Source organism: Micromys minutus (genome assembly GCF_963924665.1).
Source record: "Micromys minutus genome assembly, chromosome: 1".
Classification (NCBI taxonomy): Eukaryota; Metazoa; Chordata; class Mammalia; order Rodentia; family Muridae; genus Micromys; species Micromys minutus.
The window spans coordinates 245,003,270-245,240,526 of NC_137969.1; the positions used below are offsets into that span (position 1 = coordinate 245,003,270).

The 237,257-nt window shown below is 46.6% G+C and overlaps 3 protein-coding genes across 7 annotated transcripts; 2 read left to right on the plus strand and 1 right to left on the minus strand.

Moving 5' to 3' along the window:
• The first annotated feature begins 15,451 nt into the window (after positions 1-15,451).
• RIN3 (Ras and Rab interactor 3) lies at positions 15,452-110,230 on the plus strand. 2 transcript variants are annotated; one of them, XM_080917309.1, is made up of 10 exons: positions 15,452-15,585; positions 44,241-44,448; positions 54,646-54,763; positions 73,692-73,764; positions 81,857-81,948; positions 91,138-92,640; positions 95,934-96,242; positions 102,051-102,182; positions 106,564-106,727; positions 109,057-110,230. In XM_080917309.1, exons 1-10 carry the CDS (start codon positions 15,545-15,547, stop codon positions 109,375-109,377), a joined length of 2,961 nt encoding a protein of 986 aa, XP_080773435.1. In that variant the 5' UTR covers positions 15,452-15,544; the 3' UTR covers positions 109,378-110,230. The 2 variants fall into 2 exon arrangements, with proteins under 2 accessions (XP_080773435.1, XP_080773436.1); XM_080917310.1 differs by lacking the exon at positions 109,057-110,230 and having other exon boundaries at positions 102,109-102,182; positions 106,564-106,693.
• Positions 110,231-112,721: 2,491 nt separating this feature from the next.
• On the minus strand, positions 112,722-149,181 carry LGMN (legumain). 3 transcript variants are annotated; one of them, XM_080941145.1, is made up of 14 exons: positions 149,128-149,181; positions 133,353-133,529; positions 124,886-124,983; positions 124,021-124,102; positions 122,699-122,784; positions 121,877-121,952; positions 121,126-121,188; positions 120,401-120,467; positions 118,784-118,902; positions 118,603-118,692; positions 116,710-116,910; positions 114,340-114,510; positions 113,503-113,570; positions 112,722-113,241 (listed from the first exon to the last, which is right to left on the minus strand). In XM_080941145.1, the coding sequence occupies exons 2-14, from the start codon at positions 133,494-133,496 to the stop codon at positions 113,199-113,201; spliced, it is 1,308 nt and encodes a 435-aa protein (XP_080797271.1). In that variant the 5' UTR covers positions 133,497-133,529; positions 149,128-149,181; the 3' UTR covers positions 112,722-113,198. The 3 variants fall into 3 exon arrangements, with proteins under 3 accessions (XP_080797271.1, XP_080797270.1, XP_080797269.1); XM_080941144.1 differs by lacking the exon at positions 149,128-149,181 and adding an exon at positions 148,255-148,378; XM_080941143.1 differs by lacking the exon at positions 149,128-149,181 and adding an exon at positions 144,516-144,636.
• A 24,978-nt stretch (positions 149,182-174,159) lies between these two features.
• On the plus strand, positions 174,160-202,277 carry GOLGA5 (golgin A5). Of its 2 annotated transcripts, none has more exons than XM_080922865.1 (13): positions 174,160-174,272; positions 176,845-177,415; positions 178,184-178,408; positions 179,561-179,780; positions 184,414-184,537; positions 186,495-186,698; positions 190,680-190,850; positions 193,007-193,135; positions 195,193-195,291; positions 196,729-196,954; positions 198,491-198,596; positions 200,112-200,175; positions 201,705-202,277. In XM_080922865.1, exons 2-13 carry the CDS (start codon positions 176,875-176,877, stop codon positions 201,783-201,785), a joined length of 2,190 nt encoding a protein of 729 aa, XP_080778991.1. In that variant the 5' UTR covers positions 174,160-174,272; positions 176,845-176,874; the 3' UTR covers positions 201,786-202,277. The 2 variants fall into 2 exon arrangements, with proteins under 2 accessions (XP_080778991.1, XP_080778992.1); XM_080922866.1 differs by having other exon boundaries at positions 174,205-174,917.
• Positions 202,278-237,257: the final 34,980 nt, after the last annotated feature.

Here is a 237,257-nt window from a genome sequence, read left to right on the forward strand (position 1 = left end):
GGCAGATGGAAGGCACCTGCCTCTCTCATGGCCTCTCCTCTCTGAATCCTTTATAGAACTGGGGGGGGGGGGGGGGCGTGGACGTGAGAGTGATCATTCCTCCTGGGGAAAGCAGGAGCAAGGCCAGCAAAGCACTGGAGGCTGCTCTTCGTGGCCTCCTCACTCCCCTGGGTATGAAATTGGGCTGCTCTTGTCCCATACTAGATCTCCTAGTCCACCTTGGCAGTGAGTAGCTGACATTTATCAACCCACAAAGCCACTAATGCCCAACTACACACTGTCAGAACCCTGGGGGAAGATTTGGTTCTCTCTCTCTCCCTCCTGCCTTACCTACTCCCTTGTCAACTACCTTTGTGCGTTGCATGGAAAAGATGGCTGTGTTCTTGGTAGATGCTTAAGGGACAGAGAGTTTGCTGCTTAGAGTTAAAATCTCCAGGAGATTGCTTCCATCGGCCAGGTTTTGAGTACATCCCAAGAGGTGCTCTGATGTCTCCTAACACAATCTCCACAGGAGTCGTCCCTCTCTGGAGGCAGTGAGCTGATATATCTAGGCCACCTGGGGATGGCTTGGGAGCCATGGTGTGTCCATAGAAACTTCTAGAATGTTTTAGAAATGTTCTCTGGTTAACTTACGTGACAATAAGACCTGATTCCTACCACCTAAGACCCTGCCTGCCTGAGCCCAGCTCTCTCTCCCCCATGTAGCCTCGCTCAGAGGGAACCTGCTTCCTCCAGGTATGAACACTCCACCTTGGTTCTCTGGCCTCTGTAGCTTGGCACATCCCATAAGCCTGTCACGCACGGGTCATACCCCCACTACGCTTTCTCAGAGTTTAGAGAAGGGGCTTCTCCTGTTTTCTGGGCAGCTCTCCTCACTGTCAGTTATGTGGGCCCAGGAGAGAAATTTTCATAGGCTCTACCCACAGGGTAGGGGTGTCCCAGTGTTTGGCTTCTCTGAGCCATATCATGTACAAAGTTCATACACATGAACCATGCAATTATGTCAATATATATGTGTGTGTGTGTATACATATGAATATATACATGCATACATATGAATACACATGTATGTATGTATATGTGTGTGTGTACATGCAAGTGTGTGTGTGTTTATTTCCCAGAATCTCATGTTTCAAGTAAGTTGACAATTCAGTATGGGGCCATGTGTTGGACAGTCCTGATGGTTACTTTTTGATAAAAGCAGCCTAAACCTGGTGGGTGCTGCCTTTGTCTGATTTGGGAAGATGCCTTCATGCAGTTGGAGAAAGGGACACTTTTCTCCACCTCTGCCACTCAGGAGGGGTTATCATTCTAGGGAAGCCAGCTGAGTGGTCCGAGGGCTTCGGTTACCCTATGGAGGGGTTAAATATCATAGCTTTTCAACTGTCTTTGCATTCCAGTTTCCATGTACATAGGCTAAGTCCTCAAGTACCTTTGCACACACCCAAATACTCACATATGCACACATCCACACACCCACACACGCACTGCTAGGGAGTTGGGGATCTGCTGTAACCCTGTGTTTCTAATATACTGTACAGTTTCCTGTCCAGTTGACCAAGTTGTCTAACTCCCTCCCGCTTCCCTGGTCAATGGCTGAAGTTAAATCTTGTCTAGTCTGTCCTGGTGTAGTCCTAGGGGCTCTGGGAAGCATCTAAGAGTTGGAAACAGTCTGCTTCTGAGAAGGTCAAGGCTGTGGCTATGTGTTTTTCTGTCCATTACATTAACAGGGCTGGGGCTTGCCTACCCCAGGATGGATACCAGCATGACCCACATCTCTAACCACAGTTCTGCCATAATCCAAAAAGTGGCTGCTTAGGCACCATTCTGGTCTCAGTTTTCCCACTCATGAATTCAGGAAAATCCCTAATCCTGGGGAGAAAATTGTCCTTCCCTACCCCACCCTTAGGAAACGAGTTTGTTTGTTGTTGTTGCTGTTAGCTATTAATAGAAGTTACCGTGTAAATTTTGGTTTGGCATGATCAGCTTTTGTCTACTAAGGAAGGGTCCTAGACAACATTCACCCCTCATCACTCTAGACTTCCCAACAGGGACGTTTTGGGGTTCGCTCCAGAGGAAACACACTTCTTCCAGCAGGAGGCCTTTTGTCCTCCTGGTTGTGACTAAGACTGAGACTAGTTCACTCCCTTCCTTGAGTGAAGTGTTCTGTAGGTGGGTTCTGGCTGCGGGTGTCCAGCCTCACCTTGAGCTGCTACCCTCTAAGCTGTGGACCCTGGGACTGTGCTCTGCCTTTTTCCACCCAACCTACACCAGGTTTACTTGGGGCCCCCAGCAGACAAACTGTGGCTGAACCACTGTGCTTGACTCTTGGGATCTCCAGCCTGTGGAGGGTTGGCTGGTAGTCTGTGAGGCTGGATCTACCATTCGGAGCACTCAGTCCTGGCAGGGCATCCTTCCCCGTGTCTCCAAAGTCCTTCCTGATTTCTGACACAAAGGCAGCTTTGATTACACAGAGACAGAGGCCAGCCAGCTGCACCAGATCCAGGGGCAAGGTAGGGCTGCCAAGGCAAGTTGGTCCTGAGGAGACCAGGGACATCCAAGATGCCAAGGGCCAGGCTGGGCACAGTTTCCTCAGGAGGTTTGGACCTTTTCTCAACACAGCCTTGATTTATCAAGTTGCAGGCGGATGGAAACAGAGAAGTCTTGAATCTCGAAAGAGCCTCCTTAAGAACACTACAAACCAAGAACTTCTGAGGCCATCCAGACACTACCCAGTGCCCACAAGACATCTGTAGCATGCTGGGCTGAGCGCCGCCATCTTTGTTCATTCTCTCTTAATAGGCAGAGCAGGAGCAAAGGGTTGGAAAGCTGTAAATAATAAATATATTTATGCCGCTATTTATTTTTTCAATAACTGTGACCTCCTGCACTGTGAATGCTCTGTGATATGAGATTCTTAGTTTAATAAAACTGTCATTAAATTTGAATGAATTGATATTACTGGTTCCTAAACACTGGCATGAGTTAACTTCTATTATGCAGAAAACTACTCTGGAGTAATATATGAAACTAAACCTTGGTAAGACACCTAGCAGTCAGTGTTGTGACACAATATATCAAAATAATGCTACTGCCAACACAATAAACAAGCACAGGTCACCCTCCTGAGAGACCTTCCACCCACATTTTTATAGGTATGGATGTGAATTTTTCTTGAAAGAAATGTGCTGGAATATCAGCCATTGGAAACCATTTCTATCTGCCTATTGAGACACAAAACTTCAGAAACAAGGCTAGAGGTTGGAGCTTTTAATTGCAGTGGTTGGAGACGAGTAAACAAAGTTGGATTTGAGATCCATCAAGTGTCGCTGGGATGTGTCCTGCTGGCCCCACTCTCATCATGGGAGCTGTCCTATCTCACCTTGCCCCAGACAAACTTTAAAGGGTTTCAGCTCAGTTGTTACAATGTTGAGATTCGTGTGTGCGCGTGCGTGTGTGTGCATGTGTGTGTTGCACATGCGCATGGACCCATTTGGGTGTGCATGTGTGCAGTTGGAGGTGAGACTGACATCACGTACCCTCTCCTATTGCCCACCCCCGACTTTGTCTTTTGAGGCAGTACCTCTCCCTGAAAACAGCACTGTTCCATGACTGAGCTATATGTCAGACCATAGAGATACTTTTTAAAATCCCGAGGGAGGGGACACACCACACGCCCCAATGCCCAGGTGTGGTAAGAGGACAGCTTGTGAGAGTCTCTTCTTTCCTTCCGCCATGTAAACCCCAAGGATGGAACTCGGGTCGCCAGTCTTGGTGGCAAGTACTTTGACATGCTGACCTGTCACACCGGCCCCGCAGAGGTACTTATGCGGACACGTGTGTTGTTGCTATTATCCACAGTAGCAATAACATGGAATTAGCCGACATGTTTTCAAAGAATGGAAGGATACAGAAAACTGCATGTGGAAAGTGGAGTTTCAGGCACAAAAATATTAAGTTACAAAGTTTTCAGGAAAGTTGATAGAACTGTATAATGTTAAATGAAATTACAAAGGTTTAAAAAAAGATAAACATTGTTCTCATACCTCTTAGCTTCTTGTTTATTTATTTTTGAGACAGGGTCTCTACATGATTCCAGGTTGACCTGGAAACTCCCTATGTAGACCAGGCTTGCCTTAACTCAAATAGATCTGCCTGCCTCTTCTTCCCAAGTGCTGGAGTTAAAGGCATGGATCACCTCAGCTTCTGATTTTTTTCTGTATATAGTATTTATGTGGGATGCGTATATGCAGGGCCTGGAAACTAGAAAGGGGCCCCCTGGGAAGGGAAAGGGGGGTTGAGGAGGTGGGGGAGGGTAATAGAGCACCCGTGGACAGGGGAATACTGGGGTGAAAGGGTAAAGTAGGGGACAGGAGAAGAAGAGTAGGGAACAGTTAACCTAAACAAAGTATATGTGAAAATTCCATAAAGAGAACCTGTTACTCTGTGTGCTAACTGAATAAGCACGGGCCGAAGAGACTCAGCAGTTGCTGCTCTTGTAGAGGACCTGGGTTCAATTCCCAGCGTGGGAGTTAACAATCATCTGTGATGCCAGTTCATGGGCTCAGATGCCCCTCTGTGATCTCTGAGTTCCCCAGGCAAGCATGTCATATACAGACATACATGTAAGCAAAAAAAAAAAAAAAAAAAAAAACACTCGCACACATAATAAAAATAACTAAAAAAAAAAAAGTGAATAAAGAGGAACCATTTATATGATGCTGCTACTTGACAGGAAGTTAATCACCTCCTACAGACTCCTACAACCTGCAAGGGTGGGCACCTCCATACCCACCTCTCAGAAGACTTTGGCCCAGGGAGTTTAAGGAATTACACTGTGGGGAAGAAAAGAGCATGGAGCCCTATGTCAGAAGCCCAGAAGCTGCTGTTCCCGAGCACCCAGGCACCCCTCAGAGCACCCCAGGTGAGTTTCCATTTGAGGCCCTTTTCCTGAGATTTCAGGGGCCTCAGCTAAGATAGAAGCAGAAGCACAGGCTGGGACCACTGCCTTACAATTCACCAGCTGGGACGAGATGAGCCTTCATCCCGTCCAGCCTCCTGTCAGTCACAATTTCCCGGGGGCTTCCCAGGACACCACAGTGATTCACAGAGAGAGGATATGAATTTTCTCCCAAGGGAGAAGTGAGATGGCCACTAATCAATCCCAAAGAGTAAGAAAGAAACAAATACACTAGGATTCCTGTCCCGCTGTCCTGGCCTCTGGGGGAAAAGACTTGTAAGAGAGAATAGTAATTCTAGAAGTTTCCATCATTTGTAAGCTGTAACTTATTTTTTTCTCGAATTATTAGCTAAAGATGGAGATGGGGTCTTCACTCTGGGACTTTTCATACACTAGCTCGTCCTCTGAAGATGCCCTTGCACTATTTCCTCCATTTGAGATCCTACTCCAAGGCTTATGTGATGGCACCCACTTATAATCTCAGGGATTGTTGGGAGGCCGAGGTAGGGGGCTTGTGAGTTCCAGGTCAGCATGGGGGAAATAGGTCAGCATGTTTGCCTCAACAAACAAACAAAAAACCTACTCTGGGAAACCGCCAACTGTGACTGAAACAGGGTGAGAGCTTGTTTCTTGATCGTGTGGATGAGGAAGTTGATTACGTTCTGTGTACCGGGGCTCAGCATCCTTCTAGGCTGCTTTGGTTTCCTCACTGTCCAAATAGGCTGCCTGACTTCATCTTGACCGCAACCTCAGCAGCAACCTTGAATCAGAACCAACCAGTTGAGCTGCTCCCAAATTTTTAGCCCAACAGGGTCTAGTGGCAGATGCCTCATATCTTGGATAGCCGGGGGAAACAAGACCTCAAACTCGAGGCCAAACTGGACTCCATAGCAACGCCCTGTCTTCAAAACACAAACAAAACCATAGATTGATCCTGGTCCATAGAAAATATATTTAATGGTGGGAAAATATTATCTAAAGCTATTACTTCTGGAGTAATTTTTTAATCTATCAGTGTTAACTAACTACACACACACACACACACACACACACACACACACACAATGTTTCCACCACGTATTCCTGAGCCCCTAACCCAGGAATATATGGATAGACGAGAAAAAGCTAAAGATTGCCTACACAAGTTCTGAGGGAGGAGAAAGGACATGTGTCCTGTCCTGTGCCAGAAATAATGACACAGCCCAGAAGTGTGTAGAGATACTGCCCAGCCAGCATCCTCAAGAGTTCTCCCTTGGGGACTGACACTCAGGTAAAGAGGGTTCCTTGACTTTTCCACAGAAAAGAATGTTAGAATGAGCCAGTACTAAGTAAAGTTAAAGTTTATTAAAAACAGAAAGAAACGCCCCCCCCCCCAAAGAAAGATCAGGATACACCCAAGGACACAGAGGTGGCTTCTGAAATAAGGCTGGCCTTTAGAAGTCCTAGTGTGACTGTATACAGGGTTTTGGAGACTTGGAATATCATTGCCTAAACAGTTCTTATTCATATTTTTATTTATTTCCTTATCTATTTATTATGGTAAAATTATAGGGTGGCTCTTAAGGTGCTACAGAGGAGACTAGAATCTGATAAGGTAAAACCAGGAGCTGCTGGGGTTGCAAAGGAGCTTAGACTGCACCCTTTAACTATAAACTAGGGATATTCCTAGAAAATTGTGGGTTTGCAGATGGGAAGGGAAGATAGCCTTAAGGAACGCTAATTGTGTTGAAATTCTGAGTCTTAGCTGGCAAGAGGCTTCAGTCAGACTTCAGCCAAGTTACTTTCCTTTCCCACACCGCCAGAATTTTCCAGCTGTCTTTCCTGACTCCCTTTCCTCAACCCGGGCACACAGTAGGACTGCAGTGCCTGGCTCACAGTGGGAGCTCTGCTCTCCAGAGTTGAGCATGATCACCTGGCCTGCCTTCAGGCAAATGAGGCAGCTTGGAGATGCTGAGCTGCTTAATGTGTAACCACTGGCCTCTTGTCAAAAATGTAACTCTGCTCCCCAGAGGTCACTGTTGCAAATTCTCTTTCCATCCCCTCATTTTCTGGGCTGCCAAGGGGGAAGGCCCCGGCTGGCCCAGCAGGCAAGAAAGAGCCTGCCTAAGCCTGGAACCAGCAGCTAGTGTTCAGGGCTGAGTTTGTCCAGGTTCCTCCTCTGACTATCCAGCATTGACAGGAAGGACAGGAAAATAAGCTTCCAGAAAAATGACGCTCCGTGCTTAACGCTTTAAAACCACGTGGTCAGCAATTTGACTGACAAAGGCGACTCTTGACTTTACTTTTTAATGATAATAAAATACACACCGCCCTTCATTATAAACTGTACAGAGTTTCCGCAGATGTTTGTGCTGATTTTCTTTTTGTCGGCCTCTAGTGACTGTAACAACTCCTTTGCAGCTGTGACACAAATACTACAGACGGGCAGACTTTTGTTTACTACCAAAGGGAAATCACAGAGACATAAATCAGAACTTTAGAACTTTATCCCCTGGTCACACAGATAATGGTTCTTGAAGAATGAAAAAAAAAAAAATGTCTGGTTGGTTTGTTTGGTTTTTCTTTACAACATAATAGCTCAAAATGACGCTTTTAAAATTAGCCTCTTTGAAATCTAATCTGCCCGAGATAATCCTGAGTTTAAGCATATAGTTTGGTGAGTCTGGATGTATGACTAGCCCTGCAGAAACCACCACCGTGGAGCTGGCGAGAAGACTCACTGTGTGGAGGTGCCTGCCACCAATCTTGACAGACCGAGTCTGATCCTAGGACCCACGTGGGAGAAAGAACCAACTCCCACAACTGTCCCCTGATCTCCACACTTGCACCCCGGTTCAAGCATGCCACACTCACATATACATATCAAGCACACAAAATAAGTAAGTAAATAGATAAATCCGTGCAAAATAAATCATCTTAAACACCACCATAAGCAAGATGCTGAAGTTATCCGAGTATCCTCGTGTGTGAACGCAGGCTGTGACTCGTGCAACAGAAGATTTCGATGTGTGTGCAGAGTTCTAGGCTAATGTCAGTGTATTTTTTTTCACTATGTAAATGTTTTACTTCATGTCAGCCAGGGCTCCGTCCTGGGCGTCTTCATAGGTTCTCAATGGGCTGGTGGGATCAGTACGGGTTCTTCTTCTTGTCTAGCTTAGTTTCGGGGAAGATCTCATTCAAGTCATCGATGGTCATCTGGTCAAAGGGAATTATGTTCCTCATTTTCTACAACTGCTTCTCATACTCCTGGATCCTGCCCAGACACAAACTCAGCACAGTTCTTCACATTCTCCTCCTCATTGTCCACCAAGGCTGTGTACTTATCCTTAGGCACAGGAATCTTCTGTGTCTTTTTTACCAGGTTTCATCTCCTGCCAATGTGATTGAGGAAAAAGACACACACCACACACATACCACACATACCACACACATACCACATACACACACCACACATACACACACACCACTCACACACACACCCCACACACCACACATACACAATACACAACACACATACACACACACAAACACACACACACACACACACACACACACACACACACCTTGGACCAAGTGTAGGTTCTTATTACTATGAGCTCGTCATGGGCTGCCCTCCTAGTCACAGAGCACTAACTGCACATGGAATTTCAGTCCATGATAGGAGGAAGGTTTTTTCTTTCCTGCAGGACAGACAGACAGACCACATGATCCTGGCTGGGCTCAGGAGTTACCTTGGAACCATAGGAGAGCTACCCTTAAAAAGGCCAACACCAAGGAGGGTAGAACAAGGAGAAGAACCAAATATCCGCAACTTATGGCAACACCCAACCCCCTGAGTCCTTCACGTGTGGATTCAGCCACAGCAAGCAACTTCCAAAGACGGCACTGCCCCATGCCTGCTAAGTCCCTCCAGTGACTTGACTTGCTTCTCACAACACAAGCTAAGATGTCAATCATCTCTGTAATTAGGTTGTCTAAGACTGGGACTTCTCAGCTTTGATGCTAGAGCCCACCCTTGGTGGCCATCTCAGTCGGAACACATTGAGGAGTGTAAGGAGCTCAGGGAGGTGACTAAGGCCCTCGGTCCTGTCACTGTGCCTGCCTGGGAGCAGATTCCTCCCTGACTGTGCATGCAGAGGACAACCCAGCCTGGCAGCATCCGGCTACTGCCTCGGAAACAAGAAGGTGGTGTTGCCGTAAATATTAAAAAATAAAAATGGCTTATCTCTTTATTGGCCCCCCCACGCCTTACTCTGCAGTCACTGCTTCTAGTACGGAGCCCCAAGCACCTCTGTCACTCAGTCTGAGCCACCACCAAGGTCTAACTTTGTCCTCCCAACTCCTTTCCTTTGGTAGTTTTACTCTGCCACTTACTGCCTCTGGCCGAAGGTGTTTCCTTACCCCAAAACGCAACACAAACACAACTCTACAGCCCGATAGCTTTTCATACAGGTTTATGTATTCAATTCTCAATCTACAAACCCTCTACACAACAGGATTTCATAAAATAGACAAAGATATAAACTGCCCTTCTATATAAGATAGTAGACCTATAAAATCCTTAAATGTTCCTAGCCATTTAAGATCAATTAAGCCCACCTGGATCTAGCTCATCTTTCTGGAGGTCTATCTTGGAACGTCGCTCCTCTCTCGTCCTCTGACCTCTCATCCCTGATCTCTCTCCACCTCCCTTGCCCTGCCCAGTCACTGGCTTTCCTTTATATTACTAATTAAAATGGGAAGGTTCAGATGAAGTCACCTCTTGAGTATGTGACTAGGCAGCCCTTGTTGGGGAAGTGGAAGTAACATTAAAATACGAACAGCTTCAGGACAATCTACAAGGTGTAGCAGACTCTACTGCACAGATAGGGAGGTATATGTCAGCCCCTCACCCATGCCTACTGACAGTTGCTTCTTCTCCTCACAGAGCCTGGTGGCATGTCACCTCAAACCCTGCTCAACCAGGGCAGACGATTGTGTTTCTATATGGACATAGCACAGTGTGATTGATTTTGCAATAACAGTGTAATTGTGGTAGGATTAGATTTTTTTTTTTCAAAACCTACTCTAATAAAGGTTCTTAAACACTTCAACCACCCGTCTATCCCACTGACTAGGTAAGGGAGAAAGATGGTTAATAGGACAAGAGAGATGTGGACCTGTTAAAAGTAGTTCTTTGGGGTGATTTCAATCTTCTTGTCAGGATATCAGCAGTCCAGTTCAAAACATTAAACATGAAACAGTAGTGGCAGTCCAGTCAAACTGGCAAACACCAGACACAAATCAGTAGCAGTGGCTAGATCCAGAAGAAACTGTAAGGCTTTACCTAATTGGTACTAGTCCACAGGAGCAGCCAGAAGCAGCCAGAATACCACTAGAAGTTCTTTAGTGAGTTTCTTTTCTCAAAGTCACAACTAGCGAAGATCAGCAGAGAGTTGCAAGGTGAACCAATGCAAGAGTGTCATTCACTATCTCTTGCGTTCTACATATATTGTTTCCAAACATCATGGTCCTCTCACATGTCTGTCTGCTTCACCAAAACAACCTCTCATAAGATAGCTTCCATAAAAACATCACATGACACAGAGTCTCCAAGAAACCAGGAATTTCCACTTCAATCCGTACTCCAAAGCCTGGGGAAATGAAGATGTGGGCAGAAGATGGAAACCCACAAAGCTGTTTCCTGTGTATCTCTTTTTGCCAAGTGAAAGATCCTAAAGAGCCATTGTGTCATGGTTCCATGGTTTCTGCTGTCAGGTGTTTAGGCAGGGCTCATCTGATGACACTCCTATCCCTTACTACATCAACAGATGCACCTGAGTGGCAGCTATCTGACAGCAGCCATGATGGCATGTCCAGTGCCTTAGTTACTCTAAAGCTCATAGCTGGCCCTGGTGACAGGAGGGCAGGAGAGCTGGCCCTACTCCTTCCTGGTGTCATAGGAAGAAGAAGAGCTAGATGGCCCTGCCCCTTGCCTAGGCAAAGTGGAAGAGTTGGCTGTAGTGGTGCAGGCACAGGAGAGATGTTGGGTTGACCTCCCCCAACACACACCAAAGGACCCACATGGCCTAACCAGTGGGCTACCTAGCCCTGTCCTCCAGCTTCCAGCTAGACTGACAATCCAGCCACCACAGGTATAACAGGCCAGCTAGGCAGGAAGCCTGTGCTTACTTCCTGTATGGCTCCCAGAGACTCACCAAGAGCCTCTGCTGGTGGTCTCTGCAGGGCATGATCATCTGTTTCTGGGTCTGGTAACCACCCAGTCCTCCTCTTTGGGGTTTAAGATGGTAATGGGTCTGAGGGTGTGTGGCACTCTTACTGTTCTTTTTTCTTTGATATAAGATCTCCCCACATAGCCCAGGCTGGCCTGAATGAGCTATCTTCCTGCTGCAGCCTCTGGAGGGCTGGGATCACAAGTGTGTGCCGCCCCACTTAGCTCCTGTGCATTTCCTAAATCTTTCTCATTTTTGTCGAATCAGAAGAACCATTTTTTCCCTTGGTGACAGGACTGATACCTCAAGGACCTAGTTACATTACAAGTAGCCTTTTAAAACAGAAGGTTTTCTTTTTTCTGAGACTGAGTTTCTCTGTACAGCCTTGGCTCTCCTGGAACTTGCTCTGTAGACCAGGCTAGCCTTGAACCCACAGATCCACCTACTTCGACTTCAGCCTCCCGAGTGCTGGGATCAAAGGTGTTCTCACCAGCAGGTGGCTCAAACAGACATTTTAAATAGGCTGTATTTCAGCTTCTGACAGAAGCACTCTATCGATTCCATGTCCTCATGACATCCCATGAGGTAGGCAGGATTGTTAACACACCTTCGAAAGCCCCCATTTTCCTGCTGGGGACCCAGCTATTTGGAACCCTGTATAGAGGGAGAAGGCTGAAGAGCCCACAGAGGTGAGTGCTACCAGAGATACAGACCAAGCTCTTGTATTGAGAATGATCACCTTATCACTAGATGACCTCAGTATCCCACCCTCATCAAGGGCAGAATGGAAGGTGCCAGGTGGTGCTGCCACCATGCAGAGTCTCTGTGGACACACTAGAAACCTGTGTAGGTGGGATAGGTTTTCAGGAACAAAAAGGACATAGAGGTCCGAATTGTGTTTCTAACTGAGGCCCTGGCTTGAAGCACATGGCTCTGGGCCTCCATGGTAATGTCACTAGGATGGTGTGGGCTTTCTTCCATTGTGGCTTTCCTTACTACTAGGCTTACAGAACATGGTGGTACAGGCTGGGTTTGGCCATTACAAGTTTGCACTAGTTCTGGTTACCGGAGCTTGGCATTAGCAAGGCTGGGCATTTCTGGCCCTGCCAGCCAAAGTTCCAGGGGGAGGGATCTTATTGGACCAGCTTATCTATGAACCAAACCACAGTGACAGATACTTGGAGTTCTCTGATTGGCTAAGCATGCATCATGTGTTTCCTGTAAAATGGAGGGAGAGGAGAGAAGAGGGGGCTCCTTAAAGGAAACCGGGGTCCTCTTGCCGAAGGGAGGTTTAGAAGTGGTGCTTACGGGTGCGAACTGAACCATGGAAGGTCCACACACTGCTCTTGAGGGTGCTGAGATGCAAGACTAGAGTGAGTAGAGGGAGGGGTGGAGAAGGAGCCTAGGAAGAGGGTCTAGACAAGCAGACTGCACATCATCACGAACAGTGTCCACTCAGCCTTCTGGAATCTTGGCAGCCCCACCCCCAGTCAGTTATCATCCAGAGCATCTTCAGGGTACATACCTAAGGAATTGTGGCTTTACAGAGCAAGTGAACAGCCAGCCTTCAGGAGGACTCCGTTGGGACAAGAGAAAGGCCTGGGACTTTTCTGTGGTACTTGGGGTATTAGGGGTTTGTCGGGAATGTATGGGTCTGAGAATGTAGGGTTCACATATCAGCCTGAAGAACCTGGCTAGATATATGTAGTAAGGTGGTCCACTGACCTAGATCCAAGGACATCTAGGAGAGGCTTATTGGAGGAACCACGACCAAGGATTCCTCCCCGAAGGGCACTGTCTTCCTGTGTCATCTGTGTTCACTCTATCACTGATGAGCAATGGAGTCTCTGAGAAAGCTGTACCGGCTGCTGCCCAAAGAGTCCTGGGGCTGGATTTGAACACATGGCTGGCTGCCTTGTGTGCCCAGCTTTCAAAGCAGGAAATAACAGGGCTATTGATAGAGATGGTAGAAAGGGGACTGTGGCTCAGAGAAGAGCTAGCCTTGGAGAAGAAATGCCTGTAGGGCCTGGTGGTGTCGGGAGAGGGTGGCCGGCAACAATCTGAGTGCCTGGTGGGGACGTTGTGTAGGTCGGAGTGGCTAAAGTTGCTCCCTGGAGACCACACTTTTTGTGCCTTTCAAAAAGAAAAATGAGTTTGATTGGGATGCAATTCACCAACTTAAAGTGTATAATTTGATGGTTTTCAGGATAGCCACAAAGCGGTGCAATTGGTATCACAGCCAATTTAAAAACATTTTCATGGGGCTCGAGAGATGGTTCAGCGGTTAAGAGCACTGACTGTTCTTCCAGAGGTCTTGAGTTCAATTCCCAGCAACCACATGGTGGCTCACAACCATCTGTAATGGGATCCGGTGCCTTCTTCTGGTGTGTCTGAAGACAGCGACAGTGTACTCACACACATAAAATAAATAAATCTTTAAAAAGATAAATAAAAACATTTTCATCGCCCCCCCAAAAAACCCATTAACCATTGCCAGTTGCTCCCCATTCTCCCCTTTCCCCACCCCCCAGTTCTAGTGAGCACCAGTTTATTTTCTGTCTCTGTAGAATTGCCTACTCTGAACGCTTCATGCAAATGGAATATGTGCTTAGCAACTGGCTTCGGTCACTTAGCATGCTTTCAAGATTCATCTGTGCAGAAGCACCAGGTTGTTGGGGCCGCATTCATTCTGTGGCTCAGTCATATTCTCTGATTGAAGATTCCCCTACCATATTTATATATCCATTAATTGATGAATGGTCAGTTGCTTCCACATACTGGCTACTGTGAATAGTTTGTATTTCTCTTTTCTTTCTTTTTTTCCTTCCTGTACTGGGGGTTGAATGTAAGGCCTCACATACACATGCCGGGAAAGCGTTCTACCTCTGAGCTCTAGCTCCGGCTCTGGATGACAAGAATAAGGCTGATATGAACAGTCATTTGCAAGGTTTTGCATGAGCACACTCTGATAGCTTTAATTTGTCAACTTGACGCAACCTAGAATCACTGAGAAGAAATTCTCAGGAAGGGATTGTCTGTATTAGTTTGGCCTGTGAGTATGTGGGTGAGGGACTGCCTTAATTAAGTTATTGATGTGGGAAGACTCAGCCCACTGTGGGCAGCACCATTCCCTGTACAGGGTGTCCTGAACTATGTAAGAGCAGGGAAAGTGAGCCGGTCACAAGCCAGGCAAACATGGCGACATTCATTTCTCTTTGCTCTTGACTGGATGTCATGTGACTAGCTGTTGGACACCCTGCCTTGATTTCCCCACAATGAACCTGGAATTGAAAGCTGAAGTAACCAACACCCTTTGGGCATTTAATTTCACCTTCTGAGGAACTGCCAAGGGTTTCCCAGCAGGAGAGTGTTAACTGTGCTTCTCTTCTCACTTCCACAGGCTGATTTGGAGGAAATACCAAGAGAGAAGTGGTTGTGAGGGGTGTGTGGACACTCTAGCATTAGTGTGTAATAGTGGGTAGAGGCCAAGGATGTGGATTGGAGTTGGGTTACTCCTAAAATGCACAAGACAGACAGTCCCAGGCACAAAACACCTCATCTATCCCCAGCTGTCCAAATAATGCCCAGGCTGAGAATGAATTAGACAAGGTGATAATTTGAGGTCCGGATTACACGGTCTCACGGGCTTAGCTGGCTCAGGAGAAATTTTTGAGTGTCTGGATGCTTAAAGGAGAGGCCTCAAGCCTCACAGTTGTTGTGTAAACTGCCAGGTTTTCTCCTTTAGCCTCTGTCTGGGTGCTGTATCCAGCACAGGTGCCTTAGATGTCAGGCTTGATGGACAAAATCTGCCTTGTTAAGTAGTGAGTTTATTTATCAACAGAGGAGGAATCAAGTAGAGGCTGCCACCTGTCAGGGACCTGGAGGCGGTGCCCCGCCTTGGGAGCAAGGGTGAGGGAAGGTCGTGGCTCCCCCCTGGGATGAAGGAGGTCCCATTCGGGCCCTGAGTCTCATCACCTGCCGGTCCTGAGTGCCTCGCTGCCCGGTTCCAACTTGGAGACTTTGCAGTGAGTTTTCCTCGCAGGCTCCGGACGGCCACAGTCCATGCCGTCCTCAACACCGGCACCGCCCGCCCCCAGGCCCGGCCCCGGGGGCGCGGCCCCGCTTCCGCGCGCCCCAGGGGGCTCCCTGCTGCGAGCAGCAGAGGCCGAGTGGCTTCTGACAAAAAACCCTTGACCACCAGGGCCGGCCTCTTCCTGCGAGCCCCGCGCGCCGCGATCCAGGAAGTGGAAGGCTGCGGCCCCGCGCTTCCCCACTGGGCGCGCGGCTGGCGGCGGCGCCCGGCCCGGCCCTCGGCGAGGGACAGCGCCAGCGCCACGCGGAGGTCGCCGCGTCCCCGATCGCCGACCCCACGATGCGACGCGCCGAGGCGCCCGCGAGCGCCCACCCTGCCGGGTAAGTGGCAACTCGCGCCCGGCGCTCCCAGGTGGCCCGCGTCCTGCCCCTTTTTACTCAGCTTGGTCCCCGAGAGCCCTGGGTGCTCCGGATAGGGCTCTGGGCTACGGAACATCGTCGATGTCATGCAGCAGTGAGCACTCCCCCAACCCCCGCGCGATCCTCCAGTAGGGGCCAAGGCGGGACCCGGGTTCTGCAAGGAAAGGGGGCGGCCTTGGTGACTGCCACACTTGGCCAAACTTTCAAACCCACTTTGTTAACTGGAAAAGCAGCGCACACTGTGCGGTTGGGCGGGTTTGGTAAGAGTGTGTTCGAGCCCGGGGTGTCTGTGTAGACAAGGCTCCAGGCTGGGTTGAACTTTGGATGCAAGCACTCGCCGCCCCGGCCCTGCCAGCCCCATTCATCACGATGCCCCGCTGCTTTGCCTGAGCTTGCGCCCTCAGGTCCTGGGGCCGGGATGGGGAGGGGGTGGGGAAGTAGGGTAATAGATAAGAAGCACCTACAACTTTAGGCAGGCTCATCCAAGCAGCTAACTTTCTGCCTGGATTGGGGCTCCACCAGGATCCCATCTGCCACCCCGCTGGATCGGCTGGGGACAGTAACCTTTGGACTGGCCTTTGCAGAGCCTCGTGTGTGAGGAGGGTCTAAGGTGCTCTGGTGCAAATGATTGGCGGGATCCCCAGACGCAGATATCGTATGAAGTGTTCCCCAGATTTGTGAAACTAATCCCTGAGGACAGCCATTCGGGAGGGATTCCTACTTTTGTTTTCTTCCCTACCCCCCTGCCCCCACCTCCAAGACCTTGGACACTGCCCAGAGCTGCACTCGGCTGGGAATGTCCTGTCATCCGCCCAGTTCCAAGAGCAACTCGGGAAAGGTCAGGTTTGAAGCGGCACCACCGAGTAAGGAAGCAATTTCTGTGAAAGCCTTCCAGGACTTTCTGAGGTGCTGTGGAAGATAGGCAAATCTGGAGTATCATACTTTGTATTTCCGTTCAAAAGTCCCGGGTCTGGTCCCTGGTGAATTCCTACAGCTGCCTGTTTTAATTCTGTGACTTCATCACTTTGAGCCTCCCACTCTTTAGAACAGGAACGCTATCTGTACACATCTTGTGTCCTCCGGGGTTTGGGGACAGTAGGATGTCACTGGCTCCATTCGGATAGGAGGGACTGGAAATGTCCTGTCAGGTGGGGCTGTTAAGTCATGATGATTTGGCTGCCTCCTTCCTCCTACCTCTGAGCCCAACTACAGCCACAGCCCGGAAATTCTGTGTTGATGCTTCCCTGGAAATGATCTCTGCGGAGACACATGTCACCTGCCTGGAAACTGGGAATTCTGATGGGGAAGGGGGTCTCTTGGGAGCAAATATCTGATATACCCTGGATGGGAAGGTAAAGCTGGCTAGAAAAGGAGGGTGAAAATTCAGATTCTGGTCTCATCTGCTTCCCCATTTTCCCCAAGGATGGCCTGGCCTGACCCATTTCTTCCCGTCTTTCTTTGTTCGAGCCTGCACCAGTGATTTAACTGTGCCTCAGTTTACTTACAAGTAGAACCAGTAGTCACTACTTGTCACAAACAGGCTGTTTTTGAGGGATGGATCCGTAGAAAGCATTTAGCAGATTGGCTGGCAGGAGACATCCTCAGCAGCTGTGGTGATTAGCATCACTGTCATCTGTTGGGTGGGACCCTTCCTTGTGCCCACTGGGTGATCTGCCTCATCTGAAACTCCAGAGTCCTATAACCCCTCCCTTGATGGGATTGGAGTGGATGAATTGTGGGGTGTGTGTGTGTGTGTGTGTGTTTCAGTCACCCTTGTCTTTTTTTTTTTTTTTTTTTTTTTTTTTTTTTTTTTTTTGAGATAAAGTCTCTCACTGAACCTGGACCCCACTGGTTCAGCTAGACTGCCTGGCCATTAAGCTGCAGGGGTCCGCTGTCTGTGCCCTGCCTACCTCAATGTCTAGTTTTTACATGAGGTCTGGAGAGTCAGCCTCAGGGCCTCATGTTTACCATCTGTGCCTATGCCCTGCACACAGAAACTGGAGTGTGCCTCTAACTGGTGGGCCTGCTTCTTCTTACGGCCTTGGTCCCTCCTCAGGGACTGGTCCCTTTCAAGTACTTAACAACACCCTATACCTAAGCCTCACATCTAAAGACTCCAGGACCTTTTACCCCAAGTTATTCCCAGGCCTAGCTGCCACCAAGACTGGTCCTGAAAACTTTTTGAGTCTATCTTGTGCCCTACTTGCCCAGAGCCCCCTTTTCTCAGGGGTGAGAGACATTCAGATAGCTGAGGACTGCTACCTCCAAGTAGCCAGGGGAGTGTCCCTTGAGTTCTGAGCCCTAGAATGCAGATTCTGCTTCTTGTTTGAACAGCTGGCTGGGAAAAGAGAAGATGCGCATAGGTTGCCGGGTGCAGCCATGTTTTTCTACCCACTGTGCTGGGCTCCACCATTCATTCAAGACTGTTAATTCCTAAAGCATTCTCTGCCCACTGGCTGGTGTTCTCGGCAGACATAAATTGGGCAGGAGGCATTCTAGGTATGTGGTCAGAAGAGGTCACTGGGAAGAGAGAACATTCAGCAGAGGTTAAGAAAATCTAGAACATTCTAAGGGCTGGAGCAATATGGTTAGCAGGAGCCAGTGTTACAGAAAGTGGGGGCTTGCAGGGGTTGGGAGGTCTTTGGTGAGTGTTCATGGCCCAGAAGAGGTTTTCATAGAGGGTGTCATAGACTGTTGGTGGACAGACAACGGCTAGGGGTTGGGGGAGGGATGGAGGCCCTATGGTAGCCTGGTAGCCAGGCATAGCTGGGATGGGCAACTGAAGCAAGAGAAGTTAGGGTGGCAGACTTTGTTGATGTTGTTGTTAGACAAACAGGATTGAGGAGAAGGGACAGTTGCAGGAGAGGCCAAGATGGTGGAAGGCTACAGCCAGTGCTCAGACACCCAACTGTGTGGAGTCCTGGGAGAGTGGGTAGTGGTATTCCTCAGAGCTCATGAGAGCTGGAAGTTTCCAGGTCTCAGGGGAGACCTGACAGGCACCTGACACTTCCCTGCTCTGGCACACACCCTGTGCATTTTCCTAGCTTTGCTACATCAAGGGTTTTCTTAAGATTGTATTTGTAAAAAGATTCCACTCTTGGAACAAATGTGCCTGGCCCAATCTGTGCCCGATGTAACCATGAGGCAACAGAGATCCTGAAAGAGGAAGGTAGACTTGGGTCTCCTGGGCCTCTGACCTGCCGTGGCATGGGCTCTTCATAGACTCTCTAGGCTGTGAGACCGGGAGGTCTTCCAGGCTGAGGCGCATTGACCGGGGCCTCAGCAACTACAGCTCTGTTGCTGTCTCTGGCTTCCAAGGTCTGTTGTTCTCAGGTGGTCTTCATCAACAGAGACCCTGGCCTCAGACAACGAGGGGTTTTCTTACCAGGGTGGTGGGGGAGGGGTGCAGTTAGCGTGGCATGGAAGAGTCTGAGCAGACCATTCCTCTGCCCCTCCTGGACTTGCCTTTCTCTTGATGCCTGCCTGTCCTGGGCCCCAGTGTCTGTATGGAAAACTTAAGCTCTTATGAGGTCACCGTATTTTCACACAGATGCAGTTAAGAAATCACAACCGAAGAAACCTAGACAGTGTCTCTGTTGGAAGCAGGACTTGGAAGCTGCCCTTCAGCGTCCCAGGGTGACTGCTGTTTTCTTCCCTCAGGCCCTCCCCCAGGTTCCACCTGTCATGGCCAGTGAATCATCCCTTGGTTCATGTCACTAGACAATGACAAATGAGCTGAACTGGCAGGCAGCCCCAAAGAAGGAGGGGGGGAGAGCATGTTTGGAGGAGAGAAGAGTCTGGAAAGGCTTGGAGTTGGGCTCCTCAGTAGGTCTGCAAGGCAAGGCACCACACTGCAGTCCCTGGAGTGGAGGAGCCTAGAACTTCTCCACTGACTTTGGAAAGAGAAGACAGACTTTGGCCCAGAGGAGATTGATAGGAAAGGTACAGGAATATGGCGTCGCTATCTGGCCACTGTGGGTGTTTGAGAGAGTTGTGTGCCTAGAGAGAACCTAGGCATAGGGGAGGGGATCTAGGAGAACTCCTGAAGTTCCAGAGTGCCCCTCTATCAGCTCATTAGGGATAGGTGACTAAGAGTCATCATCTTGTTCCCAGTTAGTGGGTGACTTGGTTGGGGCTCCTGTTGTTGGGATTAAACACTGTGACCAAAAGCAAATTGAGGAGGAAAAGATTGATTTCATCTCATATTGCTGCATCACAAGCCCTCATAGAAAGTCGGGTTAGGAACTGGAGGTTATGGAGAAATGCTCCTACTGGCTTTCTCCTCATGACTTGCTCAGCCTGTCTTTTGATAGTACCCAGGACCATCATCATCCCATGGCTGGCACTGCAAGCTGGACCCTCAAACATCAGTCATCAATTAAGAAAATGCTGGCCAATCTGGTGAAAGCATTTTCTCAACTGAGGTTCTTAGAAAATGATTCTAACTTGTGTCGAACTGACATAAAATTGGCCAGCACAGTGGGTTAGTTCTGATCTGACAACCAGTTCTAGATCTTTCTGTCAGGGCCTGAACTGCCCAGAACCTGCCTTTTATTTTTAGAATCAGGAAGTTATGATTTGTCCCCGAGGGAGGTCTGGACCATGGAAGTCTCCCCCACTGATGAACCTAAGGATCAAAACCACAACTTTAGTAGCTTTTCTGATAACAATGTTGCTGCAGAGAAAGAGAGAGGCCATTTCAGGTCCTTGGAGGACTCTCAGGCTAGGCAGGAGATCAGTATGTCCTTCCAGCCTTTTGTCCCCCTCGGGAGCATGCTCACCTGTTTAAAAGACCCCCCTCCCCCCGAAAGGGAGTTTAGGCTAAAGGGTAACTTCCCTCTGTATCAGATGGTGACCCCAGCTGCCACATCCTCCCTAGTGTGGAAGGCAGAGATGCCTAGATACCCAGGACACTGAATGAGACCCAACTGAGCCCCTTTCTCCCATGGTCTTTAACTACCATTAACTGCCTTAACTGTTATGGGTCCTTCTCAGGCATGGGGCAGAGTAGAACATTTCCTGAGCCTGGAGAATGGGGTAGGCTGGGGTGCAAGTGCTGGGGTCCCTGGCTGCCTCATAAGGTTTCAAGTGTATGTCTCTGAAACTCGGAATTTCAAGGTGCTATTGATGGAGAAAGGTTTCAGGTTAGGCAGAGCTAAAGTTCTAGAGGCTGTTTAGGGATGGGCACACTGTAGATCATCTGTAGAGCTAAGGGGCATCCTGAGGTCTTATCCCTCTCAAGTTTGGGGACTGGTGTCCTAGGAAGCAATTCTCTGGTCCCCAAATAAGTAAACTCTCACCTCTGAGCTGCTGCTCCAGAGACATCCAGTAATTTCCTCCAGTGTTGAGCCAGTGGGAATGGATCCTGCAATAAAACTAGGGTACTCATGGAGCAAGCAGTGAGTGCTTCTTCCTGCCAATGGCTAGAAAGGTAGTTCACAGAACAGCCTAGAATATACAATTTACTTTCCTAAGAAACAATGACAGACGCAGAAAGGAGGCTTCTGGGTCATCTCTTTGTCCAAACAGCTGGGAGGAAGTGCTTTCTCCTACTGTGGGTTTATCTGATAAAAGTGGTGTCACAAAAGAGCTGAGTTTGAAAGCTGCTGTGGATAAGGCCAGGAGTTTCCCAGTGGGACTTGGTGACTGATGGGATGGGAGGGACAGCATCAAGCAAGTCTGAGTGACTTCCAAGTGAGTAAAGAGAGTGAGGAAGTCCCAACAGCTTTCAGTTGTCTACATGTGTCCTGTGACAACCTTCGCAAGAGTGGAAGGTGGAAGTCCAAGGAGGCCCTGCCTGGGAAGAATTCTCTGGCTCCCTGCCAGAGTGAGGCCTCTCCACCACACACCCAGGCCTTTCTCATGTCAGTTAGCCCCTGTATAAGAGGCCAGGAAGTGACTCTGTGTCCTCTGTCTCCATTCAGCATGTGAGAATGCTCTCAAAGGAGAGAGACCGGCCAGAAGCATCTTTCTTCAGAGGGCAACAATGCAGACGGAAGGGCTTTCTAGACTGTCAGGCTGACAGTCTTAGCTCTTCACAGAAGAATCTGGAACCCTGGTTTCCACTTCAGGTGCCATTCCTCTCCCCTCCTCTCCCCTGGATCAAGGATGTTGAGGGCTGCAACAAAGCGGGAACAAGGCTAGTAGTCACAGAGCCTCTTGCTCCTGGGATGTCCCCATGCTGGCAGTACATTTAAAAGAATGTGCCAGCCTGAGACAGAATTTTGGTTCCTTTCAGACAACGTGGCCTTTCTCTGGAGTGGTTGTGGTCAGGGCTTGTCTATAGCTGAGGTAGCTACAGTGGGCTCAGGCCACATCCTCTAAAGCGTTGGCCCCAGGCTCCGGAGCAAGGCCGAATCTTCCTAGTCAAGACCAGGTAGACTGAGAGACCTCAAGTTCTGTCCTGGGAAAGAAAAATAAATCCACGAGACAGAGGGAGGGGTGGGGAGATGTGGGGCCTCAGAGGGGCTGTCCCATTGGACAGCTCCCTACAGGGAAGATGGCTTCTTGTTATAGATGACTCTGGGATCATCAAACAAGCCTTGTGATTCCCTAGTAAGGAACGAGACTTTGAGACTTCGGTTGTGTTCAGTATTGAGTGGGGCACAGTGGGGATGCTAGAGCCTATGGGAGGAGCCTGTTTTCTGAAAGGCCTACTGAGGAAGTAGGGTGGGCTGGCCCAGAAGGGCAAGGGACCACAGGCATGTAGGCTCCCTGGGGCTCAGAGGGTGATGAAAGAGTAAGTCCGGCTGTGTTTTCAGTTTGATGGTCTCTGGCTAATGGTTCAGCTGTCAAGACAGGATTTATCCAGTTCTTTTCCCACACTAATGTCTGGTTTCCTCCCTCTCAGCCAGTGTCAGAGGCTGGCCGTGTGGCTGTGTCTAGGATGTTAAGTTTAAAGGAGGTCAGCTAGGGATGGCTTCTGATGACACTATCAGTTGTGCATTATCTTCCTGCTCTACCTGTACAGCCTCCTTCTAAAGGCTATCCTGGCATTCTTTGGTCAGTAAATATCTTCCTGTTCACTCATCAACCCATTCTCCTACAGACAAACAGCTACCTGCTACCTGTCCACTCATCCATCTGCTAACCCAGGCAGCCAACCAGCCATTTATCTACCACCTGTCAATCATCCACCTTCCTCCTCCTGCCACCAGCCAACCACTTGCCTTCTGTTTTCCCTCCACTTCTTCATTCATTCAGCATCGAGCCAGAAGTCCAGTCCATCTCTCTACATTCATTCATCTGTCTGTCCATTCATCCATCGATTCGTCTCTTTAACCCATCCATCCATTCATCAATTCACCTGTCCATTCATTCATTTATCCATCCCTCCACATGTCTGTCCATCCACACATTCATCTATTTATCTTTCCATGCCTGCTTTCAATTTATCTCTATACATCTAGCTACTCACCGAACAGTCAGACGTCTAGACATTTCCAGTTCACCCACTGAGGAACGTGAGAGTCAAGCACACAGTGGGAGTACGTACGAGGCACTGTAGACAAAGGTGGTACTAACATTGGCTGTGATGAGCAGGGAGGGCCTGGCAGCCATGACACTGGAGGTGAGTCTCGAAGGGCAAGTATGTATTAACTGCTGGGATTAGGGATATAGAGAAAGGAATTCAGCTAGGAGTTGGCTTGAGTGGGACATTGAAAGGTTGGTGCAGACAGGTGTGGTGTGGGGGAGAAGGTGTTATATGTAAAGGTATGGAGTGGGTTCCACTTGGCTCTCAATAGGAGAGTCTGGTTTTTATTTCCCATGATGATACAGACCACAGGTCTGTTCCTCCACTTAGTGGCTCAACAGTGCTGGGCAAGATGTTGCATCTGAACCTGCCCTAGCACCTTCTTCCTCCCACGCTGCTAATAGGCTGGCAACTCCAGCTCCCACAGTGTTGTCATGGCAACCAGAGACCTTGTTCTCAGCCCTTGGGCTGTGAGACCATTGGAACTCTGTGTGCATGTGCACATGTGTTTATGCTTGTGCATACACATGCACACTATTACACATGTGGGTTCTATTGGTTTTCAAACAGTTTTGATTCTATACTTTAAAAATTCAAACACAGACAAGAATAATGAAATCAAAAGCCTCAAACATTTGTCTCTCCAAGTCTGCACCCAGACCAAATGTTTTCTTGTATCACTTTGACCTATATGTACATGGTGACTTGTGTTCCTTTTTTTGGCATGAAGGGTTACTTCCTACTTGTATGTTTCTACATGTGCTATGGACATGTGTTGCCTGCTAACCTTCACGGCACCCTACAATGTAACATTCTTTTAAAATTACACTTTGTGTATGTGCCATGGTCCACAAGTGGAAACCAGGATAACTTCTGGAATCCATTCTTCACATGTGTCCTGGGAATGGAACACAGGTCATCAAGCCTGGAGCCAGGTGTCCTCACCCTCTGAGCCATCTTGCTAGCTCATGTTATGGTCATCTAGTGGGCAGAGTCAGTCTAGTCATTTTCAGTGTTGACTGCTTGACATCATCCAAGCCTCTTCTGTGTTGACTGAAATCTTTGAACATGTGTGCAGGCCTAAGGTTTAGACACAATTCCTTGAGAGTAGTTCTTCATCTCTATCGAAGAATCTGAATTTTAGACAAGAGGTAAAACAGAACTTAATGCTCAGCCCTTGCAGTTTCGGTGTGTATAACTTTTAGGCCAAATGCTTCCCAATTCTCTTGCTAGTAGATCTAGTCGTTTGATTAAGGGTATAAGTAGGGAGTGAAATTTGCTCAAAGATGCCCTTACAAGGAAAGAATTTGTGTTTCCTATGACTGAAATGCACTGTGTGGAGCTTAGGTAGCCATCTTGGATTCTGAGGTAAACAGAAATGTAGAGGCTATATGGTTAAGGTCCCAAAACGTAAAGCACCGATCTCAGTCTAGATTGTTTAGTCAGTTCTGTGAATCTCCTCATGTGAGAGAAGAACACATATTCATTTCATTTAAATCACTGCGCTCCTACATTTTTACCACAAATTCTATCCCACAAAACAGTTTTATGTTCAAGTCCTTGTTCTTAGAGGTGGCAGAAAGGAGAAAGGGAGAGAAGAAAGGAGAGACCTCTTCCTCCAGGGCTAGATCACAGGCGAGTGAGTTTTAAATTTCACTGAAAGCTCCTGGCTATTTATTCTGGCTTGCTGTCTAACTGCAAAGCCTTGCGCTCTGGGATGTGTCAAGCCCTCTCAAGACTTGTTACATAGCACTGCACAGGTACACTACCCAACCTCTCATGGCTGACAGAGCAGTGATGGGGGAGGGGGGAGGAAATTGCATTTTGTTCAAAGCAGAATGTCAGGCCAGCTGTGTGGGAGGTGGGTGAGCTTGGCCTGCTTCTGGGGAGAGGCAAAGGGCACCTTGCTTTAATTTTCACAGAGGCACTCTGTCAGCTTTTGGGGACCCCAACCTCACCCCAGAGGAAACATGCCCTAAGGGGCAGTGGCCAGGGCTGGGGAGGAGCTTGCATCCCAGGGCTTGGAGGGTATTTCACCCCAGGAGTGAAGGATGCCAACTCCCATGGTCCCACCCACATCTGTAACTACTCACTTTTGTGCCCTTCAGTCTTCTTTGGACTAGGGTCCTGTGAATGGACCCAGTGTGACCTCTGTAAACCAGGCTGTGACTTGATGTGTTTGAGGCTCTCTGGGCTGCTGTGGGACTCTGTAGGCATTTTCTGTTTTCACTCGGGACCCCACTGTGTTGCCGTGCTGCTGATTTGTGAATCCAGACCCTCACAGCCCCACAGGTTGCTTCCAGTTTGGGTGATCACAAGTTGCAGGCACCTCAGATGTGTGTGCCCAGATTTCCATAGTGAAAATAACATGGCTGCATCTTGGCTGCTAGGTAAAGAGGGTGAGTGGGCCCGGCTGTGGGAGCTACTACAGAAGTCTGGGCCAAACAAGGCAAAGGATCTGGACCAGGTCTTGGTAAAGGAGACATGGTACCATGGGGCTGCTACAAGTGTGCCTAGGAGGGAACGTGTACAGGATCTGACAGGAACCATGTGTGCACGACTTCAGTTGGGCAGAATGCTGTTCCCTGCTGCCTCCTCCCCAGACAACTCCTCGGGAACAAGGGCAGCCATGGCTCAGCATATTCTCAGTGAAGCCAGAGAGGCTGGGCATGGACCTGCTTTCCCATCTCTGCCTCAGTTTCCTCATTGTACAAGTAAAGTCATAACTGTCCCTAACTGGAGGAGTTGTTGGATTTTTGTGAGTTAATGTGTGTTTGAACAGTGTTGAATACAAAGTAGGTATTCCATGATGTGTTTTTCTGAAGATCCCTCTCTTGTCACTCAGCCTTCTGGCAGTAACCCAGTTTGTTGTGTTGCTGTGTCTTGTACAAACTGGTGTGTAGCTCCTGTCCGCAGTCCACTTTGGCTTGCTTTGAGTCCTTGGGATAAATGCTTGTCCTCTTTGGTCTCCGCTTCCTCTGTAAATGCATAAAGATGCAGAGGCCTCATGTACTAAGCACCAAATGAAGAAGTGGTGGCTGGCCTCACAGCCCTCAAACAATGGCATTTCACAAGGCTCATGACCTCTCCATCTGTGATTGGAATGGGGAGGAAGCCTGACTACGTGCTTCTTCGGAGGACCCCTGAGTTTGGAGGCTGGGAGAGGTTCCTACAGCTGCCACTGACCAGTCTTCCTCTTTCCTCCCCAGTGTACCCTCTCTGCCCTCAGAGGTCTTAGTTTCTGCCTCACAGGTCTTAGGTTGCCTCTACAGGCTCTGCATGAAGAGGTCTTAGTTTCCCCAGGGTCCTGTGCAGGCTCACAGTGGCCAATAGTTGATGTCAAGTCCCAGGGACATTTCCAGCGGATCCCCTTACCTCATGGCTTCTGTTTGAAAAATCTGTCTCCTGGCTTAAATTCACATGCAACCCCCATGTCCATGCTTGCAGTTCCCTAAGTCCTCTCAGAGTGCCTTACTGCTTAGAGCATCTGCTCCTTTGTGCCTTTTTCATTGTTGTTGGTGGTGGTGGTGGTGGTTGTGGTGGTGGTCATTGTCATTGTTCCAAATGACCCCAACAACATGAAAATTCCGTGTTCCTAAACACAAGGTGATCATGAGGTATCTTGGACAGGTCTGTGAGTGCTGCAAGCTTCCTTCATTTGGGATTCCCATCATCCCAGCCCCACTATAGGGTGACGCTCTGTTCTGGAAGGCACACAGAGGATGTCAGGCCCCTGCTTGCCAGTCGCTCCTTTGATACCCTCGGGGTATCACTACTTGGAATTCCAAGGGCATATGCCCGGAGTCTCTTCCTACAGCTCTCACCCTCCCCCACCCTGCCTCAAGTTCACTAGCCGGTATCTCGCCAGCTCCTGCTGCTATGTCAAGAGGGCAGAGAAAGCAGCTTACACACAGCAATGGTTTTCCTCTCACAGTTTTGGAAGCTGAGAAATCCCAGCTCAAAGTGCCAAGAGGTTCAGTGTCAGTGGGGCCATTTTGTGTTTCTCAGAAGGATCCTGTGCCTCTGTCCTCACATGAAAATGGGCCAGGGCATGTTCTGGGCCTCTCCTATGAGGTGAAAAAAAAAATATCTATCAATGAGGCTTCACCCGCCCTCATGGTATAATCCTTTCCCAAAGTGTCCATCTCCAAATTCCATCCTATAGGGTAAGACTCTGTCATGGACATCTGGGAGCATACAGACATGGGTCTGTGACTGAGTCTTTAGCATCCTCCAGCCCCTGGTTGAATCTGATGGGGCAACTGGGCATACATTGACAGGGACTACTGAGCGATGGGTTGTAGGGCAGGGCAGGCAGCACTGTTTGGCTTTTAGAGGTAGCTGGGAGGTGGCTCCCTTAGAATTGGCAGAACACTCAGCCTGAGGCACACACATATTCAACACCCAACAGAGGAAATGTGGCCACAGCTGCTGTTTGGGGGGGGGGGGTTACCAGGTGACTCAATGTCACAGATACTGGGGAGACGTGATGCTTTGGTGGTTTGTGCAAGATGGGGGACAGGCCTGTGTGTCCTGTCTGCACTCTCTCAAGCTTAGCAGTGACCTGGGGAGGAGCAGCTGCTGGAAGCCAGCCTTGTGTTCTGAGTCACCTTTCCGTTCAGAGACGGGAGCTCCTTTGTCAAAGCACACTTCCTTCCCTGCCACAGACACCCATGCACTCCAGTCGTCCTCTCAAGTAGGTGGGGGCATGGCGCCTTTCTCTTGTTTTACTGCTGAGGAAACTCAGATTCATAGAGGGATGGGGAGGAGTAAAAGCTCACCCAGGAAGTCAATAGCAGAGGCTAGACAAGATTATTCCCTTTCCAGGATTATTTCAGTTGTGGGGTTGGGAAGGGCATCTAGCTGGGTGGGAGGGTGGGGGGTGAGGGAGGGCACTTAGCTGGGGTGTGGTCAATAGAAACTCAGGAACCTTGGGGCAGCTAGGGGCAGCCTGATAAAGCTGAAGCCTGGCAGTCAGCCTGCCCCCATGCAGCAGCTCCTGGGAGAAAAGCCATTGCTTGCACAGTGAGATTTCTCTCATAGGTTTTCCCAGCCGAGCTGTGCTCAGGGAAGTCATGTACAGTGAGAATGTGTGCTTCTTCCTGTCAGTCCCCTTTTCATCACAAACAAGTCACAATAAACACAAGTGCACAAGCACCACAAAGAGACAAATAATAGGAGAGTCTGGATCTGCCTTATCCCCTGGGACAGCCGCTGGCCCCGTAGAACGATTCTACACATTAGATGCAATTAATGAAAATGACCCTGCAGCCACACTGGCCGCAATCTAAACACTCAGTGGCCACGGGTCACATAACTGCACTGGGTACTATAGGCCTTCCAGGTTACTGACATCACATGGGACTCCAGGAGATGACACTGGCTAGACTGTAAACTAGGAAAACCGACCAGTAGCCACTCCCTAAAGTTTGGAATGACTGGAGCCCATCCCATGTACTGGTAAATAAATATTTACTATGAATTGGGAGTCTCTACCCCGCCTTTGATTCAGGTCCCAGATCAAAGACACACAACCTTCCCATTTATAAGAAACCTTGATGACACTGAAACAGGGCAGATATCGACCCTCTATGCTCTTGTGTCTACTTCCCCATCAGTTAACCCTGAGTTATAATTTGCCATGTTCTGCCTGGACCGCTCTTGCTCTAATTGGCCATCCCTTGTGGCCATGTTTACATGATTCACCTACCTCATGGTGTCTTCTTCCCTCCTCCACCTTCTCTCTTCCTCTCTGTGGTCCTGCCTCAGACCCCAAGCCCAGGGAACTGAAACTCCGCCTGCTGCTCTTCTGTGCAGGCTGTAGGCATCACTATTCAACCAGTACTTTTAAATTAAAGAGCAAGGTAACATAGTATCATTTCTCATCCCTGGGAGCAACTAGACCTTGGGGGCCAGTATTTAGCATTACAATACATAGCAACAGACCAAACCTCAACAGATACCTTTGTGATATCAAAGGGAGACAGCATTTCTGCATCTACACAATTCTACAATTCTGTCTGATAGGCTTCTGGCCCTGTGGATATGTGAAGATATTTTCTCTACTTTATCTTCAGAGAAAGGATCTGGCTGTGTTACTTTATCTGAGGCTTTCTGTTGCTCAGATAAAATACCCAAGAGAATCAGCTCAAAGGAAAAAGTTTGTTTTGGCTCATGGTTTCTGGTTCCCATCATGGTCACCGGGCTCCTATGCTCTGGGGTCTATGTGTCAGGGCCAAGTACCTGGACATCAGTGATAGCACTCACTTATGAAGTAAAGTGGCCTATCTCCCAACCCCCACTGCCATTTAAGCTCATGGGACCATGATCCATCAGTTGAAGAAATGACTACATTGATAATTCCTCATGACCTGTCACCCCTCTCAGACCTCACCTCTGAACTCTACTACACTGGGCCTTTTACTTGTGGGTTTTGGGGAGACACTTCAGATCCACTCTGTGGTACTGAAAGCACAGAGAAGGCAGGGGGCCCCAAGTATGGGGAACACTGGCCAAGTCTGCCTCCTGGCTCTTTCAGGGTGTCCAGGGTCCTCCTAAGCAATAGGCTAGCCTCAGGGCCCCACCCCTAATTCTGCCCTGTTTCACACAAGAGGCCCAGACAGGCAAGTGACAAGTAAGCCTGAAAGGTATGCTCCTTCACTTTTGTGTCTGTGCAGATGTGTGCATAGTGTGTGGGTGCTTATGTGTGTTTGTGTGTGTATGTCTGTGGCAGGGTATGGTGTGTATGTGTGTGCACATATTACATGAGTACCCTGTATGTGGAGATCTGAGAACAGCCTTGGGCCCAGGAGCCATATGCTTTTGATTTAAAACAGAGTCCCTCATTGTCCTTAAATTTCACCAAGTATGCTAAGCTAGCTGGCTAGTGAGCTCCAGAGAGCCTGTCTCCATCTCTGGGATTGCAAGCCTACAGCACCACACCCAGCTCCTTATGTGTGCTCTAGGGAGGGAAGCTTGGGTCTACCATTTGTGAAGCAAGCATTTCACTGGCTGAGCCTCTACTCTTCTGCCTTTGAAGTTTCTCCTGCAACGTCCCCCTGTTATTTTCCAATGACAAAAACTAATGTCAGTACAAACTTATATAAGTACAATTTGGGGCTGAAGAGATGGCTCAGCAGTTAAGAGCACTGGCTGCTCTCCCAAAGAACCCAGGTTCGGTTCCCAGCACCCACATGGTAGCTCACAACTGTCTGTAACTCCAGTTCCAGATCCAGATCCAGGGGATGTGATGCCCTCACGCCCACATATGAACAGGAGGAACACCAATGTAGGTAAAATAAAAGTAAATAAACCATTTTTTTATTAGAAAAGATTTTAAACGCCCTTTAGATAAAAGGTACATCATGAGGCAGAGCAGTCGCGGTGCGCTCCTTTAGCCTCAGTACTTGGAGGCAGAGGCAGTAGGATGTCTATGAGTTCAGGCTAGCCTGGCCCACAGTAAGTTCCAGGACAGCCAAGGATACACAAAGAAGCTGTCTTGCACCTCCCCTCCTCCCCAAAGAGTACATTCTGTTCAGAAAAGTATCTGGATCTTGATATGAGGAAGCTCATGGCTTCTGGTGCCTTCCCCATGCAGAGCCAGGGTTGGGTTCTCCTCTCCCATCTTAGGGAGGGAGGGGCTGTCTTCACTGCTAGTCCTACATACACTAGTCAGAATTTCAGCCTTTCCCTCCCCTCCCTCCTCCCTCTCTCCTTCTATCCCTCCTTTCCTCCCTCCTCCCTCTCTCCTTCTATCCCTCCTTTCCTCCCTCCTCCCTCTCTCCTTCTATCCCTCCTTTCCTCCCTCCTCCCTTTCTCCTTCTATCCCTCCTTTCCTCCCTCCTCCCCTCCCTCCTCCCTCTCTCTTTCTATCCCTCCTCCCCTCCCTCCTCCCTCCCTCCTTCTATCCCTTCTTTCCTCCCTCCTCCCCTCCCTCCTCCTTCCCTTCTTCTATCCCTCTTTTCCTCCCTCCTCCCCTCCCTCCTCCCTCTCTCCTTCTATCCCTCCTTTCCTCCCTCCTCCCCTCCCTCCTCCTCTCCCTCTTTTTCCTTCTCCCCTCTTCCTTCCTCCATTTTCAACACCACCACCACTCTGTCCAGCAGAGGAACTCCGAACACACACCGTTCTTTTTGTCCTTAACCACGCCAGTCACCCCTCCCTTGTCAGCACGCAGCCTCCTAGGTGTGTTGGGTTTTCAGTTGCATACTTTGCCCTCCATTTTCCCCTTATCAATGGGCATGTAGGTTGTTTCCAGTCATTTCTCCTGTACAGACAATGTTCCAGTGACTCCAGAGGGGACCGGTTGTCCCATGAGTCACTTTGCACATGGCGATTCCATCTGTAAAGGGAACGCCTCACAGCTGCCATGTCAAAAGCCATGTGCGTCTGCGACCGTGTTCTAACGGTTACCCTCCACGGAAGCCTTGTGGTCTCATGTTCCCACCAGCTGAATGTAGAGCACTTTAGGAACTTTTTAATGGCTGTATATTATTTCAGTGTTTATATTAAGTTCAGCATCTAAAGTTGCTCTCTGTAAGTCAGGTATGGATGGATATTGCCCATTGTTTTTAACGCCAATGTGTTTTTGCAACCTCATTCCTGCTCAGTGCTGAGCCTAGATTGTAGACATTCTCAGCACCAAACAGAGATGGGAAGGAGGAAGCCACGTGGGTGGGGCTGGGACACCTTCACCATTCCATTTTCCCCACCTGAGTCTTGCCACAGGACACAGATTTGCATTCCAGGGATACCGTAGATACACTTGGCCCAAAGAGGGCCAAGCTCTGAGTGCGACTGTGTGGTTCTGCTCAGCTGCATGTGGGAGAGTCCTCTTAAGGAGGACTTGGCTTTCTGGGAATTTCCAGCCGCCTTTGTTACCTCCCCCAGCAGACAGTGCAGTCATGTGATTCAAAATCAGAAAGGACCGCAGGGTGCCATGGAAGATCCTCCTTCTCTCCACCACCCTCCTCTCTGTCCCTGCACAGGTGTGAGATCATCCTGATATGGGTGTGTGGCACATGTGCACAGGGCTCGTCTCATAAGGACCAGAACCTTTAAGGCTTTTACCTTCAGTCCTGACCGACATGCATCCCTTAATCCTGCCTTCTTCATCCCATTTTCACATCTAGTGATGTTTTTGGGTGTTTCTTCGGGGTGGGCACAGGATGCCAGCTGCCCTTTATTTAAAAGATTTATTTTTAGGTGTGTGTGTGTGTGTGTGTGTGTGTGTTATACATGTGAGTGCTGGTGTGTACAGTCTAAAAGAGGTGTCAGGTTCCTGGAACTGGAGTTACAACTGGTTATGAGCCACCCAGTGTGGGTGCTTGGAACAGAACTCAAATTCTCTGCAAGAGCAGTGCACACTTTAATAACTGAGCCATCTCTACAGCCTGCCAGATGTAACATTTATTTCAGTAGTAGTGTGATCAGCCTAAAGTGGGCAATCCATAGAAGAGCTCAATCAATATAATAGATGGATGGATGGGTGAGTGGATGGACAGGTGGATGGATGGATGGATGGATGGATGGATGGACAGACAGACAGATGAGTGGATGGTACCCATTACTGAGCAGTGCTTCCAGTGAAGTGTCTTAAGCTCTTATAACCAGTAAATAAAGTATTCAGGCTCCTGCTTCCAGTTAAATATATCCACAGAGGAGCAAAGACAGGAGCAGTCACTTGTGAAGACAGTCCATCTGGGATTCCTGCGGGATGCCTGGTTTTCAACTTCACACCCTGTGCTAGTTACTTTGTCAGTTTGATACAAGCTATGGCCATCTAGGAAGAGGGAACCTCATTTGAGAGAATAGTTCTTAGTTACTTTTCTATTGCCTAGACAAAACATCATGACCAAGGCAACTGATAGAAGACAGAGTTTATTAGGGCTTACAGTTCCAGAGGGTAAGTCTGTGACCATTATGTCATGAAGCACAGCAGCAGGCAAACAGGCAGGCAGGCAAGGGATGCTGGAGCAGCAACTGAGAGCTTAAGTCTTATTCCCAAATTGTAGAGAGAAAAAGAGCTAACTGGGTATAGCATGGGCTTTTGAAACCTCAACGCTTATCAGAGATACGCCTCCTCCAACAAGGCCACACCTCCTAATCCCTCCCAAGTGGTTCCACCAGCTGGAGACCAAGCATTTAAGTATATGAGCCTGTGGAGGCCGTTCTCATTCAAACCACCACAACCTCCATCAGATTGACCTGAAGACAAGTCCATGTGGCATTTTATTGACCAAGGATTAATGGGGGAGGCTCTAGCCCACTATGGGTGGTCCCACCCCTAGCAGGTAGTTCTGGTGTGTATAAGAAAGCAGGATGAGCAAGCTAGTAAGTAGTTTTTCTCCATGGTTCCTGCCTATGCTCTTGGTTTAGTTCCTGCCCTGACTTCACTCAATGATAGGCAGTGATCCAGGCCTGTAAATCAGATAAGCCATTTCTAGATAAGCCCCTAGTTAGTTTACCAGGCAACACAGCACACAGCCCTTCTTCATACTGATGGCCAAAGATTGGCATAGTCACCTGCAAACTGCGACCCTGTGGGTGTAGACAGTCCCATCCGAGACTTGGGGAGTAGGGGCGAGACAGTAGAATGGACCTGGTCAGGTCAAACAGGAGCAGGGAGGGAGCTAGAACCTGTGATCCAGAGGAAGTTCTAGAGGAATATGCAAGGACTCAAGTCAGGTGAATGGGTCAGTGGGTGCTCAGGGCACAAGGTGAAGGGAAAGCAGCCAGGGATGGAGACAGAGGTTGTGACACTGTGAACATATCGGAGCATCTGAGAAACCAAGGTTGAGGCTGGCCTACTGTAGTGGGGGCAGCCATCAGAAGAGCCTTAACACTGAAACTGGTGCCACGGTCACCTCCATAGGCCCATGTGGAAGTGAATGTGGGCCCAGGGGGAACTGTGGCACCCTTGGTACATTCAGCAAGGTAGGGCTGGGAGTTGGGCTGTGGCTCACTTAGGCAGACACAGAAAGCGGGACAGCTTCTGACTTGCCAGACCCCTTTATGTGGGCTGTGTCGTATGACCTGAGGTGCCCTGGTCTGCTCTCGTTATTTCCGGGGGCCGGAAGACCTGCTTGAGCTGACTTCCTCTCTAAGAGGCTGTGGGCAGCCTGCAGAACTGGCCAGTGCTGGGCAAAACTGTGCAGGGCCTACCTTCCCATGAAAGGCTTTCCGTGTTGGGGAGAAAGAGAACTCCATGAAGGAAGGGCTCTGGTCCTATCCTGTGGGTACTGGCGTGGACAGTCATTCTACCCTGGATACGGATGTGTACATGGAACATTGGTGCAGGTTTAAACCCAGCCACTTCCTCCCACAGGCCTTGGAGCTCTGTTTTAGGTCCTGCTGCCCTGCAGCCTGGGCCAGACCAGGAAAGAGGCAGCAGCTGGGGCTGTATTGTGCACACTTAGTGGGGAGGATCTGGCAGAAGAGACGAAGCTGGCCTGGCCCTCTGCCTTTTCTAGGCTTTCTTCTGAAGCAGGGCCAGCCAGCTGGAAAGAGGAGCTTTCAGAGGTCCACAGCCAAGGGTCAGCTGAGTCGCAGAGACATGGAATTTGAAGGGCTGGGGGGACCCTCAGTCCTTGGCCCAAGAGAGGCTCACTTGTGTGGAGCAGCAGGCACAGCTGTTCTCCCATGTGGAGCACCCCCACCGGCATCACTATTTGATCCCCCCACATTCTTGCTCTGGTGCCTTCAATGTAATGTTACTCTGAGTATTGTCAACAGCTGGGGTTCATGTGAGGTTGAGCCCAACCCTCTCCTTTTCCTGAAGAGAGGAGAAATGAGGTGCCCGCCAGGTCCATCATCAGACACTATGCCCGATGTCACACCTGTTGTGCCAACCACAGCATTTGTTATGAATCACCTGGCTCATGAGTCCTTGTCTTCCATCATTTGTACAATGTAACTCCACCCTCAGACAAGCTAGTTTGCTACAATTTCTCCAGTTATTGCTGCTCTGTAGAAAAACTGACGCTTGCCACCTTAGAACTTGCTTTGTTTCTGTAGCCCTGGCTGTCCTGGAACTCATTCTGTAGAGGATGCTGGCCTCAAACTCACAGAGATCTGCTTGCTTCTGCCTTCCAAGTGCTGGGATGCCACACCCACCCCACCCCCCACCCCAGCTACCCTAGGTCTTGTTAACAGGAATTGACTGGATAGGTAGACTGCAATCTCTGTCGATAAGAAAGATGTTGACGGAGAGGCTCCGATAGATTCTACTAGTCACCACAGTATTGCAGGTGAACCTCGAGAATGTTCTACAGGGTAGAAGAAATTAAACAGCACCCAGGTCCGATTACAGGAAATACTTAGAAAAGGCGAGCCTGTGAAGAGAGAAAGCAGATGAGGGGGAACTGGGGGACTGGGGGATAGGGACTGACTCGGGGCCAGAATGACTGGTGGTAGTGTCTGTATGTCTGTGACAATATTAGAAACCATTGTGTGAAACACTTGAAGAACTATTTTAAAAGTGACTGCTTGGTCAGCATATTTCTAGAGGCGGTGTGTGCCAGCACCCGGCTCAGCAGCTGTCTGGAAGATATAGCCGGCAGATGTTCCCGTGAGTGCTGCAAGCCATAGGGACTATTCAGCCTGGGTGGCACAGGATCCCGGGGAGGGAGGTCTATACTGTATCATTACAGGGTCAAGGGTCTATCAGGGGGAGGGGGCTGTCAACCACGGCCTTGCAATGTGCAGAAAAAGCAAGAGTCTCTTGATGAGTCTAGACCTCACCAGCTGGTGAAAGTAGCTGGCCAGCAAACCCTGACGCCGTCTCCGCCTCCTCCGCACTGGGCTTATCTCTGCACATCGCCATCCCCACTCAGATCCTCGCCCTCGAACAGGAAGCACTTTATCAACAGAGCCATCTCCCCAGCCCTAGCCCCGCCCTCTCGGTTCTAGCCTCTTACTTCCCAGCCCTGCCTATCTTCACTCTGGCCTTGCCTCTGTCCTGAGACTGGGTCTGAGGCCTTCATCTCTTTAAACAGTTGCCACTTGCTCTGTGTCAGCACTGGACTGAGCGCCCGGCTGTTGTCCGCTTTAGCTCTTGCCTCATCACTAAGGTAGATGGTACGGGCTCCCTGTTTTACCAAGGACTCGAGGCTTACAGGGCAGGGTGGCCCTGGAATGAGGCTCTATCCCTTCCTGGGACTGCAGCCTGCTTTTGCTACTTTGGGCATCCTAAGTCCAGGCTTTCGGGCCTGATGGCCTTCACTATCAGCTTTGCTCCAAGTCCTATATCAGCACAGGAGAGAGGAACATTTCCCAATGACCTTCTTGAGGCTTCTGCCATGATAACCTTGAGATAGCTGTCCAAGCTGCTCCCTAAAAGTGCCGGACTCAAACTCCTTCCTAACCTGGAGATGCAGACCTAACTTCAAAACTCTGAGAATGCAAAGCAGAGATATCATGTCCTCTGCAGGGAAACAGCGAAATTGCCGCTGAGATTGAGCTCCCCGGGAAGGTAGTATGAGCTCCTGGCCCCAGAGGTCTAACATCAGATGGGTGAAGAGGTTGTTCTGCCAGAATGAGTTAGCTTCAGTTCCTCAGACTATCTTCCCCAACACCTCGGAGAGGGGTATAAGCATATGGGCTCTCTATTTTTCAAACAAATGTTCTGGCTACAAGGCTGATGAGATCGCTCAGCAGGTAAGGTGTTTGCTGCCAAGCCTGACAGCCTGACTTTGATCCCTAGGACCCACGTGGGTGAAAGAGAGAACCAACCAGATTCCCACAGGTTGTCCTCTGATCTCCACACTGTTGTAGCACATGGGCTTCCCCCTCCACACCCGTACACAGTAAATAAATAAACGTGGGTTAGCAATGAAAATAGTCCGAGTCCAGAGAAACTTACAGGAAACTCAGCAATGCCTTGTGTAGCCGCAATCTAGCTTGGGACATCCCATTATATTACACACTGGCCTTGGGTCTTTCTTTGTTAGTAAGTCTTGGAAGTCTGGCTGAAGGCTCCGTTAGCTCTGCCCCCTGCCAGGGAGCACCCAGGGAGCACTGGCACCCACATTGGTAAGCTGTGACCACAGAGGAGACACACAGCTGTCCTGAGTACCTCAGGAGACAGCATAGACGCAGTGTGTTTATTGCTCTCCGTATTCTGGTGGTTCTGTTTATTTGATTTTAGGACTTTCTCTTTGGGCTCCATTCCAGACTCCCAGGGTAGCTGCAAGCACAGAACAAAGAATTCCTGTGGTAGCTCCTCTCTCATCAACGTGGACACTGTGTCTCCTGAGTCTCCCTCCTCCTCCCTTTTTCTTTCTCCCTGACTCAGTAGAACAGAAAGTTTCAGGCCTCATGGTTTTTGTTTGTTTGATTGGTTGGTTGGGTTTTGTTCTGTGTTTTCTTTATGGTCCTCAGTGACTTGATCTCAGAGCTGAGGACTTTTATGTTGTCCCTTTCACCAATGCTGTCTTTAGGATTTTGAGGTTTTTTTTGTTTGTTTGTTTGTTTGTTTTGTTTGTTTTGTTTTGTTTTTTTTTTTTTTTTTTTTTTTGCAATGGCTGATGTCAGTTGCCTGGTAACAGCTGTGACAGCCAAGGGCCGACAGCCCAAAAGCTTATCTGTCCATTTTTTATGGATGGGCAGGGAGAGGGGTGTGTCTGTGTTCACATGGTTCATGTGTGTGGGTGATGTATGTATATATTCATGTGTGCATCCATGCATGCTCATATGGAGGCCAGAGGCGAATGCTGGGTGTTTTCCTTCATCATTCCTTATTCTTAAGACGAGATCTCTTACTGGACCTGGAGTTGGACATTCTGGGGAGATGGACTTACCAGCTATCTCCAAGGAGTGCTTCTATTCCCCTCGCTCCAACACTAGGTAGCAGACACGAGCTCTCACACTTGTCTTCTCTATGTGTGCCAGGGATCTGAACTCAGGTCCTTCTGCTCACACGAAAAGCATGTTACCTGCAGCCAGCATCCTGCCCTGGAAGCTGTTATGGTGGTTTGAATATGCTTGGCCCAGGGAGTGGCACTATTAGGAGGTCTCAGTGGAGGAAGTGTGTCATTGTGGGCGTGGGCTTTAAGACCCTCCTCCTAACTTACCAGAAGGCAATCTATTCCTAGCGGCCTTCATATAAGAATGTATGACTCTCAACTCATCCTGCACCATGCCTGCCTGGATGCTGCCATGTTCCCACATTGATGATAATGGACTGAACCCGTAAGCCAGCCTTAATTAAATGTTGTCCTTATAAGAGTTGTCTTGGTCATGGTGCCTCTTCACAGCAAGGCAAATCCTAACTAATACAGCTGCTCTCTCACCCCCTCCACAGTACATGCTGCTGCTGCAGTGGCCTTTGTCACCATCTCCAGCTGAGGAGATGCTGGAAGTAGGAATGACATCATCTCACCTCTCAGATCTGACAGATTGTCATGTGAGCGGGCACCACCTCCATTCTCAGGGCGCATTCCCCAAGAGCTTGCCTAGCTTTGGGGGCCTGAGAAACAGTCCTCTTAGCTTCTTTCTGCCTGTTGCCTGTTTTGCCTGTAAGTGAGACACAGTGGCATGAGGAACAAGGTAGTTCTGGTGGGATGAGCTAGCAAGGCACTGCTAAGTCTAGGTATCCCTGGGAGAAGCACAGATAACCACCAATGTTATTACCCAGTGAGACCCAGCTGAACTGTTCCCATGGGCCAGGCTTCACCAGCTCCATGGAACAGACAAGAAAACTGCTGGTTTAAGATAAGTTTCATCGTAGAAGCAATGTGTAGTCGTTATAATGATCTGAGCCACCCCCCTCCTGTATCTCAGAGCTGTCTATGCCTTTCATGGCCGTCTGGAAAGTATTCCTTGCACATACGTACATGTCTCTGTATTTGTTCCCAAATAGGACTGGGAGGAAAAAGATTATTGAATTTTCTTTGACAGCTACTACAAGGATGCAAATGTGGAACTTTAAAAAAAAAAAAAAGCACACCTTTTTTTCTAAAGTTAAAGGTTTAACTTTAAAAAAACTTTTTATTTCATTAATCATTTAATTATTTATTGTGGGGGGGTTATGTATCAGGAGGTATATGTGGAAGTCAGAGAACAAGTTGTAAGAGTCGGTTCTTTCCTTCCATCATGTGGGTCCTGAGGTCAAAACACAGATCCTCAGGCTTGGCAGCAAGCCCTTTCACTCACTGAGCCATTTCATTGACCCAATTTTGGGAAACTTTCTAGTGCAGTAGTTGGAAATACAGATTCTGGAGCCTGTCCCCAGGGTGTATCATCTTGGGTCCCTTAGCTTGCAAGGCCTGCAAAGACCCTTTCTCCAAGTCTCATACATGGATACTAGGGTTGAGATTTAGATTCTTAGGGGACACGGTTCAGCCTGGTGCAGCAGACGTGAGAACGATGGAGCTCACATCACCTCTGTGAAGCTCCTCCTGCCTTCTCTGCTCCCTTGGAGCCTTGTGCAGAGTCCTGATGATGGCTTGAGAAAGCATGTCTTTCCCATCTCTCACATACTCCAAGTTGCATCCAAATCTACACAAGAGGTCGCAGGTCTCCCGGTAAAGCTCCCAGGAGCACACCAAGCAGCCAGAGCCTCTGGCTCTGGGCCAGGAAACATCTGTACTCTCTCTGGTTGATAGCAGCCAGCCAGCACCCCATTCTGCCACCTGCCTGCTCTGACCCCCGACAGTGTTTCTGTCCTCTTTCCACCGAGGTTCATGAGGCCTGTGACAGCTCCCAGACCTTCCTCACTGTCCTGGGAGCCAGCTTCTTCCTTCCCTGCAGAGCTGCTCAGAACATCCCAGGGAACCTGGTGCTCAGGAACACTGTGGACTTCTTGGGCAGCTGACCACAGGCACACAGGGGCAACAGAGTGTCCCTGGACAGCTGTGAGAGGGGAAGACTGGTCACTGGAGCCAATGCTTGTGCCATGCACTGAAGGCTATGTCTGTGTGTGACAGAACTCCTCCGTAGATCTCCCGTGCTGTCAACTCCGATGACAATGGCCTGTCTCTGTCACTTGTCATGCCTGCTTGCTTCTTTATCTTCAATCAAAGATTTTCAGGGTACAGCAGGTCTCAGCATCTGCTGTCAGGAGGGAGGGCGTGGGCGTCAGAGTCTCTGCCAACAGATGACAGGCACAGAGCCAAGAGGGTTCAGCGACCATCACTGACAGCAGGAGTTACAGCCACAGGCAAAGCTCAGAGTGAGCCAGCTCAGCGTGTGCAGCAACTCGGAGATCACACCTCCTGCCTGTTTCCTGTGGGCTGTCGAGAGTTTTTCTGAGTTCCCAGCCTCTCTTTAGCTTGGTCACGGCAGGCAGATGCCAGGAAGCTTTGTCCCTTCTGTCTCTGTCATTCTTCTAACATAGTATGAAATCCACATCTCCCCAGGGCCTTGGCTTCTATGCCTGGAGACAAGGGCTATGACCTCACACGCAGTTCTCTAGGCCAAAAAACGCCCACCACTCTAAGGGCTCAGAGCCATCCTCAGTCAGGTTAACTCTCAGCATGGACCTTGAGGGACCTCAAGAAGCTGACTTTCCTGGAAAGCATCTTCAGCCCGTGTTGGGTTGGTCCATGGTGCTTGTCAACTGCCAGATGCGTGCACCGTGCTGGCCTTGCCTATTCATCTGTGCTTGGGATATGAAAAGGATCCTCCTTGTGGCTTGTTACATAGTCAAGAAAATTTGTTTCTCTTGGCAACCATGTTCATGTCAGGCTATGTGTCTCCTATGCTCTTGATCTCGTGGGTTGCCACTGGGACCGGGTGTCTCGGACACAAGACAGAACCACATGTGAGCATCATTCACTGCAGTCAGATTTGCTGAGTCCTCAAAATCAAGTCTACACAGTGGGGGGTTGTGGCAGAAAGAGAGCTGAGAGATAAGTTCTCCCACAATAGCTAGCCCTGCAGAGGTACAGGTGGGGAGGGTCCTAAATCCTGGACACTCACTGCATCAGATTGGCACAGTAATCTAGGGAGACAAAGACATTTTGAAAAACAGGCAGTTAACCCAGAGAGGTGAAGTAACCTGAAGTCACACAGCCTGTTCAGATCCGGGCAAGTAGGCTTTATCTGAACAGGCCACATGGGATGCAAAGAACTTTATCTTAGCCGGTTTCCTGAAAAGTGAACTGTTGAGCATGCAGAGGAGGTAGAGAGGGGTTTGCAGTGAATGGTCATATCCACCGTTTGCCCTTCGAGTTCTATGTGCATTATTACATGCCCTCATCCATCACTAGCTCACTTGGTCTTTGTGCATTCCAGAGAAAACTCTAGCCCTCCCTGAATAGGTTAGCATGAATAGGTTGTTAATGACAGAGTTCGGTGTTAGGTCACTGTTCCTTACTGCTTTCGTACCACATGAATACATAAGCAAGTAAACAAACATACATATGTAAATGTGACACCATTTGAACGTCACTTTGATTCGTGGAAACTGTTTTCTTTGCCCCTGGCTTTGATTCAGTGTGGGAGTTTGTGGTCCAGCCACATGGTCATTCATCAGTAGATCTCATTGCTAGCTGCTGCTCTGTGTAGGGAGCCCAGCCTCTTCAGCCTCCTCCCACCGATGAGTACCTGGACCAGTCTTGAGCTATCATCAGTTAAGCTGCTGTGACCATCTTCTGGCCTACTTTTTGATAGATGGGCTTCTGTTCCTTTAGGGAACATACCAAGAAGCAGGACCTGCCACGGAGCCCATGTGTTCGGGTTACGACAACCTGCCCTGTCATTTTCCAAAGTGGTAGTAACAGTTTACATTTATACCAGCAAAGCCTTCTGACACCTAAAACGCCCTCAGCAAAAATGGCAGGGGCAGTCTTAATTTCAGTCACTTTTGTGGTGGCACCTTGGTGGCATCTTGTGGTTTTAATTTGCACGTCCCTAACGACCAAGGGTCTTTAGAGCCTTTCACCTGCTTATCGGACCATGTGTGTTGCCTTTGGAGAATTCTTTCAGACCTTTTGACTTTCCTGTTCTAATTGGCTTGCCTGTCGATGACGAAGTATATGTGTTTTGCAAGTAGTTCTCCCCAGATTGATGGGCAGAAGAGTGTGTGTGTGTGTGTGTGTGTGTGTGTGTGTGTGTGTGTGTGTACACTTGCATAGGTGCATGTGTGTGGAGGGCAGAAAACCAAGTCCTGTGTTGTTCTTCAGGCACCTTCCACCTTGTTTTGCTTTGTTTCTTGAGAGACGGTATGGCAGTTTGAATAGGAATGCCCCCCCCCCATAGGCTCATAGATGTGAGCATCTTGTCATCAGAGGCCGTATGCCCTTGTCACGGAAGAACCGTGTCACTGGTTTGAGGTTTCAAAAGCTAAAGCCAGGTCCAGTGGGTCTGTCTCTGCCTCCTGCCTGTGGGTGCAGATGCAGAGAGAGCTCTCAGCTACCTCTCCAGCACCATGTCTGCCTGTCGCCAGGCTCTCTGCCATGGTGACAATGAACTAAACGTCTGAAGTCAGCCAGCTCCGGTTAGATGCTTTACTTCATTTCCTTTTTAAGCTTTGCCGTGGTCATAGTGTCTCTTCACAGCAATAGTAACTCTAACTAAAACACAAGGTCTAAAACTCACCAAGGAGGCTGCCTGGCCAGCAAGCCTCAGGTGTCCATCTGTCTCTCCTTCCTCAGTGCTGGGCCTGCCAGTATGTGCCGCCATGCTGTTTTTGACATAAATTCTGGGCATCACACGTGCGTGGCAAATACTATACCTACTGTGTTGTCACCCCAGACTTAGGCAGATGTTTTTGACTCTAACTAAATTGTTTTTCTTATAGGACATTTGTTTTCCCCATTCCACCCCCCTACACCACCCCCCTCTCTCATGCCTTTGCCTAGCAGCTAGAGTGAGTTTTGGGAGAGAAGGACCAAAGCCCCATGGGAACTATAGGCAAGCAGGAAACTCAAGCAGAAGACTGCAGAAGGATATATAGGTTCTGTGGGGGTGATGGGTAGCAGCCATTGGGGGGGTTCCTTTCGGGATGAAAATGCCTTGAGTAATAAGCCACTGCCTGAGTTCTTAGGAAGTAGGAGCGACAGCAGCTTTAGAGTGGGGAAGCACGGTGTAGGTCCCATGACTCAAGCTAGAGCCTGAAAAACAGTTTTCACTTGGTCACCCGAGAGCAGCAGCCTGCAGCTCATGATGCAGGGAGACTGTGAGGGAGAGGGAGAGGCTCTGCCTCTGAAAGTCGGCAAAGATCCCACAGGAAGCCCAAGGTCTGGTCCAGGGAACAGGATGTCAGAGGCTCCTTCCATAGGTGCTGGGCCTCTACAGAAGCTGCTAGAATACTTAGAGCCAGTTCCCCCAGTGACTCCTGAGACCCTGGCGTCCCCTGCGTGCCTGTGACATCACCTCCTTCTACACTCAATCCTTAAGCCCAGGGTCCTTCTGCCTGAACACATATCTCTCCCAGACACCTGAAAATTTTCGTTCAAAGTCACTGTGTAATGGGTTCCTCCTTGGCCTTCCAGGCCCCCTGGCCTTCCCCTGCGGTTCTGTTGTCTGACCTACTCTACCCACCTGTCTGCTTTCTCTGAGATGCAAATTTCTGGATGGTTTGTGGGGTTCCCTTCTCTTCCTCTCTTGACCATTTGGCACATTGCCATCACCTGAACCTAAAATGCTCTCAGCCTATATTTTCAATAAGGACGATTTATTCTTACATTTTTTTCCGTTGTGAGCCTGTCCCTTAATGGTTGAGCCATCTCTCCGGCCCAGTGACCAACCTGTGGCAAGTCAGACTGGGTGGTGCGGGTCTCTCTCATTCATGGTGGTAATTACATGGGTGTGGACATGTAAAAATGGAGTTAGCTGTTAATCCCATAGCCTTCCAGAGTTCTTCAATTAAAAGGTTTCAAAACCCTTCTTCAGGGACCCTCTCAGATGCTGCCATACTTCTTTCAGTCTACCAAGACTGAAATAACCACTGTACCACTGTATCCACTCTACACCTGTTATATTTGGTCCCTTCTCGTACCGTAGCTGGCTATTTCTGTGAATGTCTTACTTGTTATCATGCCTTACATGGTAACTCACCTGTTAATATCATTCCCCAACAAGGGCCCTAGCCACATAGATCCTAGATGAGCAAACAGGGTTGCTTCAATCTACACTCCCTGTCCATCCTCCCAAGGTCAGCTGTGGGATGGGCTGACCATTTGACTCCGTGTCCTGTTCTCAGTCCTATTCCAGATGCTGGCAAAGGAGAGGGAGAGGAAGATGAGGAGAAAGATGGCGTGAGGCTTGGCCCGCAGACCACCCCGAAGAACTGCATCTCACACCGGAGCATCAGTGTTCTAGAGAAGCTGGTGAAGACCTGCCCTGTGTGGCTGCAGCTAGGGCTAGGCCAGGCAGAGGCTGCAAGGATCCTGAGGCGGGAGATGGCTGGGGTAAGTCAGTTCTGTGCTTACTGGGGAGGCAGGTTCTGTTGTGAGGAGTGCAGGCCAAGGTTGTGTGTTGGCAGGGTTTCCTGGGGTATTCAGGCATCAGATAGAATTGTGCTAGCTTTCTCTGACTTTAGGAGCTAGGCCACTGATCAAGAACAAGGGTGTCAGGATACATGATCTACCTGGCACTTGTTTATAGACAAAATAAGAGGCCATGTGGTTCATCAGCAGTTATTCTGGGAGCTTTGAGGTGGGCAAATGATCCTAAGTTTCTGGGTCTCTTTGATAGGAGTTTTTAAATCTCCTCTCCAATTGTGCTGGTCCTAGTGGGTGGGTGGGTGGGTGGATGGATGGATGGATGGATGGATGGATGGATGGATGGATCATGGATGGATGGGTGGATGAATGGATAAATGGGTGATGGGTGGATGGATAAATGATGGTGGATGGATGATGAATGGATAATGATGGGTAGATGGATGGATGATGGGTAGATGGATGATGGGTGGATGAATGGAGGGTGGATGGGAGGATGGATGGATGATGGGTGGATGATATAGATGGATGGACATATAGGTGAATGATAGGTGGATAATAACTAGAGGATAGATAGAGGATAGATAGACAGACGTGAGTGGTTGAGTATGAATAGATAGGGTGATGTCTGGGTAGACAGAGGTGCCAGATGAAGTTGATAGAATGAGTCACAGCATCTCCTATGCTCCTGTCACCCCCATACATATTTTCTCAAATGTTACTCCCTTTTGAAAACAGCATGCAATTTGTTTTAATTAGAAAAGCAATCCATATATGCATTAATTATCTTTTAAAAAAACCAAAACAAACTGGACAGAAATGAACAAAATTGTCATAAGTAAAATGTCTTATAAAGGTTTTTTTTTCCTCCACCTACTCTAGGCCAAGTCACTTCCCAGAAGGTTTTTTTTTTTTTTTAAGTCAAAGCAAAATATGCATCACGTCACATAAAAAGAGACGTTTAAAGTACCGCAGGCATTTGGTGTTCTTCAGGTACTATGCCGCTACTGCCGCCATCTGGCTCTGAGGCATTCTTGCCACCCCTAAAGACAGCCCTGTCCCCATTAACAGCTTCTATCCACTTCTCCTCCCCACCCCAGTACCAACTATGCTTCCACAATCATCTTGACAGAGGCCAAAGTTGTATCTTTCTCATGTTCACATACCACCCCACAAGCTAGTGGCCATATTCTCCAAGGGAATATGTGTCCAAGGCTCTCTCCCACTGTCTGCTCAGGAATGAGCCGTGATCTTCCAACTACCTACTCCGGCTGTTGCTACATCCCAGGAGCTGAACCTGGGCAGTCTAAATACCCCTAGACTCTATCTCTCAGTGTCTGTCTGACACTGGGGACTCTGGCTTCCTAGCTATCCTCATCTGGGTGTAGCTTGTGGCACTTCTGTATCTCCTGGGAATCATCCCCAGTGTAGTACTTGGGACGCAGACTCTTACCACAAAATAAATAAGATCCATGGACCTTGTCATTTGTGCCTGAAAACCGGGGTGACTAGAAGTCAGGGGATCAAAGACCCAGCCACTCTGCCACCAAGCATGCAGGGCTGGGAAGGTGATAATATCCCTGAGCCCACCCAGCCCATCCTAGTCCATACATAGGTCAGCCTGGGTGTCCATAGATTCCTCTTTCCCCACAGGAGTACCCAGCAGGAAGCAGGGAGATCAAAGATGCTGTGATCTAGATAAAACCTGCTATGTATTCCTTTCACTAAAGGTTTCTAGTCCTCCAGTGATTGGGACCCACACAGTAGGTCCCCAAGCAGCCTGCATCTTCCCTCCTCAGTTCTTAGGGGAAGCATCTCAAAGCAAATCAAGGAGCAAGCTGCTGGCCGATCAGTTGCTTTTCTGTTGCTGTGACAGACACTTTGTGCAAGGCAATTTACAAAAGAAAGAGTTTATCTGGGTTTTTGATTCCAGAGGAATAAGAGTCTGTCATGGAGAAGTGGCAGGTATGGCTACTGGAGTAGCGATTTGAGAGTTAATATCTTGACCCACAAGCACAGATGCAGAAAGAGCAAACTAGAAGTAGGTAAGACTTTTTACTCTCAAAGCCCACCCTAGTGACATACTTCTTCCAGCAAGGCCACACCTCCTAAACCTCCCCAAACAGTGCCACCAACTGAGCTGTCAGAAACAGATCTATTCTTTTTGCCTTCAGTAGAATACTGATGGGGTTCATACCACAAAGTGGGGCAACAGAAGCTGTGACCTTGTCAAAAGTATTTCTGTGGCTAGAGGGGGCTCTGTGGTGGTGTATGTTCTGTGTTCAGCAAGCATCCTGGTACCATTCTTTCTTCGAAAAGCACAAAAACTTGAGATCTCCCAAACCCCTAGGGTTCTGTTTGTTGTTTGTGAGCACCAACCCTGTGCTGTCCAGATGTTGAAGGCTCTGCCTTTGTCCCATTTCACAAGCCATGAGGAGACCTGAGTTCTGATTGTCAGTGCCAGCCTTTTAGAGCCCCTGGTGTCCTGAAGAGAGTCTTAAGAAGCAGCATAAAGAGAGACAGATAAAGATTATACACACTGACTGAACCCCTGGAAGGCAGTGTGGACTGTACCCCTGGAGTTCTGTCATCTGAGGGTCCTGGGACTTTGTGCTGTCCATCCATGGGATGGTGGTGGCAGTGTCACCTGCCTCGGTTATGAGGCTAGTGAGTGGCAGACCCGTGTCCAGGCTTACCTGTGCAGAGTAGAGACAGTGACAAAGGAGGATCAAGAAAGAAACAAATACAATCACCCTTATATCCCCATATTGCACCTGCACATCAACCGTGGATGGAAAATATTGGGAGGGGCAGTTGTGTCTACACTGAACAGTGCTGACCCTAAATGATGCAGTGTAACTCCCATTTACACAGTACCAGGCTGGCTTAGAGAGAGCAAACGATCCCGGGGTGGTTCAATGAATAGAGGAGGATGTGAGCAGATGGTATTGTAATTCAGGTGTCTTAGCTAAGGGCAGGGATGTGTTCTAAGATGTGATCACTAGGCTATCTTAGCATCTTTGACCAACACCCCATAACATACTTACCCAAGCTAAGATGGCTACTTGCTGATATTATTTGATCCTTGTATCCGTTTCTGACAGCAACGCGTAATCAGCTTTCCCCTTTCCAGATGAGGAAGTTAAGGTACAGAGATGTTGACTCTTTCGCCTAAAATCACACAGCTAGGAAGAGTGGAGCTGGTGATACAGCTCAGTGAATTCAGGCCAACGTGGACCACAGTGTGAGACTCCATCCCATAGAAAAGGGGAGAAAGGGTGATCTTCAAAGATGCTGGCAAAGCCCTTTGCTACACAGTGCGGTTCCCATAGAACCAGTGTAGTGATGTCATTATTTTGAAAGAGACAAACATCATGGGTGGTCCCTGTGTTGCAAGACACAGCCTAGAGATCTGGATTTACCTCCTGTAGCATTGTGAGTGGCAGCCTTTGTCTCGCCTGGAGCCAGCTCACTTGTCCCCAGTGTCTGTATGACCTTGGCCACATCCACTTCCTTCCCCAGGACCTGCCCTACTCCTTGCAGCCTCTTCTCTGATAAAGAGTTGGGAACACTGTGGTTCTCTTTATAAAAGGGGGGGAAAACATGTATTCAGCAGCAGAGCAATCAGAAAGTTGCCTTTATTTCTTCTGTACTCACACTGGTTTGATATTTTAGTTAGAATGGTTTTAGAGTTATGGAAAAGTTGCAAGCATAGAACAGAGCGTACCCTGTGCCCTGAGAACAGAGCATGTCCTATGTCCACCCTCATGCAAGCTCCCCTGCTGACAGCAGCTAACCAACACTCGCCACAGTTAACTGTACCAGTCCTGGTACTTGTCCTCTGTGCCAAGACCCTCTTCAGAGCAGAGGCAAAGTCACTGGCAGTCCATCATTGAAAGGTCCTTTGTGGGTCATTGTTTTTGCTCTCCGATGAATTCCTGAGAGAAACAGATTGAAAGATGTGTGCAGGCTCGTGGTTCTGAAAGAGCTCAGCTCATATTTGGTTAACAGTATTGCTACGGACCTGAAGTAAGGCTGAACTGTGGCAGAGAGCCAATGATAAGCAAAGCTTATCACCTCATGGTGGACAGGAAGTGACAGCAAAGTCCATCACCTCCTGGTAGACAGGAAGTGATGGAGCAAAGCCAGATAGGAAGGGAAAAGGGACATATAAGGACCTGCCCCCCAAGTGATCTACTTCCTTTAGCCAAGCCACACCTCCTAATGTTTCCAGAGCCTCTGGATTAGCCCTAAGTCAGGGACCTTGGCTTCAGGTCTTCAACACATGACTCTCTAGGGGACATTTCCTATTGGAACCACAGTAGGTATCATAGCCATGGACCCTGTCCTGGTGGTGTTGGCTTTGCTTGCCTGCTGCTGGTTTGTGGCATCTCCCTCCCTCAGCCTCATTCTGCCCCCTCTTTCCCTACTACTCTTTGAAAGGAAAGTCACTATGCTGCCTCCTGGATGACAGGGCTCCAGATGACATTGGGATTCTGCCAAAGATTCATCTCTTTTGCCTTGTCTGTTTACTTAATCACAGCAATATGTAATCAGGAGACTTGGTGCAAACTAATCTGCAACCCTGTGTTTGTCCCCCAGCTGTGGAGGTCAAAGATCAACCTCCTGTGTTGTTTTTCAGGTTTCTTCCTTTCTTCCTATCTTCCTTCCTTCCTTCAGTATTGAGACAAGGTCTCATAGAACTGGAGTTCAATAAGGTGTCCAGTGAGCCCTCAGGGATCCTTCACCTGCCTGTGCCTCCTCAGTACTGGGATCACAGTATGTGCTACTATATTGGGCCCTTAGCATGGGTTCTGGGAATCGAACTCAGGTCCTGAAGCTTACAAGGCAAGAACTTTACCCACTAAGATACCTCCCTAGCTCCTAGCTTTCAACATTTGTGGAAAGTTGTCCACAGAAGTCTCTCAAGAGGCTTATGACAGATAGGTTTTGTCAGTTTGACACAATCTAGGGTGGTCCAGGAAGAGGGAACCTCCATCAAGAAAGATTGGACTGCAGGCAACTCAGTGGTGCATTTCCTTGATTAGTGATTAATATGGAAGGGCCTACCTTAGTGTGGGTGATGCCACCTCTAAGCAGGTGGTCCTGGGTTGGTTAAGAAAGCAAGTAGAGCAAGCTTGTAAGCACTGTTACTCCTTGTTCTCTGGCTTCAGTTCCTGTGTTCAGGACCTGCCTCAACTTCCTGTCATGACTTCCTTCAGTAATGGACTTGTGAGCAGTAAGATGAAATTAACTCTTTCCTCCAAACTACTTTTGCTCCTGCGTTTGTCACATCAATGGGAAGCAAACAAGGACATGACTCTTGTGTCTCTTTGACCCCAGCACCCCACGATTGCAAGTGCAGGCATCATCGCCTGTTTTCTGTTTGAATCACTTTGTTTTCTGGCCATAGAAGATACTGTTATCTTGTATACACTCTCTGCCCTCGGCCCAGGACCAGCTACATCCTGTGTCTCCAAAGACTTCTGCCTCCTTTAATTAAGGAACTCTCCTAGAAGCCAAGGTCTGCCTATGACCTGGTTCTGTTGCTATTAAATTGTTATCGCTTCCAGCTTAAAAGGCGGGTTTAAAAAAAATTATCTATTAATGGGAGGGGCCACACATGCCATGGTGGGAGTGTGGAGATCGGAGGACAACTTGTAGGAGTTGGTTCTTTCCTTCTACCGTGTGGGATTTGGTTATCAGGAATTCGGGTCATCAGGTTTGATAGCTAGTGCTTTTCCATGCTAAGCTATCTCACTAGCCCTTAAAGACAGTCTTCACTGAGAGGAGCCTCTTGTGCGTTTATCTTTGGTAGTGAGGATTTAGCTTAAGAGAAAGCTACGGGTGTGCATGCTGTCAGATGAACTGGCAGCCAATGGTTCCGTAGATCATGAGGGTGCTAATTCCTTTCAGGCAAGCTTCTTTGGTAACACAGAGAAGCCCTGTTTCCCCTCTCTCATCCTTGTGGCAGCCCTGTAGAAGAGTGACACATGCTGTATCCACCCTTAGGAAACAGTCCTGTAAGGGGACCAGCCTCACTCAATTCCACCCCTGGCTGCCTTCAGAGGCCTAAAAACTTGCTGCATTTCAGCTTCTAGTCCAAACATGTATTCCTTTGGCTTATCTTAAGAAGCTAGGATTCTTCCATTTAAATACATCCCCAGACCTGCTGGGCCATGAGTGGGGACATTCTGTGTGGGACTGGGACATTTGGATTTCTCCCTTCAGTTCTTGAGAAGCTAATCCCTCCATTGGCACCAAGTTGTGTTTCCATTCTCTGAAAAAGGAGCCAGCCGCTGGGGTGCTTTAAAAGCTCCCAAGCTGACAGTGGGCTGTGGCCAGCCTTGAGAAATGCTGCCTGGGCCTCACGATGGCCAGGTTGTAAGTCAGAGGAATTGTGAGTCGCAGTTCATAAATGAATCTTGGGCAATCCAGGTCTCTTATCTTCTGCATACATTCCCAGCTCTGTCGGGGTGGGAACCCCTGGTGAGCTACAGATGAACTACCACAGCTACATGAGCCCAGGATGGCCACTGGGCCATCTACCTAGTCCTGTGGGTCTGACCTTTGCCGAACTAGATGCATTACCATAGGCATCATGGGAAATTCCTCAACTACAAATAGTGCTAATTATATATATAATTATATAATTATATAGTCCAAAATAAAGGGTGAAAACACATTTATTTAGAGTGCATGTGGATTCTGGGCTTTCTGTATTAGTTTGAAGGGATCACTGCGGCTGTATAAGTCTTTACCGGAGTCTTTTTTCTTCCCATTCCAGCTATTGCTGAAAAACATTGGCCTGTTCAAAACCCTATCCTATCCCTCCGGAAGCAGATGTGAGGCAGGTGGATCTCTGTGAGTTCAAGACCACCAGGGCTACACAGTGATACCTTGTCTCAGACAACAGAAAGAGACATCCTGGGAAGGGTGTGATCTGTGGTTGTACAAGCCTGCCACCACAGTACTCAGGAAGCTGGAACAGGAGAGTCACTATGAGTTTGGTGTTATGCTGGGCTCCAAAGCATGTGACAGTCTAGTTTGGACTACCTAGCAAGACACTGTGTCAAAACAGAAAACAACAATACAACCCCCTACTGGCCAGGACAGACAGGGAAGTGTCCTGAGTAGTCCACACCAGCATCAGCGGTTGCCTTAATTTATCACAAAATGAACTCTCTTGTAACCTTCTTGGGAATGGGGGGTGGGGACAGGGGAGCTGTGAAAGTCCACAAAATGCTGGAGATAGAACATTTTCTAAAAAGAAAGCTTAGAATCCTTTATCTTGTCTCCCTCCCTACAAAGCCACCCAGAGAGGGCAAGTGGCCTCTCTGATAACCCAGAGCAACTCTGCATTGGAATTTAGAATACAACCATCCTGACTTGGCCCATGGCCTGTCACCGCTGTCTAGCTCAGAATTCAGATGGAAGAATCCTAGCTGTTCACAGAGGTTAGACCCCAGTGTGGCACCCCAGTGGCTAACACCATTGGGGGAATGACATTCTGCTTTGATGGGATGGAATCTTCCTAGTGGATTGTGTTGGAAGAAAGGAGAAGAGACGGAGAAGCCAGACTGCTGACCCGGATGTCAGGTCAGATTAGTGAGGACTCAGACCATTGAGGTCTGATAGTGGCGTGTTTAATCAGGAAAACCTCAGGAGCAGGCACCTTAAGCATGTGACCAGGAGGGTGAACCAGCGGCCAGTCACCCTGCTGAGCATCCAGGAGTGATCAGAGATCCCAGTGCCTGCTTCTGTCACCTGTTTGCCACATAGCTTACCCTGGCCTCGCTGCACTCAGAGCCAAGTTGGAATCAAGGCTGTCTGATTTTCCAGCACAGCCTGTCGCTTTTCTAGTTTACAGACACGTAGGAGGACAGGAACGCTAGAATTCCAACATGTGCTACCACCTAGCCAGCTGCATTTTTACTGAGGTACCCATCCCAACCCTGCTTACTTTCCCCAGGTCCAGGACAAGGCCCCAAATCCTTGTTCAGCCCTCCTCTGCAACCAAGGGCCTAAGAAACTCCTGTTAGCCTAACCCCATGCCTGGTCTGGAAAAGTTCTTACAATGACAGATGCCCCTGCCTCAGGAAATTCCCAGGGTTCTGAAGCTCTGTACCAAGAACTGGAAACAAAGACCAGCTGTATTTCACATTATAGCACACCCACTCATACATTCATTGACCCACATTTCCTCCAGCCCCACTGGTTCCCACGGATCTGTGGGCAAAGAGGCAAGCTGCCCTTGAACTTGTTGAAGAAACAAAAGTGCTTTCGTATTTAAGAGACATCCTTGGGACAGTTCAAGTTCAGTGTCTCAGCCATTGTCTCCAGGTAGCAAGTAAGGTCTAATGGAAGCATCTAGAAGCAAGGAAAGAGACCGGCAACTCCTCCTCTCCTCACTTCTGCTCCTGGTCCTCATGTTCTCTCAACCCTGCCCAGAGGAAGAGAGAGACCGACCTCCCATTCCCACCTCAGCTAACTTCCACACGGGCCATGCGTGCTCACGGCAAAGCAACGTGAGACTGGGAACATCATGCCTGGGGTGTCTAAGGGCCTGAGTTCAAACCCATCTCTAGCATCTCCTGTTCTGTCTTAAGCTTTACCTGGCTCTCCTCTGTTTCCTCATCATCACACCCCTTGTAGATTTAGTATAAGAAGTTGCAAGTTCAGGCTTGGGGCCAACTGGGCAGGCAGTACACGCCAGCTGCCGTCAACCAGGAGCAGTGAGCTCACTGCGTGTTTTACTGCAACACTGCCTTCATAACTGCTGCGGACCAGGAACAATGAGCTCACTGGGTTTTATTCATGACACTACACTCATGCCTGAGATGATCTGGCAGTGTCCTGTTGGGATTAATAACCAGTAGTTATGGCAGCAGAATCTGGAACCCAAGGAAAGGTCTTCTCCAGAGCCTCCCACACTCAGGGTCATGTCCTCACACTTGGGGATGTCCTGGTATCCCAGTGCCCTGGCCAGCCCTCAACAGCTTGGCCACACTCCTAGTCTTGGGATTTCTAGCTGAGCTGTTTGGGACCTGAGCCTAGGAGACAGAGTCCAGGGACAGAGCTAGGATGGAGGGAACAGGGACACTGACCAAGCACTTTCTTTCCCTTGACATAATGTTTGAGGAAGCCGGGAGCCAGGAACATTCCAGAAAGTATCATCTGGGAAGGAAGGCTGAGCTTGTAAAGGGCCATTTGAGCCTGAAAAGTACATCATAAAACAGCAGTTTGGGCTGGAGAGATGGCTCAGTGCCTAAGAGCACTGGCTGCTCTTCCAGAGGTTCTGAGTTCAATTCCCGGTAACCACATGGTGGTTCGAAACCATCTGTAATGAGATCTGGTGCCCTCTTCTGGTGTCTGAAGACAGCTACAGTATGCTTTAAATAAATAAATAAATAAATAAATAAATAAATAAATAAATAAATAAATCTATCTTTAAAAAACAAAACCAAAAAACCAGCAGTTTGTAACAAAGGTGAAGCCTCTTGCTTCAACTGCACCTGGGAGGCCACACCTCTGGGGACCACGAGGAGTGAAGCCACTCCATGATCAGAAGTGATACAGACTAGGCAACTTAACAAGGCCTTGTCTCAGAATAAAGAACAGGGGATGGAAGGAAGGCTGGAGCACAGTGGAAGCATTGCTTAGCACACACGAGGCCGTGTGTTCAATCCTCAGCACCACAAGGTCCAGAGTATTAGCTACTTTTAGCACCACAAGGTCCAAACAGAGTATTAGCTACTTTTTATTTTTACAAAGTGGGGGGGGGAGTATAAATTTTCCAATACCTATAATTGTTTTCAGCAAACACTCCCTACACCTTTCCCACTCCCTCCCCCAAAAGAGCTGGGTGCTAGAGCATGAATTGACATTCAACCAGCATTCACCTATCGGAGCTTTGCTGAGCCTGCATCCTGGACCACTTTCATACAGAATCCCACTGCCTCCCCGTGCATCACCTGTGCGTGGGCTTGGCACCAATGAGAAATGGAGATTCGGGGATCTCCAATTCCAATATGGGTCAGATAGGTGACCACCTCCCTCAAATGTTTGCTTCACATCCCCTCTGGATGATTTCCACCCTGCTGCTTCCCCTCTTGCCTCCACCAAAGCCTCCGCTTCACAGAGCCCCTGCTTCTGCCGTTTCAGATGTTCCTGGTGTGCCGGGACAGCAGCCTGAAGCGACTGGTGCTGTGTGTCCACTTTCCTTCCCTGAAGGACAGCTCCGCAGAGGTGCTGGAGTACCCCATCAAAGAAGAAAAATCCGGTAAGTTCCCACCTCACCTAACCCCCTCCAAGCCACAGCAGCAGAACCTGCGAGCCACAGACCCTACACTCTTTCCCCACGAATAGGGAAAAGTCATCTTTTATGGTTGGCTCCGAGGTAGCAGTTTGGATTAGGTAAGAGTTTGGGAAGATCCCCAAACTGGTGTGTCTCCTGTGCCTACATAACATGGACTAGAACTTGACCAAGTTTTTTTTTTTTTTTTTTTTTTAACTTAGCCGATCACTCAAATATCAAAATTATCAGATATAGGAGCAATTCTAGTCCATAGAAGACAGCAGGAGGAAGATTTACTACCGGGTCAGCTATACAGTGGGTGTCCGGTCAGAAAGTGTCAAATTAGAAAGGGCTTGTTTCAAAACATTCAGCAAAGTCACAGTTCCTATTCACTCTCTCTGCTCACAGCTTGTAGGCTTTGCTTCCCATCAGCCACAGTCAGGTTCTCCCTTATTGCTGAGCACTAAGGACAACAGAGAAAGGGGAGGAAATGAGATGTCTGGTCCTTGGTTCCATTAACTTATTACTACACTCTCAAGCCATGATTTGCTGTGTGTCATGTAGCCTCTCTGAAATTCAGCTTTCTCTTCCATCACACGGAACTAACAGTTCCTGTCCTATCTCTAGTCCACAGCCTTTGTTAGTTAGGGTCATATGAGCAAGCACAGCCAAAGGTAAAACGTCTGAGTGTACACAGGGCTACCAGAAGAGACCTGGGCTTGTGGGAAACCTGTTTGGGGGTCTTTAATCCGGGATGGCCTCGAACTCATGCTCCCCCTAGCTCGGCCTTCCCACTGCCTCGATGACAGGCACAAACCACCATGCCTGAATTCCACAGTAGCTTTGTACTATTAAAGACATCTTGGAGTTTGGACTTTTTCTGACCTAGGCTCCCTCTTCTCTTGAACCATCTTCTACCTCCTTTCAAAGACCATGTGTTCACATGTTAAGTTTTGAAATCTAAGAAGCCCATGACAAGAATCCATAGGCTATTCCATGCACTAGCTGAAACCCATAGGAACAGTTCCAGGGTGTTCCCTGAAGCTTGTCACCCTAGGTCAACAGCAGAATAAGTCCTCTTGGGTGCCTGCTTTTCAAGACACTGAGAGTCTACATAGATGAATAAGATGGAGGTCCTAACCTCAGGGGTCTCCGGTCAGGATGGAGAGTGGGGGCTATGCTAGAGCAGGACCAACAGACATCACTTGCTCTGTGATGTGACAGAGCTGTTACTGCCAGAGGATGCCTGATGTGTGGGGCAGGTCCAGATGCTCCTTAAGCTGGGAAAAATATCTAAATAATATCTACTGTGCAAGGGTATCTAAAAGGAGGAAGCTTTAGGGCTAGGTTCTGAATGTGCGAAGGTGCTTGTGTTTGTCCAACAAAAGGCTGACTTTTCCCCCAGCCTGCTGAAAGAGGGTCTCCCCAGCAACTCAAGCCACATAAACAAAACGTATGTGCCCCAAGCCAGGCAGTAATGGCACATGCCTTTAATACCAGCACTTGGGAGGGAGAGGCAGGCAAATCTCTGAGTTTAAGGCCAGCCTGGTCTACAGACTGAGTACCAAGTCAGCCAGGGTTACAGAGAGAATGTGTATCCCTATGCAGCAGAGGTGTTGCTTCCTACGGCAGGATCACAGGGCACCTGCCACTTAGGGTGCCAAGGAAGATAAGGAGACAGAAGTGGAAAGGCTTTTACTGTCATGGGGATATGCTATGTGGAAATCAGCCAACTGCCACAATACCAAGAAATGACTAAAAGCTGCAGGAGGCTAATTCCCAAGCACAAACAAAATGAGCCTCCCTTAGGCCCCCTGCAGGCCCCTTGATGCTTTGCTACCTTCAGCATGTAACCTCCTGTTTTAGGGTTTGGGTCCAAGGTAATCGTGGACTGGGAAGAGTCTAGATGTCTCCTGAACCCATATTTTGTTAGCAAGAACTCCATCACATGGCCTAGCTTGTGAAACATAGTCAATTATGTGCCAGGGAAAGCAGAGCTGCTGGATTTTTTTTAAAATATATAATTTGTTTTTATGTGCATTGGTGTTTTGCCTTCATGGGTCTGGGTAAGGGCGTCAGAAGCTCTGGCACTGGAGTTGCAGACAGGTGTGAGCTGCCATGAGGGTGCTGGGAATTGGACCCAGGTCCTCTGAAGAGCAGCCTGTGTTTTCCACCACATAACTGTCTCTCCAGCCCCAAGCAGAAGGATTTTCAGGAATTCTGGGAGTTGCTCCCTGAGTATAAGAGTAGAGACATGGAGCTGAGAAAAGGCTGTGGAGTCAGGGTGGGGGCGGGTGTTGTGGTTTTTCCAAATCACTGAAGTACATTGTGTCCTTTGATGACTCAGAAGGGGTGGGGTTGTTTGGGTTGTCTCCTGTTCCCCCAAGAACCTGGGTCATTTTTCATCTGCTCAGGGAAATGTGACCTTCACAGTGTCTCTGGGACCACATAATGCTAGATGTGTTTGTGATCCCAAGAGAAGGTTGACCAGTAGGCCACAAACTGGTGGGCTGGGATTTCAGAATCACCCTGCCTCTTACTGAGAGTCCTGATTTTGGGACTAGGCTGCCGCATGCTAGTTCCCTTTATACATTTAGGGACCCATGTGCCTTGAGCGAGTTTTAGCTCTAGGATTGGAAAAGTGTTCAGAAGTGGGCATGCCCAGAGCCCTGTGCAGAAAATAATGTTTCAAAGCAGGGTGCCTGAGGGTTTTAGGAGGGGAGAGGGGAGACTGGAGCTGGCCCAGCAGCTATCTGGAATTCTGCTCTCTTGTCCTATGTGCCTTTTCCACTGGCCTGCTGTTGCCTTAGGGGCATCACATTCCAGGCCTCTGCACCTTAAATATAACCCAGCCCTTAGAAAACAGGGTGGGAGTTTGATTTCACGTCCCGTTTCCAACTCAGAAGGCAAATCTGGGATGATGGTTAGTAGGGTTAAAACAGACCTAGTTCAGAAACACCACAGCCACTGGGCTCTCAAGCGCAGAACTGGCCTAATTCCAACTCAGCTTGCACAGGTGAGAATCTATAGCAAGGTGGGGGGCGAGTGGATGGATGATCGAATGGGGTGCTGGCTGACGGTGGGCAGATTGACCCTACTTCTAGGAGATAGTGGACAAGAAAGGTCTGATTGGGTCTAAGTGATGATCAAAGTGGGGTGGAGGTTCCTGCCACATGTAGAGGGGTTGTTGCTAAAACAGGGAGTAGACAAGGAACTTCTGAGAAGGTTCAGGAGCCCATGAAAGTGTAGATGAGTAAGGTTTTGTTAAGATGGATGAATGTTACCAGAACTGTGAGCATCATAGCCCGGGAGCCCCCACAAGCTGGGCTTGGCCACCCGCCCTCAATAGGCAAATGAAAGATATGTGGTGATGAAAAGATGAGAAAAGAAAGCTTCCCACTGTGGGAAGACAAACAAATCAAGAGATCCAGTAAGCATCCTCCACAAGTCCATCCTCCGGATGCTGACATGAGGTTTAGGTTTAAGTGGCGGGGAAGAGGTATGTATACCTAAGCAGTCCTGGCTGAGGCATGGCCCTGCCCAACACTGACGTGTCATTGTTTGAACCCCAAGTGTGTCCTGCAAGGTTGTTTGACAAGTAATCAGAAATCTATGAAATCTCTTCCCAGGATATAAATCCTCCTCTAACTGGTACCAGGGGCCCAGGCTTCTCCTTTTCCCAGCTTACAATTCATGACTTCAACTGTGTAATATTCCAGAGAAGGGGCACCAGTGTCTGTGAAAAAATCTTAATTTCTGCCAAGAGGGTTATGCCAGACTATTTAGAAATGGGAGCACTAACATCTCAGGTTCTTGGTTTTCTCCCAGGGCCACATGGTAGGATTCCCTGTGTTTTCAGGCTTCAAGTTCAGTATTCAGCTTTGTCCTGAAGACAATCAAAATGCAAACCGAAGTCAACTGCAATCTGGTTCTTCGATCCTTATTCCTACACGTTTGCCACAAACACAGAGGTGCCCACCACTTGTGTGATTCATTTTGTTCTCTCTTTCTATCTCTCTGCTGTTCCCAAGCCTCTTTCCCTCAAGGTCTGCTGCCAGAGCAAGGCCATTGGCTGGGCTGTTTCCCTACCTCAGCGATTCTAGATCCTGGGTTCCACCCTCTCTTTTAACACTGGCCTTTGTTGTCATAGCTTGGTTTCTCTCACCCCTGCTTCTTGCCACTTGTATGACTGGGCAAATGTTCCATCTTCCCAGGCCCCGGCCATGTCCCTGTAGCCAGCAGGAAGGGGAAGTGACTCCAGGGATTACAAAAGAGCATCTGTAGCAGGGAAGTGCCTGTTGAAGAAGCAGGATGAAGAATGGGTGGAGCCATGCCAATTCTGGGAGGCAATGCTGCCCCTTGATGGCATGAACAACCTACCCTAGATAACAGGAGCATCCCTTATCCAGAATGCTTGAGACCAGGAGTGTTGCAGACTCCCTGGATTTTGAAATATTTTGCATATGTGTAGCATTGTCTTGGGGATGAGACTTAAGTCTAACAAAGAAACCTATATTGTACGCATACGTATACACATAGCCTACAAGAGAATATATAATATATAAAGTCTTGTCAAGGCGCCTGCCTTTTAACTTGTAACTTATCAGGTGTAGAAGTTTTCACTCATGGCATAATGTTGGTAAGCGGAAAAAAGTCTTGGAATTTGGAACATTTCGGATTTCAAATTTACAGATTAAGAACATTCAGCTGAACCTGGCTTTGCTAATATTCGTAGAGGTGGTAACCGTGATAGACTTATCCATGAGATTGCGGTTTCCCTAGTGGTTGCTGAATAAAGGAAGAAGAAAAACTATTTGGGACAGTCTCTATCAGGGCATCCCTGAGGCAGTGGCATGGCCAGGCCATGCAGAAAGTGGGCTACACGGTACTTCAGACCTCCACCACCCCGCCCTCTGACCCTGGCTTTAGAAGAGTCCGTCCACCAATTCTGAGTAAACCTTCACTCTCAGGGGTGTGGGTGGGTTCAGGTCAAGTTGAATGCGTAAGCATCTAGAGAACAGTCCATCTCTTGAACAACTATGGCGAATTCTCATGCTGATTGGTACAGGAGATCATCACCTCTAGAGGCAAAGGAGGGATCTCAGTTGAGTCCTCCTGGGCAGTAGAAATCCATGTGGCCAGAGTGGCTTTGACTTCTCTGAATACTTTTGTCTGACACCAACCAAAAACCCTAGAATGCAATCTGAACTGTGTTTGAATGGAGGGAGCTCAAGTCCATGAACAGGTGTTACTCATAAAGGAGGAGTTGGTATAGAAACTCCATATTTTATCTGAAGCGAGGCAGGGCTGGTTGCTTTGTACCAGGTCCTTTAGGCTTGTCGGTGCAAACCCCTTCATATTTTTGTTTATTTGTTTTGTTTTGTTTTGTTTTTCTAGAACATGAATTTTGGAAAGAATGACTTTTGTTTCTAGATTTTTATTCTTGTGAGATCAGGTAAGACATCTGACATCCTTGTACTCTGGTTTCCTCATCTTTGAATAGAAGGTGTCTCCCCGCACAGCTGTGGTCAGATCCATGAAAGAAGAAACCAGCAGGGGAGCACTCAAGCATCTTTGTATCTAAATGTAGACATTTCTGGGAAGAAGTCCTGAGATCCACTTGTAGCAAGTACTCAAGGCACAGTGGTTGTTATAATTAGCAATGTGTAGCTCACACCTCACAAGCCCTCATTTCCTGTACTCTCTGTCCTGAGGACTGCGCTAAAACCACTGTGTCCCAGGCTGCTTAGTGGCCACAGGATCTTAGGCTAAAATAGCCACTGTTTACTTCTTTGGACCTTCACCATTCCAACTTTGAGCTTCCAGACCTAGGGTTGGGTCAAGATGAGGAAGGGAAGGCAACTTAACTCTAAGAACCTTGGGAAATTAACTTAACCACCACCTCTTCCTTCTCCTCTTCTTCCTCTTTTTCCTCCTCCTCCTCCTCTTCCTCCTCCTTTCTCCTCCTCCACTTGTTTTTGAGATCTCACACCCACCTCCCAAGAGTTGGGATTACAGACATGAACCCATCACCCCCTCATCTTTCCATCCTTTCTCATTCCTGTCTTTCCTTTGCATTTTTGAAGCCAAGGCTCCCCTCAAATTCTTGATCTTCCAACTCCTAGATGCCTGGCTGGCCTGCTTCTCTCTCTCTCTCTCTCTCTCTCTCTCTCTCTCTCTCTCTCTCTCTCTCTCTCTCTCTCCCCCTCTCTCTCTCTCTCTCTCACACACACACACACACACACACACATATCACAGTTATACATACCTTCCTTTTTCACCATCTTATTTTATTATGAAGAACTTTCTCAGCTCTGTGCTGCTAAGTATGTGACAAACTAAGTATCTGCTAAGTGGGTTCTGAGGGAAAACATAAGGGGGCTAAGACAGGACCCAGTACTGACAAAGGGAAATGGGGCCACTATCCTCTAATGTAAGCCTGGGAAGTTGAGAAACAATTTTGAGGAAGAACATTTGGGGAACAGGCTTGAGAACCTGAAGCCATAGTCTTCTACATCAAAGCTCAGAAACAAGGAGGCCAAGGGTACGCCATGCTCCGGCGGTAACTGAAGAGGTAACAAATCAAGGCTGCAAGGATGGAATTTGACTGGGTCATTAGCAGCTATTAAGGATTTGCTTTGTAGTGTTATGTAAAGGTTTTGAGCAGGAAAGCAGCCCAACAAGATGGATGCTTTAGAGCCCCTGGGCTGTGTGGCAGCCAGCAGGGACAGTGACCAACCACAATAGGAGAGATGGCTTGTGGAAAACCATCAGATGCAAAAGCTAAATGACTGCTTAGGAGTTAGGACTGGAGAGCTGAAAGGCAAGATGGCCATGAGAGGGGGAGCACTCTGAGTTGTTAGAAGGCAGACTCCAACAGATGAGAAGAGGAGCACTCAGGAGGAGTCAGTGCCTCATGAGATATCTGGGGCAGCAATGCATCTCCAGTGAACATGAAAATGGTGGCTGGAGGAGTTTGTTTGGTTCTGAAAGAACTGGACTTGGACATCTTGACAGAGGTATAGAAAGATGAAGAGCATAGGATCTTGGTGGTGAAAGGAAAATGACGACTGTGAAATGGATTAGCATCATTGTGGATCTGCCTGTGGGGAGTGCTTCTGGTCTGCCTGTGGGGAGTGCTCCTGGTCTGCCTGTGGGGAGTGCTCCTGGTCTGCCTGTGGGGAGTGCTCCTGGTCTTCCTGTGCCTGAGTGCCTGCCTTTAGGGACTTTGCAGCTTCAGAAAACCCATCTAAGGGACAGCGACTTGACTCAGCTGTTTCTGGATCAGAGGCTTCTACTCACCAAGCCTTTTTTTGAAGACAGCTATAGGGGATATTGGAGCTAATCCCTAGGGTCTCTTGGCTTCCTGTCTCAGGCATGGATGATCTTGTGGGCTACAGCAGGCAGTGCCTGGGAGAAATATATACCATTGGATGCATACATTAGAAGAGAATAAAGTCAGATTTCCTGTTCAGTGCTCCCACTTAAGTAGCTCTGGGAACCAAAATAGATCATGTGGCATGTGACCCTCACTCCCATTAGCCAGGACTGTTACACCTCCAAGGAATCTATAAGAACAGCCAAGAACATACCTAAGACCTGCAGACGTGTAACAGTGGCCTAAACACTGCTGTGCGTGTTCCCGTAGTATATAAGGCCTTAGCATTTACTGGTTCCTATGTGATGATTCGATGGGGTTTCTTGTCTTCCAGTCTGGCCAAGGAAGCAGAGCAAGCAATTACAAAATAATATGATCAGTTCTCTTGTAATCTAGTGAAAGAGATTCTCAACTTAGGGGTCAGATGACCTTTACACAGAGGTCACCTAAGACCATCAGAAAACACAGATATTTACATTACCGTTCATAACAGTGGCACAATTACAGATCTGAAATAGCAGCAAAAATAATTTTATGGTTGGGGGGGTCACAGCAATATGAGGTATTAAAGGTCACAGTATTAGGAAGGCTGAGAACTGCCAGCTATAGTCAAAGGTCCTAGAGAGGGACAGGTGTAAAGCTAGATCAGAGTCTGCTTCTAAGAGTCACTGGGGTACCTGAGTGGACGAGGGCAAGACTAGACAAAAGTAAACAATGTATTTGTGTATTGTAGTTCTCAGTACAACCCCGTGTGGAGGCTGACTTCCATGATTCTTCATGCCTGTCTTCCCTCATTTGGAAGAATGGTTTTCCTTGCTCTTTGTGGTGCAGCTGGCTCAGCTTTTATTACATTTATTGCCTTTGTCTTGGTCTTTACATTGTCAACATTTAGGGTATTTGCCCTAAAGGAATTTTCCTGGCTTGAATGTTCCTTTTAGTTAGTTCCCTGTCTTAGGTACCTACAAAGATTGAAGCCGCCAAGTGAAACTAAACCCCTGTCACTGTACCCTGGAATCTTAAGCCTTTAGCCACAGTCATTGGGGACTTATTACATGGCTTTTGGACCTCCAGTCTTCTGTCTTTAAAACCTCTGAAATAGTTGTTAGGATCTCTTCTTTGCAGCTGAAGTAAATGGTACCCAAGGATGTTACCTGGGATTCAGCTAACATGGGATGCATGCCTCTTTCACCTGGACCCAGTTGTTTCCAGTCATATCTCTATATCCTTCATTCAACAGACTCTTCAGGGGACAGATGAATGGCAGAGAGGGAAATGGAGAAGTCGATGGTCCAGTCATTAATACCTGCACAGTCAGGTCATTGTTTCCTCTTTGTGTTCCAGACACAGAACCAGAGCCAGGCAGAAAGGAAGCAGGTCAGGGCTATGTGGCCTCAGTGAGGAGGTCAATGGAGATGGGAATTCCAGGCATGACCCTGCCTCTGAAGGCTGAGCACAGGCAGTTTTGTCTCTGGGTTAAGGCCCTTGTAGTGCTAGAACCAATCGGAACCACTGGAGAGAATTGTCTGTGCCTCTTCCCAGCTAGGGACTAAGTATATAAAACCAGAAAATGCTCTACCTAGGATGGTTTTTCCTAGAAAGATAATTATGGCCATCCCCCTGCTGTTCCCATTTCCCATCTGAAAAGCCAGGATGTGAACAACCACCCCAGAGAACCCTTGGGGCCTTCACATGTATGTGAGATCTTGTAAACTAAAGCATGATATTTGTGTATGTGACAGACAGACAGACATGGTGGTTTGAGGTGGAATCTGAGCATGCTATGATAATGTCATAAATTCTTGGAGAAATCAGACAGTTGATGTGACTCGGCTATTCATGGCTAGCAGTTGGAGTTTTGAGGAACTTCCACACAGACATCTGAGGGGCTTCTCCTTAGCTTCAGCATCCTGAGGACCACAGCCTGTCATCTAGAAGTATGCTGTGGAAATATCACTTGCTTGTCTTTGAGAAAGATTAATGGCAGTGGCCATGAAAGAAAAAGCCAACAGGTAGACTTAGCTTTGAAGTTCAATGGCTACATACTTTATAGATAAATGGGGGCAGAAGTTTGTTCTCATTGCCTGTGACCTATGGGACCTCCCTATAGCAGAATTTTTGGGGAGACCCTTAGAGAAAGTTGTATTAGGTTTGTGTTGGATCCTCTGGGCCTCTGAGGACTTTAGTTTCCTACCTTAGGACATCAGCCGGATCCCAAACAGGATCCCAGGTTTGTAGAATGTGACTCATGGATCACTATAGGAGCCTCCCACTTCTAGGCCAGCCTGAAGCATCCCTATGCCTCTTTCTCCACTGAATTAAGGCACAAAAGGTACTTAGTGAGTTGTGGCTGGGTGCTGAGCCATGTTAAGCACAATGAGAGAAATGAAGGAGTACCATATAACAGCAGTCATGGATTAAGCATTTGGTATAAAATATTTCTTTCCTAGTTTTGATACAGGATTTCTCCACATGCTTAGCCTGACCTCAAACACACCATCTCCCTGCCTCAGACTCCCAAGTGCTAGGATTACAATTGCTCTGCTAATTTAATCTGTATATCAGTTTTAGAATCTAGCACCACACTGTGGCAGATTACGGGTGGAGTATATTGCCCCGCCCTTGAATCTACTTTAGCCTGTGACTTCTGTGGTCAACAGAATAAGCAGAAATGACTCTAGCCAGTTCCTCCTAGATTTTTGGAGAACTGGCAGCTTCTTTTTAAACTCTAAGAGCCAAGTCGCCTCCAACCTGAAGAGAAAAAAGTCAGGGATGACAGAAGGGAGAGAGGCCTGCGGGGGGTGGGGGGGGGGAGGTGAGGGCCTGGCTGAATGTGGCCTTCTAACTCTCCCTGAAAAAGATTTGAGGAAAAACAACCTAAATCCTGCAAACCAGACCAGGACCCAACTAATATCAGCCAGTGAAATTAGTTAATTAATTAATATTTTCAAGCCAATCAGTTCTGTCTCTTGTTCCACAGACGTAGACAAGAATCATAATCCCCCATTTTTCAGAGACCACAGCTGGTCAGAATCACACATTAGTGAGAGACCAAGTCAAGATTTGAACCACAGCAGTCTGGCTCTTGGCACCTGCTTCAATTCTTCGGCCAGTGAGTGGCTAAGCAAAGACACCCACTACTAAATCTGACAACCAAGTTCATCCCTAGGACTCGTTCACATGGTAAAGGAGAAAACTAGCTTCTGTAAGCAGTCCTCTGACCTCCTAGTGGACACTGTTGTCACATGCACTGCCCCTTGCTCCCTCCCCTGCATATAAATAAATATAATTTTTGAGGGGGAGGGGTTCAAGAAAGGGTTTCACTATGTAGCCTGGCTGTCCTAGAACTCACTCTGTAGACCAGGCTAGTCTAAAACTCAAGAGATCTGCCCGCTTCTGCCTCCTGAGTGCTGGGACTAAAGGTGTGCACCATCACTGCCTGGATATAAATCAAAATGATTTATAAAGCAAAAGTAAATGCTTCTGAGCTCCATGTGATGTTGTGTACCCATTATCCCAGCATTTGTGGGGAATGGAAGAGGGATCAGAGACAGGAAGATTATGAGTTTGAGGACAGCCTGAGCTACACAAGGAGACCCTGTCTCAAAAGGAGGAAGAGGAGGAGAGGAATAGATGCTTCTGCTTTCAGAAAACTCCTATCTATGAAAGGTCACTCACTTGCTATGCTTAGAGGTTTACATACCTTGGTTTATTTGTTTATTCAGTTTAAGTACAGTAGCTTGCTCAACAAACGCTTGGATGACTAAACTAGAGAATGTTAGGATTTGTGCTGCCCTAAGAAGAACTGCCAGCCTTCAACACTGGTGATGGATGGCCAGGGGGGTAGACAGAGAGAAATGTCCTGTTTGGATGAGAGAGGAGGTGTATATAAAGTGGCAGGACAGCTTGTGCAGAGTACCAGGGTACGGAGTGTGTGCAGGGGAATGTGGGCTCAGAGAAGGAAGGGGCAAGCAGAGAACCCAAAGCTTGCACACAAGCCTTGAGTGAGACTCAGCCTTTGTCCCAAGGCCTCCAGAGCCCAATGAAGGACACATGGGCGGGGACATCATCTGATGTGCTTTTTTACAGAGAAGTCGTATGTCTTCCAGAGTGGGGATGAGAGGTAAAGGCTGGCAAATGTTGGGGACAGCATGGTGGGCCTCAGGAGAAGGAACATGTCCCAGAGATATTTAAGATGACTAGCCTGCCAAAAGAAAAGGGACACAGTAAGGGTCATGGCTAATGGTGCTATCTGGTATGCAGTAGGTGCTTAGCAATTAATAAGACTGAGTTAGGAGCCCATGCCTGCATCATTATGGGGAGGGCGGGGCTCTGCTCTAGCATTGCTAGCCCTGACACAAAACCTGTGGACATTAAAATGATGCATGTAAACTGACCCATAATTGGACAAGGGAATAGCACACTCCACCCCAACACCCGACCTCAACCCGGAGTGCATACCTCCAATAGCATTGTTCTCCAACTGCAGATTTCTGACTGAGCCAAGGCTCAGCCTCCCTGGGATGACAAAGACAGCTCAGAGGAAAGTGAATGTCTCTAGACTCCTGCTAAGTGCTTCCGGGTGCACACACCAGGCCCTAGCAGGTCCCCCCTTGCTGTGTGAGACTGCCTAGGCAGGGCATGATATTGTCAGCATTCCTGACCTCTGATCAGTAAGTGCCAGTAGCGCCATCTCCTAAGGCGTGACAATATATGCATGGCCAATTCTGGGAGAGCAGTTTGTTCTCAGGTGAGAGAACCGTGGCTTCATTCAGTGCGGTGGCTCCCGCACTTTGAAATGTGCCTGAGATGAAGCACGCCCCCCAGATCTTTCACACTTAGCACAGGAAAGCAAAGCAACATGTCTACTCGGTGATGTCTCCGTACGTTAAGATGCAGTTTTTGCACGTCCTTGTAAAATCCTGAGGTTGAAGCAGTGCTCTCTGACTATCCATGGTGAGTCCTTCATAATAGTTGGAGCTGACCTCCCTAGCAGGGTGGTGCCCAGGACACCTCCCTCCACACTGTTCCTTCTCTCATGTGGTGGGCAGTCACAAGCCTCCCTTGGTTGATTGGTTCAGTGTAGCAGGGAGATGTCTCTCTCTTTATTTAGTGTTCCCTGATACGTGGCAATTTTGCAAATGTGTCCAATGCCCCCTTCTGTTTTGGCATCTGAACCTATAAATAGTTCCCAGATGAAGTCCCGTCTAGATCGTGACAGTTTCTCCCGTGTTCCTTTTCAGACTCGTGAAGCCTCTTGTTTGCACTTTCTCAATAGGATGGAACAGCTTCCAAAAACAGGAGCCTTTTATTTAAACAAGAACAGCTTGAGATCAGTGCAGCTCCCCCTGTGGGGTTCAGACATGGTCTTTCACAAATGCAAATCTGGGAGAACCCCCAAAGGATCCTATAGCTGGGACTACGGAAAGAAATGAGGCTTGTGCCCAGGCTAATGAGTTGGACCTCTTGCACCGATGTGATGGCATCCTGTCCTAGAGAACAAGATGTGAGCAGTGCCTAACCCAGAGAGGAGATGGCACTCTTCCCAGGAAGGCATCCCCCTGGTGCCTCCCAATAACAAGGGAGGAGATTGGCCTGTGCCATCACCAGGCAAGAATCAATGCTGATTTCCAGTGGGAACTCTGGTGCATCCTCCCTGTCCTCTCTGCTCCGTGCTGCTGCTGGTCCTGACCTGTAAGGGCCTAGTGATGACCTGACCACACCCCTGGGCCACCTACTAAACCTTCCTAGTTTCCGGGCTGAGGTATTTGGACGGAACTTTGTTTAGAGCTCTGTCCGTGTCTCCTTGTACCTGTCCCATTAGGTTCCAGCTTCGGTGCCCCAGGGCAAGGCTCATTCTGTCCCAACAATGCTTGGCATCCTGCTTGGGTGCTGGTTGGTGGAGAATTTGGGGCTGAGGAAGATGATCTAATTAATACAAGCCAAGGAGACAGCCTGCGAGATGAGGCTTGGACTGATTGGCAGGAGCACAGTAAAGGGGGCTCTAGACTCAGCCAGACTCTAGAGGTAGAGGCATCCCCAGCTTATCCTTACTAGCCAGGCAGAAAGGGCCGTCTCTCTGGTACACTTTGAGCAGCACCTTTCCCAGCTGCCGGAGCCTCACCCTGACAGCCCTCCACACCCAGGTTATCTGGCTGTTCACTCGGTCTCCGTAGCATGCCACCCTGGCCGTACTGACTCTCACGATACCTCACCTGCACTCTGAAAGTGAGCCTCAGAAAGGCGTTGCCTCGGTCAGACTGGGTTGGTGCTGTACAGCCTTGACCTACAGTGGTAAATAGCCTTCCTTCCCCAGAGGACACGGGATCGTCTCTGGGTGGAGCTGGGGATGGTCAGTCCCTCCCTTATCCTGCTTCTGTGAGGCTGGCAGCTCTGGTCAGGAAGCACTCCTTCAGCAGGTTCTCAGGTGAGATAGAACTGCACCACACAGTCTCAGTGGCAAGGGAAAGTTCATACTCTGGGGCCCCAGGGCTCAGAGTTGATATTCTCCTCCCCTAGACCCCTGTCACACACACGCTTGAACACACACACACACACACACACACACACACACCCTGCCATCTCTGAGAACAGAGCAGCTTTTGTGGGTTTTACACCAAAAAAAACTGAGCTCTGGCTGGGTCTGCAGAGAGAGATAGGTAGTCCATTCTCTATGGCAGCCACACACATGCTCACACACTTCACACATACACACCTCACACACACAAAGGACAAGTGTAGTCCTCCAAATGGGGAAGGAGCCTACGGGAGACCCTATAGCTGGGATGGTCCCTGGAAGAAGGGATGCTTCCCTTTGCTGTGGGGAGCGCTGCAGACTTTACTCTCTCCCTAGTCTCCAGCCTCTTGTCACCGTTACTTTCTGTCCTTGGTGTCTGCCAAAGTAGTGCCCTTTGGGGATGGGGTGTCAAAATGTAACAGTAGATGTTCCAACCCTCTCTGGGTGACAGGGAAATTCAGAGATGAGGACATTGGTAAAAAGAGATCCTGGGCCCACCCAAAGTTCTCCCCAGACAGCTGTCCCCAGCCAGCTGTCCCCAGCCAGCTGTCCCCAGCCAGCTGTCCCCAGCCAGCTGTCCCCAGCCAGCTGTCCCCAGCCAGCTGTCCCCAGCCAGGTGTCACAGGGTCTTTTTCTTCTCCAAGCCTACAAGGCATGAATCTGACAAAAGGCTTGTATCTTAGCCTTTACTTTCAAAACTCAACATCAAAAATGAATAACCCACTGGACATAGAGAAATGGCTCTGCAGTTAAAGTGTACTGCCTGCTCTTCCAAAGGACCAAGTTCGAATCCAGCATCCTCATGGCAGCTCGCAATTCTCTTTAACTGCAGTTCCAAGAGATCTGATGCCCCCCCATCTGGTCTCCAAAGGTATCACATGCTCCTGGTACATAGACACACATACGTGCAAGCAAAAAAAAAAAAAAAAAAACAACAACAACAACAACAAAAACAGACCCATAAACACAAAAATAAAGGAAAAAATTGTATATTTATTTATTTATTGGATACAGGGTTTCTCTGTGTGTTTCTGGCTGTCTTGGAATTCACTCTCCAGACTAGGCTGGCCTCAGACTCAGATCTGCGTGCCTCTGTGTGAATAGCTGTATCTACACCACCATCAGGCCAACTCTACTTTGTCACTCTATAAACACATGTCCTGCAAAAGGCAGAAACTACTTATGCCTGCTTTCTTGGGCATAGTAACTCCAGCACCGAGCACAGTGCTTGGCACAGTACCACCAGACCCTGGCATAAAGGGTGCCACTGTGAACACCTTTGTGTTCAGGCTTGCACAGACATAGTAGCGCACTTCTTGGTAATTCTGAAGGTTATAGAAAGTGCCAAACTATTTCCCACCGTCACATCACTTTGTTCCCCTCTGCCATGGGTGATGGTTCCAATCTCTGCCTCTCCTTTTTAATGCTTGCTGTCTGACTTTTTGATGGCAGCCATCCCAGAGAGCACAAACTGTATCCTGTTTTCCATGTGTTTAATGACTGTGGGGCCTGTATACTTTTTTTCTTTTTATAAAAAAATGTTTATTCAGATACTTTGCTCATTTTTTTATTTTAATTTTTTTAAAGACGGGGTTTCTCTGAATGGCTGCCCTGGAACTCACTCTACGGACCAGGCTGTCCTGGAACTCAGAGACCCACCTGCCTCTGCCTCCTGAGTGCTGGGATGAAAGGCGTGTGCCACCACCACCTGGCTCTTCTGCCTTTTTTTTTTTTAATGGGTTGTTCATTTAGATTTTTTCCTGTATTTTTTGCTGGGCATACCTTTGATCCCAGCACTCAGAAGGCATAATAACTGTTAGGTTGCCATGGGATAGAACCAGTAACAGTGTTCTGTCTACTGTTGATATTGTAAAAGCCAGGAGCTGGGCTGGTGCACCTCTACCCCCACCCTCCCCCAGTCATCCAGCAAACTGGCTCCTGCTGGCAGGCTCTAGAGTATCAACCCGTGAGGTGAGACCTCTAGAACGTTCCATACTAAGGCTCTCACTGAGGGGCTCTGGAGAAGAGAGATGTTGTGACATTAAGTATGACCGGTGGTCTAGTGTCTTGGCCAGGAGGGACAGGCTCTGTGCCACAGGATATTGCCAGGTGTAGAAGTGGGTGCTGGGTGTCCCCAAGGGACATGTAAAGGCAATGTGAGGTTAAAGGTGTCATGGCCTCCTGGCAGTGCTGGGGTCTGGGCATTGGTCAGCTTTGGGAAGTACCTGAGGATATACCAGATAAACTACTTTAGGAGAAATCTCTGTCAAATCAGGCTTCTGGAAACCATGCTTGGGGCTGGAGAAATGGCTGCTCTTCCAGAGGACCCAGGTTCAATTCTCAGCACCCACATGGCAGCTCACAACTGTCTGTAAATCCAGTTTCGGGGGATCTAATGCCCTCTTCTGGTTTCCACAGGCACCAGGCATTCATGTGGTTCATAGACATACTTGCAGGCAAAGTACCCATACATATAGAAATAAAATAAAATACTTTTAGCTAAAAAAGTCATTCTTACTCATTACAAAAACCTCAGCAAAACGGTGCAGGAAAACTGAGTCTACTCTAGTGAACCTTCCCCGTCTCTTTTATGTAACAACCTTTTTTTAAACTTTATTCAGACATGTTTATTCACTGTGTTTGGGTATCGTATGATTGGCCCATTTAAAGCATATAATTCAGTGGCATTGATGTATTCAGAGTTGAACAACCATTACCACCATTTAAGAATGTTTCACCGCATCTAGAAGAAACCTCATGTTGCCTAACAATGTAACCATGCATGGTGCCACTGAACTCTACTAAACAGGCCTTAATGGTTTGGCACAGAACCCCTCATTCCAGTCTCCCCAACTCTACCACCTCACCCCCATCCCAGCTCACACGTCATCCTAAGCAACCAGCCATCCTCTCTCAGACAGGATCTGCTCGCCATTACCACACCGGAAGGACCATCCTACCCTGTTCTTTGTGGACCCTGGCTATGTGCCTGGCCCAGCTGTGTGCTGGACACATAGGCAGGAAAGAAGATGCCCTGATTTCTGCTGGTCCCCAGCCTCTGGTACTGGCCAAGCCTCCCATAGCTCTGCCTGTGTGTGGTCCTGCTGAGGGAAGGATGAGAATGAGGACACAAAACCAGGAATAGAGGATAGATTGAGGGCTGAGAGGCCTGCAGGCTCGAAGGGCAGAGACAGCGAGTAGGGATGAGGGAGAAGGGTCTCCCCCCCCCCCCATCAGCATATGGCTTCCTTGCAGAAGCTGCACATACTATCTTGTGTAACCATGGAATCCTCCCACTACCAACAGCCTCTCTGGTTGTCTTACCTGCTAAAACTGCCATTTGGGGCCATTACCATTATTTTGAAGATCCCTGTGCTATCAGAAGCAGCTCCCAAGAACTGCTTTATTTCAGGCTTAAAAGGTGGTATGTTCTTTCCTTCCTGTTTCAACAAAGGATACAAACTGGATGACTTTCAGTAACAGAAACTTACTCTCTTATGGTTCTGGGGGACAGACACCTTAAACAAGGGCGTGGGTGGGGTTAGTTATTCCTGAGGACTCGGACCCAAGTGTGTACCTGGTCTCCCAGCCCTAGGCTCCGCCTCTGTCTTCACGTGGCCATTCCTTCTCTGTGCCTTGGTGTTCTGTCTACTCACAAAGCCTTCTCATAAGAAGGGCACCAAACATGGCAAAGATTTCCAAATAAGTCTACATGCCATGTTCTAGACATTGGGACTTTAATACATCTTTGTGGGGTCCGTGGCTCAGTCCTGAAAAATAGGTACACTTGTAACCCTGGTTCACAGCTATAGAAACTGAGGCACAGATAGGTTGTGTGCAACACCCCCATAAACACATGCTCTTGCCACCGTGATTTGATGCCCAGACACAAGCCCCCAGGCAGGTGCAGTATCGATACAGGCCCTGGAACAAATGGCTTCTCTCTTACTGACTTCCATGTTCTACAACCCCAGCAGGTTGTGGTTCAGGGTACCCCACACAGGCTTCCTCAGGTTCAGGGTACCCCCTTTGATCTCTAGGGAGAAGACCCAGGAGCATATTTTGGAAACAATAGACAAGAGAGCCTCAAGATCGCCAGATGGAACCGCAGGGACACCCCCAAAGGGGGGAAATATCAGGAACAGGATTTTTTTTTAAATCTCTTTATAAATATTTACATCTCACAAAACAGGAAGCAGCGACCTATTTGTCACAAATAGATAAATATTAATTTCTAAGAGGGCCTGAGCTGTCAGGAACAGAGCTTGGGTTACAGGGAGAGGGGGAAGCAGTTGGTATATGTATTGTCTGTTGATCTGTGTGGCTCTCTGCTCTGCTTCCCCAACCTCCAGGCCTGTGCAAAACTGGCCTAGGCTTCACAAACTAAGTAGCAGGCTGGCATCACCTAGATGACTCTATGTTTAGGTTGAAAAGGCTGTTCCCTTGTAGGGTGGGAGAAACTGAGGCACTAAGAGGGAAAGGGGTGTGTATCAGTTCCAGGGTCAAGGCCAGGTTTGGAAGCCCTCTTGTTCCTGCTTCACGTGGGAAAGATACAAGAACAACTCCGTTCACATGTTGTTCAGCACACTGAGGCCCAGAAAGCCCAGTGTAGACTCCTTAGTTCAGGGAGCAAAAAAAAAAAAAAAAAAGGTAAGCATGTGACCATGGGCCTGATTTAGGCATCATGGAAGCCAGTGCCTACTGAAACTATCAGTATCAGCTGGCTATACATCTGTCATCATCCTTTTAGAATCCTACTCACCAAAAATGATGAATGTGTGAATGTGTATTAGTTGAAATCAGCCACAGCAATCATAACCCCTGAACTCTCAGTACATCCACACTGTGAGCTCAGTTTCTCACTGTAGTTGGCAGCTGATACATACTGGGGTCCTATGGGAGGTGCCAGGACCCATAGAGAGCATGACCAACATGTACCACTTCCAGATCTAGGAGAGCAGCCAGCCCCTCCCCCTTGTCATTGAGCAATACTTACTAGGGCCTTTCTTGTCTCTCCCCAGTATTGTACCTGGAGGGCTCAGTACTTGTGTTTGAGGACATCTTCAGACTGATTGCGTTCTACTGTGTCAGTCGGTGAGTAGCCTGGCCCCAGAGACTGGGTGGGGAGGAATTCCTATCTTGTCTTAATAGAAGCCCATTTGTTGCAATAGACCCATCTGGTTGCAACAGACATCTATGCAACTTTGGGTGTGTTTGTGGCATGGGAGAAGACAGAGTAAAGAAAGAGGGGATGCAGTGAGAGGGGACAGTCCCTTGTCTTTGCTCTGGTAACCACAAGTAGAGAGATCAGCTCTGACGTTTCCTCTTCTCTTCTGGTAAGGACTTCTCTGCCAGGCATCTGTCCCTCAGGCTCCCTGCCAGTCTTTCCATTTCTTACCAGCACCAGGAACAGCTTAGGACCCTACAGACCAACTTGTGCCAGGGACTACAGAAGTAGCTTCCTGTAGGGGCAGCAAGAAGGCCTAATGCCCCTCGGTGGGTGGCAACCTGGGATTCTTCAGATGGGAAGGCCACCATAAGTTCTGCTCCATTCACTTGGAACTGGTTTTCAGTCAACACAATTTTAAAAATACATTTGGTGCCATAAACCAACAGCTGAAATTGCAGGGCCTGAACAAAAGCTGATTGGATGTTTGGTAAGATGTGGTCCTTGACCCCAGGCTACCTCTGCTGAAATACATGCTCCACTCATGATACCCCTTCCCACCCTCCAGACCAGCAGAGCAACACTGACCATTACAGCTGATACTCATTTCTGCCATTGCCTGGAGAAGGCTCTCTCCAACATTCAGCGAGGCTCTAAGGGATTTTTATACCCACTACATTTTACTTTGTTTGAGACAGGGTTTTTCTATGTAGCCCTGGCTGTCATGGAACTTGCCCTGTAGACCAGAATGACCTCAAACTCATAGAAACCTCTGTGCTGGGATTAAAGGCACGTACCCTCACTGCTCAGCCCTACCCACTGTGACCTTTTAAAGAATTTTTTGTATGTGTCTTAACGTTTGCCTGCATGTAGTATGTATTTATGTATATTCACTGTGTACATGAAGTGCCCAAGAAGGCCAGAATCAGGATCAGATCCCCTGCACCTAGAGTCACAAACAGTTGTGAGCCACTATGTAAGTGCTGGGAACCAATCTCTGAATGTCCTCTCCAAGGGCAGCAGGTGCTTGTACCATTGAGCCTTCTCTCCTGCTCCCTTCAGATTATCTTTTAAAACCTTGCCAGCATCCTCACAAGGATTATTCCTGCTGTCCTCCATTACACAGAAGAGGAAGAGGAGACTGGTAATCTGCAGAGTGAAGTTCAATCTAGAGAAAGCTGTACCACCAGTGCACCCTGAAGTAATTCTGTGCATTGGCTTGGCTGGCTAGATTCATAGGGAAAAAAAATTGAAGTGGCCCCAGAGACCCTTGCTTTACAACACACCAGACTGTAGGAGAATGGGCCCTTCTTCCTTCCAGTTTACCTTCGTTGGAGGAGCTCTGTCCAGTATTTGGCAAGTGTGGGTGCAGCGAATGAATCAAGAGAAGGATGGATACATGCATACATGGATGGATGGATGGATGGATGGATGGATGAAAAGATGAATAGAAAGATAGATGGATGGATGGATGGTTGGATGGATGGATGGAGATGAATGGATGGATGAATGAATAGAAGGATGGATGGATAGAAAAATAAAAAGATGGATGGATGGATGGAAAGATATATGGACAAAGGGATGGATAAAAAGATGGATGGATAGATAGAAAGATAAAAAGATGGATGATTGATGGATTGAAAGATAGATGGATAGAAGGATGGATAGAAAGATGGATGGATGAGTAGGATGGATAAAGGAATGGATGGATGCATTATGGATGGTGAGTCCAGATATTAAGCTAAATATTTAATACCTCAGAGCCTCAACCTCCTCTTTTATAAAAGGGAGTCCTCATAGTAAATGCTTTGATGCTGGAGGAGGGGTGAGTTAATGCCCATGAAGGAGACAGAATGCACTACCTGGGACTCCATGGGCTTTCTCATTCCATTTCTGCCACTCGGACTGTAGGAGAGTTTTATGGGTATCAACTTGGTGTCCAGAGAGATCAGGAACCACAGTCACTAAGCTTTACCCATTACTTCCCAGCCTTTCCTCCCCTGGTTGCTATTTCTCCACACTCTAGCAAAGCTTGTACCTGTTGTCCTGTCTTATACTCCAGGGCTCTCTGAAGGAGATCCTGAGACAGAGACAGGCCTGACCATGTTCTGGGGAAGGTGTACCAGGCCAAAAGGCCTGAATGCTGAGGAAACAGAGGTCCAGGCCTGGAGTTAGAGGCCTATCACCTGGCAGCTATGTGACTCCCAGTCAGTCATCTGACCTCTCCTGGCCCCCTTGCCTCCCTGTCAGGAACATTAAATTAACCAAGAACACTTAGGTATGAGAGTCTGCAGCTTTTAAATTCTAAGATATTCCAGGGGATGTGCTGGTGAGCACTTGTCCATTCTAGACTTTTGTTAAAGCTGTGTGCCCGTCCCCACACGAAACCCAAGCCCACAAAGAGTGCTTCCCATTGGACACCCAAGCAGGTCCCTGTGAGCTGGTGGCTGCTCATGGGGACATTCTCGGAATTAAGACCTCACCAGAGCAGGATCAACCTTCTCACTACTAATGCCTGATAAACCAGGAGGTCCTTCTCAGACATGGGTCCAGTATGCCGGGATCACAGGTGCCAGCCTTCAAAAACAACCCCAGTTCTTTTAAAAGCTTTCCAGCTTTGGCAGTGCCCAGTAATGAATGTGCAGACCCGGGAGAGTGACAGCTGCCTGGGCGTCTGTTTGCTCCGGGTGCCTACTCTATCGTGGGTGCTTCTAACCTCTTCATGGCCACACATCACAAAGCTGGCAGTGCCTATGCCCAGGGCTGTCCTGAAGATTTCTGATTGGGCCTGAACAGAGTAACCAGTACAGAGTGACACTCATGAAGCCATTGTATGTGTTCTTGGTGACATTAGCGAGGAGAAAACTGAGGCCTGGGTGTGACTGTCCTCAAAGGGCATAGTCAAGTTCTGAAGCCCGGTTTAAACCCTGGCATTGCATCAGGCCCATGGTGAAAATGACCCATCTGTTGTTTCCCTTGTGTCTGTGCCCTCTGTATATGGAGCCTGAAGACCCTCCTTAAGAAGATATGGGAGGCCTGCCAAGGAGGGTAGGGAGAACGTTCTCGGCAGAGGAAGTGGGGTAGGCAAAGGCACAGCCATTAGGAAGTCACAGGTAGCTTCCGGAGTCGCTCCGTGGAGAGGACAAGGCAAAGCTATGCCTGGAGATGCAGGGACTTCCTCCCATAGCTGCTATGAGCCATGCTGTAGCCCATAGTTAGACAGCCCCAGACAGAGTAATATGGTGGCTGCAGGATGTGGGCTTGAAGGAAGAGCAAAGAGCAGCCAAGGTCTGTTGAAGTTATTTGGAGTCATGAAAATATGTCACCCGAAAGGGAGAGGCAAGCCACTGAAGAAAGGGGGTATGGCTGCAGAGACGGGAGACACTAGGGCTGCCCTCCTGGGTGGAAGGATACTTAGTCCCATTACTTCTTGAACATATCCATGGTGCCAGGCTCCCCTTCAATCCCTACCAGCATCGTGGGGTCTGAGCCTCAACATCACCCTGGTATGGAGTAATGACCTTAAGTGAATGCTGTTACCCGAATAAGGAAGGAAGGAGCTCTGTGGGCCTGTCCTCCCACACATATGCCCCACACTGTGGTTAAGCTACTCCCCTCCTCAGGGAGTGGCTCACTGGTCACTCCCATCTCTGAAGATAGATATCACCACAGTGCTTGTGACACTCAGTTCTACATCGGTGGCTCCAAGTGCTGCTGGCCCAGCTCTTTTGGCTGGCATTGGAAGTAGGGGATCCCATGGGAGTCGCTGAGCCCCGAAGCCTACAGAATCTGACTTCAAAACCAGGTAACTAGCATTGCAACCAAACTGAACAATCAAATGCTTGATGTCCAGAGAATTAGAGAACCGGATGGTGGCGTTAGAAAACCCCTCATAGGGGAATAGAAAATCAATTAGTGACTTTGTAAGAAAGCAAGCAGTGCCAAATCCTTACAGAATGTGTCCCATGCAGGTGGAGTAAGTCTTCTGTTAATGAGTTTGTGTGAGCTTGTGTGTGTGTGTGTGTGTGTGTGTGTGTGTGTGTGTGTGTGTGTTGCTTTGTTTCCTAAATAGCCCTGGACAAAAGTAAAAAGCTTTAACTAGAAGAGGGGCCTCCAGAATAGCTTCCCAGAGGTGTAAGCTGGTCCTTCAAAGTGAGGGATAGTTGCTAAAACATCTACTCTGAAGATCCCAACTTCAAAATCTCTATCTGGGGTTTAATGTTCATAAGGAAATAGTTATGCATGTATATATACAGAGAGTCTGTAGGTTTAATTAATTCACTGTTTGGTCGCCTTTGTTTTTTAGGGGGAGCTATGAATCCCACCCACAGGATCCAAGCCTGTGTTTATTAAGATCTATTTGAGAACTGTTTTAAAATGCATATTCTGTAGCTGCAGAGGGTGTCGTTCATTAGTAGGGCACTTGCCTAATATCTTAAGGCCATGAGTCAATTCCTTACACAATGCATGCATGTACGCATGCACACGCGCGTGTGCACACCACACACACACACACACATAAACACGCACACACATGCTAATGTGGGTTCTCCTAGGCCCAGTGCTGTTAGCCCTTAGGCTTAGATCCTGCCTTTTTAGCCTCTTCCCAGAAGTTCTGAAGTTCAGATCAAGGAAGTTCACAGAGTCCAGATAGACACTCAAAACATGGTAGAGTCCCTCAAAAGGGTCCAGTGCCCCTTTGGGTTTTGGTTATTGGAGGTGCACAGGCAGATGCCCACTGCCCTAGCACCCCACCTGAGGGCATGGCCCTTAGTGTCCCCCAGTGTTACCCCTAGGCCCAGGGTCTTCACACTTGGGTGGGCCTACCTAGGGCTGTTTTTGACTGCCTGCCTTCTCCACCTTCACAGTGTGCTAAGACTTCTTTAGTTACCAAAGCACAAACTGGACAATTTGCATGTCATTGACACTGACAGAGGCAGGCCACCACTAAGTTCACCAGAGTGGGCCGCTCAGCTGTTATACTAAGATTGGAAGGACAAAATGTGCTGTAAGCTGGGACACTGTCATATCTTGAAGTATTCAATTCTGTGGTCTGGTATGCTCACTAGGAATCTACCTCCTACCCCACCCCCACCCCCACCCCAAAAAAAAAACTAGTAAAGGGAAGACTCACCAGGAACCGAATGTCTCTACAGTGTCGTTGGAGCCAGTGCAGTATGCAAATAGTTTTATATCACCCAATCTGTTTATACACTGGCATTTACAAGTTGGTTTCTGAGCCTCAGGCTGCTTAATTCTAAAATGGGTCTAAGAAAAGTACTTCCTTCCTTGAGCGCATTTGAGGAAGAGCTCGTGGAAAGTGCTAAGCCAGAACCCAGTGAAGCATAAGCTGTGTGCTAGGATAAAGAAGCGACCAGGGTAAATGTCCATCCAAAGAAGAAAGCACAAAGTCTTCCCATGCAGTTCTTGGGGGCACATTTAATTTTAACCACCTGGACAACGTTTAACTCTGTCGCAGCAAATATGGTTTTGTATCTTCTTTCCGTTAATTTATTTATTCACTTTACATCCCAATCCCAGCCATCCCCCACCAAAAAAGAAAAGGGGGGGGAAGAATGTTAGGAACTAAGTCCCCACCCACACCCCAGCTTACCCTCAACCACTCAGAATCAGTAGCATGTCTTTACCAACTGCCAAATATGACACACACACCCTTTAAAGGGACCCCCACATTACGGGCTGTCTCTAGCTCTCCTGTCCTCGCTCTGAGGCAGCCTTCCGCTGCCCCCTCCCCCATAAATCTCTTGCATTAAAACAACAACAGCAGACTCTAGGGTTGAAAGGTAGCTCAAAGGTAGATCATGTGACTACCATGTGTAAGTCTCATTCCCACGCTTACCTCAGTCTCGGCCCCTCACCTCCAAGTCTAACATCTCTACTACATTTATTGGTCTGTCTTTCTGGACACGCATACCATGGCGTACGTATGGCGATCAGAGGACAGTTTATGGGATTCAACTCTCTCCTTCCACCATGTGGGTCCCAGGGATCTATCCTTGGCTGCAAAGCACCTTATCTGCTGAGCTATTTTGCCAACCAGCCAAAGTCTAACATTTTTAAAAAGTAAAGACAACAGCAGTGTCCATATCTCAGGCAAGTTATGAGGACCAGGTAGGAAACCAGAGGTAAATTAAATAGCAAGTGATGTGCGATCTTGGATAAAGGTATTTTCTTAGCTGGGTGGTCTTGGGTAGGTCTCTCTATCTCTCTGAACCCCACCCCCACCTCACCAAGCTGGAATGCTCGCCCACCTCTCTGGTTCCTATTCTTCAACAATGTTATATGACATTGTTCAGTCAGCTCCCCAGTCCTGGATGGAAGCTGTCTGCCCCTCCCCCCCAGGAGGGACGGGGTGGGGAACTGGATGATGGGAGGGAAGAGAGGCCAATGGTGTGGCTTGGAAGAGAGTGTGTAATCTCAGCAGATACAAGCAGAGGGGGCAGGACCAGGGAACATTTCATACAGACCAGTGAGTGTATTGAGGCAGGAGGCAAGTGGTAAAAACTTTTGAAACATTTGCTAGAGAGGCGGAGCAGGGCCCAGGCTGCCTCCTGTGTGTTGGGGTTTGGGGCTAGTCCCACCTCAGCATCATAAGGAAGTCAGCAAAGTGTCAGCATTGGATTACTGGCAGGGCGAAGGCTGAGCAGCCTTGACTGGTCTCTGTAATAGGCACTTTTCTGGGAACAGGAACCATCCAAAGCCACACCAACAAACAAGAGTCACCCAGGTAAACTGAGGTAATGGGAGATGAATGTTGCCAACCTTTGAAACTGGAGACTTGGGTAAAGATAGTGAGGAGGTCCTAAGAGAGCTGAGCAGATGACATCAGAAGAATTCAGGTCCATAGGCCAGTCACATGATAATGATTGAAGATGATGCAGTGCCACCCCATCTAACTAAGAAAGCCAAATGCCGCCCCCCCAGATCTTACAAAAGACCCCTAAGTGTAACACAGCTACCCCTTAATAGTGCTTTCTTCCCCCATGAAAAATATTCCCGGAAAGGGGGGAGGTGGCATTAACAGGTCACTGTGGGTATTTACAGCACGCCACAGGGTTTCCAAGACTTGAGACATTACCCCTCCTGGAATCTGAACACCCTTAACCTAGAGTTACAGAGAAAGGAGAGATAGACAGGGAGGATGTGATGGCCCTGCGTGGAGGGAGACAGCTCTCCAGGCCAACAGAGGAGGCTCCTAGTATATAACAGATGAGTATTTTTATGGTTGGCTTAGGAAGTGGGCAGTAGCGGAGCAGGTTATTAATCTTGGTAACCACCTGTTTGTTCTTGAGCTCTGCTGTTCTGTGCCCTCTTGGTCCTCTGGTCTACTTCTGCCTTTATGGAGGGGAGACAGGCTTACAGGAGAGAGATGAGGAGAGATGAATGGCTGGAAGATGGTAGATTGGGTCCTGAATGCCAGGATAGAACATAAAGTCAAGATCAGCCCTCCTGGCTGGAGAGGCGGCCCTTGGGCCAGAGTCTGGAGGACCAGGACCTAACACCATCTACCCATAGCCCACCACAGTGCCTGAGAAAAATTCTTTTCCCCTTTGATTTATTTTTTCCCCTCTGTCTGAATGGTTGCTGCTGAAGATCTCTAGAAGGTGCCCTCAACAGTTTCCCTGCAGCTAGCAGATGCTGACAGCCAGATAAATGCTCACTAGGGCACCCCTCCATGCTTGCTGCCTACCTCCATGTGGAGGGCAAGGGTCAGAGGTCACTAAATATGCTTGAAGTATGGAGCTGGCACGGGAGGAGAAGCAAGGGGTCTTCTTTGTGCCCGGGGCTCTTCCCATGTCCCTGAAGCTGGCATACAATCTAGACCAGGCAGGTCCCTCAACTGCAACCCTAGCCTTTGGCCCCAGGGAAACGTCCAAGTTACAGGGAAACCCTAGCAGTCACTGGATGTGAGGAACAGGTCTGGACATCTGGTTGCTTGGGAAGGGGGGACTCTGACCCCCCTCTAATACCTGACCTGTGACCTTCCTGTCTTCACAGAGACTTACTGCCCTTCACTCTGCGGCTGCCCCAGGCTATCCTCGAAGCTAGCAGCTTCCTCGAACTTGAGACAATCTCCAACCTGGGCCTCGGTAAGTCCTCCCTGTATAACCAGAGAGGAGGTGGGTATTGAGGCAAAGGGGTACTAGAATTTCTCCCTGTTGTATTAATCAGCGTTCTCTAGAAGAATAGAATGACCTTAGTGTCCTATTGCTGTGAAGAAATATCATGACAATGGCAACTCTTATAAAGGAAAGCATTTAACATTTCACTGGGTCTGGCTTATAGTTTCAAAGGTTTTAGTCTATTATCCTCATGGAAGAAAGCATGATGCCATGCAGGCAGACATGGCACTGGAGCAGAGCTGAGAGTTCTACATTCAGATCTACAGGCAGCAGGAAGAGAGAGATACTGGGCCTGGCTTGAGCTTCTGATACCTCAAAGCCCAACCCAGTGGCATACTTCCTCCAGCAAGGCCACACCTCCTGATCCCTCTCAAGTAGTGCCACTCCCTAGTGACTAAGCAGTCAAATATATGAACAGATGGGGGCCATTCCTGTTCAAACCACTACAGGAACCAATAGAATGAATGGTCCATTGATTATACTGAAATAGTAACAACAGTCTCACACATGAGAAGCTAAGAAACTGCAAGTCTTGGAAGCCCAGTGCCTTGGCAGTCTATGTGGTCCTACAGTGGCTATCTCACACTGGAAAGGCCAAGAGCCTAATAGTTGTTCAACCCACATGGCTGGCTGCTTCATAAGTCTCAATCTGGTACCAAAGACCTCCGGGATCCTGCAGGGAGTCACTAGTCCTCTCAACAATGGAATTTTGGAAACCCTTGTTATAGCAGCATAGGAGTCTGTAACCACAACAGAGCCCCAGGGAAGGCCAGGCAAGCAGAAGCTGAGTAATCTTCCTCCCGCCATGCCCTGTTTCATCTGGGCTGCTAGCGGAAGGTGCCGCCCACATTTGGGGGTAGATCTTTCCACACCAATTAAGATATTCAGGAAATTCCTCAGGTAAGTTTCCCTACACAAGGCTCTAACTTGTGACAAGTTGACATTAAAACCAACCATCATATCAATAATCTTTGTAGAGACACCTTTGGGTGACACCAAACTGGATCCTGAACCTTAGTTTGGGAGCCTACCATCCCCCTGGCCCAGACATGCCGAGCCACTGAGTAAGAAGATCCTCAGGGTTCTAGACAGAGGGGCCCATGTGTAGCCAAAGACCATAACCAGGCTGGTCACATTAGAGGTAACCCTGGGAAAAACACAGCCAACACCAAGCAGTATCATCCCTGCTTCTTTTGTCCCAGCCCTGGCCCTGTCACAGCTGTCATCAAAAGGAAAATCATAGATGCTGTCTTAATCAGGTTTACTATTGCTGTGTTGAAACACCACAACCAAAAGCAACTCGGGAAGGAAAGGGTTTATGTAGCTTACCCATCATCATCACCACATCAAAGGATATCAGGCCAGGAACTCACACAGGGCAGGAACCTGGAGACAGGAGTTATTGCAGAGGCCATGGAGGGATGCTGCTTACTAGCTTGGTCCACATGGCTTGCTCAGTCTGCTTTCTTATAGAACCCGGAAGACCAGCCAAGCGATGGTCTGGACCCTCCCACATGGATCACTAATTAAGAAAATGCCCTACAGGCTTCACAAACAGCCCAATCTTATGGAGGCATTTTCTCAATTGAAGCTCCCTCCTCTCTGATAACTCTAGCATGTTTCATTTTGATACAAAGCTAGATGTGATGGGAAACTGGAGTGTGCTGTCATGTCCTTGGCTATCTATCTCCCTACCTAACCAACCAACTCTAAGGTGAGGTTGGGAACATCCCCAACTTCCATTCCTTAGCGTACTGAATTAGAAACCCGGACTTCCTGGGTTCTTCCTAGATGTCTAGCCACACTGAAGTCTCTGTAGGCATAGGTTTGGCCAGTGCTGACTTACGACTGGACCCTCATCAATGTTGGCTCTGAGGAAGGCAAGATCTCAAGGCTGATAGCTGAGACTCTAAGCCAACATGTGTTGGGAACAGGAATTTTCCTACTTCTGTATGATATACAGAGTACTTTGTTTATGGCAGATACTTCAACAGTCTCTGTGGCCAGTGGTAGAGAAGAGGCCCAGGACTTCAGCACCCAGAGCCAGGATATGTCTGTAGACAAAGCATCTTCATTCAGGTACAGCTGTTGACAGGACACTGTCTGCAACTGGTCATAACACTAGAAACACTAGGCATAATAAATACCAGTGTTGCCTGAACAGTGAAAAATTAGCCAAGACTGAAGAGCCAGATCACAGAGGAAGTCAGGGACAGACCTCAGAGCAGAGAAGATGTGAACATACCAGCTCCCAGCCAGGCTGCTGTCCTTCTCCCAGAGAGGTATGGAAACAGCAGTGTGAGAGAAGAATTTATATCTACTCTACACTGCCCCTTCATTTAACAGACCCTTGGGAGCAAGCATTAAATTTCACATGTACCCATTGGCCTTGTTCTGGGACTCAGGCAGGACTCCCTGGGGCTGATATCCAAAGCTCCTTGTAGATTCCTCTTTCTGGAACAGCCTGGAACTTGATGAACGGAAACGAGCCACTCTGCTTAGGAGAACAGAATTCCCGGCTGGAACAGAATGGTCCCGCTCTGAAGAGAGTGTGACCTCAGGCCTGGAGTGAGCTGGAAATGAAAGTCACAACACAGGAAGCCAGGGATGGCGGAGACTGGCCTGTCAGCAATGGCTTCTTTGATAATGAGACATTTAGAAACCAAATATGTTTCTCCTGAAGAACCACCTGGAAGGTTCTGATCTGATGAGGTAACCCTGGTGCTGAAGACACAGAGCCAGGCTCAACAGAGTGACTTTTCCCCAGAGCCAAGGAGAGGTTGGCTTTCCAGTCCATCTCCTGAACAGATGAAGACTTGAAATTGCCAGACACCGGGCCCTGGCACATAGAAGCTGCAGCCCTGCCAGCCTTTGAAAGCTCTGATGCAAACTGCACAGGGTATCTGTCAAGTGTCCAGGCGCCTAAGGCACTGTGCTAAGCACATCAAGTGACTCTTCCACCGGGTATGTCCAACCTTCTGACATTGCAACAAGAGGCTGTCTGCTGTGAAGTTCACCCAGAAAGACCATGCAATCAAATTACCAGAAGAAAAAAAAAGTAATAATCATCTCATAAGGTTTTAAGTAACTTTATGATTTTGTGCTGGGCTGCATTCACAGTTGTCCTCAGACTCCTAAAGTCAGAGACTGGACACACCTGTTAGAGCAGAGCTCGGAAACCTACTCAGATGTGCATGGAGAATTCTGGGGCGTGGAAGGGAGCTTTGTGAGCAACAGCCTCTACTCTGCACTGCAGCCTTCCGTGTTCTGCAAGTTCTCTCACTGCTTCTGAGTCCTCCCAGCCACCAGGTTCCGCCTCTAGCCCCATCCCCACCCATCCTCTTCCTGACTTTGGAAGAGAATTGTGATAGTCACGGACCTGCTTTGGGTTGGGGGAGGTCTTGAGGTCAAGTGTTCCTTGGTCCAGTCAATGTTTCCAGGAGACCCAAAAGCCTGATGGGAGACAAGCTCATTATTCCATTTTTATACCAGAGAGAGAGAGAGAGAGAGAGAGAGAGAGAGAGAAAGTTAATGGAGAAGGGGAAAGAGGGGGGAAGAGAAAGAAGAGGAAAAACACATTTGATAAATGAAGCCATGGGAGTAAGGGACCTAAAGAGCATTCTCAGCTATAAACAGAAATGAAGCAATGGCCCATGGTACCATACGGATGGACACATGTTTAGTGAAAAAAGCTAGCCTCACAGAAACACATGTGAGACTCCATTGGAGATGGGCTCACAGGAGGCAGATCCATAGACAGGGAATGAGGGTTAGTGGTTAGGTCAATCCCTTTTCTTATTCCTGTGATTAAATACCAAACAGAAGCCACTTAAGGGAGAAGCCTATTTGGATTCTTGGTTTAAGAGGACACAATCTATCCTGGCAAAAGTTTATGGCAATGGGAATGTGTAACTAGGACATCTTACACATCTCCACCAGGAAGCAAGAGAGGGCCAGAAACAGGACCAACCTATAAAACTCCAGGCTCACCTGCCATGGCCCACTTCCTCCACCAAGGCTCCAGCCCTAAAAGCACCACCGCAACCAGACCAGGATCACCGGCTGCAACCAAATGTTCAAACCCATGAGCCCTGTAAGGGATATTTCACATTCAAACCATTAACACTGGATGATGGACTGCCCCCCGGGGGACAGGGAGGTAGCTATAAAATGTCCTAAAATCTGTCACAATGACAGTTGTGTAACTATGGATATATTAAAGCCACCGGGGAATCTTTTAAAAGGGTGAGTTATGTGAATGATATCCCGGCTGAGATGTTGGAGGTACACGACAGGGCTTCCTGTAAGTGGATGTGCTCGGAGCTGGACACTTGGGCCTTTCTAAGTGGGGCCTCTGAGCCCTCTGTCGGCACCCACGGCCGTCTGATCCTTTCAGCCTTGTTCACTGCCAACCACTCTTCAGCTCCCTCCTCCCCTTGCTCCGGCTCCAATGGAAAATAACATGGTGCCCAATTGCCAAGGGATTGGGGGCTGGATTTGACATTGAGAAGGGAGAGCAGCAAGCCCTCCGTCCCTCTGCATTGCACCCTCTGAACACTTCTTTTAATGGCATCTTTCTCTCTTTTATGAAATCCCAGCATGTTGTAGGTTTCTTTTTGACTGACAAGATCAGAAAAGGCCAAGGTTGGAAAATCGTGCATAGTCCCTCCACTGCTGCAAAAATTCAGTTCTGCATTTAGCCTTTCGCTGTCGTTTGGTGTGAACCTACGTGTGACTTTCGGTTTTTTGGGTTTTTCTTTTCTCATACCCAGAGTCGAGAAGTATCTACAGTCAACGGTAGATTTACTAGATTTTTCAGTGTGCCCAATGGTCTCCAATTATTCTTAGTTTTTTGTTTTTTGTTTTTTTTTTTTTTTTTTTTTTTTTTTTTTTTTTTTTTTTTTTGAGGCCTTATTTCCTTCTTCTGTGTCAGTGATTATATTTTATTATACTTGGTTTTGGTTTGTCTTTAACGAGTAGACTAAGCCCTGCTGTTCAGGCAGGGATGATGTCACCAAAGCAGAGCTACTCTCTTGCAGGCTAAGCACCATGGGATGGCTCTTGAGTGTTTGTTGATGAGTCAACACAAGAGTATCCAAGCTTAGACTTGGAAATGCCAGCATTCAGCAGTACAGGGCATAAAGGATGTTGTGAGCGCAAGAGCCTGAGGCTAGCAGGGTCCACTAAACTAACTCAGAGTCAGTCCAGCACTGAGATGTATGTGACTGATTCTAATTGCAAAGGAGCATTCTATGTAGTGCCTCTCAAACATGCCTGAGGCATATAGACACTTAGTGTTTTAATTAGACAGGGAAGCCATGTATGGTGTAGCTCTCCCAAGTTTGCTTGTGCTTCCCCCCCCCCCTTTATAGCACACAATGAGAACATTTCCTACTTAGTTAATTCTTGAGATGCACTGCCTCTTGAGATGGAGGGACTGGAGAGATAGCTCAGTTGATAAAGCGCTCTCCAGGCAAGCATGAGTACCTGATTTGAGCCCTAAAATGCACAATAAAAGTCAGACATGGGGGCCTGCATTTGTAATCCCACCGCCGAGGAGATTAAAAACAGCTAGGTTCCTAGCCAGCCAGACTAGCTTTTTGGTGCGTTCCAGAGCAATGAGAAACAGTCTCAAAAAGCAAGGTTGGATGGTTGCCCAGGGAACAACAATCAAGATTGTCCTCCAGATTCACATGCACACACATGTACCTGCATATGCCCCCACACACATTAAACAAAACACTTGACTCTGAAAGTCTAACAACCCACGTTTGGATGCTACAAAAATGTGTATTCCCCAAGTTCCCTGGGATTTCCATGGCTCATGAATCCTTACTTTGCCCTCAGGCACCACAGCCCAGTGCCTAGCACATTCCAGGTTCTCCAAGCACTGCAGAGATGGAAGCTGGCAAGAGGTACCAGCTGCTCAGGTTCAGAAAGCCTTGGCACCAGCAAAATAGCTCCCTCAATCAAAGGGACAGGTTCTTCTTTACTGGAACATGGGTGGCCAAGCCAAGGCTTGGCATGGTGCCACCAGGCCGTGGTACCCACAGCTCTGCCAACTGCTAGGACTGCTTGACACAGCGTTCTGCTTCTCCGGCCTTGGCTCTCTGCAAGCTGCAGAGAAACTTTTTAACTTCCTTATTTTTTTGTTTTGTTTTGAGCGTAAAGCTCTGAATTGCCTCAGTACTTCCCTTACACAGCTCCCCAGCCCTGAGATGTGGCCTCTCCAGGGCCTAGCATCACCTTCCCCTGGAAGTAGCATTGCTTTGGAGGCCTATGCCCTGTGAATTCATTGTTCCTGTCCTGTGGGCAGGCAAGCAATATCCTGAGCTTTGGCCCTGAGCCCCAATGCCTGGTCCATACTTGTGAGATGCTATCAAAATGTGGAGATGTGTTCTATTCTGTGCCTGCTAGGGACCAGGTCTAGACTGGAATAAGCTGGCTGTCAGCCTTTCCCCATCTGGAGCTTTCTACACACTCATTTCTCCCTCCTTCTCTCAGTGTCTCATCTCCTCATCCTCCCATCCCCCAGATGGCCCCCACCTAGCCTGCTAGCCTTGCCAGTCTATCTCCTCTCCTAGATGGGACGAACCACTCTGACTAAGCTGTTTCACTCACTAGTGTTGGATGCTCATGCCTGGCCCCTCTGCTCATTGAAGCATGATCCCAGAGATGCTCAAATGGGAGGAACGTAAGTGCTGCCTTCTGAAGCCCACAGTGTGGTAGAGCACTCTGACAAAAGCATAGAATGGCAGCCCCCCAATGGTGGTCCCTGCAGTTAGAATACATGGTAGGACTAAGAGACACAGGCATCCTGCACACATCACAAAATTTACTCCAGACATGACCTTCTAGTCTTTGAAGATGAGTAAGAAGATAGCAGGTGGAGAGAAAAAGAATTCTCAGAAGAGAGAACAGCATCGACCAAGACCCAAGGAAGAAGTGAATGGCAGATGGAGGCTCAGTAGATAATTCTAGAAAAGATATATGGGGGCAGATCTCAGACCTTGAGTGATCTAGGCAAGCAATGAAGAGAAATCATGTTCAGACATTAGTGGGAAGTTCTGGACATCTGCTACCCCATGACTTTGTCCATCAACCACATGCCTTAAGGGACCATGACGTGATCACAGAAAGAGCTGAGCTCAGCTTACTGGAAATACTGAATGTTCACCGTCAGGACTGTAATCTCAGCAGCCTGGGAAGACTTCAAGGGGATTGGATCGCTGTTCTGGGCTTGCATAGACATGGGTACAGTGTTCCTGGGGTTTATTCCACACAGTGAAACCATCTGTGTCTCTGGGTACCAAGAGCTGGTCCCTCAGGGTTCAGATGCTGTCTTGGAGGGCAAAGCCACAGCCTGGCCCTCATGAAGAGTGACCCTCAGGCAGTGGGCAAACCTAACCCAATCTGTCTTACCCTGTGGCTGTGATGGTTGCATATTGTAAAAAAGACACACGAAAGGTCACCATCTTGCTAGACTTGCTGCCAGGTGCAGCAGAGTCTGTAGAACAGGGCTCCACAGCCAGTACCATGTTCCCTTCCATAAGAGGCGCTCACGGTTGACCAGAGCACCGCTTGCTTTCTAGCCTGGGTTTGTGCCCTGCTCACATTGATGGGCAGACAACCTCAGGCCACCCAAGGCCCATGACACTGATCATGCCATCATCAGAACTGTCTCACACTCGGCTTTGCGTGTCCCCACCATCCTGCAACATGTCACAGCTCACCGTCGAGAGCCTGTCTGTAATCCCAGCAGCTCTGGGAGCTGAGGCAGGAAGATTAGATGTTCAAGGATAGCCTGCCTAAATTTTGAAAACTTTTTTTCTTGGAGGGGAGATATCTCTGTGGTAGAGCATTTGCCTAGCAGGCGGGAGACCCTGGGTTCAATCCCCAGTACCACAAAGAACAAACAAAGGGGCTTGCTGAGTTCTTACTACATGGGGTAAGAACCAGCAGCCACCTGCTGGCAGTCAAAGCAACCGAAGCAGGAAGTGAGGCAAGTTCCTCCAAAGGAGCCTATGATGTAGTGAGAGGCTACTCTGGCCTGTTCAATTCCCAGCACCCTGTGTCCTCAGATGAATCTTTTTTTTTTCCTGAGAGACTTGCTTTTGTCTGTAAAGTGGGGGACAAGGCCTATGACCAGAGGTCATCAAGACAGTCCCAGGAAAACTGCAGCCCATGGCTGGTCTACCGCACAAACTGTCGGTTTCTGGTGTCACAGTTGGTACTCCTTTGCATAGGGGTCTTACTGAGGAACCATGGGAGAAATGCATGTCTACCATTCTCCCAGGAATCCGCCCTAGACTGGCTCATGTCCTTCCTTTCCTTAAATGGTCACACTGAGCAGGACCTGGGTCCTGTTCCTCTCCATATGGAGCCACCCTCATGAGCTCAAAGTGGCCTTGTCTCCAGAAGTCATATAGCCCTGTGTCTTTGGGGAGACCATGAGCATCCCTGAGTTTGCTGGGATATGGTACCTAGAGGCCAAGATCTATCTCTCAAGTCAGACCTTGCCTGATGACTTCCATCACGGATAAGGCTTTAAGGACTGGTTGATAGATAGCCAGAGGGGCTGGGCTTGCTCAGAGGTAGGAGCTGCGTCTTTACCTGTCCACTGGCCTAGCTCCTCACTATCAAGACCCTCTCAAGTCAAGTCACAGCAGCCTGCAGTGGGCAGATACGGGTCCAGTTCTTCCACTCAGAACTCGCGGGTTCCCTTTTTCTGCGTGTGCCAGCTGCAACGGCCATGGTCAGTCCTAGACCCTCCCCTTTTACTGCAGGCTACCCTCCCAGCGCCCTGTGATGATGCTGTTGAGACGCCCACTGGGGAGACAGCTAAACCAAGACCTCAGATATAGTCTTCCCCCGGGGTAGCCAACTGAATAGCTGCAGAAACCCCAACTTCACATGCTCTCTCTATCACGGGGATTCTCCAAGGCAAGCTCTCTACACAAGCACAGAACTGAAGCCCGGGGCTCTCATGTCCCCTCCCGGCTGCTGGTTGCGCAGGGGACTTCCCCTCCTGGCAGGAAGTGGTGGGAGAAGTTTAAGAGTCCAAGAAGGGAAAACAACCTTACACAAAAGCAAGGACCCTTCCCCCACTACTAGGAGGAGAAGGAGGGCTAACTGTCTCTGTTCTGTTTTCCTCAGGTTTCTGGGACTCCTCGTTGAACTCTTCAAGAGGCCCTGCAGAGACACTCAGGATCCCAGCCCCTGGGACTCCTGGGACCCCTGGAACCCCCGCATCCTCCAGCCTCCGGCCTGCAACCCATTTAGCAAACTGTTCTTGTGAAATCGAGCTCTCGGTGGGAAATGACCGCCTGTGGTTTGTGAATCCTATTTTTATAGAGGACTGCACCCTACCGGCTGATCCACCGCCACTGCCGACTGGTAGCTACCCTCCACGCCCTGCGCCTGCCACCCCGGATGCTACCTCACCCACCTCCAAGGGGTCCCCACGTCGTCCCCCACCTCCACCCCCGCTACCCACTGTTCCTCCTACTGGCCCTGCCAGGCCTGCTGCACCTCCTGTACAGCCTGCTGGTCCTTTGCCCAACTCCCCCCTAACACCCACCTCTTACCTTGCACCCCATGCACCGGGCCCCCCTGGCCACTCAAACCAAACACCCATGACAGCCTGCGAGAGTCTCCCACGTCCAGCCGTAGGCCTGGGCTCCTTTGGAGAGGAAGAGATGAAGCCCGGGACAACTCCCAGCCCCTTGCACCAAGCCCCTCCCCCTCCAGTACCCCTGAAGAAGACTCTTCCAGCAGCTCCTCCCAGGAGGCGCATTTCTGAGAGGGTATCTCTGGAAAGCCAGAATGTGGGGACTTCAACAGACAGGGACCACTCAGGCATTTCTAGGACAGCTTCACTCACCCTTCCTCCCCAGAGCACCTTAAGTAGCCTCGGGGACAGGCCTTCAAGATCCACGGAGCAAAGCCAGGACACAGAGGCCAAAGCCAGCCATGCTGACAGCAGACCAGTGTCCTCCGCGAAGGCCAAACAACCCCCAGTCCCACCCCCCAGGAAGAAGCGGGTCTCCCGGCAGCTGGCCTCAAACCTCAGTCCCTTGGTGAGCCCCATACAGGAGGCATCCTCTGAGAAACAGGCGCCTGGTGCACCTTGGGAAGGCTTGAGTCCTGCCGGGAAAGCTGAAATGCAGCACCTCCAAGTCCAGACCAGTGCCAGTCCCCATGACTCCCCAGAGTTCAAGGGTTCCCTGGCCTCACTCTCAGACAGCCTGGGGGTGCCCGCCTCAGCCGCTGACCAGGACTCCTACTCAACCAGCAGCGCGGAGGAGGAGCTGGAGTTCAGCAGCCCCAACGTGAAGAAGAAGCCCTCAATGATCCTGGACAAGGCCCGCCACCGCCTCAGCTTCGTCAGCTTCGCCAGCGTCTTCCATGCCTTCCTCTCCAGCGACCGCAAGCTGTATAAGAAGGTGGTGGAGCTGGCACAGGACAAGGGCTCCTACTTTGGCAGCCTAGTGCAGGACTACAAAGTGTACAGCCTGGAGATGATGGCTCGCCAGACATCCAGCACCGAGATGCTGCAGGAGATCCGCACCATGATGACCCAGCTCAAGAGCTACCTGCTACAGAGCACCGAACTCAAAGCCTTGGTGGAACCGGCCCTGCACTCGGAGGAGGAACTCGGTCAGTGGCGGCTGGGAGGGCGGGAGGGAGAGCGGTGCATAAATACACTCAGGCGCCCCTCAACACAGAACAACCTCTTGGAGCCCCTTCGCCTTATGTCTTCTTTCTTCTTCCTCCTCGACTGTCCCACAAATCTCCTGGGCCCAAATCCTTCCCTCAGGCATCACTCCCAGGGAGCCAACTCAAGGCAGCCAACTTTCCTGACTCCTGGCAAACAGCCCACCAGCCCCTCCCCTCCCCCACCAGCCTCAAACCTCCCTGTGATGACAGGTGTTATTTTCCCCTACAGCCACCTACACATCTGTGTAAGCAATCAAAAGACTCAGGCAGACCACAATGCTGTAGCGGGACATCATAGCACCTGTAGTCCCAGCACTTGAAAAGTGGAGGCAGGAGGATCAAGGCCATTCTCAGCTACATGGTGAGAGGGAGGTCAGCCTGGCCCACATTGTCTTGAAAAGCAAAGCAAAACAAAACATAGCAAACAAAAAAGAAAAGAAAAAACGTATTGAGAGATTTTGGAATTACCTGATAAACTTTACTGTCTCTCCCAGCACTGCTTCCTTGTGGTCCTGAGCCTCTCCTCCTTCTCCTCCTCCTCTTCTTTCTCCTCCTTCCCCCAGTAATTAAGAGCATCAGTTCTGGACTCAGAAAAGATGCTTTGAAACACTACAAGAGGATGGCTCGAAGTGAGAAGTCCTAGGAAAAAAGAGTGTCAAGTATTGCCTTCCCTGGGGGAAACTGAGCTTGGATGGATGGATGAATGGATGGATGGATGGATGGATGGATGGATGGATGGACGGACGGACGGACGGACAGACGGATGGGTAGGTGGGTGGCTGGCTCCTGAGAACCGATACGGTTACAGGCCACCATGTAAGGGTCCTGTAAAAAGGTGGTAGGAGACATGTTGAGGTTTAAGGCTGGCAGTTGCTTCTTCAGGAAGCAATGTGTGTACCCCACTGGGGATGGAGAGCTCACCTGGGCACGATGCTCAGGGTGGTGCCTGCGAAAGCCACCCACACAAACCCCCTGACTGTTTCCACTAACAGTCACCATGTCCCAGAGACCCAAGCGTTGCCCTACAGAGCTTCTCTGGAGAGGAAATGAGTTACACAAATAGTCTGTCCGAGTACTATGCCTTCACCTGTTATGGGGGCGGGGGGGAGGACATGCCAGCAAACTATGTCCCTCCTGCCCTCAGGAAGACCTTACTCTGACAAACGACAGGTAATCTGCAAGAAAGTCAGGAAGCCATAAAGGAGATGACATAAGTGTAAAGTAGGTAGGAAGTGGGGTGAGAAGGCCTGGGGAGAGGTAGGTCACAGTATCACAACCCCTGAGATGTAGCATTTCTGCAAGGGACCAGGCTGTGACAGGTTCAAGGCAGGAATGCCAAGGCCTCACATGTACCCAGCATGGCTCTGGCCCTTGAGCTGAGTAGGAGCAGAGAGACTAGAGGCAAGCAGAGCTACTGTCCTGACAAGGTGCCCTGGGGGCAAGTAGGTTGGTCAGGAGGCAGCGCAATGAAACACTGGGCACAGATGTAGCCCATGGAAGCAGGCAAAGATTTAGGTGGCCGGTATCGCTCTGAATAGCTGAGGGCCAGTACAAGCATTCCTAGGACGCCATAGCTACAAGCACAAAGGCCCAAACCAGGAGAAGCCCAGGGGTTCTATGTCAGAAAGATGGCCTCCTCTCTCATTGGACATCCAGGAGAGGGAGGGGTGGGAGCTGCTGAGGCTGAGGCTACAGTCTGGAACCCACAACAGCCATGAGACTCAAGTAGATCGTGCCCAGGGAAGATCTCAGGCATCGTGCAGGGCAGGAAGCTGTGAAAGGGCACAGAAGGATGGGGAAGAACAACACAGCCCAGAAGAAGCCATGTGTGCCTGAACAGAGGAGGAGATATAGCCTAAGCACAAGTTGGAGGTAGGGTCTTCTTCCAGGCAGAGGGGAAGGTATAGAGACAGGCAGAGAGGTGGGAGATGAGGCAGGAGGATGCCATGGCCATTCATGCCAGACTGTGACTCTCAGGCTGAGGATTTGGCCTGGAGGGGATGGATCCCAGAGGGCATGGGGAGAGTTATGAAGAGGGATAGTGAGCCAGAGCTATCCAGTAATGGCTCAGGGCAGAGCCAGTTGTGTTAGTTACCGGTCTGCTGCTGTAACAAAGTATCTGACAAAAGTAGCTTGAGGGGGGAAAAAAGTTTATTTTGTTTCAAGTTTGAGGATACAGTGGGCTGTGAGGGGGAGGGCTGTAAGAGCCTGGACACGCTGCATTCGGTTAGGAAGCAGAGATGAATGCTGGTGTCCAGATCTTTTTCTCCTTGTTCATTCTAGAACCCAAGCCCAGAAAGGAACCGTGCTGCCCACATTTAGGGTGCATTAACCTAATCTCAAAATTCCCTCTCAGACACACCCACAGATTACCTCCAAAGGAGTTCTAGATCTGGCGAGGTTGACACTAGATATGAACTGTCACATGGCATAGATGATTCTGGGCAAAGCGAAGGAAGTCTATACCAGACTTGTCAGAACAGTGACTTGCAGACAGCTGCCCCTGGGTGGCCGGCCAGCTGGCAGGACAGACTCTCTACAGAGTTGGATGAGAGACAGACAGTTTGTGCTCTCGTGGTGAAAGGGCAGAGGGAGGCACGAGACCACCTTCCAGCCAGACCTCTGTGCGAGAGAAAAGCTATCTAACCTCCCTCCTGGAGAGACAGGACTTCAGGCTGATTCTTGTTGGATGAATAGTCAAGAGATGGGACCATTTCAGAGAACGTTCCCACCTGTCACCCAGAGCAGCAGCCATGAGTCAGAGACTTGCTTAGCTCCCACAGGGCTCATGAGAGCCCAGCTTGTCTATTGTTAGAGGAGCATCATGGCGTCCATGTTACGGAGTTATCATGATACCCAACTGCTTAACTCCTGCCCCACCATGTGGGCAAGGCCGAGGCTTGACTCCAGTAATAGTTGGACAGTGAAGGGCAGTCTGTGTGAATAGCTGTGCAGCAAGGGGATGCAAAAGTCCAGGGGCAAAGGCAGGAGTCTAGTGCCTTCTGAGATGTGTGCTTATAGGCAGGCTCTCTTCCCAGCCCTGGGAAGAACGTTGTGTGGGAAAGACCAGGATATTAGGTATCAGAGCTTCTGGTATCCGTGCGTCTGCAGAGTGGCTTGCATGTCAGGGCTACGTAGAAACCAGGGATGGAAAGGCTGAGCTGCCAGACAGTCGGGCTGGGTAGGAGGGCTCCTGTAGCTGCTCCCCTCACTTTTGTGCTCTCCCCCGGCAGAAGCCATCGTGGAGTCAGCCTTGTACAAGTGTGTCTTGAAGCCCCTGAAGGAGGCCATCAACTCCAGCCTGCTGGAGATCCACAGCCGGGATGGCTCACTGCAGCAGCTCAAGGAGAACCAGCTGGTGGTCCTGGCCACCACCACCACCGACCTGGGCGTGACTACCAGTGTGCCCGAAATGGCTGTCATGGAGAAGATCCTGCAGAAGCTGACCAGCATGCACAAGGCCTACTCACCAGGAAAGAAAATCTCCATCTTGCTGAAGACCTGCAAGCTTATCTATGACTCCATGGCTCTAGGCAACCCAGGTAAGCAGGTTCGGACTCCCCACAGAACTAAGGCAGGATGAGAACAGGAGGCATTCCCCGGGCATACCACAGGGAAGAAAACGTTGCCTCCCGCTGCCTTCAAGATAGGCAATGAACTAGCCATGCCTGTGCCCATGTGCATTAGGAAAAGGTACCCCATGAGTTTGCAGGGAGTGCTGAGACAGCCAGGTGACTCAAACACAGAACCACGTGCCTCGGTGGTGAAGGGCAGGAGTCCATGTTCAAAGTGAGCCAGGTATGTCTAGATGCCTTACTCTCCAAATAACGGAGGCACCTTTATCAGTTTCCTCCTGTGCAAACGGGTGCACTCTCTGGGGCTCAGTGGTCAGTGTGTCACCAGATGCTCACACTTGCTAACTGCATGTCTGGCCCATGGCTGTTTCTAACTGCAGGATCATTTCTCATAGGCCTTGAAGGACTTGGGGGAAAGTCAGGGCCAAGGACTGTGCTGACTAAGGTAGAAATAGAGCTGTTTCATTTTCTAAGTCCCAGTTTTTCTTAAGACCATAAAATATAAGCCGGGCACAGGGAGGGACATTCACACACTGTGAGCATTCTTAACCGTGAGTTCAGCTTCTGAAATCTTGCCCAGACATCAGGGATGGGGGGAGGCTGGCCAGCTTCAAGAAGGTCAGAATGAAGACAGTATTACTAGTGGTGGTGGGGTCAGCCAGTTCTCCAGTAGGAATAATGAAAGAACAGAGCCAAGGGGACCTGACACATCAGGCAGACCAGACCAGTCATCTCAGGCCAAGGTCTGGGCTGGGACCAGAAGCCAGGGGGCATCTTATCAGGAGGCAGTGGGTTCCCTTTGATCAAGCCTGAGCCCTGGAGTATGAGCCCAGTGACTGTAACTCCATCTTGGGTTACCCCAACCCAGAGCATCTTCATTTGGGAGGAAGCAGCTCACCCACACATATCATGCTGTGTTTGAACTCCCACTTCTGTGTCCTAATTTTAGATGATAAACCTATGGAGCTTCCATGTGGGCACCATGTGGGTTAGACAGACCCTTAAAAGCTATGGGGTTTGCCAGGGGCTGTGAAGTTAACTAACCGCCACCCTCAGTTTCCCCGTTCTCATGCTTTGTGAGTTCCCAAGTCTGCGTGTTCTGATGTTGGGGTACAGAGGTCACTGTCTACCCACTGTGTTCTTGGGAATGAAGAGGTTGTCCTATTATGGGCATGGATCAGAGTCCAGAGAACACCCACTGAGACTTGCAAGTCTTTATACACTCGAACAAAGCATTGAAAAGGACATGTGGGTAGTAATAAAAATAGAGACAAGTTTATTAAGAAAAGGACACAGGCAAGAACCCAAGAGTGGAAAGAGGCCAAGGAGCTAGGAAAGGTCTGAGGCTGCGGGCCTTGGGTTCTGAGCATCCCAGGCTTGTATAGGTCACTTACCTAGCACCACCTACTCCAGCATTTAAAGGCCACTAGGATTTTCTCCTTTATGATCCCATTTATTACTTGTAGGCCAAGTGATGGGAGTTTTTTTATCCTTCCTCGGCCATTGGCTTCTTGATATGTCAATCTGATGCTTCTGAATCCTCCTTCCCTAGTCCATTCTCCTATCTCAGAACCACATTGTAGACTCCAACTGGGGTTCTATGGGGTGTCTGGTGGCTTTCCAGGTGGAACACAGACACCTGCACCTCAGGCCAGACTCGCCTCCAACAGCCCCACCAAGACCAGCTTCACAGAGAGTGTCGTCTGAGATTTTATTTAAAATGAAATTCCTGGGACTGACACTTCTCTCTCTCTCTCTCTCTCTCTCTCTCTCTCTCTCTCTCTCTCCCCCCCTCAGGTTCTGAGTATCAGTAAGCTCCTCATACTTGTATAGCAGTCACCTTGCCGACTAAGCCATCTCCTCCCCAGCCCAGCACATTTTTTTTTAACCTGTCATTTGAAACCAATTTCAAACTTGAAACCTTTAGGTGTAAATGGTTCATTGAAACAAGGATTCTTGGGTACTCTGTGAGTTAACTCATCTCAACAATTATCAAGTGCCTTCCCCTACCCCCAAGCACACTCATTTCCCCCCAACTATACAAGGTCTATAACTGGACTTTCCCCTAAGTCTGTATATTGTATATTGTGTACTGCATGTTGTATATTGTAGACTCTGGGAGTGCCAGGCTGCAGAGCTCTCTCATGATGGCCGTGGATGTGTTCCTGTGTAAGCTTCTCTAGATCTAGCATCTCTGACTGAATCACAGGTCATCACTGACTCATAAAGGTCCTTGAGGACGCTAAAAGGAATCCCACATCCAACCGGCATTACTATGTTTAGCTTCCATTCATGTGTTATGTTTTAAGGACCTTTCTTTTCTTTGACTAAGCTGATTTTCTTAATATCTGCCTTTTTATAGATTTGCTTTATATATATATATATATATATATACATATATATATGTATGTGTATATATATATATGTGTGTGTGTATATATATACTTATATATATATATAAGTAACCTGTAGCTGTCTTCAGACACACCAGAAAAGGGCATCCGATCCCATTACAGATGATTATGAGCCACCATGTGGCTGCTGGGAATTGAACTCAGGACCTCTGGAAGAGCAGTCAGTGCTCTTAACCACTGTGCCATGTCTCCAGCTCCTTAATATCTACATTTATTATTTAATTATGAGTGTGCCTGTGTGCTGAGTATGTGCATGTGCGGGGTCAGTGCCCTCAGAGGCCAAGAACACCAGGCCTCCTGGACCTAGAGTTATAGGCCGCCGTGAGCTATGTGGGTGCTGTCCCCTGCAAGAGCAGTGTGCACTCTTTAACTGCTGAGCTGCCTCTCCAGCCCTGAGGCTGACACCTGTGAGAATGCAGGCTTCCTTCCTGCCTCCATCTTTGCTCCTAGGCCAGTTTCTCATCTCCTGGCTGTCACACTTCCCTCGTACTTGCTGACTTGGCTGTTTTCTCTTTGCTTTGATCAAATACTCTGACCAAAGAACCATAGGAGAAAATGACGCCGTTTAGACCTAGAGTTCAAGGTTTAGCCTATCTCAGCAGGGAAGTCTAGGCAGAAGCGGGAGCTTGAAGCAGCTGATCACATTGCATTCCAAGGTCAAAAAAAGAAAAGAAAACCAGCAATAAATGCTATCTAGTGCTCAGCTTACTTTATGCCATTTTTTTACAGCCCACGGCTCACTCAGATTAAGATGAGTCTCCTCAGTTAATGTAATCAATTCCTGTGATTGGCATGCCCAGAGGTCCATTTCCCAGGTGGCTGTAGATTCTGTGGAGTTGTCAGCTAACAGCTCTTACAGTTACATGGGGGTGATGCGTTCCTTTTTATATTTACTTTTATTTTATGTACATTGGTGTTTTATCTGCATGTATGTCATGAGGGTGTTGGGTCTCTTCATTTACAGACAGTTGTGACCTGCCGTGTGGGTGCCAGGTCCTTTGGAAGTGCAGTTGGCTCTCTTAACCGCTGAGCATCTTAACCGCTGAGCATTTCTTTAGCATTGTTCAGTATCCATAACCCCTGGATGACACACTCTTGGCTGCATCTCGGTTGACTCAAATTTGCTTCAGACTTGATGCTAGTGGTGCCAAGACTAGGTTTCCCCATTGTCTAACTCACCCACTCCATTCCATGTTCCCAGCATCTCATGCTGTCTGGCCGTAGCCTTGTGACTGAAGCACAGACCAGCATCCCTGCGCGGAAGGCCTGGGAGGAACCCTTCAGCAAGGCACAGCTGTGGCCTGTATTGAGCCAACCACCTTGAGCATGTTCAGCAGGACCAAACCACACTTGCCCCACACTGCTCCTAGACCTCAGGCTCCACAGACCTCTGGCTTCCTAGGCTTCAAAAAACCTAGACTTTAGGTAACTTAGGCCTTCTTAGACCACCTAGACCTCTACCTCCAGGCCTCCTCTCTGAACGAGAAAACCATCACACCACCTCTTCTGTCGTCACTACGCAGGAGAGAGAAGTCCATGCACAGACTATGTGGCCCATTTAAAGGACACCACAACAGCCTGGGTATAGGCGGGACCAGTTGAGACAGTAGGAAAAGGAGTCCTTGCAAGTCTTTGAAGTCACAGGAGCAAATGTAACTGGTCAGACCATCCTTTCCTAAGAGGTAAATGCTGTCACACCTGTCTAGACCCAGCCAAAATACAAATCTAAAGCCACATTGTGCCAAGCCTGTGCCACACTCACTGTACCACTCTACCATCTAGTGCAAGCACCAGGTTTGGGGGGAGCAACTGAGCGCAAGTTTGAGGGTCCTGGGTCAGGTAGGCTGGGAAGTTAAAGAGACAAACGTTAGATAAGCATCCATCATACCTGGGAGCTATGGGGTCCTTGCAGAATTTATAGAACTTGGCAAGAGTGGTTAGGCTTTTCGATTCATATTCTGTATATCTGACAGAGAAGTCATTGCCACCTCTGGAAAATCCAGAGTTAGGCAAGGGAATCCATTCCTGTAGTGGGAAGAATAGACCAAAGCCCCCTCAGGGAAGATGGAAAGACAACAGGAAAACTAGGTAAAGACCTATATTATATTATATTACATTATATTATATTACATTATATTATATTTATTATATTATATTATATTATATTATATTATATTATATTATACCAATAGAAGTGCACAAGACAGGGGAAGGGTTTTGAGTGTTGAAGGGCTGGCTGCCCTGCATGCCTTTAGCTGAGCCTAAACTTGCGCTTGCTTTGACCAAGGGCTGGATTCATAGACCTAGAAGATTGGAATGTAGAGCCAACAGCTTGATACTAAAGACCAACTTCCCTCATTTTCTACTTCCTCACAGAGCCCATATGACCCAAGAATCCACTGATGGTCCTGGCAGGGACAGTGGATGGGCGGAGGGCTCTTGATAGCGACCAAGCCTATGACGTTGCCTGCCTGTGGAGGAGACAGAGGGAAAGTTTTCTTAAGATCTATGCTAAACTGAATTCTAACGACTGAAGTCAGCAGGGTCTATTATTGAGAATTTTCATGCTTATCCAGCGTTCAAATTCCTGGGCATTGCCATAGGGAGCAGAAACATGAGCCTACCATCCGATGCCTCCATGGGATAGGAAGGTCTTTAGAGTGAGGCAAGACCCTCGGTGTCTAGGTGTTTGCTGATCTAAACCAGGAAAGGGATGGAAGGTTTACTTCAGCTCACAACTCCAGGCGACCATCCGGTGTTGCTGGGCAATAACATCAAGGCAGACAGACAGCCTGAAGCCTCACACTCAGGGTCAAGGGCAGAGAGTGGATGGAAAACATGGACCCGATCTCAGGGGCAGTGGTGGGTCTCAGGGGCAGTGGTGGGTCTCGGGGGCAGTGGTGGGTCTCGGGGGCAGTGGTGGATCTCAGGGGCAGTGGTAGATCTCGGGGGCAGTGGTGGGTCTCGGGGGCAGTGGTGGATCTCAGGGGCAGTGGTAGATCTCGGGGGCAGTGGTGGATCTCAGGGGCAGTGGTGGGTCTCGGGGGCAGTGGTGGGTCTCAGGCAGCCATGGATCTCAGTTTTCCCTGCAGATACCCATGTGGCAGTGGTCAGCCTGTGAACTACGTGTGACGAGAACCAGATGACCCAGCCAGCAGCCCGGGGTAGCCTCAGGGGAAGAACCAGAAAAGGGCAAGGAACCAGAATTCTGTCACCCCAGCCCAGAGCTTTTTCTCAGTTCCTCCTTGTCTCCCCCTACAAAGCTGTTCAGGTCCTCACTGTTGAATCCTGCAAAGCCTTGATCTTTTAGGGTAACCCCGGGTCCCCGGCACTCACAACCTTCATCCTCTCCTCCTTGCAGGGAAGCCCTACGGGGCCGACGACTTCCTGCCTGTGCTCATGTATGTGCTGGCCCGCAGCAACCTCACTGAGATGCTCCTCAATGTTGAGTACATGATGGAGCTCATGGACCCCGCCCTGCAGTTAGGAGAGGGTGAGTTTACCACCACCCCACACGCACCACCGTCTCCCGAGCCAGGAAGGGCCCTGTCCAAACAGCTCATTGACCAGGAACAGTCAGGTTGGGAAAAAAAAAAAAAAAAAAAAAACCAAAGTGAGAAAACTGAGATGGTAGGAAAATCAAAGAGACTGAGAACATGGGACCCTGACAGTGCAGTCAGGGAGGGCTTCTGGGAGGAGGTGATACCTCGGCTGAGCATTGAAGGGTGAGCAGGAGCCAACAGATAAAGAAGAAGGAGGAGCTGGTTGTAGTGGCACACACCTTTAATTCCAGACAACAGAGGTGGATCTCTGTGAGTTCGAGGCCAGCCAGGGCTGTATAGTGAGACCCTGATTCTAAAATAAACCAATAAAACAAAATAGGTTAGTTAAATTTAAAAACAAAGAAGAGGGGGAATGACATTCTTCCTGGAGGCACAGCAGAAGTTAGTGGTTTAACAAAGGACACTCAAGTGGCCAACATTGTCTCCAAGTTGAGAGCTGTTCCTCGATGGGGTGGCCCCTGGGACTCGGCCCTGGCCAGGACTTCTGTCCACAGAAAGAAGTCACTGAGGCGTTGAGGGCCCTGTGCGCCCTGGTTGAATGAAGAAAGGGTGTGATTTGCTACGGCCTATCTCAGTTTCCCTTCCCCTGTGCCCCCACCCAACACTTCCTCCAAGTAGAGCCTCAGCCACCCCTCTACTAAGAATCACTTTAGATACACAAGCCCCAATATAGGCTCTGAGGGACCATGACACGTCCTGCAGGCTTCCACCATTGAAGAATGGACCCAGCCTCCCAGGCACAAGCATCCCCTTTGGGCTTTGTGGTTCCTGAGGGTGGCTGTCCCCCTTCTGCGTGAGTTTGCATCTGCCACCTCTAGAGGTGACAAGCCTGACGTAAGGGCTCTGTTGAGGTCTTCTCAGCTCAGGGGGACAGGGCTGGGAACTTTGCTGACATAGGTAGCTCTGGGCTGTGGCTGTGGCACCTGGGGCTACCTCTTTTTCCTCTTTAGTTGATTAAATGTTACCTGCAACTAGAGCAACTTGTTCTCCTGAGAAGTCGGGGAATTCAGAAGAAGCAAGCTTTATTGTTGGTTCATCGCCACACCCATCCACCCTTCCACCCACCATCTATCTACTGTCCATCCATCCATCCATCTACCCATCCGTACCTACATCAGTCCGTCTGTCTACCTAGCTACCCACCAATTCGTTTCCGTATCTATCCATCTCTCCGTCCATCCCCCATTCGCAGCCCATCCATCCATCAATCTCCATCCTTAAACTTTACCCACTCACCAACTCACCCGTGCATACTCTGTCATCTACCTACCCATCCCCCCATCTCCTTGCACCAACCCGTGCACTCACCGAACCATCCATGCCCAACACGGGGCTGCAGTGCGCAGCCAGACAGGGAAGTCTGGGAGTCTCGTGGGAATCGCCCCCTTCGCTCTCCCCGAGGCTTTCTTTTGGGTTTCACCATGCCCATGGAAACACCCAGAGACTTAATAAGTTGGTAGGGACCTCTAGCCAGCACTGCTGAGAGAATGACAGCCACCCTGAACAGTGTCCACACAAGTCCTGGGAAACAAGGCACCGTGCAGGCGTCTGCACTGGGTCACTCTCTGCCTGTGGAAACACTGTCTCCCACGTGTTGTCGTGATTTATCCCAGATCTGATAGATGGTTCCCATGGTCTTCCCAGCAGTCATCTGTGGCAGCAGACATCAGGGCCTTCCTGTGAGCAGCTGGAGGGCTGGGGGGACCCCCCTTCTTATACCCACTTCATACCCCATCCCAGAAAGTTGCCTGGCTGATGCCAACCAAGAATCCAAACATCTCCCACAAGTGTCTTTGTAGACCGTTTTGCCCATGTGCCCTCCCTAGGCCTGAACCAAGCTAATCTCACCAGTGGATTTGCCCATCAACCCACACATACTGGCTGGGAAAGTGTCTGCAAAACTCACTGCGGTGTCGCCTGCCACCTAGTGTTCATAGTGGGTACTACATGGTCTCCATCAAAGATAACTAGAAAGGCCATATGGGATGTGTAGGATTTGATGAGCTAGAAGAGCCCCAACAGGGCTTGGAGTTCCTCCCTACTGCTTCTGAAAGGACCAGAAGCCTCCAGAGCTATTTTCTGAGCTCATATCCCGCCCTTTACACACGTGACACAGAAAAGCAAGTGACTTTTCACCATGGTCATTCATCTCCGGGACTCAGAGCATCCCTAACCTTGCCCTGCTCTCCCAGGGCCGTGCCTGCTCAGCTGAGCTTAAGGAGTCAGGAAGCAAGCGTTTTCATCCAGGGCCACTTCAATGCCAGTGGAGCTCTGACAGTCAGGGTGGGGAGTGGATTGGGGTGGGTTGCTGGCAGAATCAGCCTCATGTCCAGAACCACTGGCCTGGCCTTAATAGCCAGGAAAAAGCAGTCTAGAGAATGTCAGGAAAGCTAGGGACTGGAAGAAAGCAGGATGCTAAGGGCAGGGAGGTGGCACTGTGTGGTTACAGCCATGTCACTCTCTTCTGGGACTCAGTTTCTTCCCTTTGAAGCACAATTATCAACCAGTGGGTCGTGATCCCTTCAAGGGTCGCATATCAGACAGCCTACATTACGATTCTTAGCAGTAGAAAATTTACGGTTATGAAGAAGCGAGGAAGATAATTCTGTGGCTGGGGTCAGCACAGCATGAACCGTATTAAAGAATCAGTGTTAGGAAGGTTGAGAACCACTTTAAAGTGAAGGGTCTCGGGCTGGAGAGATGGTTAAGAGCACCAGCTGCTCTTCCAGAGGTCCTGAGCTCAATTCCCAGCAACCACATGGTGGCTCGTGACCATCTGTAATGGGATCCGATGTCCTCTTCTGGTGTGTCAGTGGCAGCATGCTCATATATATATAAGTTTAAAAATAAAAGCTACCCAAAAAATTAAAGTGAAAGATCTCAGCAAGGTTCTAAGCTCCTAACAAGTTGACGGCCAGATAAACATCCTGGCAAAATATTGTCTTTGAGCTTAAAATTCCATGGCTCATGCAGCTTGAAGTCCCTTTAAGCCTCAATTACTTAAGGAAACATTACAGATTGAGATTTTTTTTTTTTTTTGAAGAAAAATTTAAAGTGGGCCAATATTTTGGTGGGTAAAGGCAGGCAGTTGCGTAAAGTCTGGCGACCTCGGTTCGATTCCTGGCACTCTTGTGGTAGAAGGGGAGACTGACTTCCGAAAGCTGTGTGTGCCCACAAAGACACGGACTCATGTGCACACAAAATAAAAATTTTAATGTAATACATTTTTTAATGGACAGGATCTCGCTTTGTAGCTAGGTCTAGCCTTGAATTTGCTACGTAGAGCAAGTTGACATCCAACTCCCAGAGATCCACCCGCCTCTGCCTCCTTAAGGCTGCCAACGTTGTGGCTGCGGAGCGTCCAGTATTCTTACTGTTTTAAATCATTAAAAACTTCATGCAACAGCTAGATTTTCCTGTGCATCTTTGAGATGTGTTTTGATGACAGGTAATGCACACGTGGTGCTCTACATGTTAAAGCACATGTGAACTACATGTGAACTACAGTGAGGGGCTCCCAGTACTTTCTCCACACTCCCCCAGGCATGCATGCCTCTTGATTTCTTACATATCCTATGTATTTTTAAACACTTGAAAATGGCATTTTAAATTTCAAGCTTAGTTTCAAACATCATTTTAAGAGTATGGAGTTTGGGCTGGGTTTCTTTGTCCCCTTTCCAATTCGGCCACATTGAATAAGTATCCTTAGCCAGGCATGGTGAACCAACCATACCTTTAATCCCAGCACTTAGAAGGCAGAGGCTGGTGGATCTCTATGAGTTCAAGGCTAGCCTGGTCTTTAATATAAATATCAGACCAGGGGTAAGTAGTGAAGGACCATGTTTAAAAATAATTTTATACATATACATATATGTGTGTGTATATGTGTATATGTGTATATAATTTATATTTTATATTATTATATAACCATATATAATTATATGTAACTATAAATAACATTTCTAGTTTGTAAGTATAATAATATAAAATAGTCATATATATAATTTCATATATATATATATTTATTATATGTGGAATATTCCACATGATTCCTTCTTAAAGGAGGCTAAGATGTAAGCTAGGTTGTTCTACAAAGTGCCAACTGCTGAAGTCCCAGGGCACTGCAGTTGAGACATTTGAAGCAGGTTGTAGAGCATGGACGCCCCCTAGTGGCTAGGCAAGGAGGTGCATGTTGAAAGCAAAGGGCAGGGCCACAAGCACTTTGAGACCAGTACCCCCCCAGCCCCCAACCCGCTGTGTGGTGGATCCAGACCTTTCTAGTTCAACCTGTGTCCTTGACCCACCCCACAGGTTCCTACTATCTGACCACCACCTATGGAGCCCTGGAGCACATTAAGAACTATGACAAGATCACAGTGACCAGACAGCTGAGCGTGGAGGTGCAGGACTCCATCCATCGCTGGGAGCGCAGGCGCACTCTCAACAAGGCCCGGGCCTCCCGCTCCTCTGTACAGGTGATACTGGGGACTAGAGTGACTGGGGCTCCAAACTGTACAGGCAGCACCTGTGCTCTGTGCTTGACTTGGCCTGCCAGCCCTAACCCTCAGGGTGAGCAGTGGGCCTCCCACAGAGGAATCCAAGGCTATAACTGCCCATCTGCCTAGCTCTGCGGGTCCTGGGTGAGCACAGAAATGCCACCAGGCAGGTATAACCCACCGGGTAGGGTGGTATGGGAGAAACAAGACATTCCACACACCCCAGGCTGCATCAAATCGAGTCACCCACGTGTCCCCAAACAGCCCAGATCAGCTCCCTGCTACACGCACACACATATACACACACACACACACACACACACACACACACACACACACACCTCTCCACAGTGCTGCTGGCCACAGCTTCCCCGTTACAACGATCATTGTGCCACGTTGTAAGTCCTCTGTGTAGGAAGTTCTCAATATGGGGAAGACAATGCCCGTGGCTCGTGTGTCTCAGGGGCCTGAAACCCAGGGTCTGGGACAGAACAGGACGGCAAAGTGTACAAGATGTGTAGAGTTGGACCAGGAGGCCAGACAAGCCTCCAGAGCTCTTCATAGTTATGCGGACTCTGTAGAAAATGGAGTCCGAGCCTCTGGGAGACAGGCGGTCTGAATTCTGGACCCAGCTTTGAACTAAGAGTTGATTCTAGCCACCCGCTTTAGTTTAGCAGAAACGGTTCATAAATAAGCCTCCATCCTCTATGCTAAGTCCTAGGTTAGCCATGTGGAAGTGATGCTTACCAAGGTCGTGCAGTCTTGAGTCCCCTCAGGAACTCCCCTTCCCATCAGCCAACTGAACCGAATGGGTCCCGTGTCCCTGCCCTTGCTCTCGGCTGCCAGCCTAGCATCTCCTTTCTGGGATGAGGCCTCAGCTTTTGCCGTGCTCCCTGGTGTAAATACTCCCTTCCCAACAAGGTCAATCTCAGTTTGCACCGCCGAACTAGGAGATAGGAAGAGATGCATACCAGACACTGGCCCAAGCTGGTATGCCAACCCACCACACACAGACCCCACCGCGCCTCTGTCCCACCTTTCCCTTCTAAAAAGAAACAGAAGCCCACGGTGAGGCCTGGAGCCCGGTACTCTGTAAGTTCATACTACCCTGTAACATGGTCATTAGCATCCTTTTCTTTTTTAAAGATGTATTTCTTCAATTGTGTGAGTACACTGTTGCTGTATTCACACCAGAAGAGGGCATCGGATCCCATCACAGATGGTTGTGAGCCACCATGTGGTGGCTGGGAATTGAACTCAGGACCCCTGGAGGAGCAGTCAGTGCTCTAACCACTGAGCCATCCAGCCCAGGTCATTCGCATCTTCATGGCTGTGAGCCATCCATGGATGTTGCCACTCCGTCATGGCAAGGCAGCCCCATACACATTACTTCATGCTGGCTTGGCACCAGAGTGCGGCTCTTGTCCTCAGTCTACAGCTGAAGCAGCAGCGGTCAGGGTCACACAACAAATGGAAAGCCAGGAAGGGCAGGGAGCCCATGGTCCCATACTGCATCACCTCACACGCCCACCTCCACTTATCCTACGCCCACCCCTCCCTCAGCTCCCCACCTCCAGCTTCCCTCAGTCCCATCATCCCCTGCCTCTAAACCACAGACAACTCCTGCTCTGACTGTGAGGTGCTAGGATTATTGTCTACCCCTGCACCTTTAAACTGCCTTCCAGTGCTGCACCTGAGGTGCTGCGCGAACTCAGTGTGGAGATGCAGAATGAATGAGTGATTGAGCCACGCTGACAAGGAAGAATGAAGAGCCTGCAGACTGGCGAAGGCGGGGGATGGGACTCTGCCTTTGCCAGGACTCAGGAATGATTGGATCGGCCCCAGGGATCGATGACATAAGCTGGTACAGGTGCTTGATAGGCAAACTTAACAATGTGGGTTCAATGCCTGGAATCTATAAAGGCGGAAGTAAGGAACCAAGTCCACAAAGTTGTCCTGGGACCTCCACATGGGCATCTGACACACACACATACATCATGCATACACACAAGAGTTAAATTCGTATTTGAAACCTGATTGAATCAGCCTGAATAAGTCCAGTGGGGAGGTGAGACCCAGAGAAGGAAGAGTTGCCCTAACTCTCAGCTTCACAACTGCTTGAGACACACACACACACACACACACACACACACACACACACACACACACCGTCCAGAGAAGGCAAAGACAGGTCCAGTGTCACCATGTTCCTGCCCGCTGGCCCTGGCTCCCAATGTTGGGATGAGGGTGACCCGGAAAGCTATTGGTCAAGCGTGGTAAACTCAAACCTCCTCCATCTTGCTTGCAGGACTTCATCTGCGTGTCCTACCTGAAGCCTGAGCAGCAGTCACGGACCCTGGCGTCACGGGCAGACACAGCAGCCCAGGCACTGTGCGCACAGTGCGCTGAGAAGTTTGAGGTGGCACAGCCCCAGGACTACCGGCTCTTCGTGCTGGTGGATGGGCGCTGTTTCCAGCTGGCCGACGAGGCCCTGCCGCACCGCATCAAGGGCTATCTGCTCCGGAGCGAGCCCAAGCGAGACTTCCACTTCGTGTACCGGCCCCAGGACAGTGGCAAAGATGCCTCAAGCCAGCCCTATCTGGTGGTTCGGGAGCCCAACTTCCTGTGAGATGACCCTCCACTGAGCTGTGGTGGCAGGACCTCCTGAGAGAGTAGGAGGATAGAGGGACTGAGGCTGGGCTCTCATTGGCCGCTCCCCTTGACCACACATACCCCCAGCATAGGTGCCTGTGTCAATCACACTGGTGTAACGCCCACTAGGCATGCCTAAGCCAATCAGACAGTCATAGCCTGAGGCACCGTGTTCTTCATTGGACAGTAAGGGAAACCAAGGCTCCGGTAGAAGGGGCTCTACAGCCAGCTGCCGCAAACAGGCCCAATCCTGCCCACACTGAGTTCCCCGGGCAATCCCTTCTGCCTTCCCTTAGTCTCGCCCCCCTTCCTACCTCTTTGCTGAGGAGAGCTCACCTTCGCCAGGACTGGCTAGTGAAGGGGTTCCTAGCCCCAGGTGCTCCCAGAGCCTCAGGATGGAGCTGAGATGTTCCACAACAACCCAAGATCTAAGTATCGCGCTGAAGAGTATCCCGGCCTCAGAACTTGCCTTTAGCCACCAGAGTGCCTAGTCGGTCAGGGCTCCTGAGCCCCTGTTTCGCTGGAAGCAGCCAAGCCAGCTCCAGGGAAACATGGACAAATTCAGCCAACGAACGCCATGAGATTGTGGGGTGGGAGGGTCATTGAAAGACCTGTCGTGTGAAGGAAACACCAGTCATCCGTGTTGCCAAGATGCACTGTGGGGGACAGGGGGAAGGGTGTAATAAAAGCCCTTTTGCAAAAGCTAACTCCTCTGAAGGGGCCGGAGTTCTGTTCACCATGCCCGTGCCTCAGGCTCTAGACGATTTCTAGAACCATCCCTCCTACCCTTTGCCATTACTCTTGGGGATTCCAATCCTCTTGACCTTCACCAGGTGAGCTTGTGTATGCATCCTTCAAAGCCCACCTCCAGGAAGTCTTCCTTGACTCCCAGTTTAGTCATGCAAAAGACAACTGCTCAGACTTACCTGGTTTAATTAATGTTTTTTTTTTTTTTTTTTTTTTTTTTTTTTTTTTTTTTTGAGACAGTTTCCCAAGAGTAAGCCCTTGAGCTCATTCTGTAGCCAAGGATAGCCCTGTGTATGTACAACAGCGACTCTCAACCTTCCTAATGCCATGACCCTTTCATTCATGTTGTGGTGACCCCACTACCACCATAAAAATATTTTCATTGCTACTTCAGGACAGTAAATTCGCTACTGTTGTGAATCATAATGTTCATAAGCTGTTTTGCCATGGTCTTCGGCAACCCCTGGAAAAGGGTCATTCACCACCTCATTGGATACCGATGATCTAGAACCTTCTCGTGCTGCTGGAATTACCAGTGCGCACCATCGCGGCCGGCTTATGGTGATGGAACCTGGGGCTGCATGACTAAACAAGCTGCACAGTCAGCCCTATGCTGCCTTACACCTTTGCTTCCCTGCCCATCCCAGTACCCGCGGCTATCTGACTGTGGCCGGGCTATGTTGCCCCAGCTACCTCTGAACTCCTAGACTCAGCAATCCTCCTGCCTCAGCTACCTCTGAACTCCTAGACTCAGCAATCCTCCTGCCTCAGCTACCTCTGAACTCCTAGACTCAGCAATCCTCCTGCCTCAGCTTCATCAGTGGCCAGGATTACAGATACACACCATCCATGCCTGGATTTTACAACATGAGACTTAACTCACATGCCACTTAATTCTGGAGCTACACATACATACATACATTATATATATATATACACACATACATATAATGAGATATATGTATTTTATATATATATAATTAGATGAGACATATATCATCTAACCTCCTGGGCAGTTGAAAATCTGCATGAAATGCCATGACTTTTTACTTTTAATTATGATCATTGTGTGTCAGGGGTATGAACAGGCACATGCAGTGCCTACAGTGAACAGAAGGGGGCCTCAGAAGCCTCTGGAGCTGAAGCCATCATAGGTGTGAGGAACCCAACTCAGGTCTTCTGCAAATGCAGTTTGAGCTCTTAACCACTGAGCCATTCACTGTTCCACAGCATATAATATGACACCCTCAAAACATAACCAGCAAGAGCCCACTGTTGGCTTTATCACAAATAGTCTATAACATAAACTTAGGGTTTTGTTTTGAACATTTTCTTTGCTTGTATATAATTTAGTCATAGTAAAATAGACTTATCTCCATATTTTATACATCTACGGTTTATCTTTAAAATTTTAAAATATTTCTAGGTTATATTGATCATCTGTGTTTTTCAAACAAATCTCCAAAGCAACCCTGCTCCTGACTAGCCTCACACAACTCAAACCCATTCAGGCTGGGGCTTCCAGAGCCTGAAATGCTGGGTCAGCAGTCCTCAGGTTTCTGACCCTCCAGCATCCCTGGAAGCAAACTGAACCAGGCATGAAAGGGCACACTTGAGTCCTGGCTATCTGAGGGGCTGAGACAGGAGGATTCCTGAGTTTCGGGCCTGCCTTGAAACATAGTGAGATCCTGTAAAAGAGGGGGCTGAGGGAGCAGGCTTACACCCAAAAGCTTTCACTCCCATTTGTTTCCTTGCCCGCTAGCACCGGTGTCTCTCTGTGTGTGGATTCGCCTATTCAACACATAAAGCTCCGTAATACATGGTTTTAGTGCTTGGCTTCAACTGGCTTAATACAGACACTCTATTCCCTCTTACTGCGGTTGGCAGTATCCCCCTGCGTGGATAGAACACCGATCTCACATCTCTAACAACCCCGTCACTACACCTTGAGTCGGGACTGTGCCCGAGAAACAGAGGGGCGTGTCCCCCCTTGCACGTGAACATGAGCTGCATTGCCACAGAAGGCCAAGAGCAGCTGCTTCTGATGGCCTACCTGGGTTAGTCGGGCTGTCAAAACTTAGTGGGGAAGAACCGGCTTATACTTTGCTTCATAGCCTGAGGGTTTGGCACATAGTTGCTTGGGCAGAACTGAGTGTAGTAAGGGGCAGAGAAGGTTCTACCCGTCTCCGTGGCAAGAAATGGGGCGATAGGAGGCAGCTAGGGATCAAGCATGACCTCCAAAGTACATCCGAGGGGACCTTCTTCCTCTAGCTAGGCCCCACAGCCTAGACTTTCCAGAACTTCCCAAACCAGTGCTGCCAGCTAGGGACCAAACGCAGCACACAAACCTATGGGAGTCATTTCACATTACAACCCTAAGAGGTAGAAAGATAGAGAGGTGGAACCTAACTTAAGGAAGAAAATAGAAACTGACTGTCTGGGTGAAGAACTAAACAGGAGTCAGGGCAAGAGGAACAGCAAGGGTGGGGGTGGGGGGAGCTGCAAGCTCACGGACATGCGCAGGGAGGTGGGAGGGGACAGGCCACCACAAGGGTAAAACAAATCACGAAGGGGAACAGTCCAGAAACAAATGTGTCACTTCACTTATTTCTTTAAGACATCAATTATTACAGAATAAAATATAAAAGCAACTGAAAATTATATAGTCAAAAAATAATTCTCCTGTAGAGGCTTGCTTGCTTGCTTTCCGCCCTCTTCAGTAAAATCACCGTGAAGATGGCAAGAGGTTTTAGCCTCAAATTTTCTCAGAAGACTCCTTCACTGGCTATAGAAGCCGCAGTGAATTTGCTCTTGAAAGCTAATGGACAACGAAAACAAAAAACAAAAAAACTCCTAAGAAGCAAAAGTCCCTTCTTCCTCCAGCTTCTTAGTAAGCAGGCATCTTCGGAAGGTAAACCCTGGGGTGGACAGGGCGGTATTCCCGGGGGCGGGGCTTAGGTGCTGCCTCGGGCTCCACCCTTTCAGTCTCCGGTTGGCTCACATTCCAGTGGACTGTGCTCACTCTTGAAGAAGCTTTGGGAAGAAAGCTGTTCAGTAGTGACTAAGGCACACTTTGTCCATGGCCATCTTTATCCTGCAAGAAACAGGAAGATGAAGCAGATGAGTTAAGCCAACCCTGAAGAAAGCAAGACATTATCCAATTCTGGGCAGGAGTCCTGCAGGACAAAGTCCCTAGCCATCACCATTAGGAACCAAAGCCCTCTGATTCCACTGAGTGGCCCCAGAAAAAAACTGGGTCGTGGAGCTACAGTCTACTCAGGCCAGTGGTATCCCCTCTCCCCCCACAGTGCTTTCAGAATGATACCCATCTTCCCAGTGCCAAGCGCGGGCTTACCTGTCAATCGGATATGGCTCCTCACAGAGGTTGGCCAGCACATACAAATGCCGCAAGGCATGCTCGTACTGCAAGACAACAAAGAACCCCACGTGAGCATCTCACCACGTAGTCAGCTTCTACAGTCACACAGACGAAGCCATTTCAGCCAGGAGTTCTGGGTCTGCCTAGGTCATGGATGTGCCATTTTCTTTCGGCAGTCTATAGGTATTTACAAGCTCACTCCAGGAGACACAAACATTCACACGCAAGCTCAGGGCTGGTAAGGCTGCTGAAGCACTGACCAGCTGCAGCTGAGTCTGAGAACCCAGCTGACGAGGGAAGAATCACATACAAATTAAATGCCAAACTGTATATGACAAAGGTATAAAGCCAGGCTCGGCCAGGGTTTGGTCCACCTTCCTCCAGCAGGATCCAAGCATCCTATTGTAACCACAGGACTTTTTAAGGACCAACTAGCTAACTGACCCTACAATTGGTTGAAACATCTTTTTTTTTTTTCCCTTCTCCATGGACTAGGATGTGCTCCAACAATAAATCTTAGGGAATGGGCAGAAGACATCAGGACGGAGAAAGAAGCCAATGTCTGGAGATATGAGGATGAGTCAAGGGATGTGGAGGGGTGTGGGGGCCACATCATCAAGAGAAGCAAGCACCCTTCAAAGCCAACAGTAATGGGAGTTGTCACCTATGACTCTGGTAGACAAGACACATAACCATGAATTTGACATCCAGCTTCCCAAGCCCCAGACAGCATCTTTTGGTACAAGCCAGTGCACCTGAGTTTAGCACTACAATCTCAGAGGCGGGAGACCTAAGGACCCTGGGTGGGCTCACCGTGACGGAGTGCCAGTTAAAGCAGTGTGTGCGGAAGTGGGTCACGGCCTCCTGGTAGCAGTCATGTGCTGTGAGCATGGCTCTCTCTGACAGATGTCTCTCAGCAGTTTGCCCAAATCCCGCCAGCAGGGAAACGATCTTTTGCACAGATTTCTCAATGACGTGCCTGGCCTAGGAAAAAAAAGACAGCATTTCAAGACGATTCTGGATGAATGTACTCTCTCTGGGCTCTACAGTAAGAGGCATATTCAGAGAACTATCCCGACATAGCCTTCAACCCACAGTGAACTAAAACAGTTTAATAAATGCACTCAAGAGAAACGGAAAGTATGTGTTTGGTTTCTGGGACACTGGAAAGGCTAGACCTCCTAGATCTCCTACTGCCACAGAAGAAGTGACATCTGACACCTGACTGAAACCTGCCCCTGAGTACTCCCTGCCCCTCTGCCTGCTGCACAGAACACAGGGGTCCCATGTTCGTCCCAGCTGATAAAACAGCAATGTAAAAAAGACACTACTGGACCCAAACCTCACTTCTCCATGAAGTCTCTGACCAACCCAGTGTTCAACTCCTGCATGGCTGAATTGTTCACTCACCACCAACTATGTGACAGACGCACATGTGGTTCCAAACACAGGGTCCCTAGAGCCCTGCAGGCCCCACAATGGATTCCCTGTGCTTCAACAAAAACCCCAGAGCCACAAACTAAACATCAGCACAGTGTGAGGCTGTCCCCTCTCACACTGGGCACAGAACTTTGTGACTGTGAAGTGACACCACTCTGTACAAAAACAACTCCCGTTTTTTAATTTTTTTTTTTCTTCTCAAAAAAACATACAGGGGCACAAACTGAGTTTCTTATGGTTATTTCTGAATGAGTTCGATTCTTTTTTAATCTTGTTTTTTTTTTTTTTAGTAATTATTTTACATAAAAATGTAACAACGCAACAGTTAACAGGAAATTGTTGAGTCCAGTAACTTCACAGGCTTCGAGATAGCTTTTAGATTTACAGCAGAAACCAGAGAAACTCTACAGTACGCACAATGGCTCAGAGGCCAATACAAGTAAACTCGGGTTTCGTTTCTGTGCCTACCCAGAGGATAAAGACAAAACGGCCTTTCATGGCACTGTTATTTGTTCTGAGACAAGGTCTCACGTAACCCAGGTTGACCTCCAACGCAATATGATAGCTAAGGACCTCCCAATCTCCCTGCCCACACCTCCCCAGTGCTGGGACCGCAGGCATTTGACACAGTGTCTGAATCATTTAATTCAATAACCCATCACAGACAGTAAATAAAGGAACTCGAGAAGGCCAAAGACTAGAAAGAAAAAGGACAGTTATTTCCACTGTGTTTGGCACTACCAAAAACATCCTGGATGCTCAAGTTGTTAACATTCTGGGGTAACAAGTTTCATCAAATAAATAAAGATAAAGAATACGCATTTAAGACACATTCATGGGCACCGGGGACTCGGCACAGTTTGCAGGGTGCTTCTCCATCATGCATGAAACCCGGGGTCAATTCTTAATCCTAAGAACCGTAAACCCTGGGGACCCTGGAACACCAGCACTCAGAAAGTGGAGGAAGGAGGGTCAGAAGTTTAAGGTCATCCTCAGCTAAGTAGCAAGCTGGAGCTACTGAAGAGTGACAGCTGTGGGGCACAGAGACATCAGCTTCAGGAAGAGCTTCAGGCTGGGACCACAGCATCAGCAGAATGGTTTCTGCTTTGCTGGTTTGTTTGGTTTTATTGTTGTTTGTTTGTTTGTTTGTTTAGACAGGGGTATAGCCCTGGGTGTCATGGAACTCACTCTGTAGACCAGACTGGCCTCAAACTCAGAGATGCACCTGCCTCTGCCTCCCAGTTGCTGGGATTAAAGACGTGAGCCGATACAACCTGGCTGAGACAAGGGAATGGTTTTATACATTGAAGATTAAAAAAAAAAAAATTGACTAGTGACTAGTAAGTCAAGAAGCAGTAAGATAGGGTGCCTCAAAGGGACCCCACAGGCCAGAGCTTCTCAGCAGAATTCCAGGAAGCCAGGCCTCTAAGCCTTTCCTTCCTGCTGCTAAAGAGGTCAAAATTAGGATAAAGTGAAGATAGCTACTGCTCTGGTACACACACACACACACACACACACACACACACACACTTGCCTGGCCTCTGTCAGGAGTCCCTTTGGCCATTACTTACATCCAGAAACACACACACACACACACACACACTTGCCTGGCCTCTGTCAGGAGTCCCTTTGGCCATTACTTACATCCAGAAGCACACACACACACACACACACACACACACACACACACACACACACACACTTGCCTGGCCTCTGTCAGGAGTCCCTTTGGCCATTACTTACATCCAGAAGCTGTTGGATCTGCCTGATGAGACTTTGGGATTGCTTCACGTCGTTGGTTCTCAGCAGCTTCCTTTTCAGGATGGTCAGGGGAACCTCAGGGCTGGGGGTGAGGTCAAGGTGTGTGACTGGAGGCAGAGAGATGGGGGAACTGGCTCTGTGCTTCATTCCCTGAAACTGCATCACTTTCATGGTAGAGATAGACTGGAGGGGGAAACAGGGGAGGAGAGAAAGAGAGAATACAAATTCAATACGTTTGCTGAGAAAAGTGTGTCAAGAATAATCCCTGGCTCTCCCACGGTTCCATTCGGACTTTAAACACTCTGAGGGGCCCCAGTCAACTGAAAACGTGTGATCAACTCAGGCAGCAGGCAAGATGACACACGTACATGTGTGGCTGAAATCCACCACTGAAGAACGTCATAAATACCCAGTGTGCTTTGCAAGCAAAGAGCTCCTTCACAAGCAAAGCCCACTGCAGATCCACAGTTATGTAACTTGTTTTAGCTTTGACAACCCTGGATGTGCACGTGCCCCCTGCTCCTCTGTCTGTCCCCAAGGGCCATCAGCAAGGAGGTTCCAAGCATCTGTCCAGGCTGCTGCTGAAATCTAGGTCCCGTGAGATTGGCAGAGCTAGGGTCACAGGCAGACACTGGGCCACAGGCTCTAAGAAAATGCACACAAGTCCCAGGCTGTGTGTGCCTGCACAGGTCAAGACAGACCCAACGACAGGGAAAGAGATGAGTTAAAGTTCTTGTTCTCAAAGCAAGCAACACCAATGCAAAACTCTGAAATTAAACCAAAAATACAAATATAAAAATGGCAAGTTCCAAAAGAACCACCAGAGAGAGAGAGAGAGAGAGAGAGAGAGAGAGAGAGAGAGAGAGAGAGAGAGAGAGAGAGAGATGTGGGCTGGAGAAGTGACTCAGTGGTTAAGAGCACTGACTGTTCTTCAGAAGGTCCTGAGTTCAATCCCAGCAACCACATGGTGGCTCACAACCATCTGTAATTGAATCCGATGCCCTCTTTGGTGTGTCTGAGAACAGCTACAGTGTGCTTATAAAAGAATAAATTTTTAAAAATCACAAAAAACAAAAAACAGAGACAGAGGCAGGCAGACAGACTAGAAATGGACCAGCAACTGTACTAAGAATAGGAAGCTAAAGACAGAGCTACACATCAGAGCAGGACATTTCCTGGGTCACACGTCTGGCTTTTACCATGCCATGTTCTCTCTTACACCCACTCAAGTACCCAGCCAGGCCCAAACAACCCACGTACACTTCTTGTATGCTGTGGTTATCGAACTGCTGACAGGCTGACGGGCTCAGAGCCACGAAGGCCATCATCGGCAGGATGTGTTAAAGAGAGCCGGGCTTTCTGATCTGAATTTTCTCCTAGAATGCCTGAGCTTGCCCCCCAAGAACAGATCTCAGCTGGCAAGCGCCTAGGCTTGGCCAACGAGGAAAACTAATGACCAGCAATTTGGCATGAGACAGATCCCTAGAAGGCACAGGGCAGGGTTTAGTGAACAGTATTTAAAACAGAGTATATGCTTCCGGTATCTTTAGCCTCTTGCCATGTGACCAGCCCATGCTCAGTGCTTCCCACACGCAACTTTGTCTGGTGTACCCTTCGTGTGTGGGTTCTGACATATGAGGAAGCACACAGGCTTAGGGAGCTCACTCCAATACCCAGGTCTGTAAGTGCAAACCGAGCAGGTCTGGTTCCTAAGCCTGAGATCATGGAACGGAGTCGCTATGTATATGAGGCAGAGCCAGTCAGACTGAGGCCACTCCCCACTGGGATCCCAATTCTCTTTATCAAGGGACAGTGTTTGGAATGAGTCTGCCTGGGGTTCAGGACTGGGGAGCAAGAGAGCAAGGCTCCACTCACTTTGTTCCCATACTGCATGACATGGCTGGTGTTAGTGTGGGACTTGACCAGATGGTACTGCTTGTGAAGGGTCTCTTTGGTCAGATCCTCCTGCAAGGAAAAAAAAACATGCAAGTCCTTGGAGGACCAGAGCCTGAGAGCTACACCACAGCAGGCTGGCTGGCCCCGAAGAGGGCCTTACCACGTCGGAGTCTTCCATCCAGTTGACGCTGTACCAGTCACCCAGGTAAGTGCTCCTCTCCTCATCGTAGTAGCAGGCGTAGGATGACTCGTTGGGGTTAGCGGCAGTGGTTGCATAGACTGTAGAGGATTAAAGGTTTCTCTGAGCCATGGTTTTGCTCCTGTCCTTGGACTACTCCTGAATCTCGGGTCCCTCCTTTTCCCCTGGTGACAAAGCTGCTGGGAGAGTATGTCCCCGTCCGTTAAGAACAGTAACTCTGGAGGAAGGACTGTGGGAGGGGGTAACCACAAGGGAGGCAGTCAGCAGGATGTAAAGTGAATAAGTAAAAAAAAAAAAAAATTTTTAATAAATAAATAACTCTGGGTTGGAGACATAACTTAGTGGTTAAGAGCACTGACTGCTCTTCCAGAGGTCCTGAGTTCAAATCCCACAACTCCATGTTAGCTCACAACCATCTGTAATAGGATCTGATGCCTTCTTCTGGTGTGTCTGAATAAGCTACGGTGTACTCACATGCATAAAAGAAATAAAGAAATAAGGAAGGAAGGAAGGAAGGAAGAAAGGAAGGAAGGAAGGACGAAGGAACAGTAACTCCTTTAAACGTGGAAAGAAACTGGCACATAAGGGGCTCTTGTTATAGCTGTGAGCAAATATTTGTGTGCCTGTGTGCTTAGAACACAGATGATCCCTGGCCAATTGGAAAACATGAAGAAAATGGACTCAATTTGGTTTCAAGGGAGGCATAACACATGTTTACAAAGCACTTGAGACTGGGGCCAGGAGGGCAGGAGACTAACTGACAAGCAGGTGTGAGGCCCTGCAAAACAGTTCAGCTCAAGCACAGAAATGTACGCCTGTGATTCCTGCACTCAGGAGGCGGAGGGGAAATCAGCCTTCAAACTCATCCTCAGTTACACAGCAAGTTTGAAACAGCCTGGATCGCATGAGATTTTGTCTCAGGAAAACCACTCAGCAGGGCAGGACCTTCACTGTATCCATATTAAAGATAAAACGCTTGTGCAGGCACTGTTATTATCCCCAGGTTCAAGAACCAAGCCACCTACCTGCCTGAGGTCAGAGGGAATGGGTACCAACACAGAACAAAGGAACAGAGCTGGCCCAGTTTGGGCAGCATTTGTAAAGCTTGCATATAGACTCCCCTGGATACTTTGTTGAGTTGGTTGGGGTTTTTTGTTTGTTTGTTTGTTTGTTTAGTTTTGTTTTGTTTTTTTGGAAGGGGAGATGTATTGTTGCTGTTTCTAAATTTTACTTTGTGTGAGTATTTGCCTGTTTGTGTACCTTGAACCCCAGGAGGTCAGAAGAGGACATGGGTACATCGGTTGCCCTGAAACTGGAGTTACAGGTGGTTATGCACCTCCATGTAGCAGTTGGCAGTCAAACCCAGGTCTTCTACAAGAGCAGCATGGCTCCCCTAAGCCAGGTCTCTGGGCCCCCACAGGGCCTTTATTTCTTATGAATATTTATGGAGTAGAGAAGCCACAGGCTTGTCTTCCACCTGCATATCAATCAGCCCTAAGTGGCCCTGTGCTGGTGGAATGCCCGGTCTCAAAAGGGCAGTATCCAAAGACAACCATCCTCAGCCTGTTCAATACCTACCATTGATGTCATTGGGCAAGTGGTTCATCATGGAGCCAGACTCACATGCTTCAATGTAGAACACCATCTGCAAGGCATCCAGGACAGGTGAGCTCCCAGCCCTCCGAGCCTGCCACTGGGCTGCCATTCTTTCTATCCCTGCCCACGATCCTGCCCTTGGATCTGAGGAGCCACTGATGCTGTACAGGTTATGGCCAAAGGCCATGGAAGCCATTTGACAAAAGGTAATCCTGTTCCCTTACTTATGGAATAAAATCAACTGAGCTAGCAGAACGCACCAAAGACTGGAGCTGAAGAGAACCGTCCCGGTGTCTGGTGGTGAGCAGCCCCCTCTCCGCTCTAACATCTCACGCACCCCCACCGAGGGTACTGAGAGGAGAGTGCCAAAGCAAACAGAATAAGGTAGTGGATGTTCTTCCCCAATTATCCCAAACATGGGCAGACTGTGGGACAGTGGTCCTCACATGGGCTCCCCATAACTTAGCAGCTAATTCACAGCCCCTCCCAACACCTGCTGGGTCCAAGCTGGGGTAAGGCCCACACTATGTTGTGACACGCTCTCTAAGAGGTGCAGTGAATCCCGGGACAGCACTGGTCAATGCTGACCAGGGGGACCCAAAACCAGAGAGCCCAGCAACCTGTCCGAGGGCCAACTACGTGGCTGTGGTCTCCGATCCTACAACCCAGGCTCCTCCCTCCCCCATGAGCTCAGGAACTGATGTTACCTTCTGGTACATTTTGTGTTCATACATATATCGAATGGTCTTATTCAGGTCCTTGACATGAAGCTGAAAGGGAAGAACGTGGACATTCAGACCAGCATCCAAGAGAAACCACTAACACCTTCTAAAGTCCTTTTCCCAGTCAGTAACCATGGTGGACAGTAGACTCTAGATGTCACTCCGCCCACACACTGAAAGACAAAAGATGCTTCTCCATGAACAGCTTTGTCCTGGGCATCCAGAGACTTTGGTGTACTGTCTGTGATGTACAGCCTCTGACTGACTGTCCCTACTCTACCACAGCATGGATGCCGAGCCTAGAGAAGCATCAGAAAACACATAAGTTTGATCTCAGCACACAGCCCTTGTTTTTCTATTTTCCTTTAAATGTTAAAGATAGATAAAACTATCCTTTATGCTTATCTTCAAAAGGTTAAGGGGCAATGCGATGGCTCAGCAGGTAAAAGGGCTTGCTGCCAAAGCCTGATGACCTGAGTTCAATCCCTGGGACCTGCAGGACGGAAGAGGAAAACCAACTCCCAAAAGTTATCCTCGGACCTCCACGTGTGTGATGTAGCACGAGTGAATGTACACACATGCACAAAAAATGTAAAAAAAATCCATTTTTAATGTTAGGAAAATTGCTGGAGGCATAGCTCAGTGGTACAGCACTTGGCCAACACACTCAGCCTCCAGCACCAAACCACGATAATCACGACACAAACCTACAAGCGGAACGGAAAGCAGAACTCACATCGTCATTAGGAAACACCAGGATTCCAGTGGCTCCGTGGTCGGTGAAGTAAACAAATACGTGATCCTTGGGACCACTGTCAAGAGAGGACAGAAGTGGGTGAGCCAGAGAAGCCACAGCTTCCCACACCTGTGTCCCTGTGCACGTCTCTGAAGCAACGCCTTCATCAAAAAGTCTTGATGAAATTTGAGCAGCGCGTGGTAGCTCACGCCTTTGATCCCCTTTGGGGAGGCAGAAGCAAGTAGATCTCTTTGAGTCTGAGGCTAGCCTAATCTATACGGGAAGTTCCAAGCCAACGGGGACTAAAGTGAGACCCCGTCTCAAAAACACAGAAAGGAGGACATGCCCACACTTGGGGCTCTAACACCTCATGAAAGTGTTACATAAGGAAATAGTCTCTTAGTGAGAAGGCTGGGCATGGTAACATGATCATAATCCCAGCTAACTCCAGAGGCGGAGGCAGACTATAAGTTCCAGAGCAGCCTGGACAATTTAGTGACACCCTGTAGGAAAAACAAATATCGGGGGTTATACAAGGGAGGCAGGCGGACAGTGAAGGGGGCAGGCTGGCTAAGGTTGTAGCTTAGTGGGATGCCCAGAAAGTCATGAGGGGGAATAAAACTCATGAGAGACCCTGGATCACAGGCCTATGTGGCACAGAAACAGATGACCATGGCAGCAGCCCTGTGAGACCTGTCCTGGGTCAGGACAAAGCTGCCCACTCAAGTGTCTTGAAAGAGACAGGAGGGAACAACAATGCCTGTTTAAATTCTCTGTGTGAGGCTCAGCTCTAAGAGTGTAGATCCACGAAACAGAAGGTACCTCTTCAAGACTTTTCCTGACCCTTTGCCCTTCACAGCTTCTGCATCGCCCCTCAGCACGGCGAGGAAATTCTCTGGAGTCACATCCTGTGAGAAATTGGGAGTGACAGCCAGACACAATTTTACCTCCAAGCACATTTTACAGAGAACATGACAGGCCCAGGGCACCCAGCTTCAAACTCAAAAGAGCAAACACTCCCACCCAAGGCCAAGATGACATTGCTTAAGGGCCCAGAGCCTGTGAACTGGGGTGGGTGACAACTCAGCAAGCCTTCCATTCCTTCACCACCACTATGGAATAGGGGACCACCCCCCAAAGATTCTACCAGCACAGGAAGAGAATACTCTCTCAGATAGAAGGGCAAAGGGTTAGGGCCTCAGTTTACCTCCAGCCTGCTACCTCAGAGCCTGAGTTCAAAAATACTCAATTATCAAGATCAATGCCAAAAAAATAGGAAGGAAAAAAAATCACCCCCAATTCTACCATCTAGGTTTTAAACATGTTCCCGTGGACCAGTGGCTCTCAACCTTCCTAATGTCACGACCCTTTAATAAAGTTCCTCATGTTGTGATGACCCCAATCATAAAATTACTTCTTAGTTGTAATTTTGCTACTGCTATGAATCGTAATGTAAGTTTCTGATATGCAGTATATTTGATATGAGACTTCAGTCCACAGGTTGAGAACCCCTGCTATAGCCCTAGACAGAAAGAAATTATGTCCTGACCCCAATGAAAGAGCTAGAGAAAGGACTGAAGCTGAAAGGGTTTGCAACCCCATGGGAAGAACAACAGTATCAACCAACCAAACCCTCCAGAGCTCCCAGGGATGAAAAATCACCAACTAATGAGCACACATGGAGAGACCCATGGCTCCAGGTGCATATGTAGCAGACGATGGCATTGTCTGGCATCAATGGGAGGAGAGGCCTATGGTCCAGTGAAGGTGTGTTTTCCCAGTATACGGGAATGCCAAGGCACTGAAGTGGCTTCTGAAACACTAACAGAATTAGAAACAGTAGTACAGACCTATGTTCCCCTTTCTGGGGAAAAGGCAGGTATGCATGAGTTTAGAGGTTCAAGGCTAGTTTGTAGCAAAAAAAAAAAAAAAAAAAAAAAAAAAAAAAAAAAACTAAGGCTGAGGATATGGCTCTATGGTAGAACAGTTGACTAGATTAGATTATACCAAGCCCTGGTTCCTGCTGCAACATCATATCCCCTAGAACATCCCCCCCCCCAACTCATTTCCAAAGCATAATTAAGGGGGTCGGGATATATCAACGAAAGTTGCTGGCGAGAAAGTTCAGGTGAGAACGCCCTCACCTCTCCAGTGTAATCCTTCAGGACACCCTTGTACACGTCTGTGCCGTTAGGTCGGTTGATCACAACACCTGGAGTAGGGTTTCTGAAAATTGAAGGACAAAGTTGCAACACAAAATAGGTCTCCCTTCAAAACTTGCCACCATTACGTGAACAAATAGCAAGCCACTTCCTGTCACTTTGATAGGCAAGGGGTCTGGGCAGCGGGGAGATCTCAGGAACCGAACACAAGTGTTCCCGATGGGAGCTGAGAGGAATGGAGACCTTAAAACCCAGGAGAGGAACCAAAGGTCCCGACACCTACCAAGGAACCAGAGACTCTTGAGGCAGGACCAGGCATGTAAACACTGCTCTCAAGAACCAGCAGGACACAAGGCAAAACTGAACCTAAGGCTCGGGCGCCAGTATCAGGAGGGACTCTGCCAGAGCCCAGTGCAACCTCACTACAGGCCAGGGTTCCTCTTAGAAGAGCTAAGGAATTGCTTGGCTTAGAGCCGCACCTGTCACTCTCAAGAACTTTTGAAAGGGTACAAGAGAATCAGGTAACACTAAACACAAGCCAAAAAGGAACATGGTTGGAGGTCCTGCAAGCTAGAACCTGCTACAGGCAGTGCCTCAGCTCAGAGGTTACAGTCTCCCAACTCCAGGGTGCAGCACGAGTGGCAGGAAGGTCCTGCTTCAAGCCTCTCAGAGTACCCCCTCCTGCTCATCTCCTCTCCTGCCACTCCCAGAGCACCCTAAGACATGTTCACCAGGAGCCACTCCTGTTCCCGAACTGGGCCATGGCCCTAAGGGGCACAGTGAGCCTCCATGTGGCGGTGTTTCTAAGTCCAGGCTCCCAGCCAGGTTCAAAGCGTCCCGTACTTACTCTTCAGAGTTGGCGATGTCATCATACATCATCACTACGATCTGCTCGTCAGGAATCCCGTTCCGGTGGATGATCTGGTAGGCGTGGCAGGCGTCAGCCTAGAGGAGATGATTCCGTCAGCTTTTTGATATCACTGAAACCCATTTGGGGGTATGCTCTATCTTATGGAAGACTCGCTGTGATTCGTTCCCCTTTTAAAACGTTATTTTTTATTTTTTAGCTTCAATTTTTTAAAGATTTCCCACTCTCATTATCTAGATACTTACCTGGTAATAAGGCGGTGCAATGAAGCACATGTGTATAAACACAGGCACAAGTGTGCATACACATAGGCACACACACACACACACACACACACACACACACACACACACACACACACACACACAAACCTATAGGTCAACAAGAGCCCTTAAAAGTCCTAAGCAATTTGTTTTCCTATTTCAGAGCCCACAAAGCTCTGAATTCAAGCAAAAGCAGGAAGTCAGGTCTCAGACAGGCGGATGAAACAGTGGGCTCACAGCTTGTGATTCACTAAGAGTCACTGTTCAGATGTGAGTGAAGTCCAACCCAAGAGCCAGGCTTGTGATGCACTCCTGTGACCCAACTTTCTGGATATATAAGCAGGAGAAACAGGCATTCAAGACGGAACTGCACTACACAGCAAGTTTAAGACCTGCTTGGGTTCCTGAAACTATCTCAGAAAATCAAAATAAAGCACAATTCTGGAATTAGAATAAGAAATGTGCCGGTTAGATGATAACAGTTAGAAATAATAATAGTATTTGTATTTATTTTATTATTATGCTCTATATTATGACGTTATTGTTTATTAATAATACTAAAGTCATTGTTGTTGCTCAGGGGCTGGAGAGATAGCTCAGTGGTTAAGAGCACTGACTGCTCTTCCAGAGGTCCTGAGTTCAAATCCAAGCAACCACACGGTGGCTCACAACCATCTGTAATGAGATTTGATGCTCTCTTCTGGTGTGTCTGAAGACGGCTACAATGTACTCATATATAATAAATAAATGCTCAATGTCATTAGTCACTAGAGAAATGCAAGATGCCACATCCCAGACTGACAGAGAGTAACAAGTACCGGGTGAAGAGCAGGAGCCTTCACACACCACTCATGGGAACATAAAATACCAGTCGCTATAAAAAATGGCTCCACAGTTACTTACCAATGCCTCTAGTTACCTTAGGTATCCACCCAGGAAAAACAAAATTTTATCCACAGAAAGAGAGCACATATACACATGAGCTCAGCAAAATGGCTCCAAGGAAGTGAAAATGAGCAACAAGCCCATCATTCGACATGGACAAGCAAACTGTCACCACAGTGCAATGCTATGTGGCAACAGAAAGGGACAGCAGTACCAATACCTGCTGCAGTGTGGACTGTGCTCCATGACATCACCTGAGGAAAGACAGAAGCCAAAGAGCACACTGCAGACTTCTGAAGAGAGAAGAAGTTCTGGTTGAGGACTGAGGGTGAAGCTCAGCTGGTACAGAGCTTTCCCAGCATGCACAAGGCCCTGAGTTCAATCCCTGGCATTGTATAAAAACCGACTGTGGTGGTGCATGCCTGTAACCCCAGCATTAGGGAGGTAGAGGCAAGAAGATCAAAAGTTGAAGGTTATCTTCAGCTGGTGAGTTCAGGCCAGCCTAGGCTGTGTGAGATTCTGTCTTTTATGAAGGATCAGAAAGGGAAACGTACACATAAGACAGGATGTAGACTAGTGGTTGCTTAGAGCTACTCTAGGGGACCACACAGGGCACACATGGTAATGGTGTTGTTCTGGTGCACACATTCTGGTGATGGGAAGATGATGGCGTTGTTCTGGTGCTGGGAAGGTTTGCACAACTTCGTAAATTACTAAAATAACCCAGAGTTGTGAGCCTGAAATGGGATGGAAGGGCACAGAAATGATGTCTTGGTCAAGGTAGAGACTTTAAGAGGCACAGAGATGATCTGTTCTGTTTGGCGTACGGCAGAACTGCCTCAGGTCCTCAGGACCACCCTGCTAGGCAGAAGTGCTCATTCCTTCAGGGTTTAAACCCATGCCTCTACCCCTACAATCAGTCGTTTCCAAGTGAAGCTGGGAGCTATGTGTAGGGTCCTCGGAAGTACATTAGTAACTTCAAAGGGTTCTGCACTGAGTTAATACAAAATACGGTGCAGTTCGATGAACTCAGAAAACACTGGAACAGCACAACTGATGTTTTCCCTCAGAGAGGCCACAGGAGGTGGTGCCAGGTAAGCGTGACCTCAACACAGGACACAGCCTCTGCAGATAGCAGAGATTGCTGTGACTCAGCTGATCTCAAAGCTGGCGCTGGGAGTTGACCAGGCTCACTGAGGAATGTTGTGACCTGATACTGGCACCTCTCCCCAACATGACTCATGTTCTGTAGACGTCACCTATCATGAGACAGGGGGCTTGTCAAGAAGGCTAAATACAGCCGGTGTACTGTATTTAGTGACACAGAAAGACTTTCCAACTGGGTGTGCTTCCCTCACAAGTGCCATGAGCTCCTCCCCTCCTGACCTGCATCCTACATCCCTGACATCCTGCCTGCCAAGCCCTTTCCACCCAAGTGCAGTCAGTGGTGGAGAGGTGCTGAGCCTGGATCCTGCAGTGCCTGGCCCAAGTCCAAAGGAAGAGGCTGGGGCTTAAAGGAAGCTGATGTCAATTGTTCCCCCTACACAGCAGGTTAAGTAAGGAACAGCAATCACACCAGAGGATCAGAGCAAGACCTAGGACCCTACAGATAGTCCAGCTACTCCACCCCAGTCCCACCCACCACTCCCCAGCCCTCTCTGGCATGCCCTCTTCAAGGGATGCTTTGCTTCAAGCCCAAGCATCTGACCTTTGCATCTTTGAAACTGACTGATTTCAAAGATATAGCCTAAGTGAAGACTGTGTAAAGGACAGACTGCCCAGCCTGCAGGGTCCGCTGCTTCTGCACCCTGCTGTTCGCCTTCCCAACTCCCTGCAGCCTGGCTCCTGTCCTCACCAGCTTCCATTTTGCCTTCCTGGTCTCTAAATGTGCAAATATTTACTACCTAGCCCTTCCTGGAAAAGCTTGCTGACGGGCCTTGGGGCAGACAGCAATGGTGGTGCCCTGTGCGTGAGAATGGGGAGGAACTGAGTGGGAGTTCCAGAGGTTGGGGTGCCTCACCCACACCCCCCCCCCGTGGCATACAGGAGCCAACTCAATTTTTCTAGCAGAAAACTCTTACTAGTCCAGCTTGGTGGCACACACCTTTAATCCCGGCACTGGGAAGCAGAGGAAATTAGATCTCTATGAGTTTGGGGCCAACCTGGTCTACAGTGAGTTCCAGGATAGCCAGGGCTAAATGGAGAGACCCTGTACCCATCCACCCTCCACCCACACATACACCAAAAATATCTGTTTATTACACAGTCTCACTATGTAACCCCAGCTAGCCTGGAAATCACTGTGTAGACTAGGGTAGCCTCAAACTCAAAGAGATCCACCTGACTCTGCCCCTCGAGCCCTGGGGTTAAAGGCGTGCATTACCACAACAGCCTCCAACAAATTTCAGTCAAAAAGAAGAAAGTGAGGCTTTGTAAACTTGCCCTATGACAGCCCTCTCTCACTCATGCTCTCCGCACCGTCCCCATCCTGGTCCCTCTGAGCCATGTGACATTCTTGCGCAATCTGCTGGGAGCTTCTCTGAGTCAGACCTAGAAACTCCCTTTCCTTCTCCAGGAACTGATGTTCACCTAAGCATGTGATGCAAAGGCGCCCACGGACTTCCACGAAGAGGCTCACACTTGAGAGAGACAGGCAGACAGCTGGTACAGATGACCTCTTTCAGAGCCCAGAGTGATTCCAGGCATCCTCTGCCTCCATCTAACTGCGTGTCTTCAACCTTACATTCTTTTCAGTTGCCATAAAACCACCTGGTCTGTGTGAGCCCCATAAAGGTCCAGTATGGCCTTGGTAGGATCAGAATGACTCGGTTCCAGCCCTCGGGACAGCTTAGGCCTCCAAGAGAGATGGCTTGATTATATAATAATGTACATATTTTCACCGTCCTCTGAGGAATGTTCTCCCAGTTAACGTTAATGATTCCATGATAATCAGAGACAGCGTGAGTCTGGGAGGCAAAGGTGTGGCTAATGTCAAAGCAAAATGGTAAATTCTGGGACCTTCAGGACAGCCCTTAAGGCTGTGGGAAAGAACTCTATAACTTCCCAACTCTGCACAAATATAAGGACGGAATATGAATTGTCTAAGGAGAGCTTCACAGATCTAAAAGAACAGAGGCCGCTGCACTGTGGGCCAGCTTGTCAGAAAGACAGGCAGCTACAAGTGCAGGCAGATTCCCGAGTTCAAGGTCAGCCGGGGACAAAGCAAATTTAGGTCCAAGCATGATAGAAATGTTGATTCCAGGGCAGGGTCCCACCCAGCTATATTTTTGTCTGTGCCTATGTTTGCCGCCTCTTCCTAAGAGTCCAGGGGCTAGAGTTATAAAATGCTGGCTCATGGGATGGTCAAGAGCAAACCTGCAACTGCTGAATTGATAAGTAAATAAGATGTGAGTTTTTGGTCTGCATGAAATGAGCTAGCAATCGAAGTTCCTTTCTCCCCCTTAGCAAGAGCTGAGAGCTATCTAAAGATCTCTGGAGAGCAAACAAAGCTCTTCAAGAATTTTTTTTTTTCCTAACAAGATTTCTGATTTTAGTCAGAAAATCCATGAAGAACAAACTCAGCTCTTTTAGCATTTTTTTTCAGACAGGATTTCTGAAATCCCAAGAATTATGAGGTAGAATTACGAGCTGGAACAGCTCTTTCAGAATGCCGTCTAGTACCAATCCAAAGAAGGCTTTCTGTAGAGTGACCACAGATCTTTGTGAGATTTTTCTGGCTTTCTGGTTTTGATTGGAAAACCCAAGAATTACTTTGGAATTTTTCTAACAGGTTTTTTGACTTGGTCAGAAGATCCAAGAATTTTTTTTATAGCCGTTTCTCAGGACTTTAGTCAGAAAGCCCATCTATCCAGAGAGCTTTTATTTTTACTAGCATAGAGAAAGCTGTGTCAACCAGTTTTTAGAATAGAGAAAAAAGCAGTGCAGAACTAGAGCAGTGCAGAACACATACACACACACACACACACACACAGAGAGAGAGAGAGAGAGAGAGAGAGAGAGAGAGAGAGAATCTGAAAAGCTACAGAGCCAAGAATTATGTGCAGAGAGCTGCCTAGGGGGCCATCTTGGACCCACAATTTGACTTGAGTTGTTTGTTTTTTCCGCTCCCAGACCAAGCAGAGGCCAGTCCCTGGCATTGAGCCGGTACTACCGTCCTGTTATTCGCCACATCCTGGACTGTAGAACTAACCCTCAATTTACAAACTTCTCCTTTATTATCCCCTGCTCATGGATTTACACTCAAAAGGACACTGTTCGAAGTCTTTCAAGGTCATTGTGTCAGCTCCAGAGACTAACCTCAACCCACCAGCCTCACAGTGAATGAAGTTGCTTTCAGTTTATTTCTGACTTTGGTGGTCCTTTCCTCAGTATTCCCACTTCCTGTGACCCTAAAAACCTGGAGTTGTGGTAGCCATTTTGTGACAACCAGTACTTATCTGGACACAGGACCTCAAAATTAAAAAACATGGGTTTGAGTCAAAGGGCCTGAGTTTAACAGGCCAACCTAGGACCCTCCACACTTGCTACTTAAAACACTGAGATGTCAGGCATGGTGACATATGCACACCTTTAGTCCCAGTAGAGGCAGGAAGATCTCTCAGTTTGAGGCTAACCTGATCTATCAGTCCTGAGGAACCTCGTGCCTCTATAAATACATCCAGTTAAAACCTTCACAGAATCAAGGGAGAGCTCTTGAATGATTTAACCACCGGGTAATGTTTAGCCAGTGTGTTTTCCTAAGGTTGGTTGTATGAAAACCAAGTAGCTGCCGAGCCAGCAAACTTGCTGCCTGTGTGATTTGTGCTTAACTTATCTTCTCACTCAAAGGAAAAGCAATCAATCGTGATAACAGCTCTTAATCAGGCCGAATTTCCTTTCTGGTCAGCACACAGAGGCCATTCAAGATGAGTCAGAACTTCACATAAGCCAACCCTTGATGACAAGGAAGCCAAGCCCACCCCCACTTTCACAGGGACACAGCTGGCCACTGGCTGTTCAGCAGCCAAACACCAGTACCGTGGATTATCTAACTTGACACACCCTGGGACTGGCTTTCAATGATATCATCAAAAGGACATAGGGGACAGCAGGATGGCTCTACCGATAAGGATTCACTGCGAAGTCTAACAACCTGAGTTTGATCCCTGGGTCCCATATGGTAGACTGAGAAAATCAACACCTGCAAGTATATCCATATGTGTCGTAATAGGCCTGTGCCCACACATATACACACATTCATGCATACATAAATAAATGAAATTAAAACTTTTTGTTAAAAGATACAGGCTATCTCAATGGTAATTTTAATATTAATTACACAATGAATTGATATTCATCTGGACATCTGGTTTAAATAATATGTCAAAAATCAATTTCCTATTTATTTTCCTGTGTTTATACATTTTTGGCTGTGTCTGTGTTTGTATTGTGGACAGGTGTGTATGTGTGTTTACATTGTGTATAGGTCTGTATAGGGGTGTGTGTGTGTGTGTGAGAGAGAGAGAGAGAGAAAGAGAGAGAGAGAGAGAGAGAGAGAGAGAGAGAGAGAGAGAGAGAGAGAGAATGTAGAGGCAAAAGAACAATCTAGAGTGTTGCTCCTTGGACGCTGTGGTGGTCTGAATAAGAATAGCCCCCCATTAGTCTCATATATTTGCAATCTGGTCCCCAGTTGGTGACCTACTTGGACGGATTATTAGAAGGTATAGCCTTCTTGGAGGTGTGTCGCTAGGGGTGGGCTTTCAGATTTCAAAAGCCCACACCAGGCCCAGCGCCTCTCCACCCGCTGCGTCCAGCCCACACCGTCTGACACAATAATGGACTAACCCTCTGAAATGATACACAAAATGTACACATAAGTCACCACCTAAACGCTTTCTTTTATAAGAGTTGCTTTGATCCTGTCTCTTTACAGCAATAGAACAGTGACTAAGACAGGTGTTATTCACTTTATTTTTTATTTGTGTATATGTATGTCTGTATGCGTATAGGCACATGTATGTGCAGTTTCCCAAGTCCAGACATCAGATCCCCTGGAGCTGGAGTTAGAGGGGGCTATAAACTGCTTGATGTGGAAGCTGAGACCCAAACCCAGGTCCTCCAGAAGAATAGCAAGCGCTATTAACCACTGACCTACCTCTCCAGCCTGGCCCCCAATACTCCATTTTTGAGACACAGTCTCTCACTGGCCTGGAGTTTATCAGGTAGACTAGGCTGGCTGGCCAGTGGGTTCAGGGACCCAGCTATTTCCATCCTTACACAGAACTGGGATTACAGACATACAACAGTATTCCTTGGTGGTTTTCTAGGAGCTGAACTCAGGCCCTCACATGTGGCGGGCATTTAACTGAGCAGACTATCTCCGCAGCCCCTCCTACATACTTTAAGCTTTTTCAAATGTAGCTGCTAGAAATTTTTCCATGACTCATGCAGCTCTTACTGGACTGGGTGGCACTCAAGCCAGCTGGCTGGGTCTGGATCCTACCCCACCCCCTTCCTTGTAATGCTTACAACTCCACCGCACTGGGCAAAAAACTGGGCAAAATGCTGGCCTCCCCAGACCTCCATCCAAGTGCTGGTGGATAAAGAAGGATTAAAAACAGGTCCAGCTCCACACTGCCCAAAGGTAAGGAAGGATTAAAGGCTCTGAATGCTCTGGGGAGATCCTGCAATATGGTCCTATGATAAGCTAGGTACCTGGCATGAAAAAAAAAGCAACGTTTTAACTAGCTCTGGTCCAGGCTGGCTTCAAACTCAGAGATCTGCCTGCCTCAGCCTCCAAGTTCTGGGACTAAAAGTGTATGCCACAGATACTAAATCAACTTCTTAAATGACAGTGTTGTCTTTCACATGGAGGTCAGTTGGGGGGGGGTTGTCTCCTGTTAGTTAAGACTCACTTCGAGTCTTACAGGCAGAGGGGCCAGGAGTGCATTTCCAGAGCTTCAGCCCTGCTATAACTGAAATAACCTCTCTCTATCCCTCGGTGTCTTTTCTATCACCGTGAAGGTGTTAGCCCAAGGCTCTCCTTACCTGTTAACCTTGCGCCCAAGATATGAGCGATGTCTAAATGCATTTTGAGTTTAGAGTTGTGACAAGCATGCAAATGATACTACAACCACTTCAGATACGGTACAGACCCAAAAAGGGAACAAGGCCTGGTTCTAAAGGTGAGGAAATCCCACACTAGACTAAAACAAAACTGTCTTCCAAAAATAGCCAAGCCATTTTGTAAAACACTAAGCCGGTGACTACACAAACACAAGAAGGCTTGGGCTTCTTACCTGGTGCCGGTAATTATACCAGCCGTTGGAGCCTGCCACAATCACCACCCAGTGCTTGCCGCCATCCTCAGGATCATCCACACCGACAGAAACAGCTCCAGCACTCAGCGCTAGGCTGAGAAGCACAGCCACTTTCCAGACCATCCTGCACCCCGGTGTCCGGTTCGCTGCAGAAGACTGAAGAGAAAAGCGCAGCCAATTTTAAAGGGTCAAGAACTTCCGGAGATAGCATCACATCACCTGGTAAGGACTGGCTGCTTAGCCCAGAGGAATGTGCTGAGGGGAACAACTGAGATAAAGACAAACAAAAAGAAACTAGGACCTTTGGTCACTGCTGGGGGCCGGGCAGTCCTATCCCTACCTCCTAAACCTACCTTCAAGAACCAGCTGTGCCCACTACCACCCAATACCCAGAGAGCACTTAGATCCGCTTTTCAAGTTCCTACCATATAACTTAGAACACAGATGACACCCACCAATCCCTGAACTGTTTGTGCAAGAACACACAAGAAAAAATGTGCAAAGCAGACACATAAATTTAACAGAAGTTTTTTTTTTTTTTTTGTTTTTGTTTTTTTGGTTGGGTACTGGGTAGAACAGGGCAACCTCCTAAACTACCCTTTTTTCATTATAATAAATACATATTTATACTTGTATGTATTTTTAATTTAGTTATTTGTGTCTGAGTGCTCTGTCCATATGTACGCCTGCATGCAAAAGAGAGCATCAAATACCGGTTTTTAGAAGGTTGTGAGCTGCCATATGGTTGCTGGGAATTGAACTCAGAACCTCTTGGAAGAGCAGCCAGTACTCTTATCCACTGAGCCATCGCTCTAGCCCGTAATTACGTTTTTTTAGACTTATTCATGGCAGACGGGGTAATTACTACCATGCAGAGGACAACTTTAGGGAGTTGGTTCTCTCCTTCCACTGTATGGGTCCCAGGCATTAAACTCCTGACTGGCTTGGCAGTAAGCATCTTTGCCCACTGAGCTAGCTCACTAGCTCCAATGTAGATTACTTTCAAAGTATATTCAGTACATGAACAAGAGTGTGAACTCAAGTTCCCAAGAAGGGGCACAGAGAGAGGAGGGAGGGAAGGAAGAGGAAAAGGGGGGAGGGAGGGAGGAAGAAGAGGGGAAGACATGAGTTAAAGATTCTACAAGGCCTAAGACTGGGCTTCAACATTACAGAGTTAAAATGTTGCAGGCTGGAGCCAAAGACCCTGGGATATTTTTACCCCTTTGAAAGCCATTCATTGTTCTTCCCCACGTCTTATCTAATCCTTGCAACTATCCAAACCTTACAATGTAAAACTTAACAGACGACTAGAATCCACCATTCCAAAAGCCAAGAATGTTATCAGCACCTGAACCCTACAGCAGCTATGCCTTCTTTGCTGTCTATGGTCCCCACTATTACTACAAAAGGGGAAGGTTAAGAGTAGGCACTGCTCTTGAAGAGGACCTGAGCCCAGTTCCCAGCATCCACAGCTGCCCTTAACTCCATCCAGCTGGAAGCAAAAGGGGGAGGGGTGTTTCCAAGCTCCACAGGCATCTACACTCATGTGCACATACGCACACACACATATACACATACATACCAAAAAAATAAAAGTAAATATTTCACTGAGCAGTGGTGGTCCACAGCATTAATCCCAACACCTGGGAGGCAGATGGATCTCTGAGTTCAAGGCCAGCCAGGTCTACGGAGCAAGTTCCAGGACAGCCAAGGCTACAAAGAGAAAGCCCAAAATAAAGAAGGGAGGGGGCAGTGATAACTCTGTTGTTTCTGGAGACTTATCCTTGGCCAAAGAACAGCCCTGTGTGTTGTGGATTCCTAGGCTATTAGTTTCTGCCACATAGTTCCTCATCTCAAGACTTTATGCTTAAGGAAGTCACCGGCCTATGCTGTACTTTCGTGTCGAAACTTGTTTTGTATTGTTTTGAGACAAATGTCTTGATGTATTTCCCAGGCTTAGCTCAACAACTGGCAAGCAATCTTCCTGCCTCAGCTTCCAGGGTACTTGGGACTGTGGGCAAGTGGCAGCAAACCTACTAACGCCAAACCTTGAAAACCCTTTTGACCACATAAGGTAGTAATAAAGCCATATGAAAGCCACCCTACATTTTAGCCTCTCCCTGTGTCCTGACTCTGATATTCTGAAATGACTCACCCAGGCCTGTGACCCTGTGATAAGAGGTGAGGAGGACCCGGCAGGAAGGAGTCTTCGGGGCTGGCTCTGCCTGGCTTCTGCCCTCATGAAAACACACAGCAGCTAACACATGGTCTGTCGCTAAGATGAAGAACCCCATCCTCATCTAATGAGAGGGAGAAGGGGAAGATGCCAGGCACCTAAGCTGGCGTCTCCAGTGAAGTTACATCATGCATCCGTTCACACGAGGATCTCCTTGGGCACAGGCTGCATCTCTAAAGCACTCCTGGGTACATAGATGCTGCCGGCCTCAGACTACACTTGATGCAGCGATGTCAGTGTAAGTTCCATGGGCTCTCATCCTCCCTAGCCCTAAGCCCAGCATCCTGGCACTTGGGACTGAGATGCTTGGCCACTGCAAATGTCTCAAACTCAAGAACCAAATCCTCAGTCAGTATTAAGGTTTCCTCCTCCTCCTCCTCCTCCTCCTCTTCCTCTCCCCTCCAAACCTCACACCTTAGTATACCAAGTGCTGAGATTACACCCCAGTTTAAATTCCCATTTCTTTTGTTTTACTGCATTGTTCATGCAGGAGTAACTATAATAAATGCTCCCAGATCTGCTGCCGGTCACCAGGCTGTGGGGGAATAAGATATATTAACAGATGAGTCTCGTGAGCTGCTGAGGTGGCTTTAATGCCACGACCTGCTGACTTGTTAATATGCACCCAGGAGGCTCCTCCAAGTTCTGAAGGCCTGATTAGGGGCCCCATGAGGCCTATTCAGACAAAGGGCAAACAAGAAGAGTAGAAACACATGTCCCCAGAGTTCTCCAAGGGCTCTACCAGAAGGTGCACATGACCACCAGCAGGCTTCTTCACCCTGCACCCCTTCAGCTGCCTGAAAGCCTTCCCCAAGAACCGGTCAGCAACGTTTTTCTATAAAGGCCAAAAATTAAATATCTTTGGCTTTGGGGCCATCTCCAACACAGTCACTCGAACCCTGCCAATGCATCATGAAAACAACCATAGACAATATGGAAATGGATGAATATGGCTATTTGAATAAAACTTTATTGAAAACAAACAACAGGTAGCAAGTTTGGCTTGTGGGTCAGAGTACTGACTTTGCCCTTAGGAAACAGAACGAGCTCCTGGTCCCAAAGGCAGCTTAAATAGCTATAATGATCTCCCATTAAAATCAACAAACTGGTTCCTAGTTTATAATCGGTCTCTGCTGAGTTTGGTTCAGGTGACATTTGAGTGACTCGTCCCATAGGTGGTAATGATATGTGATTTTTCTCCTAATATTTAGGGGGAAATACACACACACATACATACGTACGTACATACGTACATACATACATGGGTTTCAATGTCCAAAGTTTCCATATCCAGAGCATTTTACCAAGCTTGGACCAAAAAATACTTCAAGGGGTTGGGGAGGCAGCTCAGGGTCAACCTCTTGCCACACATACATGAGGACCCGAGTTTGAATCAACAGGGTGTGATGGTGATCAGCTGCAATCCCTACACTCCTCTGGTGAGATGGGAGACGTGGGAAAATCTGCACAAGCTCATGGGCAGATAGCCCGGCCTGCTGAGCAGTAAACCACAAGAGACTGTCATAAACAGGTTGGAAGGATCAACACCAGAAGTTGACTCATGACCTCCACGGGCACCGGCAGCAGCACCCACACGCCTACATTCACATGAATATGTACACACGTGTGCATGCAAATTCGGGTTGTATCTACACTGAATCTGTAATTGTCTTTTTTTTTTTTTTTCTTGGCACTACCTCTAGAGCAGGACAAGATGACAACTAACTTAGCCCCTGTAAAACCTCTAGGTATCAAGTCATCCGGCGAGGAGTTAAAAGTGACAGGAGAGTAAGCCTGGGCTCTATGCAAATAATGCCATTTCCCTTAAGGGACTTGAGCATCCTATTTGGTATCCAAGGGAACCTTGGAAGCAGTCCCAAGGATACCCAGATGACTGTTCTGGAAACAGTGTCCAAACTGACTGTGAGCAGCAAAACAGACACAGCCAGTCCGGCCGCCTCGATTGGGCGTCGCCTCATTAGCTGCTGCCTCGGTTAGCCCGCACTGCAGCAGCCGTACAAACCCAGCCCTTGGCTGTGCTCATCGTATCTGGTATGGCTTCCATTCCTCTCAGACAGGCGTCAACAGTACTGCTAGGCAGGTATAGCAGACAGGCTGAGGACTGCCATGATCCCTTGCAGATCAGTGACAGGACATGAATCTGGCTGAGTGGGCTGCGCTTGTCACATTCACCACCTGCACCACTTGTGGGAAATCCTCATGGGTCCCATGACCACAAGACAACCACAATTCCAGCTTGGGGCCCAAACACAGAGTGGATCTTCAGCCCTTCCCCCTGGACACCCATAACCTCTCACATGTTGTTTTAAGGCACTTAGTGGGAGCACTTCTGTGCCCCATCATGGAGACCTTTAAGCACACTAGAGTCACACAACAAACCTCATAAACTTTCCCAATTGCCAAAGGTTTGTCCCAACCTCTGCCATTGCCACCTTGACACTGTTCAGCTACAGGCTAGGCCAGAAGGTCAAAGTAAGGACTTCACTCGACATAAAAAAAAAAAAAAAAATCATCAAATGGGCTTAATTCAACCAGGGACACTGGGACGAAGAGAAATTCTAAACTGTCACAAAGCATGTAAGTAACAGAGGCAAGATCATGGGACCATCTAAGTGGCTCGGTCAAGTTCAAAGCCAGGTATGACACCTCCATTACCACAGGTGTGACTTCTCACTGCCAGCTACCACTGGGTCAGGTACAACAAGCCAAAGCCACACCAAGAAGCTAGTTAGTTAAACATCGATGAAGAACTTTCCAAACAGGCAAGTCTTCATCATACTCTGTCCCCTGGACGGTAAAGGCACCCTGTAAACAGCTAACAACGTGTCAGAGGAACAAAGGTGGTATGGACTGCCCCCTTGTCACTTTGTTGACACAGGGTCTTGTTATATAGGAAAGACTGACCCGGGACTCACGCTCCACCTGCTCCAACTCCAAAACTACTTACTAGGATTCTAGATGCACATAACTACTTCTGGCCAGCTAGGGCTGTTTCCTTAATTGAACTTTCTTTTGCCGTGTTAGCTTCCTCTTTTGTTTAATTGTATTGTATTCTGTTGTATTTTGAGAAAGTCTCAGGTAGCCCAGGCTCGCTCCAAACTGACTATGTAGCTAAGAATGACTTAGAATTCCAGATCCTTAGCCAGCATTTGGGAGACAGAGGCAGATGGAACTCTAAGTTTGAGGCCATCCTGGCCTACAGAGTGAGTTCCAGGGCTACACAGAGAAGCCCTATCTTGAGTCCCCCTCCCCACTGTTCCCCTCCTGGAGGGCATGCAAAAGGAATTCCACTGCCTCCACCTCCCAAGTGCTGGAGTTACAGTGTGCCTGAAGATTTAAGGCACTAGGGATCAAACCCAGGGTCTCATAAGTGCTAGGCAATGTCTGAGCTTCCTCCGAGGCCTTGATCTCTCTCTAAAATAAGTCCCTCTGAAACACAGTGGCCCACCACTCCCTTTCTAGTAGGGCTACAGCATGAAGGCCTCAAGCTCATGTCTTTTGGCTTTCCTGCTGAAGCCTAAGGTAACTAGATCCTATCTCAAATCTTATCAAGAGCTTACCATTTCCCTCAGAGACTAGGAGACTGGGGCAACCCAGATCTAGAGTATAGACTACGTAACCTTTCTAGGCCCATCGAACTACGGTTCTGTCCAAATCGCTGTCTACCTATTTCCTGGGGCTAAGAGTTATGCAAACAACTCGTGTAGACATGCAAATGAATTCTAACAGAGAGTCTGCTCTTAGGGTTTTACTGCTGCAAACAGAAACCACAACCAAGGAAAGGACATTTATTTGTGGCTTACAGGTTCAGTACATCATCATCAAGGTAGGAGCAAGCATGGCACAGTTCAGGCAGGCATGGTGCTGGAGGAGCTGAGAGTTCTACATCTTCATCTGAAGGCTGCTAGGAAAGACTGAATTCCAGGCAGCTAGTCCAAGGGTCTTTTTTAAAAAAATATTTATTTATTATATATAAGTACCCAGTAGTAGACACACCAGAAGAGGGCATGAGATTCCATTCCAGATGTTTGTGAGCCACCATGTGGTTGCTGGGATTTGAACTCAGGACCTTTGGAAGAGCAGTCAATGCTCATAACCACTGAGCCATCTCTCCAGACACACCTACTCCAACAACTACCTAATGATGCCACTCCCTGGGCCAGCATATGCAAACCATCACAGGTGGCTACACAGACTTTCCTTTGTCCCCAATCCACCCCCACCCCCACTTCACACTCTAATATTTCCAGTCTACAGGCTTGGCTGCACTCTGGATTACGATATGAACTAGCTGTAATACCAACAAGTTTTATCAATAAGTTAAGCAAAGCTTGTGTTCATCTTTAAGGTGTATACAGTGATAATTTCACCTTTTTTTTAAAGTATCTTTTACCATCACAGAAACTACAAGCATCTAAGATATTCCTAAGCAAACAGAATCAAGGCTGTTGGTAGGAGCCCTCTAATGAGATGACATCTAGGCGGGAGGCTGACAGCTTCTCAATACATGTCTTTTTGATGCCTATTTCAAAATTGAATTTTTTTTAAACCAAGGACATTAGTTTAAAAACTTGGTTCCACTACAGTCTGTGGTCTTTTTTTTTTTTTTTTTCCAAAAGAAAAATGACTAAGGGGGCTTTAATAACTATATGTTAATTCTGAAGTTGAATTTTTTTAAAACAAGAAAACCCTGGCTGGCCTGAACTCAAAAATATCCAACAGCCTCTTTCTGGGCACTGGAACTGAAGGTGTGTGCTATCACACCTAGCCTTGAGGTTAGGCTCTTGTTGGATTTTGATTTTGTTTGATTTTAGGCCTGTCAACATAGCCATAGCTGTAGCTGTCCTGGAACTCACAATGTAGACCAGGCTGGCTTCAAAATCAGAGAGCGGCCTGCCTGCCTCCAAAGGTATATGTCACCAGGCCGGTACTGAAGTAGCCATTTTTTTTTTGTTTGTTTGTTTTGTTTTGTTTTTTACTTCAAGAAATTTAAGCCCTATGGAGTGGCAGACACCCTTTAGTCCTAGCACTCTGGAGGCAGGCAGACAGACCTCTGTGAGTTCAAGACCGGCCTGTTCTACATAGTGAGTTCCTAGACAGTCAGAGCTACATAGTGAGACTCTGTCTTGAAAAGTATAAAATGAAAAACTAAGGGGCTGGAGAGGTGGCTTAGCAGTTAGGAGCACTGACTGTTCTTCCAAAGGTCCTGAGTTCAATTCCCAGCAACCACATGGTGGCTCACAACCATCTGTGATGGGATCCGATGCCCTCTTCTGGTGTGTCTGAAGATGGCTACAGTATACTCATGTAAATAAAATAAATAAATCTTTATAGAATTTTTAAAAAACAGCCAGGTTCACATCTTTAGTCCCAGCACTGGGAAGGCAGAGGCAGGGGGATCTCTGTGAGTTTGAGGCCAACCTCATAACCATTCTGCCCATTCACCTTCACGATTGCCTAAACTATCAGCTGTTAATATCTTGTAACAGTATTAGATCTTCATCCTCATTAACACCCACAAACATTACAGATGGAATCTCCGCCCCGCAGTCCCATCCTTAGCCACCCAGGATACAATATTCTAAATTAGCATTTCTTTCCAATCAATTCATTATACTCTTCAATAGATCTACAGACATCCCATAGACACTTTCTTCCTCTCAGAGTGGTCGGCTGTTTCTAGTTGTTTTTTTTTTTTTTTTTTTTTTTTTTTTTTTAACCACTATAAGCAATGTCACCAACACTGCAACAAACCTGTCTTTATACACATATATTTATGGAATTTCCAAGAACTGCATGGTAGGAGAGGGTGTTTGTTTGTTTGTTTTTGAGACAGGGTCTCTCTACCTAGCCCCGACTGTCCTGGAAATCTTTGTAGACCAGGATGGCCTTGAACTCACAGACTCTCTGATCTCCTGTGCTAGGACACTGGATTTTTTAATACACCCTTTTGCAAGTGGCTACTTTGTTCTAAGGCAGTGGCTCTCAGCCTTCCTAACCTGAGATGCTTTAATACAGTCCCTCATGTTGTGATGATCCTGGACCGTCTATGCTACTTCATAACAGTAACCTTGCTATTGTTGTACATTCTAATGCAATTATCTGGTGCACAGTATGTCTGATATGCAAACACCAAGGGTGTTGAAACCCACAGGTTGAGAACCGCTGTTCTAAGTAGCAATGCCATTTTCTCCCATCTTTTCATCTGACAGCATCACACTTTACATTCCCAAATCTGAAGGATATATAAGTATCTGACTATGGTTTGGGGGGGGGAGGTAAAAAAAATGAGCCTCATCACATGTTTATTTAATCATTCAGATTTCAACATCCTCAATGCTGACAACTTCATCATAAACTGAGATTTGAACTTTGGTCAACTAAGCAACTTTCTGTGGTTTAAAAAAAAAAAAAAAAAAAGTAGTACTGCAGGGCCATGGAGATGGTCCCGTGGTTAAAGGAAAGTCTGATGAGCTGATTCCCAGAAGCCAAGTGAAAAGAACCTGAACCAGCATCTTCGATCTCAGCACATCCACCCAAAGAGAGAAGGCCATGGGAGAATCATTCAGCTATGAGATCCGGCTAGCCTGGAGCTAGCTGTCCTCTCATCTTCACACATGGACCATGAGTGCACACATACATGCACACTCACACACACTAATAGTAAAACAGTTAAGTTTGAGGCACAATCTAAACTCCCGGCATTCTCAGGCTGAGGGAAAAGAGTCACTGCAAACTCAAGGTCAGTCTGCACTAGAGAATAAAAGCCTTTCTCATAAATATAACAGTGGGGGGCTGGAGAGATGGCTGCTGGTTAAGAGTTTTGATGGTTCTCCTGAGTTCAATTCCCACATGGTGACTCACAACCATCCATGATGGGATCCGATGCCCTCTTCTGGTGTGTCTGAAGACAGCAAGAGTAAACTCACACACACAAGCTAAATAAATCTTTGAAAAAAAAAAAAAGATAACAAGGGGACCTAATGTGGCACACACCTTTAATCCCAGCACTCAGGAGGTTGAGGCAGGCCTATCTCTGTGAGTTGAGTCGAGCCTGGTCTACACAGTGAGTTATAGGACAACCAGGATTACGTAGAGACCCTGTTTCAAAATAATAACAAGAATCACAACAACAACAGGAACAACAGTGAGTATTTGTCCAAAAGAGCCACAGGAAAATTCCAGAAGCAGAGTTTTCACTTAAACACAGTGGAATGTGACACGTGTTTTGTTTTGCTTTGTTTGGGTTTTCTTGGTTAACAGCATCCACGCCACATACACAATGGTGGACCCAGAAGCCCAAGACCCAGAATGTCCCATCACTATTAACACTGGGGCTGTCACAATGCAGTCACCCAATGCTTTACCCATGTGTTCCTGGCTATGCTGGTGACAACAAGCCACTGTGCTGCCAGCCTCATAATTATGCACAGGACATGACCCTTCACTGGTTTGTTAGTGGTTCCAGAGTCCTCCCAGTTACTGTAAATAGAAAGCGCTGTGCAGGCCACAGCCTCAACCTTCTCATGCATCTCTGAATGCATCTAACAGCTCCAGTGAGTGCCCTACAGCACCCAGGCTCCTGAGAAAGACACACACACACACACACACACACACACACAGCAACATTGCCTTCTGACACACACGTCTAAGAATGCATCCCCATCAATAAGCAGCATCCTGGGCATGGTGTAGTCTACTTCCTTAACTGGTCTGGAATCTTCTTTCCTACCACTGCTGTAAGTCCCCTGGGGGTTACTGTGGTGTCCTTCTGGTCTTCAGTGTGGCCTCCTCTAACACTTCCTACCCTTTGAAACCTGTAAGGTAAAGAGAATTCTAAAGGCACCTCACTGGGTATTCAGGACAACACCTAAATTCCCCTCCCCGCTAAAGGGCATTTGAGGTACATGTGACTGTCCGACTGGATCAAGCCACTCCTCACGTGTAATCCCTTACTCCAAACTGGCCCCACAGTTCCAGGTCCAAAGCCACTGCCCCATCTCTGTCCCTTCAACTTCACCCCACTCCCCTCCATACCAAGTCCTAGCTCCTCAAAAATGAGGGCTGGGTGCTGTCTCTGGACACAAAGGGCCATCTCTACCCTCAACAAAATAAATTAATCTCAAAAATCGTAGCAAAGATCACAGTGGCCCAGTCCTGAAATTCCAGCCTTCAGAAAGCTGAGGCAGAAGGGTCACTAAATTCAAGACCAACCTGGGGCTACATGGCAAGCTTGAGACTGTCTCAAAGCAAACAAAAGCTTACCTTCCTACAGCCCAATAAATATTTGGTTTGCAAACCCCGAGTAAAGGATATTCCAGTAGCTACAGACCACGAGGTGAGTCTCAAATCCTGAACACTCGTTCTCAGCTATAAAACGGAGCACGTGACATGCATTCCATCCTTCGGCCCTTAGTGTCTACAGGACTCGCACAGAATAATGCTAGCCCCAAGAGGCCAGGGACCACACAGGCTTAGCTTTCACTTTCAAGGTGGATGTGAGCCTCCCTGAAACCCACTAGCTCTTCTCGGGAATATTTGGGGTATTCCTGTCGGGGTATTTTTGTTCAGATCTGGAATCGCCCCTCTCTACGGGCGCAATGCTCCAACTTAAAAACATCAACAACCAAGCCCGGTACTCTGCCTGGAGCTGCCTGGCTGTGAAACCTCAGTGAACCGACTCCTCCGACTCCTCCTGCCTCAGTTTCGCCCTCCAGAGAAACCCGGCGTTCCAGCAAAGCACTCTCGAGACACAAACTAGTCTCCGGCTGGGAGCTTTCAAAAGGGAAATATCACTCAGAAAGGGTCAAAGGATGGAAAGCCTAGCCAAAAACCAGTAAGTCATCTCTCGGGGGGCTCGGGTTCTCCCGGGGGTCCCCAATTACCTGGGTGGGTGATCGCCGCGGTGACTGCAGAACCGTGGGAATTCGGGGCGTCGCGCAGACTCAGAGCAGCCACCTCTAGAATCCGCCCAGCTGTGATTGAGCTGCGGCAACACCGATCCCTGAGCCCGGGCTACCTGCGCATCCTGATTGGTGTGGCCTCGGAGTGTGGCATATAAGGAAACCAATAGAAGCTGAAAGTGAGGCCGTCGAGTCAGAAAGACTACGAATCCCAGAGTACATGGGCGGGGCTTCAGGGCCCTGTGGGCGGAGTTTTAGAGCCCAGTAGTTGAGGTTGGGGCTGTGCCTGTTCAATCAGCTAGACTTCAGCACCTAGTCTGGGGACTTTAGGGACAGTGAGTGAGAATTCGCGCAAACTAGTCTCCAGACTTGTCAGCGCATTGGACCTACTGATGCTCCCCCCGTAGTCCACCCACAAGGACTGTTGTATTTTGTTGGTCTGCCTTGGCCTATGATCACAACACCCACCCCACCCCCAACCTTCAGAGATGGCTGGTCACCCCAGCTTTACAGACAGGACAGCTGACAAAAATCAAGGAGCTTAAATTTTTTTCAGACTCCCAAGACACCTTCAGTGGCAGAACCAAACCTTAGCAGTTGGGTTCCTGAATCCTAAAATCCCAATCTCCTGTTTTGTCCCAAGTGTTAAGTGTCACAGTGAGCTGGAGAGGAAATAAAATACTGTGTATGCATGTGCCATAAACTGGTGCTCAATGAATTGAATTGGATAAAGTTCTTGTGACAGAGTTTATGTAGCCTTGCCTGAGTATATGTGTACTGGCTGGTTTTGTGTCAACTTGACACAAGCTGGAGTTATCACTGAGAAAGGAGCCTCAGTTAAGGAGCCTCCATGAGATCCAGCTGTAAGACATTTTCTCAACTAGTGATCAAGGGGGAGGGCCCAGCCCATTGTGGGTGGTGCCATCACTGGGCTGTTAAACCTAGGTTCTATAAGAAAGCAGGCTGAGCAAGCCATGGGAAGCAAGCCACTAAGTGACATTCCTCCATGGCCTCTGCATCAGCTCCTGCTTCCTGACCTGCTTGAGTTCTAGTCCTGACTTCCTCTGGTGATGAACAGCAATGTGGAAGTGTAAGCTGAATAAACCCTTTCCTCCCCAACTTGCTTCTTGGTCATGATGTTTGTGCAGGAATAGAAACCCTGACTAAGACAATATGTATGCATATGAATGTAGAGGTCAGAGGTCAACCTAAAGAGCCATCCCCTTTGTTTTTGTCTCTGTGTGCTTTGTTTTTGTTTTTCTTTTTTTGTTTGTTCGTTTTTGTTTTTGAGACAGGATCTCTGTGCAGCCCTGACTATCCTGAAACAATCTATAGACCAGCCAGACCTTGAACTCAGAGATCTTCATGCCTCTCTGTATTGGGATTAACAACAGACTTCTGTGTGCCCAGATCCACCATGTTTTGTAAAACAAGGTATCTCATTTGGCCTGGAGCTCACTGATCGAGCTAGACTGCTGACCAGTGAATCCGGGAGATCTGGCTTTATCTTTCTCCCTAGTGGTCACACTAGTTCGTCACACTTTGAGCTATTTCCCCATTCCTGAGTCTTTTTCCCCCAAGTCTTAGTTCTGGTAACCCACAGCAGGCCTGCTCCTTATCTTGGTTAATAAGATCACAGCCACATCTGCCAGCTTAGCATTTTCTCTGGCCATTTCTGCAAACAAGGAGAGTTGAATAGCTGTGAGAAACTTAAGGGCAGCAAAATGAAGATAACGACAGACGGACATTTGGAAGGAAACGTTTGCCAGTCAGTAACCTTAGCATACGGCCACATGACCCAGAATCACAGCTTGGAGGTGACTTTGGGATTCAAGTCAGGACTTCCACCACGAGTATTCGAAGCTCATTCACTGAACATATTTACTAGGCCCCTTTAGGTACCACATGTAGCCAAGGAATGAGATAAATATGATCTTATTTCTTCCCCTTGGGCAGTCACTGTCCAGTAGAAGATAAAGAAGTTGTGTCCTTGACCACTCCCTATTTCACCCAGAATAAATGGTGAACTTTGACTGTTAGGCCTTAATAATGAGAGGGAAATCATGGCCTATGGCCTGATATGTTTAGACAAAGGGCCGGGACAGCCCTTTTGCTCTCCCTCAGTTGAGTGGACCAGAAGAGAAGGCACTGTTAGTAGATACCCAATGGGAGAAGCTGCTGGGGGTTGCTAAGGTGATGGCCAGGGAGCCCTGGAGACCTGCAAGGTAATATCCCTAGGCCTGGGAGCACAGGTGAGCTCTGCCTTCAAGTTATCTGAACTCGCCCATCTTCTCAGGTTTCCTCAGACTTGAGTGAAGCTAACTGTCCCATAAACATAAGGTTCAGTGATCCCTTAGGCAGTGGGTGTAACTTGAGAATTCTTTTATTTTATTTTCTGAGACACGGTTTCTCTGTTCAAGCCTGGATGTTCTAGAACTTTCTCTGTAGACTAGGCTGACCTTGAACTCAGAGAGACCCAACTGCCTCTACCTCCAAAGTGCTGGGTGAGATTAAAGGTGTGCACCCCCACCCTGCATAACACAGAATTCTAGTGAGAAAAACAAAGTAGCTTGGTGTGATTGAACACAACTGTAAATCCCAATGCCTAGGAGACTGAGGCAGGGGGATTACCTTGAGTTCAAGGCCAGCCTGGGCTACATAATGAAACCCTGTCTCTCTAGTGCCTGCTCAATGCATGGCGGCCATGATGATATGTATTGACCAGTGGAAAACACCACTGGCTCAGGCAAACACCAGCACAGTCCCCAGAAGCAGGCTGGCACCAGGCTCCCTGCAGACACATAGGGACCGTCCCTGCAGAATTCCTGCTAGAAAAGTCCTAAGTTTGGTTCCAGGTACCATCTCAGGGTTAGAGGTTAGTGAGGTCAAATGTGCAAAGGTGATGTCAGAGAGTGGCAGCCTGCCGGCTCACAGAAGAAGCAGCACAGAGGGCCACGTCACAGTACGTTTTGAAAGGCAATCTAACAGTAGGCTATTGAGTGAGAGATTGAGATTGCACAGAAGCAGGTGGATCTCTAAACGTTCAAGACCAGCCTAATCCATAGCAAATTCCAGAACAGTCTGGAGTACATAAAAAGACCCTGTCTCAAAAAAAAAAAAAAAAAAAAAAAGATACAGCAGCAGCAGCTGGGCAAAGTATGAAGTCTATGGGTTAGGTGGAGATCAGCTTCTCTGCCTCAGCACCATAGACATTTGGGGTGTGTGATTCTTTGTTTTAGGGAAAGCTGTCCTGTGCTCTAGAGAATGTTTTGACTGGTCTCTAGTCACCTGGTGCAGGCACCACCCCTCCCACAAGAAGGGAAGCACACACACACACACCACACACACACACCACACACACACACCACACACACACCACACACACACACCACACACACACACACCACACACACACACATCACCCCTCCCACAAGGAGAGAAGCACACACACAGACACACACAGACACATACACACACTACACAAACACACACACCACCCCTCCCATAAGGAGAGAAGCACACACACACACCAAACACACACAGACACACACACACACCACACAAACACACACCACCCCTCCCACAAGGAGAGAAGCACACACACACACACACACACACACCACACACACACACACCACCACCACCACCCTGTTTAGACCACCAATTCAGAGAGAAGACTGCATTCATCCGTGCACACTTTTAGCCATTCATTCTGTCTGACCTGGCACTAGACGCTGTAGACTCAGGGTCCAGACTGCATGGGTCTCGATTCCAGCTTTAGTACTTCCTGCTGTGTGCAACCTCAGACAATCACTGAACTCCAGGTTCTGCATTTGTGGCGGAGCAGTGTCAGTCACAGTACTGTGCTTTTAACTTCCTTGGGACAGGGTTGTGATAGGGGGTCTTTAAAAGTTCAGGGCTCTTGTCCGGAAGGCAGTGGGTTGGTTAGGAGGAGCGCGTTGGTTTCTGAAGAAAGCATGCGTTTATACTCACCCCTCACCCCCACCCCCGCCCCTTGTGGGGTAGCACAATGCCCTCATCAGATGTTGACTCAGGGCTCTTGGACTTCCTAGTCTTCACCACTGTCAACCAGATGAACTTCGATTTGTTTTTTATAAGGACAAAACTATTTTTTAAGGCCAGTAAGATGGCTCTGCTGTAAAGATACTTGCTGCATGACCATCCAAGTTAAAACCCAGAACCCACAAGATAAAGAAGAGAGTACAAACTCCCACAAGTTGTCCCCAGACTTCCAATGTGACAACTCTGACGTAGTGCACACTCGCATACACTAAATAAATGTGATTTTGAATTTTTCAAAAAAAATTCTGTAGTTTATAAAGAACAGTGGCTTTCTGCTTTAGAAGTACAAACAGAGAAGACAATATGTAATGGAAAAATGCAGGGCAGAGTCTAGTGCTGTGTAAACCAATTACTAAGTACATGTTAGAGCCAAGCACTAGCCCGAGCCCTCAAGACCCCAGTAGTCAATTCTCCCCAAGACACATAAAGTGACTGCTGTAGTAGGAATGTCCCTTAAAGGTCCTGTGCTGCACCATAATTCCCAATGCAATAATGTGAAAGCTATACATACGGCCTTGGAGAGATGTGCAGGCTACAGGATCTGCAATACGGGAATGTGTGTCTTTCCTCTAGGGATGAGCTGGTTCTTGTAGGGGAAGGTTAGTAGTCCTGAGAGCAGATCCATCACAAAAATTTTACTTCCTCAGCTCTCTCTTGCTTCATCTCTACCACAAGAGCTTTTCTTCCCTTCCACTGTGCCCCCAAGATAACACAAGGCTTTCACCAGAAACCAAACTACAGGCCAAGATAAACCTGTTTTCTTTACTAGTCTGATAGTCTCTAAGTCAGTTTCTCTCTGGGTTAGAGCCCCTGATAGGTTGCCCAAGCAACCCTATACCTGTGTGCATGCAGACATTAACTGGACTCAGCTGAGATCTCTCTCTCTCTCTCTCTCTCTCTCTCTCTCTCTCTCTCTCTCTCTCTCTCTCTCTCCCACACATATATACACGCACGCACACACACACACACACACACACACACGCACACATCTTTAATTAAAAAAAGAAAGAAATCATGCTGGATGTGGCACCTTTAATCCCAGCACTTGGGAGCAGAGGCAGGTAAATCTCTGAGTTCAAGGCCAACCTGATCTGCAGAGTGAGTTCCAGGACAGCCAAAAGTACACAGAGAAACCCTTGTCTCAAAAAAGAAAAGAAGAGGAAAGAGAAAACACACATAATTGTAAATGTGAAACTCAATAAACATTTACAAAGGAAACACATTTTCAACCATTAAGAGGACCATCTGTCAGATATGAAACTGAGTCTGACCAACAACCCAAGGGGACTCTGGAAACTTAGTCGTGTTTTCTCCTGGTTTTGTTCATTTTTATTTATTTATTTGTATTTTTTGAGACAGGGTCTCACCAAGCAGCTCTGGCTGTCCTGGGAACTCACTATGTAGATCAGGCCAGTTTTGAACTCACAGAGCTCACCAAGCTCTAATTTTATTTATTTTTGTTTCATGTGCACTAGTGTTTTGCCTGCATGTATGTGGGTATGATGGCGTCAGATCCCTTGGAACCAGAGTTAGATACATTTGTAAGCTGTCATGTGGGTACCGGAAACTGAACCTGGGTCCTTAGGAAGAGAAGCCAGTGCTCCAAACCACTAAGCTATCTCTCCAGCCCTGAGTTTTCTCCTCTTGCTCCCAATTCTGTTATCACTATTCTAACCACATGCTACTTACCTTTTTTTTTTAAATTTTGGTGGTTATATATAACATAAAAATTTCCCCTCTTTTTTTTTCCCACTTAGATTTAAAAATATGTGTATGTAGAGGTGTGAAGTTATCCCAGGAAGCCAGAGGGGGCGTTGAACCTTATAGAAAGTGAGTTGTGTGTGTGCCCTATGTGGGTGCTGGGAACTGAACTCAGCTGCTCTTGGAAGAGCGGCAAGCTCTGGTAGCTGCTGTGCCGTCTCCCCAGACTCCCTTCCCCATTATACCCATTTTAAATGTGTGCTGCTGGTACTGGTGACACCACATGCTTCTGCTGCCATCACCACCATTTCCAAAGCCTCACATCATGATCTCTGACACAAAACAATTCACATCCCTCTCCGAAAAACACCTGTCCTCTGACCCCAGGCCTTCCTTGTGACCTCATTTCCTGCATTTCACAACTGGCCTAGCTCCAGCAGTCAGTTCTCAAAATGTCCTTCCCCTTCCAGTCACACAGTTGTTTTCTAGGTCATGAGGGTAAACCCTCCTCAGAGCATCTGTTTTGAGCCAGTTGACTTAAAACAACCAATACATATCTAGACTCCTACCCGGTTTTACCATCTAAGTATCTAAATTGGTGGCTAATATCTGTAAAGCCAGCCCTAGGAAAGCTGAGGCAAATTACCACATGTTTGAGGAACAACTTGAGTTCTAGAACGACCCAGAACAAGGTCCTATCTTCAAAAAAAAGAAAAAGAAAAAGAAAAAAAGAAAGAAAGAAAAGAAAAAGGAAGGGAGGGAGGGGCTGGAGATACAGAAAGCTGAAAAAGTGCTTGCCTTGGGTGTATGAAGCCCTGAGTTTGATCCCCAGCACAGGAAGGAAAAGGAAGGAAGGAAGGGAGGGAGGGAGGGAAGGAGGGAGGGAGAGAGGGAGAATAAATTTGTTAGTTTTCTGGCTGATAGCCAAACTTTTAATTGCTTGATACCTAGGGCCCAACTATTTATTTTCTAAACCCTCAGACCTGAAATAGTAACTTTTATCACATAATAGGTGCTCAGTAAAAATATATTAATTGAATTAAACAGACAGGCATAGCTTCCTATGCCTATAATCCAGGTGCTTAGGGGATGGAGGCTGAAGGATGCATAATAAAGGCAGCCTGATCTACATGAAACTTTATCTCAAAAAAAATCTAAGTGAAAAGTGAAAAATTAGTGTCGTAAGGCTGGGGATTCAGCTCAGTGGTAACTTCTGCCGGAAAAGCAGGTCGTTTGCGGAGCAGCATTCTATTAGTGATTAAGCATTTCCTTAACTTAGTGGCAGGCTGTATTCTTGGAGCCCTCCAATAGTTCTCCCCATTAGGTGAGAACCTCTGAACATAAACAAACGTCCAGGCTGCTGCTCAGTGTTCAGTGACAAAGGGGGATCAGCAGGACAGTAAACACCCGAAAGGTGGAGAGATTTTAGTGGCCAGTGGCAGAAAGGTTTGCAGGTGAAGGGGCCACTAAGCCTATTCGGGAGGCTTGAGGAGCTGGGGGCATCCGCTAACTCCACCGCCATGGGAATAGCTTGTCACCCCTACAACCCATTCTGTTGACAGCCCGAAAGGAATTTAGAGGCGGCTCTTTCCCAAAGCTTCCCAAACTGTGACCAAAGAGAAGCAGTAGCTGTTTGTGGATTCTAACTCCCTTTTGCAGGTAAGCAAAATGACTTGCTTTAAATGTTAAGGTGAAAGCCGGATGTAGGAGTTCACACCTTCAATCCCAGCACTCAGGAGGCAGAGGCAAGCAGATCTCTCTCATGCTAGCCTGGTCTGCATTGTGAGTTCCAAGGCAGGGTTACAGAGAGACCTTGTCTCGAAAGTTAAAAAAACAAAAACAAAAAAACAGAACTCGAAATCAGTGAGAGAGAGAATAAGTGAATCTTGTCACCTGAGCAAGTGAACGTGGGTCCCCATCTTAGACTCATCTGGGTTTGGATCCTGGTCCCAGTGTTTGCCTATCAGACATGCCTGTCTCCCACATGGAAACAGAAAGTAACTTTTTTTTTTTTTTTTAAATTATTTATTTATTTATTTAATGCATAGAAGTATGCTGTCCCTGTCTTCAAATACATAAGGAGAGGTCGTCGATCCCATTACAGATGGTTGTGAGCCACCATGTGGTTGCTGGGAATTGAACTCAGGACCTCTGGAAGAGCAGTCAGTGCTCTGAACCACTGAGCCATCTCTCCAGCCCAGAAAGTAACTTTTTAACATTAGTGGGAGATGGAGACTCATCCGAGCTGCTTAGTAATTGTCCTGATCTTTCTTCATTCATAAGCAAACCATCTGCCATCTTTAAATTCAATGCAGGGGTTGGAGTGTTTATCGTTTGTGTCACTAAGGCCTTGTGTGTGGTAGGCTGACAGTCTGCCTCAGAGTCACACTTTTAAAAGTCTTAATTACATTTATGTTATTCTATGTGTATAGGTGCTTTGCCAGGTGTGTGGCTATCAGGGAACAACTTGAAGGAGTTGGTTCTCTCCTTCCACCCTGTGGGTCCTTGGGATCTAAATCAGGTATCTTTATCAGTAGAACCATCTCTGAAGTCCCAGAATCACATTTTTCAACAACCAAATTTTACAGATCATTTATCTGCCCAGGCCACATGACTTCCTGTGGCGCCTGTGACCTACCTTTCTGACTTTCTCTCACCACGCCCTGACTGCTGGTCTTCACCTAGCCCAGACAAATTGGCTTCTTAACTGAAATTCAAATGTACCAAGTTCATCCTGCCTAGAGACAATCCGTGAATGCTTTCCTCTTCTTGAGAGGCTCTCGACACCAAATTCCCAAGGTCTGTTTGTGTGTTGTAGTATGTGTTGTAGAATATAAAAAGAACACAGCAGAGAGTATAAAGTAGGATTGTTATAAGAGTGAACATTCCTGAAAAGAAGCTGTGTCTGGATGTGAACAAAACTCATGAAAGGGGTCTAGGGTCTGTGTCTGCAGAGGCTGATGAGCCAACTGGAATTGTGGGAGGGGCCTGTGTCTGCAGAGACTGATGGACCACCTGGAATTGTGGGAAGGGTCTGTGTCTGCAGAGGCTGATGGACCAACTGAAATTATTTCAGTAGAGAAATTGGGATTCTGTAGGTTCAGAGGCTAATTACTTTATCTTGGTTTAGTATTAGCTTCTGAAACAGCCATGCCTTACTCCACTCTATATCTGAACTAACACTTTGTAATAATAATAATAATAATAATAATAATAATAATAATAATAATAATAATAATAATAAACAACTCTTAGAAGTGATTAACGTAGCAGAACACCAGCTTCTGCTGATCCAAGAGCTAAGCCTGGCATCAGGTAGCATCATAGGCCTACAGACTCTCTCCATTTCTTCCTAGCTATCTCTCCAGAATACACAACAATGGATTTAAACTTGCCTTGATTTATGATTTTCTTTTTCTGTAAAGCTGTAAAAACCCTGTGGAACCGCTTCTACCTTGGAAGGTAGAATTTAGGGTAACCTAAATCGATATCGCCAGACCATGGTTATTCAAAATGATTCCAGAATGAGCTCTTTACGCTCATTAACATGAGAGCTATAATTTAAACATCCACCAGTAGCTAGAGCACGGTGAGATATGCCTCTATTCAGCTGAGGATGAAGGATTCTGAGTTCAAGTTCATGCAGTACTATTTAGGGAGGTCCTCTTTCAAAACCCATGTAAGCTGTACATGCCAAGCAGCATGCATGACCACCCCATCCACTCACCATCTGGTTCAAAAGTAAAATAGCATCGACTCCTCAGAAGCTCCTCTGGGTTCAAACTCAACCACAGTTCTTTCCCCACATCACGGAGACTGGTGGTTTCTTTGCTTTTCTTCTTTTCTGTGCACATGAATCTGTCTGTATACATGTTCGTGTATATGCAATATGTGCTCTAGTATATGTGCATGAATGTGTCCTTGCATGTGGAAACCAGAAGCTGGCAATGGGTGTCTTCCTTAATTGATTTCATCTAATTTATTGCTTTGTTTTGTTTCCAACACAGCATTTCTCTGTGTTTCCCTGGCTGGCCTGGAACTCACTCTGTTGACCAAACTGACCTTGAACTCACAGAGATCTACCTGTCTCTGCCTTCAGAGTGCTGGGATCAAAGGCATGGGCCACCACTGTCAGGCTTCACCATCTTATTTTTTGAGACAGAGTCTTTCACTGAGTCTGGAGCTATATTGAGTAGACAACAGATAACCATCTCTTTCCACCTCTCCAAAGCTGGAGCCCTGAACACACCTCATACATAGATGCTGGGGACTGAACTCAGGTCTTCTTGCTTGCAGCTTTTCATGGATTTGGCACCCAAAGCCATATCCCAACAGCCACAGAAAACTATCACGCTGGATCTTCATTTTACACCAGACCCACATAGGAAGGTTAGCTAGGCTCCACCACAGTCTTCCAGGAACAGGAGTCTACTGCTTATTGTTGGCAATCATAAAGAGTGGTGATTATCTTCCCATGCCTCAGCTTCCCTGGCTGAGAAGTAGGGCTAATGATAATACCTTCCTCTCCCTCTGTTTTGAGGATTAAATGTTTTCATGCCTATTGGATGAAGCTTAGTGTGGGACATGGGGACACGCCAGCATTTGTTCTGGTCCTACCCCTGGTCCGATCCACTCCAGCTTTTACAAATCACCTCCCTTCCATCAGTACATTCAGATGGGCAGGTTCTTCCACCCCTGTCCTCTGGAGCTTGAGCTGGAAGAAAGGTTTGAGGACAGTCTCCTCCCTAGAGGACCATCTTTGAGAACACTTTCTCTGGGCTGTAGATGAAGAAGGCAGGACTGCTGTGCTGTTTTCCTGAACAGGTTTTTCTGCTTCCTGAAACTACGTCTGGCTCAGAATCCACAGTGAGATTCCAGAGATGTGCTTTTATTTCATTCCGAAAAACACCATGAGCACTTAGCAAATACTGGCTGAATGTCAAATGAGGAGCTTACCCAGAAAGCCCTCTCCATTCAGTGGCTGGTGACTTTTCTAGGATAACTAACCCCCTGGCCCTGGAATGTTCTGATGTAGCCTAAAATGACCTTGAGTAGTCAAAAAGAAATGACCTCGAGCTTCTGATTCTCTAATGTCTTCCAGGTCCTGGGTTGACAGACATCCCAGGTACTTAGTTAACTGTGCAGGCACCGTGTGGATAAGTGGTGCTGGTGAGAAAAGCTCTCCCTACAGAGTCGCATTCCCAGTCCTAAATTCCCTTTCTGACTTTTGGCTGTATAGTTCACAGATGGAATACCTTTGTTCGTGAATAGCTCAAGACCTTGATTTTTTTCCAACACATGAACTGAGGCCTTGAAGGCTACCTGGGCTCAAGCAGCAAAGACCCAGTGAGCAGCACAGACAGGACATCTCGGAGTAGGAGAAAGAGATGCTGAGAGGCTGGGCTGAATCTGAGCTGACACACCCTGACTTGTTGAAATAGTTCCTGTTCTCAGTACGCCCCCCCCCCCTTTCTTATGCTTCTTTCTCCAAAATTGAACTTTTTTCAAATGTAGATTTTTTTTTTTTTTTTAGTAACTCGAAGTACTACTGCCTAGATGATCTCTTACTGTACATCCATTTGTATCCCTTAGTGAGCTGGAAGAGGGCTGGTGAAATCCTCTATTGCTTGTCATTGGTACACTGGAACCCCACCTTCCCCAGACAGCTCTGTAATGCACAGCAGTAGACTGGCTTGTGGTGTTCAGTCCAACACATGTGCTAGCGTTGGCTCGCAAATAAAAATAGTTAACGGGAGTGGTCAGTTCCTCTTTTTTCTTCTTTCTCTAAAACAAGCATTTGTTTAAAAGGCAGATTGCTACTAAGGAAATAAAAACTCGAAACAGGAAGCAGAAACTATCCGGCAAAGCACTGTGCTCAGCAAAAGACTCAGAAGCAGACCTGGGCTTGTGTGAGACCTGCATCAACAAGAAAATTAAACAGTCTGTGCAGGCAGACTCAATGGACCCTGTAAGAATGCTTTATGGTAGCAAACATCCATGGAGTCCCCTCCTTCCCTTCTGTCGTTCAAACCCGGAACCCCTACATCTTCCTTGTAATCCCACTTCAGGTCAACTGGGGAGGGGAAAGCCCTTACTTAAATTCCCTAAATTATCTCCTTTCAGATAGTATGTCAATACCAGGGATGTTTGCTTCAACTTGAAACATTTTCCTCTTTTATTACATTGCCTGAGACTTCGAGTACAAGAGTGTAAGTAGGGCTTGGGTTTTTTGTTTGTTTGTTTGTTTGTTTGTTTTTGTTTTTTAAGAAATCATTTGTTATTGTGAAACAGTTCAAAATAAGACCACAGAATCTCTCTCTTTCCTTTTGTCCCTATATCTCTCCTCTGTTCTCTACCTACCATTCTTGAGTGGCCTTCTCTCCTAAAAGCACAGAACCAAGTGACTGTGAACTAAAACCCTCTGAAATCATGAGCCAAAGTAAATATTTATTTCTCCATTTCTGGCCTCTGTCTACACATGAACACACATGGACTTTGCTAGCATGAAGACCTAAGTTTATATCTAGAACCCTCATAAAACTCTGGGCCTGTCTGAGACAGACATACCCAGCTCTAAGGAGGGAGACTGATGGAATACTGGGGCCCTCTGGCCAGTCTATCTTAATTGGTGAACCCCAGACAAATGAGAGGCCTTATCTCAAAGGAGAAGGATGGCGGGATGGCATTCCTGGGTTGACACTGAAACACTGAAACTGTCCTACAGCCTCTGTGTGTAGGACACACACACACACAAAGTCTCGGGGTTTCTATTGCTATGATGAAACCCCATGACCAAAAATCAAGTTGGGAATTCAAATCAAGATAGAATTTCTTTGGCTTAAACTTTTATATCACTGTTCATCCCTGTAGGAAGTCAGGACAGGAACTCAAAACAGGGCAGGAACCTGGAGACAGGAGCTGATGCTTACTGGCTTGTTCATCTTGCTTTCTTATAGAGCCCAGGACCACCAGCCTAGGGATGGCACCACCCACAATGGGCTGGGCCATCCTACATCAATTACTAATTAAGAAAACACCTTACATGCTTACCTACAGCCTGGTCTTACAGAAGCCTTTTCTTAATTGAGGTTTCCTCCTCTCAGATGACTTTAGATTGTATCAAGTTAAAACTATTCAGTGCACAGGAGAGTATATACACACAAACACACAGGAATAATAAAAGGGGTACATAATAGCAAACATCTGTATATCCACCACCACTTTTATTGAGTTTTATAAGACTGTATCCTATTTGTTTCTGACCCTTAAAAATCAACCAATCTGACAATTGGCCCTTATTTTGCAATGGTCCTACAGGTCATTCTAATTCACTGCTATGTCTGCTAGTCACCTGCCTCTTTATGGCTTCCCACACACAAGCTAATCACAAGGTTACAGCTGCTGTTTCCGGGTTTCCCATTACCTTCTGGCACACATGCTCTGTTGGAACAAAAATAGAACCAAGTACAGGGCCCCAAGAGGAGTTTGTTGTGACTCATTAAACTCCTGTGACCAAATTTATGTGGGACAACTTAGAAATAATGCTTTCAATTCCTTTTTTAATGCAAATATTAGAGAAATCCCTAGCAGTTCACAATAGCTAGTAGAATATTTTGACCTTAGTTTTTAGTCCACTTTAGTGGGATTAGCACAAGACAAAATCAGCTGAACATATCAGAGAGAAAAGTTGTTACGTAGTTGGCTGGATGTGGTGGCACATACCTTTAATACCAGCACTCTGGAGGCAGAGGGATCTCTGTGACCTCAAAGGTAGCATGGTCTACAGATCTACTTAGTGAGTTCCTGACCAGCCAGAGCTACATAATGAGACCTTGTCTCAAGAAGACAAAAAAAAAAAAAAAAAAAAAGAGGATATACTTATTATGTCTACAACCCTTTATCCCTGCTTTCTCCACCTGAAAGTAACTATTGTCATGACTTACTATTTACTTTTCTATAAAGTTTATATTCCTAATATGCATATACAATTTATATACTATTTATTAATTCTTTTAATATATGTTTTGTTGTTGTTTCAAGACATGGTTTCTCTGTGTAGCCTTCGCTGTCCTGGAACTCACTCTGTAGACCAGCCTGGCCTCAATGTAGATCTGCCTGCCTCTGCCTCCCAAGTGCTGAAATTAAAGCCATGAACCATCACTGCCTGGTTTATTTGTATTTAGGCCAAGTATATTCTTCTGCAACTTATTGTCTGCTGAATTATTGTGTATATGCATGTTTGTGTTATGTGTGGGTGGAGGCCAGAGGTTTGTGAATGAAAATTACTAAAAAAAAAAAAAAAAGCTGTGTCTGTGAACAAAACTCCTGGGAGGAGTTTTTATGTCTGAAACTTGGGTTTCCATACTGTGGAGAGATTGGAATCTTATAAGTTCAGAGGCTAATTACTCTCTCTGGGGCTAGTTTTAGCTTCTGGAAGAGTCACCCACTCTGATTCTGAACTAATACCTCGTGACGAAGATGATAATGATGATAATAAAAGGTAGTAATTACTCTTAGAAGCTATTAATTTAGCAGAACAGTAGCTTCCGCTGACCCAAGAGCTAAGAATGTCATGAGATAGTATCTTAGACTTACAGAATAGCTACCCCATCTTGTTGTACCTGCCTCTCTAGAACATAGAACAGCTACCCCCATCTCAAGCTGGTCTCTCTGAGATACCCACCAACCTATTTTGAATTTAATCTTGATTCATGACTTTCTTTGTTCTGTAAAACTATGGGAAAAAAAAACTGTGGGTAACGGCTTCTACATTAAAACAGAGTTTGTTTTAATATGTTACTAGGCACCTCAGCCACCTGATCCAGGGTTTGGGGCTTAACATCTAGCACATAAAGCAGGCAGTGTGGTATAATGGGTGTGATGGAAGATGTGGTCCAATGGTTCTCAGCCTTTCTGACCCTTTAAGACAGTTCCTCATGCTGTGGTGACCTCCAACCATAGTTATTTCATTGCTACTTCAGAACTGTAATTTTGCTAACATTATGAGTTACAATGTAAATATCCCATATGTAGGATATCTGATATGTGACCCTCCCCAGGGGGTCACGATCCACAGGTTGAGAACCACTGGTCTGGTCCCCAGTTTAACTGATTCCACTTTGCCCTTCTTTGGCTCTTCTGACTCCTTAAGCCCTTCCTGCTGAGTCACTCTCACCTCCAGTTACTCCCGGAGTGAGGACCAAGTGAAAACACACTCAAGCAAGCCTAACCAGGAAGAAACAATTATCTATGCCTGTGAGGACGCTCCACCCCTCCACCCCACACCTCACCCCCAGCAGTGGCTGCAGGAAAGTGGCCATGGGTTACTCCCTTCAAGCAATGACAGTGCAAACTACTCCAGAGCTGAGATAAGGGCTAACCCTTAACCAAGAATATCCAAATATACAAATCCCATCTCAGGCACCAATTTTGCCTCTAAACTTAAATTATCTATCCGTACCTCAAAAATGGATGTGGGGGCTGGAGAGATGGCTCTGTGGTTAAGACTGCTCTTCCAGAGGTCCTAAGTTCAAATCCCAGCAACCACATGGTGGCTCACAACCATCTTGTAATGAGATCCGATGCCCTCTTCTGTTGTGTCTGACAGCTACAGTGTACTTATATGTAATAAATAAATAAATCTTTTAAAAAAAATTTTTTTTTCAAAAATGGATGGTCACAGGATCTACTTTCCTCTCCCAAATGGCTGTACCAATTAAATCTCCATTCTCTGACTTCTCCCACTACTTGTCCCTCTACCACATTGGTGTGTGTGGCAGAGCCCCATTGGGCCTGACTCACACAGCCAGTAACCATTGCCTAACCCTGGTAACACAGAACTGTTCTCTCCACAGAATCTCCCCCACCCCGTGCAGGATGTTCTGGCAAGTTACTAACATTATTTTCTCTTCATGTGTGGTATTGTGCCCTCAGAATGGTCCCTGGTGATCTTCACCACTGCTCTGGGGTATTCTCCTGCCTCAGAGTGAAAGGCAGCCTGTGAAAACCAGCAGAAGAAAGTAGTATTGTCTTCTGACTCCCACAGTGGCTGTAAAAGACAGTATGGCTTCCTGGTTGGTCACAGGGAGGGATTGCTGTGGGATAATAGGCCACGTGCAGCTCCTAGAAGGCCAGTTTTAGAGACATGTCTGTCCTCAAGGGGTGACTCTTCACTTGGCACCCTCATTGGCAAAGTGCCTTGGCTCTGGCTGAAGAAGCCAACTGATTGAATCAATTGTAGTTGGGGACACACCTCAGTAGTAGCCCTAGAAATCTCCACCCCGGGACAATCATGTAAAGCAGGATCCTTAACTAAGGACATACAAGGGAGAATTTTAGGAACTAGAACTTAGTTGAGCATTCTCCTTGTATACATGAGACCCAGGATCCAATCCTTTGCAGGATGTGGAGCCAGGGGTGGTGAGGTAGACCAGTTATCTCATCTTGGGAAATGGAGGAGGGAGAACCAGAAGTTCTAGGTAATCTTTTGGTTATAGAATCAGCTGGAGACTAACCTGGGATGCCTGAAGTTCCTGCCTCAGTAGAAAAAGAGAATTTTGATACAAGTCAGCATGAAGGAGCACAGAGTTAGCTGGGTGGTGGAGATACACATCTTTTATCCTAACACCCAGGAGGCAGGGGCTTGTGAATCTCTGAATTTGAGGCCAGCCTGGTCTACAGATCAAGTTCCGGAACAGTCTGGGTTACACAGAGAAAAACGGTGTCTTGAAAAAAAACAAAACAACAACAAAAAAAGAGAACAGAATTGATTATTAAGTAGAGATAAGAGTACACTTCTGCTCTGGCAGGAGAAACATTGGGTTTCTTCACAGTCTGCACATACACACAAAGACACTTCTGTGTTTTTGAAAGTCACATTGCCCCTAAAGTAACTTGCAACAAGGTTCAAGGATTAATCAAAGTTTAGAAATTCAGTACAAAAGTGCAAGCTAGCTTCTCTTATCTTAACAGACTTCCTTTGTAAACCCTTTGTGATGTCAGCATCTAAGGATGGGTTGGTGAATGCTGCAAATCTGAGTTCTAAGCTCACACATATTCACCTCACACTAGGTCCTGCACAAACACAGCTGGATGTTTTCAACATCCCGTGCCTGAGACATTTGCGGGGGAAGTTAAATACTGTCTCTGTAGGCCTCTTTGATTTTATCAGTCCTGCTGAAGTTTCTCTCTGCTAGATTCTTGAGTGAGGGGTGTTGTTCCCTTGCCATAGCTCCTTCATTTTCCTGTCTGTCTTCATACCTCAGAAGGAGTAGGGCGCCATGAAATGAAATCTTTGGGGGAGGCCGGGGTTGGAGAGATGGCCAACGAATAATATTTTGTGCTGCTCTTTCAGAGGACCAGAATTCAATTCCTAGCACCCACTTCAGGTAGCTCACAATTGTCTTTGACTCCAGTTCTAAGGAGATTGAATAAAGAAAGGTGGCTGTGGGCATCCCCACATGCATACATGATTTAAAAAAAAAAAATCTTTGAAAGTGAAGTAACTCTGATTTTCCACAGTTCCCCAGACCTTCCCCCACCCAAAAATCTAAGAAAACCTTCCAGCAGTAAAGTCAGGCTGTTTCTGACAGAGAGTAATGACTCAGGGAGAAAGGGTATACACTCTGAGAGAGGAGAGAAGGAGAGAGGGAGACCAACATGTCTGGATTATCTAGGGAAGAGCCTCTGGGGAAGGACAGTCCAGTCCCTGGGCTGGAGAGTTCAGGGTGGGGGGCAGGGTATGCCAGGGAGGGACTGAGGGATGCTGGGAGAACCTGGAGGCCAGGTTTACTTTGGTATATAAAATATGCTCCTCAGTCTGGAACAAACACCAACAACATGAATCTTGCTGGACTCAGAACAAAGCTTCCCACATATAGTCATTTCTCCACATACACCCCCGTCCCACATCCTGTGTTAGACCAGGAAGATCTAGACCAAAGAGCAGATGCTTGCTCCACCATCGTGTGTAGGGATAGGGAAGACAGCCCACCTTTTCTTAAATGTGTGTGTGTGTGTGTGTGTGTGTGTTTATGGAGGTGTGGATGTGTGCATTTATGTGGGTGTGCAGAAAGGTGTGCATACAATTATGTACACGCATGTGTGGAGGCCAGAGCAGACATTGTCTTCCTCATTTAATCTATCCACCTTATTTTTTAGAGATATGGTCTCTCCCTGAGTCTGGAACTCTCTGATTTGTCTAGACTAGCTGGCCATTGAGCTCTGTCTCCCCACTCTGAGTATAGGAATACATCACCACATGCAGCTTTTTATGTGGCTTCTGAGGTATTGATTTTTTGAGCCTCATGCTTGTATAGCAGACACTTTACCCACCAAGCCATCGCTCCAACCCACATAAATGGTCTTTTCAGTTCTTGGGTTTTCATACTAAGAAACTGTTTTTTTTTTCCTAAGCCTTACTTATTTGTTTAATGTATATGAGTACATTGTAGCCGTCTTCAGACACACCAGAAGAGAGCATCAAATCTCATTACAGATGGTTGTGAGCCACCATGTGGTTGCTGGGAATTGAACTCAGGACCTCTGGAAGAGCAGACAGTGCTCTTAACCAGCTGAGCCATCTCTCCAGTCCAGGACCTGTTCTTGAGGAACCTCAATATGATTTGTAGTGTGATCTTCTGCCCCTTGGAATGATAGTGTTATGGAGCCCACCAGAAATGACCTGCCAAATACAGTCAATAGCCTTGATTCCAGCCAGCTAGAACCACACTCAGGCATTCCAAACTTTAGCATAACCCCAAGTGTCAGAACCTGTGGCTTTGAAGGCAATGTCATGTTGTGGCATCTCTGTTGGCAGCTGCAGGTGGCTTCTCAGTGAAGCAGTTTAATGGAAGCTGAGATAAGCTGGAGAGATTTCTGCAGAAGCAAGCAACTTAACAGAAGCCAGGGTAAGTTATTTGAGGCATGCTGACCTTGGGTTTCTAGAACAGAGTTTGGTAATTTTCCACAAGATTCTCCATTAAGGAGATCAAAGTCTACCCAAACCTTGATTCCTAAACCTTGAAACAGCCTCAACAAGAGTTCAAAATGGAGGAAACTCTGCACTCTCTTGCCCTGTCACACTGGGATGAGACTGGGTATCCCAGTCTGAGATCCTGGGAGGTGATAAATGTATTTTTCATATCATAAGAACTGAATAGCTGGAGGCCAGAAAGCAGACTATGCTAGGCAGCCTCCTGACCATGTGGACACTGATCATATTTTGTAGTTGTGGTAAGGCAGTGTTGCATTTGTTTGTTTGTTTTGAGACAGGGTTTCTCTGTGTAGCCCTGACTGTCATGAAACTCACTCTGTAGACCAGGCTGGCCTCGAACTGACAAGAGATCTTCCTGTTTCTGCATCCCAAATGCTGGAATCAAAAGTGTGTACCACTGCTGCCTGTTAAGACAGTGCATTTTGATAGCTGATAATGAATGAATAGAAAACTAACAATACATAAGACATAATTATTTTAGTAAACAAATATCACAATATATATCTCCAAAAGATAAAGATATTCCTATAGTTTAGACTTTACTGCCAAAGGCCCACGTGTTAAAGCTTAGTCCCCTGTATGGTGTCATTGGCAGGTTGTGGAACATTAAGGAAGCAGGAAACCCAGCAGGAGATCTGAGTCCTTGAGGGCATGTCTTCAGAGATTAAGGCACTCTGGCCTCTTCCTTTTACTTTCTGCTCCACCAATGGAACCATTCCTCCATGGTTGCCCCAATATATAGGCCAAAGGCAACAGAACCAGCTGATCAAGATCAGAACCTCCAAAACCATGAGCCAAATGAAGCTTTTATCTTTTTAAGCAGATAATCTTGGATATGTATTTTGGAATTGAGGGACTGAGTAATATAGGTATTTTAATTTTCTTTCTTTCTCTCTCTCTTTTTCTCTTCTTCTGGCTGTCCGGGGACTCACTCTGTAGACCTCTGCCAGCCTCTACCCTCCAAGTGCTGGGACTGAAGGCTTGTTCCCTGGCTACCAGCGTTCAAAGTCTAAGTAAGTGGTTGGGAGAGACAAACAAAGCAACAGCTTTGAACAAGTGGTAAGTGTCACAAGAGAGGCTTGAAGAATGTGGATGAGGAAATCATACAAAAGTCTAAAACCTTATCCAAGAGAAGAGTGCTATATTAGTCAGGGTTCTCAAGAGTCACTGAACTTATGGAATGAATATATATGTATATAGTGAATTTATGGGAATTGCTTACAGTCTGCAACCCAACAACAGGCAGCTGTGAATAGTTCAGGAATCTAGTGGCTGCTCAGTCCCACGAGGCTGGGTGTCTCAGCTGCTCTTCTGTATAAGCTGGAATCCTGAGGAAGTAGGTTCCAACACATGGGCTGGCAAAGTGTGTGCAAGCAGGCGAAGAACAAACCCTTCCTTCTTCCACTGTCCTTATTAGGTCTACAGCAGAAGGTGTGGCTCAGATTAAAGGTGAGCTTCAAGGTCTGGATTAAGGTCTACATTGATCCGGATTAGGCGTGTAGGTCATTCCGCCTGGATCAAACACATGTGTCTCCCTGCCTCAAGATCCAGACCACAGGTGTACCCTCCATTTCTGGATAGTGATGCATTCCAGATATAGTCAGGTTGACAACCAAACATAGCCATTACAAGAGCCAAACACAGTTTTCTAAGAAATCGACTCTAGCAATAGCTAGACTGTTCCTACCATAAAACAAAACATGAGTCCATTATTTCTGCCCGGATGACCCAATTACTGACTTCTGTTTTGAGATAGGGTCCCTCCTTGCCCAAGCTGTTCTTGAACTCTTCATCCTCCTTTTTCAGCTTTCCAGTCACTATGATTACAGACCTATATACCTAAGGATTTCTTAAAGGTTCCACCCCACTCTCAACATTGTTGCACTGGGGACTGAATTTCCAGCACAGAAATCAAGAGACACAAACAGTCCCAGAGCCGGTCTAAGAGCTTTCCTCGGGGGCTCAGTGAAGGAAGCACTCGTCTCTCAGGGCAGTTTACCTTCCAGGGAAGCAGCTTCCTGTCACATGTGGAGGGACGTCCGTAGTGGCCAGGAAACATAAAATGCCATTTGTGGGCATACACTCTGTGGCCTATGAACAGGAGACCAGAGCAATGGCAATTCAGATGGAAGGAACAGATGTATTTTTAAGTACCAAGCGCCCTCTGCTGTTGGAAGCTAAAAATGCACAAAGATCAATTTCATTAAAAAAAAAAAAAAAAATGGGGCTGGAGAGTGGTTAAGAGCACTGACTGCTCTTCTAGAGGTTCTGAGTTCAATTCCCAGCAACCACATGGTGGCTCACAACCATCTGTAATGAGATCTGATGCCCTCTTCTGGTGTGTCTGAAGACAGCTATATATAATAAATAAAGTTTTAAAAGAAACATTATTTGTGTATGTATAAATGTTCATGTGCAACGTGTGTGTGTGTGTGTGTGTGTGTGTGTGTCTACTGAGGCTAGAAGAAGGTATCTGATCCTCTGGTGCTGGAATGATAGTTGTGAGCTGCACAATGGGTGTGCTAGAAACAACTCTGGTCCTCTAGAAGAACAGAAAGTGCTCTTAACTGCTGAACCGCCGCCCTGGCTCCCTTAATTTTAATTTTTTGACATGAGGTGGAATGAGGAAGTGGAATTATAGAGCCAAACTGCAAACAGGACTTGCGTAGTGAGAATAATAGAGCCTCCAGGGGCACCGTGGAGGGGATGACGTCTAATAAAGGCTCTGGAGATTCAGAGAGATGGGGCTGAGGGTAAGTGCTCCCTTTGACCTCTGTCACAGGGCAGGCCTGTGGCAGTTCCACCTTCTCAGGACTTGGTATTCCTCCTTTTGTTACTCTAGTGACCCTGGAGGGTGCTACGGTTTTTCCTGGGATTTTTCATTTTCACATCTCGGATGACTAATCATTTCGCACGCTTTCTCGTGTGCTTTTGGCCGATTGGATGTTTTCTGTTTTAAGTGCTTATCTAAGACATTAGTCAATTCTTATTGGAAGGACTTGATACACTCTAGGGTCTTGGTTTGTTTCATTTTCCCTGTCAGTTAAAGATTTTAAAAAAAAAAAAAACATGGGCTGGAGAGATGGCTCAGTGGTTAAGAGCACTGACTGATCTTCCAGAGATCCGGAGTTCAAATCCCAGCAACCACACGGTGGTTCACAATCATCTGTAATAGGATCTGGTGCCCTCTTCTGGTGTGTCTGAAAACAGCTACACTGTACTCACATACATGAAAAAAATCTTTTTTAAAGGAAGGAAGGAAGGATATAAAAATCAGAGAAAATCTAAAGCACAGCAGGTAGCAGGAGAGAGATTTCACCCACTGCAGATAGAATCAGAGGTTAAGGAAAGTATTTATGGGGCTGGAGAGGTGGCTCAGTGGTTAAGAGCACTGTTCTAGAGGTTCTGAGTTCAATTCCCAGCACCACATGGTGGCTCACAACCATCTGTAATGGGATCTGGTGCCCTCTTCTGGTGTGTCTGATGACAGAACATTCATATTGTTAGAGGTAGTTTCCTGAGTTCAGCCATCTTAGGAGCAAGTTCTACTATGCTGACAGGATCAAAGCTGAGTTCACACTCTCAGGCCCCACAACCCAACTCCTGTCTGCTTCCTCAGAGGTTTCCTGTTTGTCTGTTAACCAGTAAAGGATGTAAGGAGGGAAGGTGCAGTTATTTTGTTATCTAGACCAAGACTCACAAGTCTTAATTGACCAGGTGCTGTTTACCTACTTCTTTGTTCTCTAATCCTTCTAAATTCTGGGTCAGTTGATCACGTGGTGATTGGCCAATCTTCCTTTGCTCCTTTATCACTCTAGATTCTGAGTCAGTGTCCCAGAGGGGACATGACTCCAAGAGCTGACTCATGGACCCTGAAATCAAGTGACCTGAATAAGGCCCAGTCACCAAGGAAAACTTCCTTGATAACCCCTGTGTCAAAATATGATTGGTCAATGTGACCACCCACCGCACCTCCCTTGCTTTGAGTTCCCATCCCATCAAAATGTTGTACAGTTTTCCTTCAAGGACTTGGTTCAGATCCTGAACTGGACACCTTTTTTCGCGTGCAGAAAATAAAGCTTTACTTTTTAAGCTTCTGGTGGGTTTTCTCAGCTTCTATCCTGAACCCAACAATATCATATAGAATAAATGGATATTTTTTAAAAAGAAAGATATTTACTGGGGGCGAGGAAACATACACATGCAAAAGACACATTGTGAAAAAGTCTCCTTTTTTTAAAGGGGCATAGAAGCTTGAGAGCTGAAAAGCCTAGTCTATTCTAGCGGCTTCTAAAGCCTCTGCAGAACCCCTGCCCCCGCCCCACTCCTCCCCACCCCCCAATTTAGTGCTGGTCAGTTTGAAGAAAACCGCATAGGTTGGCCCATAACTGTGGCGTGACAGTTTTGAACTCCTCGAGGCTGTCCAACAGTGGGGATCCTGCTAGTGGAGACAAAGGTTGCCTGGTCATCTTGGGAGATTTCCAACTTTCCTGGCCTTGGTTCTTTTTCTCCATTTGTCTGCCTACGAGGGAACTCCTAGTCTCTCAGGTTCTTCCTGTTTGCAACAATTGACTAGCACATGTGGCATCTCTTTTATTTTTTTTAAAGATCTATTTATTTATTATATATAAGTACACTATAGCTGTCTCATTACAGATGGTTGTGAGCCACCATGTGGCTGCTGGGATTTGAACTCAGGACCTCTGGAAGAGCAGTCAGTGCTCTTAACCGCTAAGCCATCTTTACAGCCCGAAAGTGGCATCTCAGATGTACATACCATGAAGAGTTTCTCCTGATAGTTAGTTGGCTTTTCTTTTATTCATCTTATTTTTGCCTTCAGTCTGAGCTCTTGTTAGGCAGGTCATTTTTGTCAAGCTCTGCTTGGTCTGCGTAGCAAGAATACACAGTGAGACCATGTCCCAAAATTCATTATTTAATCCTTAATTTTTAAAAGTTCAGCTTTGGGGCAGGAGAGATGGTTCAGTGGGTAAGAGCACTTGCTGTTCTTGCAGAGGGTGTATGAGGGGGTGTAAGAAAGTAACTGCCCACATGACCGCTCCATTATTAGTGGGTTTTATAGTGATGAAGAGAGAAAATATCCAGAGGCATATGAAAGAGTCTCGAGCAGAGAGAAAAGAAAGCAGATTGGTCACGTCCAAAGCTAAGAGAGCGAGAGAGCAGGAGGGAAGAGTGGCCAAAGTGAGTTAGTAACAGATAGGAAACAGTGAGAGGGGTAGGGGGTGGGGGAAGGGAGGAGAGGGGGGTTAGGGGAAGAGAGTGGAACAGCATAATGGGGAGAGGGGAAGGAAGGAGAGAGGAGAGAACAGCAAGAGTAGGAACAGAAATAGAGAAATGTGAACAGTCACACGGGTTACGGGAAGGATGAGATGCTGGGTGGAGGGAAGGGCAGGATGCTCCCGTGGACTGCGGGAGCCTGGAACCGGCATGGGCTTCGATAGGCTGATAAGTGCCACGGGTAGCTAGAGGTAAGAGAAAATATTTAGTTTTCCTGGCAGATGGGAACAGGTTTCACAAGTTCCCGAGAAATGCTGGTTTTACTTAACAGCCAGAAATCTGTATCTAGTACAGCATGAGCTCATTTCTAGATATATGGACTACATAGGACCTAACACAGAGGACCTAGGTGTGGCTTCAACACTCACATCAAAAGGCTCACACGCATTCTTAACTCTAGTTCTAGTGGTTCCAGCACCCTCTTCTGGTCTCTGTGGTCACCTGTGCATATGTGGTACGCAGACATTTACTCTCAGTTACACACATATGCACATTAAATAACTAAAAATAAATAAATAACCTATGTTTTTGAAAGTTCAAGTTATACTCCTTTAAAAGTTTGTTGTTCTTTTTTTTGCCAATATTCATTTATTTTATTTATACGAGTACACTGTAGCTGTCTTCAGACACTTCAGAAGAGGGCATCAGATCTCATTACAGATGGTTGTGAGCCACCATGTGGTTGCTGAGAATTGAACTCAGGACCTTTGGAAGAGCAGTCAGTGCTTTTAACCACTAAGCCATCTGTCTAGCCAGTTCACTGATCCTTATTTTTATTATTTTTTTTGCCTTAACCTGTATAAAGATGCGTTGATAGTTTCAAGACCACATAGAGATAGATACTCCCTTTTTTTTTGTTTTGTAGAAACCTTATGATTTATATTTTTTATATTTTGCCATACCTTTTTGGAAGTTATTTCTATGAGAGATGCCAAGTAAGAGTCCGGATTTGTTCTTCTCTCAAAAACCCATAAAAAATAATTTCTTTTTTTCGCTGGGTATGAAATTCAACATGGATTTGTGCATTTAAATGTTGATTCACACTTTTCCATTCTCCTGTGTAGAGATGTTTACATTTCTACCAATAGTGCATACAAGTGTCCACTTCCCCTCAGAAGCTTTTTAATTTACTTATTTTGCTTTGTGTGTGGAGGCATGAGCGTGCTGTGCAGAGCATGTTTATGGAGGGATGAGGATAACTTTCAGAAGTTGCTTTCCTCTGCCTACCATAAATGTCCTGGTTTGACAGCAAGCACCTTTATCCCTGCCAGCCCACCTCAGTGTACTTTTACTTGGAAAAAGGATAGAGAGGGGTAGGAGGGAAACAGAGAGGGAAAACAAAGAGAAGAGAAAGTAAACCAAAAGGGGGCATAGCTACCCCAGGGTCCCTCTGTGTAGCCTTGGCTGTCCTGAAACGCATATTCAAGGCTGACCTTGAACTCAAATTCACCTGCCTTTGCCTTTCAAGAGCTAGGATTAAAGGTGTGTGCCAAGATCCAACATTTCTTAAGAGACAGGATTGTGAGACAACTTGTGTGTGTGTGTGTGTGTGTGTGTGTGTGTGTGGTCATGTGCATGTTATGCACCCAGGGGGGGGGGGTCAGAGGACAACTTTTATGAGGTGGTTCTTGTCTGCCACCATTGTGGCTCCTGGAGATCTAACACAGGTCTTTTAAGTTGACAACAGGTCCTCTTTAACCACTGACCCATCTTGCTAGCCCTAGATGCCATTTTTGAAGGACAGTTTTGTTCTTATTTATGTTGGTATTTGTTTTTCTTTTCTTTCTTCCTTTCTTTTGTTTTTTGTTTGTTTGTGTTGTTTGTTTGTTTTCTCTGTCATAGAACTAGGTCTGTAGACCAGGCTGGCCTGGAACTCACAGAGATCCACTTGACTGTCACAGAACTAGGTCTGTAGACCAGGCTAGCCTCAAGCTTACAGAGGTCAGACTGCCTTTGCCTTCCATGTGCTGGGATTAATGGCATGTGCCACCACTACCTCTAGAAATCGAATGATTGGCCTATATCTTTCTGCCCCCCAGTGCTCACAGTGCTCCATCCCACTGCCTTCTTCCTCCATTTCTAAGGAGAAGTCAGCACTTGCTTTTCTTCTCCCCTCGGCAATGAGTCTCTTTCCTCTTTTATAATTAACCGTTTTATGTGTATGAGCATTTTGCCAGCATGTATGTTCCTACAACACAACCTGTGTGTTCCTGGTGCCCTAGATGCCAGATGAAGGCATCAGATCCCCTGAAGCTGGAGATACGGTTATGAGCTGTCATGTGGGTGCTGGGAATTGAACCTGGATCCTTTGGAAGAACAACCAGTGCTCTTACCCACTAAGAAATTTCTCCAGCCTCATCTTTATGATTTTTCCCCATCTTTTATGTACACAGGTGGGATTCTGTGTCTATTTTCTTTGAAGATGACTGAGTTCCTTGGATATATGATTAATGTTTTCATCAACTTAGGGGAGTTTGGGGTTATTATTTTTTGCAAATATTTTCCTCTCCATCACTCTCTCTTTTTAGAGTTCCCATTACACAGTTAGCATACATGGGGACATCTTTACTATTTTCTCTTCCCCTTGCTGTGACCAAATACCTGACAAGAAGCAACTTAAGAGTAAAGTTTATTTTGGCTCAATGTTTCATGAACTGTATCCATTTTGGGGGGGTTTTGTTGCTGTGGTAAACACTATGACCGAAGTCAACTTGGGAGGAAAGAATTTGTTTTAGTTTACAGGTTACAGTCCCATGTATCCAAGGTTGGCTTTGAACTTACCATGTAGCTGAGTATGGCTATGAATTTCCAATCTTCCTTCCTCAATCTCCAAAGTGGTAGGATTATCGGCATGCACCATCAAGCCCAATTAATGCAGTGTTGGGGATCAAACTCAGAGCTCCATACCTTTTATTCCAGTATGTTATCAACTGAGCTACAGCCCAGTCCTCGACATACTTTTTGGCAGCCTGCCCACTGCCAATATTTTTGGTGAGGAAGATTTGGTTCTGTCTCAACTTCTTATATTGCTTCTGGGTCATATTAACTTAGGTTTAAATTTCAGTGTGATATGGTATGGCGGTTTGAATAAGAGTGGCTCCCATAGACTCATATGTTTTTGAATGTTTGGTTCTTGTTTGGTGGAACTGTTTGAGAAGGCTTATGGGGTGTGGCCTTGTTGAAGGAGTTGTGCCACTTTAGGTTTCAAAAGCCTGTTCCATTCCAAGTTAGTTCTCTCTCTCTCTCTCTCTCTCTCTCTCTCTCTCTCTCTCTCTCTCTTTCTCTCTCTCTTTCTCTCTGCCTCCAATTTTCAAATCAGAAGCTCTTAGCTACTGTTCTAGTGCTTTGTCTGCCTGACTGGCTCCATGCTATCATAATGATCACAGACTCTAACCCTCTGGAGCAGCAAATCCCCAAACTAATGTTTTAATTTATAACTTGCCGTAGTCATTGTTGTGGTTTGTATATGCTCAGCCCAGGGAGTGGCACTATCAGAAGGTGTGACCTTGTTGGAGTAGGTGTTTCACTGTGGAAATGTGTTTTTAGACCCTTGTCCTAACTGTCTGGAAGTGAGTATTCTGCTAGCAGCCTTCAGATGAAGATATAGAACTCTCAGCTCCTCCTGCACCATGCCCATCTGAATGCTGCCATGCTCCTACCTTGATAATAATGGACCGAACCTCTGAACCTGTAAGCCAGCCCCAATTAAATGTTGTCCTTATAAGAGTTGCCTTGGTCACGGTGTCTGTTCACAGCAGTGAAACCCTAATGCAATCACATTGCCTCTTCACAGCAAGAGAAAGAAACATGGTCAAGCAACTACACCTTACTGCATTTTGTGTCTTTATATGTAAAATAGAGTGATATATTAGGTTTTATTAATAAGGCTGTGGAAAAGACAGACTTAAATCTCACTGACCACATGTTGGATGTGAACTATTTAAGGCTTCCTTTTTCTTTTCAGGACCCAGGCTGACAGAACAACCTTAACTGGGATCTGCTCTCTTTCATGATGAAAGAGAGCTGGAGGAAAAACATCATTGCCTGACTCTGAAAGTTTAGGCTTGTATATATTTAGACCTGTATACATTCCATCAGGGAAAGGTGGGTCATGTGATCAAATTGACATCAGTGGAGCTGGAAAAGATATCTCCATCTTGGGATGTGTGGCAGTCACCTAGCAACCACTGATGATAAATAACCCTTAACAGGAAGAACAGCTTATCAGTTGAGAACTGTGGTACCATTTGCTACACATTAAGAGCATTCCTTAAAGCGATGTGAGAATGTGGCTGTTCAGGGATCCCAAAAACTGTTCTCCACTTAATAAGGGCCCCAAGATCCCAGCAACAGTGATTTCCTCCTTTTGCTGTGAGTTATTCTCATTGCTGGATTGGATTAAACTTGATTTAACAGAAAAAAAATGGTTTGTAATATTCCCGATATTTAATGGGGAGACAATAAAACATTGAGTCTAGGGGCACAGACTTTGGAGTGAGATAGACACCCCCTTTTAAGGGCAGATAATATTGAAAAGATTATTTAACATCTCTAAGTCTTAGTTTTCTCAATGCCAAAATGTGCGTACTTGAGAATTTATCATAGGCTTTTTTCACTGGGGCCAAATTAGCCTGGTCCTGTACACCCAGTAGATGTAGCATTCAGTGAATTATTGAACACAGATTTTATCTTTAAACACCCATTTCAAGGAGTCTGTGAACTTAAGCAAAGATATCTATAGTACTTTTGAATAGTGGTTTCAAACCAAGTTATCTTTTTTTACAAGGAACCCTCACACCTGATTATTTTTGTGCCTCTGGACATGTCTCCCTGTTTTTCTTGATGTACAGCCTTGGTAAAGGCTCTGAACTATTTGTTCATTCATTGGTTTAGGCAAAATCTATCTCTCTCTCTTGAAAGCAAGCTCCATAAAATCAGGGGTTGGGTTTTCCTTTTAAAATTGTATTCTTTTATTTTTTTTTATTAAATTATCTTATTTTTTTACATTTCAAATGTTGCCCCCCCCCCTTCCTGGTCCTCCCTCCCCGAGTTCTTCACCCCATCTCCTTTAAACTGTATTGTTAAAGAGTGTGTGTGTGTGTGTTCTGTGCGTGCGCTTTGTAAATGAACTCGGGCCGTTTGTCCTGGCTATTTATTCTATGTACTCATTTACTGACCATCCCACAGGCATTATAGTTCCATTCTCTGCCTCAAAATCCTCACGAGTAAAACTTTTGAAAGGGAGGAGGAGCTCAGAGGCCTAGGCACGCTCATGCCCCGCCCAGTTTAGACTGGACCCGCCCCGGTCGTTCACCAGACCGTACGCCCACTGTGGGCGTGGTCATCAATGTTGTGGCGGCCGCGTGCCAGCGGTGTTACGTCACACGCACGCTGGCGGGGAGCCCCGGTCCGCGGCCGACGGAAGTGGGGCGTGGCCAGGCGCTAGGGCCCCGCGGCCGCCGGCGCCACCGCCTGAGTGACCTGCTGGGCGGCCGGCGGCGCTCAGCTATCCGCCGCTCAGGCAGCTGAGCGGTCACTCTGTTTTGAGGTCCTCGCCGCCCTTCCACGTCTCCCGGAAGAGCTAGCCGGCAGGTCCGGGAGCAGCCGGCAGCTGTGGCGGCCCGGGTGGGTGACGAGGCTGCGGCGCTGCCGCTCGGCGTCCTCAGGTGAGGCGCGACCAGGCCGCGGGCGGGACAGCTTGACCTGTGGGACCCGGTCTCCGCCTTTCCCGAGCGCCGTCGTGCTCCTCTTCGCTAAGGGCCAACGAAGGGGACGCCACAGCCCCGTAGGCTCCGGACACCGAGGCTGACCTGCCCTCCACCCTAACTCTGCTCTGGGGGCGCAGTGCAGTGTGTTCTCGCCTCCCGAGGACCCGTGGTCACACCGCCGGGCCTGGCCGCTGACCCCTGACCCCGCCTCTGTGTGACATCTGACCTTCCCGGTGGCTTTGCACCTCGGGAAGTCCCCTCTAGGAGTCTTATCTGTCACTGAGACAAGAGCTCAGGCCCCAGCTCAGTGTCTACCATCCATGTGAAGGATGTATTTTAAAGCCCCGTTAACTTTCAGATGGGAGGCAAGACATTAATTAAGCGTCTTTGGGCTTTTTTTTATTAGGAGAGCTAATTTTTCTCTCGCTCATCACCAATGTTTACATTACGCTTGTGTGGCGTTTTATAAGTCAGAATGCATGTTACGTTCCGTTTTCATTTGATTTCTCCTAAACTGAAATGCACACTTAATGTGTTTTCTAAAGAGTGTGTTTAAACAGTTTACTTCCGACGAGGTAGATGCGGAGAGGAAGAGGTGAAAAGGTGGGTTTATCACTAGGTTGACTTAGATTCTAGTGTCTGAGGTGCCATCTAAGTTCTGGGATCTTTCTAAGTCATATCCATGTTTGTTTCTAAGGGACATTGCAGTTTACCACATAATGTAACTGAGAATATATTTTGTGATACTGTTTGCACAACACTTGGCATATAAGGATGAATTGCTTCAGTAGTGTTTCTAAGAGTGCCTATGTGGGCTAGATTCAGAATTCATTAGTGAACAACCAGGCATTGTTTATCCACCCACTCCCCCTTCCCCAGCTGAGAGAGAAGTTTTAAAACAACAGTTACAACAACCTGAAGCCGTGTAAGGCAAAAGGGCGTGCTCATTGGATGAAAAGACCTAGCATAGACAGAAAGGGGAAAACAGCTCTGATGCCAGTTTAGTGAAGGAAACCAGAGAGTTAGCTACATTACAGTTCCAAGCCAAAGGAATGCTGACCAAATTCAACAAATGTTGACTTTGTAGTTTACTTTTTCTGCAGTGTGAAGGTTAGTTACTACTTTATTGCCTTGACTTATGTGGCACCTGTAAGGTGTTTGCATGTGTTGGTTGAATAGGTAATTTATACAGTTTTTTTTTTTTTAATTGAAGTCAACTCAACATGCACATGGTAGGTACTAAGTATTTAAATTTCAAAAAATTTACTTTAGACCTATCTATGCTGCATACATAAATCATAGGAGTGCTTCACTTTTTGTTGTTTGTTACTGTTTTTCAAGACACGGTTTCCCTGTGTAGCCCTGGCTGTCCTGGAACTCACTCTGTAGACTGGGATGTCATCAAACTCAGAGATCCACCTGCCTCTGCCTCCCAAGTGCTGGGAATAAAGGCAGGCACCACCACTACCCAGCAGGAGTGCTTCACTTTAACAGTAATAATCAAGTGGGTTTTCCAAGTCAGCCCTTTGAAACAAATTTCAGAGGCTTTTTATATGGTTGTGATGGAATTTTGCCAAGAATGTTTTTTTGCTATTTGAATCCTCTATGAGTTTGTTATGACATCCATGAAAAAGTATAGGCCGGAAGCAATATCAGTAGAAATTGATTTTTTTTCACAGTTCTAAGTCCACAGTGAAGGTATTACCTAGGTTGACTTGTTTATATTATTATTACTAGTTGTGTGTGCACAGCATATGTGTGGCCAGAGGACAACTTTCTTGAGGCTTCTGCCTCATTCCTCAGTGGGTTCTGTGGATTGAATTCAGATTGTCAAGTTTCATGGCTAGGGCTTTTACCTGCTCAACTGTCTGCATGCTGATTTCTGAGGATTTTCTTGTGGCTTATAGATAGCTGTCGTCTCTCTTGTTTTTATATGGTCTTTCTTTATGACTGTATATACATATATCTTCTATTACAGACATCTGCTTAATTTAAATTATATCTTTAAAGACCCTGTTTCTAGTAAGTGACATTCTGTGGTCTTTGGGTTTGGAGTTCAGTATGTGAATTTGGAGGAACACAGCATAGTCTGTAACTTGTTTTTGCTATGTTAAGATTTGCCCTTTGTTGAAATAATAAGGAAAATGATAGTTGTTGCAATAGCATTAGTGGAAGCTAGTAGAGGGGTTTTCTGTATGCCAAGCTTCTCAGAAAGTGTTTTCCATTGTATGATCTTAAAACCGTTCTGAGCTATGTGTGGTGACGAGTCCCTGTAGCCACAAGTACTTGGAAAGTTCAGATAGGAAGTTGATTTGTTCATAGAAGCTTGAATTGCACAGCACAGACCTATCACAGAACATACTTACAAAAACATTCCATATGGAAGTATATGTGCTGTTCTCCATTTTCAAGATAAGGTTTCCCAGCTTCTAGGTTGTCTGGCTAGTAAGAGGCAGGTAGGTATTTTAACCCAGGACACTTTCCAGAAGACAGTGATCAAATCTTGTCCTTTTTTTTTTTTTTTTTACAGGTTCATTAGTAGGATTATTTTGTTACCATCATGTCTTGGTTTGCTGATCTTGCTGGAAGGGCCGAAGATCTTTTAAACCGAGTGGATCAGGGGGCTGCAACAGCTCTCAGAAAGGAGAATACCAGTAATATCTTTTATAGCAAAAATACTGAGTATCCTGAACTTCACCAGCAAAACGCAGATTCAACTTATCAGACTGGACAGAAAGCTAACTATGTTTCCTCAGCTGCTGATAACATTCGACATCAGAAAGCCACCATCATAGCTGGCACAGCAAATGTAAAAATCGGATCCAGGACAGCCGGGGATGCCTCCCATCCCGCTGAACATGCATCTGTTCCAAGGCCTTCATCCCAGTTTGTTCGGAGGAAAAAATCAGAGCCTGATGATGAGCTGCTATTTGATTTTCTTAACAGTTCCCAAAAAGAGCCCACTGGGAGAGTGGAAATCAAGAAAGAGAAGGGCAAAGCACCTGTCTTTTCAAGTTCTCAGTCATCGGGTGCCAGTTCTGTGAACGCCAGTGCCACCACCGTCAAGGCTGCCGAGGAAAACTCTGGGAGCCAAAGTCCTGGTAGTTAATCAGTCCTGCTTCATTCGGAATTGAGTAGACTGGATGTGTCATCCTAAGTTAAAGTGTTTGACTAGTGTTCTTCCTTCGCTGGTACAGGCTCTCCCTACAGAGGAGAGTCTGTGTCAGTGTGTGCTGTACACAAGGACAACAACATTGTCCACCACTAGTCAGTACTGTCTTAGAATAGTGCTTCAAGGCTAGTGGTCTATGAGTTCCAGGATAACCAGGACTACACAGAGAAACTCTGTCTTGAGAAAAACAAAAAGAAAGAAAGAAAATTAGTCTCTTTGACTCCAAAGAAGAATTGAAATCTTAATATTTAATTTTTATTTATATATTACCCTACAATCTTTCTTTTACAAGCTTATTTATTGAATAACATTGATTTTAAAAAATTATGTATTCAATGGCAAATACATTCTAAATTTAAATATGATTTTTCTTTGACTTTTGAATTACTTAAAATTTTCTCTTAATTACAAACAAGATTTTTCTATTTTTATCTTTTTAACTTTATAATGTGATTTATAAAATTTATAAAATCTTTTGCCTATTCCCAGAAGTGTTTTATATTCTGCCCTCTTCCTTTCAGTGTGTCTAGACTTTGAGGATCTTTGTAGGTCTATAGACTCCACTGTGAGAATATATTTTCATTAGAAGGGTACCCATTGAGAATTAATAGTATTTTTCTGGGATACAAACTATAGCAGCCCACTCACCAAGAAGCCTTCCAGAAGCAAGCAGCTGTTGTGTGTTCTTGTTTTACAGAAGTGAATAGTTCTGACTCTGTGCCTGAAGGTCACAAGGAATCCTCAAAGGAAAGCACAGCATCAAGTGCTACCAGCATGGAGCACAACTCTGCACCTAGTGATGATAGCAGGTCACACGAGCTGTCTAACCTCCGACTGGAGAATCAGTTGCTCAGGAATGAAGTCCAGTCTTTAAATCAGGAAATGGCCTCATTGCTTCAGAGATCCAAAGAAACTCAAGAAGGTAGTGCCTTAATGTGGCTTGTGAAATATTTTCTCAATGGATATGTGGGTCTAAATTTAGAAATAGAACCAGTTCTTCTATGAGCATAAAATAGAAATCTTGGCTATCTTAGATTCTTAAGAAACCACTAAATTAAAAGAATAAAATAGAGTAGAATAAAATAATGGAGGGCAGAGTATAACCCTGTATTGTAGACTAACCTCAGACTCAAAGCAGTCGTGTCTTTGTTTCAGCCTGACAGGTACTGGACTCACATTATAAATTATTAAATTTAAGAACCAGTAGAAACCAGATAATAATCCTCTAATTATTTGATTTATTTATTCTGAACTTTAAAGAACTATTTCATGAACCAAAGTTAAAGTATGTAAAGTGTTAGACACTAGTAGGCATGGTCACAGTGTCACTGCTCCAGGGACCATACATGAACATGGAAGCTAGTGTGAATAATGCCTTCCAGAAATGTGCAGTGACAGGATCTGTAAGTAGAAAACCCTCTAACATTTCCAAAATGATTAATTTTTTAAAACATTGGGACTGGAGACATGGCTCGGTATTTAAGAGAGAATTGGTTGCTCTTCCTGAGGTGCTGAGTTCTATTCCAAACACCCACATGGTGGATCAAAACCATCTATAACTTTAGTTCTAGGGTATCTGATGCCCTTTTCTGACCTCCAGGGGCATGTGGCATGCATGGAGTGAATAATCATACATGCAGACAAACTCCCATACACATTTAAATAAATCTTTAAAAAAGTAATAACTTTGGTCCATGGTGTGGTATTGAAAGAGGGGGTGTGAATATGTGTGACTGAGGAGAGGAAAAGGAACAAGAAATGTTTATCCTGATTCCTGAGGCCAGTGAGAACAGCCAATTGGATAGTAGAAAGTTTTATTTAGGCATGAAACAAGGCCAGAGGGGCATAATAAAGTTATTAAAAACTGACTAGAAAAATGTAGATATGAAATAGAATATTTTCTGAAACCCTGTAAAATTTGTTTCAAATTTTTAAAAATTGTTTTTGGTGGCAGGCTAGCTATAGTGAGATATATGTGTGTGTATATATATGTGTGTGTGTGTGTGTATGTAAAACTATGTATACCATGAAAAGATGTGTTTTGCTTAACTTAAGAAATTTTTATTTTTTATAGAATTAAATAAGGCAAGAGTAAGAGTTGAAAAATGGAATGTTGACAATTCAAAGAGTGATCGAATAACTCGGGAACTACGAGCCCAAGTCGATGATCTCACTGAAGCAATGGCTGCAAAGGATTCCCAGTTGGCAGTCCTCAAAGTTCGACTACAGGAGGCTGACCAGGTGCTGAGTTCCCGCACAGAAGCATTGGAAGCCTTACAGAATGAAAAGTCCCGGTAGGCAGTTTTACTAATACAGAGTGCATTAGTACGGAGTGTATTAGTACAGTGTGTGTGTATTAGTATAGATGTATTAGTATGGAGTGTATAAGTATGGTAATATTGTAGTGTTTTCCAAGAAAAAATGAAGAATCATCTTTTTAAAAGTTTACAAGAGGGCAGATTTTTTTTTATAAAGTTGGAAATCTGAGTGATTTTTTTGACCCTTGAGATATACATGGTTAGCAAATTCTAAATTTAAGAGTATTTGAAAAGCATAGTGCCATCCATTATTTAGTATATGGTATATACTTATATTTGGCCTAAAAATACTCTTTTAAGAATTCTACCTCTAAAAGCAAAAATAGCAGGAAACAGCAATCACTATTCCTTAATATCTGTTAACATAAATTGACTCAATTCCCCAATAAAGAGACATAGACTATCAGACTAGATACATAAACAGAATCCCACATTTTACTGCACACAGGAAACTCAGAGACAAAGACAGACACTATCTCAGAGTAAAAGACTGGGAAAAAACCTTCCAAGTAAACGACCCCAAGAAGCAAGCTGGAATAGCCATTCTAATATCAAATAAAGTAGATTTTCAACCAAAAGTTATCATAAAAGATAAGGAAGGACACTTTTTACTTACTACAGGGAAAATTTATCAGGAGGAACTCTCAATCCTTAACATATATGCTCCAAATACAAGAGCACACATATTTATAAAAGAAACCCTACTAAAGCTCAAAACATACATTGCACCACACACAATAATAGTGGGAGACTTCAACACCCCACTCTCATCAATGGACAGATCATGGAAGCAGAAGCTGAACAAGGACGCAGTGAAACTAGCAGAGGTTATGAACCAATTGGAATTAACAGGCATCTACAGAACATTTTATCCTAAAACAAAAGAAAACACCTTCTTCTCAGCACCTCATGGCACCTTTTCCAAAATTGACCATATAGTTGGTCACAAAACAAGCCTCAATAGATAAAAGAAGATTGAAATACTTCCATGCATCCTATCAGATCACCATGGACTAAGGCTGGTCTTTAATAACAACAAAGACAACAAAAAGCCCACATACACATGGAAGCTGAACAATGCTCTATTAACAATAGCATGGTCAAAGAAGAAATAAAGAAATTAAGGATTTTCTAGAATTTAATGCAAATGAAAGCACAACATACCCAAACCTATGGGATGCAATGAAAGCAGTACTAAGAGGAAAACTCATAGCTCTCAGTGACTTTAAAAAGAAACTGGAGAGAGGATACACTAGCAATTTGACAGCACAGTTGAAAGCTCTAAAACAAAAAGAAGCAGATACACCCAAGAGGAGTAGACGGCAAGAAATAATCAAACTCAGAGCAGAAATTAACCAAATAGAAACAAAAAGAACCATTCAAAGAATCAACAAAACTAAGAGCTGGTTCTTTGAGAAAATTAACAAGATTGATAAACCCTTAGCCAGACTAACTAGAGGGCAAAGAGAGAATATCCAAGTTAACAAAATCAGAAATGAAAGTGGAGACATAACAGAAACCGAGGAAATTAAATCATCAGATCCTACTACAAAAGCCTATGCTCAACAAAACTGGAAAATCTGGAGGAAATGGATGAATTTCTAGACAGATACCAGATACTAAAGTTAAACCAGGACCAGGTAAACCATCTAAATAATCCCATAACACCTAAAGAAATAGAAGCAGTCATCAAAAGCCTTCCAAACCAAAAAAAGCCCAGGACCAGATGGGTTCAGTGCAGAATTCTATCAGACATTTATTGACGACCTAATACCAATACTCTCCAAACTATTCCACAAAATAGAGTCAGATGGAACACTACCCAACTCATTCTTCAAAGCCACAATAACTCTCATTCCTAAACCACACAAAGACCCTACAAGAAAAGAGAACTTCAGACCAATCTCACTTATTAACATTGATACAAAAATATGCAACAAATTTCTTACAAACTGAATCCAGAACACATCAAAACAATCATTCACCATGATCAAGTAGGCTTCATCCCTGGAATGCAGGGATGGTTTAATATACAAAAACCCATCAACGTAATCCACCATATAAACAAACTCAAAGGAAAAAAACCACACGGTCATCTCACTTGATGCTGAGAAAGCATTTGACAAAATTCAACACTACTTCATGTTAAAAGTCTTGGAAAGAACAGGAATCCAATGCCATACCTAAACATAATAAAAACAATATACAGCAGACCAATAGCCAACATCAAACTAAATGCTGAGAAACTTGAAGCAGTCCTACTAAAATCAGGGACTAGACAAGGCTGCCCACTCTCCCCCTACCTATTCAACATAGTACTAGAAGTCCTGGCCAGAGCAACTAGACAGTAAAAGGAAATCCAAGGGATACAAATTGGAAAGGAAGAAGTAAAAATATCACTATTTGCAGATGACATGATAGTATACTTAAGTGACCCCAAAAATTCTACCAGAGAACTTTTACAGCTAATAAACAACTTCAGCAAAGTGGCTGGATATAAAATTAATTCAAACAAATCAGTAGCCTTCCTCTACTCAAAGGACAAACATGTGGAGAAAGAAATTAGGGAAAAGATACCCTTCACAATAGTCACTAATGTAATGAAATACCTTGGTGTGACTCTAAGCAAGTGAAGAACCTGTATGACAAGAACTTCAAATCTCTGAAGAGGGAAATTGAAGAAGATCTCAGAAGATGGGAAAAAATCTCCCATGCTCATGGATTCAGAGTTGGAAAGAGCAATTTGCAAATTTATCTGGAATAACAAAAAACCTAGAATATCGAAATATATTCTCAACAACAAGAAAACATCTGCGGGAATCACCATCCCTGACCTCAAGCTATATTACAAGACAATTGTGTTAAAAACCACACGGTACTGGTACAGAGATAGGCAGGTAGATCAGTGGAACAAAATAGAAGATCCAGAAATGAACTCTCACACATATGGTCGCTTGATCTTTGATCTTTGACAAAGGAGCTGAAAACATTCAATGGAAAAAGGACAGCCTCTTCAACAAATGGTATTGGCTCAACTAGCAGTCAGCATATAGAAAAATGAAAATAGACCCTTTCTTATCTCCTTGTACAAAGCTCTAGTGCAAGTGGCTCAAAGATCTCCACATTAAACAAGGTACACTGAAACTATTAGAAGAGAAAGTGGGGAAAACCTTAGAATACATAAGCACAAGGGAAAATTTCCTGAACAGAATACCAATGGCTTGTGCTCTAAGACCAAGGATTGAGAAATGGGACTTAATGAGATTGCAAAGTTTCTGTAAGGCTAAGGACACTATCAAGAAAACAAAATGGCAGCCAACAGATTGGGAAGAGATCTTTACCAATCCCACATCTGATAGAGGTCTAATATCCAATATATACAAAGAACTCAAGAAGTTCAACAATCCAGAGAATCAAACAATCCTATTAAAAAATGGGGTACAAAGCTAAACAAAGAATTCTCAATTGAAGAATATGGAATGGCTGAGAAGCATCTAAGGAAGTGTTGGACATCCCTAGTCATCAGGGAAATGCAAATCAAAACAACCTTGAGATTCCACCTCATACCAGTCAGAATGGCTAAGATCAAAACTCAGATGACACCAGATGCTGGCGAGGATTCGGAGAAAGAGGAACACTCATCCACTGTTGGTGGGGTTGTAAGCTGATACAACCACTCTGGAAATCAGTCTGGTGGTTCCTCAGAAAATTGGACATAGTCCTACCTAAAGACCCAGTTATTCCACTTCTGGGCATATACCCCAAATATGTTCCAACATACAGTAATTATGTTCATAGCTGCCTCATTTATAATAGCCAGAAGCTTGAAAGAACCCAGATGTCCTTCAGTAGATGAATGGATACAAAAATTGTGGTATATTTATACAGTGAAGTACTACTCAGCTATTAGAAACAATGACTTTATGAAATTCCTAGGAAAATGGATGTATCTAAAGAATATCATCCTGAGTGAAGTAACCCAGTTGCAAAAGAACAGACATAATATGTGGTCACTGATAATTGGATACTAACCCCAGAAAGCTCTGAATACCCAAGAAACAACTCACAGTTCATATGAAACTCAGAAAAAGAAAGGCCAAAAAGTAGAAGCTTCAGTCCTTTGTAAGGAAAAAAAAAGAAAAAAAAAAAAAAAAAAAAAACTACAGCACCCACTCAGAGTGGGGTACACCTAGACCTTAAATCATTAATAACTCAAGAGCTAAAAAGATACCCTTGTGGCAATTTTTGGTATTTAAAAATCATTATGTTTAATCTATACACACCAAGAAAACTTTGACTATTTCCATGTTACATTTTGTTTTACATGTTCTTTATGTTTATGGTAACTAGTAAGATTCCAATGCATACTATCAAACCTTTAAAAAAAATCAAGTATTGACAAAAATATATTTATATAATTTTATGCCAAAATGCTTTTAAAAATCTGTACATGTATCTGTCTCTTTTTAAAAATAAAGTTGTAAGAAAAAAATGTCTTACACCATCTTTGTTTGACTAATTTACAGATGCTCTAAGAATTATGGTCTCTGGTTGCTTGTTCTTTGTGGAAATGTGTTCTTTCATGGGATGCATTGTTTTTTATTTTTAGAATAATGCATGATCACAATGAAGGTAGTAGCCTACAGAATCAAGCTTTGCAAACTCTTCAAGAGAGGCTGCATGAAGCGGATGCCACTCTGAAGAGAGAGCAAGAAAGCTACAAACAAATGCAGGTTAGACGGGAGATACTGTATGTGTTTTCTTGGTCCAGGGGGAAGGAGAGATGCCTCTGTACTTCATAGCACCTCAGTTCATCAGCAGAATTTTACTATGCATTTTTTCAAACAGAAACCTGAATGTTTGAAAAATTATCTTAATCCTTTCTAAATTATTTGATAAAAAATTGGCTAATAGTCATCAGAACTGTGCATCTATCAATCAATTTGGTCGTAATAATCAGTGCTGTTATTTCAGTAAGAGCTAGTTTGTGGCATTTTACTTATTTTTATTTAATCTTGTCTAGTTCTAGTTTAACCTGATTCATTTATTTCAAGAGAAAATTGGGGTTTTTATGGGTTTTTTGTTTGTTTGGTTGGTTGGTTTTGGGTTTTTGTCTTTAGAGACAGGGTTTTTTTTTATAGCCCTGGCTATTCTGGAACTTGATCTGTAAACCAGGCTGTCCTCAAACTCAGAGATCTGCCTGCCTCTGCTGAAACTAAAGGTGTGTGCCACCACACCTGGTTTACAGCTTGACTTTTAAAGCTGTTTTTATGTGTACTTTAGTCTCGAGGGTTACCTGTCTGAGTCTAATAAAGGTGTTAGTGTTTAGAGAGTGCTTTGTTTTTGTTTTTGTTTTTGTTTCTGAGACAGGGTCTTACCATGTAGCCTTGGCTGTCCTGGAACTCATTAAGCTGTCCTCAACTTGGAGCTCTGCTTGCCTCTGCCTCCCATTGTTGGGATTCAGAGCATGCCCAGTTTAAGTGGTTTATTTTTATAAGACTCAGGGTAAAACCAATGGATAGCCAAGGTTGCAAACTCTTATTTTATATCTAAATCTGAGATACTTCTTTCTGGTCCTGGGGAATTTTTGGTAAGGGGCAAACAACCTGTGTTTCAACATGTAATTCATATTTTAAAATCTAAGTAAGATATTTTACATTCTTTTCTGTCTTCTGAGTCTTGAAGACATTATGTGCCTTACAATTTTAGCATATTGCAATTTAGACACTCAATTTAGATATTGGAACTTTCTTCAGGGATGTTTGGTCTGTACTTAGATTCCTTAAAATTTACAAATGAACAAGAGTCACATACCTAAGTTTTAAAAATATTCAGAAGTTTTTCTAAGAACAGGCAGTTCTTCAAGAAGCTACACATAGAGACATAAAATTCTTATGTGGTCTAACAGTTTTACTTTAGGTATCTGCCCCAGAGATTAAATTATATGTTCACAAAAAAGCCTGTTGACTATGTATAAAACAATATTTGTATTCTGGCAAAGCTAGAAATATAAATAGCATTTGCTGCTGGGATAAACAAACTGTGGTGTGTCCATACAAGGAAATCCTATTTAGGCCATAAAAATATAATGAAGGGGAGTCTAGAGAGATTCTTTAATAAGGTGTGTGCCATGCCAGCACAAGGACCTGAGTTGGGATTCACGTGAAAAGATGGACATGGTAGCACAAATCTGTGACCTCGGCTCTGGGTTAGTAGGGAGACAGGCAGATTCCTGGAGCTCTCTGGACAGCTACTTTAGCCATGGTGAGCTCCAGTTTCAGTGAGAGATTCTGCCTCAAAAACATATTAATTAAAATTAAATAAAATGTGGTCTTCATTAACCTGCTTCACATCATGGCAATCAACCATTCTACCTTAGCCTCTGAAGTACTGAAGTTAGGTGTGCAGTTCTGCCTGGCTCACCTGTCATATTTCTTAGAAAACAGATCCCCACTACCGAAGTTGGAAATTACAGTTCATTAAGCCTAGAAGAGTGCTTTGTAGCACCTTGAACAAACTCCTAGTTGACTTTAATGTATTGCTATGCTCGGGAGCCACAACTTTATATTTTTCTATTCTTTTCTCATTTTTAGTCAGAACTAATAAATCCCCTTAAGATATCCGAATGCATGGTTGTAAGTATATTTCAAGCTAAACTATAGAATATCTATAATATAAAATTTACCACAGAGTGAGTTTGCTGCACGCCTTAATAAAATGGAAGTGGAACGTCAGAATTTGGCAGAAGCAGTTACTCTGGCAGAAAGAAAGTACTCTGAGGAGAAGAAGAAGGTTGATGATCTCCAGCAGCAAGTCAAGCTACACAAGTCGAGCTTGGAATCTGCTAAGCAGGAGTTAGTTGACTACAAGCAAAAAGCTACAAGGATACTCCAAGTAAGCACGAGTGCACACACTGATGTGCCCCTCGCTGGCAGACGCCAGCACTCTACACATTGGGGGCATGTGTTGACTGCATTGCTCACTGCACTTTGAACTCTGATAAAAAGGCTAGAAATTCTCTAGATCTTACCACAGCTTGCATGGTAAGATCTTCATCCCTGATGACGCTGTTGTTGCTACGCAGCTATATAATGTTCCCCTGGTGGTTCCCATAAAAACTGTAGTCACCAATGTAGCCCTCAGTGTTTCATCAGAAAGAAAATATGTGCTTGCATTTCTGTTTAGGTTAGTCTGTCTGTCTGCATGGGGTCTGTCGGCTTGCTTCAATTTGAATTGTTTTTTTGTTCTTGTGTGTTTGTGTCTACTGCTACCATGTCTTAGCTCACAAAGGTGTAGTCATTAGTGGTCATTTAGTAGAAGAATGAAGACTAGATTTTGGGACCCCTCCCAAAGGAGAAAAAATAAGTTGTTTTGCTTTTGTTTAAATTTGTTGTAGCTCTTCGTCTTTGAACTGTCCCCTGTTTTGTCTGAATCTCAAATGTATCAGAATGCTTGGGGCTGTGCTGTCTTCATTTATTAAGTGCTTGTTCCCTTTGTTTCATCATATAATTTCTATCTATCACATTTCTGAAATTATCTTCTCAGAAAGGTCTAGAGTGACCTGAATTTATATTTTGCATATGCTAATGTTGTTTGCACACATTTTGACTTTGAAAGCACAGTTGGCTCTGTTACTCTTCCTCCATCTTGGGAACCTGTCTTCTGTGCCACATATCACCTTGGCTCCTATTTTGTCCTCTTATCATCGTGTCCAGGCTCTGGGTTCTTTTCCCAGGCTCCAAAGACTAAATGTGCCTTTAGGTCCTGTCCTAAACCCTCTCCTACCTTGCACTAATGTGTGCTCGTTCTGTGTCTACCTGCCACCTCAGAGACTTCAAGCATGTCTCTACTCACCTCCTGACCTCTGGTTCTTGCTGCTTGCTCTTTAGGTGCTGGTAGTCTCAACTCCTATACCAGCTTCCTCATTGTTTTGCCCTGATAAATAATTGTAAAGCATGAACCCACATAGTCATTTATAATACTTTGGTTGTTTTTTTTTTCTTTTGATTTAAGGGCACATTGAGCTTAGCAGAATTTTAAAAAGATATTTGGCAAAATAAAGTTATTGATGCAATAATGGGACTTGGGGAAGAGAAAAAGGCCTTTGCCCAGGGGTGCCAGAGTTCACTGCACTGAGCTGACACTAGAAAGAAAACCTTGAAGGATAGGCACAAAGGCTCACACAAGAGTAGAGATTGCAGATAAGAAGCTGTGCTGGAGGCAGGGGTCTGCAGATAACATGGTGTGCCTGGGGAACTAGTACTTTGCTGGAGCATAGCATATTAGAGATTAGATGATAGAGCTAAAACAGTGATGGGCTGAAATCAGACTGTGGAGGCCCATGCAGGTTTTGTCCTGCAGGTTAGGGGAGAGAGATGCTAAAGAAATTGAGTAGCAGTATGAGATTTGAAATTAAGATGTGTAGCAGCAGTGAAGAACTTAGGCTAGAGCTAGACATTATCTTGCTCTACACTGCATTCCAAAACAATATCTGGTACTCAAGATATGTGATATAGGAACAGGTGAGATGGCGAGGTTGGCAGGTGGATGCGAACAGGTGATTGGGGGTTTGTGAAGTGAGGATGGCTAGTGGGGTAGCTGATAGAATATTTGAGAAATTAAAATTTAACCAGAGAGAAGGGAAAGAAGTCAAATGGAATCTGAGCTGACTCTGGGTTTCTGCTTGCATGTAAGGATGTTGTTTCTTGTCATCTGAAAGGGACAAATAGAAACAACAATATATTAGGGTCGAAGGGTTATGACAAATTATGAGGTTGAGAAATTGATGTGACGCTGAAGTGAATGTCAGGAAGGTAATTAGAAATTCAAGCCTGTAGCCCAGCAGAGAGTTACAGCATTAGCCATGGGAGACAGCATGAAGAGTACGTGAAATTAATCATGAGTAGTATGCAGCCTGAGAGGAGAAAGCCTACATCATTTTAAACATCAGCATTTACAAACTAGGCACAAAAAACAAAACAAAACAAAAACAAACCTCCCCAAAAAGAGTGGCCAGTATTTGGAGAACCAGGAAGAAGCTGGGCCAGGGGAGAGAGTTAGGCAGTGTCTGTGATGTGATGGGGGCTAAACAGAATTCTTGGATTTCCCTGGGAGTCTCAGAAAGGGGAGGAGACCTAAAGATTGTGACAGCCTGACTGGCAACAAAATGAAAGGCCACAGCAGATGCAGGTTTCAGGGTCTTAGGATTGCAGTGGGAGGCAGTTTATAAACAGTGATGTTCAGTGTAGCAAATTTGAAAAAATTAAGTCTGAAGAAATGGAAATGCTTATAGTTCTGCCATTTTAAAAAGGAAAAATTCTTGGATTGGCAAGATGGCTCAGCAGTTAAGACACTCATGCTCTTCTAGAGGTCCTGAGTTCAATTCCCAGCAACCACATGGTGGCTCACAACCATCTATAATGGGTTCCGATGCCCTCTTCTGGAGTGTCTGAAGACAGCTACAGTGTACCCATATACATTAAAAAAAATCTTTTAAAAAAGTGAAAAAATTTTTTGAAAGAGAATAACTGAAATTCTGTACTCAAGATGAAAGATTTAATTATTTCTGGCTGTGAACAGGAATTTTATACATTGATCTTTATAAGATCATCCAAGATCTTTATGCTTTCTTCTTTCTGCTCATCCTTCATGCTAGGGATCCACAGATTTTTTTTTTTTTTTTTTCTGTAAAGAACCACATAATAAGTATTATATGTTCTATGGGCTAAATGGTTGCCATTGTATAGTCTTTAGTGTTACTTCTTATAATCCATTTGAATGTGAAAAACCATGTTTAGCTTTTGAGCTGTACAGAAACCAGCCAGATAGGCCCATGGACCATGATCTGCACACTTTCTGTACTGAACTGCCCGATCAACCCTCCTGAAGTGCTCTTTGGCACAGCACTCCCCACCTCACTGTCTGATAATCTGATTTAGCCTACCAAGTCAAATGAAATAATTTGGCCTCCAGATAAGGTGGCACCTGCCTGTTACTTTGGCATTTAGGAAGCTGAAGCAGAAAGATTTTGACCAGTTCAAGGCCAGGCAGGACTACAGTGCAAGACTCCATCTCAAACAAAACTAAAATAAATAAAATTTAACCTGGCAGCCCCCACAGGAACTCCCTGAGCTGCTGCACATAGTGCTTTCCCACACACCACCATGCTTTTGTGTTTCCTCTGCATGATTTAAAACAAGCTGTATTTCAGAGTCACCGGACATGCCTCAGGTGAAGTCTCCTGTCCAGCTCAGAACTTTGGATAATCTGACCAATTCCCTGTTGTGGGAATTTATTACTTTCTTCTGCTGGTGCTACTCATTCCTCTTTAGTTTGTGAAGCAGAGGGTGTTTTCCAGTGGGGGACGTTATCTTTATCTCACAGAGCTCTTAGTGCAGTGTCACATGCATTGTGTGTGCTCCCTAAGCCTAAGTTGGAGTATTAAGAAGAAACATTCACAACTATAACATGATCATGGGAACTGAGATCCAGGGACAGAACAGCAAAGATCTCTACCTTTTTTATCTCTACAGCTTCAATAAGCTATGGATTCCCTCTGTGGATAAATGTCTGTGGGCTTTGTTTCAGTATGTGAGATGACACTTGTAAGCTATCTGGGAATAATGCTCAGTGCAGAAGTGTGCGTAGTATGAAAGCACTGGTCTTAGAGAGGCTTTAGTTCCCAGGACCCACCTGCTGGTTTATAGCCATCTGTACTTTTCTAGAGGATTTGTCGCTCTCTTTTGACCTTTGTGGTAACCAGGCCTTCATATGGTACACAGACATGCTTATAGGCAAAATACAGGTGTAATAAATAAATCTTAAAAAAAGTAAGCTGTTAGCATCTTTGCTTAATTATACTCTGTTTCACAACAGTCTAAAGAAAAGCTGATCAACAGCTTAAAGGAAGGCTCGAGTTTTGAAGGCCTGGATAGCAGCACTGCTAGCAGCATGGAGCTAGAAGAGCTTCGGCACGAGAAGGAGATGCAGAAGGAGGAGATCCAGAAGTTGATGGGCCAGATACATCAGCTGAGATCTGAGCTACAGGTATGGTTCATTGTTCAGCAGCCCAGACAACCATTCCCCAGCTACATCAGTTTGAAATCAGATTCTCTGTTTTAGGGGAAGATGGCAGTTTTGTAACATTGTGTTTCATTCTGCTAGAATATTAATTACCGTGTAGAAATATATCTACAGGAGTAGATTTCTTGTCTGTTGACTGACTGTAACGCCAGGAGGTAACAAATACATGTGAAGTGTGAACCATATGCTGCCATTAAGGATTTTAAAATGTTTGGATCTTAAATTCTGCTACTTAAAAGTAAATTAGTTGGAGTTTTTCTGTAAAACTGAAATGGTTTCTTGTATAAACATGTGTTCAGAAACGAATTACAGTTTTATGTATAGTCTTATAATTGTAATTTGTGTATAAGTGCTGTGTTTAATCTAAAAGTAACAATCTGGGCATATCACTCAGCAATAGCTTGCTTGCCTAGCATTTGGGAGCCCGCAGTGCAATTCCACAAAACAATAAATCGGGCCATTTATTCCACATAAATAGGGGAACTTTGACACAGAATCATAGGGTAGAGTCTCGTGATAGATAAAATGCAGAGTAATGAACCTTCTAGTCTTTTTTCTTTTTTTAAGTATAATCATTTAAAATTTGTAACTATATATGAATTCCAAAGAATTTAGTTATGTCAAATTAGAAATTGTGTAGATGCTAAATTTGCTCATTATCTGTTCAATCCCTTTTGGGTAAAAACATAAAAACAACTTGCAATATTTCATCCCAGCATTATGAATGACATTGACCCATTTTTTTTTACCCTGCTGAAGAAGTTTATAGAATCTGTATTAGATCTATAAAAGCATTACATCGAGTAAAACAAAGAAACAATTAGTAGGTCTGGGGAGCTGGCTCAGCAGATAAAGGTGCTTGCTGTCCAAACTTGACAAGAGCTCAATCCCCAGAATGTACACAAAGGTAGAAGGAAAGAGCTGACTCCATATTGTCCTCTTAAATATTCACACGATGGTAGGCATGCCCTTTATCATTCATAGATATCATCATAGTCATTTTTAATGAAAAAATAGATAGACATATCAAATGTTTAAAAGTTACTAGTAATCATTATATTAAATTTACTGAGCACTTAATGTCACCACACACTGGCCCTGAGAGGGAGTTGTTATTCTCTTTTAGTCTTTGAAGAAATTTAGACACAGAGAAGAAAAGAAGCTTACCACCAGGCTGGTGAAGTTCTAGAGGGAGGACTAGAGCTCAGCTCCCTTCTGCATGCTCTTAGCCACTGAGGGCTCTGTCTGACTGAAGAGTGGGCCTAAGTGGGTAGAGTTGGTGGCAAAGATTAACTCCAAAGCTGGGAAAAATCATTGCTATTTTTTTTCCTTTGAGTCCACAAAAGTGTGTGAGTTTGGAGGCTTGTGCTCTGGTCTCATTTCGAGAGTTTGAAGAGATGCAAGATGAAGACAGTGCTTCAAAGGATGAGCTACAGAAAATGCTGGCTCTCATCTCCTGTTCTGCTGCATGGGCTGGTGGTTAACCTGTGTGGAGAAATGCAGAAACCTGGAGCTCTGTTCTTTGTACTTGGAAGATTTGTTTGTTTATTTTAGTTTCTTGAGACAGGGTTTCTGTTATGTAGTCTTGGCTATCCTGGAATTTGATCTTTAGATCAGGCTGGCCTTGAACTCACAGATCCACCTGCTTCTGCCTCTCCAAGTGCTGGGATTAAAGGCATTTACCACTACTTCTAGCTTGCTTTGGAGTTTGAAAAAGTGTGATTAGGAAATATGGGAAGGGGACTGAAGAGATGGCTCAGGGGTTAAGAGCAATGGCTGTTCTTCCAGAGGTCCTGAGTTCAATTCCCAGCAACCACATGGTGGCTCATGACTATCTGTAATGGGATCTGATGCCCTCTTCTGGTATGTCTGAAGACAGCTACAGTGTACTGATACAAATAAAAATTGGTAAAAATAAATAAATAAATAAAAATTTTAAAAAAGAAATATTCACTCATTGCTAGCTAGATTACATAGTAAAAATATCTGACTTAATTTCTATAATCCTTTATCCTTCTGGGAACTGCTGAGCCAAGTCCACAGGATGAGATAGATGTTTGCTCAGTATGTGTTGAACAGAACCTTTTGTTTTGTGCTCTCACATGTATGGTTCTTCTTAGGATATGGAGGCTCAGCAGGTGAGTGAAGCAGAATCAGCAAGAGAACAATTACAAGATCTGCACGACCAGATAGCTAAGCAGAGGGCATCTAAACAAGAGCTGGAGACGGAGCTGGACCGAATGAAACAGGTGAGGAGAGGCACCTCCCAAGAAAGCTTGTAATACGGGCTCAGAGAATTAGCGTTAGGTAGGAACTTGCTGGGATTTGTTTGTTTTCTAAGGTTTATTTATTTGTGAGGCTTGTACTTGAGTATATACGCAGGTATGTGTGCAGGTGTCTGTACCCATGCACATGCTAGAAGAGATCAGCTATCCTCTATCACTTTTTAAAATTTTTATTATTTGATTCCCCTACCCCCTTTTTTTCTTCTTTTTCTTCCTCCTCCTCTTCTTCTTCTTCTTCTTTTTTTTTTTTTTTTTTTTTTTTTTTTTTTTTTTTTTTTTTGTTATTTGAAACAGGTTTTCTTTATGTTCTAGAACTCATTCTGTAGATTAGGCTGGGCTCTAATTCAGAGATCCACCTGCCTCTGCCTTTTAAGTGCTTGGATTATAAAGGTTTGTGCCACCACTGCCTGGACCTCTGTCACTTTCTACTTATTCCTTTGAGACAGTGTCTGTTCCTAAATGTGGGACTCTTGTCTCAGCTTAGCTAGAACCAGCAAACCCTCGTGATCTTCCTGTCTCTGCCCTCATCCTCTCAGAGTCGGGGCACAGCACACCTGCCTTCTTAAATGGACACTGGGAGCTGAACTCTACTCCTCATAATTTTGTATAAAATGTTCTTAACTGTGAATCCATCCCTCCAGCTGATGATTTTTTTGTTGTTACTGTTGTTTTGTATTAACAGATGGAACAGTGGGCACAGAATGGTGTTATAACTGCCCAATACTATAAAAGGAGTAGAGAGTCAGAGCCCAGCATTCTTTCTACTTCATCTGTCAGCCAGGGCGTGTGAGAAACACAAAGCATACTGTGCTCATTACATCTACTTTCCCTGCTAGAAACGTTGTTGGTGCCATATTAGCTGTTTTCTATTAGTTCCCCAAGCCAAGTATTTTACATCAGTATATTGTAGTATGTACATTGGTTTCTATATTGAAGCCTTTATAGCCACATTTTTAAAGTAAGGTTCACATCTCATAGCAGTATCTACTGGCTGGAATCATGTAAAATGACGTAGTGACAACTACTACTGTTGGCAGCACTTGTACCTTAATTCATACAGTAAAAAGTCAGCACCGTTCAGTCGTTCTTGTGATTCCTAATGTATCACTCATAACATTTCGGATTTTGTGTATCTTAAATTCTCTTTATTTTTTCAAGTGCATTTAAATTCTTTAAATGAGTTTTTCAGTAGAACTTATTGTGGAAATAGTATTTAAAATTATTTTGTAAGTGTTAAGAGAAAAACCAAGCCGAGACCTTCCAGGCATGTGTATTGCAAGCTGCTTTAGTTAATGTAGTTATAAGATTAGCTGTCCTTTCAGAATTGCATTGTAGTTAATTCAAGGAGCTGCTATGTATCAAAGGGCAGCAGTTCCTGTGACTGATAGAAGGTGATACCTATTTATATTGGGAATGTTTTCTGTAACCTCTGTCAGATGCCATTTTTTAATTATGAAGAGGACAGTGAGCTGACTGTAGCTGTAGGCTACTTACTGATCAGAGATTCCAGGTGTAGTATTTACTTTTAGAATTAAATATGTACCATATTGAGTAATTTCAGCCTTGAATTTGTACAAACCTAGAACATGGAAGAAATATGGTGACCCTTCTGGTAAATCTTTACTAGACCATCAGCCTGGTACTTACTGAGCCCTTTATATTTTTAAAAATTATTTATGAACATTATATTACTAACAGCATCAATCTTTATTATAGATAGCAAATTTCTTCTTTAGTTTGTTGTCATAATCAGTAATGATACTATTCTATAGTAAGTCTTACATTCATAAATGATATCTCATTCTTCCTCATCGCTGTAAGGTAAGAATATTTTGCATTTTCTAGTGATTTATCCTGGTAGCAATGCTTACAGCATCATGCTGAAGTGCTGACTTTCTATCAAACCCATGCACATCGTGTCGGGTCCATGTAGTGTGGTTGTGATGTGAACTGAGTCCTCAGTGTGAGTCTTGTGGGATGTATGGAGCACAGTCAGGTGATTTGCTCACTCCTCACACTAGGAACTCCATTACATGGAGGAAGATCTGCACAGAACGAAGAACACACTGCAAAGCAGGATTAAAGATCGAGAGGAAGAAATTCAAAAACTGAGGAATCAGGTAGGAACGGGGAAAGTGGGTGACCTGAGTTGCTTCAGTAATTGTTTGTTTGTTTTTGAGACAAGGTCTTGCTATTTAGTCCTGGGTGACCTTAAATGTACTATAATCTTTCTGCCTTGGCCTCCGAGTTGTAGGCTTACAGTCATGCACCAGCACTTCTTGTAGCAGCTGGCTGTTTCTGGTGAGGTTTTCATCCATTGTCCTTGAAACTCTAGTGTATCCCACAAAACACTTGGAGTTTTGCATTTATTCATAAACAGTCCAAATTGGAAATAAACTAGGTGTCCCTACAGGTGAATGAATAAACCAGTTTGAGCTGATATATACAGGGGCTAGAGAAATAGCTCAATAATAAGAGCACTGGCTGTTTATCCAGAAGACCTAGGATGCTTGATTCCCAGTATCCACATGGTGGCTCACAATTATCTGTAATTCCAGTTCCAGGGAATCCAATATCCTCTTCTGGCCTCCATGAACACTAGGCATGAATATGTTGTACAGACATACTTGCAGACAGAATACTCATGCACATGAAATTATAAAAGAAAAACATCTATAGAATAATGTGTTATACTCTTCTAGGAAACTTCACTCACAGGAAACTCAGGAACAGGCAAAAGCAAACTCTGGTGCTAGAATTGAAAGTGGGTTGTGTAAAATGATGGGAATATTCTGTTCTGTCTGAAGTCACATGGCTAGAGGATCACAGAGCACGGTCTTTCATGGGGCTACACTTTCACACGGCCTTGCTGTTGAACTGTGCATTTAGAATTGTGCTTAGGAGGGCTAGAGAGATATCTCGGTCTAAGTCTCTTTCAGAGGTCCTGAGATCAATTCCCAGCAACCACATGGTGGCTCACAACCATCTGTAATGGAATCTGATACCCTCTTCTGGTGTGTCTGAAGAGCTACAATGTACTCATATACATAAATCTTAAAAAAAAAAAATGTGCTTAAGAAATTTGAACTGTGGCCTGTAAATTTAACCATGTCATTGCAGTAAGAATACAGTTTATTTGTATTGTTAGTCACATGTATTCACAATACAAAGCCAGAACAGGAGCCCAGCTTGTTGGGCACCTGCCTGTAACCTCTGCACTCAGGAAGCTGAAACAAGAGAGTTATGAATTGGAGGCCAGCCTGAGCTATGTAGTGAGCTTAAAGCTACAAAAGGAGACCATTTCATAACAACAACAACAACAAAGAAGTTAATTCACAATAACAGTAATCCTTGTATACAGTGTATTATATGACTTAGAGGAAATATCCCTGTCTATTACATTCTCTACCTGCTGATGTGTGACTACTGATGTGTGTTAAGAATCCCTTTTAGTCAGTGAAAATATCACTGTAGAGGTCCGAGGACTCAATACATGTCCTTTCTGTACCATCCAGCTTAGAGCCTGTGTACTGATTTAGTGACTACTTACCCTTCAGCTCACCAACAAAACCTTAAGCAACAGCAGCCAGTCGGAGCTAGAAAGCCGACTCCATCAGCTAACAGAAACGCTCATCCAGAAGCAGACCATGCTGGAGAGCCTCAGCACAGAAAAGAACTCCCTGGTCTTCCAGCTGGAGCGCCTGGAGCAGCAGGTGCACTCGGCCTCCGCAGGGCCGAGCAGCGGATCCTCCATTAACATGTCTGGAGTCGACAGTGGTGAAGGTAACCCTAATAGGGATGGTGCCAAAACTGTGATTTTGAACAATTACAGAAAGACCGTTTTTATTGAAAAGAAATTTTAGTGATTCTTTTCCCAATATGAGACCTAGGTTCTGTGCCATTAGTAAAATTATCAGAAATATGAGTATTGGAGTAATACTCTCGAAGCTAGGTTGGAGAAAAAAGGGCCTGAGGTTGGGAGCACGTTGGAATAATAAGATACTTGACAAGACAGTTAAAGGAAATGTGTTTTCACGATTCCTTAGTAATGACTGTTAGTGTTGACATCTTTATTAATTTGCATGTTTGTCCATGTGCTTTAATTATGATAGCCAAGTCTGTAGTTTAAGATGTATATTCAAAAAGCTATGTCAGCATCAGTATCAATTCATTGGAATTTTAAACTTTAGAACTTCACAAAGCCCATACAAAGTTATGGAGCAAATCTCTCATGTCTTTGACTTTAACATTAATTTTAAAATAAAACATTTAAAGAGCGAATGCAAGTATGAGGATCAGTTGTAATTTAAGTAGGGTGACCAATGGAAAATCAAGTTGAAAAAGACAGATTATCAAAGTTCCAAAGAGTAAGATAAAGTGAACTGTGAGGATGTCTGAAAGAAGAGTTCCAGTGAGTCAGGAGAGCAGTGGAAAGCCGTGAGGGAGCTGTGTCCCTGGAAGGAGTGAGGCATGATGGGTTCAGAGAGCTTGGAGGAAGCTGCAGAGACCTGCGTAAGGATGTTAAATGAGATAGGGAACTGATTTGCACTGTACTGTGATGTCTCTGGGTGACTCAGACTTGGTCTGGTAATGCGGTTCAACAGTGTAGCATTTGCTAACATGTAAGCAACCTGGGTTTTTCCCTCAAGTACCACAAACAGAAAATCAGAAATCTCCGAGGGCCTAAGAGTAGAGTCAGAGAAGACAGGGCACCTTTGCTCTACTTCATGTAGGGGATGGTACTTTTGATCAGAGTGGGATTAGTGGGGATGGAGGATGTGAGAATTTACTTGAAAAAAACTTACTGACAGATTAGATATAAAGCTTGAAAGAACGAGTGAAAGACTTGGCCTGAGTGGGTGGAAGGGTACAGTTGTTATTTACGAGGATGGGACAACACAAAGAGAGGGAGTTTGCCAGGGAGAGGAAGAGACTGGAATCATAGTTCTAGGTACATAAGCCTGCTGTCCTAATGGATCCAGGAGAAAGGAGTAAGCAGATGGTTGGAGTGGGGTGGAGCTGGATGTACCCACCTAGGAGCCAGCATCCTCAGCAGTACAAAAACCACTGGCCTCTCAGAGCCAAAGCCCAGGATTGTTGACTCTGCCAGCACTGGATAGTGTAAAGTTGTTATTGTCTACTAGTATCTTGTGAACATTGAAGCATTTTGTTTTATGGTTTCTTCTACTCTGGAGGTAGTGCTTAGAAACTTAGTCTTAAGAAATTCTTCTTCATATAATCTGATACATTTTCAACTCTAGTTCTCTTAGAAAGTCAGTTTTAGTGTTGCTATATTAATCTGTTCTCTTATTTAAATAGGGACACGCCTGCGAAATGTTCCTGTTCTTTTTAATGACACAGAAACTAATCTAGCAGGAATGTATGGGAAGGTTCGAAAAGCTGCTAGCTCCATTGACCAATTTAGGTAAGCAGTGCCACTCAGCGGGAGTGGTGGGCCCTCAATTTTTATGTCTTCCAGTTGGTACAGTCACCCTGAGCCCATTGGGCAGAGGTAATATTTAAGTCAGTCTTTCTCTTCCTCCCTCTCTCCCTCCCTTCCCTCCCTCCCTTCCCCCCATCTCTCTCTCTCTCTCTCTCTCTCTCTCTCTCTCTCTCTCTCTCTCTCTCTCTCTCTCTCTCTTCTTTCTTTCCATCTTGGAACTCACTCTGTAGACTAGGTTAGCCTCAAACTCAGAGATTCACCTGCCTCTGCCTCCCAAGTGCTGGGATTAAAGATGTGAACCACCATGGACTGCTGAAGCTGTCATCATTCACTAAAGCCAGTCCCAGCCTGTATTAAAGAGACACAGACAGGAACATTGACCTCACGAGGTCAAGACTGGCTTGGGCCACATAGTGAGGTCATCTCAAAACAACTCATTAAGTGACAAGTCTTCTGTCTCATGAAAAAGTTTCCATGTGATGTCTCATCCCAGTACTTAATTGTGGATTTGAAGAAAAGATGCCACAATATAGAGCTGAATGTACTCCTTACTACTTCTGTTTTACAAATGTCCATAAATAATATTTATAATTTGTATTATATATTTGCATACAAAATGTTTATGTAAGCATCCACTTTATAAAGAAAATATTTTAACATTTTACCTAGAGCTTTGATAAATTTTATACCTAAAATTTTTATGTCAGTTTTTCTTTTAGAATTTATAGTTAGATGTGGTCTTGATGAATTGTGTGATAGGACTAATGTTTTCATAGCCTTTCTGAGTTAGACTAGAGCTGTGGTGTTAGAGAGAAGCCACAGGACTTAAGTGTATGTTTTCTGCATAGCACCTATAGAGAACTTTCCTGTAGTGTGTTAGCAGTAGTAAGAGGGGGAAAGGTGTACACACACACACACACACACACACACACACACACATCTAGATTAAGGAAAAGCCTGCAAAGAGCTGTGAGAAGTGAGGGTTGACATCATACTGCTTTGCCACATTCACTCATGTCTGAATTTGTTCATCTCCTTCCTTCCTTCCTTCCTTCAATCTTCTGTTTTGTCTTGTCTTGAGACAGCTTTGTAACTCTGGCCTAGGATTCACTATATAGTCTAGGCTGGCATCGTACTCACAGAGATTCACCCGCTGGGTTAAGGTTAAAAGTGTGTACCACAGCTGGCCTTGCCTTGGTTCCTATGGCTTGGTCCTCTTGGAACAGTGTGTCTATGCAGAAGTTTCTAGATTAACCATTTCCAAATTTCCAAGTAAATGCTTGTGCTGAAGTCTTAATGACTAACTCCAAATAATGATAGAAGTATTTTGCTTGCTGTGACCGTCCTGTGTCACCGCATTGTATTTTACACGATCCTGTGAGTCATTTTTCTGTGGTAGTCGCACACATAGTGAGTGAGGTTTAAAAACACTGGATATTGGCTTAGGAAGATTTACTTTGAGTTTCATTCATTCCCTTTCTCTCATCGTTTGCACAGTATTCGCCTGGGAATTTTTCTCCGGAGATACCCCATAGCACGAGTGTTTGTAATCATCTATATGGTGAGTAATGAAGAAGTAATGCCGCACTTGATTTAGCTGCTAATCTTTCTCAGACTTTACCAATCAACTTTGAAAAAGAATACAGCTCATTTTTGACCATTAAGCTTTTCTTAAAATACTTTACAAGTTAGCTTTATGTTGAGAACATAAGTGCTCAGAGTTTTCCTGCCGATAAAATTAGCTATAATGTAGGTTAATGGTCACTTCTATTTTTAAGCCTGTTTAATGACAAAAATATAGTATAGAACAGCTAACTTATGTTTTAATCTTAATGCTGTAAAGTTGCTTTGATTATCTTTGTGTGTCTTATGTTATTTTTCTAGAAGGATCTTAAGACCAATACATTTTTTTTCTGGGTTTTTAGTTGCAGAATCAGTTCCAGTGGTTTGTGGTGTTGGTTTGTGTACTGTGCATGAAAGCCCACTCTTGTGCTAGTGGGGATGTCTTTATAAGGTTAGGCTGAGTTACATCTATTTTCTTAAGAAATAGAAGCCTATTTTTAAAGGAAATTTCTATGTGTTCCACTAGAGGGAAGAATTATTCCTCTAAATAAAAAGATTTAAGAAGGGAGGATGAATGGAGAGGAAGAAAAAAGGAAGACATCAGAGAATTTAGGGAGCACCCCGTAGGGACGGTCTGCCTTGAAAAGACACTACAACCAAGGCAACTCTTAAAAGGACAACATTTAATTGAGGCTGGCTTACAGGTTCAGAGGTTCAGTCCATTGTCATCAAGGTGTGAGCATGGCAGCATCCAGGCAGGCATGGTGCAGGAGGAACTGAGAGTTCTACATCCTTAAATGAAGGAAGCCAGGAACAACTGGGCATCCTCAGGCCACCCCCACAGTGACACACTTTGTTCAACAAGGCCACATCTATTCATTCCAACAAGGCCACAACTCCTAATAGTGCCACTCCCTGGGCCAAGCCTATTCAAACCACCACAGGGGCGGACTGCCACAAGTGCTGTGGGTACCGGTCAGTGTTAGATGCTGTGTGTTGTGTCATACAGAGTTTATACACTTCAACTCATGGGACCTCATGGCATTCATACTGCCCTGAGAAAGCCAGAAATTCGTCATTAATTGAACATCATTACTGACATGTTGTTCTTGTCAAGTGTACTTTCTTCATCAACAAAGCTGGCTAAACTGTCCCTCAGAACACTAGTCATTAACTATTCTACAAGGTCTTGCCAGCTAGTGTCTGTCTGTCTAGTAGTGTTCTCCAAGTCCTCTTTGCATAGTCATCTGCTAGTTGGATTCTGCAGATACATGTGAGTCATGAGAATTTGGTGTTGAGGCTCTTCTCTCAGCTGAGAGGTCTGCAGTGTGCAGCTCTGTTCCTGAGCTCCCTGGGCCACATGTTTCTCCATTATTTACCCAGTAATCATGTACCGAGCCCCAGCTATGTTCCAGACTCTGTCCCAGATGGCTTCGAAGACAAGGCACGGTCCCTGTCCTCCTTGTACAGTCCTCAGATAAAGGCTGATTTATTGGCCGACACATGAATTGTGTTTTCTCCCTCTAGGCTTTGCTTCACCTCTGGGTCATGATTGTCCTGCTGACTTACTCACCAGAAATGCACCATGACCAACCGTACGGCAAGTGAACTGAGCCACTGGTTCCCATGAGTGTCTGCCATTGTCCAGAGCTGGGATCTGCAGAAAGAACAACATTAGGCCTGCTAGGAGTGGTGCACAAGATGATTTCATCATGGAAAGCTTTTAATGTTTTAACTTATTTCTCTGGTGTCTGACTCCCCCATTTCCGTAAGAGTCTCTAAATGCAGACAATAATTTGATAAATTAAGCTCAACTTCTGAGTTCATTTGCCCTAGATATGTATAGAGAAAGAGAGGAAAAGAGATTCGGGGGTTGTTCACCTCTGTACAGACCTTTCTATATTTTAGGTGACACTGATTATGGGTTATAATCAGGGAAACTAATTGTATTTAGGGATAAAAATAAAAAGATTTCTTTTTTAATAACTTAGAGTGCTTTATATTTTCATATATTTAACTGCAAATATTTAATTTTTACATGTTAGATTATTGGTATAATTCTTTTTTTAAATACATAAATAAAATTCAGTGTGCATTTTCCTTTTTTTTTTCTTTTTAATAATGACTTTCATCCTTTTAAAGACAGCCTTTCCAATGGTTATCAGTGAGTGTGGCTAAAGTCACAGCTACAGTCACTAGGGGGCTGTAGCAGTTCCCCACCGCTTTCCCTCTACCCCTAAGATGTCTTGCTTTTCCGCAGTGTGTATCTCATGGGGTGTGTAGTATGTGGGAGATATCTGTACCAACACTGTAGCCAGGATACTACGGTAAGTACACTGTTTTCTATAAGACCAGACCTGCATGATCTTCGAATTGTTCTTCCTCTTTGTCTTTGTCTCTGGATTCACATTTGTTTTGTCATCCAAGTTTCGGTGGTCTCTTTGTATGTAGTAATGCATGTGGCTCTTGCACAGTGAGTGGGAGCAGTCCCTCTTGGGCCTGTCTTGATATGGCCACTTGAATGTCCGTTGACACCATTGCCATAACGAGAATTGGCACATGGGCCATAGAAAGCCCTCAGAACCTTGTATCATGAAATGGATGTCTCCTGTTTCTTATAATTAAATGTTAGGCATATTTGGGCTTTTGTTTTCAGTGTATCAGAAGTGAACAGGGCAGGATGTTTCACATCATATAAATGGGGGCTTGGCATAGAGCTCAGCACTGAAACTAGGAGATTGATAGCAGGATTCTTCCTGGGCATGAGCCATGACAGTCTGAGCTATGGAGTTAGGTCTGTCTCAGATGAGTAAGGAAGAGTTCAGTCTTGTTAATGGATTTTAAGATTTTTTCTTTTCATTTGGAAATGTTTCAGGAAAATGATTAAAACCAGGTTCTACCCTTAAATGGAAAATGCTCCTCAGCACTGTGTTGTAGATTTCCCGTCTTTGTGTCGTCCTGGCTTTTGTTGGGACATCTGTAAGTCTTTTGTCCAGTCTGCACATTCTTGACTTTGGCAATGTTTAACTAAGTGTCTCCGGTGCTTCACTCACTTGCCTTTAATTGAATTTCAGACTCCTTACCCTTGACTACTCCCAGTAATGTGAAAAGAAACCTTGACCTCATTAGAAGACTTGCAAGATGCCAAGTCAGTGCCTTCTTGTGCTCAGTACCTGTAGTCAGAGGGATTTCAAACCTGCACATGCAGTTCCTGGACTGCCTTGTACTGATAGGTGTCAGTTGAAAAACATTTAAAATTTTTTTCTTTCTAGAAATTGTTCTTTATGAATAACACCATTTCTACAGCTACAGAGCAAAACTTTCCAGGAGAGATTTTTTTTTTTTTTTAAATATGATCTCTCTCTGTTGAGTAGCTGGAGAGTTGAAAGTAAAGGGTCCCAAATCCAACCAGATGCTCAGCTTACCTGTGGGGTAGGACACACTCCTCAGGCCTCACCAAGCTCCAGCTCCCAAATGCCAGGGGTCACCTGCATGCTGGAAATGGCAGAGTGGGCCTCAGTGTAGGCACAAGAAGTCAGGAGGAGCTGGTGAAGCTTAAGAGTCGGGACCAGTGGCCCACAGACAGTGACTGGCCTTAAGAATCACAGCAGAATGTAAAAAGAAGGAGAATCAGGACAGAGAAGCAAATGGGCCTCTCCCCTTCAGCCTCTTAGAATTAAGGGTTGGAACTGTCTGGGGATAAAGAGGCAAACCGCACCAGTGGCTAAAGGCCCTGTAACTGCAGAGCAGGACAGCGGAACACTAAAAACCAGTGAGGCCTGTCATTTATAACTGCTGCTGCCCCTCGGTTTCCTATTCCCGTTAGCCTTACACCTGACCCATGACACACCCAGAGAACCTGTGTAAACACCCTTGAAGTTTCCTGTCCCTGCCTTCCAGAAGTTCTCCTGTTAAGTTTGTTAGAATTCCACCATCGCTCCCTTAGGCCGCAGCTGGTGTTCTAGGAGGTTGGAAACCTTTGGAGGGAGACCCTGGCTGGGTGAAGAAGGCCACTAGAGGCAGGCCTTGTCCCACTTCTGTTTTCCCTGTTTGCTTAGATAAGGGCAGGCAGCTCGTGTCTGCATGAACCCAGCCGTGCCTTCCCTTCCATGATGGAGAGGACCCTCTCAAACCACAAGTCAGAATGACTCTCTAGTTACTCCTTGTTGGTATTCTGTCAGCACTGAGAAGAGGGACCTCATTTTAACTCGTAACTAACCCACTAAATTTGACCTTCAAACTCCAGCTGTCAAAGATGTCAGCAATCGCCCGACCTCTTGGTTGTGTGCTGCTGTGCAACCTGTTTCTACCTTCCCCATTTCTTCCTGCACTTAAATGTCTATTTAAACAAGTCCAACCTCACAAAAAGAGGACTGGCTGAGAGGGATGCCCCCCTGTCTCCTGCACATACTCAAACCACACCAATACTGTTTGCTCCTGAGAACATGGGCTCAGTGCTTTTGCTCACCAGATAAAGCACGACTTTCTTTGAATGGAAAGCCTATTTTGTAAGCTACCTTGAGGGGGAGGGATTAAATAATAGAATATAGAGGGAAGGGTTTATTTGGGAGTTTGGTTCCAAAGAGTTAGGTATCTGGATGTCCATAAATACGAAGGCACGGCAAAAGGAACAAGAAGCTGGTAGATCACATCTCAATTGCACACAATAGAAGAGAACAGAAAGCCGGGTGAGGTTATAAACCTTCAAAGCTCGTCCACTATGGTGTACTTCCTCCAGGATCCACAACCTCCCTAAATAGCAGCCAAGGACACAAGTCCATGGAGGACATTTCTCATCCAGGCCACACAAAGGTGGGCACCACCACCTCCCAGCATTTGCTTATAGTTTAAAGAGAGAAATATTTGAAATCATTTTCTTTTAAATGGCAGTAAGACTATAATTTGAATTATAAGTGTGGTGTCCCTGCTACTTCTCAGATGCAGAATGTGAACCACAGCATCTGCCCTCAGGGATCTTACAGCTAAGTGGGAAGGAAAACTGTAACTATCACTTTGTGTTAAGTCACTGAACAGAAAGGTAAAATGGGCCATGTGTGTGAAGTGGGGCAGCAGGGGGTGGTACTTGTGTAGTACTGCCAGAAAGGATATAGGTGGACTTTGTCCCTGAAGGTTAAGTGACTATAAAACATTTGGCTGGGGCTGGAGAGATGGCTCAGCGATTAAGAGCACTGAGTGCTCTTCCAGAGGTCCTGAGTTCAATTCCCAGCAACCACACGGTGGCTCACAACCATCTGTAGTGGGATCTGATGTCCTCTTCTGGTGTGTCCATGGACAGCTACAGTGTACTCATGTACACAAAATAATAAATCTTAAAAAAACAAACATTTTGCTGAGCACACACAGTATGCTTAGAACCTCAAGGAGCCAGTGTGGCCGGAACAGAACTGGAGGAGAGGGCATGCGCAACCAGCCTCAAGGGACCATCAGCCAATGGAAGGACTTAGTCTTCAAAGGCTCTGTGTCTGAATAGTAACCCTGTTTCCCCTGAGTCAATGCCACCTTTAAACAGAGAGAACCTGTAACACCCCATGTTTGTCTAGGGTCTGGAGATTACAGTTGCCCCGTATGAGTGTTAGAGTGTGGTAGTTGGCTTTGCACCGTTATTGATGCCTTCATGTGTATATTAACCAGAAAGACCGGAAGCACTGAGCTCACGTGTCACAGAACAACTCCGTAAGCAGCTTGAGGGGAAGGTTTATGTTGGTTCACAGTTCATGGCGGGGAAGGACAGAACACAGTGGAGCAGGAGGCAATGGGGAATGCAGTGGATAGGACAGTAGGTGGCATTGTGTAGCCTCCAACACCCCCTTCTAACTTCTAGCTAGGCCCCACCTTCTGCCTGCAGCACTTCTGTGTGAGGAATCCTTTAGGTTGGGACCTAATCAGTTCCCCAAATCCTAGCAGCTTGCAAACAAGCCCCTGGAACATGACCCTGAGGGGGAAATTTGGGATTCAGATGACACCAAACCAAGGAAACCAAACAATCCTTCCAAACTTCATGATCTTCTCGTCTGTGTTCAAGTTAAAGACAAGCAGAAGAACAAAATCCAAGAGTAGAACCTTGTGCATCTGTAGGCCAGCGTCTCCCTCTCACTAAGCCACTGCCCGACATCTCTGCTGTCATGCCGTCAGATCTTAGACATAGCTGATCTCTTAGGTGACCACCACAGTCAGCCCCTGTGATGTCACAGTACACTGCTTGTCTCATAAGTGATGCTTCTCTACTCTCCGTATTCACAGTTTCTCTGGCTTCTGAAGCCACAGCAAAGCAGAGAAACAAGATGGACAGATGTGTGACCAGTTAGGGGACATTTAGACTAGACAGCTTGAGAGTGTTCCCAAGAGGGAAAGCAGTAAGGATTTCAAGCATCAAGTAGGGGCTGGAGACTTGACTCAGCAGGTAAGAGGATGCACTGGTCTCAGACCCGAGTTCAAGTCTCAGACCGGTGTCAGGTGGCTCACAACTACTTGTAACTCCAGCTCCAGCAGATCCAACATCCTCACCTCATTTGGCAGTACACACATACATGCATGCATGCATACATATGTACATACAGACACACACAGAGAGAGGGAGAGGGAAAGGGAGAGAGAGTGAGAGAGAGAAGATGGAGATTGTAATTTTTTAAATACCCCAGAGTGGCAGACTGGGGATGTGACTTAATAGTAGAATGAGTGCCTACTTTGCCTGATGTCTGGAAAATAACACACAACAGTATAAATTGGCCTGAAAATATTCCTGGCCATAGATACTCATGGTTGATTAATTTGAGTTACTAATGGTTTTATTTTCCTTTTTTTTGAAAAAATGTATGAATGGGGCTGGAGAGATGGCTCAGTGGTTAAGAGCACTGACTACTCTTCCAGAGGTCCTGAGTTCAAATCCCAGCAACCACGTGGTGGCTCACAACCATCTGTAATGAGATCTGATTCTAAAGACAGCTAGAGTGTACTCATACATTAAATGAATAAATGAATGAATGAATAAATAAATATTTTTTAAAAAATGTGTGAGTGGAGGGGGAGCTAGAGAGATGGCTCAGAAGTTAAAAGCACTGACTGCTCTTCCAAAGGACCCGAGTTCAATTCCCAGCAACCACATGGTAGCTCACAACCATCTGTAATGGGATCTGATGCCCTCTTCTGGTGTGTCTGAAAACAGCAATAGTCTTTTTTTGTACATAAAATCAATAAATCTTTTTTAAAATGTGTGTGTGTGTGTGTGTGTCTGTGTGTCTGTGTGTGTGTGTGTGTGTGTGTGTAGGTGCCCATGGAGGCAAGGAGAAGGTTTCAGATTGCCTGGAGCTGGAGTTACAGGTTGTAAGCCACTGGATGCAGGCACTGGTAATCTAACTCAGTCTTCAAGGGAGCCAGCGCCATGGCTCTCCCCCCCAAGGTGTAGATGGTCTTAGTCAGGGTTCTCTAGAACCACACCCCTTACAGAATGTTGGTATGTAATAAGGGAAAGTATTGGAATGACTTAACAGTCTGCAGTCCAGTTGACCCAATAATGGCCAGCTGTGTTGCTCAGTCCCATGAGGCTGGGCGTCTCAGTGGTCTTCTGTATAAGATGAAATCCTGAAGAAGTAGGTTCCAACACGTGTGCTGGCAAGTAAGTGAAAACAGGTGAAGAGGAGCCCTTGCTTCTTCCATAGACTGTATGTAGGCCTCCAGCAGAAGGTATGACCCAGATTAAAGGTGTGTCCACCACACCTGAACCTAAACTGTTCTTGGAATTGTTCTGTCCCAGGCTGCCTTGAATCCAGAGATCTGCTTGTGTCTGTCTCCCGGGATTAAAGGTGTGTACCATTTACCTGGGCCTAAGGTTTTCATGGCCACTATGCCTCAAGATCTGGATCACAGGCGAGCCTTCCATTTCTGGATTGTAGTTCATTCCAGATACAGTCAAGTTGACAACCGGGACTAGCTATCACAGATCTCAGTTCTTCAGGGGACGAGTCCTAAGCTGCCAGTGCTGGCACCCTTGTTTCCTGATTCAGACAGCTGCCTCACAATTACTTCAGGGAGGACCTAATCCCGTTTAGGTGGGTTCTGCCCCCTGTAACTCACCTCCCCAGAAACCTTCCCTTCCAGACTCCTGACAATGGGCGTCAGGCTTTGACAGGAATGTTGCTGGGTACTCAAAGACTATGTACCTCAGAGAAAGTACAACTTTGTCTACAAGACTCTCCCCAAAGACGGGGTAGGGTGTGGCATGGTAGAGAAGGCTTCCAAAAGTAACAGGGTATTTTGACAGGATGTTGTAAACCTTCTGTGAGGTGGCACCTAGGTGTGCACTGCCTTTCCTCCAACAGAGGCTTTGTTGCTTTTGTCTTTGGTGCTTGCTCTGCCCCTGTTGACTGAAGTGGCCAGCTGGTGCTTGTAGGGGTATCAGCCAGTGGCAACCCACATTGATTCCTGGATGGTTTAATGAGTCAGGATTAATGAAATGCATCTCAACATAATGAGGAGTAGAATGTGCATCCTCAATGCCAGGAGAATCCGTTCTTACTGCGCTTACACTGGAAGCCTAGACAAGCCTGCAGTACTGGGACCTTAAGATTCCGTGACGTCAGCCCACTGAAGAAAGAACTGGCCTTTCAAGTCAGATGTGGTCTGGCCTCACCATCTCTGGCTTTGGCCATTGCTCATATTATTCCACCCCACCCCCCTTGTCCCAGTCAGTTACTGCCCCAGCTGTCTGCTGCTTTTGCCCTTGGAAAAGAGTGATTCCCCTCCCCCACTCCTTCTAGGGGAAAGGTGCATAGGGTGGCTATGGGGGGCGAGGTGGGGGAGAGGATGAAGCGTAGATGAAGGCCCTGAGACTTTTTATGTTTCATAGGCTTTTACTGTGACATACTTACAGATCCCTAACAAACCCCCACCCCACCTACCTCATTACGCCCCTGTTTCTCTTAAATTTGCTCTTAATCCAGATATCCCCTCTGCTAGGATACTTTTCTCCCTGGCACACCCTAGCATGGTAATTTAGCTGCCACTTTCTCTGTGAAATCAAAACTAAGACTCTGTCCACCACCACCACCCCAAAAATGAAAAAGAAGGCAAGCAAGCAAACAAAACCCCAGATTGGGGTCAATAGTCCACAGAATAATGTTTCCCTCCCCCACACATCCACCGGTTTTCATTCCAGTGACTAGTGTTACAAAGGGATGCTTTGGGTATGGCCCGGGACCTTGAGGTAGGATTGACCTGAACCAGCAAGCTTGCCCTTGAGTCTTAGGATCCTAGGGGCTAACTGGAAGGTGAGGAAGGAGTCTTGTGACTGAATGCAGGGGCCGGAGCAGTGTGGTGCTGGCTCTGAATGTGGGTGGAGGAGCCATGAGGTAAGGAACATTTCTAAAACCAGGACTGTTTGAGTAACAAACAGACCAGAAACCAAGGCAGGTGCTACTGTCCCCGGCTGGTGGGCTCAGGCTGAGCAATCCCCAGTTCTCTTTCCCAGAAATGACAAAATGTCACGTCTGTGAGTTGGTTTGTTCTCAAGTGAGAGGAGGTAGAAGGTACAAAATGGCTTCCATGACAACCAGCCATTACTGCCCCCGTGGAACAAACACAGAACTAGAATGAGATATTGATTAGCACACTGTCAGAAACACACACACACAAACAGAACATCCCACTGGGCACTGCTCCTCTCCGCCAGGAGACCACTGTTCCTCCAGAAATAACGGCTTGGCCTTCCCTCTGGGTCAATGTTTCTCAACCTACGGGTTGCAACCCCTCTGGGGGTGGGGGTGAACGACCCCTTCACAGGGGTCAAATATCAGATATTCCACATATCAGATATTTATGTGATGGTTCATAGCAGTAGCAGAATTACAGTTATGAAGTAGCAATGAAATAACTTTATGATTAGGTGTCATCACAACATGAGAAACTGTATTAAAGGGTCGCAGCATTAGGAAGGTTTTAGCCATAAAATTGGATCTGAAAGAATTTCAAATCATTTTGAAGTGGGGTTTTCCTCCGATTATTAGAGTAGCATTTCTTAATTGTAGAAGACACACGTTTAAAGACGAAAATCTCACTCACTCACAAAACCACTTATCTATGTTAACCAACCAGCGTGTCTTAGCCTGTAGCCTTCCAGACGGTTTCCTTTGGCTGTGTATGCACATCTATAGAAAGGTCTACAAACAGAGGGAGAAGCGTTAAGTCAATGGTTCTCAACCTTCCTAACGCTGCAACCCTTTAATACAGCTCATATTGTGCTGACCCCACCCATAAGGTTATTTTCATTGCTACTTCATAACTACGACTCTTGTTATGAACTGTAATGTAAACATCTGTATTTTCTAACAGTCTTAGGTGACCCTTGTGAAAGGGGGTTGCAACCCCACAGGTTGAGAGCCACTCCTAAAGGTACTGCTAAACATACAGTTCTCTCTCTCTCTCTCTCTCTCTCTCTCTCTCTCTCTCTCTCTCTCTGCTAAGTTCTATCACAAATCTCCAGCCCCAGCTCACAATCTCTATTTTTAATTATATATTTTAATAATACAATATACAAATACATGCGTGTTGTAAAATTTCGAGCAGCCCATGTCCCTCAGCCCTGTCCCTAGTGACAGCTTAGGAAGAAGCAAGATAGCTCCATAGAGTTCAGCAAATCTGTGTTGGGGGCAGGAAGGTAGCTATGGTGATTTGGAGTGGATGTTTCCTGTCCCTCTGTGATGGTCTGGAGCTATAGTTTGGCAGCAGAAACATTTGATGCCATATGTGATGTTCCGGGTTCCGATCCTAGTAGGGTCTAAAAAAAACGAAGGAGATGAGATAAAGATTCACTAAAAACAACAGCCACCCAATGTGGCTTCTTATCCAAATGAACAAACACACAACCGTGTTTGTGTGTCTATGTGTTCCAGCACATATGCGTGCATGTGCACACAATTATGGAAGCCAGAGGTCAGCATGAGGTGCCTTCCACCGCTCCCCACCTTATTTTTTGAGACAAGGTCTCTCATGGAACCCAGAGCTCACTGCTTCAGCTATGCTGCCTGGTCAACAAGCTCTGGGGACCCATGATTCAGAACCAACACTTTGGGGAAGGATGTGCCATAGAACATTCCAGGACAACACATCATGGACATTAGTGAAGCTGCCTGATCGCTTAGTGCAAACAATCTCTGGGCTCTGGGACGATCTATCAGGAATGGAATGCTTGCGGTCAAGCATGAGGAGCTGAATTTGAATCCACAGCATCCTGGATATGGACACACACACACACACACACACACACACACACACACACACACCTATAACCCTAGCATTGTAGGTTACAGAGACAGGAGGAACCTTGGAGCTTTATGGCTGCTGGTTTAGCTCTAGGTTCAATGGGAGATTCTGTTGTAATAAGATAGAGAGAGTTGGGCACCTGATGTCCTCCTCGGGCCTCTGTGTGTTCTTAAGCACATGTATGCACATACACCACACAAACGCCTACATCCACATTTCATTTGTAGTTGCAAACCATGATTTTCACAGTCTTATTTATAGTTTCTTCTAGTATGGCTAGAGGCTCTTTTCTTTTGCTTTGTCCCCATTTTAAATCCTGGCATTATGCTCCTCACAGATTTCTTCCTGAAATTCAAATCATTGAGATTCATTATCTTTATCAGTCTTGATGATGGTGAAATTCTCTAATTCGCTCTGCTCTGGCTTCTCCAGGAACTCAGGAAGAGAGTCCATGTGGGAACACTGCTTACTGGCTTGCTCCTCATGGCTTGCTCAGCCTGCTTTCTTCTAGAACCCAGGACCACTTTCCCAGGGATGGCACCACCCACAGTGGGCTAGGCCCTCCCTTATCAATCATTAGTCAAGAAAAGGCCCTGCAAGATTTGCTTAAAGGTCATTCTCAGGGAGTCATTTTCTCAAATAAGGTTCTCTCTCCTGAAACGATCCGAGTTTGTGTCTACAACAAACTAATACACTGTACATGTCTTAAAATGGTTAATCACCACCTAAGATTGCTTTTTTATATCCCCAGCCACTGCTGTTGTAAGTTTTCCCATTGCACTAACACTGGATGTCTAGAAGAGAGAAATCCTCCATTCCCAACTGACGCTGTCAAAAGACTGAATGCTCCAAAGTTAAAGCGAGGGGCCCAGGGCACATCAGAGTCCATTGGGTTGCAAGTCACATGATGACTCTTCAGAAAGATTACATGGATTCCCCCAGGCACCAGCAGCGAGGCACTCTCTGTGATCCCACAGATGGCAAGTTCTAGAAAGGCAGGTCTGTCGGCACACAGCGTGCTGTCTCACTGGCCTCATATACCTGCATGGGAAGGCAGACTCTTTTGTGTCTGCTCCTTGGATACGCTTTACAAAAGCTGCTCATTTTAAATAGAGATCTGAAGGAACGAAGTGGCTATTCTGGAAGCTCCGGTACTATTTGACCCCTGAGCAGCAGGCCTAAGTTAGGGCAGAGGGCTCTCCTTTGTGGACCTCTCTCAGAAAAGGCAGACCTTCTGAGAGGCATGAGCAGGGGTCTCTGAGGATTCTGCAGGCTGTCACGCCGGTAGAATCCAGCTCTTACAGGCTGCTGAGGCTGCAGAGAGCCCACCAGCTGCCGTTAAGTTGTTCTCTCCAGAGAAGCCAGCCTCAGCCATTTCCAGTATCACGTGGCAGCTCAGTGGTGTTCCCACAAGGACAATCCCCAAAGTGAATCTCTGCTCAGAACCTAGCTGAGTGAACTTTGAAGATACTAAGGGTGCCAAACAACCATTTGACTCAAATTCTTCATTTTAACAGGCCTGGAAATGGGGGTTCAACCCAGTTTCTTGATGCTGGCAAGCCTGCAGCACAGGTCTGGGTCCTAGCCCAGTGGCCTCAGCCTAGTCACTACTCTATGCTGTGACACCCCAAGATGTGTGGCTCTCTGTGTTCTGACTGGGGACCAGTCCTAGCAGGTGTGAGCTCCTGCTCTGGACCTGGGATATGGACCTGTCTGAAAATCACCAAGGATCCTTACACTAATTCTGGTATCTTGGGACTGTATGGGGTCTAAAACTTAAAAAAAAAAAAAATCCCACTTATCTATTTTTGTGAGCTCACATGCATGCATGCCATGGCACATATGTGGACGTCAGAAAGGTAACCGTGAGAGTTGGATCTTCCCTTCCACCGTGAGGGTAGGTCTCGGGGATTGAACTCGGCTCGTCAGGCTTGGCAGGCAGCTAATGCCCCACTGAGCCATCTGTCCGACTCAGGGGGTGTGCTCTTTGCAGGAAACAAATAGAAAGCCTGGGTCTCTGCAGCTCAGTCTCACTGTGACATGCCAAGAGCACACCTGGGAAGCTTTTGAGCTTGGGAAAGTGTGGGCAGCTTCTCCCAGTCTCATGGGTAACAGCTGTGTGAAACAAAGCATCTCCCTGGGCCCTGCTCCTTGCCCTTGGCTCCAAGCCTTGTTGAGATTTGTCTCTGCTGAAATGGAGCATGGGGGGAGCATTCGAAAAGCCGTACAGACCCCAAGGGGACAGGAGCAGTGGTTCCACCCCTACAGAGCCACTTCTGCAGCCTGGAAGCCACTGCAAGGTGAGTGTCCTCTCAAGTCCCTTCCAGAATGCTCAGGACCCAATCCTGAGCAGCAGAAAACAGGGACATACTGTTCCCAACACCACCGTCACCCGAGGATAAATGACACAGACGATCCCATCAGTTAGCTACCGACCTCTAACAGAAACCACTCCTCAGACTCGGCGACCTAAAACATGCTGTTTCTCACAGCTCAGTAAAAAGCTCTGTCCCAAGTCAGCTAGCTGATCTTGGCTGAGCCTTCAGAAAGGCTGTAGTTAGCTGGCTGATCTGCTGGGCAATGGCTGGTCTAAGTGGCCTTGCCCTTCGTACGAGTGGGTGACAGACACCGTCTGCTCAGCAGGATTGCTTGTGCATCAGCACAGGGCTGTGGCTGGCGTGTACAAAATCAGACCTCCTACCGGCTCACATCACTCCTGTCTCAGTGCACTGTGTAAGGCCAATCCAGCTCCAAGAGCTAGACACTCCTTCTTCCTCCTTCTCCTCCTCCTCTTTCTCTTCTTCTTTCTCCTTTTTTGTTTCACCTTGTGTGTGTATATATATATGTTTGCCTGTTTGCACACGTGCGTGTACATATGTATGGCATAGTTTCCATGTGGAGGTCACAGGACAACCTGGGTTCTCTCCTTTTACCATGTGGGCTCTAGGAGTAGAACTAAGGCTGTCATGGTTGATGGCAAAAGTCTAAGGCTCATGAGCCATCTGGCTATCCCTACCTAGACTACTTAAAGAAACTGAAAAGACATGGGAGAGGGCTGGACTTAAAAGTCACCACAAGCCAATGTGGCTGTAAAAAAAACAAAAAACAATGACTCCCAGGGCCGGCTTCTTCCATGCCAGCTCCACTGTTCCTGTGCCCACCAGGTTGAGATCAGGACACCCATGTGCATGGCTGTGCACACAACCCCTTTAGCTTCAGATACTTCAGTCCCCGATCAACAACTGTGACGCTAAGCTGAAATAATGCCCAGTGATCTTTTGGACAGCAGGTCTGATACTGTACACGCTAACCCCGGCCTTGTGCTAATAATGCTCAAACAATCCTGTTGGGTACATGGTGAGTCACACCCAGCTCAGTTCAAGGATCCAAGAGACCACAGGCAGCAGATGTGCGAGCCGGTAGTTCACACAGCTTACTGCTTACTGAGTTGTGTGGTCTCCCGTGTGTCTTCCTGTCTGCACAACTGAAGCCATCTTCTGCAGTGATGGCCGTGGTCAGGGGGAGGTCGTGGATTTGAGAATGACGGAGTCTGCCCGGCGCAACGCAGGCTGGCTGAATGGACACAAGCCCTCTTCTTTGGAGCCTTGGTTCCCTTGTTCACTGGGGAAATCCTAGGGACTTGGAAGCGGGGCAGATTTCTCTGTGAGGATGGAGGCTTTTCCAGACTCTGTCCTCGGTTGTCTCCTGTGGTTTGTTCCTCCCTGCCAGAGTGTAATTAAATCCAGGAGCATCGAGCACAGATAATGAACGGTGGGGCTTGTTAGGCGTGTCTTCCATTAATGGTCGTGACTGGGAAAGAGCCAGCCACAGGCAATTAGTGCGTCTCCTGTAACTGGGATGTTCAGTTGGCAGGAGCGCAGAGAGCAGCTTGTCTGTCTAGGTGGCAGATGGAGCCTGGGCCTTGCCTAGGCCTGGTGGGCCAGACAGGGACAAGAATCCCAGAGCAGGTTGTGGCCCAACTGACCCCTGTCCAAGGAGGCCACAGGGAGGGCTGAGTGGTTCTCCCCACAACTGGTGGCCTTTCAGCTTAGGAAGTTAATGCTGCCTAATGTTTCGGTCACAGTAACAGTGAACAATGCGTTAAACATTTACATTCCGAGTAGGCGATGGATTTGCACGATTCTAGCATCAAAATCAGATTTTGTTAAAAAGAACACACCTGACATGACCTAGTCAGGCAAGGCTGATGACCCAAGTTTAATCTCTGGAACCCACATAGAAAAGACAGGTGTTATGATATATATCTGCAATCCCAGCACCCCCACAGTGAGATGGGAGATGGAAACAGGCAAATCACCTGGAACAGCCTGTGTCAGCACCCCCCCCCCCAGAGTACTGGGCATGGCAGAAACGTCAATACCCCACCTCAACAAAGGAAGGAGGAACAGGCAGCAAACACGTGCTGTCTGCCCTCCACACGCGCACGTGGCGTGTGTATATGCTCATTCATACACATACATTGAACATGCACTACTAATAAATTAGCATAAATTGAAACTATATGAAAAGGAGCGCTGCCCTGCGGCTAAGGCTGACGTTTGATTTTACCGGGAAGCCCTGAGATCAGAACAACATGGCGGACTCTCTGTCAGCAGGGCTTCTTCTCTGACCTTGTCTGGGGAGATCAAACCCCTATATCCTCTACCTGCAGAATGTCACAAAGCCTTGCTTAAATTACAGGTTCAGCTTTCTCTCTTCCAATAAGAGCTCATTCAGCAAGTGCCTGAGACCTCCTGAATGCACCCCCCATGTTAATGAAGTATCTCAGTACCTTAGCCTTCAGCCAATGACCTTTGCTCCTGGATATCCCTACCCTGTCCCCAAAACTATATAACTCTTGATTCACCCTGAAAAAAGTTGATTTGTCTTCTTGAAGCTGATCCTGGAATGACTCTGTTCATACTCATGGGCTGTCCAAAACCCTGTTCATTGACTTTGCACCCTTTGTCCTATGAGCCAGTGGCCAGTGACCCAGAAAAGAAGGGAGACCCAAAAGAAGCAGGAAGTGATAGGACATGCTTGTAACCTCCACCTGTAGTCCTGGCCTACAAGAGGTTGAGACAGGAGGATTGTAGGTTCGAGGTCAGTGTGAACTACACTGTAAGATCTTCTCTGAATAGAACAATAAAAACTATGAAAAGGCAAACTGATAACCTCCATTTTACCCATTCAAATACAAGTCCTCTCCCCCAATTAACAAACACACAAAAATCTCACAGCTTGGGATAGTGGTGCACACCTTTAATGCCAGCACTTGGGAGGCAGAGGCAGGCAGATCTCTAAGTTTGAAGCCAACCCAGACTACAACAAAGAAACCCCATCCTAAAGAAAAGCAAACAAAAACAAAACAAACAAACAAAAAACCCAAACTTCCACAATGTTAGCAAACATATTAAGACTTTTTATTTCTTACAAGAAAGCTTCTTAGAATAGGGGGGCTGCTCTGTAAGATACAGAGAGAGCCCAAGTTATCATTCTGCGCCTGGCTGAATCCACAGTATCCACCCAGCACACTGGTGTGAACCGTGCACCCCGGGGGTCATCTGTCAATCACAATCAGTGAAGCCCTCTAGTGAGGGGTGTTGAGAATGAGGAAGACTGTGTGTGTGTGTGTGTGTGTGTGTGTGTGTGTGTGTGTGTGTGTGTGTGTGTGAATGTTCAGAAACAGAATGTAGATGGGAAGCCTCTGCACACTCCTCTGAGTTTTCTTGAAATAGTGTCTCTGTGTTTTATTATATATAAGTACACTGTAAGCTGACACCAGAAGAGGGCATCAGATCCCATGTGAGCCACCATGTGGTTGCTGGGATTTGAACTCAGGACTTCTAGAAGCACAGTCAGTGCTCTTAACCTCTGAGCCACCTCTCCAGCCCTGATAACTGTGTTTTAAACTGTAGCCAATTATCAGCTAGGGGACTGCATTGGTCAGGGTTCTCTGAAGGAAAGAATCTAAAGGGTGAATAAATATATTAAAAGAATGTACAAATTCAGCTTATATTAAAGTAGTAACAAGTTATCTCTCACTCAAGAGGCAGAGAACCCCAGAGTTATTTGGTTGTTGAGGTTAAATACCTCTTGTGATAGAATCGCAGCTCCTGTCTGGACAGACCACACCAGAGCAATGCAGTTCCATGTGAGAGGGGTTTATTGTGGGGCAAGGGGGCAAAAGGGATGACAGAGACAAAGGGGGAAAGAGGGTCTGCCTTTTATTTAAAGGCTGTGATGTAATCGCTCACAGGTAAAGGTGGGAGGTAAACCAAATGGACGCCAGGGATGTATGGTGATTACCATGGCAACAGATGTGCACCTATGGTTGATGTCACCGCTGGGTTCAGAGGCAAAAGCCGGTTCCTGATACCAACACCTCTGCAATCACAAATTTCGAAGGTTCCTGGAGAGCTGCTGGTCCTTGTCAGTGTTGAAAGACTGGAAATTCTGGTTCTGATATTTTGCTCTGGACTATCACCAGATGGTAATGTCTACATCTGGGAGAAGGGCTTCCCACATCACAGAAGGCAATTAGGGCAATTCTTTGAGTGAGGCTTCCCTCTGAGGAAATTCTAATGTGTAACAAATTGACACTAAAACCAATCAGCGCATGGCTGATTGTTGCTTCAGATCAGAGAATCCCCCAAGGATTCACACCGTGAGGAGCCCTGTGCCTTGGACCTTCAGCTTTGCCTGTTTCAGGGAACAGGGCAGTGAGAGACAGAGAGGCCAATTTGCAGTCCATCCAGCCTAAGCCAGGTGAGTCCAGCTTAAACAAGTCCACTGAAAGCCAGTCTTTAAGCAGAGGCAGCAATAGCCACAGTACAAAAAGCTCTGTCCCTATTGTGTTGGCAGCTTGCTGGCATGGCCACAAAAGGAAGGAGACAGCTGGCACCGAGAGCCCTCAGCCATGAGGAAGACCCTAGTCACTGGCCATGCTAGCCCAAAAGAAACGAGTTTTTAACATAATTGGGGACTGGAGAGATGACTCAGTGGTTAAGAGCACCGACTGCTCTTCCAGAGGTCCTGAGTTCAATTCCCAGCAACCACATGGTGGCTCACAACCATCTGCAGTGGTATCTGATGCCCTCTTCTGGAGTATCTGAAGACAGATACAGTGTACTCATCAATAAAATAAATCAGTAAATATAAAATTGTAATAACACAGCAATTGCACAGGTTAGTGAATCCACCGTGGTATACCCATTCATATAAATATTCATTGAGCACTGATGTATCTACCCACCCATCTACCCTTCCTCATCCACCCTTTAACCCTTTCCCATCCTTGAGCCCCATCCTTGACCTTTCTGAGTTCCTAGTAATAAGCCTTCTTCTGCTTTTAGGATGTCCATTTTAAAGATTTATTTGTAAAAAGTGTGTGTGTGTGTGTGTGTGTGTGTGTGTGTGTGTTTCAACACAGCCACCCAAAGAGACCAGAAGCATCAGATCCCTGTTGCTGAAGTTTCAGGTGGTTTTGAGCCACCTGCTTTGGGTCCCCATAAAACCAGAATGGTCTCTTTACTGCTGAGCCATCTCTGCAGCCCCAGGATGTCTGCATTGCTTGTTTCCGCATATGAAAGAAGACACATCGTCACAGGATGCTCAACAGTCCCTTCAGTTTCCAAAAATGACAGTGTTTTCTTTCTGTGTGGCTGAGTGATACCCCTGTGGTGTAGACACACCATATTTTCTCTATCCATTCATCTGTTGAGGGGTATTGGAACTCAGCTATTGTGAGCAATATTTTAATTAGCATTAACATGCAGATGTCTCTTGTTTAAGGAAAAATCTGTTTGAAATATGGGTTTAAATGAAAGGCATCAAGGGTGTGGGAGGTACTGACTAGATACTTCCTTATAGTTCATACACACACACACACACATATACACATATACATATATACGTGCATGTACACACACACATATCTTAAGAGGCTGGGGAGATGACTCAATAGCTAAGAGTACACACCACCCGTGCAGAGGATTTTAAGTTCAGTTCTCAGCACCTGTATCAGATGGCTCACGATACCCTGAAACTCTAAATCTAGGTAATAAGACACCCTCTTCTGGCCTCTTTGAGCACCTGCACTCATGTGCACACACACACACACACACACACACACACACACACACGTGCGTGCACACATACACATATACATACCCACTTAAAAATAATAAAATAAGTCTAAAGATTAAAACAGACCAGAAAACTCCAAATGCAAGGCAAGTACTGGGAAATCAAACCGCTAGCACTGTTGGTGAGATTAATGTTGGGGGTGAGACTAGGTCACCAGCTTTCAAAAGGAAAGAGTTCTGTAAATCACAGACTTTACAGAATGATCATGTGGCATTGCTAGCTCATCAACTGTCTCAAATGCACAACAGGGCACAGGATGTTCACAGGGAACCCGGACGAGCACAGTCTGTGGGCAGGTGCCAAGGCAGTTGAGTTGATTTCCTTCTCGTCCATCTGTATGGTCTGTTCTTTCTGCCCCATTATGTGAACCTAAAACCACTCTACAAAATAACACCCGCTCTTCTTTCTTTGTTTCTTTTTCTTATTCTTATTTTTTTTTTCTTCCCCAATTTCTCAACTTGCTTTTGGTTAAAGCAGAGGCTGGGTCATGTCAACAGCTGCCTTGGGATGAGCAAACCGCAGGCTCTTTTCAATGGGCCTGGGCAGGCTCTTCTTCTAGGAGAGCCGGTCACCTGGAACTCATCTCCAGGTCAGAGAAGCTGCAGGTCTCCAGAGAGCTTGAGAGAAGACGTTGATCATCCTGCCTCCTGCCGGGGACTGCACTCCACAGACCCTCCCAGAACAACAGATGTTTGCTGGCCTTGCCTCCTGCTGATGTCTGTCCCCAGGTGGTTGGAACCCGACAGTGTAGAGTCTGGCAGGGAAGAACAGAACCAACAAAACCTTTCCTAATCCACGACTCCACTGGGTCCAGTACACGGATGTCAATTACTTGTCTGCCAAAGCACAGCAGTGATCCTCACTTCCTTCGGATGTGCCATGCTTTACCAGGCCAATGGCTTAAGAGACCACCGTGTCAAAGATGCCACCTGCATTCAGGGTAACTAGCAGAAGCTAAAGAGGAGTCTAGTGCTGTTGGGATTCTGTAAACCCCACCCCTCAGTTACTTAGCAACAGCCAGGTATACCCCACCCCTCAATTACCCAGCAGTGGCCAGGTATGCTCCGCCCCAGTGACGTGACACTATAAAAGGAGCTGCTTGACCCCTCCTCTTTCTCTTGGCCTCTCTTGCCCTTGTGCTCTTGCAGCCTTGCTCTCCCATTTCCCTTCCCCCCTCTCTCCCACGTGCTCATGGCCGGCCTCTACTCCTCTACTCTCTCTCTGCCTCTACCACCCTCTTAACTCTCCCATGACCTGAATAAACTCTATTCCGTACTATACTGTTGTGTGGCTGGTCCCTCAGGGAAGGGATTCCCAACATGGACCCCTCAGAGGCATCTCCCTTGCCCTCAGGCCTCGCCGCACCTCCATGGGCCATATGCCCCCCACTCTCTTCATCCTTCCCCTAACATTGGTGCCGTGACTCGGATCATTATCCTTTCACAACATTGGTGCCCTGTGACTTTTCCTTTCATTGGTGCCCCGTCATCTTTTCCTTACAAGTGCTGTCACAGCCTTCCACCCTGGCTCGTGTGGCCGGCATGGGCATGCATCTGAACCCTGTCCAGAGAGGTTTTGTCCCCAAAGGCATTGAGTCTGAGATTTTTGCTCCCAATTTTATTTTAATTATATTTTAAATAATTCACAATTTTAAGAAGGAGTTGCATATTTGGGCTTTTGTAAATTAATATTCTTAAGCTAGGCAATGATGCATAGGCCTTTAATCTCAGCACCCAGGAGGCAGAGGCAGGCAGATCTCTGCAAGTTAGAGGTCAGCCTGGTCTTCAGAGCAAGTTCCAAGACAGCCAGGGCTACACAGAGAAACCCCGTCTCAAAAAGAACAAAAACAAAATTAATAATAATAATAACAATAGCAACAATAATAACAACAATAATAATTTTATTAACTCTTTCAGAATTTCATACAATGCGTCTTGATGCATTTGTGGCTTTAATAACTCACAATTGCTTTGAAGTGTTTTACACGCTTTATTCCAAAAACCAATCAATCACCGTTCTGTTCGGACCACTTGGATCACACAGACAAGAAGAAAGGAATTAAGATCAACTGGCAGGATGTCAGGAAGAAACACAGCGGACGGCTTTGAGGCGAGTCCTTACTGCCTCAGTTCCTTCTTCACTGGACAAACGCTCGCCATGGTCCATTGCCGTCAGCGCTGTCCTTGCACCAGGAAAACAATGGTCAGTGAGCCTGGACCTCAGGAAGCTGGATGCTCACACAAATGCCTGAACACATGCACCCAGAGCTTGGCTCCTACAGGCACTGAACACAAAATAACTTACTAACATTTTTTCCCCATCTAATGCACGAGAAACACTTCCCATGGGATTCAACACTGTTTCAAAATACCATCTCCAAGAGTGGGCCATGACTTACCTCAGATTATTTATTTACTGTTGAACATTGAGTGTTTCAGCCAAGGTCCTTCCAGTTGGATCTTTATACATATTCATGGTTGAGTCCTTATTTTTATTTTTTTTTGTTTGTTTTTTTTTTTTTTTTTGGTTTTTTGTTTTGTTTTTGTTATCAAAATACATACAGCACAAAATTTAGCATTTAGCCATTTTCAATGTAGTGCTCAGCGGCTCTGGCATATGACTGTCGCCCCCTCTCTGCCTTAGAACCCTTTGAGTTTCTGCAGTTGAGATGCCATGCCTTTTACACACCAGATCCCTCTTCCCTCTGCCCCCAGACCCCAGACCTCCTGCTTCCTATCTGTGTAGATACAACCATTCTATCTAGTCACTGGTATATGTAGAACCAGACAATCCCTGTCTTTGTGCCCATCCTCAAGGTCCTTCCAGCATGTGTCAAAAGGCTGAGTGACATTCCACCGTAAGGATAGCCGACAGCTGACAACTCTTCTAACTAAATGTCTAGAAGCGACTGTAACTTTAATTTTTTTTTCTAATACCTATTTTTTAATGATGGCTCTACCCTCCCTTGTAGCCCACCATCCACGAGAGGTAAAAGAAAGGATTTGGGGGAGTGGACCTGTTCAGAAAGGTTCTTTGGAGCAACTCCCGTCTGTGTAGTCTGGGAATCGGCTGTTCAGTTCACAAGTCAGCAGCAGCGGTTTGATCCACTGGCAAACACGGATACACCAGCAGTCCAGTTTGGTGGAGTCGCAAGCCCAAATCAGCAGCAGTGGCATGACCTAACAGAGTCAGCCAGGCCTCAGCCTCAAGCACAAATCAGCAGGAGGACCCGAGGGACACCAGGAGAAGTTCTCAGCTGTGCCTCTCTCAGCGGAGTGAAGAGCAGTAAAGACTGGAACCCCACAAGCGTTGCACAGCTGGCTCTGTAAGCAAGCCTCGCTCAGCCTGTCACTGCCCACTGGGTCCAAACATCACTTGTCCACCACCTTGTGCAGCTGTCTCAGCTGACATCACTCTGCCAATCAGCCCGAGTCTGTGGCAAGAAACTGCAGCACACCACCAGAAGTTTTTTTTTTTTTTTTTTTTTTTTTTTGGTGCGGTTTCTCTCTTTGGAGTCCCAACAAGTACAGCTTAGCTACGCAAAGTAAGGCGGACCAATGCATGTGCGTCCTTAGCAAAAATTTTTCATCACGTGGGTCCTCTTGCAAGAGAAGCAAACACTCTTAACCACTAAGCCATCTCCCCAACCCCAAGAAAGCACTTTATTGGCTTAAGCCATCTCCCAGATCAATTATGAGAATTTTTAAAATAAAAACTCCTTTCGAAATAAAAAAAAAAATTGAACTTCATATAAGTTGATACATAATTTTGAGACTGGCTTTCACTATGTAGCCTTGGCTATCCTGGAACACACTCTGTAGTCCAGGCTAGCCTCAGACTCACAGAGATCCTTTCACCTCTGCCTCCTGAGTGCTGGGATTAAATGTGTGTGCCACCACACCTGGCTTTACAGATATAATGTGAGGTTGACAAAGCATTCACAAGAACAGTGAGCAGGGCAGCAAGCGCCGACCACTAGGCTGCTTCTCCTTAGCCCCTCTCCCAGACAGATTGTGACCACCACAGCCCTTTACCCAGCACTGTTTCAAGACCCATTTTCCTAACGACCTTTTGATCAAACCCACAACCCAGATTCAGAATTCACCAAGGAGGCGCCTTGTTTTATCCGAATCTAAGTTTAATTTCCAACATGAGAGGCCCAAAATCTTGGTTTCATTTCTGACAAAGCTGAATATTTCTTCTGATTCATCCTTGTCCCATACTGCAGGCTGAGCACAGTACTAGTTAAATCTCCTTTGCACACGGCCCATTGGTTTCCTTTGCACGTGGCACACTGGTGTCCTTGATCCTTTCCCTCTTGGCTTTCCCCCAGCACTTTAGTACTTGGACTTGACTTGTATAAACAGCCCTCAATGCCTGAAGAGGGGGAACGGCCGCTGCCCTGGCCCTGGCCCCTCAGATCAGCCTCCTGCCAGGGTTTTGAAATAACACAGTTGTCTGCTTCAAGCCAACACACCCCACCTGTCCTTCCAAGCCCCGGGGAGCACAAGCCAGTGATTCCTGTTTGGGTTCAATGTTTCCTGTGGGATCTGATGCTCTGCCAGCCCGGTTCTGTCTCCAAGAGGCCACCTGCTGAGTGTCAGACATGGTCAGCAGCCCCGGGGTTGCTATCGATCAGTGTCTGTGACAGCTAGGCCTGATGTCCAAGGCCTAATCCATCTGCCTGATGCACCCTGGGAGAGGACGGTGAAGCATGGGAAAGTTCCCATGGTACCTGCAGGGACAGGCTCGTCCCTTTAGCCGCATTGTGTGTGGGGCTTCTCTGCAGAGGGATAGAAAATGCTGAATCAATGCACTCAAAGCCACTCTGCCAGGGCCACCAGAACACACTGTCACTGTCCTATTGCTATTTTGGATACAGGTTTTTATTGAATTACTTATCACTCTTTCCAGAAGTCATAAAAAGGGAAAGATAAGGAAAATAAAGTTCCCTATTTAACTTGGCTCTTCTGTACCACATTTCCCCTCCTTTCTGTTGAGATAACTGTTAAGTTTGCAGGGGCTGAGGAGACTGCTCAGTGCCCAGTGGTTAAGGGCACTGGCTGCTTTTCCACAGGACTGGGGCTCAATTCCCAGCACCTACATGACAGCTCACAACCATCTGTAACTTCAGTTCCTGAGGGTCGGACACCCTCTTCAGGCTTCTTCAGGTTTCTATGGGCACCAGGCATGTGCATGGTACCCAGACACACATGCAGACAAAACACCCATATGCACAAGATTAATAAATATTTTAATGTAAAAAAAATTACAAAATACAGTTAAATACATAAAGTTAGTGGAAAATAGGCTTTAAAAAATAACATAGTTATCATATGTTCTGGTCTCATCCACATACCAATTCCACTCCCTTTTCAGATTTCTTATGGAATACATGTTATGTATCATGTGCCTTATACTGTAGTTTATGTTGGGATTCTGTAACCCCCGCCCCTCAGTTACCTAGCAACAGCCAGGTATACCCCACCCCTCAATTACCCAGCAGTAGCCAGGTATGCTCCGCCCCAGTGACCTGACACTATAAAAGGAGCTGCTTGACCCCTCCTCTCTCTCTTGCTCTTGTGCTCTTGCAGCCTTGCTCTCCCACCCACCCCTCCTCTTCCCCTTCCCTTCCCCCCCTCTCCCTCCGTGTGCTCATAGCCAGCCTCTACTTGTCTATTCCTCTCTCTCTCTCTCTCTCTCTCTCTCTGTCTCTCTCTCTCTCTCTCTCTCTCCTCCCCCCCCTGCCTCTACCACCCTCTTAACTCTCCCATGACCTGAATAAACTCTATTCTGTACTATACCATCACGTGGCTGGTCCCTCAGGGGAAAGGGATCCTCAACATGGGCCTCCCTGAGGCATCTCCCTTGCCCCCAGGCCTCACCGCACCTCCATGGGCCATATTCCCCCCACTCTCTTCATCCTTCCCCTAACATTGGTGCCGAAACCCGGGACGTCATCTTTTCCTTGCAGTTTATACCTACAGAAGCACTTGTTTTAACATCACAGCACTCCTAAAGATAGCAAATGTTTCTTTTCCTTCCCTCCTTCCTTCCTTCCTTCCTTCCTTCCTCTCTTTCTTTCTTCTGGCTCTTTGTGTATTTTAGATATTAATCCTCTGTCAGACACCTACCTAGCAAAGATTCTTTTTTCCTATTATGATAGAATTTTCTTCATTTAATTTCATGTACATTGCTGTTTTGTCTGCTTGTTTGTCTGTGAGAGGGCGTTGGTTCCCTTGCAACTGGAGTTACGGACGGTTGTGAGCTGCCATGTGGGTGCTGGGAACTGAACCCCGGTCCTTTGGAAGAGCAGTTAGTGCTCCCAACTGCTGAGCCATCTCTGCAGCCCCCGGCAAAGGTTTCTTAAGAACACAGGAATGCCTGTCAAATCCTTTTCCTGTAGTTTGCCAAGCCAGAAGAGAGGCCTACTACACCTTGCATTTGCTTGCCTGAGGCCATCATCACAAAATGTTCCGGGGATTTCATAAACGGAAAGATAATCTTCAATATCGTTAGATAGTAATTTACAAATGGGGGTCTGGAGAGGTGGCTCCGTGGGCAAAGTGCTTGTTGCACAAGCCTGAGGACCTGACTTTGGAGTTGCAGCACACTCATAACAACTCCTGATTCTGCAGGGTTTGTGGGGAGAGAGGTGGTACAGAGGAGGATGAATCTCTGTGACCCTCTAACCAGCCAGTTAAGTCCAGACTCAGCCAGAGTCTTTAAAAAGAAAGAATAATCCAGCAGGCAAAGTGGCATCATGGTTCAGAGTACCTACTGCTCTTGGAAGACCTGGGTTTGATTCCCAGCACCCCTGTACCCAATGTGGAGTGGTTCGTAACTGCCTGTAATTCTGCAGATCCAACGCCCCATGTTGATCTCTGCAGGCACTGCACAGACACACACAGAGGCTGTAGAAAGTAAGACACTACGATATGTGCCTTAATTTCTTTAGTCTGTGTTATTTCTCCCTCATAAGGATGGGTGGCAACAGACGCAGCTGTTACTGGCCCATGAGTGAGCAGATGTGAGTAAGTCATAGCTATTGTGGAAAAGGCGGAAGTGGGGTGACAGGAAGTCTCAGGGTTCCTCCATGAAGGCAACTTGCTGACATGAGTCAGCTCTGAGGCTCTGGAGGAGCAGGCCAGGCGTGGGGGTGGGAGGTAGACAGGCTCAACCCAGCCATCACTAACAGAGGCCACTGGCTTTCCCGGTACAAACTCTCCAGCTGTCAACATGGCCGTGGTCAGACCCTGGAATGGGCACGGGAAACTGGTCTGACTGACAGACGTCTCGTGGAATTTAGATCCACCTGGCTTCTGGTCACATTTACTGAACCTCTGTCCCTAGATCCTCCACTGAATGGTGGTGCTGTGTTCAGTAAGGCCAGAGACACCCAGGCAGTCTGCCCAACGCGAGCCACAGGGCCTAAATTCACCCAGTTCAAATTCACTTTTCCTTCCCTTTCTTTTTTTCCCTCTCTGCTCCTCTTTCCAATCTCCCTCCTGAATAAGCAGCTTTGTAATTTTTCAGTGCACTAGAGGGAGCTACTATGTAACAAAAGCCGCAGGGACTTGACCTTGGCCCCTGCAAGGCGGTTCTCTGGTTCTGCAGGAAGGATCCGGTTACTGATGGCAGAGTTGCATAAAGCAGAATCTATCCCTTTTTGTTGACACACAGAGGGGGCTCAGGAGACCTGGGTCCACATCTGTCACCCTAACCGGGAAGACTGCCTCTCCTTCCTAGCTGGGCGAGGAGAGAGTTGGTTTGAAGCGGTACTTAGTGCTGGGGCTTGTGGCTCTAAACCCTGACCCTGTGACCTATCAACTATGTGATCATGGAGGAGTTGCCAGGCCTCTCTGAGCCTTCTTCCGGAGGGCGCCAAGGCAGAGTAACTACATTGCTTTTGGCACAGAGCCTGGGGAAGGCAAGCATTCGAAAGACTCAGCAGTATTGCTGTTTATGAGATAAGCTGGCACAGGTAACTGTTTCCATCCTAAGTCCAGGGCCTGGGAAATGCTTATATGTTTGTGTTTACGGCCTGTGAGGCAGATATGGCTTAAGAATGGCATTGTGTATGTGGGGACATTATAGTTTCTGTAATAAAGTACCCACCCCTCCCTCTCAGTGACACAGACCTTGCTGGTCCCTGCAAGATGGCTTGGATGCTCTGTTCATTGTGTAACCATAGCAACTTCTTATGGTATCTGGACTGGTCCTCACTGGGTCGTTCAACAAAAGAGAAGTAAGCAGGCTGGTGTGGTCCAGCTGCAGATGCTTAAGAAAGACAAAGTGGTCCCAAGCAGGCTTGTGGGTCTTGGGCACAGAATGTCTGTGAACTTCTGCGTATGAAGAGGCACTGAATAACCACAGAGTCTGTCCCTGACTTTCACATAAGCTGAAAGGAGCCAGCCTGTGTGGCTGAGGCCTATGTCTTACTCAGGGTCAGATAAAATAGGTTCTAGATATTTCTGCTGAAGTGGAAGGAGACAGACCCCCAGAGATCTCTGCCATGAATGGGACCATAGTCCTCCATCATCCCCACAATCCTGGAAGTACTGGGGGAGGGGATCCATTCTCCTGTCTCTGTAATCTCCCCTTGAGCCCTAAACAGCTTGTCAGCCTGGGGTTCCCAAAGCTGCTGGTGTTTCAGTGGCTGGACCTGGCAGACTCTCCCCACACAGTTGGATGACGCAGAAAAGCAGGGTGCAGGTCGCCAGGGAGAAAAAGTGAATTTGTTATCAGGTCAAAGACAGAAATGAGCTAGAGATGAAGATGATGAAGCAAAGTCTCAGGGACCTCAGGGTACAGAACAGAAAGAAAGAGCAAAAATGGTGAGAAGGTAGGTTGGAGGAATGGCTCAGTGGTAAAGAGCACCGATTGCTCTTCCAGAGGTCCTGAGTTCAATTCCCAGCAACCACATGGTGGCTCACATCAGTAATGGGATACAATGCCCTCTCCTGGTGTGTCTGAAGATGGTGACAGTGTACCTATATACATTAAATAAATAAATAAATAAATAAATAAATAAATTTTTTAAATGGTGGGAAGGTAATGTCAGAGGGGAAAAAACTGAGAAATGTGTGGTGTAGGGAATTTAAAAAGTAAGTCTTTAAGGGAAGAAGCTTAAAGAGCCTCAGGCAGGAAAGACAAATAAGGCCACACTGGACACACTGGAGAGAAACTTGCCCCATCTGAAGCATGAGAGATCTTTACAGCATGGGTGTAAAAGACAATATACAAAGAAAGCCAGACCCTCAGCATAGCGATGCAAACTGGAACAATATTTTATAATCTCATAAATACAATCATCCATGATAGTTTGAGGTTCTGGAGGGAACTGTTTAGTCCTCAGCAGGTGCAATGTCTCAAATGCAAGCTGGGGGAATAAAGACCGAGAGCTGTCACTGACCGGTGCTGACAGGCTGAAGGTCGGCCCGCATTGACGTACAGGCCAGGAGGGAAAGCTAACTGCTTTTTATCTACGTTTGTCTTGCAGAGACCGGCTCTTGTACAGCCCAGGCTGTCTCAGGAGCATCAGAGGACAGGGAGATAAAATATAACGAACTGGAGTGAGCTGTGAGGAATTCAGAGAGTTCCAGAAGAGGGAAAGGGGAGAGCAATAGGTCCTCCTCACCAAGAGCTTCCAGAAAGAATGCAGCCCTTAGGTTGGCTCCAGGAGAGCAATAGGTCCTCACCAAGAGCTTCCAGAAAGAATGCAGCCCTGAGGTTGGCTCCGGCAGATCCATTTTGGACTCTGAGTTCCTGAACAACAAGCGATAGATACATTGTGTTGATTTAAATGAGAAAGTCTACAGTACTTAATTACGGCAGCTCACAGGAACCGGACACAGAACTAAGGATGGGCTGTGGAGACAGAGACACAGAGAGCAGAAGACACAGAGCTTATCTTTCCTAGAACCAAGGAGTTGCCCTGGGTTTTTATACTTTTGAAACTCCTTTACCAAAAAAAAAAAAAAAAAAAAAAAAAAAAAAAAACAACAACAAAAAAAAAAAAAAACAAAAAAAAAAAAAAACAAAAAAACAAAAAAACAACCCTTTCTTTTAGTGTAACTCATTGATCCTGTCATGGTTGGCAATTCACAAGCTTAATGACAGGGACCACTTCGTTTTAACCTACAGTTAAAGAGACTCCCACAGCTGTTCAGTATAAAAAGTAGTAGAAACATAAAACCCAAGGTGCTTACTCTTCCTCGTGTTAAGCAATTTTCTTACATTTTTAATTTTTAGGGCTATTTTGTAAAGATCTATTTATTTATTTAATGTATGCGAGTACACTTTTTGAGACACACCAGAAGAGGGCATTGGATCCCATTACAGATGGTTGTGAGCCACCATGTGGTTGCTGGGATTTGAACTCGGAACCTCTAGAAGAGCAGTCAGTGCTCTTAACCGCTGAGCCATCTCTCCAGCTCCAATTTTTAGGGTTATTAAAAATTATTTTTAGTGAGTAAAAGTATTTCTTGAGAGGTAGAGGGCTGGCTGCTCTTCCAGAAGACTGAAGTTCAGTTCCTAATACTCTTATTAGAGAGATCAGAACTGCCTATAACTTCGGCTCACCAAGGAGTCAGACAGCCTCTTCTGGCCGCTGCGGGCATATACACACATCCATGTAAATAATTTAAAGAAATATCCTGGGCTTCATTCAGAAAGAAGACAGTGAGTTAACATCTTTTTGGAAAAGCATTCGTGGGCTGGAGAGATGGCTCAGCAGTTAACAACACTGACTGCTCTTCTAGAGATCCTGAGTTCAATGCCCAGCAACCACATGGTGGCTCACAACCATCTGTATTAGGATCAGATGCCCTCTTCTGGTGTGTCTGATGACAGCTACATTGTACTTATATACGTAAAATAAACAAATAGTTCCAGGGAAAAAAAAGTATGCCTTCCAGTCTCATCTCTAGCCAATAGATTATACTAGGGGAAGATGGGAAGCAAAAGCTGTCAATCATCCTAGAGCTCAGTCCTTTGTCTCAGCTCAGGTGACTTGTGATACCTGTGCCTCTCTCGTAATCATCTCTCGAGCCCTTCCTGTATTCTGTGGCTCTCTGAAATTCTGAGTATAGATAATGTTTGCTGGTGTCAACCTTTGCCAGGGGCAGCCTCAGGGCTGGGAGGGGTTAACTCTGAACAAACAAATAAACAAACCATTCACAGTGTGTGCGGGCTAAGTATGAATAACATGCATGGGCAGATTCTTTTTCTTACAACACGAAGGGCAATTGTGTCTTTAGGATGCAGAACAGGAAACTGACCCCATCGATGGAGTCCAGGTGTAGGGATGCATTAGCATCAGGAAAGAGTATGAGAAAGCAAGATTCAGGCAGAGGGACTCTCATGTGCACAGGGGCTGCGGCTAGAAAAAGGCTTGCTAACACTGAGGCATAAAAGTGTGTTTTGCATGGCAAATGGTGGATGGGCATTGTGTGGATGGGAGGCAGCCAAGGGTGAAGAGCGGAGGGCTCTGGATGCTATACAATGTGCTTCGAGTTCATCCTGCACATAGTAAAGAAACATGGAAGCACCGTGAGTAAGAGAGAGGCAGACCTGTGTTCCATGCTCTGAACCTGGGAGCTGAAGGAAAGACAGTCCTGGTCCCTCTCTGATCATTTTACACGTCGTGCTGGAAGCTTCTGGAAAGAACTCCCAAGCGGCAGTGGGCGATAAGAGCCACTGGAGGTTTTCAGCAAGTGGGGCGATATGGCCGTATCAGCTGTGTAGAAAGATTCCTCAGTGACACAGCAGAGAACAGAAGGCATCAAGACTGGGTACGGGGAGGGCATGGGGGCTGAGGGTGGGGCATCAACTCTGGCATGAAGTTATGTGGGCTTGAACTCACTGGCCCCGTGGTGGCTAGAGGCTAGATGGTTGAAAGAGATTTGCAGGAAGTGGAGGCCCGGCTGCCCAAGGACGGATCTCAGATAACAAGGGGCCATGAGTAGAGATGAAATGATATGAACCTGAAGACTCAGAGAGAATGTTCCTGCAAATGAACCCCTGCGAGCAAGGTCACCTTGCTGAGTGACATCTCCGCCTGGCTGAGTTGAAGGGCTAACAGTACCCACTGTGCAGAGCACAGGGGACTCACCAAATTCATCATGCCCTTTCTCTCAGCCCTTCCCCAGAAGAAGCCTGAGCTGCAATTTCCATCATCCTATAAACCCTTCTGCTCAGAGGGAGGACCGGTGGGTGGGCGGAGAGCCTCACTTTATCAGGAAGCTTTCCAGATAAGCAGAGACCCAGGGCCAGCGGGAGTCCTAGGAACCATTGGGCTCTGAGTTGATGCCGGCTGGATTAGATTGCCACTTACCAAATTGCTCTCTATTGCCTTGGTCGGATGAGCGGCTGGGAGATGAAAGGGATAATGACAGAAGTTCAGCTGGCTCGTGTGACTAATGAATTAGCTGCTCCATCTCTGATGCAGCCTCCTGCCAGGTGGTACTCACACACAGAAAACACTGGTTCCATGGAAATCATGAGAACATGAGGGTGGCTGGCATAATTCCCTCACTATAGGACGTTGTAACCCCGATATTTACTCCTTGGTATTCTGGGTACTTTGCATCTCCTGCCAGCAAGTGTGCTAGAGAGAACAAGTATTCAGAACACCACCCTTAGGGAGTTAATACGCTTGCTGGTGTCCAGCTCATTTTCTCTAATCTTACACAGTTCAAGATCTGCTGCCTAGGGAATGGTGCCACCCATAATGGGCGAGTCTTCCCATCTTAATTACTATAATCAAGACAATATGTACAGTCAATCCCCTGATGAGATTCTCTTCTCAGGCGATTCTATATTGTGCCAAGTTAACTAGTAAAACCAATCATCACAGTATGCAGTGGCACAAGTTATCCCTGGACAAAGTCTCAGCCTGGCCCTATGCTTGCTAAAGTCTCCTGAAAGTCATACACTGAGACCTGATCATCAGAGTAGTGCTGTTTACATTCAAGGCCTTAGAAGGTGGCTGGATCATCAGGGCAGAAGTACTGGGCTGTAAAAGAGACTCCAAAGAACTGCCTTATCTTTTCTACTACATAATGGTTTACCCGGTAAAGGCACCTGCCACCAAGTCTGAGGGTATGAGTTCGATCCCCTGCACCCACATGGCAGAAGGAGAGAACCAGCTTCTAAAAGTTGTCCAACATAGTTTCAGGTCTCATGGGCCCTTGAGGGCCAGTGCCCTGAGTCCCTCGTGTTGAATTTCTCTATTTAAAATGGGAAAGGGCAACATTTCTTTTTTTAATTTTAAACCACATTGTTTTGTTTTATTCATTGAAGAATAAGAACAGGAAGCAATTTATCTTTACAATTTTAGATGTATTTATTTTCACTTTATGTGTATGAGTGTTCCACTTGCATGTATGTCTGTACACCACACAAGTGCCTGCATAGGCTGGCCGAGTGTGTCAGAGCTCCTGGAACCGGAGTTCCATGCTGTCATGTGATATTATTGGGGTGCTGGGAACCAAATTAGTGTCCTCTATCAAAACAAGCATCTTTACTACAGAGCCATCGCTCCAGACACTAAAATAGGAAATTGAAATGACTTTTTTTAGTGAAGATCCCATTTGCAACAGGTCCTTCCAGAATGTTCTCAGTCACTGGCACAGGCCAAACCCATATTTTGTTGTTCCGAAATGAAAACATCAGTGTACAGTACTTTGCACTGGCTAGCTGCTTGCTATTTTTCCTTTGTGTTGTGAGAGCATGACCCTGTCAGGACTCCCGGGTCTCTACTGCTATTCTTCCCAAATGTGTGTGTGTGTGTGTGTGTGTGTGTGTGTGTGTGTGTGTGTGTGTGTCTATTGAAAGAAAAGGCTTTAATTGAATTGTACCCCCTGGGCAGGCCTTTCACTTCATCCCCTCTATACTTTTCCTGCTGTAACCAGAGTGTTCTCTCTTTCACAAGCCTGGGCAGTAAAGGTGGCCTGCTTAAACTTGGGGAATCATCTGGTCCCCTGGCTCATGTCATAAAGGAAATTGATTTTTTTTCAGAGTCAACATGATTAAATGAACAATGGTTGCCGAGCAACCTAGAAACTGGAGTCTGGGTGGAGGCCAAAGCAAACAGCAGCCTCCACCTGCACCCCAGGTACCCTGAGCATCTTTCCTGGGGTGTGATGATGCTTCAGGGACAGCTACATCCAGCAAATGCTCAGGAAGCTGTACCAGTTCAACACCCCATTTAGGCCAGGTCTGAGCCCAGCTGCTCTTTGGCCCACACTCCAGATCCTCCTGCCTCTACTTCCCAAATGTTTGTGTGTGTGTGTGTGTGTGTGTGTGTGTGTGTGTATGTGTGTGTGTGTGTGTATCTCTATGTTTTTGCATGTATGTCTCTGTATGTCTGTGTGTGTATGTCTCTGTCTCTGTCTGTCTGTCTGTCTGTCTGTCTCTCTCTCTCTCTCTCTCTCTCTCTCTCTGTGTGTGTGTGTGTGTGTGTGTGTGTTGCATGCTATGGTAGAACTTGGTTCTCTGCTTCCACAGTGTGTCTTGGGGCTCAAACTCAGGTTCAGCAGCATCTGCCTTTAGCCACAGAGCTGTCTTGTTGGTCCTAAGCAGTATTTTTGTTTGTTTAAGACAGGGTCTGTCTGTGTAATGCTGGCTGTCCTGGAACTCACTCTGTAGGTCAGGCTGGCCTCAAACTCACAGAGGTAGGTCAGATAGACACAGAACACAGAGCTCTGCTTGCCTCTGCCTCGTGAGTGCTGGGATTGAAGGGAAGCGCTGCCATCACCTGTCCTAAATAGGGTGTTGAACTGGTACAGCTTCCTGTGCATTTGCTGGATGTAGGTGTCCTGTTTGGTCTGGAAGATGTGACTGCTAACAGACTTACAGGCCAAATAGTTAGCTAAAGGGCTATGCTGTTGGATGGCTTTCACTCTGGGAGAAACCAGCGGCTGTCGTGAAGAGCCAAAGGAACCATCCATGCAATTAGGAGCTGGGGTCTCCTGTTCCTGGAGACAGTCACACAACTGTCACGAACACAGACAGGATTCATCTGCAGAAACATCTAAGCCTGAGGAATGTAAGGGTTGGGGTGATTCTGGAAAAAAAGAATCCCTAAAGGAAACAAGTTCTTCTTAAAGACTCAACGCAACACCCAGAACACACTGTGAGCTTTGAGACGTGATTCTGAGAGCTTCTCCTCAGGTAGGAAATGCAGAAACATGGCTCTGTGGAGTTAAGAAATGAGAAGGTGAGTTCTACAGACCATGTGTCTGGGATGGATGGGTGCTGGCAGCTTTGTCAAAGGGCAGAGTAAGGGGTGGGCAGGCAAGGGCTGGTGTCAGCAGGGGCTGAGCCTCGGACATCTTCTCTCTGGAGTGTATCTGAAGTATATCTCTGGGCTCAGCCCTCCACCTATCCTCAAGCCTTCCCCGTTCATCAAGCTTGTCCTCTCTAGCCCCCCCCCCCCACCTCTGGTGAACTGCTCAAAGACTCTGTCCACCTTGGCTACTAACTAACACGGACACTGCCCTTGGCTATCCCAGGCCCACCCTTCCGTGGCAGTACCGTTGTTTTGATCTCCTGTGCTGGTTAGTTTTTATGTCAAGTGGACACAAAGTTGTAGTCATTTGAAAGAAAGGCACTTCAGTTGAGAAAAATACATCCACCAGGCCTGGTTTTAGACAAGCCTGTAGGGCATTTTCTTAATTAGTATTGATGTGGGAGGGCCTTGCCACCCCTGGGCTGGTGGTCCTGAGTCTTATGAGAAAGCAAGCTGAGGTAGTCATGGGGAACAAGCCAGTAAGCATCACTCTATGACCTCCGCATGAGCTCCCGCCTCCAGGTTTCTGCCATACTTGACTTCCTGTCCTGACTTCCTGCAATGACAAATGGCGACATGGAAACGTAAACCCAATAAATTCTTTCCCCTCAAGTTGTTTTTGGTCGTGGTGTTTCATCACAATAGTAACTCTAACTGGGACACGCCCGCAGCCCAGATCTGTACACATTTCTTGTCCCCCCCCCCCCCATACCCCTATTTCCTTCTATCACCTACGACCACCTCCACTTGACCCTCCAGGTTCACTGCCTTCACCCTGTTCCAAGTGGCTATCACCCAGTGTTACACAGTCAGCTAGCCGGTAGCTTGCTATCCAACTCACTCCTTGTACTTTCCTCGGTCCAGCACTCTGCCCAAGGGGATTAGTCCTAATGATTTGTCTTAATTCAGCTCCCCAAAGCCATGATTCTGAGACACTGAGGGTCCTGCCCTTGGCTGGCTTTGATTGGTAATAAAGAATTGCCGTACAGCCAGTGGCTGGGCAGGGAGATGGAGGTGAGACCTATGGAGGGAAAAGAAGGGCAGAGAAAAATCATCATGATGCCATGATACCACAGGGGCCACTCCCCAGACTGTGTCTGGGTCAGCAAAGATAAGATATAGATTTAAAAGGTATAAACTAAGGATTACAGGAGGGGAGTGAGTGCTCGGTTCAGGGAGGTTCAGGAAGTGCCCAACCATTGAGCTAGTTAGTAAGTCATATTAAACATTAAGCTGACGTGTGTATTTTTCATTCAAAAATCCAGAGAGCTCTGGTGGGTGGCTAGAGACTCGACCATCCTCTGAGAGGGAGCTTATATCGGATTAACTATTCACTGCTACAGGGATCTGCTGAGACAGGTGTCTGATCATGGCCTTTCCTGGGTTACTAATCCTGCCACAGGCCTGCCTGGTCCTAATATGGTCCCAGCTAGGGATGGTGAACTGGGAGGCTGTGGAACCTTTAGGGACTCACCAGAGGAGGTGTGTTGCAGTAGCCAGGCCTTGGCATTTATAACCTGACTTCACTTCCCGTCCTGTCTATTTCCTACTCTGTGGAGACCCAGGCAGGCAGCCTCTGCTGCTGTGGCTTCCTCAGTGTGACTGACAGAAGAAAGCCTTCCTCCCTCAGACTGCTGCTTCTTGTTAGAGGTTGAGTCACAGAAGAAGGAGGAGGATGAGAAAGAAGAGAAGGAAGGGGGAGGAGAAAGAGGAGAAGAAGGGGGGAGGAGAAAGAGGAGAAGAAAGGGGGAGGAGAAAGAGGAGAAGAAAGGGGGAGGAGAAAGAGGAGAAGAAAGGGGGAGGAGAAAGAGGAGAAGAAAGGGGGAGGAGAAAGAGGAGAAGAAAGGGGGAGGAGAAAGAGGAGAAGAAAGGGGGAGGAGAAAGAGGAGAAGAAAGGGGGAGGAGAAAGAGGAGAAGAAAGGGGGAGGAGAAAGAGGAGAAGAAAGGGGGAGGAGAAAGAGGAGAAGAAAGGGGGAGGAGAAAGAGGAGAAGGAAGGAGGAGAAAGAGGAGAAAGGGGAGGAGGAGAAACAAACAAAAAAAAAAAAATAAAACAAACAATAACAAAAAACAAAACCCACTGGCTTTGTGCCCGGATCCAGCTTCCAGCACAGGGCAGGGCTCAGCTGCAGCAATGAAAGTTGCTTTTTAAAATGTTGAATAATAGTTTTTCTGAAAATAAGAAAGACATCTCACATTTTACACGGTTGAAAACGTACAGTAGTGCCCTGTGGAAGGAGAGCAAACACACCCTGGAGCGCACGGTTACATAACAGTTTTCTTCTCTTTTAAAGGCACACCTACTTTTTGTGTGAACATTTTGCCTGAATGTATGTGTGCGCATCACATGCATGCACTGACCACG

Coding starts and splice junctions, on each gene's coding strand:
- GOLGA5 (XM_080922865.1), top strand. CDS start 176,875: ATGTCTTGGTTTGCTGATCTTGCTGGAAGGGCCGAAGATCTTTTAAAC. Junction 179,781..184,413: donor TTACAGAATGAAAAGTCCCG/GTAGGCAGTTTT, acceptor TTTTATTTTTAG/AATAATGCATGATCACAATG. Junction 200,176..201,704: donor TGTTTGTAATCATCTATATG/GTGAGTAATGAA, acceptor TTCTCCCTCTAG/GCTTTGCTTCACCTCTGGGT.
- RIN3 (XM_080917309.1), top strand. CDS start 15,545: ATGCGACGCGCCGAGGCGCCCGCGAGCGCCCACCCTGCCGG. Junction 81,949..91,137: donor AATCTCCAACCTGGGCCTCG/GTAAGTCCTCCC, acceptor TGTTTTCCTCAG/GTTTCTGGGACTCCTCGTTG. Junction 92,641..95,933: donor GCACTCGGAGGAGGAACTCG/GTCAGTGGCGGC, acceptor CTCCCCCGGCAG/AAGCCATCGTGGAGTCAGCC.
- LGMN (XM_080941145.1), bottom strand. CDS start 133,496: ATGGTCTGGAAAGTGGCTGTGCTTCTCAGCCTAGCGCTGAGTGCTGGA. Junction 113,571..114,339: donor TTAACTGGCACTCCGTCACG/GTGAGCCCACCC, acceptor GTTGTCTTGCAG/TACGAGCATGCCTTGCGGCA. Junction 113,242..113,502: donor GAGCCATATCCGATTGACAG/GTAAGCCCGCGC, acceptor TGTTTCTTGCAG/GATAAAGATGGCCATGGACA.